Below are 275401 nucleotides of genomic sequence, written 5' to 3'. Positions count from 1 at the left end.
TCCTCTCGTCCAACGTCAATGGTGAAGAGTCACTGCATCAGTTGCTGCCTGGCAAAAGCGAAGGCGGGGAGGATGAGGAGGAAGACAGTGGCCGGACTAGGTTGGTCCCTCCGAGTAGCATGTGATAACAATACTAAAGTTTGTGCCTGTGCTCCTCGGTGTACTTCTTGCCATTGAGAGAGAGAGAGAGAGAGAGAAGGGTGTTCTTGCCTTTCAAGCATTCATGTCCCCAACTATCTTCACAGTAAAGAGAGTTGCCGGCCTACTTGCAGAAACAAAACTAAAGGTTGTTCTTTTGAAGAAATCATACTCTGCATGATGATCCTTGCTTGCAGAATTTGATCACCAGGTTGCTAAGTAGGCTGCTAGTTCTTGCAGATAGTAGTCTTTTGAGTAATGATCTCATAGTTATGGGTCTCAGCTGGAATTTAGACACTGCAATCCATACTAGAGCTTGTATTCCAGCCGTATGAACACAACAAAGAACAAGAACAAGTCTTGTTCGCAGCATACTCATCTTCCAATCAGGTGAACATCAAAGGTTAATATGTACATTTCTATCAAAAATGCAAAAAGAAGATTACTACTTTAACAGACAATAATCCAATTATTATAAATATTTGATATATCATCACAAAGAAGGAAGATGGATTCAATCATAGAAACATCAGAAGCATCAGGTTTCTCAGGCTTCAAGATGGCTAGAAGAATAAAGTAATAGAAGATAAATCTGTTGCCATGGTTGGAACTCCAATTAGTAGAAAGCATGCATGATCACTGGCAGCAAACTTGACATTGTTGGAGAGAGAAACAGGAAAAATATCTCAAAACTTGTATGTGTTCTCTCAGCTTCTCAGTCCTACTACTTCAATGTCTGAATGATTGGATACAACTCTTGTCCTACTGCTTTCCATCCTTTGGTTTCAGGTGTTCAACTCTTGCTTGATTCTTATGCAAACTCAACCATAAGACTAACGCTTCAGCCTGTGGAGATTTATCTACGCATCATTCAGATGAGAATAAGATGATACATGCATGGAGCTAAGAACTGAACAATATATCTTCTTTCCAAGTGATAGATAGATGATGCTGCCAGCTACCAATCTCTACAAAACTGTATGGCAGAAGAGAATGAACAATGATTCATCAAAGATTCATTATGCTGTCACTGAAGCAGAAACCAAGGCAATCACCATTGTCTACTCCTTATATGTAGTCGACATTACAAGACTAACTCAAGTGGATAACTACTCCAAAAAGAAGAAGAGGAAACAGTAATGAAAACCATCGGACCAGTGTGCTTGATTCCCCCACACATCAGAAGAAGCAGCGTTGCCCAAACTTAGGTCACAGAACCTCCACCTTTATCGATGACAAGCACGACGACTCCTCCTGCCGCGGAAGCAAAGCAAGCACAAGCAGCCATGGCGACGCAGAAGGATCATATGCATGTATATATAGTTGCGAGGGAGGTGAGGAGAGGAAGAGAGAAGGAAAAGAGGAGACTGGTGGTCTCTCAGCTTTTATCCTAATGCAATACCACTCCGAGCATTGCTTTGCAGGCGTTCTCACAGAGAGCTTTATTATCAAAAGGGCACGCATGCATGCGACTCTTTTTTGCCTTTGGCGAGAAGGAAGAGAGTGATGGCGGTGGTGAGAGGCAATGGTGGGGCTGTCTCGGCAAAGGAAAGGGCAGGTTTTGGTGCTGTAAAAAGGTAATGGCACCCTCAAAGCCGTGCAACTTTAGCTCTCACCCTTCCATGAGGCCACAGTTCAAATGGAGCCAATTAGGGTGGCTTTCTGTGCAGTAGAATCTGCATGGCTATATATATATATATATATATATATATATATATATACATGTGATGGACATTACTTATGACATGCATGAGGTCAATGCTATAGAGAAAAGCCTAAATGACCTTCACAAGGCAATACCTCATCACAAGAAATGGAGTATGCTTCATCTCCCACTGCTTGTGTTGTAGATGGAAAGAGTGATGAAGGGATGCTTACATATATGTCCTTTCACACTTTGGGAATGGTATATTTGCCATTTAAAATTTTAATATATTAGTATATATCCCTCCAAATATGAACATCCTATCATTGTCATTAATAGTTAATTAGTTATAATTATATGGCTAATATTAGATTGTTTGATTTATCCCTAATTTGACGTTCTCTTTGTTATTCATTTCTCTTTCTCTTGAGTTTTGTGTTGCATTAGAGAACAATCTAAAAGAAAGAAAAATCGAAGGGATCTCGATCATGCCAACAAGCACCTAAACTAGGATAAATAATTAAGGAAGGAATATCTTATTAGTTATTGTTTATCTATGATTCTACTTTCTAACTCAAAACTAATTTTAGTATCGAAGGGATCTCGTCGAACGTTCTAATCAACCTCCGTCTTTATGCAAGTTAGTATATTGACAACAAACCTTTTGCACATGTAACTTTGAATCGAGTTGGACTAATTTAGATATCATTTATAATTCCCATATCACTTATCAAATCAAATCCTAATGTAGTTTGAAAAAATATCACTTAGTCAGATATGATATTTCCACATGAGATGATCTAAAATCAAATTGAATTATTCTCTAATAACAATATATTAAAAAATAATTAAAGAACATCTACATACAAATGGGAAGAAGCTAGCTTTGCATAACTTTCTATTGTTCAGATATATCCTCTAATTGATTTTAATTTAAGATTTTTTATCCTTATTTAGACTAAGAAATCAACAATAAGGCTTGTGATTGACACCTTAGCAAAATGAGTACAAGTCTTTCTTAAAATTCTAAAGAGTAATATGTTTGATTTTGTTTGGTGTTGTGGAAACCAAATTCTCTTTGATTGTTTATGATCATTAACCCAAAATTGATTAATTCAGTTTGGGTTTTCACTATATTTTTTACCTTTTGTAAATATCAAGTATTTTTTATTTTCTTAAGAAAGCTTTTCCACTTGTCTTTGATAAATCTTCATTTGTCAATCATCAACTTCATTGATGAATGTGTGTATATATATGTGTGTGTTGATGTATCAATAATAATTCTCTCATCTATTGGCTTAAGTAGTAACTAACATGAAATCAAACTGTGAAGATGGTTCTATAACAATCAAAAAGTGGCAATTCTGTAATCAAAGGATTTGGGTTAAACTTCAACTGCTAAATTATTCTCAAAACAAAAGAAGAAGCTAATCAAACTTTACCACATCAAAAAAAGAAAATATCTCATGTATGAATTAGGCAAAGAAAATCCATGAGGGAAAAAATGATAGTCATATGAGACTAATATTTTAGTTCATCTTTTTTCATCTCACACACATAATATTTTCAGTATCTTCTCTTATTTACCAAGAAAATATTCTTATATTATTAAGGATAGGATGAGTCTGAGTTAAACATTTGGATTGAGTTGATGTCCAATTTGATATAATTAATCATCATCATTCAGAATGTAACACAGAAGATGCAATCTACAAGTTTGAATTGATCACACGTCACGAAGTTTAATGCATGAAGAGGTCGGAGGTTGATGAGTTCTTACATCTGACATCAATGGATATATTGTGACACTCTTTATTTCTCTGTTCTAATTATTCTTAATCTACTTTGCTGATCTAAACCATGAGATTTGGGCATTCTTGAATTGTTCATTGTCAGCAAATGGCTCAAACTAAACCCAATCCAACACTTCAAAGCAAAACGAGACTCGGTTCTGAGTCTTGAGAGAAATCAGCATCTCAAGGCTGAAACCGATGGCATGACGGCGCTGCATGAGCACACCTTTAAGCAGCTTTGTGTAACTTAGCAGAGAACACACCGAAGACGTCCTCCAAGAGGCCCTGAGAGATCGTCGGGAAGGTATCGGAATCAAACATCTTCTCCTCTTGCTTCGATGGCATCTGATGGCTCCTGTTATGCATGCTTTGTTGCTGAGAGCTGAAGCCATTTACGATCTCCTGCAGGAGCCCGGATTCGGGTGGCTCTTTGCGGAAGAAGTCGCAGTCGTCGGCGAATTGGTTGGGGACTTCCGCCACGGAAGAAGACTGAACCAGTATGGACTGGTCTGACGAAGAAGCAGCCGTAAAGGACGCATTAATGGAATCAGGATAGGAGGCAATTCCACAAAGACCAGCGGCGCCACAAGTAGGAGGGTCGGTCACAGGAGGAGGAGGAGCAGAGCAGCTCGAGAGAGAAGAACGACAAGGACAACAAGGTGGTTTGTGGTGCAAAGAAGACGAAGAGTGGCTGATGAGGCTGCGAAGGAGAAGAGGGTCGATGGGCGAGTGCAGGTGGGGAACGTCGGGGCAGCGGAGTACACAACCAACCGCGGCGGCCCGTGGTCGCGCGGCGGTGGTTGGAGGATAGTAGAAGTTCGTCCGTGCCTTGGGCCCCCGCATCGCGCGGGCGGCGACGTCGTAGGCGTAGGCGGCCTGCTCGGCGGTGTCGAAGGTGCCGAGCCATCGCCGCTCCTTCGACTGCGGGTCGCGGATCTCCGCCGCGTACCGCCCCCAGGGCCGGCACCGAACCCCGCGGTACCGCGCGCCGTCCTTGGTCGCCCTTCCCCTCTTGCCACTACCAGCAGTGCTGCTGCGGTTTCTATTATGTCCATGACTGCTACTACTGTGATCTTCTTCCATCTCTTCTTCTACCTCATACAAGTACTCACAAGGCAACCGTAGGAGCAGTGTGGATATTTATAGATAGAATTGGAGTATAGTAGTGATGAAAGCTTCGATTGATCTGTTCATGCAATCATAACAAGAGAGAGAGCGAGAGTTAAAGCAGAAGATTAGATCTGTTACAGCAGTCCATATGAACATTCTGATTAGCTGTCGAGTTGTCTCAGTGTGAAGGTTATGGGGGTTTGCATGGGGTGAAGGGCATGCTGCTATCGTCCTTCTCTTTGCGTTTCCCAACGCCGGGGGTGGTGTGGGGGTCCCCTTCTCAATCCATGTAAAACAACCACAAGCCTCCAAGCTCCAATTCATCACAGGGATGGGAGCAGCAGAGCCGCCCTCCTCTCTCTCTTCCCCAACCCATGCATGCACGCTGTTGTAGTAGCTACTCTACTTCGCAATGCATAGGTTTGACCTTCTGGCTGTGGCTACACAGCCATGGCTCCCCGCGTCGTGCGTTGCATGCACTCACCTTAATCTGCGCACTGTAACACCAGCAGTGCCAGACACTCACTGTCGGCATTACCTTGTTCTCCATGGACAAGCCAGCTAAGATTTATCTCTCACCATTGCTGCAAACGATACTTACTCCTCTTAGAGAAGAAGAGAGGGAGAGTGACATGTACGCTACGGTGGGGGAATCAGAAAGAAGGAAGAGGGTGGAATGTGGTAGAAGCAGAAATATCACGATGCAGGTGAAGTGGCCATATATGTTGTGTTGACTCCCTGTCATGTAGGGTTTGGGAACGAAGGATTTGTCACATGGACTTGTCTGTTCTAGATTGGCTTCTAGGGTTTGTAGGTTGAGGGACTGAAGGATCTGCTGTGCCATACTTGTAGCAAAATGGGAACGTATACATAGCAACGAGATCAAGAAGCTTTTCTTAAGGTAGAAACATGAGAAGATGTTCTCTTCTAACCAAAGTTGAATGTTCTAAGAACCTCAACCAGAACTTCATTATTTTCAGTTAATCTACACTTTCTTATTTTGAGAAATTATCGATTACCATATTTTTAAAAAAAATCTCATAAAAATATTTTTTTCTAAAAAATAATTTTGCTGTTAATTTTGAGAAATTTTGTCCTTTGATTGCTTATGCCTTATTATCCTTGTTTCGTTCTATCATTTTTACTTATTCTCTCATTTTTTTTTCCTATTATTGTTATTCTCATTTATAATTTTTTTTACCAAGATCGATCACAAGGATAATGAAAATGATAAAAGGTCGAGAGCTCCGTGTGCCCTCCCTCCGTCAAGATGATGACAAGGGATCAATAATAAGACGAAGATAATAAAGGGGCAACGCTCAAAAATCTAAGGATAAAGATAAAGGACGAAGGCAAGGATAAATCCATCATCTAAGGGAAAAGAAAAAAAAAAGAAAAACTCTAAAAAAATATTTTATTTTTTCAAAAAATTACCCATATATATATATATATTTCGGCAAATTTATGAGGATAAATCAGGAGATGAGAACGGTGGGGCTCACACCTCATTTGAGATGGGGGTAGGCCGGGTAAAGTTTTGGGTAGGTCGTCTGTATGTCCAAAGAAAACCAATCAATAGTCAAATTGATGGATATAATAAGAGAAGTGTGTTCACCCACCGCCGTGCCCACCAAACCCTCCCCATCCCCTTCTTCGGATCTGTCTTCTGCATCGGTCTCTCCGCGTCTCAGATCGAGTTCGAGGGAGGGAGAGAGAGAGATGGGGAGCGATGCGAAGGTCTACACCTTGGCCGAGGTCTCGGCGCACAACACCCCCCAGGACTGTTGGCTCGTCGTCAACGGCAAGGTCGGTATTCATCTCTCCTATTGGATCCCTTCGATCCTCCCCAGATCTGATCACTTTTTCTCCTTTCTTTTTGGATCCGGTGACGTCTGGATTCGTCTGCCTGCTTGTCTGCAAAGTGTACGGCCTTCTGACCTTGGCCTTTCGGATCATGCCATCGTTTTGACTTAGAATTGCTGTGCTTATAGTTAGTCGCAGATTTAGATGTTGGGCTAATATTTGGAAACTTCGGATGGAACGATCCAGAGAAGATTAGCGATGCCCCTGCGACATGCACAATTCGACAAATTATCTGAAAAATGTTTTTCTAAAATCGTAGTAGTTTGTCCAGGTTTTCCTAAAACAACTATCGACTATAGTCGACTTATTGTTCTAATTAAAGTTTCCAATCACCCGAATTACATGTCTCATGTCTGTCTGTGGGAACATAGGGCATGGATTTTCCTGAGTACACATTATTCACTCACTTAGGAAGCTTGCTTTCGTCTTTATTTGATGATATGTGGGAACTGTTCATGTTTATCTAACCCAGATGATAGCCAATTCTATTTATCATACTCATCCTTCCAACATATCTTTCTGCCAATACAGAGTCACGTGAATGACATGAGAAGATTGACAAATGAGATCTGGTATTTTTGAGAAAAATTTCAGTATATTGACACTTATTTGACCCAAGAAGTGTGGTAGAACTGAGACCTGATCGTGGTCAATGAACCATTTAACAATAAGAAGATAAAAACTACAAAGAATGTGTGCCATGTGGTTTTGCTTTTCTCCGGTATCAGTTGCCATGGAAGTATCAGAACGCAAAGTTGTAGCACATGAACCAAATCCAGCATTGAAACAAGATTTGGGGAGAATTTTGATGCATGTGTGGTCTGTGAGCTCAAAGTTTTTTTCGGTGATTTAAAAAGCGCTAGGCGCCAAGGTCAAAAAACGCTCGAGGCACTAGGCGCTCGCCAGAGCGAAGCGAGGCGCTAAAATATAAAAATATATAATATAATTAATAAATATAATTATTTAAAATTTTAAATAAAAATATGCTATTAAATTAAGAAAATCTATTAATAGTATTGAGAATTAATCATTTCAAATAAACTTAATATTAACAGTATACTGTATACTGAGCCTGCTGATTGAGAAACAAGGAAGCGACGGCGAGCAACGACAGCGGGAAAGGGAGCGGAAGCGACGAGTAGCGGGAGGCGCGAGCGGCAACAGCGATAGCGTTTGCGAGCAGCGACAGCGGCAGCGGCAGCGGGAGCAGGAGCGACGAGCAGCGGGAGGCGCGAGCGGTGACAAAGGCAGCATTTGCGAGCAGCGACAGCGGCAGCGGGAGCAGGAGTGACGAGCAGCGGGAGGCGCGAGCGACGACAACGGCAGCGTTTGCGAGTAGCGACAGCGGCGAGCAGCGAGATCGAGATCGGGATTGGGATCGGGAGTGGCAGCGACAGCGGGTTAGGGTTGGGTAAGGGTTAAGGTTGGGTAAGGGTTATATCGGTTTAGTTGGTTCGATCGAACCAACTAACCAACCGAACCAGGACCGAACCAGACCTAAAATCCTGGTTCGGTCGCCATGGTTTACCCAGGTGCTCGCCCGAAGCGCCCAGCGCCTAGGCTCGGGCGAGTGCCCAGGCGGCGCCTGTTTGAAGCGCATTGCCTGGGAGATTAGCGAGGCGCTCGGGCCTCGCCTCGCCTCGCCCGAGCGCCTAGACGAGCGCCCGAGTGCCTTTTTCAATCATTACTTTTTCCAAATATGTTTGTGACTGCAGAAGCATTAATGTAACCTTGGGATGTGTTTTTGACTCTACACATGGAAGCGGCCATCAATAGTTGTGGATACTTATATACTCAATAGTTGCCTGAGAAGAAAGACCACTAACATTGTCCACTTTTCAGAGGACAAATCCTTATCGGTAACATTTAGAAATTTCCCTATAAGCTTTGATGAGATCTAGTGAGAATTGAGATTCTTTTTTGGTATCATGATAAAGGGACAAGAGGAAAAAAACAATTTATGAAATAGGAAAGAAGTGAATGTTAGGCGTGAGATCAAATTTCTTTCTTTATGAAGTCTTTTGACTAATGAGATATTTTTTAATTTGATTAAAATCTGTTCAAAGATGAAATATATTTACTGAAATTTGATTTTTTTTTCCCCCTTGTATCTTCATCTCTACGCAAGGGAGGTGAATACATTTTGAAATTATCCTATAATTTATTTCATCTTTGTATATGGGGTTAATCAAGGGGCTAGAGAGATATGTGTGTTGTTCTATAATTTGAAGCATATACATTCAACTCATAATGAACTGTAGTTTTACTAGTGATATTGCCTTCGACATTTTTGAATGCAGGGAAAGGATCCATGTAACCCATGAAAAATAAGTAGGATTCTCTGCCTTCTCTTGTCATTGTTGTCATCATTGTGTAACTTCGTCTAATAATTTAGTCATCTTATATTGGATGGCTTCTCTGTTAATGCTTTATATAGCTTGAAAGCATAGCATCAAATATGCATTTCTAGGATGAATATTTTAACTATCGTCCCATCTATCTCGTAGCAATTCCAATATCTTTAGAGTTGTCTCATATAGGTTTCACTTTCCAATCCATTAGAGGATCCTTATTGACAGATATGTTATGTAATTCTTTTCACCACCAACGAAATTGTGCAAATCCCCTTTCCATGCTTTCCTTTTTCTCCATTATAGAACATTTTGAGGTTAGAGTTGCAAAGATGTCTGTCTCAGTGTCCTCTGAAAAAATCGTTAGAATCTTTATAGAAATATTGTAATTATCAGTGACCAGTATTGCTTTTTGTTCCTAAAATACAGGATTAGCATTATAAGTTATTTCTTCACATCTTCTTAATTCTTGATTAGCATCATGGGCAAAGTCAGAACGACTAATACTGATTGTAGCTTGATATCTGCCATTTTATTGTTGGTGTTTTAATCCAAGGAGATAACGAATGGTATTCTCATATAGATCAAGGATCACATGCTCTAGGTCAGATGTGTTTGATTCATCTTTGCATCACAAAATTTAAGTATTTTTATCCACTTTGATTTTCTTTCCTATAAACAAATCGTTCCTATTGCAGATAATTCTGCAATAAGGAAAGAATGATGAGGATGGCTAACAAAGTTGTGGGTTTGAAAAGTAAATTTATGTTTTTTGGTGTTAGTAAGAGATACTTGCAAAAAGTGAGGCAATGCTTTTAATAGAGTTGCTTTGAAGAGTTTCATAGAAAAATTCTAGAAATCTTAGAAAAGTATGAACTTTGCCTTTCTCACAAATAGTTAAGTAGTGAGCTGATAAATAAAAAAAGCTGCTCTGTCATTGGGATTTGTAACAACTAGAGATTCATTAATTGATGGACAATAGTACTACTTTTCCATCCATATCACTTCTGAGATGATATGATGAAATCAATGCCTTTTTGGTCTTCATAATTTGCTTCCTTTAAAGAAAATGCCACCAACTTATTTCTTTATATTGGCATTTTGATGTCCTGGGATACATAAGAGGAGCTTCCTTCTATCTAAATGTGCTTTTCTTTATATTTGATTCTTTGGGAATTTAAATATTTTAGTATGATAGGGGATTGGTTATAGTCATCACTGAATCTTTTATGGAGTAGTGATACCATGACAATCTTCTAGCCCTCTTTTCTTTTTTTCCTTACCTTCAGATAATTCCTGCAATGTAATGTTGTGAATTAGTACTTGGAGCAACATAAACTAAATTACCAATGGACCATTAGTCTTGACATTCGATATTGTTGCTTGGTTAGCGGGCTTTACTTTTTTTTGTCAATCTAGAGTCAGACCTATAATTCGGCATCTAAACGGAGTATTATGTTATGAATAGTCACTTTATAGTCATTATTTATTAAGTTCTTTATTTACTTTTGTTCTTCTTTACTATGTAATGAGAGTTAAAACAATCACTTAAATGAGACTCCCAGGATTACACATACATTGATATGCTTCCTTAACGATGTTAATTCTGTACCAAATGCTCTCTTTTTTGTCGTAAAGACTTTTTGTGGAACCAATATGCTTCTTTCTATTTAATTAATCATTGTACACTCAGCAAAAAATTAAAGTTAATAAGCCAGTTGGATATGTCTATGTTGAAGAAGTGCCTGCTCTCAGTTTTACATAGATAATTCTCTGTTGATATAATTGTTACTAAAGAAAAATGAATGGGAAAATTTTAGCATTTTTAAGAGTTGCAATGGTGAATATGCTTAGCTCTTTCTCCTTGTAGTTTAAACACAAAAATTTGTTGGCTACACTAAAAATGCTCCCACGTAGCACAAATGGAAACTTCTAAAGAATGTGAAGTCTTTAACCCCTGCTTTCTGAGTAGAGTTTACTAGGCAATAGCATCAAAAATATTGATCACTTAATTTGTTGGTGGTTTGTGTATAGCTTGTTTTCTTGTTCTCAAAAGGCCATTAATAGTGTTGCTTAATCAACTATCATTTTCAGAAGTTTCTCATGTGGTATGTTCTCGGTTTTGATAAATTTGTCTTTGCAGGTTTATGATGTTACCAAATTCTTGGAAGATCACCCCGGGGGAGATGATGTTTTATTGTCATCGACTGGTAAATATATTTTATGTTATCCATATCTCCATACAGCATCGTCATTCCATGACTTTCAATGTTGGACATGTTTTTTCTTTGTTAGGGAAAGATGCAACAGATGATTTTGAAGATGTTGGGCATAGCACCACTGCAAGAGCAATGATGGATGAGTACTACATCGGGGAGATTGACACGGCAACGATCCCTGAGAAAGTCAAATACACCGCCCCCAATCAACCTCACTACAACCAGGACAAGACATCCGAGTTCATCATCAAGCTCCTTCAGTTTTTGGTTCCACTAGCAATCTTGGGACTGGCTGTTGCTGTCAGAATCTACACGAAATCAGAATGAAGTAATTCATCGTCATAAGATGTTGCAATAATTAGTCAGAAAGCAGTGTTTGCAATCTCCTGAGTTACAGGTTCGTACACTATGGATTGGCTTTCAACTGCTTGCATGTACTTCATTTTATGGTCATCTGTTTTAGTCATATCATAGTACCCATTACCACTGAATTAAATGGCCGAGAAATGTAGTTTGTCTTTGTTCTTTCCTCTTCTAAATGGTGATGAACCTGCATGTGTTTTTCAATTACTCTTTCTATAGTGCACGTATCAGTTCTGATCTGAAAGTTTTTCCTGGTTTTTTGTTAGAATAGAGGGACTCATACTGTCAACTTTGCAATGCTTCATGCATGTCCCAGATAACGTTACTGCTAATATTTAGGATGTACCATAGTTCTATTAGGGATAATGCCTTGATGGATGAGTAAATTGAAACCCTAATTATATTATGGTCGAAAACCTTTTGCAATGGACTTCTCTTGGATCTGATTATGACAAAGAAATGTGAGCAATGTAGGTTTAAATTCTTACCACAAATAGATTATGATATCTTGGAGTTTTATACAGCTTAGGATAAAATGGAGGCAGTTTTGATACCATTCCCCACAAGATAATCCATTCATTAATTTTTTTATTGTGTTTGAACCAATCAAAATATTGAGATATTACATTTATTACCCATACTTTTTTTACTTTGTATGTGATGAATTGTTCCTCTATTATGTGCATTCGATGAAAATTGTGAATAAGAGCATGCAATAATCTAGAAAAGTGAAAAAAATTATATCTTTTCTTTTTAATTTACTCCTTTAATTCAGAAATGAAGTAACATGCATTCTTTAATTCAGCAAATGTATTAGGTAAGGTAAAGAAATTAGCATCATGCAGTAAAGACATAAAACATACATTATATCGTTACTAATAAGAATTCTCTCCTATTAGAAATAAGTTAAGAGGAGAAAACCAAACAAAGAAAAGGTGTTTACTCCCTGAGAATATATAGTATTTACATATGGGAATATTTAAGTCCCCAAAAAGATTTGCATGTAATCTGTCTTCAAGAAAAGAAACCTACGACCAATCTGACGGAATCGCAATCACGATGTTCTGTCGACGTGAAATCACTGCGTATAGTTCTGCATGGTTAATAGCAAACATTCTCCTGCACGCACGTCAATCTTCCTGTAAGGTAATCTTAAATAAGCTTAACTAAGACGAAAGCTTTACACAGACAGCTACAACCGTAGCTGAAAACGTTCTTTGGATGATCCTAAAACATGCCAGAATCTTCATAGAATGAAAAGAATACCTTTCCTTTACCCCTTCAGATTTCCCTCCTTATATGCCCAACCATCATTCCTTCTTTCCTTCCTCCAATTAATCTTATACTCCTCAGCAGTTCTTCCTATCTTTCCTCATATACGGAGATATCGGTCATCAGTGATCGGGGTCTCTCCACTGTGATGAGCGGAGTAGGAAGACTTGGGTTGGTGCTGTTGCTCGTCCCATGGTGTGTTGTTTGGTCGGCTCGTGCAGGAGGATCGGGGAGAAGAGGAAGCTGGGAGCTGCTCCTCGACAGCACCGGCGCTGTCGCCATGCACATGGCGCTGACGTACTGCAACACCGTCGTCATGTTCGACCAGGTCAGCGCCGGGCCGTCCGGCCTCCGCATGCCCGGCTGCGGCCCTGACGACGACGGCAAGCGTTCCTGCTGGGTGCACTCTGTCGAGTACGACATCGCCGCCAACGCCGTCCGCCCACTCGCCCTCAAGACCGACCCCTGGTGCTCCTCCGGCGCCTTCCTCAGCGACGGCGTCTTCGCCCAGACCGGCGGGTACGGCGACGGCGTCCGTAGAGTTCGGTACTTCGACCCGTCGGATCCCCTGCCCCAGTGGAGCGAGTCGAGCGAGCTGCTCGTTGACAAGCGGTGGTACTCCTCCGACCATGTCCTCCCGGAGAAGGACCGCGTGATCGTCGTGGGCGGCCTCAACGTCTTCACGTACGAATTCATCCCGAAAACCGCGCCGAAGGAAGGCGCGTTCGAGCTGCCGTTCCTGCGCCAGACTCGCGACAAGAAGGAGAGCGGCGACAACCTCTACCCCTTCATCCACCTCTCCTCCGACGGAAACCTCTTCATCTTCGCCAACCACGACTCCATCCTCTTCGACTATAACCGGAATCAGGTGGTCAAGACCTTCCCGACGATGCCCGGAGGAGGCCCACGGAACTACCCCAGCACAGGCTCCTCCGTGATGCTCCCGCTGGACTTCAGCGACGGGTTCCTGAAGGTGGAGGTCATGATATGTGGAGGAGCCGCCACCGGAGCCTACCGCGCGTGGAGGCGTGGCAAGTTCTACCGAGCTCTGAGCTCATGCGGGCGGATGGTGATCACCGACGACGAACCCAACTGGGCGATGGAGGACATGCCCGGGCCGCGGCTCATGAACGACATGCTCCTCCTCCCCACCGGCGACGTGCTTCTCATCAACGGCGCCACCCATGGCTGCGCCGGATGGCGGAGAGCCAAGAATCCATCGTACGCCCCTTACCTCTACAAACCAAACAACGAAGCAGGGGAGCGGTTCTCCTTGCTGAACCCTTCAAGCATAGCCAGAATGTACCATTCCACGGCCATCGTTCTTCCCGACGGTAGGATCCTGGTGGGAGGCAGCAACCCCTACAAGAACTACACCTTCGGCGTCCCATACCCGACCGAGCTAAGGTTGGAGGCGTTCACTCCCTACTACATGGACACGTTCTTCGACAGCAGAAGGCCGTCGAACCTGTCGGTCCAGTGCGGTGAAGGCCGTGACCGGATCGGCTACGGCGAGAAGTTCATCGTCCGGTTCGAGCTGGGCCGGAAGCCGGGCAAGTTGGAGTTCGTCGTCTACGCGCCGCCGTTCGCGACGCACTCGCAGTCCATGAACCAGCGGATGCTGAAGCTTGGGTGCAGTGGTCTGGTGAGGGAGACGAACGGGGCGGTGCATGCGGTGCTCAAGGCTCCGCCTTCTTCCACTGTAGCACCTGCCGGGTTCTACCTGCTCTCCGTCGTCAATGGAGGGATCCCCAGCAAGTTCGAGTGGCTAAGGTTCGCTCATGAATGAAATGGCTTGGGAATGCGAGGATGAATTCTTTCTTGGTCGAAGTTACATGCCATTTTCATGTTTGGAGGATTCCAATCTGTTCTTTGGGTAAGAAAGTAGAGCTCAACACATCTCCTGACGCAAGTCATATTGATCATAAAGAACAAGACGTCAAAACATCAACCAGAAATAGTTCACCAAACGAAGCAACCAAATCAGAAGCCACAAGTTGTCAAAGGTGCAATTAAAGATCATTAAGGCTGGCTTCAATCTTTGGATTTTGAATCAGTGGATTATTTGAATTGATGAATCAATTTATCAAAGGATAACATAAAACCATATATCTCAATAATTTGAAGTTGATTGCATAGATCCTTAAACAATCATAATAATAATACTAAAATCAATTTTTTTAGTAACTAATGATTTCATCATTAAAACTGATATGGATAGTAATTACGATAAGACTCGGCTGACGTTAGCCGACGCCTCACGCCTCGATCGGTGCGACTGCACTCGGTCAACCGAACCAGAACACTGGCTGAGGCACATTAACGCCTACTCGGGCTTGGTTCTTCACTCCACGCCAACCCCCATGTTAAACGATATCAGCCTGCCTCCTGCAGGCGGGCATGTCAAGTAACACCAAACTCCCCTATAAACACCCTCGCATCCTAAACGGAAGGGGAAAAAAGGAGGGACACAAATACTTCTTCATCCGAAACCCCCTCCACTATCATCTAACTTGATCGTCAGAGGGGTCGAGCCGAGTGCCTCAGCTTGACCTTTGTGCAGGTTCGAAGCCGAAGGTCCCCGTAGGACGGACAGGCAAAGAGTTCCTACCCGGAAGAGACGACTACACTGTCTCGATCGGACACTGCCCCCGACCTCCTCAACGGGCTTGAGGAACGCCCCCGGGGAGATCCTCGTCGTCCGGACTCGAACCCAGCCGTGTTGACCCCGAGGCCACGACATAAAGTTGTTCACAAAAACAAAAACAAATAGATGATGAAATCAACAAGGCATTCAAATTAATCAAGAAGATCAAAGAAATGAATATATATGTATATATATACATATATATATATATACATATATATATATATATACATATATATATATATACATATATATATATACATATATATATATACACATATACATATATATATATATACATATATATATATATACATAAAAAAATAAATAAATAAAATATATATATAAATATACATATATGTATATATATATATATATATACATATACATATATGTGTATATATATATACATATATATATGAATACATATATACACACACACACACATATATATATATATATATATATATATATATATATATATACATATATTTATATACATATATATATGTATATATATATTTACATACATATATATATATATATATATTTTACATACATATATATATATATATATATATATATATATATATATATATATATATATATTCCCAAAATGATATGTTCTCCACTAGCAAAGCTATGTGAGTTGGGAATAAGCTATATGAATATTAAATTTATAATTTTTAACATAGCACATATTTAATTTGTAGTTAATTGTGTACAGAATTAATATTTCTTAAGAGATAAACATCCATTAGTAGGTGTCATATTAAGAGACTAATCACAAATCAGATTGCTGAAGAGGATAACGGATGATATATATGTCCATATCGGGCGTGTGTACAAAGCCGATATATCGGGTTAAGTGTGTCTCAACCGAAGGGAAGCATTAAAATTACGAACCGCCCCTTTCGTCGCCCTTCGCTTCCTCCGAGCGCCATGGGAGGAGCGGTCGGAGCGATCCCCATCCTCGTCGCCGTCCTGGTCCTCTCCCTTTGCCTCCATGGATGCCGATCTGTCCAGGTTCTTGAATTGTCGCTGTTCCCTCTTCCTTGATTTGGTCTTTTGTTTGATGATACTACGGTCAAATAGCAAGGGTTTGTTGTGCTTTTTTTCAACGAAACTCGTCACGGTGTTGCCGCCGATTGGGTTTATTTTACCGGTTAGGGTCTTGAATCTTGTTACTTGATGTTGTTTCGATGCGGAAAAGGAAATCTTGATTCCGATCTAGACACAGTTGCTGCGATTCGTTGATGCTCTTAATAGAGGAGATGCCTGTTCAGTGATTTGCATAATTCTGATGATGGCTTCGGTTTCATGCTTGTTTGATTCTTGACATCTTAACTATAAATTTTACTTCTTGTCGTTTGTTCTTGCTGCAATTAAAATCCGTTCCTTCTTTCTGATAAAGAAAATTGGTATTCGATCCTTGTTGAATTAATTCTATACATTTATTCTTTCTGTTGTGACTGTAATCACTTTCTTGTAGTGTTGATCCTATTTAACTCTGTTTTTTTTTTTTGTGTTCTAGGAATTAAGTGGAGTTGCTGGAACCCGGTAATACATTTTACTTAATTACATTGTTTGTTGAATTTATTGTATATATAGTTTCTTCAAATTTTTTTTTCTTGAATTTCTTGAGTATCTATAAGTTGCACGCTGTTCATCCTTTAGTTCCTCAATTGGTCAGCTTCTTACTACATTTATTCATGCGGATCAGTGGAGAATATTTGTAATTTCATAACTACCTGTCATCGGAGGAAAGCAGAGTCTTAAATTAATTGGAGTACTTATTTCATTCTTGTGTTGTAGAGAAACATCTTATTTATTACTATTCCTGGTTCGAATGCATCAACATCAACAAATAACAATCTCTGATGCTCCAACAATTTGTCAGATGCATGGATCTTTTCCCATCATTGAGTTTGCTTATGATTCCTGGTTTGCTTGTTTGTATATGGTTTGAAAGAGCACCGATTTGTTCTATTAATGTTTGCATTTCATTTTCAGAACTCATTTACAAGATGATACAAAAAAGCATGAAGTACATTGTTCTAGAGAAAGGAGTAGGATTGCTTGGAAAATTATTGAAGAGGCATGGACATTATACTGGTTCTAGTTATGTTGTTTTTCATTTGGATGGATGTCTCTTATAAGATATCAGTGACATTGCAGTATTTAATGCCCTTCGTAGAGCAAGAGCAATATGAAATTTCCAGTAAGTGCAGGCTCCATTCTGATAATGATATGTTCCGGGAACAAGAGCAGCATAAGATTCATGTGGAAACAAATGAGTGGCGCTGTGGCTTCTGTAAGAAAAGCTTCCGAGCTGAGAAATTTCTCGATCAACATTTTGACAACCGACACTATAATCTGCTGAATTATGTAAGTGCAACTGGATAAATAATTAAGTTGTTGTAAATTCTATTTTACTAGGCTTTTCAAATCACAATTTTTCTTATATTAACAATCTATTGGATTTACTATAAAGAAACAAATCTGTATTTCTTATACTTGATCGGAATTGTCCAGCTCCCATCTAATGAGTATACCGTAGAAATCAATATCTATTATGCATTCAAAATGCTGGTGCATGTGTTTTAATGTATCCTTATTTTGTTATAAATTTTAGTGAAGATACTGCTTTTTCTTTATTTTATTCTTTAATGGCTTTTATCTCTAAATGATATTTTTATATTGCTTCCATCTTTTTACTAGTTGTCATGTATTAGGCTATGCTGCATAGATCTTTGTGACCTTACAATTTTAAATACTGTGTTATTAGTACATTTCTCTGTTATTTAAAGAACTGGTACTAGGTTTGAAAGTTCAACTGTTTATCGTATTCAGAGCCAAGGACAATGCTTGGCAGACTTGTGTGGAGCACTGCATTGTGACCGGATGGTCGAGTCCAAGAAGTCCAAGACTAAATGCAATCCAGCAGCTGCTGCTCGGAACCACCATCTTTGTGAGGTTCATTTCATCTCATGTAATTTTGTAATATCTTGATATACTGAATTACCGATCAAGATGCTTATGGCTTATCATAATCTACATGATAGAAATAATCTGGTCAAAATTGATCTGCATCTTTGGCATGTATGTCTATGGTTGAATTTGACACTGTTCAAAAGTCTGCTGAATTTGTTATCAACCCTCCATGAATCTATGTTGTATTGAACATGCCAGAGTTATGGAAATTAAGTTTGGTGTCTGTTTCTTATTTAGGAAGCAGAAATTCATTAAAAAGTAAGAAATGACGAGTCATTGATTGATGCCCCTTAATTTGGAGGATAACTATGACTGTTTGGAAAGTTCTTTGATCATTAAACTTCAAGTAGTCATACTTACCTGTTTCCTTTTCATATTGGTCCAAGATTGACCAACTGGCCTTTCACAGGTATTGATTAAAGTAATTGATGCATCAAAGAAAACTAGATTGGTAGTATGGTATTTCAGATTCTGTAATGAACCAATGGCAGCCATCTCCTGACCATGTACATATCTTTAATATGAAAGGTTAGCCAAGCCTAAATATTGGAAACTTCTTTGTCCTTGATACAGTCCAAGCAGTTTTAACTTGTTCATTATTAGTTAATTAAATCAAGTAACAGACTTATGCTCACTGTAAAGGTCAATTTCATAGCAAAGGTAGTTTTGTGGAAATAATTAGTCAGCCTATGTGCATTCATGCCTGAAGAAATCATATGGAGTTACAAGTTTCTGGATCTCATAAAAAATGATGTCAGCCGTCTTGTGACCAGAAATTAATTATTGTTCCAAGTGCTTGTCATAGTTTACTTCGTCCTAGGCAATGAAGAACCCTTTGTATGATGTATATAGATGATAATGTTTTTCATTTTGTCCCTATTCAGTTAAATTGTCAATATCTTTTTATCCAGAGCCTTGCAGATAATTGTTTTCCAACCAACCAAGGTCATTCGGCAAGTCGTCTTCATGGTATGCTTTTAGCTATCTGAACATGTCAGACTTACTGTTGAATCATTGATTATTTTCTGATGGAAGTATATTTGCAGAATTTTTCCTGCGTCAGTTTTGTGATGCTCATACATGCACAGGGGGGAAGAAGCCCTTCTCTCGGGGTGGCAAGGTAAGGTTTAGCTAGGTTTTTGGGTTTACACAGCTAATTATGCTTTATTGTGATTGGTATGGTTTCAGGCTGTGGGGATTGAGTTTGTGTGTAATTCAGAAGTCTTTGTTATAAAGTTTAGTTCTTTGAAAGGCAATAATAGGATTGATGTTTTTCTTTTTCTTTTTGTTTGTGTTTAAGCTCACTTTTGTAGTATTGTATGTTAATCTTATGTTCTCATATATACACTTGTTTACATCACATTTTTTATAAGTTCTTTATTTAAAACCAAACAAAAAATTGACACTGTCGATATTCTCACTGTAACCTGTTGCCTCTTCTTTTGCAGAAGCAATCAAGTGTCCTTTACCTGGCTGTTTGTATATTGATAGTGATGTTGTTGCCTCTGTTCTATCTAATGGTTTATTTGCATCAAAGGTATTTATTTGTCTAAAATCATTGTATTATTAGTTCTGAATGGTGCTCACATGATTTTGATTTTCTAGAGAAATGAAGAAACACATCCAAGACTTGAAACGCATCCGAAAAACAGGGCGGAAGACAAAGCCTTCATAGATGGTAAGAACTACATAATGCAGCAATTTGACGAATATTAAGGGACAAATCTTTGACTTGAAATTCTTCTTAGCTACTAGCATGTTTGATCTTTCATGTTATGTCGTTAATCATATGCTTCTACCTATATATATATATTTCATTTTGTGTTGCAAGATCTTTTTCTGGATTTGTAATTATTAAAGAGTAGAAGTTGAAAATCTCTCTGATGTATCTTATTCATGTTAATTACTACATGTATAATAATTTATCAAAAAATTTGTTATTTGAAAATCACATCCTCCTACCTTTTTATACTTCAAGTTGCAGCATAGGTTTTATGGGTTTCTATTATTACTAACGAGTACAAGTAAAAAATCTTTCTGCTATACCTTTTTCATGTTCATTTCATGTTATGATAATTGATCAACAATTTTGTTGTGTGTTTTTTAGCCATTATCATCTTGGACAGCCCATGATGCTTTGGTATTTTGTTGATTATCAAGTTAGCTTGGGAACATTTTGTCAATTTTCTTTGCCTTTTTGTTTGGAGTTCCCATGACTTTGAACATTTCTTGTGTCTTCATGTCTGTACCAGCTAATTATCTTTGTCGTTCACCAAATGCCCCTTGTATCAGGTTTTTTTTTATAATAGTCCTATCTTGTTTTGCTGAATCATAGCATGTTGACATGATTAAACTTACTTTTTTTTGCATTTTCAAGGGTTTTATTTAGGTGATCCTTTTTGCTGGATCTCACTCTTCTATCACTTCATCTGCATAATCCCTTTAGTGGTGTCATAACTATCTTTGAACCTTGAAATCTTCTTTATGGTTGCTGTTTGTGCTGGTCAACTGGTATCATGAGCCATGCGACTTGTCTGGCATATCCATACAGGCATGTTGGGAAGGCTTGACAAAGTTTAGGTGAAACGAAAGTAAGTGGTAGGCAGTTACTAGTCTGTGCTGCCATCACCACTATTAAGATCATCAACATTGTCAAAGTATCACCATTATATGAGCTTCAATCAAAGTGAAGGCAGTGATGAAGGGGAGCTAACATGAAACTCCAATAAAAAAAATAGATTTCATTATGAACCTCAGTCACATTCAGCATGGTCTTCTCTTTAGAATTGGTGATGCTTGCTTTATTGTGATCTTTGGTGAACTTGTGTTCTCTCATCATGAAACACAGGCTTTTGGTCTCAAGTAACATTGACACCCCATTCAAAATCATGTAGGTAATGTCTATCTATTTATTTACATTGAGCATTTTGCGTATTATGTGCAGAATATTTGACTAGGACAATTATGGGCTTACCCTTTTTTTTTCTTTGTTGGTTGTGCACAAGTGGGCCAATTATTTTTTGCCTTCACAAATGAAGTACACCATCTGTGCTGAAATCAAAATGACATGGACCATAATGTCAAAGTCAATTAAAGATGGTTTATTTTGTTATTAATTGTACATTTTGTTTACCTTGATGGCTTGATGTAATTGCTGTAGTCTTTTGCCTTTGTCTTTAGTTAAGTGCTTATAATTGAGTCTTCATGGTAATTCTGTCACTTCTAGATATTTTCTAGGCAAAGAACAGATAAAGCTTATCAAACTGAGTTAAGAAATTATAATTGAAGCTTCTTGAAGATTATCAATATAATGTTTTTCTTTGAGTCAAAGGATGGGGAAAGCTTATCAAGCTTTAGGAAGTGACGACCTTACACTTTGGCCAATTTCCCAAGTAGCAACTGCCAGATTGCCATGCACTCTATGAACTATGCAGTTATCTGACTCCCAAAATTTATGATATGCAGGAAGGAACATCCTGATTTTTGCTGTCTTATAAGTTCCTGAATTCTCTGCCTCTTACTGCACATATACTTTTGGAAATAATTGTTTATTCTTTGAACTTCATAACATTCTGTATTCTGCACAAGTTGGCTTTTGAGTATCCTTGCCTCCTTGTATTGGAAAACCCGTTCTTTACGCATGACCAAATTCATCGAAATGCTTCCTTGTGTGCTATGATAGTCCGTTTGCTAGAATCCCTGTAGGATGAACACAGATTCATCTGAGTCGATGTTGGGTGTCTTGCTTCAATGGAAATAACCATTGTTTGGGGCATTTGTACTTTCAGGTGACCAGTGGTATCACACACTATTATTGGTGTGCGCCGACTTTTTTTTAAGAAAACTAAAAACTCTTTGTGCCATTGAGCTTCGAATTGCCAAATTATGAATGCTCCTCTTAGCTGCTCAGCCTGAAGTTGACGGCATCAGTCGAACAACGATTAATTGACTAATTCGTCAAAGGACTCTTCACTTTTCTTTTTCCATATGGCTTTTCTAAATGCTGATAACTCAGATGCTTTGGTTTCTCATCGGCTTTATTTGATGATGGTTTGCAGAGGAAGGATGAAACAAATCAGCTGGTGGAAAGCTATGGAGTCACCCCCGAATCCAGTGTTGCAATATTGCCTCTGCATGGGGAAGTTTTGTATTATGCTTTTTCAGATGTGCAGAAATATCCTCTCCTGATCTTTCCATGAACACAGTTTGCCCAGAATGCACTCTGAATTCTGAAGCATGCATTCTTTGTAATGTGTAATTAATTAACTGACTAGCCCTGTGATTGTGGTGGTCATTTTGACTTCAGATATTTTATCATGAACGGAGGTTCAAATGAATTAACTACAGACTACCCTTTTCTTCAACATGATTTCTCCAATTAAAACAATTGATCATTTTGGTGTGGTAGATTCCATGTAAGATTGGGGTATTATGTATGGAGGCCTTTCTTTACCTATAATTTTACTGCATTCAACCGTTACATACCATGCATATTAGATCCTTATAATAGGATTTGAACATCCTGTGTTTTGATCACCAGCCTGTTTACTTGGGGGAGAAGTAATACATCCATAGGTTGGTTTTTCTGATGTGCCTATTTGGAATCCTAGAAAAGAAAAGGTAAGATTAAAGTTAAAGATTGTCATTAGAACGCCCTGTGATCAAATTTTCCTCTGCAACAAACTAGAGGGTACAATGGAGGAGTCATCGCTTTTTTGAACTGCTGTGTTAAATTTCTCGACACAATGTATATATATCAATGGCTGTGTGCAATCATAATCTATCCAACAAGGCTCACAGTAAATTAGAGGAAAACAGTGGTATGTCAGTCATTCGGACAATCTTAGAGAGTTTTAGGAATAGTTTGAGCAACAATGTGAAATATCTACCACCATAAGCTCCTAAGATTCACAATGACAAATAGCGTGCCACGATCATCGCTATGAAGGCAAGCATAGAGAAACCGAGGCAAGTGTTTTGTTTGATTTCAGTCACCACACAATCTCTAAGCTTGAGGTGTTGAGGCCATGCTCGTCTTGCCTTCCGAATTGTAGTTCACTTCCAGATACATCATCTCTCCTTTTTGGAAAGAAGACGTTGATGATCCTGCACAAACTCTAATCTTGTTGCAGCTCAACAGAGTTCAATCTCAGGAAGCATTTACAATGACAGGTAAAGCAAACATCAGTACTTCATAGAAATACCAATTGGTATTGACCCAGAAGATTACTTGAGATTAACAGAGCTAATTTAGAGAAGACTAGAGTTGGAGGATCCGGTGCTGTTATAATTGAAGAAATGATTCCCCATGGGACGTTATGCTCCTGCAGATCAACATATTAGTCATCACTGGTAGGTAAAAACATAACAATGGATTTAAAGAATGTAAGAAGAACGAGATAAAAGATAGCACACATGGACATTGAAATTTGAAACCAAAGTATCTGAGTGTAATTAGGGAACAAAGCATCGTTCGATTATCCAAGTCAATAAGGTATCACCTTCCTTTTCTCCTCGAAATATGCATGCACGGATATTGTTACTTCTTCAGGACGTATAACCCTTCTCTCATTTCTAGTTTCTCTTCTGATATAAGACCAGAAAGAAAGCTCTGTAGCTGCTGGAGAGACTTGTCATATGAAGGTTCAGCTACACAGAACATCTGATGATGATGTAGAGCCAAATTTAGTATTACACTTGAACACAATCTGGTGAAATTCCTTGCAGCAAAATTACTTGTGCTACTTACCTTCAAAGTGTTATGTATCCTATCTAATGTCATACTGCCAAAGTTTGTGAGCATCCCAACAATGAATTTCTGAAACAAGAAATGTGTAAGATAACAGGGCTAGAATTTATTTCATTTGCATCTAACTCAGCATGATTTGATACTCTATTAGCAAAGCTAACATATCAATTGACACTTGGTCTGCCACACTGATCTACAAGACTTTTAGGTTCCTCCTGGAGATTACCTTTAAAATGAATTAAGAAGCAATTGCAATTTTCAGTGTGGTCAAAAGGTTGTAGTACATTTATACTAGTTTCTAGAAATTCTGTACAAAGTAGAAACCATTTTGTATGTGATGATAAAATAATGTTCATTTACATCTTACACAAAATACAGCAATTGAGCTGGACTGTTTTCTGCATCACCGAATAGAAGGTTGAATGGGGATGCTAGACAAAAGGAGGTCAGGCAGACCTGGGCCATAATTTCTTGGCACAAATTGAAAGATAAAGCAAGATGAAGGTCGGAAGTCAAAATTTCAGAGACCACAAAATAAAGCTGGCATGAACTATAAAGGTGAAAGAGACTATAAATTTCATGTATTTAGGTCCACAGATCATTAGTCATTATGAGAATGAAAATTGTTCTTTTACTAAGGTGCTGGTTTTCAGAAAGCAGAAAGGGAAGAAAAAAGATATCTAGATTTTGGCAGAAACCAAACCTCATATACTGTCATTTCTTTCCTTAGCTGTTCCTCAACAGAGGCAACAGATCTCTCACATTCCTCATCCATTGCTAGTATCCCTTCACATCTCGTATTGTTTATACCTGTCTTATTTGGATCGACCATGTCACTGACAATGGTAAAAATATGATTATCAGAATCTGATCCAACAGACTCAGCGAGAACTCCCTGATAAAGGCAGAAGAAAGTGAACTTAGCAACCATAAGTAGTAACATCACTGAGTTTCTATTATATGCAATGCTAGAATTAGTTCCACTGACTGCAGAGAGATATTTACTTGAAAAGAAATTACATAACATAAAAGAAACATGTAAAAGTATAAATGAAGATGGTTTCAATACATGATCCATAATTCCATATATCTACTAGTAATGCCTTCAGCATCTTGAAACTAGAACAAGATGAAAACAAAATAGAAAGAAAAGGAATGTACTTATCAACTATGAAAGTTCTATCTTACATATTGTTCTGCCTAAAAATTAGATAGGGAACCACGATATATTTGTTGCACCTCACAATTATTAAGCAAAAATAAAGGCCCAATGATGTGTATACGTTGAATTTTTCTTTCAGATGCAGGATACTAGAAAAAAAGTAATTTTTGAAAAATAAGAGAGAGAACGGAACAACACAGCTGGGGGAGATTCCAGATTGAGAGAATTCATTCTACGATTTCATTTTCAAATATTGTAGAGAACACATTTAACTTAATGGTATGCACAGGTATTATTATGTACATACACACATATATATACACAAGTACATACACACATACGTACATTCAAACTGCAGTAAAATATGTTGCCACTTTACAACTATCACAGACCAGAGCAAAATTGTTGTCAGATCTTTTTTTTTCTTTTGTCAGATCAACTTGACTCAAGATTTTTGAATTGCCTTTTCTTTTGTAGTTCCAACAGATAACAACCAGAAATATGCTATGCATCCAAAATAGACATTCAAAAGACTTGAACATGGAAGAAAAGAAATAAAATATAGAAATTGAACTTCCGTCAATAATAAAGGATATAGTTGAAGAGCTGGCAGTATAACTGATTGAGGATGCCAAAGATTCACTAATAATAGTTGAAGATCATTAGGCAAGAAGCCATCTGTCAAAATAATATTTTTGAGAAGCCAAGTCTTGATCCCAAGATATTTCCTATGTGACTATGAAACCAGTCTTGACTTTAGATAAGCAATAACAAAAGTGTGGATTACTGAAAAGCAAAGGAATTGAAATTACACAGTCAAAAACACTTACACATATCAGGTTAAGCTCATGATCAAATTTTAAAATTGGTGTGACTGTATTGAGAAGGTATATTTTGGGTCCGGGCCATGTCACAATCAATGCCATGCCACGCCACGCCACCGCCAGGTCAGTAAGAGGAGCACTCCCACGCGCCGAGCCAGAATCCGTACCAAGGCGTTCCTCGGTACGTCCCGTCCCGAAAAGCTCGGGACGACGCCGTATAGCGCCGTTTCGCGCATCCCAGGACGGCGGCCGCACAAAGGTACCATCTCGTCCCTCGAGGATTGGCCGCCATGCCAAACCCGCGTACGGCCGGCCCTCGTACAGTAGTATAAAAACCCTTGGCCGGCATCTGGCCCAAGGAGAGGCAAAACAAACCAACCAAGCACCGACTTACCCGTTGGGGGGCCAAAGTCGGCAACCACCCGATGAGAGCCATATGTACAGGAGAGTGGCCACCCCCCGAGCCACGACCATCCCGACGGAGAGCCGCCAACCAGCATCCCGACAGAGAGCCACCAACCAGCATTCCGACCAAGAGCCGCCAACCAGCGTTCCGACCAAGAGCCGCCAACCAGCATCCTGACCGAGAGACGCCAATCAACATTCCAACGCCAGCACCCCGTCCTGAGGGCGTGACTGACCTTGGCAACCAGCTCAACCGGTCGAAGGCTCCCGACATCGACCCGTGGATCAGGCCGTGCCGACTCATCAGCCACGACGCATCAATTCATCAACATGTATCAAGATATCATCACTATCATGGCCACAGTGACAAAATTGCAAAAGAAAATTTTGATTTAATCTAAGTTCAAAATACTCTAGGCTTGAGTCAACGTAAATTTGGTTAAAGTTGGAAATGGAAATGCATTTTCTATTTTCTGGATCATCCATGTAAATTACAAACTGGTTTGTGTTGTTATATGATATTTCACACAGAGCTAGGTTGCAAGAGTGAACAGATATTTACAGTTCCATGTGCCATTGTAGCTACGATACCATGGGATTACAAGTTTTGTTACAAGAGAGTACTATCACATAAGCTATCTTCCTATCAAAATTGGTCATTTAAAAATTTGATCTTGATGAATATTAATACAACAGTGAGTTGGATGATGATTACAATTAGTCAGGTCATACCAATTGATATGGACTCATACTGTCTGTGCACCAGCCCGTATTGGACTGGCTACTGACGGGTATTGGCATCGGACTGAAATTTAAATCCATGGTTAAACTATTTAACAATTTGCTGTAAGGATTTATTCCCTGTACCTTGCTTATCCAGAAGTTTATTCTTTTGTTCAGTGTATCAATAGGAACTCCAATGGATGCTGCAAGGTTCTTAGAAGTCCAACTGAAGCAAGTTAAAGAAAGTTAATTTGATTACAATGTGGTAAATCTAAAAAGTATAGCAGTTGAGTGCTTACCTAGTTTCCTCCTGAAATTGCATAATAATTACTGCATGCAATGGGCTTACAGTAAACTGCATGCTCCTATCCTCAAATTGCAGTTCCAGCTGAAGTAGCAATAATATAAAGAAAATGTCAATTAAAGACAGAACAATAACAAAGATAATGCACCAAAGAATTAAAGTTCTTCATACAAAGGACTATTTTCATGAAATATAATCAGCAGAATAATGTTCATAAGAATTATTTAGCAAAGATAACACAAAAAGTAAATTATTAAATACATGAACAAAGATACAAGTCCCCAGGAGTCTCTAACCTTCACTGTCCCAAGATTTTTCTTCCATAATAGCTTGCGAGGAGTTTTGATTTCGTGAAACCTCCTCGCATAATCAGATAGCAGTTGTTCAACAGCAGTGGGGATGTTAAGAGACTCTGCCTGCGTTTTCTACAAGGTCAACCATAGTGCAAGAGGAAATACACGAAAAGTAAGCAAATTCTAAGAAAAGTTTCAGAATTAAATATCGAGTACGAAGTTTAATGTAAAAAGAGGTATAAAGTATAAACATACTATTATTTTCAATGAATAGATGTTTACCATCTTTATTCACCAAAAAAACTTCTACTCAACTAGGACCCCATAAGACTCTTAGATTGCGTACCTGGATGGTTGGCCAAAAATTGGAAGAGATTATTGTGGAATCAAGATGATCAAGGGATAAACATGTCTCTTCTTGCTCAGAACCTAAGAAATGCACATTAATGCAGCAACAAATCATCAAAACTAGACAGGAATAGAAAGTAGCATTTGACTAAAAGCCTTGACATACCAGGGGCAGGTGGCTGCAATATAGATGCTTTGATGTTAGCATTTGTCCTCTTTGAATCGATTAGATCATTAAGCATAATTTCACATTTTTGCATACTTCCCTCCCCAAAGTGTATCTGTTGAGAAAAAATGGTTACATGATTCAATTTTCTAAATAGCGAACTTTCAAATAAAAATCACATATGATCTATATAGAAGTCCAAAATATATATGTAGCGAATACTTTAGCAAATTCAAAGATTTTGCTAAGTTCTGCAGATCTTGTGTTGGTACCCACCTTAAGGAGTTCTAAAGTACGTATCTCTGAGTCAATATCATAATCAGATTTGTTTAAAAGCTTTTCTGCTAGCATAACACGATATTCATTAACTAACTGATCCTTTGAGCCAATGATGCCAACTATCATTCCAAGTATGTCAATCTTCCTTCTGTTCCGGCTACCTTTTGATGGATCTGCCTCTACTGGATCAGGTTCCCATCTAACAATAAGAAGACAAGCTTATGGACAAATGAAGAGCAATGTAATCTGATGGAAATAGTTAAATAATAAATATTACAAGGAAAATTAATACCTTTCGGCATTTATCCATGCTTGTTTATCATCAAGATTTGTATCATCATCATAATCAGCACTCTCTTGGTTTTCTGCATCTCTATTCAACTCTTCAAGAAGGCTATCACCAGAATTTCCAGCACCAGTGGAATTTCCCCCACTCCCATCGGTAAGCATGGTTACAATGCATTTTATGGTATCCTTTCTTCCCCTCAAATAATCCCTAATTGGTTCACCAACTGCTTCTAGAAATACCCCTGTGGGGTCTATTGTTCTTAGTGCCTTGATAGTGGACACATATTGGTGCAATATGTCATTGGTTGATGCACCAGCAGTAAGCAAGCGATACCTCAAAGAAGAAATGAATGAATCAACAAGCTTGGAATGCTGCCCAGTATACTCCAAACACTGTTTCAGATCTTCAATGGTAGGAGAACTGTACATATTTAAAGAATCAGATGCAGAGTTTTTTGAGGCAAATATCAAAGGCAAATTTTTTAAATGAACAATGTAAAGAAAAGTCAGAAAATGAAGATGAACACAAATCATGTGTCACTACTAGAAGCCTCAAAAGGTAAAACAAGTTGGATCCAAAATATGCAATTAGAAATTTAGAATATCATTTTATTTTATGTATGATGCAGATGAAGGAACTTTTCGCAATGAACAGAGACATTCATGATCACATTGAAAATTTTGAGGCAAGTGAAAAAAATTTCCCAGTACTGGACATACTGATACAGAATAAAACATAATGGGTATCATGCACGATCAAATATTCATCAGGTGCATTGTTAAAAGTCCAACAGTTTTCAAGTCGAAGAACCTAGCCATCCATAGGCTTTTCTATCATGAAACTATTGGCTATTGTTCTTCAAAGAAAATGATATATCAAAAATGTTAAAATATGATGTTAAACACTTGCTTTCTCTCAATCCAATAGGTAAAACCATTATGCCAAACAAAAGAGGCAGAGATGTCTAACCTTTCAGGATAATCCACGATAATCTCAAAAAGTTTGCCAATCCTCAAGTCCTGCAATGTTTCATAAGCGAAATATTCAAGACGCAACTGCCATCTCACAAGCCCTTCTGAAGGCATCTCTATTCCTGGGTAAGAAGGGGATGAAGCCAACGGTGATTTAAGGCCAGATGACTCATCATCTTGTGCAGGTGAGTCGCCTAGATATATTAAAAGTGCATGTAAGAACTGGAGAGGAACTGCCTGAGGGTGAACAAAACATGAAAACATCAGTAAGTAAACATTTGATATAGCTACTGGAAATATATAACAGATGAACCCAGTTATCACAAAATAAGAAATTTCCTATTGAAATATAATACTAATACATAAGCATGAAAATGCATAAACTAACTATAACCATCCCACTGGACCAATAGGTCCTGACAGGTCAATCTAGTTGTGTTAAGAAAGACAGTAGTGTAGTATTACATAAAGGAAAAGGATTTTTTTTTCTGATTAAACTACTTTTATATGTTCTCCTAAATTCATGTAGATTGCTTGAGGCAATGATCTACACAATTTTGTAACCACCAACGAGATTGATGAGCTGCTATCCAGTAAACTACTTTCCTATATGTCATGCTTTGAGACAGTCTTACAAAAGACAGCCAAGTGTAGTACTATATGGAGGAAAAGGATTTGTTATCTGATTAAACTACTTTTATATGTGCCAGCCTTCAGAATCAGACTACTACCATAGTTATATAGATTGCTTGAGGCAATGTTCTTCATAATTATTTTAACCACCAAATGTGATTGATGAGCTGCTATCCAGTAGACTACTTTCCCAAGAGCACATTTAAAAACAAGTCAAGTTTCCGAGTTTTTCTAATTTCATGCACAATCCCAACAAACAAAGCATGTTCAATTGCTTGTGTGAGGTTGTGCCGTTTACCCCTCTCCTGCCAGCTTATGTCAGTCCTAGGTGGCAAATCAACACAAACATCCAAGTAGTTATTAAGTGATATTTTGCAGATCTTATGCTACACACATGTCCAAACTGTTACCAGCACATTCTTCTACACTTTAGTCATTCAGTACTACATATAAAAAAAGTACCTGAATCCAATCTTTAATAGATCCCAGAACCGGAGTCCTATAATCATCACCAGCTAGATCATGAACTTTATGCTGTTGTGGGGACAATTCATATTAGTGTCAAGAACAATAGATATTGGGAAATAAAGAATATCTTATACAATTCAAAAGCTATCTAAATTGAAAAGAAAAACATAGAAAGCACTAATATGATGCATCTACATAACATTGGAAATACTAACCTTTAGAAGCAAAAGGATTGAAGAAGCATAGGCATCTTCGGTCATTGATGTAAAACCAAGATTTCTAAGATCACAAACAACTTTACCAATGTTGTTAACCAAGGTGTTGTTCTTTGCAAAAGTAGAACCATGGTAGCACGTATCGATATCCATTTCACCCACCCCAATGGGTCTTTGACTTGGCTGGCCCAAACCATTATTGCTAAACTGAAACTCACAACCATCTTCTTCAGGACCCACAGCCATCATATTACTTAGTTCTTCCAACTTTTCCTTAAAATATGAGCGGAGTATCCCTAAGAAAGGAATGCCATAAGTTTCTATATTATACAGATGGGAAAAAACACCACAAACTTCATTCTGCCTGTGTATGCATTGTATCAAAATGAGCAATTGTCTCATTCGGCTTCTAGCTTAATAGGTAGACAAAATTATAATACAATATGTGATAAACAATGCATATATCAATGCACATTTTTGTACTCTTGAGTAACTAAAAGACATGAACAACTGCTACAGTCAAAGATATGAGTAGTAATTTGTGTTCATAGCTAAGGAAATGTACCAGAATTTGATTGGCTAAAATTAAGGAATAGTACAAGTCGAATGCATCAATATATCAGCCTATTACCAACTTGAAGGAAATTAAAGGAGAACTTGACCAAATGTCCATCAATCCTATACTACAATCTTTTTAGCCCAAATTAAAGTAATTCAGTTTTTGAATCTATGCCTAGGCAAATTTGCCCTGATCGATATGTCAGTTGGCAATTGGAAAACAGTAAACCAACTTAAAAAGTGTCAACAATTGGAAATAACAAGCAAAGTTTAATAAATCAAATCTATTACATATTAGAAGTTGGTTGAAAATCAAGTGAATGGAGCAAAGCCACAATCAAATATGAATACCAAGTAAAAAGGAAAAACAAAAAGCTTACACCAACAAGTACAAAAACTTGAGAATGAAACTCAAACAATAAGAGAATGCATCCAAGTTAATAAATTACAAACATTGAATATGAGTAGATTATAAGATAATATAGGACACCGCCATGAAATCTGGATGCAAAATTTATGGAGTATGGACAGCAGAAAGAAGTGGAGAAAAACAAGGATCTTAAAAAGCACAGAAGCTGGTCGAGCAGCTAGGTCAGTATATGGTGCACATGCAGTATGAGGCCGCATAGGTAGGAGCAAAGATTCCATATCAGAGAATATATAAGATTAGACTTATATGATAAAGATTAAACAAATATTTCAAGAGACAATACAATTCATGGTGGCATGGACACTTCTTCAGGTATCAAAAGTCAGCTTACGCTAATTTAAGAACCTATTCTAGAAGTAAATGGTAAGTAGACTTAACGAATAAAACAATAATATTAAAGAAAAATGGAAACAGATAAAGGCAAACCTGAGCATGCAATCATTAAGGGGACTAAGATATTATGTGTCGTCAAGAGCTAGCCTTTCCACACCCATGCACACAATCCATGGGACAGACAGATTTCTAAGCTAGAAGTCTAAGAGAAACTCAGTCTCTGTAATAGACAAAAGTAGTAACGATAGAAATGAAAAGAGATGATTTTCCTCTGAAACCACTTTCTTTTTTCTCTGATACAAGATAGCAATAAAAAGAAGAAAAAATGAGTTTTCTCTTAGTTTAAGACAGGAAAACACTCTTCCAATAGCCCTAACTAAACAAAATAAGCCAACAAAATCTGGCCAAGATCTCCAGAAAAGAATAGATAAAAATATCCAGTGCTTATAATAATAACATCATAAGAATCTGTCTCTCTATTGACAGTCTGGCACACCCATCAAAAAACATGTTACATGCAAGCACTATGCAATATGTACACACTTATTCATATGTTAATGCAACAAGGTAATGTTTCATGGACTATTCTGGAATTCAGATTGATTTCTTGTAAAAACGAGTCTCTTACCACATGCTGCCATGCCCCTCTTTTTTTCTCTTTCAAATGCCCTTTTTTTATCTCTTACAAAGTCTGATGGGAACTTTGTTAGGTTGCAGTGTTTACTAGAGTTTCAATTGCATGTCTAAAACTAACCAGGTAGACCTTCCTTTTAACTTAGCCTTTTGGAAAGACTTGTGGATGCAAAATTGTGTGACTTGACAATATAATACAAATATGAAATAAATATATCACTATACATGCATGTAAGACTTAACATCTATATTGATAATGGATATGAAAACATACATCAAAAGGAGATGTTTGCAATTTTTTCCTAAAGATAACGCACCAGGAAAATGCATAGGTACTGTTGTTAAAAGAATGGAAGACACCATTAACTGGTATTTGGAAGTAAGACTGGATCTATAATCTTGTATTTTCATCTTTTCATCAGTTATGCTATCGTCATATGACTGCAAAGCATGGACCAGCATCAAAAGGCATTTCTCTTGATAATGCTTTTCCAAGCATATCTCTTCCAGTGATTTACTTAGTACTTCCTCAGTCCAATTTTCCTGCACCAGCAATTGTGTAAGCCAATTTAGGAAATTGATAACATAGCAGGTTCAACATACATAGTAGAACTTGCTGATTGCAGATACACAATCATAAATCACAGTCGAGGATCATGGCATAAGCTAAGAACTTCTATAACTTTATAACATATATCCTGAATAACCTAATTTTAGAAAGGCCATCTAGATTCCACAGTAAATAACAAGATCACATTGTTTCAACCTCCAAGGCATGGAACATGAAGAAAAAAAGCTAAATAAACACAAGTAGCTGTTGCCTTTGGCATTACTCCAAGTAGAGAGACAAAATTGAACATCTAAGACCATTGCATGGTCAGACAGGTTAAATGTTACAGAGGTACGAAAGACAATCACAAGTTAACATAAAAAGTAAACATCATAAGCTCATGATTTTCCAAGCTGAAAGATGGGTATTATGTTACAGACTAATTGACTTTTTCATGCCTTTATGATGATATCACTCAGGGAAAAGCTTGCCACTTGCTCCGTACTCCTCGCAGTACTAAGGAAATGGTACAACCTGTAACAATAGAATAGATAAATTCATTTACCAACTAGCCTTTTATGTTCTCAAGTTGCCTAATTTCCCACCAACCTTAAAACATTCATCAGATTGTTAGCCAATCACTAGATATTATTAAGCCATCCAAAGATCCTTCTAGTCTTTAAGCTGTGGGCTATGGATGACACCACATTGTCCAGAAAAGGCTTGGATGCTGATGCTAATGGATATTATAGAACTTAAAGTCCTAAACTGCAGTACTCATCCAAAAAACTACATGGAAGAAACATCTTTTGTATCTTGAGAATGTAAACTCTAAATTTGATAACATTAAATATTCAGCACATTTAAATGAGATAGCACTTATGTAACTCATCAGCTAATCACCCATAAATGCAACATTTCTGCAACATAGGCTTATCTTATTCCCAAAATGGACCACAAATAATAATATTAAAAAATCCATGAGCTTCTCTAAATCTTTAACTGTCCTGAGTGTTATGTGTGATCCTCAAACAAACTTGTAAATACAAGAGTAACATGACTAGGAAGTGAAAGTCCCCTTTCAAGCAACTAATTGCTGTGATTCATAAGCAATTCGATCAAAATGTATTTGTTAATAAGATCCGCAAAGCGCATGCTTATCATATATGTCTCCTATTAGTAATTGCTACACAATAGTTGTCAGCAAAGTACAACTAGCATGTAGAACAGTAGAAGGTCAAATGAAAAATGTGTTAATCTTTGTCAGTTTAAACAACAATGGGCAACATAACCTTAAAATAAGTAGAAACAATCGTAACATAAACACTCAAAATAAGAAATGGCACTAAAGTAATTTTATTTTTTCATCAGTTAGAATTTTTTATAATCTTAAAAGAAAGAGAAGCCTGAGATGCTTGCAATCTCACTTGGAAATCAGTCGTTCCTAGTTTTGAAGCATCAGAAAAGGCATCAAAATGCTTCCAGAACTTCAAAACAGCATTTGACTTGAATAATTCCTGCACGATGTTAGCACATTAAACAAAAGTATAGAAAAGTCTATTGACAGGAACTTACATAGAACAAAAATATATACACCTATATCATACATAGACACTTATTAAAATAAATGTGTAGAGGCATATATCTAGATGTGTGTGTGTGTTTGTGTGTAAAGTATAAGAACTGCCTGTGATTATTTCTCCAATTTCTCGCTCTTGATCAGATTGCTTTTACTTGTATACCCATAGGGAGCTGGTTCTCATGCTAGAGTCAGGAAAACGAGTCCACTTATTTTAAAAAATATTATGTCTTATAAATAATTCTGTGTCCATATAATGCTATATTTTGTCAAATCATCTCCTCCCTCAGCTATTAGTATATTACTTTGGCTATTATACTTTGCAATTTAAAACATCATTAGAAAACGAGCCTTGTTGTTATAATAAGTTGTTTTTTTTTTTATACTGGCACCCAGGGTTCAAAAGAGGAAAAAAATGTCACTGCTTGCAAGGGTAAGACTATGCAAATTGACCCTCTCTAGACCGTACATTGACAGGAGATTTAAGCACTAGATTAGCTTTTCTTTTAATTTAAAGTTTCACTGTCACTTTTCACAGTATTAGAGCTTGCATTTTCCAATAGTAGAAGATTATAAGAATTAAGAACCATATATCTGTTAGCAAGCCCTTCCAAAAAGCAGCTCACAGGGACAAAACAAGAAGGAAGACAATGCACATATAAAAGAACCTACACATGCAATGGTCATCTATGTGTACATTATATATCTATAAATTGATTTTCCCGCACTAGCATATATATTCTCAGGCAGCCATTACAAAACAGCATATTGACCTTTGTGACAAATCCGGAGTTGAAGCTGATCAACTTGCAAATTAGTTTTCTTGCATTCCTTATCACAATTCCGTAGTAAATCAAAACCTTAGTTATTGACTATTACCCTCAACTTTCCTGACGCTGGGTACCAATTAACAACCCTAAAGGACTTTTACAATCTAAGAAGCATTGTCGCAAACACATAATGTTCAATGCTCCAAAAGTTTAAAAGGGAAAAATATGATAAATCTACCTGTGTTATGGCTAGGTTTCACACTTTGTTTCAAAGTTTAGCACTTACCCCATTGGTCCCTGAGTTTCCGGTCACCCACTTGTAGTGAAATCTAGCATAAGGATTGAACGAGCATCAGGGTTTAATGTCTTTTTCCTTTATTTTATTCCTACAAAAAACCTTTACTCCATGAAGATACCAGGAGACCAGTCCATCAACTTGGCAACTGCCGGCTGTTTTAGGTTAAAACCAGGTAGGATAACCATAAACATAGATTTGTTGCTCCAAAACAAACTTAGGAACAGACGGAGCAGACCGCAGGTAAGCAATGTGAAACCATGGCAACGACACAAGTAAGTAAAATGTATTTATATTAAGGAAGAACCGGAGAAAACATTGAAGCAAGGTTGCTGCGCATCATTCAAGCAAGTGGATTTTGACCTCGAGGGAATGAAGGAAGTGGTCTTGGACGAGAGTGCATAGACCATAGCCGCAAAGGGTCGCGACGAGAGGGACTAAATCGGCGCCGGCGGAGAGGTCGCCTCGGCCGCAGAGGAGGGCGTCGGTGCAGTCGCAAAAGCTCGCCCAGCTCTGTAGCACGTCGCCGATGGCCGCGTCATCCAGTGAGTCCAGGGCTTCCGGATCCCACAGCATCTAGAATGATCTCGAGGGAACGACGGCGTCGGAGCACAAGAGCGGATGCGGCGGGAGAAGAAGCCCACAAGTAGAGCCGGGGAGAAGGAACGGCGCGCCGCGACTCGACTGTTTTTGATTTGAGGCAGGAGGATCAGGTTCGGCCTCGGCTTGGGGAACGTACGGTTTCCCTGCTTTAAGACATGTGAATGGACACTTGGCAGTGTCTTGTTGTCGTATAGTTTCGTCAAGATTTGTGCCTCATACGTGCTGCTCCCCACTCGATCATCACCGAGTGGCTCTCCATTTATACCCGCCTTTGAGCACCTTAAACCACTAGAGGGGATATCGGGGACTAAGCGAGAGAAGGCAGAGAATGGCGATCGAGGAAGCGTGGAGCTCGAGACTCTAGTCCTCGAGAAGGTAGAAGAAGTCTCCTCCGCGATCTGCGCCGTCGACTCCCTCGTCGTTCGCATTCTACCGGTCGATTCCTCTGCTCTATGCGGTTCGGTTCCGAATCACTTCACATCACGCCTGGTTCTTTTCGAATGGCTCTTTTGTCGTCGTTTCTTGTGATTCTCCGAGGGTTTATGATGACAGTACTGGATACTTGTGTTTGAAGATTTACCATTGCCAGGCCATAATCAATTGGGCGACCTAAAGAAAAATCCTTTTTCTGTGAAAGTTAGCATAAATGTGGGAATAATATGCTGCCACTTTAAATTTGTTTTAGGTGATCATTCAGAAGCATGGAATTCCATAGTCCTAGAAACCCTTGGTGTAAATCAATCGCCAAACATAGTAAAAATAATAAATCCAGTCCGTCTGCAGTATAAGTTTGGGTTTCTAATAGTAAGCAGAAGATGTTTACTTGAATCTGGATCATAACTTGACTATAATATCAGTTACTGGATGCTTCAATTCCCAAATCAAGCAGCAGCTCAAAGAAGCATATATAAAGATATAAACTTGAATCTTGATTCTGGAAAGACACAAATTATAGGCTAGATATGTTGCCTGAATGTGCTGCCCGTAGAAACGATTATATGATTGGGTCATTGGTTTAACAAAGAGTTACACACTTCTCTCCACAATCTCCGCAATACTGGGGTGTAGTTAGGAAGATATTGATCATTGGTTAATTGTGGTGGCTAATTATATCCTCTAATTAGTTAGCTCACTTACAATTTGGTCTGCACTTGGAAATTTTGCAAGATATCCCTACTGACTCCAATCTTTTTTATGGAGACAGAATGCATCCAAGAAAAATTGGAAGAAAAGGGAGGAGAAAGAGAGAGAGAGAGTTTAAGAGATTTTCTGCAATGGTCTTTAAACTTTCAGTGAAATTTCAAGTTGATTTGAGCTAATTTTCTTCCAAACTCGTCCTCATACTTTTGTTTTTGTGTTATTTAAATCATTGCATTAACTGGAGTGAAAAGAATACTAATCTGGATGGGGAATCTCCTGCCAAATTTCTCTTTTAAGGCTTTCTCCTTTTTCTCTCCCTCTTTTCTTCACCTCTTGGCTACTAACAGTGCTTCTGAAGCTATCACTCCTAGCTGTCATCATGGTGAGCTATCTTGCTTGAAGACATAATTGATAGAGGTAAATCTGGGAAGAAGATTTCCTGATTGTAAGCATTGTGGGGGTAAGTAATAATCTATAGAATTATTTTGTTTTATGTTAAATACATCTGGTTCTCCATGTCCTTTTTCCATGAAATAGAGATATGGTTCGTGTGAAAGAAAGACAATGGTTTGGTTATTAGTGAGCTCCTCAGGATTTGAAACATGGAGACAGAGATCAGAAATGAGACTCAAACTTAGATATATAAAAGATACACAATGTTTGCTAAATTGTTCTGTGCTAAGGATCATTGCCTGGATCATGGGAAATATGAAGTGAAAGCTGAAGAAATCTAGTGTTCTTTTGTTGTTTTTGTGTGAAATAAGGGTATCTATTATTCTATAATAATGATTGTTGTCCTGAAATACAATGTTGTTTATTTATCTCAAATTCTGTCATTACAGTGCCACATTCAGCAAAAAACTGATCAATATACAAGAAAGAAATTGATCACATATATATTAGAGGAAAAATAGTTCAAATTTGATGTCATATTCAATAGTATACACAATCCAAACCATAACATAGATACAGCAGAAAAATTGGTCATGCACATAATAGAGAGAAAAGATATCAGAATTGATTCTATATTCAGCTCAAGTGATAACATTTAAACTTCAAAGGATACCTTTGGATGCTCTTTTTAAACTAAACTTCTCATAATCCTAACTTCTAAAACAAGCCTTGAGTGTTTTCTCAATGTGGTCCTATAGTTGTTAAGTCATTCTCAATTATTCATGATCCAATTGCAAAAAGAAGCCAACTTTGTGAATATGCATTTTGTCTAGTCAAACATGGCAATACTTTGTGAATTCAGATGGTTGGAATAAACATTCTCTGAATTATTTATTTGATCACTATGCCACTATATTTGTTGCTCCCATCATGTTTCTTGTTTTTGGTAATGCTTTGTGGATACGAAAGATCGATCCTTTGGATTAATCTTCTGTCAAATATGTGAACATCTTTCTTCTAAATTCCATCTGCCATGCTTACTATGTCTGGTGAGGATGTGAGCTTTCTTGGAGAATGTTATATATAGACCCTGGAGTTGAAACTCCTCATGGAAGTTGTTTCTACCTAGTCAAAATCTCTGCAATTTTTATTGGAATTTTGACTTGATCATATGTACAAAAAATAATTGAAATGCTGATTTGGTTGGTTTTCTTTTATTGTTTTTGACAGGTCAATGACCTTCCTGTTGTGAGGTATGCAACTGTGCTCCTATGATACTTCTGGTTCTAATCTTTTAAGAATGTGTATTAGACATTTTCACTCACTTGTATGATGGATCAGGTCGGATGAGTCTCATAATTCGATCAAACGATCGAACTCGGTGTTGACCGGATTGGATCGAGCGGTCTAGCATTGGCCCGATTCAAATCCCTATCTTGATTACGTTTCACTATTCGATCGGACGATCGAACTCGGTCTTGACCAGATTGGATCGAGCGGTCTAACATTGGCCCGATTCGAATTCCAATCTTGATTTCGTTTCACTATTCTATCGGACGATCGAGCTCGGTCTTGACGGGATTGGATCGAGCGGTCTAGCATGGGTCCGGTTCAGATCCCAATCCCAATCCCAATCCCAATCGTGGGCCTAGGTTGGGTCGGTCTTTAGACATTGATGCGCCGAAGTCTACACCACCAACTATGCTCATTCCATCTATGCCGTTCTCCAATTCCCTTTGCCCAAACCCTATAAGATGACTTGCTTTACCGTCTTCCCGTTCCCCCTTTGCCACACTGCTCCCTCCCACTGCGTTCTTCCTCCCCCCACTTTCTAAGGCTTCTACGACGACTAAAGAGAAGGAAAATAATCGCACATTCCCCCCTCTGAGACATGGGGTTTGGTCCTCCGAGATGTCTCTCCTTACTCTAGACCAGTTCCTGGCCCGATCCCCTTTCCTTGGTTCTTCCGCAGTTGGAGGAAACATCGGCGAAGACGGGGCCGTGGTGGCGGTGACGGAGCAGGCGACGAAGAGCATGTACTTGGCCGAGAAGCCCCGGAGCGTCGATTTCTACGACACTGGCGGATTGCCGCCGCAACAACAGCAGCAGCAGCAGCATCCGCAGCAGCAGATGCATTTGGCGGAGAGCAGTGGCGACGACCATGAGGTCAAGGCTCCCAAGAAGCGCGCGGAGACGTGGGCCCAGGAGGAGACGAGGAGCCTCATATCGTTCCGGCGGGAGATCGATGGGCTCTTTAACACCTCCAAGTCGAACAAGCACCTGTGGGAGCAGATCTCTGCGAAGATGCGGGAGAAAGGGTTCGACCGGTCCCCGACCATGTGCACGGATAAGTGGAGGAACTTGCTGAAGGAGTTCAAGAAGGCGAAGCACCAGTCGAAGGGAAGCGGGTTGGGTAAGATGTCGTACTACAAGGAGCTCGACGAATTGCTTAAAGAGAGGAACAAGAAAGCCACCTTCAAGAGTTCTGCAGCGCCAAAGATCGACACCTTCCTGCACTTTTCTGATAAAGGTGACACAAAATTCCACCTTCAGATTTTGGAGTGATTGATGTATATTTTAATTAAATTGTTTACAAGAATCACACTTTGGAATGGAAGCCATGTTTGCTTTCGATTTCTACTGAAGTGGACGTCTTCATGTTCAATTATATAACCAGTAGAAGTAATATTTTACTGATTATACGATATTGGAAATTCATTCTTCTGCATTTTGTTAGTTAATTGTCTCTTAATGAGGACCTCCCTGAGCATAGCACATTCATCTGACTGCCATATCATTTTATTTTTCACATTTTGTTCCACACATTTGTACTATTTGTCAATGACCACCATATGACTATCCAAGACATGCAGACACTCCCTGAATCCTGACCTTCTGTGGGACCAAAATCTGTGGTTCTTCTTCTTTTCACAACTAGGATGAACTTCTCTATTCTTTTTTTCATTTTTTTTCTTCGTGAGACAGATTCTTTGTCGAACATGTGTCACCTTGATGCACTCATTCTGTGTTTCTGGAATTTCTTTACACCAAGCTCCAATGCCAAAGCCTTATAATTTGCTTTGAAATGATACCAAGAACACTGTCTACCTTGTTGATAAAATGATGCAGATTGTTCAATGGTCAGGCATCTCATATTATTCTTGCATTGAATTTCTAACCCGAAAGTCTTGATTAGTTGTATGTTTGCTTGATATGTTTTTTTTTTTTACAATGAGATGTGTGTTTTGCCGGGATTATAGTACATATTTTGTAGATAATAACTATCATTTAACAATGTTTACTTGTTCATGGATAGACTGTAAATTGAAGAGGAAGAAAGACTTATAACAGACATGAATATTAAAGTTGTCTCATCTTCTTTTTTATGAGTTTGACTTATTTCTTACTGAAGTGTAAGGAATATATACTGTAGGGAAACATTATGCTAGAGACACACACATTTTCTCCACTAACAGAATTGTTAATCAACCTCTTCCATTATTCTACCAACTATCCGAAGAACTAAAAACCACATCACTACCAAACAGCAAAGACAAAAACAATTGATACCTATCAAGGACATCTACACTCTCCGTATGTTTCATCCGAAAGCCTACAGCACTATAACCAACAAAAGGGACAAATTAGAGTAGCACCAGCAACCAGCAGTTATTTTCTCCTTTGATTACCTTACATGGCAAGGTCCAAGATGGCTCTGTGTGTTTGGGGTGTCATCTACTTTTCAATCTTAAAAGAATATAAATCGAATAGTATCCTCTGATTCACAAATAGGAACATCTTCAGTCTTGTGTTTTATGATAAATTTTGAGGTTCCATGGCCACCATATGAAATACACAGAAGAAGATAAAAGGCACCTTGTAAATCAAGGAATTTCCTCTATAATTTTGCTAAAACTACAACAGCTCCTGTTTGAGACTTCCTATTGTCTCATTAATTTTGTAGAAATGTAGAATGATTTTCAAAATATGGTATAAAAGCAAACCCAAAAATAGGTGATTGGTTGTCTTTTCTCTACTCTGGCAGAATACACAGTCAGCTTTCTGTGTAATATTCTGCTTCACTAACTTCTATTTTTTTCAGATCAAACAAGAATTTCTTTCACATTCACCAATCAGTACTGTATTTGAGAGTTTAATTCTCACATACACATAGGATCAGTCCATCTCATGAATTGGGTTCTTTTAGGAGTAGAGTTCTGTGGAGAAGAAAGAAACCTGCTTGGATATGAATGTGTCTTTCAAGTCTTGACTTCCAAAGTTCATAGAAACAATGTGGTTGCTAACGTTTAACTTTGAAGCTTTTGTAGTTTGCAGTGGTGACTCATTGTTGAACTTCAAGAAAAATGCATGTCAGTGACAAGCAAACCAATTGTTTTATATGTATATAAAGAATGCTATTACCAAACCAATTTGATCTCAACACAAGAATTGAATTTGCTAAGGCTATGTTGATTCTTGCATATTAAACCAAACCATTGTCATTAGATCTTGACAATATATGATAGTTTTCAAAACCATCATGGTTGGTAAAAAACTAATGTGGAATAATAGTAGAAAACTATTCTCAAAGAGCCTAAAGTTGTATACTTATCATTTTTATTTATCCCATATTATTAATTTTTATGTTTCTTTCAATTATCCCAAATTGTTAGTTAGTTAGTTTTCAAGACCCAGAACTAGTATAAATAAATGCCTTTTCTAAGTATTATAAAGGTCTTCTCCACTACAAGGAGTTGATTTCTCTTGTCCTCACTTATAAGGTTAGTTACTAGTATCCTTTCTAGTAGTATTTTTTTTTATTTCCTTTCTATGTCAAAAACACAAATTTTTAGATATGACGTACCTTTTACTCTATATTTTCATTTTTCATCATTAGTGAACCATTGGGCTAGGTCAATCATGTATTGTTCGATGAATGTTGGTTCCCATCTTCAGGAGTCAGCTTTTTTATTTAGTAGTCATCTACTTTGGTTACTATGTCAACAGATCGGGATTGATACAATGGATATTGGTCCCTGTTCTTAACTATACTGTGAAGTGCTGTGACTAAATATCTATTTGCAAGTTATGTCATTGGACATATGCTGTAATAGTTAAGAATCACTTACCTATAATTAATATTTCTAGAAAATCCTATACTAAGAGTGCCATCTTTAATTACATCTTTTTGCATAAATTGATTTGTTGCCATTTCCACTATTCTAGCACAGTACATTCTAATGATTGATCTTTTACATTTGTTTTAATATTCCATGATTCTTCTGCCTGTTTGGTCATTGTCTAGATTTATGATTGATCTACATGAATGAATTCACTTCCTGTTTACTTTGTATCCTTATTATTCATCATTTGACTTGTTATTGTAGGCCTTGAAGATGCAAATACTCCATTTGGGTCTGTTGAAGGTACTAGAAAATTATTTTTGAGTTTTTTTGTTCCATTTTTTATATGATTATTTTTTTCATTATTTTTTTTTCATTTCTTTTCGTCTCTTCAAGAATTAATTTTTAGTGCACTTTGACACAAGTTCTCTTTCACTTAAAAACCATATTTTTGATAATCACCTAGGAGTTGGAAGGTCTAGCATGTGCTTGAGTCTATTGACTATCAAGGAGGTCCCTTGAGCTTTTCATGGACATTTAGCAAGCTCAAGTTTTGTTGGATGAATCTAAGACCTTTCGTAAAACAAATTTAAATATGAAAGTGATTGATTTTATCACTTACAATTAATATGTCCCAAAGAGTTTGTACTTTCCTCATAGATGGATGATATGATTTATGTTGTAATAAAGATATAAGTGATTGAGAAAAATCCATAAAAAATTGGCTTTATTGTCATTGATTTCTAAAGAGACATTTATGCACATAATGATTTTTCTTGGTGTAGTAATAAGTAGTAACAGAACATAATATTTTAAACCATTGTGGAATAAGTTTTTGTTTTTTAATGCTAACATCCTTGGTTGATGCCTTTAACCGGGTTTGGGATGAATTTGTGTAGTAAAGCAGATATCCAAGTCAAGTTTAACTGGTTACCTAAGTAGTTAATCGGGTTCAAATTCAGGCTTGGGGGAAGTTAAAGGATACTTTATACATTGTTATCCCTAATTTCTTTGATCACTCCTGATTTTCTACTGTTAGGATGAAGCGGAGGATGTGTAGTCCTAAGGAACTATTTAACTGCAGAAGCATTGGATACAGGATGACTTGACCTAAGATGATGTCCAAATGGCTTTCTTCATTTATAGCATATGACATATTCTCCAAGAAAAGAATCTTATTAGTGGGTCTTCCAAATACATGGATAAGAATTGTTGTAGGTCCAACAAGAGTGTGATTAGTAGTGAGCATTTGTTTTATTTTGGAAAGTCTCTATTTTCGAAGGATTCTTTAAATGAACTGAGCATTTTCTTTTTATAAACATTGAGTCTTGTGATGTATGGCATGACAGATAAGGACATGTAATGTAGGTGACTTAAAGAGAATGATGTGTATGAGTTTGATTTGAAAGTCAAACTTAGAATCGAAACTAAAGATATGAAATCTGTATTTAAACTGAACAACCTAGATAACCATTTTAACTAGGAGAAACTACATGATCTTAAAATTAAATTTGTTATTTCCTTCATAGAGTTCCTCTTGATCAAAGAGTCCTCTCTATTTCTTATCATCTGTTATGTTAATAAAACTTAGTTTTGTTGCAGTGAAGGGAGCTTCACGTGTTAGCCATCTTTGTGCCTTTATTATATTCTCTTTTTTCAAGTTTGTAACAACAGCTATCTTGGTGATTATCTAGCAAGTGGTAGGTCACCTCTCAACCTTGACAGACCTATGGAGCATGATAGACATCCACTTGCTATAACAGCTGTTGATGCAGTTGCAGCTAATAGTGTACCTCCTTGGAATTGGAGAGATGCTTCTGTGAATGGTAATGCCCTTATGTGTTGCATTCTAGAAATATCTTATGCTACTTTCTTTGATTGTTTCTTCTTTGGGATCATCGGAAAAGTGAAAATGTTAGTTTGTTTGTCTGCTTCAAATTCTTTTTGCAACATGTTGATGTACTGCTAGTGCTAACATGTTATTAGCATCAGTACATATAATGATGTGGCATGTTTTAAAGAATTCAAAATCCATGACATTCCAACAATACTGATAAATTGCATATTAGTTTGCGGTATATCATTATACAAGATAATACTGATACATGAAATATTATCTAAGATCATTTTTCGATAATACTGACATAAAGATATACTAGATTGGTCTAACAGTGGACTGGTAGTATGGATCAGTTCTTTTTTTAAAACTATTTTTGATCTGCACTCTCTGGTTTTGACTAGGTTTTCTGCTTCTGTTTTATGAGCAGATAATAATGCCTCATATGGTGGAAGGGTTATTCTAGTTAAATGGGAGGATTACTCTAGAAGGATTGGTATTGATGGCACCGCAGAGGCAATCAAGGAGGCTATCAAGTCAGCATTTGGTTTAAGAACCAAAAGGGCATTTTGGCTTGAGGACGAAGATAATGTGGTTCGCAGCCTTGATCGGGACATGCCTTTGGGTTCCTATACTCTTCATCTCGATGAGGGTAATGCTAAATACTTTTAAATCTATACCATTGAACTCAGACATTTTTCATATAGCATCAACTTTATTTGAAATTCAATTTTGATATATTATCTTCGTAGGGATAAGTAAGTTCTACATAACTCATTGTGTTCGTGTATTTGTGAAATTACCATTGCATTTTTTTTCTTAGTCACATCCTATGCATGAATATGGTTGAAATATGTCTGGTATAAATATAATTGGAGTAATGTGTCATGAAACCAATATACTGCAAATTGCTTGCCTCGGTCCAAATATTGATACTTGTTTTTTCCTTGGTTAGTGCACGAAGACACAATTGCATGCCTTGTTCAGGTACTGAGACTTGTAGGGTACTTGTTCAGGGATGTTGATTTATTTATATTTTTCAGGGATAACAATAAAAGCCTGCACATACGATGACACTGACCGCATGCCAGTTCGAACCGAAGAGAAGACACTTTACACAGAAGATGATCTCCGTGATTTCCTTTCTCGCCGTGGTTGGGTTGGCCTCAGAGAGTTAAGCGGCTTTAAAAATGTCGACACTTTGGATGATCTTCGTTCTGGTGCTATGTACCAGGGGGTAAGATCGTTGATCGATTAGCAAGTTCTGATGTATGACTGGTTGAAGAACAAGAAAACCACCATTATAATGAGTTAAATATTACTTTTATGTTTGGCATTACTCCAATCATACTGAGAATTAAGTTCTACATATACTGTAAGTCATGATGTGGTTGCAGTGCAATCAAATCATGAGCATCTGAGTAAATGATTACTTGGTAATTTCTATTGTAGCTGGCTGTTCAATCCCACCCTCAAGATGTGGTGGCTTAGCTCTCTGAAGCCTGTAGATAGTCTATATAGATTGAATTGGAGAAACTTTCAAAAACTATATGAAGTTAAAAGAGTCAGACTGCTCTATGGTGTTTGATATCAAGTATGTGATTCTCTTCATGGAAATCCCACGACGAACTCCCAAGATAATTGTTTTGTGAAAACAAACATCAGGTCTGATCATATCTCAATACCATTAGAAAATGAGTCTTTGGGTTTTCTTTCTCTTTGTGGATATCAAAGTATGTTTGTATTATTTGCCTATTTTGAATGAGTTTGCTCATTTTCCAAATATGAAAAATAAAATAAGAAGTCATGTGTTGTGGAGTCTAGTAATTGGTTTGCTTGTTTACGATTATGTCAGCAGGAAACTGTCTGCAGAAAATTTGGGTTTCCACTAAAGTCTACATGGAAATCCTCAAGTAACCATTCTTTTCAGTGGATAACATCTGGCATTTTGATGCTTTGTTTGTGTGCAGTGCAGAGGCTATGAATTAAAGAGGTAAATATTTTTATATATCTTTTCTTAAAAAAATGGCATTTTCGCTTTTATTTAAGTTGAGAAAAAAGCAACAAAATTCTGTCATCTAATCCTGTAATCTCTCTCTAAATATTTTGGCATTTTGGGTTTGATTATGTCCATGCAATTGAAGATATTTTTCTTCGTTTTTATTTTCCATTTTATTTGAAAACATTAAAATTGTGGGAAACGCAGACTGTTAATTCACTTTTAAGCATTCCATTCCGGTCATTTGGACTTCCATTTTGTTGACGTTTCATTGGTAGAGTTGTAATCTACTTTTGAGGCTGCTCTGCTTTCTTGAGATTATATATATATATATATATATATATATATATATATATATATATATACTTCCATTAATATTGTACATTTTAGATGAAAAACCTCCAGTTTTGGGGTTTTTGAAAATATATATACCAAACCGGTTTGGTTTAGATAATATTATTTCATATCCATCTTCCTATCTCTTCTTCCTTTCCCACTCCCATGGTTTCTTTTCTCTCTCTAAAAGAAACGGAAGAGAAGAAAATGAACACAATGGCCTCCGGTCCTCACAATTTTCCAGCAGATTTATTTAGGCAGAGAAGAGAGAGATGGAACGAGTGTGACGTTGTTCTCAAGGCGGACAAGAAGAAGGGTTCCGTGTTAGGTTTCATGTGGAAGTTCCTTCAGGATCAGATCAAGGTGATACCGATGTCATCGACATGTACGTAGGTAGGTAATCTGAATTCAGATTCGTATTTACCAGTGAGTTGTATCATCAAGTGTAACAATAGAGAAGTTAAATTAATGATATTGTATAAACATCAAGCTAGACCGAGAGTAATACCTCATTCAGTACTTCAAAGAATGAACAATGGCTGCGTCAAATTCATAGCAGCCATTCACAAGGTCTATAACCTGTTGTTGAGAAATAGGGAGTTTAATTTCCTTTTTTTTCCTTTACCATGTCAAAAAATCTCCAGGCCTTCTTGTTTATCCTAATCCTTGTATCATGCATGATTCACTAAGAAGACGAAATCATTGATCACCATAAGAGACTGTCCTTACCCTATATAACATGCACAATCAAGCATACAGCAAGTGGAAGAATGGTTAAATACAATACAAGAATGGCTAATCTATCAAACTTACACACATGGATGCATGCATACAAGAATGACTAATCTATCAAACTTAGACACAACGATGCAGACAAGAATGATATCACAGAAAGAATGGATCTATGTCTTCTGCAAATAGCATCCTCATCAGTCATCATACTAATTATGGGTTAAAATGTCCATCTTGAAGTGACCAACCTGGCTGACTAGCTGGAAAACCTATTTCCCCACTTGTAACTAGAAGCTGCAGCCTGGTGTCAATGATTGCCTTCATCGTTCCGGATGTCATGCTCCACCCGCAAATTTGTTGATTAATCGAGATAAGAGAGCTACGAAAAACCCCAAGATAGCACCAGCTGTGACCTGAGAAAATGTAACAAGATGGAGCATAGTTTATTGTTAAGATAGAGTTACTCTTAAATCATAGAATCTAATGGTTAAACTATGATTACAACCTAGACACTAAGCCAATCCAATTAATTTAGGTTGGCACACAACATTTGAGGAAAAGTTACTCTGACAGTGTTTGCAAAATGCTTAATTTGCCAATATAAAAGTTGCCAATCAGGGGAAAACAAAGATACTTTGACCATTAGTACGGCATCGATAACCATTTGTTAAGAATGAGAAACAATCTATTGGGACATCGGTTTGAAGTAGAACATGAAAACCTGTTAGTTTGAGAAGGTAGTAATTAGCAATGTGTGTGTACATGTTCATATTCAAGAGAACAAGATGTTCCATGTTGGATGGTCAATAGCTATTAGGCATACAAGTTTACAGCATTGTGTGTCAAACCTGAAGAGGGGTATGGCCAAGAAGTTCATGCAGCGGTCTAGTGTCAGCCAAAGGATGTTCTTCTGGAAGTTGATACACAATTTGATTCAACACCTGGGATGGCAGAAATTAACAGAAGCTATTAATGCAAAAGAGACGAGCAGGTCATTTTCTAAACTGTAAGATACCTTAAGGATAAAAAAACTAGCAAGCTATTATTACATAACTAACACATTATTGAAATATTTTGGAAACACGACAAATTTTTTTTTATGAATAAGATGGATCAATCATGTTAGACGCAAAGTTTGATACTAGCTCATATTTTAGTATCAAAATGGTTGATGAAATTAAAATGAAGACCACATCACACTTCTGTTTTCTTTCTCTGTACTTCTGAAGAATTATGCTATTGTATTCCTGATGAATAGATCGAGGATGCTTGTCAATTACTTGTTATGTTTTATCATGATCTATAACCATGGCGTCCTAAAGAGTTTTGAAGAGCTGTTACATATAATATTAATTTTTTAATTGCTCTATGCATGTTGTATTGTATTCTCTCTTTTTTTCAATATTTTGCATATTAAGGTGTCTATATTCTGTCCTACTAGTTTTTTGTATCAGTATCTTGCATCCTAAGCCAAGGGCAAGCATCAAAGTTGCAAATGAAACATCAGGCTAAAATAGACCTGCCATTTCCTGTTCACTGATTTAAAATCTATCCTAACGCATCGCCAACAAAGATGTGGCTTTGTTTGTAGCAAACTCTCTTGGATGATAGTGCTACTAAGAAGAATAAAGAGAACCAATTTAAATTTTCCAGTAATCACAGCCTCAACAAGCAACAATGCAGATCAACATATTTATACCATCAAAGCAACAAAAGAATACAGTTGCTGGTTAGATGAATGGTATCAGGTTTTAAATTTTTTCGGCAACAAAAGGCTGATTTTCTATCTATATAATCAATGATCTATTTAAGGGTTCAATTTGGGGTACCCAGCATGCGGATTATGTTAAGTTGCCAGGAGCCTAATTCATGTTTTCAAGCTTGATTAAGATAGTAGTACAAATCCAATAAAATCTAAAACTGCGACATAAAACATCTTGGGCAAAAATTTATGGAAAAACCAACATGCAAGCACCTAACTTGCACTTAGATTAAGATGAAAGTGTATTGGCTCATATTATTATTGTAAACTTGGACAGAACATCAGCAATATTGGTGTCCAATACAATTCTTAAAACTTTTCTTATTTTAGGTAGGATGTAATTATGTCATTCACAACTCCACATCAAAACACCAGTTCACAAAGCCAGCATGCACCAGCGCACTAACAGATGCTTATAGTCTAGCTCAAAGTTAGTGAGACTCTGGCCACTTTTTGTATCATGTTGGCCCTAACATTACTATGATCGCAAGGGATACTGAAAAGGAAACTTTTGAAAGCCATGATGTTATTACATACCTCTGCCTGCTTTCCAGCATGCAGTCGAACACCAAAAGCATCATACATTACCTGCCAGTGAGTGGTGCACCCAAAATGTCATTACTGAGTGAAATCACTGGACCATGTTGGCCATGTGAGAATGGCAAATAAATTTGTGCTTCTCAAAAGAAATGGTCATAAGACAGCAAACTTGCCCAATTTCTATAATTTTCTAGAAATGGTTATGAACTAAGTCAAACATGGCCAAATGACATTAGAAATTAGGATATGTTCGATAAGAAGATACCTGAATACTTCCATTCTTAAGGCGTAAAAGCAGTAATGGTGCACTATCACCCTTCTTTTTTACTGTTCACCTCAATTTATACAAGAGGCTGCTTTGGAACTTAAAGTAATAAAACACAACTTATTCTTAAATGGAGTTAAAGTTAGATGGCAAACATAATCATACATATTATATATAACCACAAATTAAATAATAGAAATTAAATATGATGAAACTAACATAAAACCAGAAAACTCATGTCAGATGTGGTATGATTATGGAGAAATGAACTCCCAACAAACCTAACATTGAATTTGTGTTGCACTAGAATAATCTGTGGGTACTTTAATATTGGAGCCCTTTGACCAAAGGATGACTAACATGGTTGCATTTTCTGATCATGCTCAGATACCAGTATTAAGCATAACAAGAGGAACAAGGATTTTCAAATTGAACAACAGTTGTAGCAGGAAAGCTTATAACCTAATATTAATAGAAGGCCCTACGAGAAGTTTTCCTTGGACATTGAAGGATGGATATGTAGGTCCTACGATACAAATAAATCAAAACAATGGTGACTATATGCGAAGTTGCAAATAGTTTTAGATTTATAGTCTTATCCATATGTGGTTTCAATAAAACAACTTTCTAGGAAATCATATTGAAAGAGAAAGATGGTGAAGAAGAAATAATAAGGAAATATACTTATGGTTTTAACTTTTAAGACACCCTTATAGAATAGACTACATGCCGAAACTTCTTAATATAATATTCCTTTGAAGTTTGAATATCCATTATTCAGATATTTCTTATTTAACATTTTGTAATTTATATGTCCTCTTTATGGCCATACTTAGAAGGTTCAGATCACTACTTACTGTATCTGATTGTCAATGCCAAATCATGAGAAATGTCAAAATGCAAGGTCATTGATACCAATATATAAATCTTAACAGTTAAGGGAAGGTTAATAGAAGTTTATCATTTTATGGTATAACCGATCCACATGTGATGTGTGAATAATGAAAGTTGTGTACCATAGTCAATAGCTAGGTATGGATAGGGAGGTATGGAATACAAGGTAAGAAATTTAGCATATTTTGACCAATTCAAGGTAAAAAAAGGATTGCTTCCTTGGCAAAACCGGGATAAAGTTAAGCCACAAGTTCCAGATTCAAGACAAATTCATGAGGAAATTTTATCTCTTTAAGATCAACTCCGGCATCAAGAAATTGGTTAAAATATTAAAACCTTATCCTTTCACTACTTTTTATTTAGCATTGGCATCTAAAAGCAAAGGGTCGAAGTTTCTCATAGACATCCTACATAATTCCACAATCAACTAAATATAATGTCACATGGAATTGCATAGTGACCAAAGATTAAGAAACAAATATGTGGTTTGAGATACATGACAAATGTGAACTTTGGCAATTCACATGTGGATACCATAATAGAAAATCTTATACAATTAAAATACGTAAAGTTTTATATAAATTCACATGTGGCTCATTTGTGTAATCATCCCATCAAAGCATCAACATGTAGTGATTATAGTTACAATATTTATGAAAAAAGAAACACTAAGTGGGACTTACCACAGATGCAAACATCGTTGCTGTAGCAAAAGCAGAACTACCCAAGCCATCTTGAATTCCAATAGCTACTGCTAGTGCTGTCACTGTTGCTGAATGGGATGATGGCATCCCACCAGATCCAATAAGCTGCTTGGCATCCCAGCGTCTTTCCTTATACCTGTGAATCTAATAATGATTATCCATACAAATGACTTTTATTTCGAGCATCGATGCTTAGAAGAACCATCATACAAATTGTTCATACAGAGCCGCCAAAGATGAATTTAAAAACTACAATCATGGAATGAAATTCTTGTTTGGTGCTATTATTGAAACCCAGTAGACCAGTGGTATTATTTCGGTGTAATTCATGTACTCAATCAGTCTTGTTCTGTTTCTCTTCCTCCGTTAAATTTTTGCTTTGATGAATCAATCATTGAGCAATCATACAAAAGCAACAATTACCATCAGGGAACGCCTAAAGGTCCTCTCTTTGATCTATATAACATAATATCTAAGCAGTACAGATACACGGCTAGAAAATTGCGGCATCGAACTCCTCAGCCAAACCAAGCCCGGTCAAGAACTAAGCTTTCTAGAACGAAGCATGCCCGAAGTCCAGATCAAGATAATAGAAGCCAGAAAAAGGCACTGAAGAGTCCAAAGATCTCAATTCTCGAAGGATCTCAATGAGAGCAAACGTAGCAGGTCACATACCAGGTGGTGAAGACCTTGATGGATTGGGCGATGGCGAAGGCGAGGATGGCCGAGATCAGCGGGTAGTTGTGCAAGACGGGGAAGTAAGGGCTCGATAACGACGGCGATAAAGACGAAGAGCTCTCTAATCCGTTCATCCCTCTCATGGTCGAAGGATCAAAGCAACGCTCGTCTCATTCATCACTATATATACACTTATTTATGCAGATCGAAGACTGAAATGGGAGAGAAGCAAGATGAATATGCTTGCTTGGATCCGATTGGAGGCTCGAATATGCCGCCGACGGCAGGAAATTGTTCCTTTCAAGCTTCGACATGGGGAGAGAGACTTTTACCTACACGGCACCTATCTACCCATTCTCTGACATTGCTATCCGCTCCAGTGGGGCCCAACTATAAGACAAAACCTGATCCGAGTCACAACACAGGTACGTCGCGTTGGGTAGAAGCGTATCCTTCTTGAGGAGAGGATCATTGTTTCGAACGCTGCTACTCGAAGCTACTCACGCAACTACGTACGCGTAATTTGACATTCCACATGGGGCCCAAACGTAAGACACATCCAACTCGAGTTACAAGACAGGTAGTATAATGGGTACGTCAGCAGTTTTAATTGTTACGTATATATACATAGTGGCAAACATGTTATTTTCTTGCGTTTTATGAATATACACGTAAAACCAGAACTTAGTGTCGTGGCAACGACTGGTATTGTCTGAATCCGTCCGACGTATGTCCGACCACCGCCGGATGTGATCTCGCCCACCAATACCAACCGAAGAGAAAAGGAGTCGGGAGTCGCTTACTGCACTCCGACTCTCTCCTCTATGGCGAGATTTCTCCGAATCGCTTCCCCAAAGCGATGTCTCTTCTCAACGGAGGTTCTTCACTTCTCGCTCCCTCTTCGTTCTAATGTTTGCATCAGACTATGAACATATATGTTCCTTCTTTTGGATTTCTCTGTTCTGTTGCATTTGTGTGCAAGGAGTGGTTTTTGGTAGCATAACAAAGCTGATGGGTAGTAGGAATACGGTAATTCTGCATAATCTAGTCAGTGACTTGCCGATGTTGAGGACTATTCTGCTCATCTTGTTGGAAAGAGAGAGAAACGAATTATCAAGAACGAATTTGATTCTAAGGGGTCCAGGTTTTGAGAAATGGATTGGCCTTCTTTTTCTTTTCCTTTTGAAAATTGTTTAATTTGAAGAAGTCGTGAGTTGTTTTGCTTGTTCATGGTTGATGAATAAGTCGATCATCTGGTGGATCATCATGACCTTTTGGTATCCATAGTAATTTCAAGGGTTAGTGATAATTAAAAGAAGGAAAGGTGTTCTGAGAAGGGGAAACGAGGATTTCTTGATGGTTCTTCTCTAGGAATCAGAGTGGGCTTGCAAGAGATGAGGAACAGGGGATTTTAGGGTTCTGTAACTCGAGAGAGTTTCAAAGTGCTCTTTCAGAGAAGGTATGTGTGGAGACGAGAAACATGGGGTATAACTCAAGAGAGTTCAATATGGCTCTTTCAGAAGGGGAAAAGAATTCCATGTTCTTGAAGGATGTGATAAAGTGACCTTGTGCTTCACACCTGCTTACACATAATCTGGAATGGGTTTGTGTATAATTATCGAAGAACTATTTGAATTGGAGAAATCTGCTCAGTCTCTGTCCATAGTTTTGTGACGTGTCAGGTATAAAGTAGAGGCGGCTTCACAGTTTTGGATAATTGATAGAGTTATCAGGTAAATTTGTAAAATCTAAAGGTCAATTGTTCACGACTTAGGACAAGACTATACTTTATTTTTGGTACTTGGGAATTTTTGGATCTTTTGAGAGTCTCTTTGTGTACTTTGTATGTTATATCAAGATATGCAATTTCGAATAATATCGTTCGTTACGGGCGGTACGTATCAGTCCGTCAGCTGACCGGTACACGGACCGTCCATTACCGGACGAAACGATATATATATATATATATATATATATATATATATATATATATATATATATATATATATATATATATATATATATATATATATATATATGAGGCGACGTTGCCCCGTATGGGAGAAGGAAAAGGCGACATCGCCTTTTATAAAAAATATATATATATAAATATATATAATCTCTTTATATATAAATATATATTTATTAATTTATATATATATATATATAAACGAGGCGACGTCATCGAATTATATATATATACCGCTCGGTATACAATATCGTACCGTTCCCAACGAACGTCAAAACTCCGTACGGTATGATATTGCATACCTTGTGTTATATTGTAGGCATTTTAACTATTCTACCTTTGCTGGTGCTTGTGATCGCCACTCTTGAACATTTGGAGCATTTGGGAGTCTCTTTGAGTAATACTTATTGTGTTCTTCATTCTTACCTGGTTATAATGTTATACTATTGGTGTTGTAACTCTTTTATCTTTGCTAGTGCTCTCGGTTATCTCTTTTAGAAGTTAAGCTTCCCTTTTCCCTAAGAAAGGATGCATGAAATTCTGTGAGATATCTTTATTGAGGTTTAGACTTTTAGATGTCTTCCATGCCAGGACTCGACCAAATAGACTCATTGTCCGCTTAAAACAATATTTCAAAATTTTAACACGTGGTTAAAAAATATTAAGCTTGAACTAGTAGTAATCAGCCCATCTAACGATCCTACTTTGTTTGGTGAACTATCCATGGAGTTGTCTACATTTTGTTAAAACTTGCTTTTTCCATTGTGTATTGTTGGACAAGTTACACCTTTTGTTTACTGGGACAGATTGATCTTGGTTTTTTTAATTAAAATAGTACATGTATGAGTAAAGGTCCTTTTAATTCCTTGTATGGTTCCTTTGGCTCATTACTTGAACTTTTCATAAATGGCTATGTTGGTTTTAGCAACCATCATAAGTCTATGACAGTCCATATTAGTGCCACGGTTAAAAGAAACTGATTTTTGCTAGATTAAGTTTGACACTTTTGATACTGGTGTTGGTTGTCTGATATGGGTGCTTATATATGTCTGCGTATTTCTGATAATATAAATGAACTATGTAATTTGCACAAAACTTTTCTTCAGTGGCCACACGAACTTTGCCAATAACCAACTGGGCATTGCATTTTAATATTTATATTTTAGAATACTAGACAGATCAAAAGGCTTGTAGAGAATATTCCATGGATGAATATGGGACTTACCTCAAACCTATAAATGACTTTCTTGTTGTATGTGTAAAACATTCCTTTCATTTCACAAAAGTTAAATTAGGTATAAATCTTCAAATTCTTATGTGCTTTAAGCATGGCTTCTATCATTTGGTATATTGTTTAAACTTTAAATTTCCTTTTTTACTGTGTACCATTTTCTTGCTCCTGACAGGTCTATAAACAAGGAGTGTTGGGCACTCTGTTTCAGTTATGCAATTTCTCTTCTAAAGGTGCTGAAACATTTTTTTTCTATACCCTTATTTGAAAATGCATGCGTAATTTTTCAATATAACAATAGACCTAATTTGATTTTGTTTTGGTGAATCCCTTTAGCTAAATTAATTTCATGTTGGGCAAAAGGTGTGTCGCTATATGGTCAAACTTTCAACTTCATATTTTTGCAGGTTGTGTCGCAAGAACATTCACCTCTGATACATTTTCTTATACTGGATTCCGTATTTGGTTTTTTGTGCTTATTAATCCCTAGGTCCTTCTCTGAAGATTGAGAACTTGCGAAGAATTTTGTGGCTGTATATGTGTGCACTTATGTCTTTTGTGATCATTAAATTATTTTTTGTTCCTTTTTCTGCACTTGAGAAGCCAGCTTCTGTTGAAGTGCATAGCAGACAGCAGTTTTGAAGCTTCAACCTCAGGCTGATACTTACTTTAGGTGAACAATGATTTCTGTAAGAGATCAATATCACCTGACACTACTTAGCATTGGGATACTTATCCATTAACTTGAGTTGGCAAGTTAGCTGTTTTTTGCTGTTGGAGACTGTTTTCTCTATCCCTCCCAACTTTTAATGGTTGTCATGTCTTCTAAAGCTGTTCCAGCACCTTTAATGTTGCGATTTTTGTCTATATGATGATGAAGCTGCTTCCACCAGCTGTCAGTATCTATCATTTGATTGAGCTTCTTGTTAGAGTATGATGGTGAATGGACACATATTCATGCATTCAATGCCTTCATTCTTGTATGTCTTTCTCTTTCTCACTCTCTTTTTTCTTTTTTGGGAACTATGAAGATCACAGAAACTAAATTACTGCAGGGGTGCGTTAGAGGATTGGTAAAACAGAAAGTTTCACTGACCAGACTTTAGTCTAATGGTTTCATCCTCACCCTCTAGAAGTGGTTCCTTATTCAATTGTTGGGAGATGTTTTTCTACTATTTATATACTTCTATGATGGTGTTTCATTGACAAGCCAATAGTAAACCATGAATATAGTAATTTTGCAGCAAATAAAAATTTGGAGCTTTAAGTTTGTTTCTGTTGTAAGGCTAGATTCATCACTTATTAAATCTGCATGCTTATTGTCAAACAACTAGCTGTTGTATTCTTCTTTGGCAAATATCATCTGTACTCCAAGAATGGTATTAATGTGATATTTTTGACCTCCTTATCCTATCGTTTCTTAGTTGGTGTCTAATTTGTTTTTAAAATTGGCTATTCAACTTTTGGATGATACGAACCGAGCTTGCAACTCTTTCTTTCCTAGGAGGAGGAAAATCAAAGTCAAATGGAAGTGGTTCGGGTGAGGATAATATTTCTAAGAAAGACCTGGCTCTACAACAAGCCTTGGATCAAATAACCGCTCAATTTGGTACAGGGGCAATCATGTGGCTTGGTCGTTCGCATGCTCCTAGAGAAGTTCCTGTAGTCTCAACAGGCTCTTTTGCACTGGATATAGCATTGGGCATTGGTGGGCTTCCAAAGGTCATTAAGAATTAAGATTTAGTTCTGGAATGATTTTTAAGATGTTCTTGATTGAATTTTTTCTCATGTTCTCAAGTAGAACCTCTTAATGAGGTCATTTATCATGGATTTTTCTGATTCCAAATGTCTTTTTCTGCAATAGATTGACAGAAAAAATGTGCACTGCAACATTTTTTATTGTTCTAGTTTATTGAATATAGTACCAGATAATCTAAAAAATGTGGCCTCTATTTGCAAGTATTGTCTAAATGTGACTTGCATGTTTAGGTTAGATTATTGCTTTTGAGTTTTGGAATTTCTGAATAACTAGCAAGAAGCTGAGAACCAAATTTCCCTTTTCCGTTCATGCTCTGGATATTAGTTCAATAATGATGCAGATCTGTCATGTAATAGCCTAGTAGACATAAAGGTGCCCCGCGTTTGTTTCTTTTTTTTTTTTTTGCAGCTTTAGTGCCATCAGGACACTTACATGATACTGAGGTCTGAAGTGAAATACGGAAGGTCCTAACTTGGATTAAGGAAATTTTACAGTAGAAACAGACTAAAATTTGATTATAAAAAGGATAAAAAACAAGGATGATGTAAGGGCTGTGCCAACTGAGCATCATAACTTAAAAAATAGTTCAACCACCTTGTTTTCACAGCTGAGACATAATTCAAACCGAGTTAGGTTTTTAGACTTCTTGGGCTCGGACTTATTGACACTTAGAAAGGATTAAATATGATACAAGTAGCTTACTTTTCCTTTAGATGTACCAGATTACTGGTCTGTGGATAGTCCAACTGATATTGGATTGAAAGTAGCCTAGCTATCTGGACGTGCACACTTATTATATGTACTATATCTTTACATGTATATGCACAATAATTAGGATTTGATTTCCATCAGAATCTAAATTATGATATATGCCGTTATGTGTACATTTACATTGGGGAAAAAAGAGTTGAGATTCATTGGTACATAGATCATCCTAGAACTCTTTTATTGTCCGAGGACACATTGTATGCCCCACTTCTTGCATTAGGTATGTGTTACATTTGTGAAGAGTTTCTTCTCCTCGGTTTACCTATAATTTCGCCAAAAGCCCTCGAAAAGTTTCATATCATAAATTTGCATCAAAAGTTGGATTACTTTTATGAATTTCCTTTTAGATAAAGATGTTCTGGTTTCATTAAAAATTATCCATGTTAAATTAGTATTATAATTGTAAATTACCCTTCACTACCTTAATGTCTTGTGCATGCTAGTTTACTTGTATCCTAATATACCTAAGGAAATAGTGTAAGAATTTGTTGTTTCAATCGACTAGCCATGTCATAATTTATTAATACCATTTTGTCATTTATGCACCAGTTATGCATAGCGTGTTATGTCTTATGCATTCCATGATCTTTCATAACAGATTATAGGAGTAGAAGTCTTTTGATTCTGTTGAAAATACTGTGTTTGAATTTCTTAATGCTATACTAGGGTTTATTTACTTGTGTCCTGATATAGCTATCGCATACCATGCTAGAATATAACTAGTACTGGAATACTTTATTTTAGTGATGCATACTGTTTTATATTCAATGCATACCATGCCATGTTATAACAAATCATAGAATGTTGGTGGTGGACATGCCATTAGAGATGAAGGTGATGAGAAGGGTAGTGGTGTTAGCAAAAGGAGAATGCAGAGGATGCACGGTGGTGATTGCTTGTGAGGAGGAGAAGGTGGTTGGGGCCTCGCCATGTGAGGCATAGGTATTAACGATAATACTAGTGTCACGAAGGTGGTGACAAGAGTGATATTGCCAATGATGAGAAGAACGTGGAGTATGTGATGGTGATGGTCATTGTGAGGAGAAGATTGTGGCGATGATGGTGGCAGTGGCAGCAACACCCTGAGAAGCATAAGTGGTGATGTTATTGAGGAGAATGATGGCATGGTGGTTGTTGTATGCGACGAGGCCGTGATGGTGGCAGCAGTGGCAGCAACAATAAGTGCTAATGTGTGGATGAGGATGGTTGCACCAACAGAAGGTGGTGGTGGAGTCTCTGATGATGATAGGTGCTAATTTGTTGATGGGAATGATGAGGAGTTGTTTTTGCCTTTTTGGCTGTGTCCATGTGCTAGGGGAGGAAGAAAACCTCAAGATTAGGAGGTGGAAAGGAGAAAGAAAAGAGGTAATTTCATAGATGAGGGCTCTTTTCAAATCCTCCACTTGCTGCAAACTAGTTCGTGGTTCTGGAAAACATTAGTGGTCTGCTACCAAACAAAGAATTGCTATCTTAGGGTTTTAGAAGATCTAGGCCAGATTTTTGCAATTTTCCAGAAGGTGCTTGTTTGTGGCATTATGGAAAGCTATGGGCTTGTTCGTGCAAATTGCTTAATTAGAAAGTTTCTATCTAAAGTAACTTGAACTCTACTGGAGACATATGCAGGCTTGATAAGACTCAAAAGTCTATTTATATCACCACCCCTCTCTGCAAAAAGAGGACTCAACATACATTTGTCTGAAATTACAAACCACCTCACACTTAAAAAGATTAATGTAATGATACAGTAAATGCAATTTGATGTTTATTCTAGATTTTACATAACATTCAAGAATCTTTAAGCATGCTATATATCAAGGTCTGTCGTACCGAAGCGTACCGCCTGTACTGGGCGGTATGTACCGGTCCGACAGATTACTGGTACGTGGACCGTCCGGTACCGCTACAGTGCTACAGTGTTATACTATAGTGCTGCTACAGTATAAAAATAAAAAAAATATTCGGTACGCCCTGATGTACCACCCGGTACACCGGTACCATACCGTACCCAGCCCGAGTCGAAATGCCGGTACGGTACGGTACAGCGAACCTTGCTATATATACACCATGGTTTCAGCACTGACCAATATTTATCGATCTGAACAAAGAGCACTATTGGATCATATAGATTGTTACCAATTAATATTTATTTTTTAAAACCGTTCACTATACTGGTATTATATCAGTTTGGTATATTACTCAAACAAATATTAGATCGAGATTTAAATATTTGCTATATATAACTTTATTGATGTTTAGCGTATGTCGCTGTTTGGATATATCAAGATAAAAGATGGCCAAAATTGGGATGTGTGAAGGATTATCTTTGAATAAATAGGTAATGGGTACAAATGTGAAATGATGCCTTCTTGTGTCTAGACATAATTTATTGTCTCATGCCGTTCCATTTTTCTTAGTCCTAAGACACAGCATAGCGGATTTTTTGAAATGTTCTTTGAGTTTGTTTGCTTGATTTTCATGTCAGATTGTTCTTGGGGCTAGACTTAACTGAGATTATCATGCTGTTCCATTTTCTTACTGCTAACCTTTTTGAAGAAAATGTTTCCTGGGTTCTTCCCTCTTTGTTGTGTCATCTTTGTTGGATTTTCTAAAACTTGTTCTTGTGGTAGGACTTGAAACCCCAAAACCATACAACAATACAAATGTAGTTTCACTCGGTGACATTAGCTAGGACTTGTCGGTCATGGTTCTGTTATTGAATCACATTTTAATAATCTTCTTATTGCTTGATTGTTTGTTTCCTTTCGATTATCTTGTTTGTGCATACAGATGTTTATGATGGATGCCGAGTGTTCCAATTTTCAAATAGTACAATAAATATCATATTGTTATTTAACTTATTTTAGCTGGTCCCTCATTCTGGAGGGGTCAACTCCCACCCTGTATCTTAGATCACCCATCAGTTTATTTATCTTATTACACATTAACAGGGACGTGTTGTGGAAATTTATGGCTCAGAGGCTTCTGGGAAAACAACTCTTGCTCTGCATGTGATTGCTGAGTCACAAAAGAATGGAGGTAACTTCGGCTACCATGTCATGCTTTGATCTCTTAGTGTACTTGTTTAACAATTTAAAGGTGAAAACAAATCAAAATCCCTTGACCTTTCCCTACTTGCAGGTCATTAGATCTTTAAGTTATTTATATTTCAGTATTTTTTTATAGTACTTCTCTGTTTCTCTTCCACAGGTTACTGTGCTTTTGTAGATGCTGAGCATGCTCTGGATCCATCATTGGCAGAGTCCATAGGTGTTAAAACTGAAAACCTACTCCTCTCACAGCCAGATTGTGGTGAGCAGGCACTTAATCTTGTAGACACTCTGATCCGAAGTGGTGCTGTTGATGTTGTGGTTGTGGACAGTGTAGGTAGAGGGATTTATAACTTCTGTTTACCACTTAGGCTTTCATTCTTCTTCCTTCTGTAGTATGGTTCTTATGTATAGTTTTCAAATTTTAGTACCTGGTTCTGCCCTACTTTGCAATATGCACGATTTCTGTTTGCTTAATTTGATTCTAAAATTTACTTACATCTGATGTAAAATGATTTTGCATTCCAGTCAGGTTAAAGTCTCACAGTAGTCAAAAATAATGAGTTTGGGAACAAATCAAGAAAGCAGGATCATGAGAACTCTCTTCTATTGCATGAACTTTAGATGAAAGTAAGAAGCTTTATTTGGATAGTAAAGGAGTAATTTGGATACCCCTACAAATTTATTTAGGTGTTAAGACCAAAATCAATGACATGAACATGCATCTGAATAAGAAAAATTCAGTTAAACATGACACAATGGTGATCAAAATGTTTCAAATGTGGTGCAACCTTTGATTGTTAGTGGGTGAGAATGCTTAAGTTATTAAGCTTCATGAGTTTAAGCAAGTTCTTTTTGTTGTTTATCATCATTGAAATGCAGAAATAAGGTGTCATGAATACCTTGCATTTGATAGCAGAAAAGTGGATGAATTGGAATTTTTTTGTAGGTATACTCATCTTAAGGCCATCAAATAACTTTTAGACATATCCCACTTGATGTTTGGCAGAATGGAAAGCTTCAGGTTAGGAGCATCACCCGAGTTTAATGATGTCACATGAGGGTAAGATGCTGACATTGTACATATGCTAGTGTATTATTATTAAACTATAAGATGATATTCACACATTCCCTACTGATGAATATGTCCATGATTCATTGTGGCATGTTGGTTTTAGCAGTGATGACAACCTTAGCCCTAGATCAAGTGAGCTGGGTGGTGATCTTTGGGTGGAACATGGTGAAGGTGGCATTTCATGTAGTTAGCTATCACTATCAGTAATATTAGGAAATTAGTTCTTTTTTATTGTAGCATTTCTGATAAGGTACTTCTTGAAATTTGCTGTTGCACTGTTTTCCTGTAGGTATTACTCTTTAATATATAAAGTCATGAACATCTATCATTGTGACATTTTCTGAGTGATGCTTAGCCATCGCATGTAGTGTTTTTGTTGAATATTATTTTCTTTTGCTAACTTGATCAGATTGATCAACATTTTCTTGTTTCTTCCACCTTTTCATTTGAATTTCAGGTGGCAGCTCTTGTGCCTAAAAGTGAGCTAGATGGTGATATGGGAGATGTGCATATGGCCCTTCAAGCAAGACTGATGAGCCAAGCTCTTCGAAAGTTGAGCCATTCTCTATCTCTCTCCCAGACAATCTTGCTATTTGTAAATCAGGTAAATCTAAAATGAGTTTTGAGCATGTTTTTTGGATGATATGGTGGAATTTTCTTTCTGGGACTGTCATAGTGTCTATCTGGAAGTAAATTGAAGTGATGTATTTCTCTTCCTGTTTAGATCTGTTCTGTTGAACTCTTCTAAACAGGACTAAGGTGCAACATACACTTGACTGCTCAATTGTCTCATAACACAAAGCTCACCTACTGCAATGCTCAATGGTCATGTCCATAACGCACAAAAATCAACCTGTGGAGTCTAAGATTGGAAGGTATTGTTTATCTATTGCCATTGTGGGGGAAAGGTTAAGGAATAGTCCCACATGGCTAAGAGGTTTAAGAGTTGGGCCATATGTAGTAACCTTGACAATCTAGATCTTTGGGTTGTAATGGTTCGGGCGGACTTATAACCAAATAATTTATTTGGTTCGAGTGAACCAATTAGATCTAAAAGTCAACGGTTGCGGAGTTCGATTGAGACCTATCCATGCGTCAGCCCCAATGCAGAAACTCTTTCTCATTTCGTTTATGGGACTAATTACATATTACCCCTAAAACATCTAGGTGGTGGATGCAGAGCGACGACAGAGCACCCTGCGGCTCCGTCACAAAGTGGCATTTGCGGCATGGAGTCATCGGTGCCAGTCTCGAAAGTATCAAGACCTTGCAGTTGGCTCCCCTACCCACTCTCCAGAACCCTCGACGAGGGCAATAATGGAGCGATACGCTTCAACGAAGAGGAGGTTGTAAAGAGTTGCAGTCGTGTGCTGGGCAATGATGGGGGAGAGGAGGCGAGCGGCGGCGTTCTGCTAGGCCTTGCCCGTGGACGAGTGGTGGTAGTGGTTGTTGAGGAGGTGGGCAGTAAGGAGGCGCACGGTGTTAGTGTCGGTGTCAGCGAGGGGAACACACATCTTTGGGTCCTGCTTTGATAGGCGGCAGATCTCCGTGATGGCTTTGGCAACGGTCAGCGAGGGGAACACACATCTTTGGGTCCTGCTTTGATAGGCGGCAGATCTCCGTGATGGCTTTGGCAACGGACTTTGATTCCGTGGTGACAGAGCGCCATTGCAGATGCAGAGTGATGAAAGACTCGGCAACTGCGTTGGCATCGACGTCAGCAGTGCCACCATCCGCCATCACCAACTAGAACGTTAAAATTATATTTTTTGCCTTTATTTTCGTGTTTTCGTTGGTAAACTGACGTCGTTAGAATAAATGGACCTAGTTGTTTCACTTCCATAACTATAGGGATGTCAATGTAACTATTTAAAGCGTAGGGACCAGGATGTTAAAGGTAGCTAGTTGCATGGGGTAACCTGTAATTAGCCCTCGTTTCTGCACGGCTGCGGAGTTCCTCCCATCACCGAACGACTGCAGCAACGGCAATGACAGCGTCTTCCTTCGACAGCAGTGACATCTTCCTCCAGCAGCGACGCTAGCGACAACGTCTTCCTCTGGCAGCGGCTTCTCCCCCCTCCCGGTATATCTCTCCTCCCTTTGGCAGCGGCTTCTCCTCCTCCCTCCTACCTTCTTCCTCGTTCACCACAGCCCTCCTACGTTCACTGCAGTCTCTTCCCTCTTCCTTCTTCCCCTCCCTCTTCCCGGTTTATCACTGCCTTCTTCCCCTTTCACTGCTGCCTTCTTCCCCCTTCACTGCAGCCCTCCTATAGCCTCTTCCTTCTTCCCCATTCATCACTGCCTTCTTCCCCATTCACCGCAGCCATCCTACAGCCTCGTCCCTCTTCCCCGTTCACTGCTGCCTTCTTCCCCATTCACCGCTGCCACTTCCTTGCTGTTTGTCAATTTAAACTTAGAATAGCTGCCTGCCTGCTGTAGTGAATCATTTGTAAAATGTTGATTATTATTGCTATTACTGTAGTGATTAGTGCTACTTTTTAGTGTTTTGGATTGTTGTTGCAGCCAAAACTTTTTAACTTCGTACCATACCGGTGTACCGAGCTTTGCTCGGTATGGTACGGTACAGGGTATCAAGCGGTACGCCTAAAAAAGGGTATAAAACCCTTTGAGTTCGACATCCTCAATAGAAATGAGCGACGACGAAGGTGGTTTACAAAGGCGGCTCTGGGTCGAGTTCCATCGTCCAACGATGTCGCTATGAGAGGAGTTATGACGAGATTAGAAGCAGAGGAGTCAAGGTCAGAGGGAGGCAGCTTCTTCTTCCGCAAGGGTTTCTTCAAGTGGCCATGGTTCTTGATGACAAGGTCGGCGAGGGAGGTCAGGACCAGAAGCGGAGTCGTCAAAGTCGGAAGGAGGCAGCTTCTTCTTCCGCGAGGGCTTCTTCAATCGGTCGCGGTTCTTGACAATGTGGTCAGCAAGGGAGATTGGGACCAGAAGCGGAGGAGTCAAGGTTGGAGGGAGGCAGCTTCTTCTTCCGCGAGGGCTTCTTCAAGCGGCTGCGATTCTTGACGACGAGGTTGGCGAGGGAGGTCGGGACCAAAAGCAGAGGAGTCAAGGTCGGAGGGAGGCAACTTCTTCTTCCGCGAGGGCTTTATTTCTCTCGTTATCACTTGATATCAACCGATACAGGTCGGTAACGTCGAAATTTCGATCGTTACCCCCGATACAGTCCTGTATCGCCCGATACAGAGCCAAAAGCCTGATACCGCCTAGTAGCGGGCGGTCCACGTACCGGTTTGCTGGCGGACCGGTACGTACCGCTCATATCAGGCGATACAGAACGTTATTAAAATCCTTGGTTGCAACTTTAGATGGTGACAAGATTGAAGATGATGAACTGGATTTTAATGATCTTTGATGTTAATCTTATTTTATTTTATCATTTTGATATTGAATATGGACAATATAGTTTGGTACTTTAAATGAATGGAAGTTTGATGTGTTTTAGTATTTTATTTTTTCATTTTCGCTACTAAAACAATTTTTTATTTAGTTTATTTTTTATTAATCATGATATATAATTTTTAAATTATAATATTTGAGAGCGTCTCGTTTCGCTTGAGTGAGCACCTAGTGCCTCGGGCATTTTTGGATTGTGGTGCCTTTGGATGCCTAGCGCTTTTAACTATGCTAGAATGAATAGAGTTTTACAACAGCAGGTACTGCACTTAGTGAAGTTAATAAATGCATCTGACCTAGATCATTCAACAACTCTCTAAAAAAAAGTTTGAGAAAAATGAGGTTCATGTATGGAGGGGAAGACAAGCCTCACTCATCAAATAGGAGAAAGAGGAGACGAGCATTCAGACAAGAAAGAGGAAAATGTTGTGAAAGGAAAATATGCTAAATTTGTCATAAGATAAGATAAAGTTTAGTCTCACATAGTTAAGAGTTTCAAGAGTTGGCTAGATAAATTGGAGTTGGAAGTGTCTCATATGTCATAAATTGTTTATATTCTAAAGTCTAAACAATATAAACATTTGAGTTTTATTGGTGTTTAATTATCATTTTGGTGCCTTGACTAATTTGGCTCACTATTCATTATTCGATTCTAACAGATATCGTATCTCCTTTTTCTAGGCAAACTAACCTTCCACTAAGACAACTTGCAAGTGTAATGAGGAGTCAGCAGAAGAAATGGCTTGAGAACTTGGTATATGTCAATAAGGCAGGGTTAGGAGGATGATGGCTATAAGGGAAATCTATAATTCCAAAGGATGATGAATGGAAAACAGCCTGCAAACTAATTTTATCCTGTTAATCAGAAACATTGTTCAGCTCATGTTGCGGATTGTTGATTCAAATCACATTAAAAGTGAACTACATTGTATTTGTTTGTTCATTTTTGAAGTGAATAAATTAACTAGCTTGATGAGACAAGGGAAATTCTTGAATTTCAAGATCACTGCCTATCCATTGAATGGTGGTCGGTAGAGTTTGACATGGAACCTGTTCTCAAAGGCTGCCTAGGAATTAAGTTTATGGGGTTCATTGTGCCAACTAACACACCCCTCCTAGCATTAGTGGATAGGGAAAGAATGTCTAGTCATCTTAAGCATATTGTACTAATGATGTATTTCTTAATTCTTACATTGGTCTTATGGCCTTGAATCCAAAATCCATTTGAACAAGAATATCAGATGTTGGACATTGTTCAACAACATTTTAGTAAAGTATAATTGGAGAAATACTTATTCCAAATTGTTATGTTCACTACTCTTTGAAAGCAAGAATTATTTTGTGCAATTTTTTTGAAGTTTCAACACTAAAGTTCAGTTGTGTTATGGAAGTTAAATTATTGTTTTTATAGGTAAGATCGAAGCTGAGCACATTTGGAGGATTCAAAGGACCAACTGAAGTTACTTGTGGTGGCAACGCCTTGAAGTTTTATGCATCTGTTCGATTAAATACTAAAATAGCAGGTCTCATTAAAAAAGGTGAAGAGGTAATTGACCTTTTTATTTTTCTTATGACTTGTGAATCAGGATGTTTCAGGTACATAAATTAGTTATTTTGTAGATATTGTTCGTGACTGTGGTTCACTGCATGATGTTACAGTGTGGTAAAATTAACCCTTAATATTTTAGCTCAAAAGTTTGGTTCAGATATATGATTCTCTTTTGGACCTTAAAATTAAACTTTATATGATTTTTTTATTGAATGCCTAGTGAATATGGTTGAAAATTTGGACCTTAAGTTTTAGATGGATGTTCGATAAAGAAGAACTTCACTTGTAAATACGTAAACTACATACTAGTTTTAAACATGGTATGACTTCTGATTTAGAAAATAATTTATCGGCACATCTTAGCTATATAGAGTTGGTTTTGAGTAATTCTTTCCATTACGATGTTTAAGGTACCCTTTAATGTGGCCCAAATTTGGCAGATGCATATTTCACTGTTGAACAGATTTTAGCTAGAAATTAAAATACATACCTCTGAATATGATACAATGGAACCTTTGAGCAGTAATAGAGTAAATCTAAAAGTGAAGGAAGTGAAAGCATGAGAGAAAAAGGATATGTGGAGGACTTTAAAATTTTCTTTTCTCTATGTGACAAATTTCCTTTTTTAAGCTTTGCAGAACATATATAGGATCCATAAGTTCCTGATGGGATGCCTTGTTTCTAGGGATATCTTTAATAATTGAGATATTTCTCATTTTGAGGAATAATTAACATAAAAGTTTATTCGAAATGTAAATGCATGCAAGTTTATGCTCCTGGATGTGGAAGTAAACATCACGACCACTTTAGTTTTTTAGTACTCACTCCTATTTTCTTGATTGATTATGATGTTATCTCTAGATTCTCTACAGTATTTCACTGGTGGGTTTTTAGGTGCTAAAATTATATTTTCTTACAGAGCTCCTTTGTAAAATTGGTTTGATGAAGTACTTGATGAAAAAAGTTGTGTTTTATCTTGCAATGCAAACATGTCTTGGTTATTTGGCAGGTTTTAGGTACCCAGATCATGGTAAAAATTGTGAAGAACAAACATGCTCCTCCTTTCAAGGAAGTGCAGCTTGAACTTGAATTTGGGAAAGGGATAAGCCGTGACTCGGAGGTTATAGAGTTAGGCTGCAAGCATCAGTTCATTACAAAAACAGGGGTTGCATATTACTGCTTAAATGGTCAAAATTTCCATGGTAAAGATGCCTTAAAACGTTATTTTGCTGAAAATGAAGTTGTCCGGGAAGAGCTGATGATCAAGGTCAAAGAGAAACTGACACAGGCTGATACAAATAACAAAAGTTACAAAGATGAAATCTCAAGCAAAGATACACAGGAGGAAATAATTTCCATGCAGACAACTGATGAGGAAGTGGTTGCTGAGGTTGAGGCTCAGAGCATTAGTACATAAAGATGCACATGGCACATAAAAGCCTATGCCATTGGTCTATGCTAATCTAAATTCACCTGGTTCTGTTTAAGCTTTTGGTGAAATCCCAAGTAAAATTTCACAAGATTTTGTCTGGAAGGTTGGAATTCCTAGCAGCAAGTTCACATCTTGAATTCAAAAAGATCCTAAGTTGGTGTTTGTTCCTATTATCCAGCATCCAACAATCTTTCAAAAGTTACCTAGGAGATGATGAGAGCAAGGTCGTGTATGAAGTCAATGGAACACTACTCCTAATTGTATATATTATAGTGGCTACATCTTATTCCACAGTCTTGTGGTCTTTTATCCAGGTTTTGTCTTGTTAGTCTCAATGTTGAAGAAACAGCAGCAATGAAAACTGATAGATACACCACAGCCTGCTACAGAGCCAACTTCTTCATCATGGAGAATTGCAGATTACAGTCCTGTTTCATATCCTGATGCATTGACTTGGTCCTTAGTACCTTTTTGGTAGGCTTATGCCATACATAAATCTTTCGGTTTTTTTTTAATAAGTGATGAAGACGAAATTTGATCCGAAGATGCTATCGATAGTTAAAGCATTTACCAGCCATAAGTAAATATCGTCAGTCATTCGTCCGTGGATGTATCTCAATTGCTTTTTGTTTGTATTATTTTAGTAGATCAGATCTGTTGAAGAGTAGAACAAATGTAAGTTTCTACATAGTTGCTTGTAGTATCATTTCTATATTTTTACCTATCTGGCTTCCAGTGATGTCTTTATATAGAACATGAAGCTGTATATTGATGCTTATTTATTATATGGAGATTACAAAAGAATACAAACAAGTTGTATTTAAATATTATTTATTAAATATTTTATTGGTAATCATATATGGTAATAGAAAACTAACAATAGATGCAGAAATCATAGATTTTGTTCATATCACTGGGACAATTAATATAAAGGAAGATTAGCTATAAGAGGAAAGGTAATGAAAATAATACTAAGATATGAAATATATATATATATATATAGGTAAAGTTATTTTCTTAATTGTAATTATAAAAGGAATATTTAATTAGAAAAAGAGTGAGATGGGAGCATGAAAACCACTATTTCTCAATTATAGATATTTAAATAAATAAATAAATAATTGACTTTTATAAGAGTAAGGGTAATTAAATCCTTTCAATATTACTGATAGTATGTATTGCTAAATTGTCAGGGCAAAGTGATATAAAAGAATCATAGATAGGGTATGTAATAGCAATCTCATAAACAACATATGAGTAATCTGTAATTTCCCCCCAAACACAATAACAACAATGAGACATAATTTTCAGTAATATACTTTAATTATTTTCAATTAATCGCCTTGCAATTTGCGTCCTTTTATTTAATTAGTGTTCGGTGTTCTCCCTTTTCACTCCACCTGCGGCGCTCCCACCTTTACCTTTCTTCCTCCCCTGTTTCCGCAGATTCTTTCGCCGTTTCGTCGATCCGATCGATCATATTTGCACTTTTTCAATCCTTTTTTCGATTTTTTTTCTACCTTTCGATTTGATTTTCTAGAAACATGGGGAAATTTTTGATCGTTTCAGCCTGATTTCTTCGTGCTTTTTCGATATGATTCCGTATCCGATAAAGGTCGCATCTTGAGCCTGCTTTTGTAGGTCTCGAGCTCAAATTTGGTCCTTTCTCCTGTGTTGTTCTTGTTGTGATACAAACTTTTTGCCTCCTTTTTATAGATCTTGTTGTTGTTATCGTTCCGATTGTTTATCTGTTCGTCTTCTTCAACTTCGTATTCTGTTGGTGTTTTGGGTCCTTCCGGAACCGTCAAATGGCTCGAGAAAGTTGCAATCTTGACAAAGATGAAGCCGAAACCCTCAAACACTCCTCTTCTTCGTCTCCGACCACGCCTCCGTCATCATCTCCGTCACCGCAGTCTTTGTTCTTGAAACCTTGCGAGGAACCGCCGACCACGAGACTGGGAACGCCGGCTGCGGAGACACCGATCGTGCCGTCTTCCGCCCCGAAGCTCGATGATGAGGTGAAGCCTGACGAGGAATCTAAGCCGCCGGTCAGATACAGCAAAAGGTGCTCCACCTGCCGGAAAAAGGTGGGGCTCACTGGGTTCCGGTGCCGATGCGGGGACCTGTTCTGCGGCCGCCACCGGTACTCCGACACCCACGATTGCTCGTTCGATTACAAGGCGTTTGGGAGGGAGCAGATTGCTAAGGCCAACCCTGTGGTCAGACCTTCTAAGATCATCAAGATATAAGGTATAAAGCTGTCACCTTTGTGTTTAATGTCCTTCCTCAGCAGTTGTTCTCTCTGAATGCATATCCAATATGTTTGCCCAAGAGATATGGTGTTTGGATTTCATACAATTATAGATAAAGTGTGATTTATTTGATCTTAGGATACAACTTTGCTGGAATATGGATCCAATTTTTGTATGACTGAAGATTGAAATGTCATGTTACTGATTATATTTTAGTATCTTGTTGATTGGGCTGCATTGTTATTTGTGTCGAAAGCCTATCTGTATTTGTGTTGAGTTTTCAATCTAAATATTTTTTGGTATTGGTTTTCATTTATGCTGTTTGACCATTGTGATTTTGGATGATCTGTCTATTGGTGTAGGGAAGAAAAAAAAAAATGCAGCCTTTATTTTTCTTTAGAGTCCTCTTTGTTGTGACTTTGATCTTTCTGTACCTTAAAAAGTTAGATGCCTAAAGTAAAACAAGCTAGTTTCTACGAATATTTGATTGTTACGAGTTCGTAGAGATCCTCTCGATGGGTGAAATTGAGTTGTCTGCATCTTATGAAGTGATGTTCGTTACGAGTTCATAGAGATCTTCTCGACGGGTGAAATTGAGTTGTCTGCATCTTATGAAGTGATGTTCGAAACAAAATATTTACAAATAATTTTATTTGAATATTTTTTTGCTGGCATACATTTTGATTATCCAACTTGGTTATGTAGGTTCTCTTTTTGGATCATCTGGTCCTTATGAACTAATAGTTTAACACAGAAACTTAAACTAAGTCTCGGCAAATACATCTTTGTTTCCATTGTAAATGTCAGGATAATTCATATGGTTTTTCACAAGGGGTTTAATTGCTTGGACTAACAAGAGCTGAAGTGTCTGAAATTAACACTGTTTTAATCTTCGACCAGACTTAGATTATCATCCGTAAACAAGAATGTGATTGTTGCAAGCTCCTTTGGGGTCTGCGGCAAACATGAGTTGGAACATGAACCTGTAAATTTCATGAAATGCTATGCGCATAATGCTTTGAGAAATTTATATAAATGCATGAAAATTTGGATTTCACAGTTTCAATTCATTTCCTATGATGTCCATTGCAGTTATTGCTTCGGTTCTCTGTCATCTCACGAGGTTAGTTTCTTTCGAATGTTGTCCGGTGGATAACGTCTTATCATGATAGATAAGCATATGTTCACATTATGATGCCTAAGTATTTGGACTTGAGGGACTAATACCATCAGTTTTCAAGATGCTCGCCATTGACTAATCGCCGTTGCTTCTGTATGTGCCATCTTGCAAGCAGACAATATTTGAATAGTTTCTTGTCCTGAAGTAGCTAGGAAATCTGCATTCAAATGTTCTCCGGTTCTTGAAGGATTAGCTTGATAGTTTTAAGCATTTGGTTTTAGATCATAATGCAGAATAGTTTGGAACCCTTTTTTTTATGATCAATGTCTCCATTGTTTAAGATGGTCATTTGACTCATTTCTTACCTTCCAAGCTTCAATTAATGTGGCCAACCTTCTTCAAATGTAGATTACTACTGGGGATGTGGAAGGCCAGCCTAGAAATGAGAGCAAGTGGGGGATCATGCTCCTTTCTATTTCCATAAACAAAGGCTTACTACTGAAAGCATCATCATCATCATCATCATCCTCCTCCATTTGGCTATTGCACTGTTTCCACAGTCTTCACTTGGGAAGCTTGTGAGTGAGAAAAATGTTCCCCACTTTCCAAAGCTCCAAATAGAAGCTTTGTATTAAAAGCAATGTTCACATGGACCAAAGGTAGGTCAAAACAAACAAGTAGTCCATGAGCTCCCCCCACATGGGGTTTGAATATTGTACTTGTGCTTGATGATGGAGATGGAACTGTTTTAAGACTTGCAAGTGGCTTCTTCTTTACAATTAGACAGGAAGGACAGCTTCTCTAATAATTGATTGCTGGATGCTATAATGTGTGTTTTGCTTGCACCTTTATAGCTATCACTGCCCAAATCAAATTTCCTGTTTTGTTTCCTCAGTGGAAAACTACTTACATACTTTGACATATATGATCAGAAGTGGGAGAAAGGTGTAAGGCAACATTGTATAATAAGCAGTAATTAAATGGAGTCTGCTGCATAGATCATCGAGTTCTATTTTGGGTCACATTGCTATTAATAGAATTTTTGGTCCTCTCTTTCTCTCTTTCTCTGTTGTAGCATATGCATGGAATCCAACAGAGCTTGATTGGGGATCCAGTTAGAAGTGCAATTTACCTTTGCACCTGTGTTGGCTAATTCAATGAACAGATCATAACTAGACTTGTGTCTGCAAGAAATATAATTATTTGATGTGACAAAGATATCCCATTCCCACTGCAATCTTGCCTTGATATGATTGGTGCTGGATCAACATGGGAGGGGACTAAAGGCTGCCAGTGTAATGGAGACACGAGAACAATCCAGGGATGCAGAAGCCACAATGATCTGAAATTTTCAAAAAAAAAAAAAACTTATTATTCACATGATAAAAGTTCCTTATCCCCTGCATTTGGAACCAATCATGGAGGTCTCTCTAATGAAGACAAAGTTCATCAGAATGATCAAAAGTCAACAACAACAATAACAACAGGAGGTTGTAATGTCAAAAACTCCTTATGAAATGATACACTATTCAGTCTGTCAGCTGCTGATGAATGCAGTTCTAATGAGTCAGACAAATCTAACACAACTATTTGCACACACTACTGTCCAACCAACACTGATGGGCAACAAAATAATGAGACATTCAAGATTTCAGGCTGGTGAATTGAAAGGTAACAACCAAAAACATATAGAGACATCAACAATTCTTGAAATATTAGACGAGGACAAAAGAAACTAAAAGGGAACCAAACACATTGTATCGGCTGACTTCTTTCAGCAAAAAGCTTGCAGGACAAAATTACAGATTATAGATAAAACTTGACAAGGGGAAGGGGGCAAATGTTATTCTGATGCTTAGATACAACCAAAGCACGATAAGTTGCAGATAATGTTTTTCTGATGCTTAGATACAACCAAAGCTTGATAAGTTGCAGATTTCTGGATGTTTAGAACGATTTGGAAAAAAAAAGGTAACAATCTAAAGACATTTACATTTGCCATGTCTAATTTTAATGGGAACAAATATATACAACTCAAGCAGCATGACAAATTTAGTGAACCACTCTCGCTAGGCAATCCGAACCTGATAACATGAATTGTACCACCCAACAGCCAGAAGTACAAAGGTTAATAAATACAGTAAACCATACACCACACCAACGTCACGCTTGTGATCCGGGCACTGAGCTCTGATCCTGCAGCATGGTAAATAAGATGCCTTTCCGTTATAGCAAATCCTCTCTACCACGAAACAACCAAATTAATATCCATCTGCTTCACTGCCACGATGAGCAAATATAGTATCTATAAACTGTGGTCAAATTAGCAACAATTTGGACAAATAATTGAACCAGAAAAAGCAGGCAGAGAATGCAAATACTGAAGAATAATGCCGTGAATTTGCAACAGAGCAGCAGAGAATTTGATTTTGCATGTTACCCAAAAGACAGAACAGTGCATACATGTGGCAGAAAAACCTTGAGCTCGGTTCCCTAGCAGCATATAGACCAAAGGGCACTAACAAACCAGGTATATCCAAGGATTCCACAGCTGCCATAACAATAAAGGGTCTTTTGCAGCCCATATCACAAAGCATCATACACATGAAACAAATTTCTTGCTAATATTAATAAGATCTAAGACCATCTTTGTTCATATCCAGCTTCCTGTAGAAAGCCTGCAATATATCTAAAGCAAAACAAGTTAGTTTACAGGGCTTGCAAGTAATGACACTAAGATTCATATCAGGAAAATGGCATCAAATGGGATGACAGTCACAAAGAATAAACAATCATATGAAAAATTATCAACTACTTAATTCTTTGTATAATTATGGAAGTAGGAAAGGACAAAAGCCAAACTATTTAAAAACATAAGCTTGCAAGCTGTTTAGCATAAGAAAAATGCTGGCATACCTTTAGTTATATTCAAAACGTATCAATGAGCGGAACTGCTGTTTTCACCATGATGATGTTCAGACCAGAACCAGAATGAAGTGATTCTTTGCCATGAGTGGAGGCTAAAAAGCAGTCACGAATAAAATCATATAAAAATAATTCAATCCTAATGCTCAATGCCACCCATAGCAGAATTCACTGCATCTCTTCTTCTTGATTGAATTTGGTGAATGTATTCAGCGATTAGAATACTGAACTTAGGGGCAGGCCTGCTTGAAACGTTATGTCCAGCCCTTTTCAAAGCTTGTGTGATGCTTTTCTGAGTCTTCTGAAAGTGGACCTGACAGAGGGAGGGGACAGCAACTCTGAGAACCGGCTTTCCGCAGGTAATTGGCCCACTTTGCCCACTGTAAGTGAAACAGTAGCATTAGAAATCATCATATGGCTATCCACATAATCAACAGCCTTGCATCAAAAAGGAGAAATTGCTTAATGCTGCTAGATAATAAGCATATCTGAAGCAAGCCTGTTGAATTGTATGCAGTAGGCATCATAATTCCTACTTGCCAGAATTTAGATCTGTTGTAAAATAATAGATCTAAAATCTAAAGGCTGATTCTTCTAGTGCATGCAGATGAAATATGAAAGTTAGCCAACATGCATGGATGAACCTAAATCAATTTTGTAAGCAGCAAAGCTAGTGGACTTATAAATACAAGCCCCAAAAGATTAACACCTATAAGAAAACCAGCCAATATCTTTCAAGGTACCATCAGAATGCATCACAGTACAAAAATCTTGTGACAATTAAGTCAAAGTAGTGTCAACATTCAGACAATCAGTCGTCTGGGATAAATATCTTGAAAGAAAACAAACTTAACCACAGATATCTTCATAGAGTTATGTAGGGAAAATTCTATTAGCTCAAGATCTAAGGAACCTAAATGGATTCAACAGAAAAATTCATGGTTAGGGAAATATATATACTTCATAGGTGTAAAGGATCAGGTACATTACCATATCAAGACCTCTTGAAGCCTAAGCACAAAACACAGGGCATGTCTTGTTAAAAAAGAGGCACAACATAAGTACTCATAAAAAACGGTTTTGAAAATGATATAAAACTAAAATGGGTGGTAATTACTATTACTGGTATCTAGATAATCAAAAAAGTATCTCGGTTCATCATTCCAAAGGATAAAATGATATGTCAATAGTAGCTAAAGGAAATAGCAGAATGATGGTAAAAGCACTAGTAGGAGAGAAGTAACAAGATAGAAGATAATAGTAATAAAGGAATAAAAGAGAACACAGGAAGGAGAATGATAATGGTGACAGCAAACTAATAAATGAAAAACTAATTGCTTAGTTTTTCTACTCATTTGATGGTTGGTTTTTTGTTTTTTGTTTTTTGTTTTATCAAGAATGGATCTTTTACCTGAAACAAAAAAATCTAAATTAAATCTTGCATCACAAAACTTACAATTGTAATTCTATTAAAATTTGGGAAATTTTAAGAACCCAACATAAGAGTTCTGTACACTAAAGCCTACAAACCTTTACAGAATATTGGAACTAGGAGCTATTGCTACTCAAGTGTCCTCAGAATCAAACATCAAGACTTGCAGTCTATGATAGCTAACTTGCTTTTTTTCAACTTACAATATTCCCAAAAGTTCGTCATACAAACAAGATGTACTTGCTAGAAAACTAACTGAGTTGGACTCCTGCAATCCTTGTTACGGAGAATCAGAGATTCTGAACCAACCACCTTTATTTCCTACAAAGTTCATTACGAAGACTATAGTTGGCTCTGAACATGTGACCCAGATATGTTCCCAACATCAAGTACAATACAACAAAAATTGAGCCACCTGTGCAATCCACATACTAGTGACACATTTTAACTAAAATGTAAGAGGCTTTGCTTAATTGTTTGTAGTAAGATAAAAGAACTTGCTCAACATACAAAGTTAAGAGAAAAGATCTTGTATTCCCTAGTAGTATACTCATCCAAACAACCAACCTTGTTGAAATGAACCTAAACATTGAACATTGCTTTTCTCATAAATTAATTTTAACACAATTTCCATTATTGAGTTCTTACAAGAAGGCTTCATTCAGAATTAATAACCAACTAATACCCTAACTTCAATTCTAAACTTGCAAAATCTTGTACTGTCAACAATTAAACTTTAAGTCCAACATCGCATTCTACTAGGATCAAAGAAAAAACTACTATTGAGTATATTTCCTATCAATATTTAATGTTTCACCCGGACAGGATGCACCAGGTATTACATACTGATTTGAGTGTCAACCTGATAGTGAACCACTCAATTTCGAATGATTTGAGTTGTTTGTTTTTCAAAATAACCTATGGTTTAGGGTCCCAAAAGAACAAAGTTGCTTCTTGGTTTCTCTCTTCACATACAACTCTCTTGTGCTCAACCCCTTGCAACATTCGCTCATCCGTCTCCTGATGTCAGCCTGCCATTGCCCACTGCTCATCATCATTTGGCTTGGGTGCATGGTAGGAATCTCACGCACTGGCCCATCCCTTTTGATATTCGTATACATTTCTAACTTTGTTTAAACTCTCGTACACAAATTTCTTAAAGGAAATAGGACTACTTGTTCTCGGGGGACCTTCATATTGTATCACACACATTTGGTAAAAGGCCTAAAATTTTTTAAAGAAATAAATTACTTTCGATGGACTAGTTGAAAAATAAGATAACATAACTCAGCTTTGATTGTGTAATAATTACTATGTAAATGATATCATGTATCTTTAACCAAATTACTAGTCTCCCTATTCATCTGTCCTCTTAGAGTCACCACTTAAAAGAATAATCAACCCTTAGAATGAAACTTCCACACTGCTAGGTCAACATGCACACATTTCTAGAATGTATATATTCTTCCTGAAATATAGGCAATAAATTTTTTATGGCTCCTCTATCTTATTAATTAATCAATTAATGAACGCATGTTGAAATAGAAATATTATGTCACGCCAAGCAAAAGAAAGCATGTTATCACAATTTTTTCCAGTCTCCATCACCCCCTCCCCCAACCCATCATAAAAAAAAAGTAGGAAAAAAAGGTAAAAACACCAAAAATATCAAACTCTTTTAGTCATACCTTTATAAAAAAAACTGTAGGACTTTATAGAAATTTCATCAAGATTCCAATATGTTGACCTTGACATATATAATACAAACAGCTGGGGCATGTGACAAACAACGTGATCCTGACCAGTATATAAAAGGGTTCCTTTTATCTTTGACTGCAGCCATGCATCATCAAGTCATGCTGATTTGTCTGATTTCTTATAACACATGTTAGTCTTAGTAGCAAAAAAGTTAGGTAAGGCAAGTCTATGAACATCTGTCATTTAAAGTAATTTCTTTTTCAAAATCGGTACAAAATTAGCTTTCATCCATAAGCATCAAAATTAGCTTGAATTAATCTACTTGGCTAATGTGAGTTTAAAAACTGAAAACAAATAGAGTGGCCATGCTTGATCAGTGGTAACTTTTGAACAGTATTCTAGGTGAAGGCTGCAGATTAAGTTAAACAAGTATTTGAGAGATCCAGATGACATCTTATGTATGATCCAATACAACAATCACTTGATATCGTAGCGCAAGAATGTTATCCTATGCACTGTCCAAGTCAGAAACAAGTGCTACCAACGAGCCAGTATAGATGCATATAAGCACGTTGTCAAGTTATAAAATAGTACAGAAATACCTCTTTTTTTAGGTCAGTGAATATCCTAAATCAAATATTAAAATTAAAAAAATATCAATTATATGAGCATATATATTTGGAACATATGAACGTCAACCATAAGAAGTTGTAAGACAAGGCACACGGTATAAAGAGTTAAAATTCAACTTATCCGTATAAATAGAACTTTTCATCATGCTATGATTTGTATGTTATTTAATTCGTGGATCTGCAGTATATGCCTAACATGTTACTTATTCTGTAGTTTCTTTTACAAATTTAGAAGTCCTTTTGCTTGTTCCTATGAGTGAATATAGTTAATATAAGGAAAGGTACACATTACTATGAAATATGCAATGCAAAAACTAAACAGTAATCAACAGAGATAACCAACTTATAGTATTCATAATTATTATTGGATAAAAACAAAATAAGTCGAATTAAACCAGCATACTGGAAAACTCAAAGGCAGACAAAATTTATTGGTCGGTGCAAAATTTATGAAAAATAGGCATGTATAGTTGTGAATATATCTACAAATCCAACATCTAGCTGGGACAGTGCATGGCCCAATGCCAGCATGTACTGCTCATAAGATGAATAAATAATGATATCTTGCCCTTGCTGTCCTATTCTCTTAAAGAAAAAAATTCTACATGCATAAGGAAAATTGATAGATGCATATCAATATTATGCATAAATGTTACATCACTATCAGGAAGCTAAGAGATCGTAAAGGAACATTCAACAAAATGTTAAGAACTCCAGACGAACCCATCCTACGATCGTTATTCAACATTAATTCAAAACATGAGGTTTGGAATCAATTGTATACAACCTAACGAATCAATCATAACACTCAAAACAGAAACCCCAAAAAAATTGAGCAATTTCAGCACTAATTCAAACAATAAAGAGAATAAAATTATAGATTTCAAAGATTTCAGAGTCCTAACCTCCTCGTCACATAACTGCAGGCCTTGTAAAGCGTCTGCTTCTTGTCCGCCAATATATGCGGATGGCAAAACCTGGTCAAAGGCATCGCCTTCGATTTGCACCCAGCAAACGCGCACCGGTTCCTCTCCCCCCTCCTCCCACCGCTACCCTCCCCTTTCCCGAACCCTAACCCTAACCCTACCCCGACCCTGGCCATCCTATTATCCTCCCTCCCCTCAACGGCCCCACCGACCGCCCCACCATTCTCCCCCGCCTCCCGCCCTCTCCCACCACCACCGTCCCCATCCTCCTCGCCCTCCTCGAAGGGGCTCACACCGTGCTCCCAATAGTAATCCCGGTGCTTCACCCTCACCTCCTCCATCAGGGCCCAGAACTGGCGGCTGTGGCATCCGGCAAGCTGCTTCAGCCGGCGGGCGCGGCGGCGTAGCACCTCCTCCCGGGAGAGCACGTCCGACCGGCGCAGGCACTCGTCCTCGTCGGCGCCGTCAACGGTGAACGCGGGCCTTGTCTCCGGCCCCTCCGCCCCCCCTAGAGAACCCAAACGGTTCGATCCGTCCCTCTTCGGCGCTTTGCTGTCTCTCGCAGGACCCATGTCTCCTCCTCTTTCCCTTCCTCTTCTACTTCTGAGACCGGAGTGACGAGCGTTCTCTGGAGAGAGAGAGAGAGAGAGAGAGAGAGAGCGAGAGGATTCTGCGGGGAGGGGGCGTTTTGTGGAAGCGGGTTCGGATTCGAGTGATGGGGGGGAGTAGATCGGACGGTGAGGATGAGAAGATTGGGTGGGGTATGCCTCTTTTCCCTGAATTAAATAATGATTTGGTCTCTTCTCTCGGGAGTTGGTTTCGTATTCTTTTTCTGTTTGAAATCGTCGTATCTTTTCCAACGCTTGTGTCTCAAGCAATCCACGTGGGGCCACAGCGGGCCCCGCATCGGGAGCATGGAATCTTCCGCGCGAGTCCCGCCTTCTCGACTTGCCACCTTTTGGGCTTCGATTGGATCTTCGGAGTGTTGGCTGCTCGTGGTCACTCAGACAATCGTCAACACTCGTCGACCGACCCAGGTGGGCCCACGTGTTATTCTGCTGATGGGTCGAAGCGGTGTTTGCTGCTCGAACAGACGCAGACTTCGATTGACCGAACCCATCATCGAATACGTCCACCCACTTATGTGGGACCCAAAATTGACGGTCCGCGTGGGTGTACGTCACCCCGGAAACCCTTTCCGGGTGACTCGGTCGAACCGGGCTGTGGGAAGGATTCCCCGGAAAGCAACGGTCGTGCGCACAATCCACATAACCGTTTCGTTAGTCGAATCAATTGATTACGACCGTAAAAGGATTATAAGAGTTAAGTATTAATTCAATAAGTTAATTGTTTTATTTGACATTGATTTCGAAATTATTGTGAGTTACAAAATATTTAATAATTTAATTTAAAAAAATATTTTTTTTTTAATATTATAATAATTTGGTGATAGAGAATATATATAGTCAACCAACAATCACCGACCACACAGGCACACATAAAGCCCATGGAGGAAAAATGGTCCAAACAATCTGATACCGCTCACGTGGATGAGAGTCTAATAAGCAGTTCAAGTCCACTACCAATTATCTCGGATTAGTTACCAACCATCCCCATGAAATATTTACAGTAATATTCTCGTGCGTCCAACAAGAGGAGCACGAGTTGATTACGAACTACTTTCGCTAGTACGTCATCCTCGAATCGATCGAGCTTCGAATGTTGTTGAGTCTTTATTAGCTGAAAATAATAATATATTATTTATGGCTTATAGTGTTTGACTAAGGCTAAATTATGATGAAAATTGCTTAGTGGTAGGACAAAATACGAACATAATATTATGGGTTCATATAAATTCAAGTAAAAACTATGTGAGCGTTGAATCATGACCATGACAGCGATGAAGGCAACAATTTTCTTCTGTTTACCTGTTAATCAATCAATTTTCTCTTTTTTTTTCTTCTCTGTAGTTGATTGTTGCCGAGAGCGTAGTGGCCGATCGGCAACGGAGATTAGCGATCCGACGTCGGAGACGAGGAGGACGAAGAACTTTGATCGAATTTGGGTAGAGAAGTGAGACTTCACATTGCCTCTTCATGTCTTCCTTCTCTCTTCCTCACATCTTCTCATCCTATCTTCTACTGTTCTGTTTCCGGGAGCGAGAGAGAGAAGAAGGGTGGAGGGCTTTCTTCAAAAACTAAATATTTCTTTAACTCAAGAATCCATCGTACCTTTGCTAGGGACCCCACAACTCTCTCGTGCGTCTAAATTTCAACTACAACGGGTTGTTCCTATAAGCATATCTCTTATTTCTTGGGTGAGTTCATAGGTGGAGAACTAACTCCGGTGAAGTGTCATATGAAACAAACACCTCGAGTCCAAAAGTCATTTATCTCGTGGCCTAGTATAGCTATGAGTTTATAACTTCTTTTGACACCAAAATTAAAATTATTGTATTTAGAGAAATGATATTCTTCCCATATAAAATCATTCCATGAAAATTTTTATATGAAATAGGAAGATAACATAATAATAAAGGGTCTTATCATTTTCGGTAATTGGGATGCCCAATTCTCCATATCCATGATTATGAATAAGATAATGCTAATATGCTAGTTCATTGATATTTCTTTTATCATTTGTAATATATACAATCTCTATTTGAGAGTCAATCTTCATCGTAAGAATTTTGTCCTAACATAGGACTATCAATTTGGCCCAAACTTTTATTGTTGTTTGTTCTGCGATAATCTCTCAAAGTGCTTCATTAGATATACATGTGAATAAGATTGTCATGACACTTTGATCAACTTTTATTTTCCCTTCATCGATATTCATCATTTTCTCTTTCCCGGTATTATGAAGTTTCCCCTTTGTTAAGATAGCCTTTATTTTTACCATTCACAAAGAATAATTAATATTTCTATCTAATTTTTTAATCGTCCAGAAAGAATAATTATTGTTGAAAAAAATATAAGATAAGAAAAATTATTAAAGAAACTTTAACTAAGAAGCTTTAATACATTAACATATCCCTCTCCTATTTATATAGGAGGGAAGATTTCTCTCAACAGAGATTTTCTTATATAGTTGGGGAAATCTTATCTTCTATCAAACATTGTTTCTATGTTCATAGAGAAAAAAAAAAATTCAATCAAGAAATTGGACGATGAGTTGACAAAGAAAATTTAAAAATTTATCCAAATATAATAAAATAAAAATTTACAAAAAAATATCCCTATTGACCAATCAACTTTTCTCTTATCCCCTTCTATGCGATTGCTGGGGAGGGCAAATGATTGGCCAACGACGGAGATGAGGAGAACGAGAAACTTTGGTCGGATTTGGGTAGAGAAGTGGGACTTCACACCATTTTTTCACGTTTCTTTCTCTCTTCCTCACGTCTTCTTCCCCACCTCTCCTTCCCTTCTTCTCACCCTATTTGTACCGTCAAAGCTTTATGTATAGGAGCACGGGATGATGAGGGCGGTGCGGATAGAAATACTGTAGATTCATATTGTAGTCAATAGAGTTTAGTATTTCGATTCTTAAATTTAAAATTATATTGATATCCTTATAGTTATAAAAATAAAATATTTAATCATGTTTGATGAAAGATATGACACGTATTGTCACATACAAGAATGACATAAAAGAAAAAAAAATAACAAAATAATTCTTAGTTATTATTTTGGATTCTTCAATAGTCCTCCTATAAATCTCTCAAGGTATTGTTAACGATGAAGAAGCCGACGATCTATACGAAGAAGATCCAGTGTAACTCAAGAGAATCAAGAAAAAGACATAGAAGTTAAAGATGAGTTACAATTTGTAGTTCTCAAAATAGTACCATCGAAAGCACTCCTCGAGATTGAGGGTCATGTGGATGTGATGGGCATGGTAAAGAGAGGTAAGATCGAGAATTGAATCTTCACCGGTCCTCCTCCTCGAGACGGAGTATGGACAATCGCAAAAGATATGAGTAGTGACGGTGGATCCGAAACGTAGACCTTGCTCTTCAGCCTTTTATCAAAGTATCTATTAATTTTATTTTTTTATTAGTAAAATTATTTATGTCGAGAAATAGAGTTAAATATTTTTTAACTCTAAATATGTTAATATAATTTTTTAAAGTGTATGAACCGAAATACTAACGATGACTAAATATACAAGATAATTTTTGTTAATCATCCTAGTTTTGATTCCAATTTGAGTCAAACCCCATAATAAATAATAACGTTGACCTCCTCAAGCAAAAGGTTTTCTTTTTTTTCTTCTATGCTAATTCTCTACCAACATTCTAATCTAAATCTCCATATGATTCTTGGATTAAGGGTTGGATAATGGTACTGTTAGCATCATTTTTATCATCAATCTGACCTGATTCATTTTTTAAATATGCTATGATCGAAGACCATAATTATCATTTTTAATTATGGTACTCTTTAAGAAAAATTCAGACTCACATTTATAATAAATTTAAACTAAAAAAAGGGTAAAAATTATTTTCTTGGAAACAATTCATTTAGAAAAAATACCGAACAACAAAAATACCGCACATGAGGAGCCCTGATGATATCTTGCACGATAATTCATGCATGTGGATCCTATCTGATGGAACGCGAATCTCGACGTGACCCGGACGTGGGTGACATCCGTTTGATGAGTCGCCCACGCGATCAGATCCGTGGATGTAATGGATCGGGGACGGATGGTGGACAGCCACGAGAGATCTTGATGCGTGGTTCGCAGTGTGGCCCGCACTCCGTGGGTTCCGCTTCCGCAATCGAGTGAGGGAAGAGAAATCCGCATCAATCATCGCTCACGATTAGGGATTTGTGATCCTGTTCTCGTCGTCTCGGTGGAAGGGGTTTGGTTTGCTGCTGAGGATGGCGATGAAGGCGTCGTTGAGCTTTGCGCCACCGTCGTCGTCGTCTTGTGCTTTCGGGGCTCCTTCGCGTCGGGCTCTCGTCTTGAGCCGAACGCTCGGGACCTCGTTCTTTAACGGAGGAGGTACGATTGTTTGGGAAATCTCCCCTTTTGGACTCTCTTGATTCAGAGGATTACACGGTTTCTTGCTAGGTTTTAGGATTTCCTGGTGTTTTGATTGTGCAATAGGATTAACTGGTTAGGGATTAAAGGCGGTGGAATGGTGCCGTCATTGTGGAGTTTTGAAGACCTTCGAGATTTTGGATGATGAATTGTGCCATAATCTCAACTTTGTGACATGCCAAATTGCTGACGTTTTGGGTTCCGATGGTGATAAATTCTACTGACGTTTTGAAAATGGCATCTTGGTTATCACTTGAAGCGAGGTGTCCAATCAGAATATGGTTTTGAATCACCTTCTAATTCTTCACTAAGAAAGAGATGGGAAGAAGCGATGATTGCATCAAGTTTCTGAGGTGGTTGTGCTCTGTTATACGCGCACATGAGTCATGAAATAGTGGTGGGCACCTGTAATATAAAGAGCTTGAATGAAGTGAGATGTTCTTTAAAGAAAATATAAAAAATCGGCTCATTATACACAAGAAATTGCATGCAGAAGTGTTTTTAAAAGAAATTCTGCAGAATTACACCCAAGGAAAGTCCACTTATCTTCGCCTAAGTATCATGAATTTGTTAGTGGCAATGAGAAAATGATGATAATTGGTCAACTTTTGGTTAGAGATCTTTAGTAAACTCGATCACATGATTAGCTGATTTCTCAGATCCATGATGTAACATATGAAGTCCCATGGGACCTTGACTTGAGATCATGTAAATGTCAATGCAAAAATTAACTTTATCATGGATGAAAATCATAAAGAAGCAGCATATTAAATTTGTGAGCATGCACATATCTCCTAATACAGCAACAGCAAGGCTAATGTCCAAACTGTTTGAAGTAGTCTCCGTCGATTTTTTTCTCCAAAGAAAGATGTAATGCTTATATCTCCTAATAAATCATGAATATTATATGTAATAGGAAGTTGATTATGTTTGGCGAATGGGGTTCTACATTCAAGTTTTACCAATTGTATATTCTCTATTGAATTTTTTCTGCATGCATATGAATTCATTTTAAGTAGTTATGGTGTCTGGGATCTTTGCTGCTTGATGATTTATTGCAGTGGGAGCCCTTAAAGCCACAGGAATACATATGTTGAGAATCAAGCCTTTAAAATGTAGCCGACATGGTGGAGGTGCTCTTGGTGCTCAAATGAATTTATTTGATCGGTTAGCTAGGGTAGTCAAGGTCAGATTCACCTTTCAACAAAATTTATTGCTTCAATAACGGGAATTTTCTTTCTGCACTTCTCGCTGTTTCCTATCAGTACTAATTGTTAAGTTTGTTCCTTTCCTAACTGCTCAGTCATATGCAAATGCACTCTTGAGTACTATGGAAGATCCAGAAAAGATCCTAGAGCAAGCTGTTCTCGAAATGACTGATGATTTAACAAAGATGCGCCAGGCCACAGCACAGGTACATTAAATTGATCATACCCAAATCCAAGGAACTTTAGAGTTAAAAAAAAGAAACTACAGTTAATGATGGTCATGCTCTTAACTGCGGCTTAAGCTGCACATAATTGTCAGGTCTTGTTTAGTGTCACACAAACTCAATAAATCATCTGATTGTAAAATGCAAGGGAAAACATGTTTTTCGTTCCTTGGGGAGTTCAGACCATTTGTCAGAAGAGGAAATATGTCGTTTTAAGTACTTTTGGAGGGATAAAACTTTGTTGATTTGTGCGCAGACTTCTAAAATAACTAACACTTTTTTTCCATGCTTTTGTGAAGGAACATATACTTATTTCTGTAATTTGTCACTGTTAAAGGGACCAAGTTACCTTTGTTTTCTTTTACATATAATTGCATTCATGAGTCATTTGATTCCCATGTTTCTCGATCTACCTTTAACACCCTAAAACCACCAAATGAGGAGAAAACAATGTTCCAACCTTGAACACCTCAAGACCAAAAAATTGATTTGGATACTAGTATTTCTTTCTTGCTTTTTTTGCTAACTTTTCACTCTATAAAATGTTCAAGGTTCTAGCATCTCAGAAACGGCTGGAGAACAAATATAAAGCTGCTCAGCTGGCATCTGATGAGTGGTAATGATATTTCGAGAGTATAATTACTTAATGTGCAAAAGAATATCCTTTTAAACATTTTCTCTAAATGCAGGTACAGAAAGGCTCAGCTTGCTCTTGCAAAAGGAGATGAGGACCTTGCACGTGAGGCTCTTAAGAGGCGAAAATCTTATGCTGTAGGTACCTACTAGAAATTTGAGTAATCAGATATATCCATCGTTATTCACTTGCTAATTAAGAGGATATACCTGAAAAGATATTAGAGTGCCTTAATTTTTAGGCTATTTATCTATTATGATTACTGGCATCATATCTGTGGGCCTTGTTATGTTTCTTCGTCAGACCTATAGGGTATTGGTACCTTAATACTTGGCAAACTTCTGTTTTTTGGATGTATACTATTTTTGGTTGTTTTGAGAACTAATGGTCTTCGTTCGGGCTTTTTCTTTTGCATTATTTGTCTTTCATATTAAGAATCATATTTTGCTAGCCAGGGTAAGACTCGTTTGAAGTATTGCGAACCTTGGTATAAAGTACTAATCATGTCGTTTTATTAGGTGATGGTACCTATCATGTGCTTAGATCATTAATTGAAAAGATTTATTGAGGGTCAATGTATGTAGCCTTACTCTATAAATAGGGAGGTTATTTGCATAAATCAAACACTAACCAACCATTTCCACAACTGTAACAGTCCTCCGAAGCATTTTGTAGTATAACATTCTGAACATGTCATCTTATTAGGTGATATTATTGGTCATGTTCTTAGATTATGTATAAAATGGGGTGACCTAGTGCAAAAATCTCCTGCTAGTGTTGGGTCCAGGAAGGTCTGATATACATATCACTAGTGATTTAAAAAGTGCTAGGTGCCAAGGTCCAATAACGCCCGAGGCACTAAGCGCTCGCTCAAGCGAAGCGAGGCGCTAAAATATAAAAATATATAATATAATTAATAAATATAATTATTTAAATAAAAATATGATATTAAACTAAAAAAATCTTACAAAATCACAATATCACATTAACAAAAAAAATCTCAAAATTTAAAACAATAACAATAATTTCAAATAAATAAAAATTAGCAGTATTAAAATCAAAATAATATATTATTAATCTAATAAATAAAAATATATTGTTACTAGTATACAGTTAACAGTATACTATTAATATACTGTTAACAGTATACTATTGAGTCGATGTGAGAAGAGGTAGCAACGGGCAACGACAGCGGAAGCGGGAGCGGGAGAGGCGAGCGGTGACAATGGCAGCAGCAGTGGTAGCAGTGAGAAGCGGTAGCGGGAGCGGGAGCAATGAGCGACGACAATGGCAGTGGTAGTAGTAGCAGCGGGAGAGGGAGCGACAAGCAGTGATAGTGGTAGCGGCAATGACAGTGGGAGCGGGAGCAGCGAGCGACGATAGTGGCAGCAGTAGCAGCGAGCAGCGGCAACGGTAATAGTGAACAACGGGAGTGGGAGCGACGACAGTGGCAGCGACATCGACGAGCAGGGTTAGGGTTGGGAATTTGCGAGAGGAAGGTTGATATCGGTGCTTTAGTTGGTTCGATTGAACCAACTAAAGCACCAGAGACCAAACCATACCTAAAACGTTGGTTCGATCGCTTGGTTTAACCCGGGCGCTTGCCCAAAGCGCCTAGCGCTTGGGCGAGCGCTCGGGCGACGCCTCTTTGAAGCACACCGCTTGGAAATGAAGCGAGGTGCTTGGGCCTCGCCTCGCCTCGCCTTGCCCGAGCGCCCGAGCGCCTATTGAAATCATTGCATATCACTACCCTTGTAAATAGGATACTACTTCCATGAGTCAAACCCTTGCCATCTAGATTGCCAAGGAGCAATCTTGTTGAAGTACCAAACCCCACCCTGTTCTTCGATCAGGTATATAATCATAAACCAGATTGGTCTTTATTTCGAAATATTTAAGATATCTGTTATAGTATCGCTTCTTGAAAATTAAAACCAAAGTCTATGATATTAGAAAGTAAAACATATGTTTGACATAATATAATTTCACTTTTCAGTCTTTTACAATGTCATGCATCACATTTCCACACATTCACTTTTCCACATCATGTTTTGGGCCATTGGAATGAAATGATCATGCAGGTGTTTTTTTTATTCTCTAAACTCTAAATTATTAATATGTTTCAGGACAATGCAAGCTCTTTAAAAGCTCAGCTTGATCAACAGAAGGGTGTAGTTGACAATCTTGTTTCGAATACTAAGGTCCGTACAGCACTTACAGTAGCTTTAATGCTTTATACAACTCCTTTACGTTCTGTGGTCATCATAGCTCCTAGTATTTGTTAATGAGTACCTCTACAATTTGATTGGTTGTTCTATCTTTTAATTTCTTTTGTCAATTTAATCTTGTTTGGACACTTAAGTTTGACTTTGCGACATTTGTTTTGTTGACTTTCACTCTTGACAACTGCACTATTTTTTTATTGTATTATTAGGGCATGCTTTTGAATGTTAAATATAACATTACAGTTCTTTGCTTGTCCCATTCTGTAAGATTTTATGTCTATATTTATTTGTTTTCTACCAAGGTTTGTAGTTTTTTTCCATAGGCCTTTACTGGTACCTTTTTGGCATGGTTTGATGCCATTCTTGCCAGTCATCACACATTATAAATTGACCTAACTCGATATCAACAACTCTGGTTTTAGTTATCATGGTGCGTGCCGATACCTTTATGGCATGGCATACTCTAACCTGTGCTGACATGAGGTTTGAATTAAAAGTTCAAGCCACATAAAGTAGCCAAATTTTCTTGGAGCCCAGGTGCTAGGCATGAGACAAGGCATGCCTCTTAGTAATGTGACCAATCTCAAGCATCACGATCTACTAACCAATCACAAGCATCTACAATTAAATAATGGATTTATCAATCTTACTTATTAGCTTACAGTGTAAATTTTCATGCTAATTGCAAAATGTATAAACATGAAAGTAGTGAAAAAGAGTTGGAGAATGAAGTGGTAGCAGAAAAAGGAAACAACAATTATATAGTAAGGGAATGAAAAGAATGGAGCATAATTTCAGAAAATTTGATCCTGTGAAAAATCACCCATCTAGTCTCTTTCTGTCTTAACAAAGAAAAAAACTCTGAGTCAGCTTTCCAAAATGCAATTAAATCAGTCATATGTGCAGAGGTGACACATGATTTAACACTTGACAAAGCCTCAGTATTTGTTATGGCTAGATATGCAAAATATGTGGCTGCATAAACAGTCCTCCTAGGTGGAATATGGATAGATAACTTCTCATAGTTTTATAAATTCTTACTTTGACTTTATTTTTCATTGTGTATTTGTTATTTTAAACTAGAGTTTATATTTTTCATTTGCAAATTCATTTTTTTTAAAATTAATCACATATGTCTCTGTATATGTTATTACTAATTGTGTGTATACTTTAGCATCTTAATTCATCCTTTAGTAACCTTTTAGATCATTAGCTAGTTGGCCTGCCCTCTGAATGCTTATGGTATTGGTGCAATGTTTTTCTGGTTAGTGCTCTTTTGTTGGGAGTGCAATTGCTATTCCTTTAAAATATCCTTGTGGCACTTTCTCGTAGATGATATCTGTAATATATTGTCATAATTTCTGAAGATAGTATGTTATTGTATTTAGGGAAAATGTCTCTGTGATATCCCATCATCTACTAACGGTAGTTAGCATTAATAACAGTAAATGTGGCATTTTTTTAAAACATTGATGTATAATTGCCCACAATGGTTTTGATGAAAATAAACAACTAGTTTTCCCCCCCTGGCAAGCAGATGCATTTGCTTCACTTGTCCTTACTGAAAATTTATGTGGGTAGCATGAGATTAATTTTTTTGGTGTTCGTGTTATGTAGCTTTTGGAGAGCAAGATACAGGAGGCCAGGTCAAAGAAAGACACTCTAAAAGCTCGTGCACAATCAGCAAAGTCTGTTCTTGATCCTGCTTTAACGAAGACATTTAATTTTCTTCTGTCTCCATGTGATACTAATTGGTTGGATATGACTTTGTTAGGACTGCAACAAAGGTCAGTGAGATGTTGGGAAATGTGAACACAAGCAGTGCTCTTTCAGCATTTGAAAAGATGGAGGAAAAAGGTGGGCTGTTCTGAAATTTCTGATATCCAAGTGTAATTGTCACCTTGTTTTGAATTCACACAAAAATTATTCGGTTCAAAATTGCTAGAGTGACAAAATTAGGTCATTGAATTCATCAAGAATGACCTTATTCTACTGTCTCTTGAACTAGAAATTAAGCTATATTTTGGTCATATTGTCATTCTAGACTGCTAGTTGCTTCTATTAAACTTAGTTTGATCATTTGCATTATACAGAAAATATAAATCAAATGATACTAAATGTGGAGTTCTTACTATAGTGTCGTCTTTTAGTAATATTATCGGGTGCAATAACTTTTGCAGACTTAATATATTTCTAGAAGTTTAACTTTTTTTGTTACAGAAATGCTCCTAGTGAGCATGATACTGTAATTTTGATACATCTCATTAATTTGGATTTTCTTTAATCACTGCAACTTTGTCAAAAAGCTTTGCTGGTCATGCACTTGACTTGATGTTTGTCTCCTTGTCTATTGATTTATTGATAGAAACTTAAGATTTATTGCAGAACTTTTTGAACATGATGGTGACTTGTGTCTAAATAACTTTGGTTTTGGGATTAGGGGACATGATGGTATCATCTGAAGTTTGTTGGCAAAATTTTTACATCTTCTCCTTGCAGTTATGGCTATGGAATCCCAAGCAGAGGCCCTTAATCAGTTAACAACAGATGATCTAGAAGGGAAGGTAAAGATTACTTATATTAATGCAAGCAAAATCATTTCAATGTTTAATGCAAATGCTGTTTGACTTTTGCAGTTTGCATTACTTGAGAGTTCATCAGTGGATGATGATCTTGCAAAGTTAAAGAGAGAGTTGTCAGCGAGCTCACCGGTAATGTCTCTCTTGAATTATATTGTGATGAGAAACTTGCTAGATAAATTTTATACATAGCACATCATGCCCAAGCTTTGTTATTAATAATGGACATAAAACTATGCTGCATATTTGTTAATTCATGACTCTCCAAATGGAACCATGAGCACAAAATGAGTATTGCTCGCTCAGAATTTGTGTTTATGTGCCTAATTGCATAGTTGCATAGTACACTCTGGATATTAGAATCCTCAAGTTCTGTGTATAATTTATATAATCTCTGGTCGTTTTCATGAGGCTACTGTACATCTGAAAATTGGATTCTCCACCATGTTGTTCTGAAGTGCACCTCACCTCTAGTGAGGTTTTGCAGATTTTGCTGGTTTGAACCAAAACATTATGAGTAGATACTTTTTCCTTCTAAATTTGCTGTTAATACTGCCTTTGTTAGATAAAATCATAAAAGGTTACTTATCATGACAAACTGGGTGGTTGTTGTACCATGTTCTCCATTGAACATTTCTTGGTTTCCTTTGGAAATCTCAACAGCTTTGAATCATGATGTGTAAAGCCGATTTATACTAGTGTGTCAATGTTAAATATTTTATGCCCACATGTAAACTGCAACTTACTACAATATTTGAAAACCATGATCCTGGAATACATCCTTATCCATTAATGTGAACTTGGTACTTTTCTGTAGAAGGGAGAGCTTCCTGCTGGTCGAACTGCAGTTAGCAGCTCAAATGCCTCTTCAGCCTTTCGCGACATGGATATCGAAAAAGAGCTCAACGAACTAAGAAGAAAGGCCAAAGAGTATTAGGCTTATCTTTGTATCTTGTGGAAACTCTGCACGTTTGATTGAAATAGAGAATATTTAGATTAATCATTATAATGCTTTCTGTCATGCATCACAGAGCTTATGATTGCAATCGATCTCAGTGGTCAGATTTTTCCCGCTTTCGTGTATTGAGGGTGTATGAGTAGCAACATATAGATGCAAATCTTATAGGAACCCTTTTTTATTATTATCAATGATACTGTATATATTTTTGGTCCTATACATGATATCTCATCTCTTGTTCTCAGAGTTAGGTCTTTCCTCCTGTGTACATTGGAGTCTTTCATAATTTCAAATTGCCAGTAGCTTTTTTATCAGCAGTTCCTTCATGGTTAGAGAGTTTTCATCATAATAAGACATACCATGTGAGAGAATGACCAAATTTAAGCATGGTTTAGTGTTTTTTTTTTCTTTCTCAGGCAGATAATTATTATAATAGTATGACAATAGCCAGAAAAATTATTTCCAGCTAAGCTGCCATAATCAAATCTTTTATTTTTGACTAAGATTTGATTATGATAATTTGATACAACAATTTCTGTGTCCACAATCTACTTGAGAATTGCACTCCAATTTAGAAACATTATTTGATCTAGTTAGTCATATTTCAATTTCATTCATTTGCTTTACTATTATCTACATATAGATATTAACCATTGTTTTGTCCAATTGATCTACAAATTGACCCATTCAACAGAGTTCGGCAAATCTGATTTTGTTTCTTTTCATGTAACTGTAGAATCGTACGATCCGAATTCTGCCACGTAGGCATCACGGGTGTACCTGATGAGGCCATGTGTATAAATTCATGGCTCGGGGATGCATGATGGCCCCGCGGTTATCTACCCCGTTGTGGCTCTTCTCGTCGCTATCTGCAGTTATTTATGTGGGGCCCGTTCAAGCAAATAAAGTTCTAGCCAGGTAGAGCAACGAGTACGCGTTACATCCGTAAGAGAAGTATTCTTGTAGGTGACATTTGGCCGTGGGCGACCCACGTCTTTGGTCGAGTCGTCCGAACTCCAACCTCAAATCTTCCCACCGACTTCAAAAGTATTTGTTGTCGAGTGCTCGTTCCCTCCCAACCCCCAAATGCCCCCTTCGCTCTTCCTCCTCCCTCGATCCCTGCTCGCAAGAATCCCCTTCCTTCCACTCTCTTCTCGCGTGCGAGCCCTGACGATGCCGGTCACAAGGCGCCCTTCGCGATCCCTCGCATCCGAGGCCAGGATCCCCGACTCGAAGCTCGACCCAGGTTGTTGTTCGTGATCCCAATTGCAAATCCCTCTCCGTTTTATCCCACCCGTGTGTTGTTTCCGGTAATTTGGCTTTTGCAGCGGAAAAGGCAGCACCTTGGTCGTTGTCTTTTGTAGGAGATGAATCTTTTACCGAGTCAGTGAAATGTGAACTCGTTGTCGAACCAAATCGATTACTTATTGAAGCTAAATGCGAAAAGAAATTTTCTGTTGTTCCTTATCCAGGTACCGAATGTCCTGGTGGCGTATCTGATCGAGAAAAGCGTGCTCATCTGAGGAAGAAGAGGGTGAAAAGGATTGTTGAAGTCGATGAGAAGCGCGCCAAAGAAGAAGCTGCTGATCGAAAAGTAAGGATCCCTCTTCTCTTTCAAAAGATTTCTACATGGTTTCTTCTTTCATAGCTTTGAATGCTTGTAATAAAGAGCTTCGTCTCTCTCCTTAGACCTCAGATTCTCCTGAGTATCAATTTTCTTCCTTGACTTAGCTTCCTTCTCTCTTTCAAATACTGCTGTAATGTGACTAATACAGTGGTCAGCTCAACGTGTAGGTGTGTGACCTGATTGACATCGAAGATTTTGCATATGATAAGGTCAACCTGTCTGCGATCTCCAGTAAGGGCACCTCTATTATCTATTAGTTTGGTTGTGTTATCTTGCAATTTCATCTTGCGTTCACATTACTCAAACAAACTAAATAGCCTTCTGTTATATGCTTTGTGTTGTACTAATTATGTTATTTTAAGTAATCCTTCAGATGATGTAAACCTCGACTCTTCTTTCCCTGCTTCTAAGAGGAAAAGTACACACCTAACTGATGAGCCTAAAGGTACTTACAAAAGCATAATAAGTGAGGAAATTTGTGAAGATGCATTCATGTTGTTACTATTGCTGCTACTACTACTACTGATAAAAAGAATTTATTGCTTCAATTATCTGGTAATTCAGGTTAAGATGGCAGAAAACCCAGTAGAATGGATGTTTTGCATCAACTATTTTCCTAATTTCTGAAACTGGTGTAAAATTGAATCTTAATTTTTCTGTAGCTGATGCACCAGCAAATTGGGAAGAAGTCCTTGATGGGATTAGGAAGATGAGGTTTGCTGATAGTGCCCCACTAGAAACTATGAGACATGAGAAGTCGGCAAGTCTTGTGCCACCCAAGGTAACTAGACTATGAATTTGTTTAATGGAAAGAACTCCTCCTCCTCCTGTCTCTCTCTCTCTCATCTTCACTTTTTTTTTGCAAGTTAATATGGTGTTTTAAACAACAAATATAAATTGGAAATATCCTACAAAATTGATTTTTCTTATAACACAGTTTGTAGATAATGCTTGGCTTTGTCAGCCCTTATTTGCATACTGTCCTTGTTTTATCATGTCATGTAAAATGATTTTAGTTATGTTTGATATGTATACTGTTTATGTCATTATACCAGGAACAAAGATTTGCGGTTTTAATATCTTCCCTTCTGTCAAGCCAAACTAAAGAGGCAGTCACAAATGGCAAGTTCCACTGTGCCTCCTTCCTCTGGTTTTATAATTGTGCCAACCTTGATTATCAAGGAACTTGAATTCATATCTTCAGTTTGATGCAATTTCACACAAATATGATGTTTGTTCACTTGGTAATTCAACTACGAGTTCAGGTGCCGTACAGCGTCTCTCTGAGAAGGGTTTACTGGATGCTGATGCTATTGTCAGAACTGATGAAGCTACCATGGCAAGCTTGATTTATCCAGTATATCCTTAATAAAAACTCTGTCAAAGTTTTAGTTCTTTTATCCAATTTTGATCATGGAAGCTGCTCTTTTAAGTATTTAACACCATCAAATTCACCTGCTAGATAAATAATGTAAATGTCCATGCGGTTCCAAAATGATATTTCTTGTTTAGTATTTTTTTTTGTTTGTTCTAAATCCTAGGAGATGCAAAGATTCCATTATGTCAATCATGCTTCATCATACATGTCATAATATCATCCAAGTGACAATTTTGTTGTTGAGATTTAGAAATAGGCACAAGTCTCTCTCTCTCTCTCTCTTTTTGTTTGTGTTCCATAAAAGAATCACTGTTCTTTTCAATCAGTGTTAATTAATTCGGAAACCAAATGAAGAAACTTTTGTAATTTCTGGTATGGGCACACCAAAGTCACCAATTCAAGCCTGCTATTACTTGAAAGAAGAAAGTAGAAAGAACTGTTTTGAAACTGGAAAATTCTTTTTTTGGTGAGTCAATGTTGCAGTCCAAGCAATTTGACAGAATCAACTTTGGTGTGGATGCTTAAACTATGTACTATGTACTACTTGCTAAGCCACAATGACAGAAAGAAATGTTACCATCCAAAAAGTTTGCTTACTTGACATTAGCAGAAACTGTTGATACAATGCTTGAACTATGTACTACTTGCTAAGCCACAATGGCATACATTTAGAGATTCTTGGCTATCTTATTGGTTATGTCTTATTCTCATTCCTACTTGCACATTTAGTATTGTTTCTTAAAGGAATGTCAATAGGAGTGACACTTATTATCTCTGAATTCAGGTTGGATTTTACTTGCGGAAGGCCCATCACATGAAGAAAGTAGCTGAAATTTGTCTTGAAAAGTATGGGGGAGACATCCCTAGCTCTATAAATGAACTGCTTGCACTTCCTGGAGTAGGTCCTAAAATAGCCCACTTGGTACAGCTCACTCTTACCTTCAAACTTGAAATTATTGCTATCTGTTCTCTGATATAAATTGAGTTACTAGGTTATGATTATGGGATGGAATAATGTTCAAGGTATATGTGTTGATACTCATGTGCATCGTATTTGTAATCGACTAGGATGGGTGTCACGTCGTGGCACAAGACAGGTAATTTTACTTGATCATATGATTTATAATCTGACCTCTTTTTCTTGATAATCCAGAAACCTGAGAGTTAATAATAATATCTATGTCAATGTTCACTAGAAAACTTCGAATCCGGAACAAACAAGAGTATCCCTGGAAACATGGCTACCAAAGGATTTATGGGATCCCATCAATCCCCTACTGGTATGATTATTATAGTTGTCTGTATATTGTTTTAACTCCTCCATCTACCTAAGCATTAGAACACATTTTCTATGAGGTTTTACTCTTTTTTTTCAAACTTATGATTGAAAGAGGCAAGCATGCCTCATTGATCTTACTTCTTTCCACCTTCAGCTATAGTGACACTTAGACCCATAATTGTCTTCACAATCAGGTTGGATTCGGGAGGTCAGTGTGTACTCCTCTCAGACCCCGGTGCGGAACCTGCATCATAAATCATTTCTGCCCCTCTGCTTTCAAGGAAGCAAGAAGCTCAAGTTCAAAAGCTAAAAGATCGCCAAACTAGAGGACTTCAAACATGACTGATAGCCATTGTTCTTGGTCTTACTCTGTTTCTTAGCTTTAGATCTTGTTGCGGTTGTAAAAGGCCAACATCTCCTTCAAACGATTGTATTCACAATGCATGCTGCAGTTGAATGACGTTAGAAATAGCTACTGTCAGTCATTCTACATGAAGATGTATTCCTCTGAACTTTACTATATCCTTCCACTTCTCTAGCTGAAGTTGTATTTCATGTATGTTATCCAAGAAAGAAACATGATAGCTTTGGAGTATGAGAATGGTCATCACAGCTATTCATAACTTAGATTTATCATGATAGTGAAAAATTTTACCATACTCATGAATTCAATCTGATTTGCATACTTGTGCTGTTATCATACTATCTTAATCCCGACTCAGTTGATAATCTATTTCAGTTTAAACAGGTTGAATAGGCATACTCAAATTTCGCCCTCCGATCATTCGAGCACCAACTCCGGTACTATTTTTCCTACTCATTCTCTTTTTCCCATAAAGAATTAGCAGCATAAAAATTATAAAAAAAATCAAGAGAGTTCAGTTCCTTGCAGCAAGATCTTCAGTTTCTATCTTACATCTTACTAGAATAACTCATGGTGTGTAGTGTTTTATTTTCTTTTTCTTTAACATTTCTATTTTTCTAAAAAAAAATTATTTAATATATGATCTAATAAATTAACTCACCATTTTCCGGTCTACAACTTAAGTATATCTTTATATATATAATAGCTAGCCAGTATTTGTTTCCTGATATTACCAAACTAGAAAGTAGAGAAATCAAGAGGGCAACCACAATGCTAGTGAAAAGAGAGAGAAATTTCACTGCAGCACAATGACCTGATCAAAAAGCTAATATTGACTAAAGAAATCTCTACTGTTTCATAATGTGGTTTTGCTTTAAAATGAGCATCAAACACATGCCAATAAGACTCGTCAGAAGCAGACTCTGATATAAGCCTACGTACTCTGTGAGGGTTCCAGCAACCAACTGGTACACAACCCTGTTTCTCCAGGCAGAAAAGTCGGGATTTGAGATTTACCTCTAGAGATTTATTCCCAATGCAGCAGTGTCTTTTGCCCAGTAACCCAAGCCAAAGATGATGACCACTCATCTTAAATGCTGTACTTGTGATCAATTTCTGACACCTCTTGTGGATTTTAATCATTTTTGCATGAAGCTCAACTGGACATTGATTCTGCTCATCCAGGCAATCTTCATGAGCTTCAGCATGCTTTGTGACAATTCCATCAGAATTATGTAATGGTTGCATCCCTACACTTACCATTGTCCTTTGATGTTCAATGGATGAACATCAAATTCCTATAAGAAGATGAGAAAGAGGAAATTGATCCTCCACATCTGTCTTGATCCCTTCATGACCATCAAACTCATTCAGGCCGACTCTATTTTCAATTGGAACTCCTTACAAGATTCAATCACATAAATCAAGCCCCTTTTCAGGTTGGTTTAACAACTCAGAACTGCTACTACCAATTCGAGATACATCCATCTTTTAAGTAGGGTCTTCCTTCTCTTGGAGATGTTGCATATATGTCTGTCCAAAGGAGCTTCCATAGATCTGCTAAATCTCAGTGACGCTGAGGTTGTCTTCCGAGAATCATAGCCCCCACCTCTTGTTTCATTCACAATGAGCAGTAGCTGACTTTGGTGTCGGACTGAAAGTTCTACATCTAAGTCTCCGAATGTCCTTCCTGTTGGCTTGTGGAATATGTTGGCAGATTTTCAACCTCATTAATTTTGATCCATGAAATACTGTGAGATCGGAGGTGATGGGCAAAGGAAGTTCTCAAAATCCAAGCAGCTATACAAGTTGTCAAATGGCCAAAAAATAGGTTCATCTGAATCATCGTCCCTACTCTTGACTTTATCTACCTCACCTACTGAAGTTAGAGAACTAGAACTGGACGACAGAATTTGGAGGTGTCGCATGATACTACAAGAAGGGCTCGAAAAATCAGAATCAAAGATGTCAAAGTCAGTTTCTCTATCATATATTAGCTCTGAGTCTTTGCTCTCAAGGTCCAATGAAGAAACCCATATGCCCATTCTAGCTCTGTAAATGTACCAGGCAATGCACATGAACTGTTACAAGATGATGGGTCTTCAAATGAGGTCCTATGTAGGAGGAATTGGGGCTTTCTGAATGGGCAACTGAGGATCTCTTCCATCATTTCCAGCAACTTTTATTTGTATGAACTTCCTTCCCTAAACTTAATTGTCTGCTGAGAACTATGGACATGTCACTTGTTGGACTAGACATTGAACTATAAGTAGCAAAAGTCTCATTGCCCTCACGTAAGAAGATACAAGGGCTTCAAGATGATGATGTTGGAGAAAACTGACTCGGAAGAGAGAGATTCAAACAATCATAGTTCCAAGCATATTGCGTTTTATCAGACCTTAGCAACAGTGATGACAAACTATCCCTAGAAGATGTCTCAGAAAATTAATCTGATCATCAACATCAAGGATTCCTAGTTCTGGTTCTGTGAAATTAACAGCAGTTTTCTTGTGGTGATCTTGAACCAAGCCTGCCTTCTTACCTCTTGAATCATTTTTCGAAAGATAACGAGAAATACTATTTTTCTGATACTGACTTTGTTCTAGGTAAAACCACATCTTTTGCTGTCAGTAAATCTCATCTTGTTCAAGTCAGATGCCAAGATATCTATCTGCATGTCCACAATCTACTAACCATGCAATAAAGGAATAATTGAATGCATACATCAACCCAATAGCCGGCCGGCTAAGACATATTAGAGGACGAAAACTAAATGACCCAAGCCACACATCAGAATACACTATTGCACGAGAGCAGATGAGCTTGTACAAATTCACAAAAGACAGTCAAAGTTTCTGATAACTAGTTAATTGAATCAAGACTTGTAGAGTTGGAGTTCAGCAACCAAGCTTTTACCTATCCAATATGGTGAAAGTAGGTTCCATCGTCTGTAGTTTGTGAAATTCCAGAACTAGAATAGCAAAAATTATGAACCTTGTTGGGCAATTCGAAATGCAGAATCTCAGCTAAGTCAAATGTAAGCTGACAGACAACGATCTTTGGAACCAAGAAATGACCGAAAAATTGTCTAATTTTATGAAACTATTCCGAAAGGCATAGATTACATAAAATAGTTATTTGCTAATGCATATCCATGTAAAGAACCACAAAAGCTTGCATAATAAACACATGTTTTATGACAGGAATAAACCTATTTCAAATTTTTGGTAGCGATTCTAAACATGCCTTATTATTCTAGATAATTTTGCCAAAGAAAGAAGTGATAATGTGGAATACAAGACTAATTTTTTTGGTAGTGGTTCTAAACATGCCTTATAATTCTAGATAATTTTGCCAAAGAAAGCGGTGATAACATGGAATACAAGACTAAATACTATATACACAGTGGCATCAAACTTTTGAGTCAATAATAGTGATATCGTCTATGTATTTGCTTCCTGGAATCCAAGAGAAATGGATGGAATACAAGGAAATAGGAAAGACATGGGAGGCAAATTTCAACAGAAGATAATTATGACCAGAAGGCTAAATACTATATACACAGTGGCATCGAACTTTTGAGTCAATAACAGTGATATCCTCTATATATCTGCTTCCTGGAATCCAAGAGAAATGGATGAAATACAAGGAAAAAGGAAAGACATGGGAGGCAAATTTCGATAGGAAATAATTATAACCAGAAGGCTAAATACTATGTATACAGTGGCATCGAACTTTTGAGTCAATAACAGTGATATCCTCTATATATCTGCTTCCTGGAATCCAAGAGAAATGGATGAAATACAAGGAAAAAGGAAAGACATGGGAGACAAATTTTGATAGGAAATAATTATGACCAGAAGGCTAAATACTATGTATACAGTGGCATCAAACTTTTGAGTCAATAACAATGATATCTTCTATGTTTCTGCTTCCTGGAATCCAAGAGAAATGGATGAAATATAAGGAAACAGGAACGAAATGGGAAGCAAATTTCAACGAAAAACGATTATGACCAGAAAGATAAATACTATATACACAGTGATATCAAACTTTTGAGTCAATAACAGTGATAGGAGATAATTATGACCAGAAGGCTAAATACTATATACACAATGGCATCAAACTTTTAGGTCAATAACAATGATATTCTCTATGTATCTGCTTCCTGGAATCCAAGAGAAATGGAGGAATACAAGGAAACTGGAAAGACATGGGAGGCAAATTTCGATCAAAAATAATTATGACCAGACTAAATTATTGATAAAAAAAGGCACTGCAGTACAAGCAAATTTATGTAAAATATTCATAATAAATCGAGACACAAATTATAGCATTAAATTTTAGTAAACACCAATTGCTTCATCTCTCATCCCCACAACAACACTTGAAGAGAGGGCATTTTATCATGAAATATGAAATTTAATATGCAACTAAGGAATAGCTAGGGCTTTAGAGATAATAGTACAAGGGATTTGAGCCTACTACTTCTTGATCCACTTGAAATTGTAGGGTTGTATCTTAGGAGCCTAAAAAACTTGCACATAAATGATCTCCAAGAAAGTTTCTGAACTTACTACACTAAGCAACAAAAATAAAAAAAGTTATGACTTGTCCTCTTTAGCTAACACAGAAAATAAAGCCAAGAAACTGAACTTGTCCACATTCCTCTTCACCACAAGAAACTTTCCTATATTCCACATATATAGGAAAAGTACATACGCTTAGAAGTATATACCATAATGCTTTAACTAATACATAAAATGGAAAAATGAGGAACTCATTGGCCGAAACAGTATCAGTAGGGCAAAAAACTCGCCCTAAACCAACATCAGTCTCTTCGCTCTCAGAACACGCACTAAAGAAGAGCTTTATCCAATCAATACAGCAAAAAATAGACTACCCAGTGTTTCTTAATGAGATTTGAGTTCGATCAACGGATCCTAATACATCAAAGGCGGCGGATCTTTTGGTTCCAAAGGTGTCTACCCCAAAAGGCAAAGAAAAACAAAAGGAAAATTATGATCGAACCACAAGGATACATCAAAATCAACGCTAGAGAGCAAAATGACTGCACGATATCATTACCCGAGGAAGAGCTTCCCGCAGTCGATGCGATCTGTTTCGCCTTTCCATAGAGCTGCTTCTGGAGACGGTAATATTCCTGCGTTCAAGATCGAGGTTATCGTAAATACCCTTTCACACATCGCAATAAGGTCCATCCGATAGAGATCGAACGGTAGTGAGAGCATAAGTACAGTGGCAAAATGGTCATTCGCGTGGTCTCTGCAAGAAGGGTACCTTGGGAAGAAAAAAAAGAAACGGGAAGCGTTAAAGTAGAGGACGGAAGTCTATCCTCCACCATCCGATATTGCTTCAAGTGCCACTGTAGTTATACCTATGATATTAATACTAATACGATGAAAATATAGAAAACTTATTTACTAAGAGTATGAAGTTTTATTCATAAATCTTTGATGTCGGAATGTTTGAATAGTAAAGATTTTAATTGTTGATAAAAAAATTCTAGAATTAATTAAATGAATATTTATTTATCTTTTTATAACAAAGATATTGATTTAATAATTCACTTATGGTCTAACCAATAATAATAATAATTACGAATATATGGCGGCGTATAATAAACAAGTATACGTATAAAATGCTAACTCAACGTGGTCAACGCGTCAGTCATGTCGATGGTTCGTTGAGCTAATTAACGGAACGCGGGAGAGTAAGAAGCGGGAGAAAACGACGGAAGCTCCCGCCATCAATAGAGGAGACGAAGAAGTGCTTCTCCTTCCTCCCTCTCTCCCTCTCCCTTCCAAGAGAGAGAGAGAGAGAGAGAGAGGGGAAGGGAGGAGGAACCGAAGGAGCGGAACGAGGCAGCAGATGGGGAACTGCTGCTCCGCCCAATTATCCAAAGCAGCCTTCCAAAAGTCCGGCGATCTCCGTTGCCTCTCGGCCATCTCCATCTACGAGTATGACAAAAACGGCGTCTACCACACCCGCTCGTCCATCTCCTCCGAGTTCCGCCCTCCGATCTCCGTCCTCGACGAGCCCAAGCCCCGCGGCGACCTCCTCCGGCGGTACCACCTGGGGGAGGAGCTCGGCCGCGGCGAGTTCGGTGTGACGCGGCGCTGCACGGACGCGGCCACGGGGGAGGCGCTCGCCTGCAAGTCCATCGCGAAGCAGAGGCTGCGGAGCAGCGTCGACGTGGAGGACGTCCGGCGCGAGGTGCAGATCATGCGCGGCCTGCCGGAGCACCCCAACGTGGTCCGGCTGCGGGACGTGTTCGAGGACCAAGAGGCCGTGCACCTCGTCATGGAGATCTGCGAGGGCGGCGAGCTCTTCGACCAGATCGTGGCCAGAGGGCACTACACCGAGCGCGCCGCGGCCACCGTCATGCGCACCATCATGGAGGTCGTTCAGGTAAATGCGATACCCTTCTGATTCCACATTCGTGTCCGGAACAACAAGAAACAAATTAGGGTTTCCGTAATCCCAATTTGTCTTTTAAGGTCATCTTGTGGATCAAATCCCTTCAGGATTAGATGCTGTTCTGTTCGTTCACGCTCAGCATCTGATGACATGGGTCGAAATTAGGGTTTCGACAATCCCAATTAATCTTTTAAGGTCATCATGTGGATCAAATCGATGATGCCCTATTCGTTCACGCTCAGCATCTGATGACATGGGGATCATGATGCATGATTACCACAGGAAATGTGGTTCTTTTCAGACATACTCTGTGTCTAAAAACTCTGAACAGAGTATGCCATCTGCAGTACCGTCAAGCTTCCTACTCTTAAAGGCCATGAAACCATTGAAACCAAGTGAATCTACAAGATGGAGAGGAATGCAGAAGGATAAATAGAGAAAAATTAGATATATATATATATATATATATATATATATATATATATATATATATATATGGAAAATGTAGACAATTACATGTTCACTTTGATTATGTGAAGAGGATCAATAAGAAAGGACATGAATAAGGTGCACAACAACCTCAAGGTTTTATGGTGTGGTGTGTTTGGAGAACTTGGCATGTTAACAGAGCTAGAATTTATGTATTATGTCTTCTATTTATTCCCATTTTTCTAATAAATGCATAACAGATATTTTTCTTGCTTGTTTCCTACTTTGTTGTTATGCTTCCACAACAAAATTGCTTATAATCATTGTTTCTGTAGCATTGCCATACGAATGGGGTAATTCATCGTGACTTGAAGCCGGAGAACTTCCTCTTTGCAGATTCTTCAGAAACTTCTCCTCTGAAAGTTATTGACTTTGGCCTCTCTGTAGACTTCAAGCCTGGTAGGTCTATACAATTTTGACTGCTCTTCCTTTTGGACTCACAAAGATGATAGTAATACTGATTGTTTAGCAGCCAAATGATTACATTTTCATAGGTTCAGGTGAGATCTTCAGTGAAATTGTTGGAAGTCCATACTACATGGCCCCAGAAATCTTGAAGAGATACTATGGACAAGAAGTGGACATATGGAGTGCTGGAGTTATTCTCTACATATTACTTTGCGGAGTCCCTCCCTTTTGGGCAGGTAGCTGTTCTTCTTTTCAAAGGAGGCACGTTTTTCCAACAAAATCTTTATTAGCTTTTGGTTTGCTTTTTGATGAACGAGTTGCTCATGAGGATTTTTTTTGTTTTTTTAACCTTTTATGCATTCAGAGACTGATGAAGGAATTGCAAAGGCAATTATTAGATCAGTTATTGATTTTGAAAGGGAGCCATGGCCTAAAATATCGGAGAATGCAAAGGATCTTGTGAGATGCATGCTCGATCCGAATCCCCATACTCGGTTCACGGCTCAGAAAGTTCTTGGTATGCCTCCATCTACTATCCTTTCGCTTTTGGAGCACGATATAAACTTGATAAGAGGCCTCATGTCTATGGTTGGAAGATCTTTCCCAAGTACTTGACCTGAGAAGTTCTTTCAATTTTGTTTACCAGAATAACAAGCTAGATATCATTATCCAAAATGTTTAAATCCAAATTGTTAGCAATAAGTCACTCATCTCTATATGTTCTATTACTTCTAGCTGAGGATGTTTGATGCTTGTCCTCTTCAGAGCTGGCCTATGCACCTAACTTGCTCAATATGTGTCCTCTTTAACTTCCCGCAAAAATGCATAATCTCCTTGATGTTTTGTCTATGCTTCTTGTCAAAGTTATTATATGTTCATCATGAATTATTCATCATGAAATCGTAGCGATATACATGCTTTATGTGCTCCTGTGTGGATATTCTGCAGTACATATTTTAAGAATGACAATTTGTATGCTCGATGATGTTTTGATCAAGAGAGCCAATATTGCATACAAACACCATAAAGTCGTGTGGACTAAACTTTGTTTAGTATATAAACCATCATTCACTACTTAAATAGCACATCCTGAAGAGATCCTTTAAAAATTAAATGGTCGATGAACTATCAGCAAGTATTATCTTATGTAAGTGGAAAAAGGGTTCAAGTTTATTTTTCTCTTGCTAATCTAGATTATTCTTTTTGGAGATCAATACAGCCAAATCCAATTAGTCTGCTTAGTTTGCTGAATCTGCTATTTTATCGCCATTTTCTAATCACTGGGGCATCAGCTAATTCCCTTTTTCCATCAACTAATTCCCTTGTTTTTTCTTTTGTACCTTTATGAAGAACACCCTTGGCTGCAGAATACTAGTACAGTTCCCAACATTCCACTTGGCGAAACTGTCAGATCAAGGCTTAAGCAGTATTCAGTCATGAACAAGTTTAAGAAGAAAGCCATGCTGGTGAGTTCGTGTATACCTTCACTCAGATGGACAACAGGTTGGAAGAATTTTGATTTTTTTTTTGTGAAAAGGATTCTATTTATTTATACTTCAATTACACTTTGAAGGTGGTCACTGAACACCTGCCTGTGGAAGAGATAGCTGCCATCAAGCAGATGTTCCACACGATGGATACTGAGCAGAATGGGACCTTGACATTGGAGGCACTCAAGAAGGGCCTCGACTTAATTGGTTACCGAATCCAAGATTTAGATGTCCAGATGTTGATGGAAGCAGTAAGTTCTCTTAAAGGTTTTTGCTTTTCTTGAGATCTTTGTGTTTGTTTACATGGAACTACCTATACTGCATGCATGTTCGATGAGTAAGCATATTTGGTAGCTTTTCCTGTTTCTATAAGGGGTACCAAATGCCTGAGATAAAGAGATATCACTCACTCTCCACCATCATGTAAAGCCATTACCGTTTCTGCCTGTGCTTATGAACTCCAACACTGGTTCTAGGAATCACTGAAGCATCTTTGATGAGGAAATTGCTTTCAAAGGACTGTAAGAAGCACCAAAGAAATGATCAAATACCTTCTACTTCAGAAATATGCAAAAAAGAGTATTCATGAGTAGGTTATAAATCATATGCTGATAAACATTAGCTTGTACCCAATGTGGAACTAATTGGATCATGATAATTATGTAGTGCACAAATTGTTGCATGCAAGTCTTTTAGTTGAACTCTTTGCGATCATCTTCTTCCTACAAAATCATGTTTTTTTTGCCTCTGATCACAGGCAGATATTGATGGAAATGGTACAGTGAATTGCGAGGAGTTCGTTACTGTCACTGTTCACCTGAAAAGGATTGATAGTGAGGAGCACCTTCCAAAAGCCTTCAACTATTTCGACAAGAACCAGAGTGGATACATCGAGATTGATGAGCTGAGAGAAGCCATAGGAGGACTTGAACTGAGTGAGCAAGTGATCTTGGATATCATCGCAGACGTCGACAAGGACAAGGTTGTATCAACTTCCTCATCTTGGGATCCTTCTTTTACGCTTCCTATACGCCTTTTGGCATTTAGTTCGAATTAAAGATATATAATTTGTTTCGGAAAAGCTTGCCATAAGAAAAAAGACTTTGGATCTTACTGGACTCTGTGCATGGGTTGTTCCACAGGATGGCCGTATAAGCTATGAAGAATTTGAGATGATGATGAAGGCTGGAACAGATTGGAGGAATGGCTCACGACAGTACTCGCGAGCAATGTTCAACAGCCTCAGTCACAAGATGTTCAAAGATGGATCTTTGAAGGAACACACATGAGAGGTCACCTGCATGGATCGTGATAAGTAGAACTTGCCAAGTCTCTGACCAATCTTTTGTCTTCTTCTTCTTCCCATTTTGTCCATTACCACACTTCGGATGCTTACAGTATCCTCATAGATTGAGCCTAGCAAATTAACTCATTTCTAATGGAGATGGCTTATCGGAAACTGTACGACCGTGAGACCACAAGAATCTTCTTTCTCACATTCATCTGTAATTGAAAACAAAATCAAATAAAATTCTGCTGCAATGAGTGTCAGAAATCTCTGTAATTATAGATCTGTTCGACATGTACGTGTAAATGAGGAGATCAACACCAACTTTGGATGATATCAGACGTCTGGATTATGTCCGCTAACTCCGTACGACTCTACTTCATCCCACTCCATTCAATCACTACAGACCTATCATTTGGTCTAATATCTATTACAAAGACCGAAATTTATCTCCGAGCTATGTACCAATGTAACGGCACTAATTGTTGGGGATGCCACTGGTAAAGACTTTTTAACTGTTGATAGCACGATCCATGATAATTAAGGACAAAATTATGCTAAATGCTTCGTTTAAGTATAGTGTATACGTTATTGCATATTATAACGTATATAATTGTTAAATCTACAATGCCAATCTTGCAACATGCAAGATTGACATGCCAAATCATGACCTCCACCCGCATTTCATCATACCTCATTTATTCATGAGGATACGATGATCAGGTTGACTTGTCTGCCAAGTCAACCATGCCAATCTTGCATGGCTCGGCCAGCCTGCGAAACGCGTCTCTCCGTCATAACGATCTCAATTTTGGGGAGCACGTAAACAGGATCTGTTCCCAACAGTCAACGGCCTCATCTCCCTCCCCTTCCCTCCCTCCCTTCGCGGACTGCCAACCATCCCCCGCCTCCTCCCTTCTTAAGCTTCCCTTGATCTCTTCCCACATCCAAACCTTTAACCCCGCCCCGATCTGTTCCTAACGACTGCTAAAGACGATGATGGAGAAGGAAGGTAATGAATGCTGCTGTATTAGAAATTGGCTTCGGTTCCCGATTACTTACTTGTTATTGAAATGCTGAGATTTGTGTTGCGTCTCAGAAGAAGTGGATGGCAATCAGAGAGCCGGACAAGAAGGCACGATGGATCTGCCATTGCCGGATCCGGGGCCGGTGAAGGAGGACGTGCTGTCGTTTAGCTGCGACCAGTGCGACAAGGAGACGGTGCACAAGATCGCGCAGCTCTTGAACCCGGGGCTGGCCGGGGCCTGCGTCGACAACACCACCGGCCTCTTCCGGGGGCCGGCCACGGTGGCGGTCCTCATCAGGAAGGAGATGGTGGACTACATCACGCCGAGGAGCGAGACGTTCGTGGCGGAGACCATGGCGCAGGGCGACGGCAACGCAGACCCGGCGGAGGAGGCCTCCGACGACCCTGCCGACATCGTGTCCGACATCGTCGACGAGTTCGCCCGCTCGAAGCGGAACTTCTTCAGCCGGGTGTCGGCGTGGATCCTGAGCGACAGCCGGGAGGACAAGATCGACGACTTCGTGCAGGAGATGGAGACGAACGCGTTCTGGCCGATGGACCGACGGGAGGTCATCGCCGAGACGCTGCTCAGGAACGTCGACTTCAAGAACGCCTACCACTGCTCCATGAAGTTCGAGTCGGAGCAGCAGTTGGCGGAGCACAGAGACAGCTGCGGCTTCCGGATCGCGGAGTGCACCAACGATGGGTGCCGCGTCAAGTTCTCCGCCGCCCACCGGGAGAAGCACGACGCGGAGTGCCCCTTCAAGATCCTCCCCTGCGAGCAGAAGTGCCCGGAGAGCATCATGCGGCGGGAGATGGACCGGCACTGCATCACCGTCTGCCCCATGAAGCTGATGAACTGCCCCTTCTACCAGATCGGATGCCAGTCCGCGTTCCCGCAGTGCACGCTGGAGAAGCACTGCGAGGAGTTCCTCCACTCCCACCTGCTCTACGTTCTGCAGGTGATCCACAAGCAGGAGGCGTCGGAGGAGGAGATGGAGCAGCGAGCGCAGCTCCTGGAAAAGGTAGGTTGGTCTCCTGTTCTTGTTCGCCTTCTTCCACCTCATACATGCATGCATCCCTGCACTACAGAAATGACTACCGTCTGTTTTGGTCCTTCAATCTCACATGCAGAACATTTAACTATAACATCTATACTTCATTTTAGTTTGGATAGTTCTTCGTAGTATAAATTGGCCAACCATTCGATCTGTTCTTTGCTGATATGAACCAATTTAATCATCAAAAAGAAGTCTTATCAGATTAACTGAGGCAGGTCTAATGTCCGTATCTTTGCAGTCAGAGTGTCAAAAAGAACTATGTGAAGCATTGGATGTGAGATCTCTTACCATGGCAGTCAAGGAGCAGGAAGCAAAGATGAAGAAACTTGAACGTGATCTCAGCATTGCTAGCTAGAATCTGAGATGTCTACACCTGTGAACAACAAAAGGATTCGGTTTCTTTTGTCTTTGGGAATAATCCAATTTCCAATCTTTATTCTTTTGTAGATTTGATGATGCTCGGAAGGCAATCCCCACAAGAGTTTTCTTTCTTTCTTCTTTCTTTTTCTCTTCTTATCAATAAATCACTTCTTGATCTTCTACCGACATTGAGACATTGTTGAGCATCCTTGAACACCGAGATTGTTCATTTATATTTTCTGAGGGAAACATGAGCAACAGCTACATCAGTGAATCTTAAAGGCAATTGCTGAAATCCACTAAATGTTCTTTATTTAGAATAGGATAAAATGTCTTCTTGTTTTGATTTCATGAGCACTGAAATGAAAAATACACATCACAGAAAAAGTTAAAGAATAAGAGATTTGACTACAGGTGAGGCCTAAATATTTATGAAGCTACGGTGGATGCTTCTATATCTGAGCCCACAAAGAGTATCACCACAGACCAACTCAAAGACTACTAGAATTCTTTCACTATTTTTCCAACAAAAACTCTTTTATCTTCTTCAATGATATTTATGAAGATTTAGATCAATCTTATAATCAAAGTAACTGTGCATTACACAACATGTTTTATACATTATAAAAAACTGAATCTGTTTATGACCTTGAAATCTCATAAATTCAACTTTCATCATAAATAGAACAGATTTGATGCCAGATTTTGGTCTAGAATTTAATTGAAAGAAAATTAAGTGCAAGTTTGAGTAGATTTAGTCTCAATGTCAATTTCAACTTGAGATAAGATGATCAAGCTGCATAAGAACGAACCTGCTTGTCTTCTACAAGTCCACAAAAGCTTGACTCAAATGCAAAACAGCAAGTTTGATTTTAAAATCTTCGGCCCAAAGTTTGTCACAACTGTACAATAAATGATCAAAATTTTAACAAGCTAATTCAAATATAATTCAATTACATCCTTAGTATCTCCCACCAATTAGCATGAATTTAACAATCCATCCTTATGCATCATGCCCCTGACTACGATGGATCCTACTATTGAAGAAACATTGTGAAATTACTCTACTAAACATCATGTAATTAGTCCTTGTGAAATCACTACTAAATGTCAACTCTATTATATGAGGATCATGTCCCTCACTATTGTAAGCTCTACCCAATCATAATAAGGAAATATTCATTGCTAAAACATATATATATATATATATATATATATATATATATATATATATATATATATATATATATATATATAACAATTACCACAATTTTAAAGCACATAGTGAAGTAATATAGGCAAACAAATTGAATTCCAGAAAATGGTTCACTATAATTCATCTGTTCTGGGCATTTTTGTGATAAGGTAAAATCAAATCAAGTAGGATGATTCAAAATGACTAGCAAATTACCAGTCTTATGTGAGTTCACTACAATGTAACATCAGATGACACATTTATCTCCGCGGAGGAAACGTGTCATACCCTGAAACCATTGTTGGTCAATAAGTATTAGCAAAAGCAAGCAAAATATCAACATAAATCAGCAGCAACAATAACAACTCACAAACCGTAAGAAGGAAGCAAGGATCGCAGCAACACGAGGTAGTAAAGGGCACAATACCTGAACACAATTTGCAACAGAGACGACAATGGTTCCGTTCGACAGGTTTTGACTCCAAATTCGCGGGTGAAAGGAGAGCAGAGAGCTGCATAAGGCGAGAGAGAGAGAGAGAGGGAGACTCGATTTGGGGATGAACTCGACGAACCCCAAGACGGAGGTTTCAGACAGGAATCAACAAACGCGAGCGCTCACAGGGTTTTTATAGACCCATCACAATGCTATATCCGAAAGCAGAAACCGTTACGACGCGATATGACGGTTGTTGAGGCCAGCTATAAACTCGTCGAGTTCTCCACAACGTGGCTAATGACAATTATAATTACATTGCTAATTATCGTGTTTATATTTCCAATTTGACTCGTCTCTTAAGTTGTAACGCAGAGTGTATACCGGCACGCTATTAAGATGAAAAGGATGCCGGCGGTGGAGGAAGAGGCGCTTTCATATGCCCTTCGATCATCATGATCACGTTCTTCATCGAAGGCCGGAAGACGGGCTGTTCCTGAACGCACCAAAGCCCAGCTCTGACCATCCTCTCCAGCTCCGCCTCATCCATGGCTTCGTCCTTCTTCAACCTTCCGAACTCATCATCCACCAAGCATTCATACGCAAGTTCAAGAAGGGTTTCGCCATGGCCGGCCTCCTCCAGTTCCATGTTCCTCCTGCAGCATATGATCTCCAAGAGCACAACTCCGTAGCTGTACACGTCGGCCTTCACTGTTATCGGCGCGTTCTTGTGCCATTCCGGCGCGAGGTACCCCCTGGTTCCTCTGATGCCCGTGTAGGTTCTTGTTTGGTCGGGCATCAGCAGCTTGGCCAGCCCGAAGTCGGCGATCTTTGCGGCCCCGGTGGCGTCCATGAGGATGTTCTGAGGCTTGATGTCGCAGTGGATGATGTGGTTCTCCAGCTCCTCGTGCAGATAGTACAATCCCCTGGCCACGTCCAACGCGATCCTGCATCTTTCTCGCCATGTCGGCCAGGATTCAGCCTTGAAGAGGAGATCCGCAAGCGAGCCGTTGCTCATGTACTCGTACACCAGCAGTCGACTCGAGTCTTGGTTGCAGAAGCCGAGCAATCGCACCAGGTTCTTGTGATGTGTTCTGCCAATGGCTCTCACCTCTCTCTGGAACTCCCTCTCTCCTTCCTCGACCATCTTCTCCAGTCTCTTCACAGCAATCACTCTTGCTCCATCGGAAACCGTTCCCTTGAACACCGTTCCAAAGGCTCCCCTGCCCAGCTCTTCCCTGAAGTTCTCTGTGGCTCTCTCCAGCTCTCCGTAAGAATACGATTTCAGCGTGCTGTAATCATCAGAACCAGAGTTATCAGACTCTGGCGTCCTCGTGTATCTTGCAGCCCTTTTACGTTCAAGGAAGCAATATCCAGATATGGCGAAGACGATGACTGAGAGGCCAGCAAGAACTACACCCACGACCAAGACGTCAACACGCAGTTTACTCTCCCTTTCGTGAACCACTGCTTGCTTCCTTGCAGCTTTGACCTTGAGGAGCAGCGTGTCGTTGCTGCCGGTCCTCCCATATCTCAAAGGAAGCGTCTGTTTACAGCATTTATCACCCGTGAACAACGCCGCCTCGCAGAAGCAGTCGTTCAAGCATGCGGCCCTGCACGCATCCATGCTCGTCATGGGCGACAGAATGGAGTAAGCCTTGTTGGACCACGTCGTCTTCTTCACTGTTACCACGGTCAAGCCTTCGTCCCCAACATCGGGGCTCCTCGTGCTGCAATCTCCTGATGAATTCCGCGCGCAACCAAGTGCGCTTTGGGTTGGATCGACGAAGTCGAAACCAGGGAGACAGGAGCAAACGGGCTCTTCCTCGGCGTTCGGGCTGCAGAAGCTGTTGAGCGGGCACACACCTTTCACCGAACAAGGATCCTGCAGTGCTGCCCATTCGACTCTTGTCGTCGATCTGCCATTGTTGGAGAAGCTGTGAGAGTAAAGCCTGAGAATTCCATCTACATCGATGATCGCCCGGTAGTAGACCTGAGTTCCACTCTGAGAACCAGAAGAAACCTTGGACAGGCTGATGTTATTGGAATTGCCACTGTTGTCGTATAAGTACAGTAAACCAGTGCTGTTAAGAATAAGCGTGAACCGGAAGCCATTCCCGAAGGTGCCTGTGCTCCAGTAGGAATCGTCGGGGTTGGATGTGCCGACAGGGTACAACACGAGATTGCCATCGTTTTGGTTGCACAGCCAGTACTTCCCGGTGGACCTGTCAGCTTCCGATACGCTGGAGAAGAGCTGGCCATCCGGGAACAGGCTTTGCCCAGGTAGAAGCGTGTCTGTGGGAGAACTAAAAGTAGACCAAATGATCGCTCCATCGGAATTGTACAAGACGAAGTTCCCAGTGTCGATCATGGCCGCCAGGGCGGCCTTCCCGGAACCTTGTGACAGGGCCTTCTCCCCACTGAGAGCACGCCAGAGAAGCCGACCATCCTCGGTCAACCTGAGGTAGCCGTCGGTTATGGGGGGATCGTCCCGGTTAGCTGTCCACACCACGGTCTTCTTTGGTGTGGTGGTGAGCCAGACTCCGATGGCCAACCCTTTTGCTTTGGGGTAAAACCCGAAGGCAAAGTGGCCGGAGGGGGAGGACCAGGAAGCACCATCGGAGGCGTCGAGGGAGGAACCCAAATTGATGTTGGTCTGTTTTGGCAGAGCACTCACAGCAGGAGGAGGAGAGACCAAGATCATAAATGGTAGCACTGGGAGGAAGAAGGGAACCATGGATGGAAGGAGCCCCCACAAACTGTGGAATATGACGAACAAGACGCATTACAGGCAATGCTAATGGATTGGATATATGAAGGACATTAAAATGTTGCTTCCTGGAATAATCTTTGACCATGTTGTTTAGTGTCTCAGCTCTGTGCAGGTTCGATGTATGTGGGATGCGGAGCAACAATCGACACGTCACTACACAAATCTGTAAGATATTAAAATAATTCAAGTTGACTTCAACGCGTGACTTGGTGACACTGAAGCAATAGTACACACAAATACAAAGGCTATATAACATGCTCTTTGTTGATACTGATGTGTCATCCACATTAGAAGGGCAACGAAGATGTATTCAAGGGAGAAATTCGACACTTCAAGTCAGAACATATGTAAGGTGAAAACAGGATGAGATAACACAACACACCATTGTTGTGTGGCTCTCAATTCTACGTATCATAGTTATTAGGATCAAATCAAATCAGTTAGTTGGATCTGATTTACTTATTGGATTGATTATATTAAAAAATAAAATAAATCAGTCGACCCGAACCATTTTTTGATAAACCGTATGAATCGATCGGATCAAATAAAACTGATTCGATTCTGTAAATATACTTAAGATTACTTAAATATTCATAAACTTAAACTTTATTATTATTATTTATTTTAAAAGAATTTTCACCCCCATTCTGAACCAAAATCTAACCTGAAGTCTTCCTCTTTGAAGTTCTCGAATCATTGATCTGCCAGAGAGAAGTAAAACTGGTGTTGCATCATGAAAACTATCAAACGCCGTATCAACCACGGCAATGACCTGGAAGAGTCGCTTGGTACCCACTGCCATCATTGCTGTTAACAAAAATTGATTGCTGAAAATGAACTGCTACCAGTTAGATAACTCGCTTGAGAGACAAGAAATTTTGAACACCTCAAACTTGACACTCATGGAATTGCATGTCTTCTTCCACCAAGAAATATCTGCAATCACTAGCAATGGAGAATGCAATCGTCAGCAAGTTTTAAGATCTATGACATCATTACTAGCTTTGCTCCTTTTTCCCTAGGTCTTGCTAGTGACCTTGACTTCCATGAGGTGCAACTGAGAGATGCAAGACTGGTTCCACAAGACCTTGGTGACATCTTTCATCTGCCGATGATGCCGTGAACCTCACTAATTTTTATGTTGTCAACTTGAGAATGACACAATCCAAGGCGATGTCCTAGAGAAAGAAGAAGAAAATTTCAAACATAAGAGAGAACATTAGTAGGCAAGTTGAGAACATCACAGATCTTCTCAAGCTTCTTTACATCTGCTGTTAATAGAAGTATCATTTGATAAATCTTGATCTGGCCTCATTATTGTGACATACTCTGAATACATTATGCATGCAGTTTTAAGCTTTAGATATAAAAAAAAAGTAACATATTTTATTCAAAAACAGAAAAGAAAACAAAGTAGTTTTTCTGCCGTGATATGTCAAAATAGTTAACCATATAACACAATAAATCCTACACATAAATCATAATGACATAGGGTTGCTTCCTGGAATGTTAAAACCTACACTAATGATTGATAAAAGCAGTTACAAATAGAACAGGTCATAAATTCAACTTTCATCATAAAGAGAACAGATTTGATGCCAGCTTGTGGTCTAGAATTTAATTGAAAAAAAAGTTAAGTGCAAGTTTGAGTAGATTTAGTCCCAATGTCAATTTCAACTTGAGATAAGATGATCAAGCTGCATAAGAACGAACCTGCTTGTCTTCTACAAGTCCACAAAAGCTTGACTCGAATGCAAAACAGCAAGTTTGATTTTAAAATCTTCGGCCCAAAGTTTGTCACAACTGTACAATAAATGATCAAAGATTTAACAAGCGGTTAGAACCCTTGTAGATTCTAAACTTGGGGTTGATCTCTTTAGGGGATCGGCCTCCTTGGAACTCTATAGGGGTTCCTCCCTCCAAGTTGCTGCTTAAAGGCTGCAGAAAATATTCATCTATTGCTATGAAAAGAGGAGGAATACATGGTTATTTATAAGGTTTCTAAATCCTAACTCCTAATATGACTCCTACTCAAAGACTCTTACTCAAGACTCCTTCTTCTAACCAATTCCTAATAGACTTCTAATCAAGACTCCTATTTCTTTACGACTCCTAATTTATCTCTAAGAAACAATCTCCTAACCCTAGTCGGCCTCTTCACCTCTTTAATAGGGGTCGGCTTAGGTAAGTTTTACATGAATGTCTCTCTCAATTAGGACTCTCCTAGCTAGAGTCCTAACAAACCCGCCCTCTTCAAATCAGCCTTGTCCTCGAGGCTGACGATTCATGAATTTTGGGAATTTGATCTTCAAGTCGTCATAGTTATCCCAAGTGGCATCTTCTGTTGGTAAGTTCACCCACTGTATTAGCACTGTAGTAGTGGGTCGTCGTCGTCGAGTCACGATCCGTCGATCAATAGTGACACTTGGTTGGGTCTGGAGTTCTCCTTGGATAGTCATATTTGGTGGGTGGCTTTGGGCTATCACCAAGCACCTATTTATAAATTTTGTCTGGCCGTTGATTTACGGGTGATATACCGTACTCCTTTTCAATTTAGTACCCTGTATATATAATAACTTTGTCCAAAATCTGCTCGTGAAGATGCAAGTAGAATTTATCATAAGCACAATGCGTCCCTTATAGTATAATTCTTTTGAATCCCAATTGTAATGAGCCACAGAGCTTGGTGCTTCCTGCAATTTTTTTATAATCTTACTTGTCTCTGAATCTTCCTGCCATTCCATCTTAATATCCTCAAGGAAGTCGCTGGTCGGAAGTGAAACGACTGAAACTTCAGCTTGCTCGGGTAGCTACGAAAGCGTATCTGCAAGAATATTCTCTTTCCCCTTTTTGTAAGTTATTTCATAATCAAATCCAAGAAGTTTTGTTACCCATTTTTGCTGCTCAGGGGATGATATCTTTCGCTCCAAAAAGTACTTGAGGCTTTTATGGACGATTTTAATTTGAAATCGTCGACCATTCAAGTAGGGTCTCCACCTCGTTGCTGCGCGCACAATGACAAGCATCTCCTTATCATATATTGACTTATTTTGATGGGAGGGAGATAGTGTCTTGCTAGTGTATGTGAGTGGTCGACCATCTTGCATGAGAACGGCTCCAATTCCGACTCTAGATGCGTCGGCCTCAATGATGAAGGGTCTATTGAAATCTGGTAGCGCAAGCACCGGCGTCGTTGTCATGGCTGCCTTAAGTTTGTCGAAGGCAGCAGAGGCTTTGTCCGACCATTGGAAAGCATCTTTTTTCAGTAAAGAAGTGAGTGGTGCACTGATCTTCCCATAGTCCTTAACAAATTTTTGGTAGTAGCCCGTTAGTCCAAGGAACCCTCGCAGTAATTTCATGTTTGTAGGTTTCGGCCAGCCTTGCATTGCCTCAATTTTTGCTGGGTCTCCTACCACTCCTTTTTCTGATATTATATGCCCAAGGTACTCTACTTTTTGCTGGAGAAAGCTGCACTTTGGTTGCTTTACAAAAAGAGTATTCTCCCGAAGGATCGTCAGAACAATCCGTAAATGCCGAATTTGGTGGTAACCGGATCGGAGGTCCAACTTCGTGAAGACTCGAGCTCCTTTTAATTCATCAAGAAGTTCATCCACCACTGGTATTGGGTACTTGTCTTTGACGGTGATGCCATTTAAAGCTCGGTAATCAATGCATATTCGCCATGTTCCATCCTTCTTGCGTACAAGTAGCACCGGTGAAGAGTAGAGGTTGTAACTTGGCCGAATAACTCCTGTTTTGAGCATCTCTTTTACAATCCTTTCTGTTTCATCCTTCTGGAGATGTAGATATTGATATGGCCGAGTATTTGCTGGAGGTTTGTCTGAAAGAATCGTTATATAATGATCATGCCGACGGGTAAGAGGTAGGTTGTAAGGTTCGTCAAATATATCTGAAAATTCAGCAAGCAAAGGAAGTAGGTTTAGATCTTCAAATTCTATTGGCTCTCCCTTAGTTTGCTGCTCAAGTTGTACCAAAAATCTACGGCATTCTTCATGCAAAATCTTCTTCATTTGTTGTGTGCAAATCATCGTTACATCGCCCCCATGTTTCTCGTTCAGTATCACCTGTTTCTCCTTATTATAAAATTTCATAATTAGTTGCATAAAATTCCCAGAAGTATCACCTTATGTTGTCAGCCATTTAATTATGAGCATGGCCTCATGATCATCAAGCGGGAGAAGGAAGAAATATGCAATTATCTCTTGGTTCTGCAGCAATAGTTTCTCTTGCGGGCGCCTACGATCATACTTCAAAATCCATCCATCGGCGATCTTAACGTCAAACCTGCTGCAATTCTCAATAGGAAACCTGCTGCAATTCTCAATAGGTAAAGCTATCTGGACAGTAACCTTACTGTTTAGAAAGTTATTAGTACTCCCCGTGTCGATGAGAACAGTGATCGGTTGTTGTTTGAGAAGGCCTCCAACTTTCATCGTTTGCGGGTTTGAGTAGTCGGCTAGTGCATGTACCGTAACTTCGATCGATTGTGGCTCTTCTTCTGTATCTTCTTCTTCATGTTTCATGTCACGACCTGAGTCTGATGAGCTAACTAGCCAATAACTCCATTTTGGTCCTTGCAACCACGGACCAAAATGCTTAAGCGGGAGGTTACGTAGTACACTCATCAGGCCCTTATAAGCTAATCATACACATTGCCCACTTCCGATGTGGGACTAATGGGATGTTATAATATCCCCAACTCAATTAGTTTGACGTCCTCGTCAAGACTCGACATATCCCAGATCGAACCCTAGCATAGTGCATGTGAGGATTAACTCAGTGGTGGCTCCACGCCGTGATGAGTTCTCTGACTCAATCCACGAGTAGCCCTTTCCTACTCGAGCCCTCTCACCCTGCCCAAATGCTAGGTCGGCTCTGATACCAAATGTCACGACCTGAGTCTGATGAGCTAACTAGCCAGTAACTCCATTTTGGTCCTTGCAACCACGGACCAAAATGCTTAAGCGGGAGGTTACGTAGTACACTCATCAGGCCCTTATAAGCTAATCATACACATTGCCCACTTCCGATGTGGGACTAATGAGATGTTATAATATCCCCAACTCAATTAGTTTGACGTCCTCGTCAAGACTCGATATATCCCAGATCGAACCCTAGCATAGTGCATGTGAGGATTAACTCAGTGGTGGCTCCACGCCGTGATGAGTTCTCTGACTCCATCCACGAGTAGCCCTTTCCTACTCGAGCCCTCTCACCCTGCCCAAATGCTAGGTCGGCTCTGATACCAAATGTCACGACCTGAGTCTGATGAGCTAACTAGCCAGTAACTCCATTTTGGTCCTTGCAACCACGGACCAAAATGCTTAAGCGGGAGGTTACGTAGTACACTCATCAGGCCCTTATAAGCTAATCATACACATTGCCCACTTCCGATGTGGGACTAATGAGATGTTATAATATCCCCAACTCAATTAGTTTGACGTCCTCGTCAAGACTCGATATATCCCAGATCGAACCCTAGCATAGTGCATGTGAGGATTAACTCAGTGGTGGCTCCACGCCGTGATGAGTTCTCTGACTCCATCCACGAGTAGCCCTTTCCTACTCGAGCCCTCTCACCCTGCCCAAATGCTAGGTCGGCTCTGATACCAAATGTCACGACCTGAGTCTGATGAGCTAACTAGCCAGTAACTCCATTTTGGTCCTTGCAACCACGGACCAAAATGCTTAAGCGGGAGGTTACGTAGTACACTCATCAGGCCCTTATAAGCTAATCATACACATTGCCCACTTCCGATGTGGGACTAATGAGATGTTATATTTCAGGCTCTCTTCTGAATGTTCAATGACCTCTTCTTCTATTGGTTCAATCATAAGAAGTCTCCCTTTACTACAGCGATGCTCACAGCTCCACGACTCGTCACAATGCCAACATAACCCCTTCGCATATCGCTCCCGAAGCTCTTCTCCTGTTAACCTCTTTGGTGTAGGGACTTGGTCGACAGTAGGGGGGGCTGAGGGCTTCAATATTACTGGTTGAGGAGTGACCCTAGTCCTCCGAGATTCATGGTTCAATTGCTCCTCTTGATGTCGTGCGAAAGAGATGGCTGCCATAAGCGTATACAGTTATCACGCTTTAACTTCTCCTCGAATCTCCGGCTTCAAGCCCTCAATGAAGGTCCTCAATAGCTGTTTTTGAGACTAATCATGAGTTTGATTAGATAACCTTTCAAACCTGGTTTGATACTCCTGAATGGTGGAGGTTTGTCGGATCTTTGCTAGTTGTCCGTTAATATTCTCGTAATCGGTTGGTTTGAAGCGTATCAGCAGTCCTTCTTTGAATTGTTGCCATGAAAAGACTCCATAAGTATGTTCAAACCAATCAAACCACTGTATAGCATCCCCTTCAAGATGTATAGCTGTAATTTTTGTTGAATCTCGGATTTTGATGATGAAGTCAATTGTCATTTGTTATCTAATCTATGTGTTGAGATAAGTGTGCAGGATTAACTACGATGAGAGTAAGACAAGCAGCAGGAGTTGCGCCGGAGTCAAGATCATGATCACGTTGGGAGTTCGAGAGTTCGACGGAAGTTCGGACGGTCGTCGGAGGTTCAGAGAGAACAGATCCGAGAAGTCCAGAAGCTTGCCAAGCGAAGCTCGTCGGAACTCGCCAAGTGGATCGTCGCAAAGTCCAGGAGTATGCCGGATGTCCGCAGAAGGATCACCGAGGGTTATCGGTTGATCGACGGAAGTTGGCAGGAAACTCGCTGGAAGAAGCGATTGACGCATCGGAGCAAAGCTGCAGAAGTTGTCTTAGAGTTAATCGTAGTTAGCATGATGATTAAGCATGAAAATGGGAGGTGACCCCATTAGCTTAATCTTGGGGCAATTGGGCCCCTGAAAAGATTCAAAGTGGGTCGAATGGAGTGAACCATTCGGACCCTGATTGCACCAGGAGGTGCAACCGCCCCAGCCAGGAGGTGCAACCGCCTGGGCTGTGGGGTTGAGAGGTGCAACCGCCCCAGCCAGGAGGTGCAACCGCCTGGGCTGTGGGGTTGAGAGGTGCAACCGCCCCAGCCAGGAGGTGCAACCGCCTGGGCTGCGAGGCTGGGAGGTGCAACCGCCCCAGCCAAGAGGTTGCACCGCCAGAGCTCAAGTTCCGAGCTCTGCCAGGCGATGCAACCACCGAGCTCAGTCTTCGAGCTCTGGCAGAGAGGTGCATCAGCCTGAGCTCAGTCTCGAGCTCTGCCAGGTGATGCATTCACCAAGCTCAGTCTTCGAGCTCTGGCAGAGAGGTGGATCAGCCTGAGCTCAGCTTGGAGCTCTGCCAGGTGATGCAACCACCGAGCTCAGTTTCGAGCTCTGCCAGGTGATGCAATCACCAAGCTCAGTCTTCGAGCTCTGCCAGGTGATGCAACCATCGAGCTCAGTCTTCGAGCTCTAGCAGAGAGAAGCAATCGGCAGAGCTCAGTCTTCGAGCTCTGCCAGGCGGTGCCACCTCTCCAGTCGAGAGGTGCAACCGCCTGATCCCAGAATTCTGGGATTTGATCGATTTGATCGTTTTGAGCTCGAATTTTGAATTGGGTTGGGGCCTATAAATACCCCACCCATTCAGCACTGAAAAGACACAGACCTATACCGAAATCTTGATCTTTTCTGTGATTCTAAAGAGCTCAAAAGTGTTGTAAAGCCTTTAAGTCTCCTCCTTCTGTTCTTCAAGTTTTCAATTGTAAAGTGAGGAGAGAAAGGTCTGTAAAGGTTGTCTCCTAAGCCTGCCAAAAGGAGAGAAACTGTAAGAGGGAAGTTTGGCCTTCGCCCATTGAAGGAAGGCACCTAGTTGACGTCGGCAACCTCATCGGTGGAGGAAGCCAAAAGTGGAGTAGGTCAAGGCTGACCGAACCACTCTAAATCTCTGGTTTGCGTTTATTTTCGAGCACTTTATCATTACTGCAAACCTCCCTCATCTCTACTGCTCTCTGCGCTTTCACGAACAAGTTCTAAGTGCTGTTCTTCCAAATCTGCATTCAGACGTAAACTCGTATTTTCATACATTACAGTTTACGTTTACGCTTGATTCTGCAGAACTGTTTTCCGTGCTTTTACGAACGAGCTTCTTTGCAGTTTACGCTTACATTTTAATCCTATTAATAACTGCAATCTGTCCTCTACGATTTTACGAACGAGTTTCAACATTTAGACGTAAAACTGCATTCAGACGTAAATCGACTTTCCTCGCTCAATCATCAGATTTCAGTTCACGTTTTCAACTGCATACTGCCTTCTGCAAGTATACAAACGAGTTTCAAAGTTTAGACGTAAATCTGCGTCTAGACGTAAAACTGCGTTTAGACGTAAATCTGCGTTTAGACGTAAAACTACGTTTAGACGTAAAATTGCGTTTAGACGTAAATCTGCGTTTAGACGTAAAACTGCGTTTAGACGTAAAACTGCGTTTAGACGTAAATCTGCGTTTAGACGTAAATCTGCATTTAGACGTAAATCTGAGTTTAGACGCAAAACTGCGCTTAGACGCAAAACTGCGCTTAAACGCAATCTGCGCTTAGACGCAAACTGCACTTAGATACAAACTGAGAATTTGCTTTTGCATCATAATAGTTTTTGAACGAACGCAGCTTTTGGTTTTTAAATTATTATAAGATTTCCGCTGCACTAATTCACCCCCCCCCCTCTTAGTGCTCTTGATCCTAACAATTGGTATCAGAGCAAGGTTAACTCTCTAAAGGATTAAAACCCAAGAGAGATGGCATACGCCGGAAACCAAGAGGGGCATTCGATTACACGTCCACCCATGTTCAGTGGAACGGACTACACTTACTGGAAGACCCGAATGAGGATCTTTCTTATTTCTATGGATTTTGAACTGTGGAACCTTGTTGAAAATGGATTTTCAAAATCTTCTCTTCCAATGATCGATTGGAACGATTTGGAGAAGAAGGCTTTCGCTCTTAATGCAAAGGCTATGAATGCCTTATTTTGCGCACTTGATAAAAACGAGTTTAATCGTGTTTCAACTTGCGAAACTGCTTTTGATATTTGGCACACACTTGAAGTGACCCACGAGGGCACAAGTAGAGTGAAAGAGTCAAAAATCAATCTGTTGCTGCATTCTTTTGAACTTTTCCGAATGAAACCGAGTGAAACCATTGGCGACATGTTTACCCGTTTCACGGATGTCGTCAACGGTCTAAAAGGACTCGGAAAGAGCTTTTCGGATTTTGAGCTTGTTAATAAGATACTAAGATCCCTTCCTAAGAGTTGGGATCCTAAAGTCACCGCCATTCAAGAGGCAAAAGATCTGCAAAATTTCCCTCTTGAAGAACTAATCGGGTCATTAATGACCTACGAAATGACCTGCAAAGCTCATGAAGAGCAAGAAGACATCCTTCCAAAGAACATGAAGGATATGGCACTTAAAACTTCTGAATGCCACTTGAGAGAAAACTCAAGTGATGAGGATTGTGACGATGACTTGGCACTTTTGACAAGAAAGTTTAAGAAATTCTTCAAAAGAAACAAGTTTAAAAACGATGTGAAAAATAAACTTGAATCAAAGAAGGACCAAGTGATCTGCTACGAATGTAAAAAGCCGGGACACTACAAAAGTGATTGTTCCCAAGTCAAGAAAAGAACAACAAAGAAGAAGGCGCTCCAAGCAACATGGGATGATTCGAGCGCATCTGAGGAAGAGGAGTCCAACACCGAGCAAGTTGCTCATTACGCCTTTATGGCCATCGAAGAGGAGGTAACGGATTTATTAGATGCTGATTTATCTTTCGATGAATTACTAAATGCCTTCCATGATTTATTTGATGAATGCAAAGTTATAAATAGAAAATACAAGTTGCTAAAAAAGGTACATGATAATCTTACTTGTGAGTTTGATAAATTAAAAATCGAACATCATGATAGTTTAAAGTCATGTATCAAATGTCATGAGTTAGAAACTATACAAAAAGAGAACTTGCTACTTAAGGACACCTTGAAGAAATTCGAGGTTGGTAGCAAGTCATTAAACATGATCCTTACAAACAAGGGTCATGCTCCCAAAAGAAGTGGGATTGGATTTGTGAGGAGTCCTCACCGAAATCCAACTACCTTTGTAAAAGGCCCCATCTTACACGTTCAACACCAAACCAAGTGCAACTTTTGTTGCAAATCTGGACACAAGACACATTGTTGTCCATTCAAGAAAATAAGTCCAAACAAATTGATTTGGGTTCCTAAAGGAACCATGATAAACTCTATGCAACATGATAGAAAATGTAGATCTATTTATGAGGCACCCAAAAGCAAATGGGTACCTAAACGTCATCCTTTCTTGTAGAAAACTAAACAATCGCAAGCTAGGAGCAAGAAATGGTACCTTGATAGTGGATGCTCAAGGCATATGACCGGAGATCCATCTCAATTCTCTAAGCTCTCTAGCATAGACGAAGGATATGTCACCTTCGGAGACAACAACAAGGGTAAAATCATTGGCAAAGGAACCATAGGTAACAAATCCAACCTCTCTATTGAAGATGTTTTACTAGTTGATGGTTTAAAACATAACCTCTTGAGCATTAGTCAATTATGTGATAAAGGATATATTATAAGATTTGAATCTAATGCCTGCATCATTGAAAAACCACACAAAAATGTATCTATGATTGCATTAAAACAAAACAACGTATACACTATTGACATCAATGACTTATGTGATGAAATGTGCTTTGCCGTTATGAATGAGGATGCTTGGCTATGGCATAGAAGATTAGGTCATGCTAGCATGAAACTAATCAATCAAGTATCATCTAGAGAACTTGTAAGAGGAATTCCTCATATCAAGTTCATCAAAGATAATGTATGTGATGCTTGCCAATTAGGTAAGCAAATTAGGGGTAGCTTCAAAGCTAAGAATCAAATAAGCACCTCTAGGCCCTTACAATTGATCCATATGGACTTGTTCGGACCAATCTCTACATCGAGTCTAGGAGGTAGCAAATACGCCTTTGTCATTATTGATGACTACAGCAGATATACATGGACCTACTTCTTAAAACAAAAAAATGAATGCTTTAGACATTTTACCAAGTTTTGTAAACTTGTTCAAAATGAGAAGGAATCTATGATTTCGTCAATTAGAAGTGATCACGGTGGAGAATTTCAAAACCAAGACTTCCAAGAATTCTGTGAACTCAACGGATACAACCATAACTTCTCTACTCCAAGAAATCCTCAACAAAATGGGGTAGTAGAAAGAAAAAATCGAAATTTGCAAGAAATGGCAAGAACCATGTTGAATGAACATAGCCTACCCAAATATTTTTGGGCCGAAGCTGTAAACACTGCATGTTATATTTTAAATAGAGTCCTAGTAAGACCCTTACTCACCAAAACTCCTTATGAGTTATGGAATAACAAAAAACCCAATGTCTCATATTTTAAAGTCTTTGGGTGTAAGTGTTTTATCTTGAATGAAAAGGATAACTTAGGAAAATTCGATGCTAAATCTGATGAAGGAATCTTTCTTGGTTATTCTTCGGTTTCTAAAGCTTTTCGCATCTTCAATAAAAGAACCTTAATTATTGAAGAATCCATCCATGTTGTTTTCAATGAGATTTCAGAAATTAAGAAAAATGATCTTGATGATGATATTAATTTTGATTCCTTGAATTTAAACGAAACCCCGTCTCCAACTAGCAACTTGGTTGCATCCACTTCCAAAACATCCTTACCCAAGGATTGGAAGTATATAGATGCTCATCCTAAGGAGCTAATCCTAGGAGACACATCAAAGGGGGTTCAAACACGATCTTCTTTTAAAAACTTTTGTGCCAACGCCGCTTTTCTCTCCCAAATTGAACCCAAATGTGTTGATGAAGCCATGAAAGATGATTCATGGATTATCGCAATGCAAGATGAATTAAATCAATTTGAGAGAAATGAGGTGTGGACGCTTGTTCCTAGGCCAAATGACCATTTAGTAATTGGTACTAAATGGGTCTTTAGAAACAAGCAAGATGAAAATGGTATCGTGGTTAGAAACAAGGCTAGATTAGTGGCCAAAGGTTTCAACCAAGAAGAAGGTATCGATTACGAAGAAACCTTCGCACCTGTGGCTCGATTGGAAGCCATAAGGATGCTCCTTGCCTACGCTAGTTGCAATAATTTTAAGTTATTTCAAATGGATGTTAAAAGCGCTTTTCTAAATGGTTTCATTTCCGAAGAAGTTTATGTTGAACAACCTCCTGGATTTGAAAATAATGGCTACCCTAATCATGTGTTTAGATTAACTAAAGCTCTCTATGGTTTAAAACAAGCCCCAAGGGCTTGGTATGAGAGACTTAGCTCTTTTCTCATTGAAAATAATTTCATAAAAGGCAAGGTTGATACTACATTGTTTATCAAGAATTTTGAAAATGATTTTCTCATTGTTCAGATTTATGTTGATGACATTATCTTTGGTTCTACAAATGAATCTCTTTGTGAATCCTTTGCGAAAACTATGAGTCATGAATTCGAAATGAGTCTAATGGGAGAGTTAACATTCTTCTTAGGCCTACAAATCAAACAACTAAGCAATGGCATCTTTATTAGTCAAACCAAATATGCTGAGAGTTTGCTAAAGAAGTTCAAAATGAATGATTCAAAAGCCATTGACACCCCTATGAGCACCTCCACTAAGTTAGAAATTGATGAGAATGGAGAAAGCTTCGATCAAAAAACCTATAGGGGTATGATAGGAAGTTTACTTTACCTCACTGCCACCAGACCAGACATCATGTTCAGTGTAGGACTTTGTGCTAGATTTCAATCAGACCCTAAGATATCTCATCTCAAAGCAGTCAAAAGAATACTCAGATATCTTAATGGAACTACCAATCTAGGATTATGGTACCCAAAATCAGAAAATTTTGAATTAACAGCCTATGCTGATGCGGACTTCGCTGGCTGTAAACTAGACAGAAAAAGCACATCAGGATCATGTCAATTTTTAGGACATGCCCTTGTATCCTGGTCATCTAAGAAACAAAACTCGGTTGCCCTATCAACAACCGAAGCTGAATACATTGCAGCAAGTGCATGCTGTGCGCAAGTTGTATGGATGAAAAACACTTTAGAAGATTACAAAGTAAATCTTAAAGATATTCCCATTAAATGTGATAACACGAGTGCAATATGCTTAACTAAAAATCCCATACAACACTCAAGAACAAAACACATTGATATTAGACATCACTTTATACGAGATCATGTCACTAATCATGATGTAACCATAGAGTTTATTGATACCAAACATCAACTAGCTGATATCTTCACAAAACCCCTATGTGAAGAACAATTTGATTACATAAGAAGAGAATTAGGAATGTTGATATGTCCGAATACTTAAATTTATTTTTCAAATGTTATTACTATTACATGCCTTGACAACGCTTGATCAAATAACATGTTGCAAATTATGTGACAAATATTTTTAACCAAATGCATGTAAGAAGTTCATTTTTCGGGTTGTATGCTAAAAATGGGATGTTCCCGTACACTCTTATGAAAACTCTTTGGAAAATGACTTTCCTCCGTCAAGCAAAAACAATAAAGAGATATATGTGTCATGACTTCCTTTATATGCTTGATAATGCTATCATGCTTTTTGTTGATGACAAAGGGGGAGAAAAATATGAATTGATAAACACTATGTCATAGCTGAACTGCCATAATCATATCTATGTCATAGTTGCAAATACTTGAGTGATGCTATAAACAATGTTATGCCATCCTTGCATCACCAAGAGATATGTGAACATGTACTATAGTTTGCATCATATCTTGATTTGATATTGTGAAGAAAATGCAAACGTACTAGAAAATCTCAAATGTGAGCATCATGTAAAAAGTCCTTCGTAGCTTTATATGATTACATGATGAATGGTTACAAACACTATCATACAAACTTGATGATGTATGTCATGCTTTGACATAATTCTTGAAGAGATACATCATGATAGGCATCATGATGGGAGCATTGATAAGTTTAACTGATCTAACTTATCAATACGTCACTTGAATTCTTAGGTCTTGAATTCAAGGTTGACTTATCTCAACTATGGCATATAGATAGGGGGAGTTAAGGACAACTCCTTTATCAATTGATTGTCATCATCAAAAAGGGGGAGATTGTTGAATCTCGGATTTTGATGATGAAGTCAATTGTCATTTGTTATCTAATCTATGTGTTGAGATAAGTGTGCAGGATTAACTACGATGAGAGTAAGACAAGCAGCAGGAGTTACGCCGGAGTCAAGATCATGATCACGTTGGGAGTTCGAGAGTTCGACGGAAGTTCGGACGGTCGTCGGAGGTTCAGAGAGAACAGATCCGAGAAGTCCAGAAGCTTGCCAAGCGAAGCTCGTCGGAACTCGCCAAGTGGATCGTCGCAAAGTCCAGGAGTATGCCGGATGTCCGCAGAAGGATCACCGAGGGTTATCGGTTGATCGACGGAAGTTGGCAGGAAACTCGCTGGAAGAAGCGATTGACGCATCGGAGCAAAGCTGCAGAAGTTGTCTTAGAGTTAATCGTAGTTAGCATGATGATTAAGCATGAAAATGGGAGGTGACCCCATTAGCTTAATCTTGGGGCAATTGGGCCCCTGAAAAGATTCAAAGTGGGTCGAATGGAGTGAACCATTCGGACCCTGATTGCACCAGGAGGTGCAACCGCCCCAGCCAGGAGGTGCAACCGCCTGGGCTGTGGGGTTGAGAGGTGCAACCGCCCCAGCCAGGAGGTGCAACCGCCTGGGCTGTGGGGTTGAGAGGTGCAACCGCCCCAGCCAGGAGGTGCAACCGCCTGGGCTGCGAGGCTGGGAGGTGCAACCGCCCCAGCCAAGAGGTTGCACCGCCAGAGCTCAAGTTCCGAGCTCTGCCAGGCGATGCAACCACCGAGCTCAGTCTTCGAGCTCTGGCAGAGAGGTGCATCAGCCTGAGCTCAGTCTCGAGCTCTGCCAGGTGATGCATTCACCAAGCTCAGTCTTCGAGCTCTGGCAGAGAGGTGGATCAGCCTGAGCTCAGCTTGGAGCTCTGCCAGGTGATGCAACCACCGAGCTCAGTTTCGAGCTCTGCCAGGTGATGCAATCACCAAGCTCAGTCTTCGAGCTCTGCCAGGTGATGCAACCATCGAGCTCAGTCTTCGAGCTCTGGCAGAGAGAAGCAATCGGCAGAGCTCAGTCTTCGAGCTCTGCCAGGCGGTGCCACCTCTCCAGTCGAGAGGTGCAACCGCCTGATCCCAGAATTCTGGGATTTGATCGATTTGATCGTTTTGAGCTCGAATTTTGAATTGGGTTGGGGCCTATAAATACCCCACCCATTCAGCACTGAAAAGACACAGACCTATACCGAAATCTTGATCTTTTCTGTGATTCTAAAGAGCTCAAAAGTGTTGTAAAGCCTTTAAGTCTCCTCCTTCTGTTCTTCAAGTTTTCAATTGTAAAGTGAGGAGAGAAAGGTCTGTAAAGGTTGTCTCCTAAGCCTGCCAAAAGGAGAGAAACTGTAAGAGGGAAGTTTGGCCTTCGCCCATTGAAGGAAGGCACCTAGTTGACGTCGGCAACCTCATCGGTGGAGGAAGCCAAAAGTGGAGTAGGTCAAGGCTGACCGAACCACTCTAAATCTCTGGTTTGCGTTTATTTTCGAGCACTTTATCATTACTGCAAACCTCCCTCATCTCTACTGCTCTCTGCGCTTTCACGAACAAGTTCTAAGTGCTGTTCTTCCAAATCTGCATTCAGACGTAAACTCGTATTTTCATACATTACAGTTTACGTTTACGCTTGATTCTGCAGAACTGTTTTCCGTGCTTTTACGAACGAGCTTCTTTGCAGTTTACGCTTACATTTTAATCCTATTAATAACTGCAATCTGTCCTCTACGATTTTACGAACGAGTTTCAACATTTAGACGTAAAACTGCATTCAGACGTAAATCGGCTTTCCTCGCTCAATCATCAGATTTCAGTTCACGTTTTCAACTGCATACTGCCTTCTGCAAGTATACAAACGAGTTTCAAAGTTTAGACGTAAATCTGCATCTAGACGTAAAACTGCGTTTAGACGTAAATCTGCGTTTAGACGTAAAACTGCGTTTAGACGTAAATCTGCGTTTAGACGTAAAACTGCGTTTAGACGTAAAACTGCGTTTAGACGTAAATCTGCGTTTAGACGTAAATCTGCATTTAGACGTAAATCTGAGTTTAGACGCAAAACTGCGCTTAGACGCAAAACTGCGCTTAAACGCAATCTGCGCTTAGACGCAAACTGCACTTAGATACAAACTGAGAATTTGCTTTTGCATCATAATAGTTTTTGAACGAACGCAGCTTTTGGTTTTTAAATTATTATAAGATTTCCGCTGCACTAATTCACCCCCCCCTCTTAGTGCTCTTGATCCTAACAATTTTCACCATAGATGCATCTGCGATTTTGTGGTATCGAAAATATCGCTCCGCGCGCGAGATCCAACCAATCGGGTCTCCTTCCCATCTAGGGAAGTCCACTCTCATACATGGATAGTTGAGGTTGGTCATAGAGCTTCTCCTCTCTTGGAAGTCATATCTTTGGGCTTGGTGCGATTGGGCAAAGCTCTCTCCTTGATGTGATTTCTTCGGGCTTAGTGGTCGGCCCAATCTGAGTTCGGTAAAGAGCATCCCAATCTTATCCTCCATTCGCGCCTCGAAGGCTTCGAATTTAGCATTGAATACCTCCTCAGATATCATAGTATATGTCGTCTAATCTGTGATATCAAGATCTCTCTTTTGTTGTCGGGTTAAAGGTATGTATTGGTTGAGAGAGGTGATGGTCGAAAGGGTTGGTAGATTGGTGGATGTAGGCTACGGTTTAGGCTTGTTTTGTGGCTATTTTGGGTGCAGGTTGAGGGTGTGGTTTGGTAGAGTTTTAGGGCTATAGATAAAAGTTTTGGATCTATGGTAGATGGTAGCAAAGGTTTGGTAGAAATCAATGGAAGTTGCAGCAAGTATGTGCTGTCTTGTAAGAGTAGAATTGTCGTCGAAGAAACAACAGTTTCTCGACGTAATTCCCACAAAAAACGTGAGAGAATTGATGAGGGAATTGATAGCAAAATCATAATTTATATGACAGCAAGGATATCTAATTTAATCAAGAAAATTTCGGCAGTATAACAACAAGGAAATTGGTGCAAGTTGCGATTGCAGAATTCTCGTCGAGAAATTCCAGCAGGTTACAACGAAAATTTGCAGTAACACAAAATCTTTTTTAGAGATGAATTTCTTTATAGATCAATCTTAGATGGAAGCCAAGATGATATATGAAGTGTATAAGAAATTTCATTCAAAAAAGATTGCAAATAGATGGGTTAAGGCAACAATATGCGATTGAAATTTTCTGCAGCACAGATTTTTAAGTATAGCAGATTAGACGTAAAAGATCATTAGTTTATATTGAGAATTTTTTTTTGAAACCAAAGGGAGTCTGCTATTAGGAAATGTCAAAGATGTCATAAAAATTTCGTAGAGATTTGGATAGAAAAAACACAGTAGCAAGATCAAACAGACGGTGCTATACGGTTGGAATTCTGCAATGTATCTTTCATCGTAGAGATGAAAACTTTATGACGAAAAGTATATGCAGCAATATAGGAATAATTTTTTTGGGATTTTCAAATAAGGATAACTAAATTGCAGCAGCAGTAAGGTAGAAAACCAGAACCTGTTGCAATTCACGGGGAGATCAAAGGATGATCCGTGGTGGTGGAGATGACGATGGAATTTGACAACGATCTCTTAAGCAATTGTGGGAATTGCTTTGGGCGGTTATGGAGGGTTGATGGATGGCTATGGAAGGGCAGCGAGACGCCAAGAACGCTGCTCTGATACCATGTGTTAGAACCCTTATAGATTCTAAACTTGGGGTTGATCTCTTTAGGGGATCGGCCTCCTTGGAACTCTATAGGGGTTCCTCCCTCCAAGTTGCTACTCAAAGGCTGCAGAAAAGATTCATCTATTGCTTATGAAAAGAGGAGGAATACATGACTATTTATAGGGTTTCTAAACCCTAACTCCTAATATGACTCCTACTTAAGACTCTTACTCAAGACTCCTTTTTCTAACCAACTCCTAATAGACTTCTAATCAAGACTCCTATTTCTTTACAACTCCTAATTTATCTCTAAGAAACAATCTCTTAACCTTAGTCGGCCTCTTCACCTCTTTAATAGGGTCGGCTTAGGTAGGTTTTACATGAATATCCCTCTCAATTATGACTCTCCTAGCTAGCTAAGTCAAATCTAATTCAATTACATCCTTAGTCTCTCCCACCAATTAGCTTGAATTTAACAATCCATCCTTATGCATCATGCCTCTGACTTCGATGGATCCTACTATCGAAGAAACATTGTGAAATTACTCTACTAAACATCATGTAATTAGTCTTTGTGAAATCACTACTAAATGTCAACTCTATTATATGAGGATCATGTCCCTCACTACTGTAAGCTCTACCCAATCATAATAAGGAAATATTCATTGCTAAAACATATATATATATATATATATATATATATAACAATTACCACAATTTTAAAGCACATAGTGAAGTAATATAGGCAAACAAATTGAATTCCAGAAAATGGTTCACTATAATTCATCTGTTCTGGGCATTTTTGTGATAAGGTAAAATCAAATCAGGTAGGATGATTCAAAATGACTAGCAAATTACCAGTCTTATGTGAGTTCACTACAATGTAACATCAGATGACACTGTTATCTCCGCGGAGGAAACGTGTCATACCCTGAAACCATTGTTGGTCAATAAGTATTACCAAAAGCAAGCAAAATATCAACATAAATCAGCAGCAACAATAACAAATCACAAACCGTAAGAAGGAAGCAAGGATCGCAGCAACACGAGGCAGTAAAGGGCACAATACCTGGACACAATTTGCAACGGAGACAACAATGGTTCAGTTCGACTGGTTTTGACTCCAAATTCGCGGGTGAAAGGAGAGCAGAAAGCTGCAACAGACGACACACAGAGAGAGAGAGAGAGAGAGAGAGAGAGACTCGATTTGGGGATGAACTCGACGAACCCTACGACGGAGGTTTCCGACGGGAATCAACAAACGTGGGCGCTCACAGGGGTTTTATAGACCCATCATAACGCTATATCGGAAACAAGAAACCGTTACGACGCGATGTAACGGTTGTTGAGGCCAGCTACATACTCGTCGAGTTCTCCGCAACGTGGCTAATGACAAGTATAATTACACTGCTAATTATCGTGTTTATATTTCCAATTTGACTCGTGTATTGAGTTGTAACGTACAGTGTATCCCGGCACGCTATTAAGATGAAAAGGAGGCCGGCGGTGGAGGAAGAGGCGCTTTCATATGCCCTTCGATCATCATGATCACGTTCTTCATCGAAGGCCGGAAGACGGGCTGTTCCTGAACGCACCAAAGCCCAGCTCTGACCATCCTCTCCAGCTCCGCCTCATCCATGGCTTCGTCCTTCTTCAACCTTCCGAACTCATCATCCACCAAGCATTCATACGCAAGTTCAAGAAGGGTTTCGCCATGGCCGGCCTCCTCCAGTTCCATGTTCCTCCTGCAGCATATGATCTCCAAGAGCACAACTCCGTAGCTGTACACGTCGGCCTTCACTGTTATCGGCGCGTTCTTGTGCCATTCCGGCGCGAGGTACCCCCTGGTTCCTCTGATGCCCGTGTAGGTTCTTGTTTGGTCGGGCATCAGCAGCTTGGCCAGCCCGAAGTCGGCGATCTTTGCGGCCCCGGTGGCGTCCATGAGGATGTTCTGAGGCTTGATGTCGCAGTGGATGATGTGGTTCTCCAGCTCCTCGTGCAGATAGTACAATCCCCTGGCCACGTCCAACGCGATCCTGCATCTTTCTCGCCATGTCGGCCAGGTTTCAGCCTTGAAGAGGAGATCCGCAAGCGAGCCGTTGCTCATGTACTCGTACACCAGCAGTCGACTCGAGCCTTGGTTGCAGAAGCCGAGCAATCGCACCAGGTTCTTGTGATGTGTTCTGCCAATGGCTCTCACCTCTCTCTGGAACTCCCTCTCTCCTTCCTCGACCATCTTCTCCAGTCTCTTCACAGCAATCACCCTTGCTCCATCGGAAACCGTTCCCTTGAACACCGTTCCAAAGGCTCCCCTGCCCAGCTCTTCCCTGAAGTTCTCTGTGGCTCTCTCCAGCTCTCCGTAAGAATACGATTTCAGCGTGCTGTAATCATCAGAACCAGAGTTATCAGACTCTGGCGTCCTCATGTATCTTGCAGCCCTTTTACGTTCAAGGAAGAAATATCCAGATACGGCGAAGACGATGACTGAGAGGCCAGCAAGAACTACACCCACGACCAAGACGTCAACACGCAGTTTACTCTCCCTTTCGTGAACCTCTGCTTGCTTCCTTGCAGCTGCGACCTTGAGGAGCAGCGTATCGTTGCTGCCGGTCCTCCCATATCTCAAAGGAAGCATCTGTTTATAGCATTTATCCTCTATGAACAACGCCGCCTCGCAGAAGCAGTCGTTCAAGCATGCTGCCCTGCACGCATCCATGCTCGTCGTGGGCGGCAGAATGGAGTAAGCCTTGTTGACCCACGTCGTGTTCTTCACTGTTACCATGGTCAAGCCTTCGTCCCCAACATCGGAGCTTTTCGTGCTGCAATCTCCTCCTGATGAATTCCGCGCGCAACCGAGTGCGATTTGGGTTGGATCGACGAAGTCGAAACCGGGGGGACAGAGGCAAACAGGCTCTTCATCGGTGTTCCGGCTGCAGAAGCTGTTGAGTGGGCAGAAACCTCTCACAAAACACCGATCCTGCAGTGCTGCCCATTCGACTCTAGTCGTCGAGCTGCCATTGTTGGAGAAGCCGTGAGAGTAAAGCCGGAGAATTCCATCTACGTCGATGATCGCCCGGTAGTAGACCTGAGTTCCACTCTGAGAACCAGAAGAAGCCTTGGGCAGGCTGATGTTCTTGGAATAGCTACCGGGGTCGCCAGATAAATACAGTAAACCAGTGCTGTCAAGATTGAGCGTGAGCAGGAAGCCAATCTGGAAGGTGCCTGTGTCCCAGTAGGCATCGTCGGCGGTGTCGGATGTGTCGACAGGGTACAACACGAGATTGGCATCGTTTTGGTTGTGCAGCCGGTACTTCCCGGTGGACCTGTCAGCTTCAGATAAGCTGGAGAAGAGCTGAAAACCCGGGAACAGGCTCTGCCCAGGTAGAAGCGTGTCTGTGGGAGAACCAAAAGTAGACCAAATGATCGCTCCATTGGAATTGTACAGGACGAAGTTCCCAGTGTCGATCATGGCCGCCAGGGCGGCCGGCTCGGAACCTTGTGACACGGCCTTCTCCACCCCACCGGGAGCACTCCAGAGAAGCCGACCATCGAAGGTCAATCTGAGGTAGCCGTCGGTGATGGGGGGATCGTCCCGGTTAGCTGTCCACACCACGGTCCTGTTAGGTGTGGTGGTGAGCCAGACTCCGACGGCCAACCCTTGTGCTTTGGGGTAAAACCCGAAAGCAAAGCGGCCGGAGGGGGATGGCCAGGAAGCACCATCGGAGGCGGCGACGGAGGACCCCAAACTGATGTTGGTCTGTTTTGGCTGAGCACTCACAGTAGGAGGAGAGACCAAGATCATAAATGGTAGCACTGGGAGGAAGAAGGGAACCATGGATGGAAGCAGCCGCCACCAACTGTGGAACATGACGAACAAGGCGCATTACAGGAAATGCTGATGGATTGGATATATGGAGGACAATAAACTTTTGCTTCCTGGAATGTCCTTTGGCCATGTTGCTTAGTGTATCAGCTCCGTGCACATTGGATGTATGTGGGAGAGGGAGCAAAAATCGACACATGTCACTGCACGAATCAATAGGATGTTAAAATAATTCAACTTGACTTGCATGCATGACTTAGTGAAGCTGAAGCAATAGCATACACATACATACAAAGGCTACAATATATTCTTTGGAAATTGGTGATACAGATACAGATACAGATGTGTCATCTACATTAGAAGGGCAACGAAGATGTTTTCAAGGGAGAAATTAGACAGTTAAGTCGAATTTAAAAGAATGTTTTATTTAAAATATTCATAAACTTAAAACTTTATTATTATTATTTATTTTATAAGAATTTTCACCACCCCAATTCTGAACCCATATCTAACCTGAAGTCTTCTTCTTTGCAGCTCTCGAATCATTGATCTGTCAGAGAGAAGTTAAACTGGTGTTGCATCATGTAAACTCTCAGAAGCCGGATCAAGCACGGCAATGACATGGAAGAGGTGCTTGTTACCCAATACCACCATTGTTGGTAACAAAAAATGATGGATGAAAATGAACTGCTACCAGTAAGATGACTTGCCTGAGAGACCAGCAACTTTCAACACCTCAAACTTGACACTCATGGAATTGCATGTCTTCTTCCTCCAAGAAATATCTGCGATCAATAGCAATGGTGAATGCAATCGTCAGCAAGTTTTAAGATCTATGACTTCCATGAGGTGCAACAAAGGGATACAAGACTGGTTCTCACAAGACCTTGTTGACATCTTTCACCTGCCGATGCCGTGAACCTCTCTAATCTTGATGTTGTCAACTTGAGGATGACATAATCCAAGGCAATGTCCTAGAGAAGAAGAAGAAAATTTCAAACAGAAGAGAGAACATTAATAGGCAAGTTGAGAACCTCAGAGATCTTCTCAAGCTTCTTTACATCTGCTGTTAACAGAAGTATCATTCGATAAATCTTGATCTGGCCTCATTACTGGAACATACTCTGAATACATTATGCATGCAGTTTTAAGCTTTAGATATTAAAAAAAAGGTAATATTTTTTATTCAAAAACGAGAAAGAAAACAAAGTAGTTTATCCGTCGTGACATGTCAAAATAGTTAATCGTATCACACAATAAATCCTACACATAAATCTTAATGACATAGGGTTGCTTAATGGAATGTTAAAACCTACCACTAATGATTGATAAAAGCATTTACAAATAGAACAGGTCTAATGCTTCCACCCTTTCGAGAAGCCTTCTTCAGTGTAAGGTTCCAAGAATCCAATGAACTGAAACAACCGAGAAAAAAGAAATGGCAACTGGTTAGAATCAATCATTTTGGAGATTCCTACAAGATTAACATGATATAGAGACCAAACTGAGCAAATTTGATACACACACATAAAATATGTGTGTATATTACACGTCCTCTTAGTATTACTGAAAAAGAGGAGGCCAGAATCTGGTCCTTTATATATCATATGCTTCACATGTGCCTCATACAGCAGTGATTACCAGTCTATTCAATGAACATAGTGAAATTTCATTAATTAAGATATGTTTGTTGCTATAGTTCAATGAAAAGAGCATAACTGGAATAATCTACCAAAGAAGAATCTAAGAACAATTTAACTTCAATATCATGATAAAAGGTGAAGTCTAACATTAAGTCTCTTTTCTTAATTTTATTTAAAATTATTCTATTCAAGTTCTTGAACTCTCTCTCCTCAAATTGTTTCTCTGTGTATTGCAATATGTCACATTAGTTATTTGGTATAAGAACACAACTCATGTAACAAACATGAAAAATGATATTGAAGACATGAATAATGATATTGAACACAACTAAAGTGAACTACCTTTAAACCATCTTTAGACCAGCGGGCACCAAAGCCTTCAGGAACTCTAATCTCGAAGACAGGCCCATGTGGTTGAATTAAGTGAACATTCATCCAACAGCAATTGTTCAACAAAAGGTTGACCGCTTCCAGAGCCAGCCTGTTCTTATTAGATTCTGAAGAAGAAAGGAATCAGCAAATAGTCATGGAAATTGATAAGAAAAATTTTATGGGCCAAAATGGAGCACCAAGGAGGACATACATACCACTTCCAGAGAGAACACCCCACCACCCACTGCTGCTCCTGTTAACATGCTTAGACAATGCCCTTGCAGCATCAGTTAATGAACAACCTTCGACCTCCAGCAAAATAAGATGTCAAGATAGTCAAATGACTATGCTTCTACAGGTGCATCTTATTGTGGAAATGGAAGCGTTTATGAGGATCGGAGAAGAGCAATACATGATAATATCTAGTTGCAGAGCAGTCACCAACACGAAATATCTGACTCATTATCTACTTTAATAAACAGACTCTGTCTTCAAGTTCTAAAGACCATCATCCAATGGTTGTGACTAAAACTTCAGGCAGGATTTTCACAGGAATGGAAATTTTGCAAGACATTTCAAGGCCAGAAATGTGAAGAATCGATTGCTAACAACATTAATAACAATGCAGCTGAAGGAATAAATTAGAAAATGATTTCCTCTACTAGGGAAAGTGACAAATAACTCACAGTTGGCCTAGTAGGTCGCATAGATGATGATATCAACAATGATCGTGGAGGAGGTAATGCATCTGGAACTGTACCCACAGTGTGTGCCATACCAAGAAGGCCAGCAATGCCATCATAACTCAGTCCCTGACTTAGATATGAAAATGCTACATGAGGTCAAATTGAGTGACTCAAGGCTCATAAAGAAGGCTCTAATATAAAAACATTCATGATTATTCTTGTAACTTTATGAAACATGGATACATGAAAAATGTTCATTGTACTCATAATGAGTGTGCGTTGGAATCAAAATTCATCAGCTATTTGTCAAATGTGTCTTCTCAGATGTGACAGTTACTACCATGAACCAATCAAAAAAGACAGTTACTACCATGAATTACCAAACCAATCAATAATTAACTAAAAATTTAGATATTTTCAAAACATTTGGGATAATAAGGACTTTGTTTTTCTCAAATGTAAGTTTTTTAATGATGGACAAGATAAATATATGATTCTAGATTGTTGTATTATGTCATTTCTATTGAACATCAAACTTTTTTTAGTAACATTAGAATTAAAATGATGATTTCATCATTCTTCCTACATTATAAGCCATTGTTATCTTTTCTATATATCTGGGGCATCATGTTAATTAAAACAAACACCTTTCACAAATATATAGATTCAGCTCTGGATCAGCTTTACTACAATAAAGTACTATCATAATTCCATCAAAATGCCCTACTCTGACAAAACTAAATATAGCAAAGTATAGGTGCATGTTGGTTTTCTAGTTTCTATCCCTACTATCAGAACCAATTACAATAAAATTATATTTGATTAATAAATCAAATTGGAATTGAAAATCATCACTCACAGAAAGAAACTTGGCTAAGGAATCATATGGTTGGGTAGTTGGTTTTGAAACAGAGATAGCCAAGACACCATTAGACATTTCCTTCTCTTCTGTATAAAACTTGCGATATATTTGAACTCCTGAAAACAAGACAGTCCATTTTTAGGTAAAATTGTTATATTCATCTAGTGTTAAAAATGAAAATAGTTTAAAAGTTAACATTCAGTGCTGTATTTATAGAATCTCTGCAACAACCTACTCAAGCTTGTGTACATCATATTTACTTGAAGAGTAAACAAGCTGATTCCAAAAGCCTAACCATTAAAAGGGTTTTAATGGAAAAGTCTAGAAAAGCAGTTCCATGAGCAAGATTAAGAAGAGTTTCCAAAGCAGATGCTGTAACCTGGTATAAGATTTTCACTCCCCAGGTGTCCACAACTTAAATTTGTTATATAATCATATAAGTAATAGTAATTACAAATAAAAACTTTGGCAATAAAAGTGAATCCTTGGTTCATCAGTTCATGTAGATTGAAAATATGGCCGTGATTTGAAATCACATATAGCTTTAGGTATCTAGAAGATACCAGCAACTTAAGGACCCTATAACAATGAAATCTCAGCCTGGCTTTACCAAGAAGAAAAGATCGACTATGAGGTGCATTGGTGATATTGAGCACACCTTCATACATGATCACATCAAAAGAGACCATCACTCAATTTAAACTATTAGAAAAGATGAAATTATTACCATCATCAATTGTTGCAACTCCAGGAAGGACTTTAGCAAGTGTCTCTGCTTGCAGCATCTCAGAGAACGAACTATAGCGATTAACATGCTGCAAAATGACCCCATGAGTCTTTAAATCAAAATAAAAGTAATAAATATTCTCTTTTTATCCTTTACATTTCCGAAGTAGAGTTATTAATAGACTTTCAAAATGGCAACCATGTTTATCTGCTTATATAATGCACCATTATACAGCACTAAGAATTGTATGCAGATATGTTAAACCCAAGACTTGATATGTAGAAAGAAGTTCACTTAGTAGAGTATCAAGGATAATGTAGCAACTGAATAAAAATAGAATCAAATAGAAAAAAAATAAAAAAGCAACATTGTTCTTGTGTAGTTGCAGAATTATCAGTTCAAACGACATCCCAGAATAGTTAACAAACTAACTGATGGACCAGAATTAATGCTACTCATGCCATGCACTAAGCATCAGGAAATTGGTTTTTCTGCATAAAATAACAACTAGGGTTACCAAAGGGGAACAATCTTTAATTAAAGCACCACCCAGACTAAAGTTTTTCGTAAGTCTCAACAATGATCAGCAAAGTGCACTTCATAAAATAAGTACAAGTCACACAGTAGAACAAGTATCTGATAGTTATGTGAAACAGAATTAACAATATTACCTGAACTTCAAGCAAGAGGCATTTGTTGAAGAGAATCAAAGAACCCGGTACCATTCTGGTCAAAACACACCGGAATGATCCAAGTATAAGAAAGAGAATAATTTTGGAAGATTTGATGAGATAGTGGGGTATCTATCTCAGTTATGAGAATAGAAAAGACTTTATGGCTTCTTATAATATTAGGATGAGGCTAATTATGTCACATGCAAGTTTATTAAAAAGATTTATAGTGAGAAGTCACTAAGATAAAATGCAACATATTAAATTCCAACCACTCTGGCTGTTATGCAAAATGATCTGCACGAGTATGGAGAAATCCACTCAAGGAATACATTGAACCAATAAGGCTACTCCTAATATGCGATCAAAGTAGATTTGACTAAAGAAGCATTGGAACTTCTACATTTTTTCTCTAACAGAAACTGAAATTTGGTCAGCTCAAAATTTTATCTTTGTTCTTATTGTAGTAGAGCTGCAAAATAATCTCCTTTCTTCTCCCTACTCTTTCGGGAGGCTTATTCTCCAACTCGAATTGCAGAACACCCTAAGAGGGTCATATTCTATTTCAAGGAAAACAGCAAAGGGCTAATTTTAGATAAATTTCTAGTTAATTTCTTAGTTAGAAAAAGTTAAACTAATATTTTTCTTTTCTATGATTATTGAATAAATCTTGGCTTTAATTTTTAGAAACCTTCATTTTTAGGTTTGTTTTGTGCACGGATTCAAATATCTGATGGTATGATGCATACTGACTGGTATTTACTGACCAAGGAGTGATATCGGGCCATATAGTTCAGTACTAGTCGGTATTATATTTTCATTATTTTTTGGATGATATCAGATGGTATGGATCAGTATATTGTCGAATATATTGGTAGACATACAGGTTTAGTAAACAACCGGAGCCAGTATTGAACCGAAATTAATCCTTACTTTCATGTTTGAGAGCCTAATATGGCTAAAATGTAAGTTAGGCAAGTTATTTACCTATTATGAATCATATTTTGAGAGTTTGAAAATCCTCTATATGCTTTTGTCCAGTGAATGATTACCTTATAACTCATAGCTCCAACAAGTATAGGTACTTGAAAGACTTTAAGTCATACTGGAGACTTTTGTTATCTTTGTTATTACTTAATAGAAGTAATGTAGTTATTTAATCCTAATACTTCTGTCTTGGGGACTTGTTCTCCTTCTCGAAGTGGCGAATACCCTGATACGAAGGTCTTAGTTTAGTTTCTTTCTAAACTTGATTCATTTCTCTTATTAAAATATTTCAGCATTAATTTTACACTTGATATTGCCATAGTTAACATAATTAATGATTTATTTTAAATGCCCTGAAGTTCAATTAATAATGATTATTTTTAATGAAAAAAAAACAACCATAGTTTGCCTCAATGGGTGTTACAAACCAAACCAAATTTTTGCTTAAAGCTTCTAGTCAGCTCCTTGGGCTAAACCTAAGCATTCGACTTACAGATTAGAGACTGAGTTAACTGTTAACTGAGCTCGTTCAGCTCATTAACGCTCCTATTTCTTGCTACATATTTGTTGGATATATGTCAACAGAACTAAAGATGCAGTAAGTATATAATAGAGAAATTTGGTCCCATTTTGCAATAAAATATAACTACATAAAAAAATTATATATCAATCAAGAAGTAAAATCCAAAACTAACAACAACCATCACCACATTGATTTACACTAATCTTTACTTTTAGATAAAACTAACACTTAATAATGATATTCTCTGATATTTATTCTACACAATGTCCATCCCCTTTCTTGTACAAAAGTGACCACCAAGCTTTTTTAAACTTAAGTTTCACCTCTGCTTACCAATGCTCTGAACCTAAAATTGCCCCTCCCATATCTTAATAAAATGTTTATAACTATAAATGAATGTACAGGATCTTATGGATAAAATATATGATGAAAAAAAGAGGAGGACCAGTAGACATTCAGGTCATAGCTAAAACTATCAAGATTCGGTAAATCAATTCAAAGTTGAATGCATTTTATAATCTTACCGATTGTAATTACCAACAGCACATCTGCCTTCAACTGTTTTCAAGCAAGCTGCAGATTTATTCTGGTTAGTCTACATGGTTAGATGAATTAATTTTAGTTGGAAGAAAGTAAACAAACTAGCATAATAACTCCCTGCAACGAAAAGCAAAATGGAAGTTGCTCATACAATAACCTAACAGAAAATTTGGTAATGCAGAACATAAAAAATATGTAAATCTAAAATGTAGTAGGTGGACAAGAACAGCACAGTGAAAAAGAAAAAAAAAATGTTGCTAACACAATAACCTAATAGGATATTTCAGCAATTCAGGATGTAAATATGTGCAAGTCAGAAGGCCCCAATTAGTTATCACAACAACAGCAATAACAAATCAGAAGGCCCGAATTAGTTGTGGTATGCTACATGGATCTTTTTCCGCCACTGAGTTCTGTTAATGCTAATTTTACTAGTCAAACTCAGTGTCAACACATCTCTTTCTGATGTTTCTAATAAAATTCTTTTACCTCTTATCACCCCACTAACCCTAATTGATTCACCACATTCATTTGGTGCATTTTATTGGTCTCCTTCAGACCTCTCAGTAGGAACCAAGGTCTGTCATACCGAAGCGTACCACCCGTACCAGGCGGTGCATACCGGTCTGACAGATTACCGGTATGCGGACCGCCCGGTACCACTACAGTGCTACAGTATTATACTGTAGCACTGCTACAGTATAAAAATATACAATTATTTGGTATACCAGGGTGTACCGCTCGGTACGCCCTGATGTACTGCCTGGTATACCGGTACCGTACCATACCGAGCCCGGGTCGAAATGCCGATACGGTACAGTACGGCGAACCTTGGTAGGAACTATTCCAAATTGTTCAAAAATGCAAATATTTCTTATTCTATGTTTTTTAATAATCTCAGAGATTTATCTCAACAAGTCATCTCTGCACCACTAAGTTTTCATATATATATTGTTTTCCAACTCAGCACAATGCGCAAACAAAAGACTACCAGTCTTACCATTATTTGAATGTAATCATGGCACGGTTGGATTAGTGAAGCCACAACAAAAACCATATTGGAATTAAATTTCACAGTGCATAAAAAATTAATGAATAAACTACAGAAACCATGGAAGTTTCTAAACATATCTCCCAGATCAAAAAATTTGAGACACTTTTACAAAGATGAGAAGTTTGTTCATAAAAGAGTATAAACTGGTGTTACCTTTATGTTAGAATTAAGTTAACAACAGATTGCCATTTCCATCTCGTCCAAAAAAATATAAGGAGCTTAGGCACATGACCAATGGGAACTCAAATCTTCGTTATCTGTTAACCAGTTCTGAAATGTTTGCCTAGAATTCAAAAACCATATAGTACTTTCATCCAAGGTTTGCCATGCCACGGTATACCAACCGATACGAGCGGTACATATCGGTCCGACAGTAGATCAATATGCAGACCACCCTATACTGAATGGTCAAATTAAATTAATAAAATATTCAATGAAATGATGGGGTCCATATCCAAATCAGCATAAAAAAGAAAAAAAAAAGATATTAGGGCTCACGAATGCGAGCCCTCTTCTTGTGTAAGGTACTGCCACCTTGCCATCACCGCTTTGCCTCTACTGCCGCTGCTACTTCGCCGTTGTGTAAGGTGCCACCGCCTCGCTGTCATTGTTTTTCCTCTGCTACCATTGCTGCTTTGCCATTGCATAAGATGATGTCGCCTCACCGTCGCCGCTTCCCCACTGCTGTTGTTGTCGCTTCACCATTGCGTAAGATGGTGCCACCTCACTGTCGCTGCTTCCCAGGTACACTACCGTTGCTCTTTTCCTACTCTTCTTTCTTCTTCTTCCACCACTTCTTCCCTCTTCCTTCCTCCTCTGTTCATCTACCGCTCCCTCAACTTCTCTTTCTTTTCCTTTGGCGTCGAGCCACCAGTATGCACTAGCATACCATGTGTCTGTACACTAGTACAGACCAGTATGTACCATTCCAATAGTTTGCCAAAACAGGTTTGATACCCAAAAAGGCAAACCCTGCTTTCACCAAAAATCTTTTTTACTGTCCAATTCAGCTCTAAAATTATTGATACTTTTTTATCTTCACATCTCTGTTTTTGATGATTACAGTTTAAACTTTAAAGCATGTTTCATTTTGACATCAAAGATATATAACTTGGTGAGGAATGTTAAACAATTAATTAAACTTTCAATAGCATTTCGTGTAAAAATTTATGGACGGAAAATGATTTGTGATTGACTGAATCTATTCCATGTTATATTCCAGAAGGTTGGCATAATGAAGCTGATACTCTTCCAGATAGTAAGTAATCAGTATAGAAAAAAGGACATTGCAAAAACCACATTGGTTCTGCCATATCATAACTGGTATAGACAAGAATCCATTGCAAAAACCCCAGTGTCAATTGGTAAGGAAATAATCCCATAGCTTACCAGTAAAACACCTTATGCTCAATAATTTGATTATCATGTCAATAACCCAAGAGAAAAACAAACATCAAAGAACAAATGTGTTAAGATTGCATGCAAGTATAGAAAATCTGCTTAAAGAAGTAGCATTTTGATCAGGCTTATCAATTATCACAATCACTTACAAATGTTAGACTTAATGTGGCCCATACGACATTTAAGTCTCATGTGATATTCAATAATAATTTAATAAATTTGTTTAAATCCTGTTAGTCAATGAGGAAGATAATCCTTCCTTGAATTGTCATATTGGGTAGGTGGGATATGTCTCTATTCAGAATTAGATATACTAATGATTCTAAAAATAGAATGTGGTTCTTCGATTAAAGTATATTTATAAATCGAAGGCATGTTTTCGATTAAAGTATATTTTGTGAGATCATCAAGTTCTAAGGATCATGGGATTTATATTATGCATTATGATGTCTCTTTTTCCATAAATAGAAAGGCTTACAACAAATACATCCAACTTTGATCAAATGCATGTATGTAAAGGGGGAGGGGGACAAAAAGGAAACAGCTACCTCTCAATTGTGAGAAGAAAGGTTCTTGAACATGGAGTTCAAAATCCACGGCATTAAACATCTGAAAGAAACAAAGGTCAAAAGACAAAAGGATACAATCAATTGAAGGACAATACAAGCAATAACAGCAAACAGAAACGAAATGAAGACATTGCAATAGCATGGCTTACAGATAGCAATTCTGATCCCTTATCCAAGATTAGCGCATCCCAATCACTCTCTTTCATCTTCACTGACTCGTCTAGTGGAATCGAAGCCACGACGCTGCCCGCCGATCTCGAGAAACTTCGAGAGTGGATGCATCGTCGTATCGCTCGTGCCAAGCGCTTGTACAAAGGATATGGCGGCGCTCCTCCACAAGTATTCTCGCTACCATCTTAGAAATGTTGCAACAAAGGGATAGGGATTAATGAAAGGTGACATCACATCAAGTGATGGATCTGATGAAAGGGGGGGAAAGAAACGTAGGTACCGAGGGGAAGGGGACTAAGAGGGGAGGGTTCTGGCTGGAGGAGGCGGGAGCAGTAGTCGGGGGAGACGGAGAGGGCGAGATGGGGGTCGTCCGCGGTCGGCGAAGCGGCGAGGGAGAGGGTGAAGCGGAGCAGCTCCTCCATGTGGTCGTCGGAGAGGTCGACGGGGCGAACACCTGGAGACGGCGGCGAACCAGTGGTCCCCGGCGGAGCCACGACTGTGCCTCCTCCCTCCATGCCCACGCTCTTCCGCCGCCGCCGCCGACTTCGTTCGCGGTGCGTCACCGTCCCAATCGATGTTGTCCTGAGCACGTGCAAAGCGCACGCGATGTTCATGTCGAAGAGGAAAAGGTGTGAGAACACAATAAGCAGTATGTCCCGCAGAGGGCCCCGCTTTTCCACCCATAACATGGCAGGTAAAGAAAAGAGTATTTCGAACTCTTACCCAAACTGCACTAATGAACACAATAGACACTGATAGCATCAAGATTCGTGACGAATCCATCAGATTCTAATCAACATAATAGACACTGATAGCATCAACATAATAGCTTCCACATATGGTATTAGCATTTGAGTGTACATTAACTATTTTTGGAAAAAAATGAACTCAATATTTGAAGGATATGTTGCAAGTTATAACATCAAACTCTTAGATATAAGACCATCAATTCAGTTCTTAAAACATAAATAATCACATTACATGCAATTTATAAATCAATTATTTGTTAGTGGGTAGATATTGTAGCATATCATTGGATATCTAGATGTGGATGCATGATTTAAGATAACATACCATCTACCCTCTTAACATGTTTGCAATCCTCATTGGCATCAACAAGTTTGTTTCTGACATCCAAAACAGTCAAGCTTCATTTATTAACTTCATGTGAATCCAATGGAATATTAATGAAGTTTTATTTTCACTAAATGCAATAAAATCCTCAAGGAACAATTTCTCTCACAAACACCCAACTGGTGTGGTTAGAATCTAACACTGCATGAGAGTTAATATAGAACATTTATTACAATTGGATGTCCACTGGACAACCAACAGAAGGTTATACAAAGATGCAACAAAGCTGTAAGCTACCATTTACATAATCCTAGATACTGCACAGGATTTACTTAGAGAACATTTATTAAGATCATTTGCTTAAAGAACAAAAGAACAGGTCACCGGGAAACACTAACAAAGCACCTACTCTAATATTTTACTACAAAGACTTTGAGCGTAAACCAGATAAGGGTGGTGTCTTTTTATCTTCTGGCTTCCAACATCGATATGCAGGTTGAAAGAAGATCCACATTTCACGACTGCATAGGCACAGTCGTCCTGGGGAGAATGGAGTCAGCTAATTCTTCGTTCATCTTGACGGGAAGTGGTGGCATCTGCTTCATTATTTCAGGCATATCGTTCAAACTGCAATACAAGTTTTCTGAGGTTTAAAATTTTTGAATGAAGCATAGGATGGTATTCCTTGTGCTCAAACACAAGAATGAAGTAGTCGATAAGTTCTTTCTGAAAACTAAAAGACTTATGGCAAAAGAAATTATGGAAAGTCCAAAAAGAAATAACGAATGCATCAGATGATGTCATTATATGAAAAGCTGGAGAAACTTTCTTAAAGAAAATTCTTTTTAGAGTATAATGGAGATAATAATGATGAATGTAACTTTAAAAAAACAGTTAACAAATGAGGCAGCAAATACGTAAAAACTAGTTAGTATAAACAGACTGCTATAGATGAACAAATAACTCTCTTGCAATGTAAGACAATCATGTATGACAATCTTTCACACTCAAAACATGTAAGATAAAAAAAATGTTCCTCTATGGTTGCAATGTAGGCAGAGCTGAGGAAGATCACAAACTTTGTGCATATGAAAAGACTCCCACCTTGATGCTAGTTAACTTGGAAGGCCAATAGAGGTGCTCTCATATCATTCATTATGGTCCAAATGGCTTATATTGTAAACAACTATATATAATGGGCCTTATTATGTAGTCAAAAACTCAACCAAAATTGACAATAGTAGAACACACCGAAAAATAATTGCTAAAATTGACCAAACCAATTCTTTCATCTTCAAACATTAATCTGTGAAACCTATCCAACAATCAATTCTTAAGACTCAAATGCAGATCTTAAAAATGTGAAGAAGTGTGCTAGATCTGTTGAAAAAGAAGAAGAAAAAACCATCCAACACTCAGTACTAACATTTAATAGAAACCTTTTAGGCTTCATTTATCATTAACCACAGACCTCACAGACAAATTGCTGTTTTCGTTTCTACATCAACCCCTATTTTTCATTTATTTATCTCTTGCATGCAATTAAACACTGCATGTCTGCTGCAGCAAATGTGCCAAACTGCAGATTCGTTATGTTTGCACCATCCCTTAATCTTTATCCTATGCCACCAGGATAAGGTGCATGTAGGACAAACTGATGCAACTAGGTTTTGCTCTGATCTAGAAAATCAAGAATGATTAGACAATTGTACTATGATACTTAGAGCTAGCTGTAGGTTTAGGTACCACATGTAGGATGACAAATTTAATAGGGAATAAATGAATGAATTACAATTATGTGAGTCTGCTAGAACTACCTTTGGATTCAGAATAGCACATATCATGTTTGATATTAATGAGAATATATAATTGACAGCATATATGATGATAGTATCATGTAAGAAAAAGAGAAAAAATTGCAATATATGACAGCCACATTATACACAGAGAAAGAAGCTATTAGCAATTTAGCATCATATATAAGCTCACACAAGAGGGCGAGCCTTGGAACAATGGTTCCTTAGCAATCTGGGAGACTAGGCGTCGAGTCACGAAACGAGCCACTTTAAATATTTACAAGGTTATGTACATTGACTCTCCTCAAACCCCGCATTGACAGGAGTCTCATGCACTGCCCTTTTTAGATAAGCTCACACATAATGGGGATGATTAAAAAAGAAGAAATAAGATAAAAACACTTAAACTTACTCTGCCAAGATAGTAAGTATGTTGTCCCGTGTTTGGCAAAGTAGACTAATGTTGTCTTGTACCTGCAAGGGAATAAGACAACTCAATTTTAATATCTGTCATTGTCATGTCATCTGAATGATAAATCGTAATTTCATAGCACCTATTTGGATTTACATCCATGAACGTGTCGAGAAAATAATCCATTCTGTTAACTCAATATATTCAGAAAAAGCTTATAATTTATACTAGAAAAGGTGATGAATTGCAACTCAATTTTAACATCAATTAATTCATGAGTTAAGTGCTGCAAGCTTCAATAAAATGCAAGAGAAATATGAATATGCTCCTTGTAAGTACCTTTAAGCTAGCAAGATTAGCAGAAATTTTAGTGAAGGCATCTGCGTTACTCTCAAGGAGCTGCCCAGTTCGACCACCAATTACTACAATAACAGAAGAAACAAACATTATCACCTAGCCTGTATGAGATCACAATATGAACAAAGGCCATGTTAATATATCTAGGAAACCCAACAAAATATTATTTGGAACCATAGCACGAGGTTCGAGTGTAAATTAGCCACAGAAGAGAGAAAAATGTTAGTTTCAGTGCAATACGAAAGCTAACAAAAGAGTTTAGCAGTTGAGAGAAAAGCCTGTAGCATCGCAATTAATGCAAATCCAATAACATATAGCAAAGGAAAGAAATTGAACCTTTATATGTAATGCCATCATCATCCATAGGAAGCATGGGCAGTGGGTATAAAGGAGCATTAGGAAGTGATCCTAGATGGGTCGATGGTTTTGCTAAAGCATCTGTGACCCTCTCCTGTGAACAAGAAAGCTCTTGTAAATATTTGATTGAATGAATTAGCTAATATGGTTTCCAGAGGTTGTAAAGAACCATGATAACTTATTTATTCCTGTCAAATACTCTCAGACAGATTGACATCTTGTCAAATTGCTTCACAGATGTATTGCATCTCTTCAACTTTAATAAAAAAAAGATAAAATTTGTCAAACATAGACATATAAAAAGCTGAAACTTTGTCCTAAAAAGAAATTGCCGATATTTATATTTCATGTAATTGCTGTTCAATTTACCCAAGGATATATTAGAATATCATCTTTTATTTTATCCAGATATTCAACTAATGCACAGTGACAAAAAATTGAAATTCTTCTGCATGTGATGGATCAAGTAATTCTGTCTTGACACAGATCAGAAAATACTCATGGGCATTATTTAACTAGGTCAGTGTGTTACCGTTTTAGAAAGTTGATCTTTTCAAGTGAATTATTAAGGAACCATTGGGCAGCAAGAACTTATGCCAGAGAAGGTTGGCACTTCATCCTCGGTGTTCTTCTTTTCTAAGTAAATAATTTGATAGCTGAAATTTTGGTAAAAAAAGAGGCAATTGTTTCCATTGTACTTAGATCAATTTATTGGTATACAAGCAAGTAAAACAGGTGGATGTTAGATGTAAGTGAACAAGTATGGTGTTTACTGTTTAGTATAACTAAAATGCACACCTGGTTGCCAACAAAAAACACAAACATTATTGCAGAAGTTACAAAGGCATGGGTGGGTTGAAATGTGTGGTAAGATTTAGCTTCTAAATTAATATGTATTCATACTTGTATGTCCTGTAGGAATGAATGCAACCAAAAGTGTAAAAATACAAATATAGGTGATTAGTATGGTGATGTTAGATGTGAGTGAACAAGTAAAACAGGTCGATGTTAGATGTGAGTGAACAAGTATGGTAATTAGTATAACTAAAATGCTCACATGGTTGCCAACAAAAAACACAAACATTATTGCAGAAGTTACAAAGTCACGGGTGGGTTGAAATGCGTAGTAAGATTTAGCTTCTAAATTCAATATGTATTCGAACTTGTATGTCCCGTAGGAATGAATGCAACCAAAAGTGTAAAAACACAAATATACAGTTATTAAGAAATGGAAAATCAGAATTATCAGCAAATATGCACCTTTTTATCTTTGCTTTTCTTTGACAAGTTATGATCTTCTTTTCTTCTCTTGCCACTCTCCTTTTTCTGTGGCACAAAAAAAAACTTGTTTAGTTTTATTCAAAATAATATTTCTATACAAGTAGAGCATTTAATAAACAAATAAGCAAATATGTGTTCCATTTTGTGAATCTTGATTTGCTTTCATAGAAAAAATAATGCATCTCAAGTTTTAGAAGCCAACAATGATTAAGAATTTGTTAACTTAACCAAAGCTTGAATCCTCCAAAACTGCAAAACTGGTTCTGGACTTTTTCAAGAACAGTGAAAACCATAGGAAAACAACCTAGGGCTAATCTTACTCATCATAAGATTTGCTGTTTAAAAGTTTTTGGAGACTATGCAGCTTAATATAAAAAAGAAAACACAACATCACAACGTACAAAATGACACACATGAGATAGAAACATAGATCCGCAGATATTCAATAAATAAAAAATTGAAATATATACACAGGTTTCAGATGACCTTCATACTTCACCTCAAGTAATGAGCATAAACATTTCCTAAATTCCTACCATGAACCTATTTATCATATGCCATCTTCAAACATAGAATTATTTGAGACCTTAATTAAATGGAAGAGCAATCTTGCAACCATGAAGCAAGACCTATATTAAGGTGATTCTCGAAAAAAATTAAGACACATCCTTAGTCCATTTATGTGGTCAAAAAAATCTCAATCTATGACCCACCGGCCAGCATGTGGAAACTGGTAAACATACCTATATAGCCATACACCATATTTGTAGGTTTCCCTTTCCAAAGCTTTCAAATATTAAAGTAAGTGATATAGGAATAATTCTATGTAACATCTGTACTAATCTTGCTTTTCTCATATATTTAAGCAATTAAATGACTTATCATAGACTATCTAGTGGCAATATCTTAATTTCCTAAAAATCAATATTCTAGTGTATAATCCACTTCCTTTAACGTCAAAAATATATTTGTTTCCATCTTTCAACAACAATAAAGACGTAAACCTCAACTATTTGGGGTCGGCTACATAGATCTTTTATCACCATGCAGATCTGTAAAATGTCATATGTTTAGTGTACTTACTTTAATATTTATTTATAGTTTCTATTGAAATCTTCTCAAGTCTTCCTCTATATCTTCTCATACATGTGTTTCCATCTTAAACTTGTTTATTTTTCTTCTACTTCAGCTTCTGTGTATTTTATCTCTTTGTTGCATATATTATGTCTACGTTTTCCAGTAAGCATCAAACTGTTGGAATGTTCAAACCATGTTTCTTGTCACTCAAAGCAATCACAAGCAGTCTAAAGAATAAATGAGTATACAAAAGATTTTAGCATGATTTTTGTGCATTCTCCAATAACATCGTCTTCCATCAAATGTGCAGTATCCTTACCTGAACTTGCTAATTGGTTTCCTACTGAGCACATAATCAGAATAAATTGATAACTAATGGACGAATTACTCTATGTAACATCAACATCATGTCTGATAATCCAGATTCATTACATGCATGTCCATTTTATCTGCTTACTTTATTTCACCCAGGAATTTTTACAAGCAAATGAAATATAAATCAAATTATAAAGTGTCAGTTAGATGATTCAGAGGCAAATGTTTAACTTCACAATTTAGCAGTGCCTTTGATGTAACACCAATAGGGCATATCATTAAAAATGAAGAAACGTAAACCATATTGACATGATGGATGAACTGCCACTGTAAACATATCCAGTGTGAGGACAACTTGGTTAAAAGGAATGAATGCCCAGATATGAGTCATCAAGTATCAACCACCAACAATTAACTTACAGTCATCCATCTGCATCTCAGGGCCACATCACGGACTGTCTTATTCGGCAACGACATGGCAATTTTTGCATAACGAATTATACTTGATTCAGATGCATGTCTGTAAGCATATCCAATAAAAAATTCATGAGCTTCTTGCTTTATTCTGATAAGATAATCTGAAAATAAATAATATATAATAACGATAAGTGGATACACCTTGAACATATATAGACCATATTGCAACTCAAACAACAACAGGATTTTTAATAAACTTAATGAATTAACTTTAAATTTTGTGCAACAAGCAGATATCAGATATCATCTTCTTTAATTTACAAACTCTAGTACTGGAAAGCATTAGTGGGCTTGTATGTATAAGCATGCATTGGCTGATTTGATTCAACTGATTTCAGTCTCATTATGTGTTTATTTCAACTGGATTTTCAATTTCATACGGGCAAAATTTGAAACAAAATAAATTGAAGTGACAGTCAAACTTGAGGTTAATTGTTAGCAATAGCATACTGCAGATTATTATAGTGTAACAATTGATACAGGACAAAAACAACACATGATATCATCAATACTATATTTCTAAGGACCATGGCTTTGACCATGCTAGTAATGTGAAGACATAAAGCTTATTTTCAAAATTTCTACATGTGATATGGCGCTATTAGAAAAGTTCTGTCTTTCCTTAAACTTCTATTTCCATCTGCTTCACATTATTTAAGGTCTTCTAGGACTTAAGTAGGCATCCAAGTCAGAGAGGACTAATGGATGATGGAAAGAAAGAAATATCACTATTCTAAAAGTCCTTGAGTGGAATACTCTTTAATAGCTTTGATCAGATCTATATGTCTCTTCTACACCCTTCTGCACTTCCGCTGCAAAGGAGTGAAGAAGAACATTGCTGTATCCTGCTGCACCTTCACAACCAATAAGGAGAAGATTAAAAAACAAAAAGTTTCTTCCTTCAATGCAACTTGCTGCATCCTAAATGAGGAAGGAAACACTCAACCTTGCTGCACTGTACAGAATAAGAAGCAGCAGCAACTTATTCCTGCGGCACTCTGGAAGAGAAGGAAGAAAAAGCAGCCGCCTCTCCTTGTTGCACTCTAAATGATGTCCCTTGGGCTTCGGGTTCTCAATGCTGAAGCCAGCACCTGTCAGTAGGCAGATGCCATTCTGATTGGAGAAGGAAAGTGATGGTGGTAGGAATTTGGAGATCTCCATCTTTGTGGAGGTTAGTGGGGACAGGAACCTGGGCTGTACAAGGGCAAGAACCACAAGCCTTAGACCCACCCAAATCCTATTCTTAAAGTTAGCAGACAAGTTAATAAAAAGACGGAGAGGTGAATTACGGAATTAAGAAGTCGTTTTATCATCTAATCTCAAGCATATGGGACTAAGGAAAAGAGTTAGTTTTATGATGCAAATTTTATTGGAGGTGAGTAACAAGATGTCAATGTGTGCTTTTGTGTACCTGATTCAAATAAATTATAAAAAAAATTGATAGATTATGGTGAATAAAAAAGGAAGAAACAGAATGTTGTTGTGTGCAGATGTAAAAAGGGAGCCAAACTCTACACTTGACAACCCGAAATTCCTCAGATAAACTTCTCCTATCATTTTGTTGCACATTCATAACCCTAATTCCCACTTCAATAAAAAAATTGGATCCTATGCCTGCCAAAACTTAAAAACAACTTTAGATCTAATATGAATTGAGATAAGGGTAAACCATTCTAGAAATTAGCAAAATATTTCCAACAAGGAGATAGGAGAGTAGCTTTAGTATGTTTGATTTTACTCCATAGTATCAACCAATGGCAACACGGTTCCAATAAAGCAATTTACTCAAAGGTACAGTGGAATGTGATGCTGGGCATGACTTTCTGAAGTCAAAATCTTCCAATGTGCTCTCATGCAAGGCAACAGTCCAGATAATCCTTCCAATATCTCAAGTGCTCTTCTAATTTATCATAGTGATAATGACGTAATTAATGCTACAAGACAAATGGCAACTGCAACGCCTTGAGCCACACTTCACATTTCGAGCTCTTCAAGGTAACAGAGGAATCAATCTCCATGCTAATTTTGAAAATCAATGTTCCCGAACAAAATACCAAGAACACTTCACATCAAGCAGATAGGTCCTCTAGCTCATTGTCATTGTTTTTGTGTCAACTGCATGGCCTAATTAGAGTAACACATGAATCTGATAAAACGCCTTACTTCCTGATAGTTTGGCACATGTTGATGATTCCAAATGCAAGTCTTGCAGCTGAGTTGCACATTCATTGGCTTGCATTTTGTATGATCATATGAAAAAGTAAATGGTGGTTTATTTACTGCAAACTAAGAAAAATCATAAGTCTCCTTAAAGATTAGACTTTTGATCCTACATAAATATGACCCAGCTCAACTAGAACTTAAGATGATCTTTGCTCAACTGAACCAAGCCTAGACGTTTTTCATGTTCAGCTTGCAGACACACCTAAGTACCTAACCACAACCTAATTTTAGTCTTAAAATGGACAAAGCCACATCAATATAGTACAAAAGCAACCAGTTCTGCAGTTTACATCTTCTTACAAGATCAATATGATAACAAGTGCAATGTGCCAAACACAAGAACGCCACAAGAACATGAATGTGAGTCTACAAATCCATGCAAGATCTAAGAACAGTTTACGTAAGTGAATGAAATGAATGCAAAACCTACCGACATGAAGAAGTCCAATGAGAGTGCTAGTTAAGGCATATTTGTTTGGACAGTAAATGACTAGATTATGAAAACAAACCACAAGCTTTTAACAGAAAATTGCAAGTTGGATCACATATGTGTTAGAATTCACTTCTGTAGAGAGCAAACATATGGTTGATTTTCCTGATAAACTATGATGAATATGGAAAAGTTGAAAGAAGCTGTGCACAAACGGAGATTATTTTATCACAGAGGTCCTAAACATTGTACTAAAAGTTTCTTTAAAAAGCCAACATTGTACTACTAATCAAATTGATATGCCTCCGGTAAGGTAAACCCTAATCAATCCAATATCTCTAGCATCTTAACACCTTCTTCGCCTCGAAGGCCATGCTTGGCTGAATGATAAAGAAATCCCACTCCAAGGGAAGAAATTTAGAATAGACAATATCAAAATCTCTACCGCAAGTCATAAGATTGAATTAAACGGTTCAAAATCCCACTCCAAGGGGAGAAATTAGCATCTGAAGCTGAATTTTTTAGTCTTTATTCCTTAATTTCCGAAAGTAAAGAAACCTTCAAAATAAGAACCAAGATACTAACTTGTCGAGTTCTTCTTCCAAGATGGCCTGCTCTTCCGGCGACCAATCCACCGACAGCCCGGGATTATGCTTCAGCCCCTGCGCCGGCCCTGCAACCCCCGCGGCAGCCGCTGTGCCGTTGCTAGGTTTCCCCGGGCCAGAGAAACCGCTGCCGCCACCTCCATCGGCGTCCGCCCCCATAACAAGGGGAGCTCCCGAACCCTTCTCTCTCTCTCTCTCTCTGGTCCCCCGTATCTTCTTAGAAACCAGGGCTGGTTTCCGCCAATTCGACCATAAAGGAAAAAAGGAGCAAGCGAGACCACCAACGAGTTCTACCTTAAACCAGGTGAGAGGAGACGAAAGGGAGCCGATAAAAGAGAGGCTTTGGAACTCGAGAGGAAGATGATTGAAGGGGAAAATTGAGATTTTGGCGGCGAAGTCTACCTCAAATTGGTCGAGAGGAAGCGAAACCGTATGGAGAAGAGGAACCTTTGGGGGCTTGATAGTACTATTGAGGGGGCCAAAAGAAGATTGGAATCCTCACTTCCTTCCTCCTTATTTAACCCTTCTTCCTCTTCCCCCTCCTTTTGTTATTGTTCTATGGGAACTGTCCAAAAATGGAAAGTTGGGGCTCCCTTTGTTCTTCCCCTTTTTCTCCTGCAGCCATTTGTGACTTTGGGAGCCATTCAATGCTTGAAACAAAAAAACAAAAAAACAAAAACAGATTGTTTGACAACAAAAAATTAAGCTTGAGCAGTTGATTCATCTGCAAGAATGGGCTCAAAAATCTTTTTCTTCTGGTTTGGAAATAAAAAACAAAAATAGCAACTTGTCAAAATTAATGATTCATGACATATGATTGAATTAACATTCTTCTTTCTCCAACAAAGGTTATCATGCCTCATGAACACTTTTAAGGATTGGATGTTCCTTGACCATGATATTATTATCATTCTGATGCTTGAGTCATACTTTACTTACATAATAGTGAGAAGAATATTTCTCTTCTCATTTGATAAATTACTCTCCTGATTGATATATGAGACAGACTTGAGATCATTGTGAAGCACAAGTAGACAAAGTGGTCAGCAATGGAATTGGTGTGGAATGTCTCTTGACTATACAACAACATGGAAGAACAGTATGTCCTTATGGCTCTCTCCAGTCCACAGATAAACCAGTTGGTAGAACAAAGCAGCTGAAAGCAGAAAAAGAATTGACAGAGATTGGGGGAATATATTGTTTGAGTAGCAGTCAAATGATTGGTGGCTGGTCCACTATTTTTGTTTGCCATTGCTGCTAATGCCCTATGGACCTTCTCTCTCTCTCTCTCTCTTTCTCTCTCTCTCTCTCTCTATTAATCCTGAGCAAAACATGGACATGTGGAGACACTTATAAATCAGATTTGATTTTAGGTTTACACTTATAATTTTTTGATGCAGTAAGGTATATCAATTTTAGGAGGGATGAGTTGAGTTGATTAAATCTTTTTCGGATTCATTCGAGATACCAATAATATCAAAATAAAAAATATATTAAACATTTTATTACAACGAGTTGTGTTATCCAATATCCTATTGATACACTATATTGGATCAAATTAAGATCAATAAACATCTTATAGAAATACATATAATGTAATTTTATGATAATAAAAAGTCCTATTTGTATGAAATTTTTTGAATCCAATTTTTTATATAGTTATATTAGTGGGAATTAAACAAGATGAGACATACAAATCCTTATGTTGGATTTTCAAAAAATATACTCTGAATTATCTTTTTTCTTAATTGAAGTTGATTTATAATAATATGGTATGATCGATACACAACTCATACTCGTTCTACAACCAATCAATAAATATCGGATATTTAGATAGATAAATATTTTTATGTTATCCTCGGTATATATTGAGAGATAAGTTGGTCGAAAGATGAGTAAAGATTCAAAAAACTTATGTCTCGTTACCCTTTCAAGATAAGAATAATAAAAATAATAGCTCGAGTTGATGAGACTATACACATATAAATATCAAAATAAGTGAGATAATTATTTTAAAAATAATATTATAATTGCCTCATAAAATTATAGAAAAAGAACAAAAGATTGGGTCTGCAACGAAATGTTTTGCGATTTATCGTTATATGTGCAGTCAAATCGGTATAAATGAATTAACTCCCGATACATATAACGGGGACCGTTTTATTCCATTCTCCAAAGGGTATTTCGGTCCATTCCACACGAGCGCCCAAATTGCCACACTAGGGTTAGGGTTTCCTTCCTCCTGACATCTCTATATATTTGTTGCCTCCGCCTGCTTCTCGACACCCTTCAAAGAGTTTCTGTTTCTGCGATGTTTTGTGTAGATCTGTCTTTCGATTTTGATGAGATTGCGGAGCGGAGAAGGGTTGTTTGATTGTTTTTAAGGGTTTTTTTCTTTGCTTTTCTTTGGATCTTGCCCTGTTTTTCCTTTTGAGTTCGGTCGAGATTTGGGAAGATGAATCGGAAAGGTTAAGGAAGCCAATTTGCAGAGCGGAAGCGCCGGATTGAGATGGCGATTTCTGCATTGAAGGTTGGCGACAACGAACTTATCGCAGTTCTCCGTGCCTCTCAAATTTTTCTCTGTTTTGATGATGGCCTCGAACAAGCTGCTACATTTCCTTCATTTCATCATCTCGTACGACCATCGGCTTCGTTCGTGGATTTCTCTTTGAACTTGTGAACGGTTCTTCGACTTGTGATTTTTTTTTTCTGTTTTCTTGGTCCTTTTGATTTTGCCATGACCTTAATTGGATTCTTGGATGCCACAAGGGTCCTTCCTTTGGCTTGACTTGAATCAAAGTTGGTGGCTTTCGTTGTTCGATTGAGTTCAAGAAATAAACACTATCCTTAGCATAAATCTCAAATCAGCATGAGAAATCTTTGTTCTTCAGGAAAAACTCGATTTTCTACTGGTAGCTGTCTCAAAGAAACCGAGAAAAATAAGAAGATAAAGATTTGTTTTATCCATTTGTTAAAATTACCTAATTCTTTTCATTGTCCAAAGCACAGAAAAAAATCGAAGAATAGTTTTTGATGCTTTATCAGAAAAAATGATCTATCAGAAAATTTGATTTTTACTTCAAAGCGGATTAATTTGGGGTTTTTTTATGATCTTGTAACGTTTTTGTTTTCTCAAATGATCGATTTATTTTTTTGATACGAGTTGTCTTTCACCTTAGCGACGGTCTGCAGATCTTTCATTCATTATTTTCTTTCATCTGTTTATGGATTATTTTGATTTTTGGATCGGTCAGTAGATCAAATAGATTCAACCTAAAGATCTTCAATGAGTTGTCTCTTTTCATTTTAATTTTCATAATTAAATATTCAATGATATATAATATATAACTTCATTACATTAATCATCACATGCAGCAGATAATAATTTAATTAATATTATAATATCATTAAATATAAGTATTATCAGATTCATTTGGTGATTAAAAATGTCATTCTATAGGTATCTTAAGAAAAATACATGTAAAGTAATCTAAATATTCAATAATATAATATCATACAATTTGAATTGGTCCATCTAAAACCTCATGCCAAATTTATTATCCAAACTGCAACCTCCAGCAATTAAAATAATTTTAGTTTCTGAAAATGTAAGATCAATTACAAATATATATGATTGATCTCCCAAGAAGAACCCTTTTTTATGACTATACTCATAAGCAAACATGTATATATTCCAATATTTATAAACAAACAGGTAGAAATTATTGTAACCTCATTATTTATATATATATATATATAATTTGTTTGGGCTCAAATAAAAGTAAATTTTGATGAGTATATTATTATTATTATTATTTTATAATTTTAATTATAAACAAAATTAATAAATCATTTTGTTAAGCTTAAAATAATAGTCTATCGAACTAACAGAGCAAACTAAAATAATCTTATTTTTTAGAAAATATATTCTCTATAGGAATATATATATATATATATATATATAATATAAATTCAAATAAGACTAAAACATGCAAACGAGAAAAAAGTACGTGAGCAATAGTTGGCACTGACAAAAACTACATGATAGGTAGGTTTGAATCTGCACCAGACAAATCACAGAATAAAACATCCAATTCCATTTCCAACACAGCAAACATTCACTACACAATGGAAAATGAACAAAATAAGTATGCTTTTTAAACTATTATCATCATCATCATCATATCAAATAGGCAAGTGAATAACAATCATTGCAATTAGCGGTGCTTTAACACATCTAATTCAATTTCCAATATCAAATCTCAGGCTGCACTTTTCATCCAAATTCCATTCTCCATCATCTGCTGAAATCCTACTGCAGAAAGAACGAATGATGTGCAAATCTAACCTTCATAGCCAAATATAGTAAGGTCTTTGCCACATCAATATTAAACTCCTACATCAATCTTCCAATGAGCTCGATGAATAGATAGATAGATAGATAGATAGATATCCATTGCAGTCCTTTTTACCATCCTGTCTTACCAAAAGACTGGACTTTTCCAAGCAAATTCTACCCTTTGGTCTCCACTTCCTTCAATCTAATCTCCGGGACCAAAATGGCAAGCCCTTCCTTCACCTGCTCCTTAACCACTTGCTTCCAACGATCGTCCGACAGTGGATTCGATGTCAAGATCCTCGGATGGTCGCCGGCGTTGATCTCCAACACCTCCGGCAGCCCGTTTGTGCACCCCTTCGACAACCCCACGTCGATCCGGATCGCCTTGTCCTCGCACACCCCGTTGATTCCCTCGTCCTGTATGGTGTGCCCCATCACCATCCTCCTTGCGCCCGGGATCATCGAGAGCACCTCCTCGAGTTGCCCGCAGTCGCAATTTGGTCCGTCCGAGAACCTCCGCAGCCACACCACTGAGTCCCGCCCTCTCAGGTAGGACGGCGATCGCCTCCCGCTGAGCCCCATTATCCAGTCTTTGACTTCTTGGTTGATCCTTTCCAGCCCGTGATCGATGTGCTGCTGGAGAAGCCCGCCATGGACGAACAGCGAGTCACCGACCAGCAGGACGGTCTGGTTGCCGGCGAGGAATCGTGACGCGATCGGGCCGTTCGGCCGTAAGGCGGCGATGCGGGCGCGGAACCCTTCCCAGAACTCCTCCTTGACCCCGGGGAAGGATTTGGGGACGCCCCTGAAGGGGTCCCCCGGGGGGTCGAGGCCGCTGCAGAGGCGCTTCATGGCGAGGCCGGAACGGTACCAGAAAGCCCAGCCCCTGAACTCCTCGAGGCCGGCACGGGTGACGTAGCGGAAGTCGCCGTCGGCGTTCATGACCTCGTGGTTGCCGTGGAGGGTGAGGAGGGAGCCGCCGGCGGCGGCAGCGTCAAGCTTGAGGCGGTGGAGGAGGTAGAGAAGACGAAGTTCGTCGCCGCCGCGGTCGAGGACGTCGCCGACCTGGACGGCGACGGCGGCGCCGCCAGTCCAGCGGGCGGACGAGGGGTCAGCGAGGCCGGCGAGCGAGAGAGCCTGGAGGGCCTTGGGGAGGTCGCCGTGGAAGTCACCGATCGCCACGAGACGGGCAGGGGCGGGAATGCGTGTGGCGGCGGGGGCGGGGCTAGGGGTAGGGTTGGGGGGGAAGAAGAGGCCGGAGACGGAGAAGTCGACGAAGGCGTCGACGAAGGAGGAGAGAACGGGAGGGAGATCGCCGCAACCCGCATCCGATGCGCCCATCTCTCCGACCGCCTCCTCCTCTCTTCTCGGTGGTGGCTTTTGGGGAAGAGAGAAGACGACGACTTCGGGGGTTACGTCTTTGACCCGACGATGAAAAGGGTCGGCGACTCCAAATTTCCAATTATTTTCTTCCTTTCCTTTCCAGTTTTCATCAGACGATTAATTCCTCCCAATTTTTAATCCCAAATACTTAATTTTCCTATTCAATCAATCGTCCACGTTTGCACGTCAATAACAATCCAACGGATGTGAGAGGTCAAAAAAGACTGACACACTTCTGATGCCGTACGATTTAAGCAAAATCAATTTAAATATGAGAAATACCTACTTTATTATCAATATTGCTTAATGAAACACAAATTTGATCGCGATTAATGATCTAAATATCTACTTAATTGTATCTTATGTAGAAGTATATTGGATAGGCTCGAATTTTTTAGAATAGAATACAAGTAATTGCTTAAGATGAATCAACCATAACTCTTAGCAATCATTCTCCAATTCATGAACTTAGGGATGTTTAGTTTGCAAGCAATAAATGAATGTTATTTGTAACAATCACAAGTACAACTATTTTATCTCTTTACATATGTAATTGTAGCTGTAAGTTTCAATTAAGTTAAAGATGAACATGTTCAGTAATCAAAGAGAATATTAAATTGCTGAAATCTTCCTGTTGTGTGGTGTCTGCAGAAATTAGTTCTGTGTATATGCGAATTGTGGGAGCTATTTATAGAGTTGAATGGGGTGGTGGGTATGATGAATAAGCTATTTATAGACTTGTATTTTAACATAATATACATTTTATATGATTACATTGATTCATCCATCCACCTGTACACAATCAAAGCAAAAATGCATCTTAAGTGCACATGGAGTGGTCCTACTGATTTACTAAAATGTGTGTAATTAGTTCTATATCTTCACTAAGATATATACATTAAAGAAAAGACAGCAGTTAACATTTTAGTTGGCTGAAGTTGATATTAGGGATCAGGAAAAAAGGTTTTTAGTCTCTTTCTCCTTGGTAACAATTGAGGTTTTAATCAAATAAGTCTGGTTGATGTCTTCTCTCCCTATGTATCAAGTAACATAGTAATAGAAAAACAAGCTGAATTCTTGGTGAAAAAGATCATTGACATCTAAAATATGGTAGCAAGTTGTAGCCAAAACATTTGACAGACAAAAGACAGATACCTGTCATCATACGTCCTCTTCGAGCAAAGAATATAATGGAGAACTAGAAGTCCCACCTTTTCTTAACTCGAAACATCAACAAAGAATTGCCGATATCATCCTGCGGTACATGGAGCATAAACTGAAGTTTCGTCTTCATCGGAGCTGTCTTCGTCTTGCCACCTTCATCTCCAACCTTCACAGGAATTGCAGTCCCCAAATATCATTTACTTCGTTAGAAGAAAAATTAGAAAGCAGGAAATTGTTTCTAATTCAATGGAGTGGAGCATCGAGCAGTAACATACCACCGTTCTCAAGATTGCCAATATAAAGTTACTATGAATGTGTAATCTCAACAGAATTCGGTCATACCACCTTTTCCCTCATATTTTGCTTTCGTTAGTTGAAATAGATGCAGTTTGTTTAAACAGGATATTGTGAAGTCAAACATACCCAAAGAGATGCCCATCCAAGTCGCACCGCAGAATCATAACCAGCTTTAAACTTCAGGTCTTTACCAACAGTGTGCTTGTACACCATACTCCACTGACTAGAGTCAAAGTGGTACCAGTAGCTGGGAAAAAAAAATTGGGTAAGGAAATATATTAATAGCGGTCCTCCAATCTATTAAAACTACAATTTTGTGGATGATATTACATCAAAAATCACTATGATCAGTAGTATATGGGAAAGCAAGAATACATAAGACAACAAGCAGTGGTCATCATGGTGAACAACAGAACCAAGACTTCGGTTCCAACCATCTGGGTAACCTACATGAATCCTTTTTTACACCAATTACTGTTCAATTCAGTGGTACAACGTTCTTACAAAAATTAGAACATTGGTGAAAACATTTGTAGGGAGTAAATGCTCCAGAAAGTTCATCGAGGCATCAAGTTGTCATATTTCTAAAGGATACATGTTTTCACATGTTAGAATCATAGTAATTATATACCATTTGCTGGTACCACAGAAGCAATAGTATTATAGCAGGCACAATTAACTCCATATGGTAACTTATTGCTTCCTTACCTTTTTCTTTGAGTACATGGTGGATAGGAGCCCTCGTCTCATTATATGTTTAAGAGAAAGAATAATGGCTTGGTATATGCAAATAATATTTTGATTAATGAATACTTTAGCCTGTTGGCCAAGGTTATTATCTTCTTCCTCTGATGTTTTTTCTTCCTTGAACCTTATCCTCTGATCCAAGATCTTCTAAATCCTGTGTCTAGCCCTTGCTTTAAAGGTTTATCTACCTTGTTGCTCTGCCAATAAAAGGATCCAAAGAAATATCATGGATTATGATTACTACAACATCCAGAACCAATCAACATGTTGTTAAGATCACCACCCTCCAGAGATTACTCTTCAAAAGTATCTCTATGGGTGACAAGCACCTGTGCTTGCTCCTAATATCACCCTAAATTATAAAATATTAAATAGCATATGTTAATTAACATTCAAGAATTTGTTTTGATTTTAATGGAATTTTATTATGTACAAACATTTAGTCTAACATTTTCTTAACAGCACCTAATAAGCAGGCTAACAAATTGAGTTGATCAAATCTTTTCCAGCCTACAGTCTTGACAGATTTCTTTTAAAACAAAGGATATTCTAACTTCTGCTACGGACAAGACAAGTGGATGAACAAAAATATGAAATAAAGTAATATGAAACAGCACAAACTGAAAAACATGGACAAATTGCTAACCTCAACTTGTCTGAGGGACTGAAACGGCGTTTGAATGCCAAGGATAATGCATTTGATGGTAAAGAGATGCTGGGTATAAATGACATCTCATCATCCTATAAATGTAACCAGTTTCAAACAAAATCATCCTTCAGCAATATATCTTCAAAGGGAAAAAGCTTAGTCACTAGTCAAAATACAAAGAACAAAGGGAGGCAGAGACTGACTATTACCTTGTAGCAGTATCTCAGATTAAGATCCTCATCCCTGTATAATGCAGTACAAACTCCATTCAGCAGCTCACCTTTCAGGATTCCATTTATGGATAGTGCTTTCTCAGTTTCCTGGTCTTTCCTCTCCACTGAAACTTCACCAAGGGGGAAGTGGACAGTTGTTTTTGGCTGCACAAGTAGAGTTTGTAGTTATTCCACTCCTCAATGTGCATTATATCAGAAAAAACACAAACATGTAGTCATAAATTCAAATATCAATACTATATAACCATGCTAGGGTATATCAACACATTAGCCATTTTTTATGATTTTTCTCCAGCAGTATATTGTAGTATATCACATAGTATGCAACATACCATACTGGTATGATGCAACACCATACGGGATACAGACCATAGTTAAATCCTTGACATAGGCATACAGGCTGGAGAACATCAAAAGCTGTGTCCCAATTGTCATAACATGCTTAAATCAGGAGCAAAAAAACATTTTGAAGACCATGAGCTGATGAGGAGCGACTATTAAGAATTAGCACTTACCACACTTACCATATATGCAAAATGAAACATATTGTTTAGTCTGTAAGGAGCAACTAACAGACTATGGAGCTCCCAATTAGCAGGAGGATCATGTATTGGACAGCCTTTAATTAATTGTATAACTTGAACTTTAACTTATGAAAGATTACAGATTTACTGTAAATGTAAGATTGATGATGTGCCCTTAGGCACAATCTTCGCAAACAACTAGTTGGCAAATTTCTGGAGCAATTATTACCCTAGAGTGAATATTATATTTACAAAGATTATCAAGTTCAATTAAGAATCTTCACAAATAAGGCAGCACAGGTAGACCTTATATAAAATGATATCAAATCAGAAAAAGAAAATCATTTCAGCTTTCTTTCACTGCAAGACACACTTTTTGGTAGCAATTTGTGCAGTACTACCAACAAACTTACCAGACCAGCAGATGGAACTGAAGAAGAAATTTCCAGTTTATATGATGGATTTGACATGCTTGTTGTGATTGCAACTTCTCCTTGTTGCTCCTGAGAGAAACGTTGAAAGTACGAAACCAAATGAGCACAATATATATAAACAAGCAAATACTAAACAGTAAGAGGGCTTTGATCCAGCACAGATAGAAATATAGTGACAGCTAACGAGAAAAATAAAAAAAGGACAAAAATGTTGATTTCAAGTTGGAAGATCTTTTATACAAGATTAAATGAGACATCACACCCATTGATTACATAATGCTGACTAATAAAGTCACAGTCTTATATTCGAAAGTTGAATTCTTCATCAAGCTCTTCAGCAAATCAAGAAATTAAAAATCAATATCAAAGGCATGCTACAAAAACATGACTGGAAATAGCCTCTTCCAGTGAGCCTCTTGGAATGAAGGGTCTTTACACAAGAATGACAAGTAATTTGATAGAATTCAGATGCAAAAGCCTTAACTTTCCAAATAGGAATCTTTCAAGATGCTTGGTTCTTGACACAAGATTGTGTTCCATATTTCTGATCCTTGTGATAGTAAAAATAATATTCCATGATAATTCAAATAAAGAGAGTGAAAGTATGGAAGGTATAAGATCATAGTAGAAAGAAAAATGTTAGGGGTAGTACAAAAAACATATTAACAAAAGAAGACAGTTATCATTACCAACTGGTCAAGAAAGCTAACCATGTAGCAAGTATCACTTTTATTGTTTTTTTAATCTAAAGACAAGTATTTATTTTAATATATAAAAGACGTAGACATGTTAACAAAAAGAACTCTTATACAGAGGAAGACAGTTATCATGACCCTTTTGTGATTAAAAAAAATATTTAAAACTAGTTCTTAAAGGAACCAATTGCATGCTGTATTTTTAAGTCCAATAAGCCATTTGTATCATGCAACATAACTTTTACGGTAAGAAGCAATTGGTCATCATTCGAGTCCTAATAGGACTTTCAAAGTAGTGTACAGCTAGCTGCTTCTAGAGCCTAATTGCATAATCCATTAAATAGTTAAGGAACAGACCCTTGTCATACAACTAGATCTCAAATAACTGTCTTAGAGTATGACAGTAAGAGTGGCATGATACTGCAGCATAAACAACACAGTACACAGTATTGTCTTAATAATTCCAACAAAAACTAGACCCTGGTTGGATATAAACACAACTCAAACGTGACCCAAAATCCAAATCAAAATTATATAAAACACCTATGAAATTAACTCAAATATCAGACTCAAACTCAAACCCATTTGTTTCTGCTGTAAGATATCAGGTCCTCATGATCATTCAATGCTATTTTAAACTTTAAAGAACCTTAACTTCAAGATATGGTGGAGACCAAACCATTTCTTAGATGACTTGTTCAAGCAACACATTCCTTTGTGCACCAAATCAAGTCAAATTGTCAGCAGTGACTTTAATATATTAATCAAATATGGGTCTTCAACAAATGTGAAGGCTTGGAACCTATTAATGATGTTAGAAGTGATTCCCCTAACAGTGGTTCCTTCAAATGGAGAAGAGAACTCTCAACTATCTAGATAGCTAAACTATTCACTTTATTGCAGAGAAAGTGGAATAGCATACAAGCATCAGACCTTGGGCCTACATCTTCTCATATATGGCTACCCATAGAGGTCTTCCAACAAAATTGTCATTATAATCTAATCATTCTCCAAATCTCAATAAAAGTAACATGTAAAATCTCCAAACAAGGTTCCTAATAGCTAAATAACTTATTTAACCTAGACCATCAATATATTAGGGTTCTTCTATAAACTCAAAATAGGAGCCTATATTGTTCCTAAAATAGCTAAACTAATGATGAATACCAATCCAATATCTAACTTCTTTCTGCCACCCAGTGTTGTCGAAGTTGTTAGGTACTGAAAGTGCTAAGGTTTCAAAATGTCTGAGGTGCTTGGCACTTGTGCGAGTGAAGCGAGGCGTCGAATAATATACTTAACAAAATCACTAACTCAATTGGAAGGAGTGTATTTAAAAAAGGATCATCACAGAAAAATAGACAGTCGAAGAAGATCACAGCGAGAAGCTATCGAAGGCAGAGGCTCATCAATGAAGATCACATGACAACGACAAGTGGTCAGAGAACCATCAGAATAAGTTATGAGAGATGGAGGCAGAGGTGACCATCCATGAAGATCATAGGAGAAACAATAGGCGATCGAATAAGAGATGTTGGAGGCGAAAGCGATCAAAGAAGAGTTGTCGAAGGTGATTGTCAACGAAAATCACAACAACATAGCACCGATCGGAGAAAGCTGTCTAAGGTGGTCATAAGCAAAAATCACATTGGCAGCGGCAACTGATTAGAGAATAACTGACGGAGACAGAAGTGGTCATCCGCAAAAATCACAATGACAATAACAACAAGAGTGACAACAATATGAGAAGGGTTGTTAGAGGCAAAGGCGAAGGTCATTATCCACAAAAAATCACATTAAGATAAAAGCTTTCGAAAGTGACAACAATCATCGATAGGTGGTCAACAGCGAAGAAGCTAAATTTTCAATCAATCGCATGATTGGGATGATCACATGAGAGAGGGAGAGAGTTGCTAATTTGATGAATTGGTTGCATCGAACCAAATCATCAACATTGATAAGTTCAACAGAACCAATTCTCTCCATCTACCTTGATTTTAAGCTTGATTCAAGTGGATTGGGCCAAAGTGCGCCTCAACTAGGCCAAGTGAGCACCTCATATCGGGCACCCACTTAGGTGCTTGGACTGGACTAGGTGAGCACTTGTCCTTGGCAACCAGCACAGGTGCCTGGTTTAATGGCCTCAGGCACCCAAGTGCCTCTTGACAAATCAACACTGCAACCGCCTAGTTTAATGGCCTCAAACACTTCTTCTCTCTCTACTCCCCTCCCTATACTCCCCCATATAGTAGAAGTAGCAAAAACAAGCATCATAATTTTTCTTTCCTACTCTACCTCTCTTGCTCCTTCCTCCTTTTCATTGCCTACCATTAAAAAATGCAGGAACATCACCCCTCATCTTTCTTATCTCCTCCACATGTCAACCTCCTTTGTCACCTACCTCCAATATATTGAATTTCCATCCACATAAACAAAAAATTCAACATTATCAACCAAGTCAATCACACAGATGTCTACAACTGAACAACCAATAATATTCATTATCATAATCAAAGGAAAATCAACAAATGTTGACATAAATCACATATAACAAAGCACAAGCTAAGCTAACAGTTTGAAGCAGCCGTTGCTTGTAGATATTGAATAATTGCTTATCACTATATCTACCAGAAACGATAAATACAAGTGACAAAAAACACGCACCTTTTTATAATGATACTTGAATAGGAAGGCACTACCAAAACGGAAGCAAGAAACAATAGACTCGTTATTTTCACATGTGCATGAAACAGATAAAGACTGTGCTGATAAGCCTATATGAATAGAGTTTGGCTCTCCACTATGACCAGTCTGAAACACAAGCAATCTTATAAACTAACAACAAAAAGAAAGATTTGCCTTACTATAAAGAGATAAGATTTGATAAGAGAAAATATGATGGGATCACACCGCATAAGAAACTAATTATCCAAATTTAGATTATAATGTGATGGCAGAAGTGTTGCATGACCCAACTGCTTTGGGATGTGAAAGGTATAATGTGTCCATGACAATATGCACAACACGAATAAAATGATAAGAAAACGTGTAAGTACTAGATCAGCTGGACATGTAATTAGGTACACGAATACCATATATACAGGACCTGAGGATAGTTTAAACCAAGGATTGCCGTACCGACCCATACCACCCGGTACGAGCGGTACGTACCGGTCCGATGGTATATCGGTACGCGGACCGCCCGTTACCGGGCGGAACGAATAATAATAATAATAATAATAATAATAATATATATATATATATATATATATATAATTTAAATAAAATCGAGGCGACGTCGCCTTTTTCGGCGACGTCACTATATATATATATATATATATATATATATATATATATATATATATATATATATATATATATATATATATATATATATATATATATATATATATATATATATATAATTTAAATAAACTTCGCCTCGGCGACGTCGCCCCGTGTGGGTTAGGAAAAGGCGACGTCGCCGAGGCGATGCGACGTCGGCCAATAAAAAAGTTAAAAAAATAAATATTATATATATATATATATATATATATATATATATATATATATACATACATATATCGCTCGGTATACCGAGCGATATACCGTTCCGTACCGTACCGAGAGATCGTCGAAACTCCGGTACGGTATGAAATTTCAAACCTTGGTTTAAACAACAACTGCCACCAAGAAAAACCTGGGAGAACTTTGATGTTCAATCTACCAGTTCATATATAAAGATGGGATGGAAGCTAAGCACAACATACCTAGACACAAACTCAAGATTTGCAAAATGCATAGGAGCATGAAAGGTACAAAAGCAAGTTTTTATTAACTTCTACTACTTAGAATAAAGATAATATATTAAAGCATATACCTATGCAATAGCAGAAACAAGCTAGGAAAACACTTTACCCTAAAAGAAACCTAATGAGTTGTCCATAAGACACCAATTATAAACTGACACAAATATCAATTGCAAGCCTGACTTCACATCAATCTGATTTTTGTACAGCAAATCAGTTCGCCAGTAAATAAATATTGCCTCAAAAGAAAAGCACAGACTTGATTAAAATATGCTTATATGCAAAAACCAGTGTTTACATGACTTATTTGGGTGCATTACTTACCAAGATAACATGTAATGAAATCACCGTCAACAGGCTACATGAATACCGCCAGTTCATTCTTATAACCAAAGGGCTAATTTACATTAAAAATAATGCACAACACATGCTAGTTCCTAGGGAAAAAGAAGAGATGGAAATATTGAAAATCAAACAAGAGAGGAAAAAGAGAAAATCATCAAGCTATCTTGAATGCTGCAAGGAATCATGCATGTAAGCTCTAAACTGTTTTTGTAGCCAAATGGACTCTCATTATATAAATCATCACCTGACTAGAAGGTCCCTTCTATGATGACTCGGTAGAAAAACAAACTGGAAACTCATTAAAAAATATACAATAACATTAAGTTTCAAGAATCATGGCCTGTTATGAATTGGATGGCAATCTTCCTCACCCAGTTGATTGGATAAAAAATAAGGAATAAAGATCTCAGAATGTCAGAGGAAAGCAACATGAATAAACGAAAAATAAAATCCTAACAACACATGAACAGTAAGAAAATAACAAAATGTTTGGCTTGCTAATCGTTACCAAGAGATATATAGCCAATGAAGAGGACAGCCTGATACAACTTTATTAGACTGAAGCCATTTTCATACCAAGACTTTAAATGAATTACTTTGCAGGAACAACCCAATTAGAGCAGTTGAATGACTGCAGAACAACCAGTATCTTCCAAAGGTGGCTCATCCTGAAGGAGAACCTAAATATAACTAACAAAAAGAAAAAAAACCCCCACATTTTGAATGTACCTCAAACAAAAATGTTAGCCCGTAGAAAAAAAAACTCATCCTCACTGATTATATGGTGCTTACTCGGACTCACACTACGTTTCAGTTTCAACATTTGCCTTAGTCTTCGCAAGAGCATTGGCCTTTGTGGCTGCAGAAACATGAAACAAAGTGATCCAATATGTGCAAAGGGGTCTGTCTGTCGTTTATATAGCTCAATATGTCCAAACATCAACAACTAAATTTACCTATCCAATCCAAACTCTTCACGATAATTATTACTATAAGAGAAATTACTCCAATCGAGAAGTAATAGGTAAATGAAGAAAGTATATTTTAGTCAGTACCATAAAAAACGATTGCAACAAGAATAGTTTTAATAACAATGGAAGCAGTGAGGAAAGGAACAAAAATAGTAAACCTTGACATCGTGGGTGGCGCGGACTTGCAAGAAGTTGGCGATATCGAAGGACCCATTAAGACGAGCATTGCGGGACTCGAGGTCGTAGAGGACACCAAAGTGCTTGGTGAGGAAACCGAGCTGGGGGTAGGCGATCTGGCCACCACGGTCGTTCTGGAAGGAGAATTTGAGCTTGGCCAGGTTATCGAAGAGCTTGCAGGAGACCTTGTGGAGGAACACGGAGCTGTCGCTGTCGAATTCAGACGACACCCGCGTAGCCGGGCAGCGAAACGACGAGAATCGGCCGCCACCGGCGGGGCTCTGGTCGGAAGGATGGCATGATGGCGGCGGGGGCGGCGGTGGTGGTAAAAGAGGAAGAAAAGTAGCAGAGTTAGGGCTAGGGATCGAAGGGACGGAGTCAGCCATGGAGAGATGATGAGGGTGGGGGGCGGAGAGGGCGAGAAGTGGAATCGGAGATAGAATGAGGATTTGTTTTATTGTGGAGGAAGAGAGGGGGGAGGGATTTGGATTTTGGAGCCTCGTCTTGAAGCTGACGGGCGCGAGTGACAAAATTGGAGGCTCAGTCGTGGTTTTATGACGTTTGGCAGCCTCTAAAATTTAATATTATTATACATCCCTTCAAATGTTCAAATGCGTCGTATATGCTATCATATTTATATGTAATATTCTTTAGTGTCGTTTTGGAGTTTCAACTTCATTAGAGCAACAATCAATTAAGAAGTATTAATTACAATGCCATTTGTGTGAGTTGTTGAGCTTGGGATATGTGGTAACCCTTAATTTAAAAATGTAAAACAAAATCATAAACTTTAAAGGCACAGAAATGTTTTAACACCTAATAAGAACTAATATTTTTTTTTCTCAAATAATAAGATCGGTTTGGCCAGTTTAGACGGAGCGAGCACAAGATTCCTCAAATCGGTTTTGAAACGAGTTAAGATACAAGAGTAAGCATCCAAACTAAATACATGTAAATCGATTTCAAGCCATAATTCGAATTTTCTGTGATTTGATATATTATAAGTTCAATACCTATTGACTCGTGAAGCTTTATTAGAATATAGCAAGATTTGTCTTTTACTATAGTGTTTTCCTTTCTTGACACCAGACTGTCCAAAGTGGAGAAGAGTTGAGACCCGGAAAGGAGCCCCAAAAGCAGGTCCAAACCGCCCTCTAATATAACTGGACATACGTGTATCCAGAAACAACACTAACACCAAACACAGCAAATTGGCTCACGAGGACGACTATTAACATACACATCGAGAACAAATACAAAGAACGAACACACTAATAGAAAGGTCTTTAGATCGCACCTGCTGGGGCTACTGGTTTCCCCCGACCCATGGTGAATCCTCTTGTGCCGTCTGGCATGCGAGGACCAGGAGGCTGCTTGGTAGCTAAGACAGACTGGTCACGCTCGGGATGGTTCAGATGGGTGGAAGGTGGAGTGCCGAATGCTAGACCTCCACCACGGTTGTTGCTGTGATGCTGGCCACGGCCTCGTCCTCGCCCTCCACGGCCGCGACCTCTCCCCCGCCTTAGTGCTCCATCCTTGTCACTGAAGCTCTCCCCGCTCTGTTCAAGGGAACACATCTGAGCTGCCTTAGAAAAAAGGACATTGGAGTAATATTGAGATTTTGAACTGCAGCAGAACTCTAATCTTGACCGAAAACATGGCTTTATTTGTACTATAGGGGAGAGAGAGTACTAAGGTAGACCAAAAATAACTCATAGATAAACTTTAACCAGAAGTCGTGCCCGCGCATGCAGGTGTGTGTGTGTGTGTGTGTGAGAGAGAGAGAGAGAGAGAGAGAACCAGGAAACATGGATACTTCAGATAAAAACCAAGAACAACATGGTGCAAGAATTATTACCTCATGCTCATGTGACACTTCAGATAGGTGATAGACATCCTCAACCTGCTTCTCATTTGACTGGTTGGATGTGGAGACATCCTCCTCTCCAGTGAAATCAGTTTCAGACCCTTTTCTCCCTCGACCCTGCCCATGTTTTGTCTGGATTGAAGATGCAGATATCAGAGTCACCACTTACAACATGAAAAGATTAATAACTCATGCAAGAACATTAACAGAAATTTCAAATAATACAGGTGAAGACTGTAATTCCAGGTCAGTATTCCTCTTTGCAAAGTAACTAGATAAGATCTAACAAATAAAGAATCAGAAGTGTTTGGTCAAAGAGACATTATTTCTAGAAACCCAAATCTCATGTAAGATTTGACCAAGCTAAGCTAAGCTAAGTGTGAATAAATTTCAAAACGTGACCACCGGTGACTGAAGTTAAAAGCTTTAAAATAGATATAAATAAATAAAACAATTTTTTTATTGAATCTTCAAATCCAACCTAAATTTGCAAAGTTAGCAAGAACCTACAAAAAGTAAGAAATTTTCCTCTATAAGTCTAGTACATTACAGAAAATCCTCTTCATGGCCATATACAGACTAAATCAGCAGAATTACTAATTTCCAATCTCATGCTGTATTAAACAGTTACATTAAGATTGTGTATATGTCACTGTAACAAAGTTCTCTTCAATGAGTCTGCAAAATGTTTACCTAAAAACAAAAATGCAGTTTAAAAGTTCTACCTGTTACCTCTCATATTCCTCTCACTTATCGCTCACACCACCAATAGTTTCTAAAACTCTTGCAAGTGCATGCACACAAACGAGACATCCAAGAGGTATAAAGCATTGCATACACAAAACCAACCCGCTGGCTAAGGTAATTTGGAAAATGATGAAGACCAAGTTACTTTACAAGGGTAAAGTTTTATGTCTGAGTAGGAAAGCCAGTGTGAGGAAAGTGTGAAAGAAAAGATTATTAAATTTACCAAAAATTTAGGAAACAATCGAACTCTAAGACCACTCCTCCAGTTCTTTTCATCATTGAGTTCTGCAACCTGCATGCCAAAAGAACAACATACTCAGAGGATTGCAGTTTAAAAAATGTGCTAAATTGATTTCATCAAACTTACTGCTTTTTCAGCATCTTCAACAGTCTCATACTCCACAAATGCATGCAACTACAAAGAAATAATTAAACCACATCTCAAAATATCATCGAATAAAGATTTTATACCTTAATTCCCACATGTCCATGTGATGAACAAGAAAATTTAACAAGCTACTCACAGTCCAACAACACAATTTGTTTCATCAAGCACCATGGTTCAATAAATATGAGCATCATTTGCCTTTTAACAGCAGGATCATGAAAAAGATACGTTTCTCATTTTTCAGAGACATTATATTGGTAAGATTCTAGTTACAGAATGATTTTACTTACTATAAAAACGTTGGCAGAGAAATCCAGGGAAAATTTTTTGAAATTAAAAATAATGTAAAGCATAGAGAGCTAAAGATAAACCATGTGCAAGTACCAATACCAAATAAGCAAGCCGAGTCACATTAAAAATGTGTTTATCAATTACACAATGAGAACAACAGAAACGGATACATACTCTGTTACCGAAAAGCATTTCTAGTTTTGTTGGTCTATTAGTTGCAGCACCTGTTCCATTGGAGGGCTGAGGATAGCATGTGCGAATTGTCTTTACACTACAGAACATTATTCAAGTTATTTAGTAGGAAACTCCGTATAGCATTTACAAACTATCAGATACTCTACCTGCCAACAACTGAGAAAATCTTCATAAGATTCTGGTAACAATGATCCTCAGGCAGATTTTCGGCCACGACAATGCGGGACTAAAAGAGAAACAAGATTGATTGTGATCACAATTAAACCACACAAAATCACAAAATACCTCAATACAGAACTGACTGAATCTCACCTGCAACTCTTCCAAGTCTGATTCGGTAAAAGGCTGTTGGCGCCTAACTTTCTTCCCATCATCACTCACAACCTGTAATTTTGACTCAAATCAGGCATACTCAGGGCATGTTTGGTATTAAGTCTCCTTTCTGGGAGAGGAATTTTGAAAGAAAAAATCAATAGTTCTTCATATTTGTGAATACATTTGGTCACATTAGATATCTAAGCTTTAGAGTTCTTTTCTAGTGGAATAAATCTTCAGAAAACCTACTCATTAACAAATGCCACTTGCAGTAATGCCAGCGACAATAATAGGTGATTGTGGTGGTAGCGATAATGGCAGTGGTGGTGGTGACAGTGACTATGATACCGATGTATACTCAATATCATTGAATAAAATAATAAAATAAAAAAAATTTAAAATAAAAAAACATTATACCTGAATCAAGTTATATGTTGCACTGCCAATACTCAGCGGAAGCCATAAACATCAGCTTATACGTTCCAGTTTGACCAATCATTTAGAACCTTGGTGACCATGGCCAACCATGACCACTAGTGGTGATGATAGTGATGGCATCGATAATGTTATTGACTTATGGTTGGCATCTATGATGGTGGTGACAATCATGGTGTTAGTGGTGGTTTGAGAATTATAATTGGGACCAATCATTTAGAGCCTTGGTGACCATGGCCAACCATGACCACCAGTGGTGATGATAGTGATGGCATCGATAATGTTATTGACCAATGGTTGGCATCTATGGCGGTGGTGACAATCACGGTGTTAGTGGTGGTTTGAGAATTATAATTGGGACAAATAATACCGTATATATGACATCTATAATCAGGGCAGATATATAAGGCTGAATCATGCAGTACAACTATACCCTAGTCCAAGTATATATATGACTTCAAAGAGCTATAGAAGCATAGACAGGTTCGACACGAAATCATTATAAATGGTGTGCGTTAAACAAGCATGTTAGAAGTACTCACAAGTTTTGTTGATGTACGAAGCGCCACAGCAAGCTGGAAGTTGTTGTGGACTAAGGCCTTAATCTTCTTAAAAGCTGCAACAACCGATATTGGTACTGCACAGAAGAAAAGGATTAAATTAAATAATCAGACAATCACTATTTGGACAATTTTTCTAACTTCTGGATCGTTCAATTTCTGATCATCTGATAATAAAAAGAGATCCTCAAAAAAAAAGTGCTACTTGCAGAACTGCAGCTTTACTATTTAAAAAAAACAATATTTTTTGTCCAATTTAATAAATGAGCAATTGATTCCAAAATACAGTAATCTAACCAATAATTATAATGTTGACACACAAATTATGCCTTTCTAGGTGACTAAGCATTCATCATTCACCAACACATAATTATCCATCATTTTTCAGCAATAAAAATGTTAGTTCGGTCAATGCTATTTAACAATGCCATATGAGACATTATAGCAACTTCTTAATAGGACCCATTAAGTTGCAACTTGCAAGCACAATTTAATAAAGACTCTAGAATACTATAGTAAGAAATATTTAACACCTAGAGGAAGTAGATGAGAAATTGAACAGCCATCAATTACTCTCTTAATTTTAAAATATTATAGTAACTATTAAAAGGATCCATTTATGTTGAAAGAGGGTGAGCCCTGGTACACCGGTAAGGTTGCTCATTTTGCAACCGACAATTGTCCAGGATTTGACTTGAACTTAATATTTTGCAACTATAATTTAAAGTTTTAATGTGCTACATTTGCAAACCCCTCCTTAGATGTCTAGGAGACCGCCAGTTGAACTTAATATTCTGCAAGTACAGAATACACCTTCAAGCCAATAGATCTCTGTGCAGGCAGATATTATACGATTCACCCAAACCGAAAACTCTGTCCAACAAAGAAAAAACTCCGAACATTCTCTTACAGCAGCTATTTAATTAATCAACATTAGAACTGCGACTCGGGTTGGTCTCACATCAAGCAAGTCTCAGCAACCCACATTGCACTGGATTAGTTACAATAATGGTTGACCTTCAACCAACCCAGCCAAGTTGAAACCTTAAAATCCCAGGATTTTAGCCAACTACAATGCTGTTTAAAGCATATATTGCTCATGGATATGCATGACTCATTGAAACTCAAGTCCATATTGCATCTTAGTCACTCATCCTCACATTCTACTTCCATGATTAGCATTGTTAGGACCAGCATCTTTAAACAAGACATGTTCCTTATTGAGAAAAAAATAAAAATATGAAAGTCTTAACATTAGATCATAATAAAAGTCAACTAAAAATAACAAGCTTGAATGGCCAACAAGAGAATATTTACCGAACCCATCAGGATCTTTGGTAATAAATCTCATCAAATGTTCAGTTGTAGCAAGATTTGCATCACTGAAATAATACTCAACCTGTCCATAATAAAATTGTAGGTTTCGAAAATAAAAAGAAAAAGAAGAGTTAGATCAGATAATAGAGTGTAAGACAATGTATGAAATTGACTGGAAAGGCATAATTTTGTGAAAATAGCAAGAAATAAACAATAAAATTTATTGCAACAGCAGACAAAAATCCATTGTCATCTAGTTCAACTCAAACACTCCATGGATATCATGATTATCTGAAATTTGGACAATCATAAAGTGTCAATCAACTTTGTAAGACTATGCTCTTCTAATAAGCAAATGTAATCAGGCGATGGTATCATAATACAATATTAGAAATTATAAATCCTCAATGCCCCTCACCAACCCAAAAGAATAAAATAAAATAAAATAAAAACAAAATTGTACAACATATCGTAATTTTGATGCATTACAGACAAATACAGTGTACACAGCACGAACCTGGAAAAAAGCAATATATACAAGTTGGACCCTGAATCGGACTCTATCTATTCAATGTATTCGTCCTTCCCAACAGCAGTCTCTGGAATTTATGGTTAAATAACATCTGAGTTAACACATTCCACTCTCCTATGCTCACCCTTCCCATTTATCCAATGTTTTTCTTCCCAACCTTTCTACAAAATATCATTGCTTCATCATCGTTGCTCTCTTAAAAATAACTGTTTTACTTATTTCAACTCTTTCATATGACAACATTCTCCTTTTATTATAATAAATCAGAGAGTGTAATGGATTTCCTATCTGAGGAAGGACATGGAGATCCAACAGGTCAAGATTTTTGTTATAAGAGTTAAAAACCACTACCTATCTACCACACATAACAATCTTATTTAGCATCTGATAATTCTTTTTATTAAATTATTTTTTACACAAATAAAGGCACATCCAAAATCACAGCCCTTAATGGCAATTGATCGACTTATTTTCACTTAAAATCTTTGCAGTCAACTTACTAGAATGTGTTCCCAGTTTATGATGTGATATACAGATGGTATAAAGGGCAGTATATCCCACATCAGTATGCAAAATACATGAGACACTGCTGTAATAAGCCCTTCTGGATTAACCATGACCAAATGAGGTGCTGTTTGGACTCATTCATTGGAAAGGATGCCAAGGCTCAGATGGCTTTTAGAAAATTCCAGGACCATGTCTGTCAAGTAATTAGCCAGCCATCCGACAGTCATGGAGAACAATCTCTATAAATACAGCATGATAAACTCAAATAGTAAATTCTATCTCCAGAACCTTTATCTGTACAACAATATACTTGAGAGTTAAAGATTTAAGACAATAGTGTCTTTAGATTATAATTTACATTTTAAAATTATAATCACTTAACAATACTGAGATTCTTTGCATACATACCATCATTCGAAAATCAGAAATTCATAAGCAGGAAGAAGGGGATTGTCCAATGAAATATCAACTACCTTAAAAGACAACATAAATTATCTTAAAGCAATGTCATTTAACTTTCATTTTGTACAAAACAAGGTCCAACCAAGTGTGATTATTAATCTTGTTGCGTTAAGAACATCGGAGACAAGCAAAGCAGATTCACTTTTAAATGTCAATCATTGTCACATGACAAAATCCAGCATGAAAAGAGTTATAAGGTGCAGAATTAATGTGTTTGTGCAAGCACACTATCTATCCAAATGAACAATGTGAGATGAATGTCCTAGTCTGATCCTATAGTATAACTAACCCATTGATAGAACCAAACCACTATCCCAAAATACTTAGCACAAGTTAATGGTAGTAGACCTACTCTAACTTTATAAACCAAATAAATAGATGCAATTAAACATGGAATATCATAATCTCTTCCACTTAAGGTTTGACACCCTCATCAAGACCAAAATCATAATCCAGATTCAAACACCAGTACACTGCATGTGAAGCCATACAGAAGTGGCTCCACACTGTAATGTGCTCCAGCCTCATCCACATATAACTCTCCCTTAAGACTCGTCACCATGCCCAATAATAAATTTGTTCTGACATCATTTGTTATGACTTGACACAATAAGATAACTAGCCCATATAGCTTGATATGTCTGAACCACTAGGCTTGCTATGGCCATATAAACGAACTCGATTGACCTTCCACATCTGATATAGAACTAAACATGATATGTCACACTGGGAGTTCAAAAAAGAAAAGACAGAATCATTGTGTAATCTAAGTTGTCAATCATTATTATTTTATTAGACTAATATTGAACAGCATAGTAAACCGCATGGTACACTGCTACCACGCTGATATGATAGATTATCAAAACCAGTATCAAGCAAATTTTATAACCATGTTTAAAAGAGGTGAGCCTTCTAGCGATTCATCACCTTAATTCCTACATCAATATCCCTTCTCGTCCTCAGCCAACAACATGTATCTATAAGACAATAATCAATTTTCATATTTCTATGTTCCGGAGAACATCAATCGCAAGGTTCACCTGCAGATATAATAACATACCCCACTCAGTCTTTGTTTCGTTTTTCAGTCATATCATGGGCCACATTCCACAATATAATTTAAAGATAATGCACTATTAACGAAGCTTCAGCTGACGGATCAGTTCATCTTCTACAGTTCCGACAAAGGAACTCACATTCCACCACCCAAAAATCATTTGAATTTTATCGAGTACCTCACTAGGAAATTAATGTCGCAATTTGAGTGAAAAAAGCACAGACCTGCTTAATGATCTTCTGGACAACTTCATCCGAGAGACCATCCCTAGCCGCATAGCTTGGATCCGGATCAACACTCGATTGCCCTCCTCCCTCGTGCTCTCCAAACCCGCCAGCAGCCCCACCACCGTAGTACTCAAACGAACCAGGCCCTGGACCGAAGTACGCCGATATTGGCTGCGGCTGGTGGAAGACGTGCATCACCGGATGCGCCGCGGGAGCGTGGCCGTGGTGGATCGGCGCCGGGGCAGGGGCAGGGGCAGTGGCAGGGGCAGGGGGCTGCGCGCCGCGGGGGACAAACTCGGCAGCCCGTGCGTTGAGGCGGCTGGACGAGAGGGCACGGGAGAGGGATGGGGATGGGGATGGGGTGGAGGAATCCGGCGGCGATCGGCAACTCTCGATGGCCTCTAGGGTTTGGTCCATGATTTCTTGGGCCATTAGGGTTTGGAAGAGCCCCTTCGGGCGGAGAGGTAAAATTCTCAAGAGAAAAAAGCTCAGATGGGCGGTGGTATTTATAGGCCGCCTCGAAGCGTCGACGAAACTGGTCAGGTTCGAATAAAGGGGACGTGCTTTTTCTGTTATTACGAGGGAGCCACTGCCTGCTACAGGGTCTATATTCGCTTGCGTGGCATAAAATGATTGGTTGATTATCTTGTGGGGTGATTGGCGCATGATTTGAGGGGAGATTATGGGATCAAACTTATCTAAGAATGTCTGAGGTACTTTTACATATCTATCCTTCCACATGTTCCAAATGACATATGTACCTCTACAAATTCTATTATAGTGTATGTCCATCCAAACATCATATCAATAGCTAACTCATGCAAACTATTGGTCATAAATTACTTCTAATCATAATAGAGGTTTCTAAAGGTTAAATAAAATTTAATAAAATTTAGAATTTTCTATTCTACAATGAAGATTAACCGCGAGGGCATATATGTAAAGTACTTAGGTTTTAAGGAAAATATGTGTTAAATTTAAAAGGATAAATATTAAAATCATTTACTTTAGAGATGAATATATTTGTATATAATTGTTTACCAAACTAAACCAAGGTGATGATTGGTGCACATACAAAGTACAATAGGGAATCCATTATGGTGGTATTGATGCTATATTAAATCAAACAGAAACATATGATTTTGTTTGATTTAGTGAAAAATATATATTTTTTGTTTGAGGTCTTGAAAAATAAATAAAAATTATGGTGTTTGATTTTTTTTTTTTTTGCAAACAAATCAAATGATAAACCGGAGGGATGTAATTAGATTTACAATTAATTATTTTAGTTTATATCACAAAACTAGTCATAAATATAAGTTTTTTATGATAATCTTGTTATACTTGATAAAAGTATTAATTTTATATACAAATAAATACACTATAGCTTGAGTTTAGTATTTTTAAGATTTTAATTCTTATAAAATCATATTTAGTACCAATGAATATATAAGGATGAGTCTTTCCTAATGCTTTATAGAATGTTCAATTTCTCATGTCTAAAAGAATTTTCACTAATAAAAGTTAATTATGGAGCTTATCAAACGATATCATTTTTCTTCGAGATATATTTTTTATATTAAGTCGATATCACATTATATTAACGCGACACTCAACTAATTAAAAACATCACAAGATGAATTTGATGAACATGATCGTAGTTTTATTTAACTAAGTCAGTTGTTATATGATCCACAATCGACACATGACTACTAAATCAAAATAATACCTTGATTTAGTGTTACAGCTTCAATTTCTCTTTCGCATGTTTCCCTTTTTCTCAATATATTATTCATTAAAATGAGAAAGCAAAAATACTCTATTCTTGTGCACAATTTTTATTTAAATTGTTTGTTGCAGAGTTTTGGTTCAATTTACTAAAATACATTTCACAGAAAATAAATAAGAAAGAAATGCAAGTGGATTTAGAACTATACTAATCAAATGTCAAAAGTCTATTATGTAAGCTCCATTAATTTTTTTTTTTGATGTTTTAGAAATAAGTTCACTTTGCTATAATCTTTGAAATATAATTATTATTATAGCACTTTGATTAGTTTTGAAAGTAGATAAGACTAAGATTGACTTATAATGATCCGTTAAGTATACTAATATCAATTTCAGCTTAAATATCTTAATAAATAATTTAAAATTAAAATGAAGTTGATAAATCAATTTGTCTACGTGGCTACGTTGTAACATTTAGTAGCAAAATCGATATAGTATTATGATAGGATGAGAGAGTTTTGAGTAAAAAAAGATTATGTACGGATGGAATCACTTGTTAGAGTTACTATTAGGTTACGTCTCATATGCACCGATATCAAATTCTTATATTAAAATGAAATTTATGGATTAGTGAATCTATTTAGCTTCGATCGTGACAATTATATATCAAATTAGATATCAATATAATATAAGACTTAAGCTTATTAGTAGGTTATCAGTACATGCAACATGAGTCACTTCCATAACCCAATTCAGTTATGCTTCATTACAATATGTTTTGTTTTGTGTTTTTTTTTTCTCTATGTGAAATACTTGATCCAACCCACTCAAATTAAGATCTTTGATCAAAAGTATCATTAACTTAAATGACCTGTTAAGAATAGCATATATGTATTCGCACAAAAAATGTAATAACAAATATGATATTTTAGAAAAATATGATAGTAACAACAACAACAATGATAATGATAATTATGAAAAGAAGAACATAAATGTCAACCCCTGCAATCCAATTTTGACTCCATGAGTTGGTGTTCAACAAGAACTACTCCTTCGTGCCCAAAGAAATGTTTGGTTCAATGCATCAAAGATAGAAGAAGACGAGTCCTTTCTTCCTTGTTTAGAGATGAGCAAAGGAGTTGGATTGGATTACGATTGATTCATGATCGATCGACAAGCTCGGGTGTGAGAAACCTACAAGTTGACTTGGAATTGGGATCATGATGCATTCATCCTATCCAATGATGCTTTCCCATTGGATAAGATGACTTGTGATGTGCCACCTCTCGTCTCAAGGAAGCAGCCGAGAAACACGTTTAGAACGATGGTAAAGTACGTATAGATAAGAACACATGTCAAAGCCATCGAGACAATTACTCTTCTTGTTGAACTAACACAGGCAATAGCTAAATTCATACCGAAGAAAGGCCTCTTCTTCAGCCAAATGAGTTAGCTTTGGAAATTTCAAGAGAAAATTAGAGAGAGAGAGAGAGAGAGAGAGAGAGAGTTTTAGATTCCAATTCTATTCTCATATTTGGTTCCTTCAATTTTCCGACTCTTCCACTTATTATGATAATGGTGTCAACCTTTTTGATCGTATTCATTGAAGAATTCATTCGTTTGTATTTGGGTTTCTTTTCAGGATTTTCTAATTCAATCGAAACATTTCTAATCATCCATCTAAGAAACGGGAGTGACACACTACTGTGCATGGCCTTTGGAACAGCGAATAGCGCTGGACGAAGAGGCGAGACGGCGGGGGAGGAAGCCGTACGCCAACGGCAGCTCCGGCGAGAGGAGTCCACTTTGGACGTCCGTCGCATTCACCCGACATCCGAGGTCCACACCCTCGTGAAGAGGACTACTACAAGAGGTAGGAAAAAGCTTGGAAGAGAGGATACCTCTTGTGAGGTCCAGCAAGCACCGCGAGGACGAGTGCACAGCACAATGATACCTCTAATGAGCTACTATTATTTTTGTCATTTATCTTTTATAACGATCAATAAGAGATTATTTTTTTTATCGTTTATCGATCGACTGATCAAATGATCCCTTATCAATTATTTTAATAAATCATTACAAAATTTTGGATTCAAATCTTATTTTTATCATTTATTTTTTATTAAAAAAATTTACGTGCATTTGGATTCCTTTATTTTTTTTTATAATAATTTTTAGTCGATTTAAAAGGGTCTGACAAATAAAATACATATGTCAGTACCGCTATATATATATATATATATATCCAAATTATAATGTCATAATATAACCTATGTATCTGAAAATGACATGTATAATTATATATAATTATAATAGTAATAGTGAGGAAAATATCACCTTTTTAAGTATACCATGATATCAAAAACATTGTATAGTGTTTTTAAAATAAAATCCTATATAATATTTTTTTTAAACTACTATATAGTATTTTAAGAATATTATACAGTATTTTATAGATAAAAATCAATTTCGAAAATACTATAAATAATTGGCGAAAAAATGATAGCTTTTCTAAGGGGTATTTTGGAATATTAAAAATAGAAAATGATGATTTAAGAATTTTGAAAAGAGAAATATCATCCAAAAAAAATCTAAAATATGAAAAAAAAATTAAAAAAAATTATGATAAAGTAATTTTTTTTAAAAATATCCTGATATCAAAAACATTGTATAGTGTTTTTAAAATAAAATACTACATAATATTTAAAAAAAATACTATATAGTATTTTAAGAATAATATACAGTGTTTTGTGGATAAAAACTAATTCACGAAATATTATGAACAGTTTGTAGAAACAATTTTGGATTTGGGCTGAAAAAATGACAGCTTTTCTAAGGGGTATTTTGGAATATTAAAACTAGAGATTGATGATTTAAGGATTTTGGAAAGAGATATATCATCCAAACAATGGAAATTAACCTATTTGTTCCTACAAAGGTACATGAACATGAAAAGTCTTGCCCTGCAACACGTAATAGCGATGTCGGTTGTCAACGTTCTCAACGTGATTGTGTCGGCTCATACGAGAGAGTGCATCACAAGAGGTTCTCCTCCGTGGTCAAAGAATTGGATGGTTCAATGCATCCAAAGGATCAGAAGATGACTCATTCCTTGCTTGGATTGCAAAGAAATCAAACTAGAATTCACTCATGGTGGATGAACAAGCTTGGACATCGACCGCTAGTAGCATTACGACGGTGGTTGTAATGGCATTCAATTAACATGCTTTTGACTCGAAGAACATGCCTTTGACCTGTAGTCTTTGATACCTGTTAATGAACTCTCAAACCTTTGATGCATAGGATCCTCCGTGCAGCTTGTCGTTCGATGGGAGCCTTTTGTCGGGTTTAGGTGGAGTTTGAGCCTTGTTCCCCGGGCGTTGTCTTTTCTCTTGGCGAGTGGCTTACTTCTTCGTCATCAGGTTCCTTTGTATAAGTGCGGATCGGCCTACATGGAACGGTAAACGCGCAGTGCCGCTTCGAGCTTTCTAGAACGACCTTCTACCGTATGGTCCTATTTAGTACGATTTCATATGGTGCGGGAATGGACAACCGTCATCTCGAGTTTGAGATGGCACATCCAACGTGACGTTCCATCTCAGTCCCAAGACTCTACGTCCGTGCTGACTATACTAGAATATATCTTATCAATCCCAAATAATAATGTTTGTTTTTTCTGGAAGAATCTTTTAGACTATTTAAGTTGACTCAATTTGATGATCAAATAATATGATAAACATTCAGACTATTCAAGTTGACTCGATTTAATGATCAAATAAATATGACAGTTATCACCAATTTTTGTTCTTCTCAATTAATTTATTTGTGATATTGAAAGCTGAGGATTTCCGAGTGGTAGAAATCTCTCACATCACCATTGCTTCAGAATTTGACCTTTTCGAGGAGAGTAATGTCAAGTGGAGTGGTTGTATTTTTCTTGCTTGCTGACTCTGTTTTTACACTGAACTTGCGAGGAAAGTGCTTTCGATGGTCATTTTCATGGTTTTCGGCTTCTTCTTCTTCCTCGTTCAGCCCACCATCTTTGCCTCGGACTTTCCTCTCCCTTTCCAACCTGCCTCAAAGCAGATGTGCCCATCTTCCGCTAGCATCATTCACTTTGACAGAGGCGGAGGCGGAGGCGAGCTGAGATCACTAAGAAGAGAGAAGTCAATATCATAAAAAATTGATCCGACATAATTCGTTCTTCGTATATTATCATATGTAAAATCTGAATCTTTTGATTGTCGTTTCTCATCGCGCCTCCTAAAGAACGCCGCCGAATCTGCATGAGAATTCCACGCTGAACACATGGGATTCACTGCATCTGAACCCATAATTCCAACGTTGACACGCTTCAGACTTCCCCCCAACCCATATAAAGACTGCTGCAGCCATGATCAACATTGTCTGCTCTCTCTCTCTCTCTTCTCTATTCTGCTGTGTTGCGGTTGATTGTGATCTCAAGAAGGAACTCCATTCCAGGTGAGGTATTCGCATGGCAATGATTTCTTTGTTTCATGTTAGATTCTCCTTTTGTGAAGTTGTTCTTCCTTTCGCAGAAGATTATGTGCCGTAACAGAATGCTGATTTCTTTGGTGAGCAGGTGATCTGATTGAAGTCCTGCAAACGTAGTTCGAGTTGCCGAGCTCAGATTCGGGAGTTCCAGACGACCAGATTCACCTACAACAAGCTCACTGTGGTGGTTTCATGGACGGCAGAACGAGGAGGAGCAGATCGGCAATGGCTTCCAACATCGACCATAGGAGAAGTCTACCGCAGGCACCAGAACTCGGAGCTCCTCCATTTGCTGCCTATTTCACCGTGGAATCACTTCTGCTGCTCCTCTTCCTCACTGCATCGCTGCTGATACTGCCACTGGTTCTGCCGCCATTACCGCCTCCGCCTTCCTTGCTGCTGCTACTTCCTGTTGGACTTCTCGGGGTGCTCGTCTTCCTGGCTTTTATGCCTTCGGACGTACGAAAGATGGCATCCTCCTACTTGTAAATATTCTGTGAGCTTTCATTTAGATAGCACAAGATGAGTATAGATTTCTTTCTTTGATCCAAAGAAATTGTGCGTAGAGAAGGAATTCAAATGTAACAATATCGATTCATACACACAAAAAAATATTCTTTATTGATTGAAAGGAAAAAACCAAAATATATTTTGATCGAAAAAATCGATCAGATATTTTTGTACCAGCATTCAATTCAATGAGAAAATAAGTCGGAAGCCAAAGAAAAGATAGATAAAGTAGAAAATAGAAGAGCTCCGATTCCAAATGAATATATTCAAACTTAAAAAAAGGATCTTTCTAATAATCTTTTGTTGTTGTTGTTGTGGTGGTAAATACGAGACGAATTACAAACATAGTTTATCAAGAAACACAATTGAATGTTATCTAAATTTACATTGGCAATTCAGAGACAGTTATCCTGTTAGATTTGATGTTCTTTTCTTCCTTGTTGAACAAGTGGTGTGTTCCTCACAGTGATACCATATATGCTGTCCTTTGAAGCAGATACAAGATTCCTTTCTGCCTTCACAAATTTTCCATGTATCCTTCAACATGCATTAAGGTAGCATAGGTCTTTACATATTCACTGATCAACTAGTGGAGACATATGATGGATAAAGAAAGACTTCTACAAGAAAGATGTTAAAGACAAAACTATGATGATGTTGGTCTTCATGATTCACATATAGATTATATATGTCCATGTTTTCCTGAGTACTAATACTCTTCACTGCCAACATGATTCAATTTCTGCAACTAGCAGTAGCAGTACAAAGAGAACAATTGGCTCTGCTGTAACCACAGAAATAAATCAGAACTGGTTTAGATTATTGAAATCAGGCCAGTAAGTCTTCTATAACATCCAGTAACAATTACCATTTTTTCAGCTATCAAACCTTATGCTAAGTAAAAGATGAAATCAATAAAAAAGAGCCAATATATGGCATCAAAAGCCTTGAAAATGTTCTGAAGGTATCGACTATTTGATATGCTGATCTCATATGGTATCAGTATGCTTGCTACGGTCGGTGACTGCATCCTATCGAGTGAAGCTGGTGATGCACAAGGTGATCTCTAAATGATCCATTTAGCATGGAGCAGCATTGCCTGATATAGCACACAGGAAAGAAGTTTTTGCGGGATCATTTCGATGCAAGCTTCTAGATGTAATGATGCTTGTCATAAGTAAATCAGAAAGAAAGTACCCATCACTCGGGCATAAAAATTGAGAGGATAAGATATGCACAAAGTGAAAGATGTGGTAGTGATTCAATGAGGAGGGAATTAGGCTACTTTGTGACCCGCTACAAGTGCATGACATCACATCTACCAACAGAAGAGAATCCTGCAAAGCAAACAAGATGGTCAAAACTAATTGCAATTATTTAAAGTAAAGCAAGGCAGCAAGAAAAAAACACACAAAACCTCTAAATTGTTATTATGAACAGCTTATTCGGCTACGCCTGATGGCAAATTTTAAAGAAACTGCACTTTCTCAAGTCATCAAGGGTGGAAGCTGTGAACTCACCATGTGTGTCAGATACGGACATGACGCTGCCGAACAAAATGATATTCTCATGATGTTATACCCGCATGATGATGATCAAGATATACTGTGTTGAACTTACCATAGGATGTCTGTGACACCCACTGTAACTATTCCGGCACTCTGAACACGAAGACACAGGAAAAAAGGCATAGGGAATCCGTGGATCAAAGGGCTAAAGCAAAGTTCATCTGCTGTTCCTTACGAGTGTGTACAAGTGAGCAGTTGTCATAGTGGCAGAAAATGGCGGGGCAGGTGATGCTCCAGAATTGCCAAAAGCTCTTTTGCTGGGCTATCATTATCCACCTGCCTGCCACCAAGCCTACTGGCTGCTTCCACAAGCTTCCCTCTTAGTTTTTGAGGTAGCAATTTCCCACCTGCTTCCGTGCACTCCCTATACAGAGGCTTGTATACAATGGCAGTCACCAGCGGTGGTGGCAGGTCCATTAGGCAGATGGGTGAGCCGCCTCTTTGCAGAATCCTCATGAAATTTACATAGTGGTCCTGACCAGAGCTCAATCCTTCAGCAAATGCATCCTCAGACCAGTGCTCCTTCAAAAAAGCCCTCAACTCGGGTGCCACAACCTCATCATTGGAGCTTGCAATGCTGTCAGCCACAGCATATGTTGCAGTAGGGTCACCAAGGAAGTCATTGCAGAGAAGAAAGGCAACACCATCGAGAGATCCTCGACTTCTCTCGCTTACCGTCTTTAGAATCTCGATGCTAACAGCAGCAAGGACATGATGTGGAATTTGTGAGAGAAGATAAGCAGAAACACCTAACTGGCTGCTAGAGGTGGCAGCAATTAAGGCCAGGCAGAGATCCATGTCTCCACATCCCTGGTTAACAAACCATTGGACAACCTGCATGCACCCTCTCTCAGATGCTCGCACCAGAGGACCCAGTAAGTTGGCTGCATTTCCCTCTTCGACCAAGCACTCCATAGTTCTGATTTTGCAGTAGTGAGAGGCAAAGACAAGTGCAAGATCAACATCAATGTCCAAGCTATTCCTCTGAGCAATCTGGATAAGGAATAGCATATTTAGGAGGCCATAAAGATGATAGCATTAAATCCATGTTTACGAACATGTTGCCAAGCTGTCATATGACAATTGGTATGTAGAGATATGGAACCGAAGCTTGAGATTCACGAAAGGCATACTACTTAAACAGATTATATATACATATATTGAGATACACCATTGGTTTGATGACATTCATACATTCAAAAAAAAAAAAAAGAGGATATCTCAATATTCAAGTACAATAATAAAAAAAGCAAATGCAAGCATCTTAATAAGTAAAAGAGAAGGCCAAAAGTTTTCAGGCCCATAAAGAAATTGTTTCAAGCAAGTGATTAGCAGACTATTCATGCAGGACATCCTCATTCACTGTGAAATGGTTAGCACTTTCATGGTCAATAGAGTTATCAACCAAAATTTGTCTTTGTGATGTCTGCCATTCGTTTAAGTCGCTGTCAATTTTACATCACATGTTGAGTCAGAAGAAAAGAAAGAATCTCCTTGATCCTAGTAAACCTGAGATCCCAACAAAATCAACTGCAGGTGCTTTTGATCTTCCCAAATATGGGCTAAAATGAAAACAAGAAGTAAAGGCTAGTGAGTGCCATAGAAAAACTCATATTTGGTGAAACACTAGATGAAGAAAAAAAGAGTTTCCTAGAAGTTGAACAATTGATCGACTGATAAAAGTGATAAAATAATGATTGGGTGTTCAATTATTTTAAGAGGTCAAACTATTTGGAAGGACCTGTCATTAGCATTAGTTTCAAACAGTGAATACTAGGCGGCCCACTGCATGAGGCTCTCACCAATGCAGGTTAAATTATTTGAACGCTAGACTAGTAGATGTAGCAAGTTAAATTATTCCCCTCAAGTGGTTGGGGCTAGATCTTTTTTTTATTTTTTATTTTTGTGGGGCTTCAAGACTTGAAAATTGAATGCCCAGATATGAAACTTTGTTGAATTTGCTGCAGAGTTCATCTAAAAGCTTAACTCTATATATATGAGAAAGTCTAATAATGTATCAACTTATACTCCAACAACATCAACTTTCAAAATGATAGCAGGTGATTGTTTTTACATTTGATCTTCGTGTCGAGCGCTTTCTACTAACATTAGAACAATGTTGGTTGGTGCAAATGATAGTCAGCTAGTGAACAAAGTAAAGATACTACACAAGTGTGTTCTATTACATAAACTAAAAGAAGACTAATTACCTGAAGCAAGATCCGCACGAGTTCGGTACTCCCAAATCTTGAAGCTTCCAGAAAGCATTGGTTTACATTGTCTGCACCACCCTCTACCAGCATCCCCAATAACCCTTGGACTGCAATTGCTGAGATTCCTGATGCCCAACCAGGGTCAAATGAGCTCGAGAAGAGAGCAACAGGGAAACATGCTGCATCAAAAGCCTCGGTAAAATCTTTTCCTGTAAGATGATCACCAGCAAGTTCCAAGAATGTCTTGAAAGCTGACAACTGAAGTTGGACCTCGACGATCGTACTCTGGTTTCTTCTTCTTCGTCCCCTGTTCTCCTGATAATGAGAATGAAATCTGATGCATTTCAGAGCCCATTCTGTAAATTTCTGAACTTTGGTACTTGCTGCAACCTTCAGAACCTCGTCTCCCTGACATTCTTGCAGACGCTCATGCAACCTAACATAGAAACAACAGAGTAACTCAAGTTCATAGGAACAAAGTTTGATTTCTTTTTCACCTTCAAAATAGCCAATATATAAACCATTCACTATCTATATAGGAACCCTAAGATATCTCCTACAGAATCAAGAGACCTGGTGTGAAAGAATGGGTCTCAGAATCGATAGGGAACTTACCTTTGGGTCGTGACACCCACTGCATCCGTCAAATTCATCATTTTGCTTTGACAGGCAGAAACACACGAAGCCAGGAACGACGTCCTAAGGATTGCCCTGGTGAAATCATTCGCACCGTCGCCAATAATCTTCTTGATCAACCCAGTAATGCCATCCAGTTCTTCGTGCGTTGTCAAGAACCATACAGAGTCCAACGCTACGCAGAGCACATCATTCAGAGCTTGTGCCTTGGCCAGCACAAGCAGGTTCCATGCAAGTTCCCAATCGCAAGAGCTCACTGCCCGCTGAAACCGGCAACCCAGTTCGACCCGATCACGCCTACTGACCTTCGTCCCCTGCTTGCACATGTCCTTTCGAAGAACCAATTCCTCCCTTGCTCCAACCTTCTTATCCTGACAATTGTAATCTTTGGAGATTCGAGATTCCTCCGTCAAAATGGGAACTTCTCTCGAGAACAGGTGATTGCTTCCATCCACCCTTTCACCTTCATCGCCATCATGCGCAGGCCCGAGCCCTCCATTCTCATCCACTTCCTTCTCCAGCTGCCTCTCCTTCACCAAACACATACAGTCCTCCGGGGTCATTGCGATCAGGTAATAACTGCCTTTTCCGGCTAAAGATCCAACCTTTGTAATCAAATTAAATATAATCAACAAGTTCTTGCAACCAAATCGACCACTTCCGTCATTAGCAGCGGCCTTTCGAACACACGATCGCAAGATCCAAGAAATTCCGAGGCTGACGGAATCAAATTGCCCCAAAGATCTGACCTTTATGGTATCCCTCCCGCCTCCACCGCCGAGGCGTCAAGCATCCACCAAACACAACCACAACACAACCGGCAACCCCTCTCTTACACCATCAAGCATTTGCAGAGACGACCACCGATAACCCTAGTCCTCAGTCTGCGAGCTAATGAGGGCCTGCAAAGGGAGAAAGCAAAGCTCAAAACCAGAATCCGATTCATCCCAGCACCCATAGAACCAAACGAACTGATAAAAAAGGGATTTGTGTGAAAGGACAAAGATGACGATACCAATGAGAAGAAAACCAATTAAAAAAACCATTTTTTAATGTAGGAATCACGGAGATTGTAGCAGAATATGGCAGCAAAGGGGAAGGGGGAGTGCTTAGGAATAGAATAGAGTAAAAAGGAATGATTTTGTAGCTTCAACACAGAGTAAACAACAAACCTCGAGATTGGCACCAAAAAATTGGAGACAGAGAGGGAAGAAGACAACTCTATTTTGCTCATCATCAACATTTTGAAGATACTGTAACAGATTCCAATACAATAATGAATTTTCACCCTATTTTGATCATAATTAAGAAAATTTGTCACATAAATTTTGTATTTTCTATCTGTTGTGCATGAACTATATGATAATATTCATCCAAAATAATTACAAACTTGTTATACTGACACACTAAATCTTACACCTAATATGTCATTCTCAATTATCAAATCCTTTTTAATCTAAAATATTAATATAATTATAATGTACCAAATTTATTTATCAAAACATTATGAATTTGATATCACCTGTTCTTTCAAATAAGAGGTTTCAAATAAAACTAAGCTGCATCCTTTTCTTCTCTACCTTCAATATTGATGAGTTCAAGGAAGGGTGAGGAAAGAGAAACATAGATTCATTCCAGTAGGAAAGTGATGTTTTGATGTCACTATGTTGGAATATATATATGCATTTCCCTCACATCTTTTCCATCTTATTCCAACTTATTAGATTTTGGCAATTATTATTGCTCTTCCTTTTCTCTAAAGGCTCCATCTTGCACTTGGATGGGACCCACTCAATTTTCTAGTTTCTCTGTGGCCCACCTCAATCATTACACTTGGTATCTCCTCCTCTCCCTCTACACCTGTCCATGTGTCTCTCTTTCTTCTCTCTCCAGTGTGTGCTTCATCCACAAGCATCTGAGTCCATCAAACTCCAATGGTTGTCTAGAACAATCTTCAAGGAAGAGAAGTGGAGAATGGAAGGTTGCAATTGAAGGTGGAATTGGAGAGACTCCTAATGACCCATCACATCCATGTATGATATATGCCCCTGTGTTGTTTGTACATTTGGTTGGTGCATGGGCTAAAGAACCATGAAATATTTTGTTCCAGGAGTCTCCACTAAGACACATTTTAATATTAATCAAAACAAAAAAAGGACAATTGTCAGTGTCAAAAAATATTTGTATAAATATGAGAGTGGAAAATATTTAATTCCTTTCTTCCCTACAGTCTATTTTGCAACTTTTTATTTTTACTTTTATTTTTTTAAGGTAGATGGAGCAGAAAAAATATAAATATTTATTAGCAAGAAAATAGGTCTCAATTACTTTGTTCCTTTTTTTTTTCAAATATATGGGAAATTATATTTTATTTTTTAAATGTGTTTGCATATTTTGACACGTGCTTAATATATTTATAAATTAATTTAAAATGCAAAGTATTGATTTATGTCATGTCAAATGGAGTACATAAGCTACCAATGTTCATCAAAATGTTGGGATCATATGCATATAAAAAATTGTTAATGAAAGAAATAATAACTTATTTAAAATGCTTGAGATAAAGATATAAATAAAGAAATATATATTATATTAGTTAAGATAAGCGAAGATTGAAGCAAATTAGAATATATGTTATTGATCCAATTCAAAGAACACTATTACTGACTAATTAGATTAGAGATCAATTAAAGACATCGAAACTAGAGATTGGGTTTAATTGAGCCGATCAAGGGTTCAATTTCCAATTTTGCCGGTCCAACCTTCCGATCCGGTCCAATCAATTCGATTCAATTTTATTTAGGTTCAACAGCACGTGGTACGTTTTTATTGGTTACAGCCGCATCTCATGTCGTGGACCCTTTCTGGCCCAAGAAAGATACGTCTTGGGCCGGAGCCCCCCGACTGGGTTTGACCCAAAGCCCAACATCCATCCCCTTAAAATGCGTCGATTTATTCGTGCACTCACCCGTTTCGCACCGGAGCTTTTTGTGGGGCCCATCAGATATTGCTTCCATTCACGAGGCAGGTGGGCGACGGTGTAGGAGAGAACGGGCATTCCAAGCATATGACTTTTATCTCTCGCTCGTATAAATTAAGGGGCAAACCACATGTTCGCCTTAGCTCACAAGTGCCCGACGCCGAACGCGCCACCCGGGCTCTCCTCGCTCGCTCGCTCGCTCGCGCCCACATCAATAGCTTATCGCTAGGGTTTCGTCTCCCCCGCCGCTGACGTCGTCGGCTTGGACGAGCTCTGGATCATCTCGGTGCAGATCGTCCTTCCTCCTCTTTTTGCCGCCACGGCCGGTGCCCTAAGGTATCGGATCCCTCCGATCTCCTCTGTTCCCCGGCTCCCTTTAGGTCGAATTTTCTCCTACCGCTCTCTTGCCTCGTGTGGGTTTCGATTTGTGGTTCTTGCTTCCGCGCTGCTGAGTAGATTTAGGGTTATGAACAGCGGTTGAAGGCGATGGAGGTTTTCTTGCCTTGGAGTAACGTCATAGCTTGTTAGGTTTTGGTAGGTCGTTTTGTTGGCTCCAAAGAGTTCTACAAGGGGCAACAAAACCGACTTGCTTTGATTTGTATGTTTCTTTGTTGGTGCCTTTTGTATTGGGTTGCTTGGTTTCTTCAATTGAGCCCATGTAGACAAACAATTATGAAATATTGTTCCTGATTTCTGTGCCAGTTCCCACGGTCACGGGTCTACATATGTTCGAATTGTTTTGGGGGCCTGAGCAAGAAACTTTTGGTTTATTCTCATGACAATATCACGGGAAGCCACTGGATTGTTTGCGTGTGTGTGCTCGTACTTCCTATTCATTACGAGCAAGGATATGTAAAAGCGGTCATCGAATTTGATGGAATAAATCGGATATGGTTTATCTTAGTTGATTACATCGAGGAGCTGTCTTAACTTTATTGAAGTACAGTTAAAGGAATTATTTTTGGTTTTTGTTTTCCAGAGGAAAATTTGAAGCTGTCAGTGTGGTGGTGAATTTTATGCTTTTGCTTTGGCAAAAGAAAATGAATGATTTTCTAGTCAGTTCAACATCGTTTGGTGCAAGAAATTCAAGGTCTAATTTAATTTAATAAGAACTAGTTGTCTGCTGTTATGTTGATCTATTAAGGGCATTACCGCTAGTCAAACTAGAAGCTGTTCATTTCCTCTTTATTGTGTCTAATAAAATATTCTCAGATATTCCTCAACTTCAGTAACCAATAATCCAAACAAACACACCCCACCTCACGTAATCTATTTGTTAGTTTCCGTTCATATTATATGTGGTTGGAGCTTGAACCTTTGGTCATATTGAAAGTATGTGCTGTTTAGAAATGTATTTTAGGATGATTGAGAGAAATACCAGAAGTTTTCAGGCGATATATATATATATATATATATATATATATATATATATATATATATATATATATAGGAATATGTTTATGTTTGATGACATAGAGTGAGTTATCCAAATTGCATTCTTTGCTGAATATCTTATTACGATTAGAAAATTTATTTTGTATATGATTAAGTGGGTCTTAAAAAAGAAATTATATCATTTGCTAAATTATTGAGAATATTTGATCAAGTTCTCAAACAGCTAACTGATGCATTTAGTCTTTCAATTGGTTCATTTTATTTGCATGAATACATGAGTCCTGAGACAGATTTTTTTTTTAAATAGTCAATAACAGTTTTATACAGATGCACAGACGTGTTGTCTCATCTGTTATAACTTACAAGCATACTATTTATAGGTTATGCTATTTAAAAAAGTCACAATCACCAATGGTATTGTTGCTTATTTTTCAATTATGCTGTACTGTAAGATTCATTAGGAGGCTTTTTTATCTGTTTTTACAGGATCAACAATCATATTTTATAGTTTTTGTGGTATGCTAATGTACAACATGGATATTAAAGGTAACTTTGTCTTGAGGTGACATGTGTGCTGATGAGAGAAGATCATCTTGGAATCTGGATGAGAATTTCAAGGAAGTATTTAGAAAGATGGAGGAAGCACCTGCTTTAGGAACTGATTTTAGAGAAGGTTGTGTTGGATCCATAGTATTCCCTATTGATGGGATATTTTTTGTTGGTTGTGGTATATTATAGGGGCACATTTACTTGATGTATGCAATTTATCTTTTACATTTATATATCTCTACATAGTACTACTCATGATGCCTTGTGGAGAATTGTCAAGGCATATAGTTGTGGCATAGGAATGCCTTTTTTTTTATCTGATAACTTTTTACTTCCTTTGATGCTGTAAATGTCAAGAAAGAAGATGTATTGAAATAACCTTTTTTTGTTATTTTATGCACGTGAACCAAAGGGAATATTTATTGTCATAGGCTTAAACCTTGTCAATCTCATGCAGAGTGTTGACCATTTAATATTTTTGTTTCTTGCTCATGGAATCCAACAGTTTTTTTTTAAATGCCTTTGAGCAACCCCTGAGGACGTTAATTTTTGTAATTTTTTTTCATTTTTGAACTATGTTAATCGTGTAAAGACAGCTACGGATCCCCTAATTCTCAGAATATCTTTTTTCATTTTTGGGGCCTCAGGGTTTCAATATTGATCACACTTGGTCTTCATGTTGGTTTTAGGTTGTCAGTTGTTCTGGTTATTTCATAGAAAACTTTATGGACTTGATTTATTTACAGCGTTTTTAATCTTTTTCTAGGCAACTTATAATAGAAGTACAAGCAACTTAATCAAATGGAGCCAACAGAGAAGGGGCAAACCAGTATGTCCTCTAAACAATCTTCCCAGCAGTTTTCCTCTGGCAATCAATCTGCACAGATTGATTTACTTCCCATGTATACTCCAATGGCGGTTAATTGGGGATCGCAAGAGTGGTTTTCTGCAGAGAGAAATTTAGTTCAAACAGGGATGCAAGTCCCTGTGCCCCTTAATGTTGGATCTTATCAATTGTTTTCTATCAGGAACCAACCAATGCAGGTTGAATCATCATACAGAAGTCAGATTCCAATGCCTATTTTTGTTGGCTTAGATCAGTTATCTTCATCAAATAGACCGGTATTAGGGCCACAATCATCACTTAATATCCGACCATCTATGTCCTCAAATCTTGCTTCGCAGCCCTTGTCATCTACCAATAAGAGGCCTATCCAGATTCGAGCACCAACTAAGCTTCAAAGTGTTATGCCTATGAAAATGGTTTCACAGTCCTCATCCATGAATAAACGCCCAGCGCAGATGGAGCTACCTCGGAAGGTCCAGTCTGAGTCATTTGAATCTGTGAGATCAAAGCTACGCGAGTCACTGGCTGCATCATTGGCTACTGTGTCTGACCAGCAGAGTAAACAACAAATTGGAGAAAAAAGTACTGATGGCAAGACTTCAAGCACGGAAGCAAAAATGGTCATTCCATCTGGTGATTTGAATTCTGAAACCAAAGATGCTTCTTCAGATAAATTTGCTCGAGAAACTTTGGTAGCTGATGGATCTGCTCCAAAGTATGATGAAGTTCAAAGCTTAGCTAGTGATAAATCTTCCAAGGAAAAGACAACTGTCAACACTGTTTTAACAAGATCTGATGTCGAAGCCCTTCAATCAAAGGATGTTTTGGTACAAGATGAAGTACCAAATGACAAATCTTTTGTTAAAGATGAACTTTTGCAGGGTCATGGACTCTGTTGGGTGTCTGAACTTGATGCTGAGACTGTTGATGATTCAGTGACTAGTGATCAAAAGAGACTCAAAATGACAAATGAACATGAAACTGGTGGTAAGGGGACAACAGTTCAAAATGCAGAAGATTTGGCGTTTAGGATAGAAGCAGAACTTTTTAGGTTATTTGGAGGAGTTAATAAGAAATACAAAGAGAAGGGTAGGTCATTATTGTTCAACTTAAAAGATCGTAGTAATCCAGAACTGAGGGAGCGTGTACTATCTGGTGAGATTGCACCAGAGCGCCTTTGCGCAATGACTGCTGAGGAACTGGCTTCAGAGGAACTTTCACAGTGGCGATTGGCCAAAGCAGAAGAGCTTGCACAGATGGTGGTATTGCCAGATTCAGATGTTGATTTAAGGCGCTTGGTAAAGAAAACTCATAAAGGTGAATTTCAAGTTGAAGTTGAACAAGCAGAGAGATTCCCTGTGGAAGTAGAACTCAGGGCAAGTGTCATCTCTCGTGTTCCTTCAAAAGCAAAGGAAGATGTTAAGAAACAATCAAAATCTGATCTTAAAGATGATGAACCCAAGTCATCTGAGAGAAGTTCATCAGTTACAAAGATTGATTCAGGTGATCAAAATCTTCCTAGTGACTTAGATAAGAATGATCTTATGCAAGAACTCATGGTCGGTGAATTGAAAGACCCAGAGTTGCTACCTCCAATAGTTTCTCTAGATGAGTTTATGCAAGCCCTTGATTCTGAACCTCCATTTGAGAACTTGCCGGTGGATTCCTCACAGGAAGTTCCTAGTTCTGGCTTAGAGAAATTAGATTGCTTGGAGACTGAGAAACTTCCTGTGTCGGACAGCATGGAACATAAACAAGATTCTGCATCTGGTAGCGTGGAACCCAAGCCGGATTCCCCAGAAGATGGTTCTGTGTCTAAATTGGAATCACCACAAGAAGGCACGCAAACAAAGTTGCACTCTTCAGATGATAATTCTGAAGATCCTGCTGCAGTTAGCCCTGACGAAATGGATGTCAACCATTCAAGGGACAATGATGACTTGAAATCTGGTTCTGCTAATATTCAGTCAGATACCTGTCCTACTGAAGTTGCAGCGACGGGTGACAAAATATGGGAAGGCTTAATTCAGTTGAATGTTTCCTCAGTTGCTACAGTGAATGTCTTTTATAAAAGGTTTATCATTAAGTTTTACTTTGTTATTATCAAATACCAATTTCTATTCTTTTTCCAGTAGCTTTTATATATTTTTAGTGTTGTGTATATGCATTTCCAATGCATGTTTTCTTGTTTTATTAGTCATGTGTACCACGTTGCCACTGGAATTTTTTTCTTAATTAACCTTTCACAAAGATTCCTAGTGACGATGAGATGGAAACCAAAATACAGTTTAGGACTATCTCCACCCTATGGCTATGTTTTATGAACCTTCCAGTTCATTGACCTGTGGTCCAAAATAGGTTGATGTTGTTATGTAGTAGAATGCAAGAACGTCTTACATCTGTCATAAATATGTAAATATCATGTCAGATGGACTTTGAAATTATTTTGAAATTATGAAAAAATTATCAAATTTCATTGTGATTTAAAACCTGATTTTCAGCCACAATTTCTACGACATTGCTCATCACGTTCTGTTGCAGGAATATTAATGAATGAGACAAATTTGGTATGCAGTATCCCAATAGTATACATTAATTTCATCTATTAACTAATTAAGGAAAACAATTGAAATTTCATCTATTCACTAATAAAGGAAAACAATTGGCTGATAGGAACTATGAAAGTCTGATTGGCTTTCTACTAGTAACAATGCTAAAAGATTGGAATAAGCTTCAAAGCAAGCATTCAGGTAACCTTCATGTTCTTAGAATGAAGATAGATATTGGTGGAATGAATGTAATAGGAAATCATCTCAACTTTGATTGGACGAGAAGACATATAGCAAAAACAATTAGGTTGTCTAGCAAGATCAGGTACATTGGTCATACAAATAAATTTTGAATATAGATGGACTTGATTACTGTTAGGTTTTGAATTTGAGCTGTAGTAAAATTTTAGCATATTTCAATGTTATAATATCTTGACAATCGATTGATATAAATATCATTTATGCCATTATGTTTCTTATTTATTCTTATCCATAATGCATATAGTGTAAAGCAGAAAGGTAAACTGTGCTGCTTCTAACATTGAGGTTCATCCCTTTTATTATTGTTAGAGATAGTTTGTTCAATCAGAGTAGTCTTAAATTCAATGTCGGGTTCATCCCTTTGTTATTGTTGGAGACAATATGTTCAGTTTGAGATGTCCTGAATTTAATATCAAGGTTCATTCCTTTATTATTCTTAGGGATAGTGTCTTTAATTTTAAATGTCTAGCTATTTTTGGTCATTAATGTTTTTTTTTTCCATTCTGCTGCTTGACAGTGGCGAGAAATCATCCACGCAGGAATGGCCTAGCTTGCTTGAGATAAAGGGAAGAGTGAGACTAGATGCTTTTGAAAAATTCCTCAAAGAGCTTCCTTTGTCTCGGAGCCGTGCAGTCATGGTATTTTCTCAGCCATATTGCCATTATTTTTCTTGCGAGTAGGTTGAATTGATGCATTTATGGCTTACAGCCGATGGATGAACGAATAAAAGCTATCAAGGGAAAAATATACCCAAGACTCTCAATATTTCTCTTTCTGCGTGTTGTTCCTTTTCTGTCAACTGAGCAAAAACAAATGCGCTGGAAGACTTTAAATATAATCAAGTATATTTAAAGTATACCCAAGTTTGCTAATATAATCAAGTATCCTCAAGTTTGATTAACATTACCCCTATCATCGTGGTCAACTTTCATGGTCTCCTTTCTGGACGCGCTTTCTCATTTAAGGTTTCATTAGTGCTATCTTGAGACAATTAATAATAAAGGTCGTTAACGCACAATGAGATCACCTGATTATAAGTTCTGCAACTTTGGGCATTAAATTCGGTCAGATTCTTTATGACTGTTTGCTCAGTTAGTTGATGAAATTGCACATAAAAGTGGGAACATCGACGTATTGAGAGTTTTGTTTCTTCTTCTACTAATGTCATTTTGTGCTTTGCAGATTGCCCAGTTTTGTTGGAAAGAGGGTTCCCCTGAGAGTGGACGTTTGAACCTGCTCGAGGTATCCCACAATTAGAAACCCGACTCAAGCTTGCATCCCTAACCATCTAACCCTTTTTCCTCACCCCTTCACTGCAGGTAATTGACTCATACATTGCTGATGAGAGAGTGGGATTTGCAGTGGCTGCACCAGGGGTGGAGTTGTATTTGTGCCCGTCCCGCTTGAGGACGATCGAGATGCTTGAGAAGTTCCTCCCGAAGGAGCATTCCGAGACACTCCCGACGACCGCGGATGGCCTCTTTGCCGTGGTGGTGTGGAGAAGGCCCCATGAAATGCTGTCTCCCAGGGTGTCATCTCACCATAAGCATGGTAGTTCCAAGAAACATTCCAGCTCTAGAAGACAACACAATAGCAATTCTTACTCTGCATCTAGGTCATCAGCAGCCTCGCTCCCGGCTGCCGATGCTCGACTCCCGCCTGAAGATGATACCGAGGATGTACCGCCTGGCTTTGGCCCCAGGGATGAGGATGACTTACCTGAGTTTGATTTTGCCCGTGGCAGTTCACAGGGTTCCCAGCCTGTTGCCTCTCGGCGCCTGGGGTCGGGTGCAACCCGTTCCCGTGTACTGCCGCCGCCGGCTCGGCCGGTCGAGCACATTAGAGAAATGATACACAAGTATGGGCAAAGTGAACGTGTAAAGAAACGTTCGTTTAACATCCAGCCATGGAACGTCGACGATGATGACGACGACGACGATATTCCAGAATGGCAGCCACAACAGGATTGTCAGCCTCAAACACAATCACTTCCACCACCAGCACTTCCTCCACCACCACCACCGCAGCAACCACAACTGCATGCTTATCAGCAGCAAACGCTGCAGTCTTATCATGTAAACCATCAGATGCTGCCTTTGCATCCACAGCAACTGCCACCCCAATCTTATACCCCTTCACAGCAGCTTGTGCCCATGGCAGCTTTGCCACCGGCGGTGGTGCAGCAGCCGCCCCTCCCCCCACAGATTGCAGTCATGCATCAACCAAGGTGGCAGCAGGCCCCACTGTTGTCACCTGCAACTAATCTGATGCAGGCCACCCACTACAACTCGCAGCCTAATGTCGAGGGGCAATTGTATAGCTTGCCCAACTTAGGAACCCTACAGCAGCAGAATCTGATGGGTTGGAGGGCAGATGTTTTTGGTAACAGAGGCCCCTAAAAGTAGTAGTGTGATGTGATAATTCCTCAGGGTCTTGTTTTGTACTGTTGTTTTATCTCAGCCATGGCCGGCTAGGAAATTAGCTTTTCGTTCAATTATGTTTTTGCTTCCTCCCCTTTGTTGGGGGCTGTTGAAATGATCTTATCAGACACCGCCCTGCGTAAAGCGCCAGCTAGTCATGTAGAAAGACACTTCGATCGAACTAATTGTCATGTTTGTTTCATCGTCTTCTCTTTTTGTCGACTGCAAATACTACGTGATGTCACTTTGATTGATTCATCCGCACGAGCCAGCGGATCACTTTTTCTTTCAGGACATTATATGTAGGTTTCCTTTCTGGAAAGATGACGAACCTTTTCCCCCATGAGGCGCAGATCTGCAGTGGCGTCCCGGCGATCTCCGAACGCCCCTGCTGTTGTCTTCGTTAGATGATTTCTGCAGGTAAAAAATTGTTCCATTATGATGTCTTGGTTGAGATGTGGCGTATTCAAAGACTTTGTGAGGTGTTTCTACAAAGCAGCTGCTCTAACCAAGAGTTTTGTCTAAATTGAAGAAGCCAGATGAAACACACGAAGAGTTTGTAAGGTACGATCCCGTTGACTGTGAAGGTCGAATATGCTCGTGTCTTACTCGTCAACAACATTTACTTTAGAAAGAAAGAATCGAGGTGGATTATGCATTCTATTCATTTATTCATTCATAGTATTGTCACCGATGGTCATCACTCACACTCGCAACAACTTCGTCCAACGAACCGTTCGTCGCTTTTGCATGAACAAAGGCACGTCAATCAGTTTTACCTTGGTTTTATGTGTTTTGCTTGTAAAATACATGTTCGAACAGGTTGCAGCGTTACAGTGCGATCGCTCACCGCGCCGAGCTAAAAAGCCCCAAAATGGCTCAGTTTTCACGTGTCGAGGGTTGTTTTCTGCAGCCCGCTGTAGCGCCCAAAACATCAGCCATCTCAGCACCCTGGAACCCCCCGGGTGGCACAGGGCTAGATGGGGCTTCAGTATATTGTTAGGCGTTGAACAATCTTCACAAGTTTGTACGTTTTCTTGATGAGAACTTGTCTTCGCGCCCATTAAAGTTCTTGTTTTCCTTCTTTCTCTGTTTTCGTAAGATGCTCGCTAAATTGCTTGTAAAGCTTCTCTCTTCGTAAGACGTCAGGACTTGTCCGTCGCTCGTTCTTCGAACTAATCAAATTTCTCTTTTACAGGTCCTTCGGGACCCGAGTGAGATTGCAAACTGAATGACCGTGCGGACGTATATCTCAAGGGCGTATCAAGACTTAGGCAATCCCAACTAAGTCCGAAAAATTGACGCAAGAGTGCTTCGCGACTTAGACAACGCAAGCTAAGTTGGTATCTTGAGCGCAAGTACGCCTCACGATTTAGGCAATTCTAACTAAGTACGTGACAATATGCTTGAAGAATTTCTCTAGTCTTCGTCATCATCTGATGAAACCTTTCTTTCTTTTGCAACTTGATCGATGGCTCCTCTTGATTTCCCTGTCATCTACCGAAACACCAAATGATGAACCCATCTACCTTTCCTTCTTTCACACTTGTGCCTTGAAAAGTTGATAAACGATTCGTCCTCGTGTGCTTCCAAAGCCTACAAGCCTGTGTCGTGGGCATTCCTAATAAAGCCTCCAAAGCTTAAGTTAATTTGTGATTCGAAGGATTCGATAAACTTTCTGGTATAAAAGGAGTTGTTACCTCCAATCCACAAATACGCAAAGCTTAAGTTATCGATCATGTCATTATTCCTTTGTCGTGGTTAGATATACAATATTATCATAACAATGTGTGAAGAAGGGACAAATCCCGAGTGTGGTAACATCAAATCAAGAGTGTAGTAACACTCGACCCGCTCTGCACGTGCCGTTGATCGTGTGATGGTGAGATGTCAATCACATGACTCCGAGGTGTCGATCACGTCGTTATTCCTATATGATATATAATATTATCATAGTATTGTGTGCAAAGGCATCAAAACACATTCTGATGACTATTCACTCTGCCATACTCAGCCATGGTTATGTTGAGGCTCTCAATTTCTAATTCTGCTACCTCTTCCTGAATCCCTAACCTACGCCAATGTCCACAAAACTAACCCTAGTTTGCAATGGAAGTGTTGCAGTAGCTCTGTCGTTCACATCAGTCACACCGAGTTTCTCGGAAAACAGACGCCGGACTCTGCGGAAGCAGAACGACCAATCGACTCGCAGGTTTCGGGATCTAATTCTCAGTGCAACGAAAACTAGGCCACATCTCCAACAGTTGGCCTGTCAAGAAAGCTTAGGAGATAGAAAGAGAAGATTATGCAGGCAAATCGAAGAGTAGAAAGATTATGACGACGATACCAAACCCTAGAACGGCGTCAAGAAATCCAGAGAAAGAGGAGGGCGGGAAGATCAAAGGGCCGACGGGCTTTACATACGGACCATGCGAATCGAACTGAGGGGAGGGACCGACGACTGCGACCAGTGCGGCTCCCGTGGTCCGGACGGAGAGAGGGCCGGGGACGGCGACGAGTGGCGTCTCGAGCGCTACGCCGCTGGAAATCGCGACATTTCTCAGCAAAAGATATATAAATATTTTTTTTTGTTTCGTAAAATTATCCAAATATATTTTGCTCTTAGGAACGAATAATATTATCGATTTAAATATTTTAAAAATAAAATTATAATCCTAAAATGTATGAAAGTATAAAATATTTTAAATATTATTAATACTTATAATCCTCGAGTTTGATTTGATGATCAAGCTTAAAAAAAATCTTAAAAAAATTTAAATAATATCATTCAAGAAATGTCTATAATAATTAAAGAAGATATGAGTGGATAAAAAAGAGTATATAAGGGTCTTAGTTATAAGGAGAGAAATAAAGATGATGATATAATTTTAAATTTTATAATTTTATATAATCTTATAATTATATATACCGTCAGTCTTTAAGAAAAAGGATAAACATTTGATTTTACTTATAACAGTGATAATAATTATAGTTAAATAATTTTTTTTACTTAAAAAATAGATAAAATTATTTGTAAGAATTGTAAAGTTATATCTAAATAAAAGCTTATTGAATCATCATTATAAGTTTGATAGTATTAAATATTTACTGTAGAAAAATAAAAAATAAAAAAATTTATTATGACTAGATGTTAAAATTTTAAAGATTTCAATGTAGATATTTTAAAAATAAGATTAAAAAATACTTGAAACTTAAATGTGGATACTATTAATATTATTTAGATTACGATAACTAAAAAGATTATGAGCTTAAAAAAAATCTTAATGAAACTAAAGATTGAAGTGTAACCATAAGAAAGAGTTGATGGCAGTACAAAGATTTTAAAAAAATAATTTTTTAAAAAATTATATTTTAAAGATTGTTATAATTATAAAATAAGAAAATTTTAAAATATATAAAGAATATTAAAAAGATGCTAAAATATGAGTTGGTGAAAAAGATAGAAATTAAGACAATTTTAATAATTTTTATAATAAATTAAGTTGGTGAAAAAGATATATATTGGATTACTTAAGATAGAAAAATTATAAATTATAAATATTTCGATAATATTAAACATATTAAAGATGAAGATTAAAGAATACTTATTAATAATAACGAAATTAAAGATAGATGAAAACTTATTTTTTTTATAAACATTCTACATAAAACTTAAATTTAACAAAAAAATAATAATGATAGATTTAATAATCATATATTTATTCTTAAAACTAGAGTTAATGATAAAATATATATTAAAAAAGATAAAAATAACTAAGAGCATGAAGCTTTATTGTATCGTTATTAAGGTCTGAAAAAATTTAGAAGATAAAAAAACAATCCCTTTAATATATATTATTTGATGATAATACAACCTTAGTTGATAAGAGCCTAAATTAGATACATTATAAGCTTAACCAGGGAGGCAAATCTTAAACATTAAATATTTTAAATTATATAAAAAATAAAAATTAAATATATAAAATATAATTTTAATGATTCTAAAATAAATATAAAAATATAATTAAATTAAATAAAAAATCTTTTAAATAAAAAATTTAAATGTCTTGAATCAATTATTCAATAAGACTTAAAGATCCATGAAAATCTTATTCGTAGAATAAAATTACGAAGATTAAGATGACAAAAAGCATCATGAGTCTTATGTAATCATCAAATACGTTTGATATTTAAAAAAAATTTATAAAATAATTATGAGACCAACAATACTTTATAATTTTAAAAATTAAAAATTTAAAAAATAATACATATAAAAAATTTATATTATGAGACTGTTGAGATAAAAAAATATTTTTATTTAAGAACAATTAGATATCATGATTAGAAACTCTCCATATGAGATAGTCAAAAGATATAACATAATTAATGTAAATGATACTAGAAGATATCATCTTAACAGAAATCAGGCACTCAAATCTCAATCACAGTAAATTAACATAGAGCTACCGCTGTAGCTTCGATCCTAAATAAATTAGAATGAACCTCAAATGCAACATAGATTCAAAGCCTACAATGGCAGAATAAACTGTTCTTTTCGCAGCATTTGGGTGAACTACAGTCTCCTCCCTCTTCTTCCACCCTTTCTGCGGGTGCTGTCTGTTGGAATCGGCGTCACATCCTCTGCATGAAAAGAGATCAATGACATTAACATACACGAAACAGAGAGAAATTGAAGAAACAAACATCATACACGTAACAGTCATGTAATTGAAGAAATAATCTGGCAATAATGGTGCTTCTCAAACATTCATACTACGGAAACACCAGTAACAATAGAAATGATATCACTAAGGAGAAACATAGACTTCTGTTTGATTCCTAAACATTCATGTGTACCCTTGTCAATACAAAATGTTTAAACAATGCATATCAAAACAGAATCAACACTACTGAAACTTATAGACCAAAAACTACACCACAATTCATTTAGTGTCACAGTTTCATATAATTTTACTGTATAATCGCCACAATTGATTGACATACTGTGCAAAACATGTTGCCAAAACCAACTCACAGCAAATGTGGTAAAATGCATCTTGGAAAAGGATAGACATCTTAGATACCAAAAAAAAGTAATATATATAATAAAGAAGTTTGAAATAGTAAAACAATTGAAGTTTACCAATACGGCCAATTTTCATCCCAGAACGAGCAAGCGCTCGGAGAGCAGATTGAGCTCCAGGACCGGGTGTTTTCGTCTTATTCCCACCAGTTGCTCGCAACTTAATGTGTAAAGCAGTAATCCCAAGTTCCTACAGATATAATATAGCACATATAAACATTAATAAAACCAGTGAACTAGAGCAAAGATATCAGGAACATAAATGATATGGCCGACCTTGCATCTTTGTGCCACATCTTGAGCTGCAAGCATGGCTGCATAAGGTGATGATTCATCCCTGTCGGCTTTGACCTTCATGCCACCTGAAAATTTGAACACATCTTTGTTACAGAAATATTAAATATCTTAATTAGAGTCCTTAGAAATATCCTTTAGATAACTCAAACTTATTAACTGTGTCAGACTCCCAAAACATCCAAATAAGAATAGACATCTTGTATAGAGAGTTCCTAAAATGAATTGTTAAATTACTAGTACAGCCCACCTCAAACAGTGAATGACAGCGCCTATCTAATCAAGATGAGATTTAACATTTCAAAAGTAACATAAAATTAACCATTGTACGACACATTCCTTACTTTTTCAAGTTCAATCCGAATATGTTCCTCCTTCTTGGAATAGGCACTTCACATGAGCATTGGCAAGAGACATCAACTGAATCACAAAAGATGAGCAGCAAAAAGAACCACAGCTCAACTCCAGTGTTCATATTTGATGAAAATCAAATGCCAATTTAAAGAAGGGCCCAAAAGTTAAAAAAGAATTGAGGAAAGGTCTCAAAGAAGAACTCTTTGCGGCCATGACATTTGTCTTGCATGGTTATGACTCAAAACGCTTCCACAAAGTAAAAGGAAGGCGATCTTAAGGACCATGCGTACAAAACCAAGCATAAACATCAAATTACATGAACCACACAAATAATTCAGGCATAATCACTCCATTGAATAAGAAATGCTTTATTTAGATGATATGGACAGGTACAAAGCTATCCAACATGATAATATTACTCAATAATCAAGTAGACTTGAAAATCTAGAGAAGCATATACAAAGATTTCGTATGAATTCATCTCACGTGGAATTATAGAAAGTTAGAACAAACCTGTAATGCGAACCAGCGTTTCCCTGCCAGATAAATCTGTAACATGCTGCAAGTTCCCAAAAAAAGGAAAGCCGTTAAAAGTGCAGATAGAGTTATATGTCTTGTCAGAACAGTTCCCTGCGACAGGCGGCGTTGCAACTCACAATGAAAGTGTCATTGAACGATGCAAAGATGTGAGCAACACCAAACACTTGCTCCCCTTCTCGTACAGCCGGCCCAAGTGTCACGTTATCCTCCTTGGGCTCCCTGGTCTTCTTTCTTCCAGACTGGAGAGCCATATCCAATAGACAATGAACTCAATTATACGGTTAATGAAACGATGAACCGAGAATCAAAAGTAAATTGATCTTTGATCTTTCAACACGTTCGAACCAATCCATCTCAAACATCATAAATAAGATGTAACCTAGCAGATAAAGATCCACCAAAACCGTTCAAGAAAAGAGGGAAGGCAATACGGGTTAGTAGTAGCCACATGAATCACCGTGAGAAGCGTGGAAGAAGAACAGGAAGCAGAAGAACTAAACAGAGGTGATGAGTGGATTCCCGTCGCTTACCATGGTGGGCGCGGAAGAAGGCGAGGGCGGCGCCGCGAAAACTAGGGTTTCGTTTGGATTGGAAAAATGAAACCCTTATGGTCGCCCAGGTCGGGAGCGCCTCCTCCCTTTTATAGTATTTACGGTGTCTCTTCTTTGCGCTCGTGGTATAGTAAATGACAAAAATACCCCTCGCAGAAGTAAACGTAAATGGACTAATGGGCTTAGCACAACTGCGCTTTAGTCATCGATGATAATAATAATAATAATATTATTATTATTCTCAAACTTCAATTATTCCATGTAACATCTTTTATTTTCTAAAAAATAATTTTATCATGCTCTGTAATACGTTGTGATCACCTTCACCCCGCGAGAGTATTCTATTCCCCTATTCTATTATTATTTTGTTGTGTTATCATCTCGAAAGACCTTGTCATCTCTTTTTATCATTCTAAACTCTCTTATTTTCATAAAACAAGGTTGCAAAGACAGTGAAAAAGATAGAGGAAAAGGATAGTAAAACTTTTGCACGTATAAGAGACCATGATGAGGTAAAGGATGACAAAATCTTACGAGATGAAGGCAACTATGATGGGATGAGATCATCTTAGTTTTTTAAAAAATATAATATGTTTTACGAGAGTAAAGTAAAAATGAGACACTACACTTATGATCTAGATTCGCAATAGAATAGATGCGAAGATCTATATGGCATAGCTTTAGTCGAATCAATATTTGCCATTGTTAATCGCATGGCTCCCATTAATTTCCACAATGCTCGCGAGTTGCAAGCTCCTCGCTAGAACTATCCTTCTCACTATCTCTCATCAATATATAGCGATAGTGTTCTTCCTCTTTATCTCTGATTCATATGATACGACGCTCACATATGAACTCAAACTTAACCTCAATCACTTATGTATCAATGTAAGATGTCTAGTTTACTTTTATAAAGAAGTACTAATAGTGAAAAGTAAGGAAACAACAGCAACTAGACAAGCCAAGAACAGGGTAATAATAACTGAAAACCTGAAAAATAATCTGATGGTAAACGGAGCAACGAGTTTGATCCATGGAAATGACGCATAGAAACTCTTTTATATGTTCAAACAATGAAAAGCAAACAAAATTAGAATTTAGTAGGTTTCAAGAGTTCTTAGTTAATCATAACTTTGTAGTAATCAAGTCCCCTGATTATTAAGTGTAAGAATGAGTTAATGAATGACATAAATGTCGAAATTTGCAAACATGTATGAAACCGATCCCAATACAAGCGAAATCCACGACAAACACATCACAAGAATGAAGACTCTGATGAGAATGATATATTGGTTCAAATCTGTTTCAGGTTTAAGCAAACATAAGTTGCGGTTTTCGGGCGAAAAGAAAAAAAGGGCAGAACACATTCAAATCCAGGACACAGAATTATGGGTGCCAAACAGAACACAGCAGACACTTGTGAATGCTAGGTTACTCAAAGTCATGCAGCATCTGCATTGTGCCAACCTTTTGTGCATGGAGGTATGCTCAAGAACTCGTCGAACTCCTTCACATGGATGTCACAGCATTTCCACTGCACAAGGGAAAAGAAGAGAGGCTCGGAATGAGTTCAATGATGATTCGATGACTGACTAGTTGAACCAACCACAGAAAAGGCAACTGAACCTACCCCTCTCAATCTGTCATGAAAAACTGCTGGGCCTGGGTGGTATTCACATGCAGTTTCATGGTTGTCCTTCTCCTTGAAGGTTTTCCCACATCCTTTGTTTCTACATGTCTGGGGTTCATTTATCCCAACTTTTTTCTTAACTGGGGCAGGACTTTTCTCAGTATCTGTTGTCTCGATGACCACACTTGGCTTTGAAGGTCTCCCTTGTGATCCTGAAGTATAACAAGCAGTTCCTTTAGTCAGACTGATATGTAACCATCAATATTAATCAGTCTGTTCAAGCACCAATAGTGGACCATAGAACTCACTAGCATTTAGTATACTGTTATTTTTCTCTTTTTTTTATATTTACAGTGACACTCGATTAGGTTAGTGTACAAACTGGTATTTTGGTGCCATATCAGTTCAACAAATTGTCAAAACATTAGAATTTAAAATCTTGAAATAAACAATTGATGGAAAAGTCAAAAACTATGTTTTCAAGAGGGTGATGTCAAAAAGAATTAATGATATCTAAACTTTCCAGCAAGTGTTTTCCAGAAAAAAATTACAATATCTCATATCAGAAACAACATACCATGATCAGAGCAGAAGAAACCTTGGCGGCACCTTGAACAAGAATCAACACTATTCTTATTTTGAGCAGGAGACTGAACTGGCACTGGCTTTCGAGTGTTTGCAGACACAATGTTCGTAACTGGTTTCTCAGTTGTATGTTTACCTGTCTTACATCTTTAATAGTGGACAGAATAACTAAAGTTACCAGGTGAAGGACCGGTAGGGCATATGATTTACTCAAGCAATGACAACTTCAACAATGAAGCACATTTGGCTAGATGTAGCGAACAATAAAAAGAAAAGCTAAACAAGGCTATTGATTTTCCAAAATTAACATGCTGTTACCAGAGTTAGCAGAAGGAGCAGCCTACCCTGGAATTGCCAAAAATAAGCTAAAATCATGACTTCTTTGCTTGCAACAGCTCCATTCTTTCATACCATCATGAAATATAGGCTGGAAAGTTTATAGAGCACTTACATTATGAGTGTGTTGGCCTATTCCCAAAATAATACATAGCAAATGCAGAAATTCACCTACCCCCTGATAAAGAAAGAGAAGTTCAGCATTACAAATCAAAGTTTTACTGTAATCTTAATTAGTAAGAAAACATCACAAAAAGAAAACAAACAACCCTGAAAAAATAAAAGTACAAGGATGGGCAATACAATAACTTCCAGGCACAAAACGGTTCACTTCGCCTTCACAGTAGTTGAGAGAAACACACATATTGCATTGAGCACTTAGTAGTGAAGTTGTGTAAATGAACCACAATCAAAGTAAAATACAGTTGGATTTTGTTCAATTTGCATCAATTGGTTCAATCAATCTAAAACTAAGAACTAGAACAACATATATCTGGCTCAATGTGGAGTATTAAACAATGACCATTAACAGAGTGAAACTAGGTAACAGATATCGAAACATAAATGCAAGATATTTTATGCTCACCAATTTAGTAATTGATACTATAATACATTATAAAAAATCATATAATATATTCTTCAAAATTCAAATACAAACAAAAGGAAAATACTGAATCAATTTGGTTTTTCTTCTTTAATTTTGTTTAGTTAAGTTTCAAAATTTGAAAATAGAACAAGTTGTTTTTAGTATAATAATTCCTTAAAAACAGAAATGAACTGGCCCATATGCAACCCAACATCATACTAGCATTCATCAGTGTGCATAAAAGGGGAAAGAACCAAGAATTCAAATCGAAAGAATTTACTTGCATGGGCCAATAAGCCCTAAGAGAAGATAGAATACCTTAATAATCACAGAATCCATAACTAAGCAAGATTTATTTTCTCACGCAGATATTTCACTAATTCTAGAGAGTTGACTTACTGTGACCTCATATCACCAAGATATCTTATTCATAAGGTAGTAATAATGTGATAAGTACAAGAACATTTTCATATTTTCTTTGGTATACAGCTGACAAGAATCTTCCTGTAATTTAAGACTTTAGAAGGCATCATGGTAGTTCTGTTATTATAAAAAGAAAGGAGTGAACTTGGACGTAAATATAAAGTGTAAAACTCTCCACTTTGAGTTGGCTGTACAAAATATCTGTCTCAGGATGCACCATCAACTACCTCAGATTCTTGTCCTCGAACTTTAACCTTTTTTTTTTCTTTTTTTCCTGACAAAAATGCAAATATCACCCACCCAAATGAACTAAAAGAAGAAGAAAGTTAATGGAATATACAAAATGAGCACAATGCTATTATTTTAAACAATGTCCGAAAGAGTCCTGCATCCTTAGTTTGGCGTGCACTGGGTGATCATGAAGCATTCATCAGATAGCCTAGGTGGAGGTCATCATATCTAAACGACGGGACGTGACAGTTTAACATTCTTTCCTTGACTGTCTTGGAGCTTGTTTATGTGGATAACGGTTGCACTGTTTAACCACAGTTCTGTATGCATCTTATGAATTATATGAGGCATTCAGCCATTTCTTCAACAAAAAGAGCACCCTTTCCATCCTGGAAGGGGGTTGGCCAAAAACATGATGCCACTTATAAATCCAACACTCTCTCTATATAGTGATCATCCCATACTATCTTGAGCTTGAACCATGAGGTCCACTCCTTAAAGAGCATATAAATTGAGTGGAAGGTTCATCCAATGTCTTTTTTTTTTCAGCAATGCCAACCATTAAATATAAAATGAAGCATTCTCTCTTTTAGAGCCTTTATATGTCTGTCCATCTAAAATGAAGCATTCTCTATTTTCGAGTGCTCTATCTGTACGCTAAATAGTTTTCCCAAAATCCAACTCTAAATCCTTTAGCTAAATTCGAGTGCTCTATCTGTACAGAGATTCAAATCAATGTAGCCAAGATATCAGTAATTCGGTAAGTCCCAAATTCTAGTTGTTTGTCAAGTTACAAATTACAAGTAATTGCTATTCCTTGAGTGCTCTATCTGCACGCTAAATAATTTACCCAAAATCGAACTGTAAGTCCTTCAGCTAAATTCAAGTGCTCTATCTGTACAGAGATTCAAATCTATGTAGCCAAGATATCAGTAATTCGGTAAGTCCCAAATTCTAGTTGTTTATAAAGTTACAAATTCCAAGTAATTGCTATTCCTCGATTACATTCATGTGCATATATTTCTAATCCTCTATGACTTTAGATGAAATTGGCCATATCAGACCCTTCACAAAGGATACATTGTACTATCAAGTTCTATGCCACTAACCTGAATCTAAATGAATCTAAAAGACTAATAAAGGACTAATCTCCCAACTCCACTCATGATATCAATCCTAAGGATCTTGATTAAGAATGAGACGAAACAATATTTCTTTATTAGCATATGTACAGATAAATCTCAAATCTAATATCTGAACTTTTTAAGATATTCATTATCAGGTAAGGCTCAGGCTAAATAATAACCAAAGATAAATTGATCGAAGTCTTGACAGAAGCTGTCTCCTCACAATTTAGTTCATTCATTGTAATCACAAATAGCCCTTTCCCTACCTTACATAGGCTATTGTTTTCTCAAGCTGCAATATGAAAAGTACTGTCTGAAGTAGAGTTCATAGCCAAAGTAACGGCTTCTAATGAAAGAAGTTGTAAAAATATTGCCCAACATCAAAAAAACCAATCTCATGTCCATGCTAGGTCAACTTTTTTTGCACCTCAATAAAATCCCAACTAGTGTTTCTCAAAAGATAATCATCAATCACTTTTGTCATATTTTCTCAAACGTAAAATTTCCTTAAAACAATATATTATCCAGGCCCTTGCACTGGTACTTAGAATTTGGTCAACAATGATTATAGTATACAATCAGCAGACACAGTAAGGGTGCACTTGCCATGTTGCATCATAGCCCGAACCCAATATTAAGCAACAGGAGAGGGGGCATCCCTTCACTGCTCCCTCAACAAGATCAGCTCACTCTTTGATCCTCTGTCAGAGAAAAAAACACTTCTGCATCTTAATTCTAACTCCACCTTGTTTGATTTTAATAGCTTTCACCTTCAGTGCCTATGAATTCCCCATCATTTATCCTGGACATAGGGCAGAATTCAGGTGATATGCCCATTTGTGGTTTTGTGTAAGGATAATCCTAGCAATCATATAAAAAAGTATAAGTCAACAGATCATGCATGCTGAAAACATATACAAGGTTTTCAAACGGTAGAAAGAGACTTGCTGAGCTCAAATTGAACCTTAATGAAACATATCGCTTTCTCCATCCTTGCTCGCCTTCATTCTTAAGAAGCCCTAAAACATCTATTAATCATCACAAACTAGTAGTTACTTTAAACCTTCAAATAAGGCACAATACTTGCTCCACCTTCTCTGGTGAAACCAACACCAAAAGGACGAGAAAGCATTGCTGTCTAGTTGACCTACAATTAATATCATAAGAACTTGCTTAACAAAACATTAGAATTTCCACTGATTCCGTGACATCTTAATCGATCAGGAACAGTCTCGACGAGTGATCTCAGAACATATAATGCACATCATCGATGAGGTACGGGAAACTCCAATCTTTTCACAGCCAAAAAGCAAATCAAACGACTCGAATCAAAAGCTGCGACTTTTGTAACAACACGAGATCAACGAATTAGGAAGAAAATGAAAATGCTTCACAGAATCAAGGAACCAGACGAAAGCGAAAATCCCAATAGAAGAATAGAAAATCTGCGATCTTCACAGTGACAAAGGTTTGAGAACGATTCCAGGGAACAAGAAACGAGGAGCAAGGTGGAACATCACAGGGGCAGGTAAATTGGGGAAAGGATGGGCTTTTCATCAGATTTTCTTACAGAATCGTGGTATCGGCAGGAGCCTTCAGCGTTGTCTTCATCGGTGAACATGGCGTCGCATCCGATCCTTTGGCATCGAACAGCACCGCCGCTGGCCGCCATCCCTTTCTTCAATCGAGCCGCTTCGACCTCTAAAGTAGCAGGAGGCTTGATAAAAGGTGTAGAATGAGACTTGTATCAGTAGACTATACGTATACGTAGACGTATGCGGTTCTCCGTATACCGTGTTGTTCTATAACCTGTCGGACTCGGGTATTCTCAAATCAAGTCCACGACCTTGTCGGATTCGGGTATTCCAAAACTCGTAAGCGCAATGTGTAGTCCATTTCCTTATCGGACTCGGGCGTTTCTCACCTCCGTTAATCACACGGTGTAGTCCATAATCATGTCGGATTCGGGTATTCTTTTATTACTTTTCTGTTCCCAAGAAAAAAAAATGGCATCGAGTATTAAAATGTCTAAGATGTATATATTAACTCAAAAAAGAGATTTATTTTTATATTTTGATTATTCTTATATAGGAAAGATTTAAATGTATTTTGATTGTCCATAACATCGATTTGAAGTTAATCAAAGTTCTATTCCACGTGTATCTTATAATAATATTAGGAAATATCAATCGAAGCATATCAATGACATATGAAATATTTCAGAGCATATCAAAATCATATAAAATATTTTAAAATATATAAATAATATATAAAATATTTTTGAGTATATAAATAAAATATTTCAAAACATATCAATAAGTAAATAAGAAACATAATCTCAAATATTATATTTGATGTTATATTTATTTTATTCTTATCTAAAATATATATATAAACTTATAAATATTATTTTAAATATTATATAAAAAATATAAAGGATGAAATGAGATCATAATATAATATTATTCATTCATTTCTGATGCCACATAACATCATCCATATTTTATAATAAAATTTTATCAGATATAGTTATAATAATATTATATTAGTAATATGATATCTAGGTATCAATAACATGATATTGAGATATAATATTTTTAGGTATCAAATATTATTAATGACTTTGAATTTTGTATATGCCCGCAACCATCACATTTTCCTAATTAAATTACAAGATGCCAAAAGTCTCTCAGCACATGAATCCAAGAATCAAACGTTCTTCTTCCTGGTATCATATTCCATCATCAGAAGGTAGGCGTAGAGGAGCTGATTCCATGTATCGGGCACTCCGGGAAGACACCAATGGCTGCAGTCTTCAGGAGCATCCGTCGGCGTTCCTGGCTCCCGGTGGGCCGAAGGGTGAGCGTCCTTCCTGAACTCCGTCAGATACGTGATGTTGAGAAGCTGCACCTTCCGCCCGCCACTCTTCATCCCCTCCACTGTGTCAGCGATGACTCGGTTGTTCCACGGTTCTGGTCCGAGCGCAGCGGGATCCTTCTCAGGCTCCGTGAAGGCCGTGCAGGATCCGCCGTTGTCCCAGGTGCCGTTGCTGCAGGCAGTTCAGTTCATGTCGTGAGCCTTAATCTCGACGATTTTGGTAGCTGATCCAAGGGAGATGGCTTGCCTGAAATGTATGGGGGAGTGATTCCGGAAGAAGACATGGCTCTTCCGCAAATGGAGGTTGTTGAAGGTCCACAGCTTGACCGTCTCGAGCGTTCGCCGAAATGCTTCCTTCACGTCCATGGTGGTCTGTATCTCTTCCCCGACCTGAAAATATAATCCCCTGAAGCATATTAAAGCGGTGCAATTAGTCCGGTCTCGTAGCTCGCCGCCCTGTTTGCAGAAGCAGAACCCTACTTACACGTCGATGGTCTTCTTGTCGTTCCACCAGTGGCCGGCGTTGAGGATCAGCACGTCGGCGTCGACCCAGTGCTTGCACTGCCAGTGCAGGGCGTCGAGATGGATGGCGGCGCGGACGTGGTCAGGGGAGGCCCGGGGAGGGCGGCCGACGGCTGCCAGGAAGGGGGCTCGGTAGTACTCCACCGTTAGGTTGTGGTCGTGGAAGACCATGGAGAGGAAGCCTTTGTGCTTGGTGATGGGGTTCCCGTACTTCTCGTAGATGCTGGACTTGTTCTGCACAGCTTTGGCCAGCATGCACAGGAAGGACTCCCACTGGTTTCTGCCGATGGAATCCCCTGCAAATATGATCTTGCCGTTCCTGCTCCTCTCCAGCATCTCAGATGCGTTGAATCTTCAGGAAGAACAATAGAACCTCATTAGGGAATCAAGCAAGAGAACACAATCTACGAAACGATTACACTCTGTAGATGTCAATCGAACGTCTTTCGATCAATCTCTCCACGACACTAAGGAAGATTTGACCACATAACAAGCTTTTCGTTTCTTTGATCCAAGCGATCTTAATCGATCATATTGTGAATCTCGATTGTCGGTATTCTGGCAAATCCAGAAATGCCATGAGATCGCAGCGCAAGGAATCAAGGAAAAGAATCGATGCTTCCACAAGATTTAAAGCCAACTGGATTGATGTCGACGTAGTGCAACAGGATCAGCACCTGGGAAGGTCGCAGCCATGGGGTTGCCATCTCCAATAGAGGTAGCTGGAATCATTACGGCCATTGCGACGGCACTGAAACCCTGGGTCGAGGAAGGGGCAGTCCTCGGTGTAGGCGTCGAGGGGGCGTGCCTCGTCCCACACCCACCTCCCGAAGGTGTAATCGCAGGCCGTGTCGGGGTGGGAATCGTGGCTGCGCGGGATGCGTAGGAGGAGGAACGGTTGGAGCGGGGTGAGGAAGTGGGGGAGGAGGAGAAAGGAGAAGAGGAGGAGGAGACAGGAGATGGTGTAGGCTGTGCTGTGGCCTTTGAAGAGGTGTGTAGGTGAAGGAAGGAAGAATAGGCGGTGGTGCGGCGGAGAGGCTTGTGGAGGAGGTTGGTCCATCCAAAGGAGGAGATTGAGACGGAAATGGAGATGGAGGAGGAGATGGAATTGCTGAGGAGGTGGACTCCTTCCTTCCTTCCTTCCTTCCTCCCTCTTCTCTCTCTCTCTCTCTCTCTCCTCCTCCTCCGTGGTTACTCTTATTGGATAGGCGAAATAGAGAGAGGAATCGCCTCCTGATTTGTGGCAGCGACGATCGGTTGCTGCTTCGTTTCTCGTCCTGTAGTTAATCGTGAAGACCAGTTTGCATGCACCGTTTAATAATAGAATGGTCGAATGCATAGAACTCGAATCACATCAGATTTCATATTGACACAAAAGTATTTAAGGAATATATTATACTATATAATATATACATAATGAAATTTTCCAGATGTATAATAAGAGAGAATGTTGCATAAGTATCAAAATAACATGAAACTAAATTAAAAATAATCATATTAAAGGAGAAGAGGTTTTGTACTCTCAACTTTGGTTGGTAAGAGGATCTAATACATCATCAATATTTAGTATAAAAATATTATAAGAAAAATTATATCAATTGAGATTTTGAACTCTCAACCTTCGATAAATATTTAAAATATGTCAAATAAGATTTCGAATAATTATTTTATAGTAAAAGAGTATGATACATCATCACCATACTGATATTTAAGATGTAAAATATGTTAAATAAGATTTCAAATCCTTAATCTTGGATACGAGGGTATGATAATTTTATGCATGATTGCTATTAATTTAATTTATACTTTAAAATTAAATTAGCTAAAATACTCTATCATTATAAAAAATATATCAATTTGAGTTTTAAAATCCTCAATAAGAAGATTTGATAAACCATTACCAAACTAATATTTAAAATACTTCAAATATATCAAATAATATTTTAAATATTTATTTTTTGATAAAAGTGTTTCGTACATCATCATCATCATCATCATCATCATACTAATATAAGAATCTAGAAAATTTGATTTGAGTTTCAGAACGATTATTTCATGCATGTTTAGTAGTTCAAACTTAGATTATTGTTATTGAATAGATTTATACTTTAAGATTAAATTAGTTAAAATACATCATTATGATTGATTACAATAATTTCTTTAATGTTGTTGATATAAGTACAATTGATGATTAATTAGAATTTGTCATGTAGTTGATCAGGATGATGTGAGGTCATGCATGAGCTACAAAATAAAATATTCCTCATACTCTAGTTTGAGTTCTTTAATTTTCCAAATTATATTTATTTTTGAGTCTCTTTACTAATTGATAAATATTTCTAATGGCCAATTTTTACATGGCAACTTTGGGTCGATGATCATTTTTTTATATTATTAGTTCAATGGATTTGGTCCACAGCAGATGTCAGATTTATGAATTGTTATGATAATTAGATTATTAAACTAATTTATAGTGTATAATTAGATATATCCAAATTAGAATGAATATATATTGGAGAGACATATATAATTATAAGAATATGAGGAATTTTACAAAGGACCAAAACAAAACAAAACAATAAAAGATAAAAGAATTGGATCTTCAATAAGAACATAGCCATTTGCTAATAAATTTGTTGAAAGAGCAAAATAAAAATATTATTTTGTAGTATATATTCTCTCGAGAATGGATAGAAATATATTAAATATTTTAAAAAATATAATCAAAGTCATTGGATGACTAATGAATACAGATCTGTCAATAATCAAAGTTTGATAGGTACAGTCAAGTCATCTGAGATCTTGAATTTAGTCAGGTTTATATCCAACATAGCAATAGAACCCTGATTCTATTATAGTTTATTCCCACTAATAAATTTAAATCAGCTTAGCAATATTACTAATATTTATCTTTTTTTGTTTGTTTTGCCATTGTGTTATTGTCTGTCCTCAGGAAGACATCCCCCAAAACTCCCACCTTCTATCTTGGGTTTGTCTTGGTGGAGGTTTCCTCCCACAGCCAAGCAAACTGCAGATTCTTCATGTCTCATGTGTCGATGTTCTGCATCCATGGAAGTAGAAGACAGAGAAGAAGAAGGGAGGTTCCCTGCACATGGCTCATTCCTTCAACAGCAGACATGATATCTTTTCTGCTGATATGGTTCGAGTAATCATCCACTAAAGTTCCATTCGGATGAATCTTGGTTGCTTCCTCCTCTTGGTTTCTGTTCTTCCAGGTTCATGCACGGCATTAGATAAAGAAGAGAACCAAGAAGGCTCTAAGTTTATGAATCTGAGGCTGCAAGTTGAGGCTACATGTGAATGTATATATAATAATACAAGTTGGAGTGAATAAGGAATTCACCATAATGGCCTAATAAATGCTCTTTCATCTCAACTGAGCATACTTGGAAATCATATTAGCATATTTCCTGGACACAAAATGGAGGACAAAGTTAGAAAGGGCAGAGGGAGATCCACAGGTGTCTTTTCTTTCATTTCTAGAATCCCATATAGTTTCATGGTGGTGTTTAATGAAGATGATGGTGTTCCATGCTCACCAATCACCTGTTCATTTCATGCAGGAAAGAAAGAGAAAGTGCAGGTGGAACTGCAACATGTACAGGAAGCCTCATCAGATTCTGTTCTTCTTTCTTCAGAAACATGGAAGGCAAATTGGATCTGATGTTTCCTGAAACATCACCAGATATCCCATCCATCGGACCCGACAGGTCGTCTACAGTGGAATCGTTGAAGAGAAAATGAAAAGGGACGCAGAGATCGCATGCCCGGAAATCCAGGGATTTCTTCTCCCCTCCCCTCCTCTTTTCCGACGCTTCTCTTTCCACCTGCCCACCTCCACCAGTGCCCAGTGCCCTCGCAAGTCAAATCAACAATGCCATTCGGAAGAGGAGAGGATGGACCTCCTGTTAACATGCGCACCATCAGATTCATTAGACAGAGGAAACATGTAGAAGATGCATGCACTGGATCAACCATTAACCAACCTATAGCTGAGAACTGGAAGCGTTTCCTGGCAAGAACCATGAGGCTGAGGTCATAGGCTGTGGCTCCGGCTCCGGCCCGCAGTCGAAATTTACGCCGAAGAGTCTCAATCGCCTCGTCTCGCTCCGCGTTGCTCCGTTCCTCTGCTCTCCTGTACATGGACGCAACTAAGGAATTCCTTGTCCTTGTATTGGTGATTCCATGATACTGAAATGTATGCCACATCTTACCCTCATGAAGAAGACAGTCTTGTGTTACTGTGTTGCTCGCCGGATACGAGCAAGCAGCAGCGTGGTACACCGGGCTCAGCGGCTCTGGACCGTCGGGCACGGTCATGGAGTGAGCCGGCGGCGGGCTTTGACGCCGGCAACCGATGTAGAAATGGTCCCGCCCCCCGAACCGCGGGCGTTCGAAGAGGACGACATCGCCGGCGTCCAGCTTCTTCTCCTTGACGAAGCGGCTCCACCCTTTCGTGAGCACGTAGCTCTGGCTGCTGGTCCAGTACGAGTACCGGAACCACCACACCCTGCCTGACTCGTCCTCGAAGCTCAGCAGAAGGCCTCCCTCCGCCGAGCCGCCGTCGAGTGGGAAGTACCTCTCGGCATGCTGCTTCGGTATGACTAACCTATTGAGCTTCCCTACGTCGCTTGGTGTGAGGGGCTTCTCAAACATGTGTTCTCTCTCATGTGGGGCTTCCTCCTGCTCCGAGTGGTAGAGATGATGGTAATAACGGTGGTGAAGAAGCATGGCTGACTCCCAAGCCCGAGCTTGTGGGTGATGCTGTGCCATATATGTGAGAGGTAGCGGAAGAGGAGAGATGTGGTGATGATGCAGTGCTGAGAGTTGAGAAGCATGTAACTATTATTACCATGCATTTATAGTCTATGCACAAATATTTTTATTGTCCAAGAGCAAGAGACATGTACAGGACACAGATGCAAGGGAGAGGTCTGATGCATTGATCTGAGCATGTGTGGGAGTTTGGTGTCCATTGTTTAACATGTGGGGGTTTATAGTTCCTATGCTGCAAATATATATGTATATATATATATATATATATGCATATATATATTGAGCTGGTGAGGAATGGCCAGGTGGTGGTCTTTAGAAGTGAGAGCTGCCATTGTGGCCTCATCACAACCATATAGTTTGAGCCCCATGCAATTATATATATTCCATGTTCTTCCAACAGGTATTTCAAGTGTTATATGTTTGCTCTACAAATTCTTAGGGTTCTCTATGTGTTGCATGACATCATTTTGAGAGGTACATATCTCTACAATAAGATCAAAGCTTACTCTAAGAAACTCAGTGACTTCTGATGCTTGAAATGTGATGATACAGTTCATCTGTTCTCACAAATCCTTCACTCTACAGTCATTTTATCTCACCTGCTGTGACATGTAATGTGATCTTGATGCTCTCCTCCTACACTTTCCCCATCATGCAACCCACCTGCCACCCTTTCTCTCAAGTATATGATATCCTCAGCTCACAACCATCTTTCTCCATGTGCACACATAAAATAAGTGGGTATCACTTGAGGTCAGGGATGCAGGTTATGAGGACAAGGAGACAAGAGAACACATGGGGATGAACCCTAAACACAAGGACATGAATCGACTGTGGAATTCATGGAACTGTACGGAGTTGCATTGTTTATGTTGGGGGAGCTGAGGGACAATGATCGATGATTTTATAACTCAAGGTGCATGAACTGAGACCTCTTTGGGAGTTCCAAGAATCTCTTTGCAGTTCTCTTTTGTCTTCCATTTTTTTGATGATCAAAAGCTTAATTGAGTTTTCTTCATGTCTACATTCATGTGTACAAGGATCAGATGTAATGCAACTTGTTCATGAGTGCTGGAGTTGTTTGTGGGATTTACAACTCTTCATACTGTTCTTGAATGATTCTTAGTCTCTAGTGTTATGATTTTAGTGATTTTTGTGATTATAATATTAACATGGGCTGTATCGATTTTGTTGGTAGTTGATATGATCAATTTTGATTCGAGCACATAAAAGATTAAAATATTAAGAATATATTTTTTGTTAATAAAAATACTAAAAATTCAGTTAATGAGATTTCCTTTACATAAATTACCTAACATACAAACATGGGTTATTTTTCTATAAAATATCAATATTTTAGGTATTTTTCAATCAATGCTTCTTATTTTATTTTTTTTTCAAATAGTACTCCTAAATTAAAATTATCCAAACAATCTCTTAAAATATTTTTCACATTATAGTATTTTGGTCTGTCACAATGTTTTAGGTCTGTTACATTATTTTGACCACTACAACATAGGCACGCACAATAAAGCCTACTTAAAAATACTATAAATAATTTAAATATACTTTAAACATTAATCAAACATTTATAATGTTTTCAGTATATTAATAAAATATTATAGAATAATATTAAAAAAATACTATAGAAGCCAAATGACAATACTGAAAACTAATTAAAAAAATTGATAAAATTTTTTGAGGGATATTTTGAATATTTTTAAATTAAAAGTATTATTTAGAAGAAAAAAATATAAAGGAATAGTGAATGGAGGTAACATTGACCTAATTGGTGGGTTCCACACGAGCCCCATCACAATGCGTAACAGAGATGGCAGGTGGATGCGTGGGTCGATGATCGGCAGAGTAAGCGTACCGGATACTTGCACGGCACGTGTGCAACTCCGCTGGTGTATACAGAGAACCCAACACCGATCTCCTCCGTCAATCACAGCTAAGCGAAGCGAGAGGGGGACTGCTCCGCCGACGTGGCTGGCTCGGTTCCTTACCTCGTCGCCCCGAAGGCCACGGCACGCATGGCCTCCTTGGCCCCCGCGTTGCGGCCTCCGTCGAGGACGGCAATGGGCTTCAACGGCCTGAAGAGGAGCTCTCGATCTCGCTCCGCCCGGCAGGTCTCTGCTTCCGGATCTCCTTCAAGAAGTTTCGTTGTCAAAGCCTTATCCGAGGTCGTGATTCCTATCATTTTTATCTCGTTTCCCAATCGCAGAAATTTTGCGTCGATTAGTGTTCTTTGGTTTCCAGTTGACATGGTGGATTGAGAACATTAGGTTGAAAAATGAGGTGCTTATTGTTGTCATGGGTTGGATTAGTGGAGATGTTTGATATTTGTGATGAAATCGCATAGCTTGGGCCAAAAAAAGATTTATTTTACTTTCTCTACGACTTCTAAACTAGCAATGTTGTGAAGTTTTTGTTTTCTCTTCTTTTTTTCGCGTTGATTGAGTGAAAGATTGTTGTCTGCAGAGCCACTTTCCATTAGTGGGGAAAAAAGCACCGGATTTCGAGGCCGAAGCTGTTTTTTATGAGGAGTTCATAAAGGTATGCTCTTGTTTATTGTTGGTTTGATTGCTTATTTGAAGGTGTGGAAATCTTTAAGATATGCATTTTTTGATATATCACAAGCTAGGTATTAATGTGGGCATTTCTTTCTTTGCTGCTCTTCGTGAAAGTTGATTTATGCTGTTGACCTTTTAAAGTTCATATAGGAACTCATATTTACATTCTGACAATTAAGCTATGCATCTTGGTTGATTGCATTTCCTAAGCTCACCAATTATTCGATGATATATAGGCTGAGGGCAATAAATACTGCGTATGCAACATATAGTTTGCATGTCAGTTTATACATTGTATAGACAATGTACTGACCTTTCTTCATCTATATTAGTTTCCAATGTCTATCTATGTAAGTAGTGATTCCTGAAATTAGACTGTTTTCTGCATCAGCAACTGAATCTGAGACTTAAGCATGCCTCTTCATTTTGTTTAAGGAATGCTCCTTAGTTGACATTTCATTTATACACTTTCCTGTGTAGGCAATGGAGTGCAAATTGCATTAGAAAAATCTTGATGTGTTAGTGTCGTTTTTGGTTGTCAACATGATATGACAAAGTTGACCCAACCTGGTCGTTTTCGTGAATGTTGTTTCGACTGAGAATCAAATGCCCCTTGAGAACATTCTAGTTGGTTGCTCCTTTGTGTTTCGCCCCCCTTGACAACGGGCTTCTTTCAAGCGGAAGGATCCTACACAACTACACCGGGTGCGTGTCTAACAAGGTCAAGTTAACATCCGATGCTTAAGGTAGCAAAGAGCTCAAGAAAGTGAGTTCATTCAAAGAGTTTAAGAGTGTCACTGTCATCTACACTCTAAACTTGAGTTGCGTTCAATTAATTATAGTCATCTACATTATTGAAAAAATTGCCCAAAATTGAAATATTGGATGATCCTTGTTGGGTGTATCATATCAGAATTCTAATGTTGTGAACTATGTTTTACTGTTACTCATTTTCCTTTTCCTTTTGATGTTTAGTTCTAGCTTTAGTAGAGATGAACCTTAACTTTTATCCCACAAGCACTTATGTCACTGTCATGTGGCAACTTATTAAGTCTAAATTAACTAAATAAATGCTTCTGTCTAAGATAAGAAGCAGTTGCCACCTTTCATGATCGAAGCTGAATTTTCTTCCTTTATATTGATGCTAAAAACCATCTGAACTCTGTTTATTCTGTTTTTGCTGTTTTCCTTGTATAGTATACTGAACAAAATGACATTGACTGTTAAACAGTTCCAGAGTATATGTTCTCCTTGAACTTTGGTTATGCAACAAAATGAATTGTACAGAATCTTGTCACAGCATGTCTAAATTGTCTGTCATTGTTTGCATGTTTTATTTAGTCTTCACTAACATTTAAGTGGCATCAAGTTTCTCTTTTTGCATATTATGATTAGTCTTGTTTGTTATCCAATTGCCAGATCAAATTATCTCATTATATTGGGAATAAGTACATGATTATATTGGGTGAACAACCAATGCTATTTAATTCGAACGCTCGACTTATGAGAATGATAAGTTGTGTGCTTTTATGTCAACTAGTGAGATATTTGAACTAAACCGTGGTCAGGGCAAAGTCCAGCTCACTTGTCACACGCATGGCATTTATGTCATCAGCTACAACAGGTAACTGGAACACGGCCTCAGTGCTATCTTCCCCAACTCACATTGGCCCCAGCCGGTCCCACCTTCACCCGTGCTAAAGCAGCCAGTCCTGCCTTCACTGCTTTTATGTCAACTTCTTTCCGTAGTACACACAAGGATGTGCTCCAGAACGAAACTGCACCTTTAACTCGTCATCGGCCACCCACAAGAAGCGCGAAGCGAAGGCTTCCATTGATGGGTTTATTAGCCAGTAGGCCACACCCACCTTGCAAAAGAAAAAGAGACAGAGAGAGGGCTCTTGAGGAGATCATCTCTCTGATAACCCTTATATGGAGGGTTCTGCAATTCTTATTGTGCTGCCACTCACTGTCGCTGTTCTTGTGGTTGCGATAAGTGCAATGAATCTCCGGACATATGAGGGAGAAGTGAACAGTGACATCGGCAGCAGAAGAATTTTGGATTTGGTGGTCCGGCTTCACCTGAAAATGACAGCTAAAGATCGAGGAACGAGTGAAGAAAGCTGCCTGTTTAGAATCCTACCCAATCAAGTGTTTTATGACATATGCTTTCTTCCTTGCAGTTTGATGCAATATTTGCCTTTTCATTTTGATGTTGAGTTCTAGCTTTACTAGAGATGAATCTTAGCTTTTATCCCACAATAAATGCTTCTGTCTAAGATAAGAAGCAGTTGCCATCTTTCATGATAGATGCTGAATTTTCTTCCTTTATATTGATGGTAAAAACTATCTGAACTCTTTCTATTCTGTTTGTGGTGTATTCCTTCTATAGTATATAGAACAAAGTTAGAATGTATTACAAGACATTCTGTTAAACAGTTTAAGTATACTTTCTCTAAATTTGGTTATTCAACAAAATGAATTGTACAGGATCTTGTCACCTTCATCTATATGTCTAAATTGTCTGTCATTAAGTGTTATATGTCTGCTCAACAAATCCTCAGGTTTCTTTGTGTGTTGCATGTCATCATTTGTCTCAAGTGGGTTCAAGTTAGGTAGATACCTTTGCAATAATGTTCAGCAGTAAAATCCTAAGATCAAAGCTTTCTCACAAATCATGATTTGAGGTGAACCCCCTTGAGACAAATGATGACATGCAACGCACAGAGAAACTTGAGCATTTGTAGAGCAGATAAATACAGATGAAGGTGGCAAGAGTCTGCACAATTTATTTCATTGCATACCCAAATTTCAAGGAGAAAATATACTAGAACTGTTTAACAGAATGTCTTATAATTCATTCTAACTTTGTTTCATATACTATAGAAGGAATACAACACAAACAGAATAGACGGTTCGGATGGTTTTTACTATCAATATAAAGGAAGAAAATTCAGCTATTATCGTGAAGAAGCATTTATTGAGTTAATTTAGACTTAACAAGTTGTCATATGACAGTGACATAAGTGATCGTGGGATAAAAGTTAAGATTCATCTCTACTAAAGCTATAACTCAACGTCAAAATCAAAAGGCAAATGTTGCATGAAACTATAAGGTAGAAAGCATACATCATAAAACTCTTGTTGGGTAAGATTCTAACAGATCAGCAAGTGGCTTTCTTCATTCATTCCTCAATCTTTAGTTGTCATTGTCAGGCGAAGCCGGACCGACAAATCCCAATAGAAATTCCTCTGCTGCAGCGACGTCACTTTTCCCTCATATGTCCGGATATTCATTGCACATATCGTGACTGTGAGCAGCAGCGGTAGAAAGAAATGCAGAACCCTCCATATAAGGGTTACTAGGGAGATGATCTCCTCAAGAGTCACCTCTTTCTCTCTTTTTCTTCTATAAGGTGAGTGTGGCTCACTGGCTTATAAACCTATCGATGGAAGACTTTGCTTTGCGCTTCTCGTGGGTGGTCGGTGACAAGAGTTAAAGGTGCAGTTTTTTTGTGGAGCACATTCTCGTATGTCCTATGGAAGAAAAGTTGATATAAAGGTGATGAATGCGGGATCAACTGCTTTAACACAGGTGAAGGCAGGATTGACTAGGTCGGTGAGAGTTCAGGAAGATAGTATCGTGGTTGTGTTTCGATTACTTGCTATTATACTGGTGACATAAATGCTATGCGTGTGACAAGGGAGCTGGACTTAGCCCTAGCCACGGTTCGATTCAAATATCTTGCAGGTTGACATAAAAGCACAACCTATCATTCTCATAAGAGAAGCTATTATCAAATATACATGAAAAATAAATATTTGTGAGAAAATCCATCTCATGGATGTTTGTGTAAAGTAATTGATAATGGTTTTTTTTAGAGTTCTTTTTTTTGTATGCAAAAGGTAAATGGCGAAGGTGGAATTCAAACCCAGGACCTTACAATGGACTGTCAAAACTTTTACTAGTTAGGCTAATTAGCACCTTCAAGTTTCATGATTGATGATATGGAGGCCGCCCACCAGAGAAAATAAAAAACCTTAGCTAAGTTGCGAATGAATCTTGGTGTTAGGACTGAAAATGACGAGTTTGTTCAGACCAATACTCGACATACTTTTGGATTTTCTCGCAGAAATTCTTTGTTTCATGGATATTTGGTAATGTCTTCTCTTTCCTCATCAACTGCATGTGTCCATGACAGCATTACTAGAAGTAGCTGGAGAGTGACCATAATGCTTCACAACAAATCAACTATTCATGTATTAACTCATTCAACTTCAACTTTAGCTGTATCCATCATTTGCAGAATTAAATGTGGGTAGAATCCTCTTATTTACTCTATAGATTATTTGGCAAACCAAAAATTTACTTGGATTGCTAAGCTCACAACGGGATAATTGCAACAACCATTCTAAATCTTTCAGGTTGCAGAATGCTTGACACAGCTGCAATCACATTCTTGCTGAGTTTAGGATCTGGCTTCATCTACTTCTCTCTCGGTTTCCACCCAGCAGAGCAAACCTCGTCTGGCTCTCTTGAACATACTGCAGTGCCTGCAAGACAGGAAAAGCTACTGCACTGTATGACATGGATTGAACAATCACAGCTAGATCAAGAATTTAAACAACTGCAAAGAGGAGACATCCCTCTAAGAGACTAACAATGCCAAGGAAGAAATTGCAGGTGGTTTATAGCTTATTCTGTAGTTAAAATCCTGTCTTATGTTTGGAAAATGGCAGTCACATTGTCTGACATAGTATGTGAAGTTTGAAGCTCTAACATTTATTTGTGTAAGCCATTGACAAATTGCTTAGAAGTCAACACAGAATTGAAGCTCTGACCAATCAAAACCATAAGCTAAACCAAGATATAATTAATTACTTAGTTCATAAATGTTCATAGCCACCATTCATGAACCCTAATTTCAAAATCTGTTGTATCATCATCTTGCAATTGATTGAATCTTCCAAGTCATGTCTATATGCAATGATGTGCAACTTCATGTATACATTGGTGACAACTTCCTGTAATAATACCTTCTTAAGCATACAGCTGCAGGCAAATTCTAAATAGTTTTAGGGGCTAAAAAGTAAAAATAGACTTAATTAAAGGAAAACTTGAGGGCTTTGATGCAAAAAAATGCAAGTCCAGTTTTTGTCACCGGCTACAGCAGGTAACCGGAACACGGCCTCGCGGGCTCCGTACTATCGTCCCCAAGTGACACCGGCTCCAGCCGGTCCCTCCTTCACTCGCGTTTAAGCAACCGGTCTCTCCGCTTTAGTTTCATTCCATTGAAGTCTCGGTGTCGTTTGGTTTCATCTCGTCGTCTCTCGGCATCCCTCTCACGGCATGAGCAGACTCACAAAGCTCGGCTTCGCTCTCGCACTCGTCTTCTCTATCTCTCTTCTCGGGCTGGCCGCCGAGCTCCTCTACCTCCTCCATTGCCGTCGTCGAAGGCGGCGAAGCGGCCAGCCTGAGCTCGGCGACGGAGTCGGAGTCCCCCGCCACGGCCCGCACCCAAGGGAGCTCCTGCACCACGTCCTCTTCTTCAAGCACCGTTCCCGCGTCGAGCCCGCCTGCGCCACCCCGCGGCCGCACGCGGACCCGCCGAAGCCCGCGACCGAGGAGGCGGAGGAAGAGTGCGACCTGGCCCGGTGGCGCGCCATGTGCCTGGGGCCCTCGAGGGCCCTGTACACCATCAACGAGGACGGCGAGGAGGAGGAGGAGGTGGTGGAAGAGGAGACGCCGTGCGCGTCCCCGGTGTTCTACACCCCGTCCTCGTCTCCGCCTCAGGGGGCGACCGAGGACGGAGGCGACGCGGGAGGTCCCTCGCCGGCCATGCGGCCGAGCGGACGTCAGTGTGTAGTAGTGCTGCGTAGGTGAAACGTACGGGTCGCCCGTGCCAAATTTATGAGAACTTACTGCAGCTTCTTATTATTCTTCTTTCTTCTGAAAAAAAGATATGCTGAATTTTTAAAAAATAAAAAAAACCTATAACTTTATATTTTTCTCGTCGAGTGTCCTCACGACGTGATAAAATCTTTTTGACATTGTCTATCAACTTCGTACGCAAAAACATAAGCGACTAAGGGGAGAAGAGACGATCGACGAGGGCTACGATCAATCAGGTGAGACTATCAAGCACAAAACGACTCGGCACAGGACGAAGGTATAGTGGAAGATAGCGACCGACAAGAGACTTAAAATATTGCATGACAAAAACTCAAAATTAAAGATTTTTTTTAAAAATCACTATATATATATAAATATATAAAAATGACGATATGTTGTTGTTTTTTTTTTCTTGACCTAAATCTCTTTCTATATATTTCTTCAAAGTTGGAAGGCTGTGTTACTTCAGAAGTAGTAATGGGTGTCATGAGGGATAGGCAGTGGGACGGTCATACGAGGATTAATTGCTCTGCTTTCAGTCAATAAATGTTTGTCCTTTTTATGGTGCCTTCTTCTTGATCCTTGGTGGTGGGAATAACTCTGCATGAGGAGGACCTGTGATGAGGAATCCATGAATCCATGGAGGGCACCCAAAGTTTAGACTAAAGCTGGAGAATACCACTTTGCTGCTTTGGAGTCTGCTTTGGTTTGTATTGAGTTCCCTCTGAGACTGCACTCTTTTAACTTTGTTTCTACAGTGATTCTTTGTCAGCTGATGCCAAGTAGTGTCTGCCATCACCCACCCTCATCCTATTATGAAGAAAAGAAATCTTGGTCTCCATCTCCATTCTTATGGCTTCTGTGGGGTTAGCAGATCAAGATCATGCTTGGGTGCTTATTGTCTGTTTTGACCAGTAGAAATGCTTGTGGGTGGGCAGAAAAATTACACCAGCCTTCTAAGGCACTTCATGCTTTAGACATTAGGAATCTATCTATGGCAGCAGTGTCACAAGAAGATGGGTATTATCATCAGTTCAATCTTTATGGTATCTGTCTGGAACATAGAAAGGTGAAGATGCATCTTGTAGATGCTGGACCTTTTTCTTCCTTGTTTGGAGAAAATTTAGAACCAAGGGCTCTGTTTGCATGCAGAGAAGAGAAGAGATAGCATGCTTGCTTTCCTTTCTTGGATCGCTGGCCTTTCAGTTTTCCAGCAGTAGTGTGCAGGATTTGAGAGCTCTGCTTGCTTCAATTCATCATCAATTGTATTGTCTTCACTATCTTGTCATCTGTCATTGTTCTATCTTTATTATCATTATAGAAGTATCATCAAGTCAAACTATGCTTATAGTTAGAACGTTACGACTTTGTTGTTATTATCTCGTGATCATTAATTACTACTACTACTACTACTACTACTACTACTTCTACAAAGCTGTCATGAACAACAAATCTCACACGTCTAAAAAATGCTGAAGACCAAAGCAGGAAATGTGTTTGCTGCTTTTACGTTGTACCACACGGCATGAGGAAACAATGACAAACAATGCATCTCACAGAGTCCATTATCCAAACGCCAAGCTGGTGTTTTAGAACCATGCAAACTTTGACCTTCACTAAACCTCCATAACGAGCCATTAATATGCTCATGATCATCAGATCAATAATCATCAGTCTCTGCTATTTCCCTCATCGTTACTCCATTCATTTTGGTGGCATGCATCTTATTGTCCTGTCGACAACTAAAACCAAGCAGTCAGTGATCCATTAGTTCAAACTCTTTTATATCATAATTGCTAATCTAAGCTTCATAGGTGTGTGCAATACTCCATTCATTTCCGAAGAGAGAGCTCACGTAACACTGCAGTTAGTCTAATCACACTAGTCCTTTTGTCGAAGACGTTGTAGTGGGTGTCGCCACCATTCAAACACATGTGTATTTGAAGATATTAAATGTTGGTTTTTTTTTTCAATAAAAAATACACCCAATATATATATATATATATATATATATATATATATATATATATATATATATATATATATATATATAAACCAAAATCGACTCTAAAATAATTAACTGATAGTTTCGATTTTGCACCAGGCGACTCCAATTTCGAATCGGAACCGTCTATTTTAATTTCTAATTTTAAGTTCGGATTCCAAATTCCAAAAATCGAAATCGTTAGGTCCATATTCCAAGACCTAGAATTGTTGGTTAGATTGCAAGAACCAAAACCAAACTGCTGAAACCTTCGATTCAGAACAATTGATTCAGTTCAGTTCCATTCCGATTCTCGCCCAGTTTGATTTTGATTTGAACCATGGTCGGATCTGAGAGACAATTTGCCAACATAATCGTTTGAATACGTGATTTGCCACACCGAGCAACCAACACCAGAGTAGAGACCACTCTTAAGAGGAAAGAGAGTTGACATGGAGCTTTGAGGACGGAGATCCATTGACAGCTCTCCAGTACAACAACAAGATCACTGCTACTAGTTAATATTACGTCATGTCTCGATTTGTTTCCCTTGCTCACAAGTTCAGGTAATTAGACCAAAATTTATGCACACAGTAAACACATTTGCAGGGGAAAAGATTGGGCGGCAACAACTACTAAGTCTTAGGTTTTTACCTCTGGCAAGCAAGGAAGGGTCTGCTGCTACAATACCTGATTTAGCAAGCAAACGACGGTGTGGTGTTGTGTTGGAATTCTTCAGTCTTCTTTCATCAGTGACCTAATCCATGCTTCATAGAAACTTGGTTCCCACCAAGACTGAGCTTTCCCAAGTCCAACGTTTGCCAATCGATTGGTGAAGGATCGACGACGACGACGGACGGACTTGTACCAAAGCACAAGGCGGCACTTTTGCTTCTCCGGTGGCGCCCATAAATCATTCTCAACCTCTCTGCTTCATTCTTCAGAGACTGATGCTGACCTGTCAAATGTAGCAATTCCGGATGAAGAGAAGGGAGATAATAACAAGCAGGATTTGCGGGTATATGTTACTGCATGTATTCCTATCTTTGCTAGCTAATGTAGGCCACAGTTATGATATGCTTTCGGGCATGCCACCCAGTTGATCTGCAAAATGATAAAGATAATCCATATTTGACAATGTCTAACAGATATAAAGAAGATTGTTTTGGCTAAAATCCTGAGATTGGCCTACCTGAACTCTTTAAATCTTCTTTCCCTTCTTGTCTTGCGAATGTTCAATTACCTTTTGAAAAATTAATGTTTATCTGTTGGACGATACATGAAACTCAAGATGATTCTGATGCTTTGAATCATATAGTGACAAAAGATAGAATGTCTCAACTATAATCGAATTTACTAGAAACCAAATTAAAAATTGGACCGAACTCTGCATCAAGCAAAGTTGAGTACTAAACCATAATCGAACGTCTAGACGAAAAAATCAGATTTCTTTTAGAGCTGACAAGGAACCAGTTTGATCCTTAAGGATACAACTCTTTTTTAAGGAAGCAGACACCAACGGTTTTCAGAGATGCATAGAAATTTAGTGAAGCAGGTGAATATGACAAGAACAAGGACATGGGGGCTTGGAACGGGGGATCACATACCATGCTTGATAATTTTCTCCTGCTGAAGACTAGCTAGTTGCTGCCTTAGTTTCTTGTTTTCTACAGATAAAGCAAGACGGTACTGAAACAGAGAAGCAACTCTTGCAGCCAAATCTGCTCCCAGTGTCTGCAAAACAAGACAAGCTAAAATGAAATTTCCACCAAGAAAAACCAGGGAGAGAACCAAAACAAGAAAAATTGCATGATTACCTGAAGTATGTCAACACTTCTCTCAAGTTCAGCAATATATTGGAGTTTACGAACCCTGGAACGCTGACCTGAGCGCCTGAAGAAGTATCTGTGTAAGATAAAAAACACCAATTTTCCAGTGGAAAGGGAAAGGTGCTTCACAAGAATGTGATACACATATAGCATAGGTAAAGAAAAGATGAGCAGCTGAAAACCAAACAAGATCTTAAAAAGATCATGTTAGCTATGAAACATGTCACATTTGAAACATAATGAGATCAGTAAAAGCTATCATAAAAAGAATTCTATTACAACACACTTAAGACTCACCTCTAGTCCAACCAGCTTTAAATCCACATAATTTTCAATTAAGAGAAGAATACCAGATGATGACTTGGAAAGAAAGGAAGCCCTCAACATATAAATAACAAATTTTCAATTAATAAAATAATAATTTTCAATTAAGAGAATAACATACATACAACCAGCATCAAGAACACAATTTTTCAATTAAGAGAATAATATCACAAGGCTTCCAGATATTGTCTTGGAAACAAAGGAAACCCTCAACATAAAAACAATAATGTAGCCTGCAGGCATATGCAGCAGCTCTTCTCTTATATTTTTTATATATACACAGTGAACCAGAATATTCAACCTGAGAAAAAGAAGATTAGATAAGGACCAATGCCCATTTGGATGCACAAGTGTACTCCAAATCATCTACCAATTTACCACCTGTTTTTCCAAATAAATTGACTGAAATAACAGCCACTCGGGAAGAAACCCTTTTTTTTACCATAACCATAAAGAACCAAAACTTTACTATAGCAATATGACTTGCAGTTTGTGACTTCATATTCTCAAAGGGTTGCACAGACAAAAGGCATTTGGCACATGAATTTAGCTCCAAAACATTTCATGCATGGATCTCAGTGTTTGTATATACAGTTTGAACTATGTAGCACGACAGTGAATCACAAGCAAGGCAGAACTAATGATATTGGTTTTGCAGAATGACTTGCCTCATGCTGAAAGGATGGCACCATCATGTCACAAAGGATACCAGCGTCAGCAAGTTGGCTCACTACCTTGCCTCAAAACATGGCATGGGCAATGCGAGCTTATCTTATATGCATGGCCATGAAATCATTCGATTATCATAATCTAAACTTGTTTATGCCGAAACAGAAAATACGACAGAAAAAGCAGATACAACATCAGTGTTGTCATTGTCATATAGACATTCTCTGAATACCATCGCAATTAAAAATACTTTAAATTACCTCAAAAACTTAAAACTATACTGTGAAAGATAACCAACATAATGAAATTGACCTTGAGCTAAACTCCATCATCTTCACTTCAAAAAATCCTTAGAAAATCAACCCTATAGGAAAGACATATTGATATTTTTTACAAAAATTCTGCCTCTTTTCCATGTAGTAGAGTATGATGATTGGGTGATGCTTGAGGGTCTTTGGTCACTAGTAAGCATCCAATATACTAGAGTTGCAAATCACTGAAAGGAGTCTGACATCAGACAAACAGAAAAGGTAGAAAACAGAAATTCTTGAAGCCAGAATAGCACCATCTTAACTTTCCCTTAAAGACACAAAAGGATATACACAACATATACACAAAAAGTAAACGAAAAAGAAGTCCAAAAGCTGATAGGAATATGTAGAACAGGATGTCCACAGTCAACATGGAAAGTTATTTTCTAGTTGTTAAGGCACTATTAAAAACAGGTACAAGAATTATGCTCATACAAAAGGCTACATTATTTCCATGACTAATTAGGATTCAATATAGTCTAAAGCTTATTAATCTCACAATGCTTATCCTTCCAGTATGTTAGCCATCATAACATGCTAGTAGTGTACAAAATGTATAATATATCTAACGCAAACTACTTGCGTACTTGATCATAAAATCAAGAAATATGAGATTTTCACAATGTATCTAAGCAGATATATATGTTTTGATATGACTAATAAATGAGTAGAGACTTGTCCCTGATTTAGGTAATACATATGGTCAAATGAGTAGAGACTTGTCCCTGAATGAACAGAATCTGGCTTACCTTCTTGATATACTCTCGGAATCAAGATTGCCTGATGAAGTTGAATCTTCTTTTTCATTTAACTCATTTATAACAGATGTGCTTGGATAATCCACAGTTAGATACTGCAGTGGGTTGCTCGGAACATCTTTCAGCAAAGCAGTCACTACCGAGCTCTCTAAGTCGTCCATTTTAGTCTTTTGCCTTGGCGAGTTAGGCCCATACACACAGTTCCCAACCTCAAACCCATAACCAATTTCGCTGGCTTCCTCGGACTCCCGTGATTCATGGAGGATACCATCGGACAGAGCATCTTCTTCAGTAATTGGAGATATAGGACCGTGGAAACTTGTAGCCACCTCCAGAAGTGCTACTGGATCACTCGAGGATCTCTGCAGAGAGATCCCCCTAGGACTAATCTCTGGGTCGGTCAAAAGGTCATCGAGCCATAGAGGCTGCTCATCTAGAAGGGAACCATGGGAAGGAAACCTATGGTGCTTGGCGCACAATTTATCATCTGTCTGTGTGGTTTGAGGTTTAGATTCCAATGCTCGGCGTGTCACTCCCCTATTCTGAAAGGGGCAGCGAGGAGGGAGGGGGGCCGGCCGAGACATGATGCGAAGAGATAATTTCCCCTCAAAACCTAAAAATCACCACGCAAATTGCTTCCCTTTTATTTCTGACATAAAAGGATCCAAAACCAAGAACACACATATTCATCAAACAAGCAAATTATGAAAATAAAGAAGGATCCCAGAAAAATACATTGAAAGAAGTATTCAGGAACGGAGAGTTCAACCTAAAAACATCAATTGAAAAAAGGAAAAAAGAAAACCGAACTACGTTATGGCAATCTTTGTCATCATCGATCGATTACAAGAGACGCCGTGCAAGAGAAAACGAAAGACACCATCATCGTCTGGGTTCGAAATCTCAAAGCGTGCACGGATTGGGGCAACATTACAGCTGCTTGTGAGATCAAAACCCTAGCAATACCCAAGAAGACGCACGGCACCGCTCGGTAACCAAACAAGAACTCGAATAACTAAAACCCAACCAAGAGCTAAACGGGAGAGCAATGAAACAGTGTCCCTAAGCACGCCATCAACCTTGACCCACAGAAACAATATAAAACAAACGATCAAAACGGCAACGAAACAGAAAAAGCGCGGACCAAAACGCAACCACTGAAGAAACAAGAAAACCTGAAACGCGTACAGAAACGGATTCGAGCTTCGGAAACCGGTCGATCCGCATTGGATTAAGGAAGACAAAGACTCGAAAAAGAAGGGCAAAGAAGAAAAAGGAAAAGAAAGAAGGAATGGGAGCAGAGATCTTGTTGCTTTGGGGGAGAGGAGAGAGTTCTCGATCGGCTCTCGTCGGCGTACCTGGTTGTTCTACTTGGGGTATTGAGAGAGGGGAAGCGAGAGAGAGAGAGAGAAGGTGGGGGGGAAGGGGATGATGGCAGCGTGCAGAAGACACTACTGGCAGATGCCTCGAAGAAGGCCGAGAGATCACCAGAGCAGTCCACTTGAAAGCGAAGGCAAAACGAGAGAGCGCTTTTATAATCGAACGATTTTACATATTTACCCCTCTCAATTTTCTTATATACATATATCAATATTTCAATCCTATATATACATATGTTGTCTTTTAATTAAATCTTATATATATATATATGTATATATATATATTTTTGAATGGACTTATAGCATTTTGATGAATGTGAAATCTATTTATTTGGTTATTTTTTATAGAAATTATGGGAAATAAGAATATATGTAGAAAAACATAAAAAAAATCACAGAGAAGTTTTTTTGTTGGAATTTATCCAAAATATTTATGATAGATGAATACAAAATTATTAATTTTAATTAAATAGATAATATTTTGGGAAAAATATTATCTATTTGTTTGGATTTTGATGAAGCTTCTTGTGTATGAGAAGTGAGACATGAGCTAGTCGAATCGGGAAACTGAATCGACCGGTCTGGTTTGATTTGCCGGTTCGATTCCGGGGTGACCGGTTGGGTTCAATTTCGTTTAAGGAAACAAACAAAATTTCTTATAAGATTAAAATATAAGAGATTTGCATGGGTTCAGTGGACCCACTAACATTATTCTAATAGTGGTGCTGATATGGTGTCACACATACGTGGACCGAACCATACACGTAAATGGTCCACGTGTCATGATACCTCTAATAGACCAATGCATATGACTCCTATGTGTAGGCATTAAAAATATTTCATGGTGATAAGCATGTATGCAACAAATTTATTTTCTTTCTTCTTTTTATTCATCTAAGCAAAAGGATTTTTAACTTTTTATTTAAAAATATTTAGTAAAGATAAATATAGTTCCCTAAAATATTAATTGTTTTCGTCACCCAACAGTATCACATATTTATCCCTCTAAATTTAAATTTAGTTTTTACAAATTTTAGTTATATAATATATGTAATTGTGGTTGATAAAAATATGTTCAAAATAATAGGAGTATATATATATATATATATATGCTCTTCGTCTCTGGGCGGTTCAACGGATTTTAGAATTCCTCGCGGTCTCAACGAACAAACAAAATCGATCAACGACAGCCGGAATCAGACGGACTATATCAGATCTCAATAATACTTCAACCAGATCAACGGTTAGATGAACTCTGCGAAGCAATAAATTGACCTTCATTTAAGTCACCCGCGGAAGACCGTACCGAGAGCTCTGTACCCACCGCTCTTCCCTCGCCGGCCAAATCGAAAGCCCCACGCCATCTGCCGGAAGCTTAAGAGTTATTGGAATGCCGCTGACTTCAACGCCGCTATGGTGAGCGCGTGAATCGCTTGGTGGGATTCTTCCTTCGTTTTCACTCTCGGCTTTGATTCGTTTCGTTGCCGCCGTTGGCAGCCGCAAGGCGACTTCATAGAGCTTCACCGAAAGCGCCATGGGTACCGGCTCGACCACTTCGAGCGGAAGAGGAAGAAGGGAGCCCGTGAAGTCCACGAGCTATCAGCTTTTGCGCAAAAGGTTTCGTCGTTTTCCCTTCTTTTTCTTTATCCTCTATATAATCTGTAATTTGTTCGTTTATTGCTATTTTAAGTTCTTGATGTTCGCTATTCGAGTACAATTTTTTCGGTTTACTGCAGGTTTAATGACTCGTTCATATGGTGACTACAGGTTCTCGGTGTTAAAGCAAAGATGTTTGCCAAGAAACGTTATGCGGAGAAAGCGACGATGAAGAAGACGTATGCCTAATTTTCCCTTTTCATATAAAACAATGTCTTCTAATTAGGTTTTATCAACAACAAATTGGTTTGCTTTTTTTCTTGAAATGATCGTTGACAGAGTTATCATCCATCCAAACGATAAGTGATTGATAAATTTGTTGCAGTGGGCATGAATTATGGTTGATTATGGACCTAACAACATTGAATTTGGTATCAATTTTCTGCTTGATCGAGGTGTTATATCATGCAAATTAGGTGGTAGGGAAGAAGAAGATGGAGGTGCATGGTGGAATTACCTAGGAATTTACCTTGGATGATTCGTTGTATCTAGCAACATGGTATGTGGTGTATGATGTAAATTGATGTAGGAAAGAAGAAGGGCTTAATTGCTTGGTGGAATTATTTAGGAACATATCTTAGATGGTTCTGGCACAAAATATATGCTTTACACAATAATTGATGAGAGGACTCGACAATTGTATGTGCTCTAAAATGTTGACTAAAGGATTTTGCACTGCATTGTGTTTTGCTTTTTCAATGGTGCAATAAAATTCCAGAGGTTCTTTTCATTTCTTTTTATGTGGCTTGATGCTTTTGTTGTTCACAAGCTTATCTTTTGTCATATATTGTGGGGGTGAAAGAAAATATTTTTAATTGTTAGCACTTATGTTCTCTTTACAGGCTTGCAGTGCATGCAGAATCTTCATCCCGGCGAAAGGTAGATGATAAGGTTGATGAGGGAGCCATTCCTGCATATCTTTTGGATCGTGACACAACGACAAGAATGAAGGTCAACACTACCTCTCTGTGGCCTTTTATTGGACTATGTACTTGTATATGATGAAAATTTCTGGCAAAACCTTTTGTTGCTATATGTGAATGTATATGATGAGAAGTTTCTTGTCGTGCTTAATCTGTAGGTCCTTAGTAATACTATTAAGCAAAAGAGGAAGGAGAAGGCTGGAAAATGGGAGGTCCCTCTACCAAAGGTAAATTGTTTTTCACTAACCTCTGTGCTTTATTCTCATATGTTCTTTCACTCTTAAGACATTCCTTTGTGGATTATAAAATCTAAAGCAACAAATTTGTGTTGATTGATTCTCTTAATGTCCTCCTACACTTTTCCTTCAACCTATAGACCACTTTATGGATGTACCATTTTTCTTCTTTAACAGGTCAGACCTGTGGCAGAAGAAGAGATGTTTAAAGTTATTCAATCCGGCAAAAGCAAGAGTAAGTTTGGTAAATGTGGAAGATTTTTTTGACACATCACTTATCCTAGCATGGTGGAAGATTTGTGTCAGCGTACCAATCACTTGTGTTAAGTTTCTTTATATTTTTTAATATTTCACCTTTATAAAGGACTAGTTAAATATTACCATTATGTTTGCTTGGGATTTTGGAAGATGTATATTTTCTTGCTTTCTTTTTGTGCAAAGATTTCAGTTAATGCACATTATTTATTTTGGGAATGGTACCTAGAGGTCAAAATGCCAGCCATTGGGGTTAACTACCTCTGAATCACCCATTAAATATATTTGAAACCGGAAACAATTTAGTTTTACATCTGAATAGGAAATTAGGAGTTTAAACTTGTTTGACTTGAGCCGAGGCATGAAAATATGAGTTGAGTTTTTGTGTGTGGTTATTTTGGGAACTTAAAGATTTATACATATTGTATAGTTATCAGCGAATTTTTTATTTTGGTTTAATACAAAGAAGCAATTGAACCATTAGGAATTGAACATGGAGAGGACTTTTGTAAGATGTGAGTTTACCAGTGATACTTTAGGTATCTTTTAATTTAGAAAATAGCTGCTCTTTCGGCAGTGAGATAATATAAAGATGGTGCTTTTGAGAGGATTGTGGAACTGTGAATCTTTCTAGATATGGAAGCTAAAAGTGCAGCATCATCTTTTTTTCTTGTCCTCTCACAGTTTGACATGTAGTGTGAATTCAGCTTATCTTACAATTTTCTTTTATGAAAAAACAAAGGGAACATAGTTTTAGGGATTAGTGTATGTTATATGACCTCCATTGCATCTCAAACTAGGAGATCACGTCCTTGTAGTTGTTGCTGCTCTTGTTGTTTATGATGTAAAAACTGCATAATCGTGCGGTATTTATGATTTTCTTATGATCACATTTTTCATTATAATTCATCATGAGAATTTCTTCTGATCACATTTCAAGAACTTATTTTATTTGAATCTTGATTATAGTTCAGACATCATGGCTTACTGCTGTTGTTGCTGCTGCTGTAAGTACCTCTTGATTGTATTTTCTTTTATCAAAGGAACATCAAAGAATTTTCCAGTTACACTGACCACCCAATCAGTGGAAGAGAATGGTTACAAAGGCCACCTTTGTTGGACCAGGATTCACAAGAAAGCCGCCAAAGTACGAGCGATTTCTTCGACCAACAGATTTGAGATTCACAAAGGCCAATGTGACACATCCCGAACTGAAATGCACCTTCAATCTCGACATAATTGGGATAAAGAACGGTCATCACAAGGGGAACTATCATTGAGGTAATTTTCAATATCCTTCTCACTGGTTTTTCTTTTTCTTTCTTTCAAAAGAGATCAGAAGTGGCAATATATTGCAAATAATTTGTCCAAAGACCTAGTGATTCTTCAGTTGCCTACAAGAAAACCGAAGATGATATCAGCTTACACAGACTTGAGACTTGCGTCTTGTACATTTGATTTCAGGTAAATGTGAGTGAGCTTGGTCTTGTTACACCTGGAGGAAAAGTAGTGTGGGGTGAGAATGTTGCCCACAAATCAAGTTCGTCACCAATCACCATGTTTTAGAAAATTTCTAATCTTTTTGCCTCCTTGTCATGCAGGAAAATATGCTCAAGTTACAAATGAACCTGAGAATGATGGTTGTATAAATGCAGTTCTGCTTGTCTGACTCCATTCCGGTGCTGTAACCATCAGTATTGACTCATGTTGAGTGATTGTGCATATGTGAACCATGTCATGCAGGTAAGTTTAGCCATCTTTCTTTGCTCTCTTGTCCAACTTTAACTTTGGTGTGGGCTACAATATTATCTTGGTTTTCAATGCTTCTTCTGTAGTTTCTTCCTTGTCTTAACTAATGATACAGAATGTCATCCATAATGTCAGAGAAGGAATCTCTGAGACACACAAAGGGTTAAAATTTTGATGATTGAGAAGCTAACCGGTGATTAGTAATATCTTATGGCCAGCTTCTCTGCCCCTCATGCATACAAAAATGTAAACTAGGCTTGTGTTTCCTGAGACAGATGCTGCTTTTGCCTGCTGCCTTGCTGTTGGCTGCTTATGCTCATGTATTGTTCAAGAACTATTTCATCAAAATGTGCTCAATCTGGGTGAGAAAGACTCAAAATTTTCTCCCACTTAATTCTAACATGGCACACGCATTACTTGCTATCAATTTCATTAGACCTATTAGCTATTTCATGAAACTATAAGCTTAATTAATGTTATGATCTTTTTTTTTTTACTTAATATTTTGTAACCTGTGGGATTTTAGAAGTTACAAAAGAAATAGCATATGTAAAGAGATACAGATCTTTTCTTTCCTGATTTTGCCATCTTTAATTCACTTGCTAGCATTATCTGCAAACCTAGAAATCTTTTCTTCTCCTTTCTCCTAGCCTTTTTGGAGATGGCAGTGCTTTGGGACTGGGGACATGCATGGACACAGTTTAAGCTATATATCATGGATTCTGAAGAGGCTTTGGGTGTGGGAGATTGGGCTGCAGTGTGGTACCTTCGACTGGACCTCATCATTATTTGCAGGAGCACTTCATGATGGGGAAGAAAGATCGATCCATATTCTGGAGAGATAGTTACATATAAGCCCTTGCAGAATTGACACAAGTGTTCAGAGGGAACACTTAAAATTGTTTTGTAGTGTGCAAATGTAATCCACAGAAATTTTTTTTAAATGGTAAATGATGATGATAAATGTTGAATCGACGTTTTACGATGAATAATATATTGTTGGATGATAGTATGAACCCTTAACCTTTAATAAGTAAATTCAGTTCGTCGTCATCAATATTTTAAATATAAAAATGGAGTTTTAAAACTTCAACATTTGGTTTGAATATATGATATTTTAATATACTTAAATACTCAAAGAAAATCCTGAATAGATTGATGATGATTTATTTTGTTATCAGATCAGACTTGAAAACTCTTGAAATACTCAAATAATAGAAAAATCAGTAGAGTAATTAGTTATACTGTATTTTTCTTGGATCCATCGGGAAAGTTTGAGGCGAGTTAAATAATTTTATAGGATTATAATCGTAAATAAAACCTTTATTACACTTGATTATAGATTAAAAATGAAAATATGTCAAATTGGATTGTGAAGATTCCTAAATTACAAAAAAATAATAATAATAAAACAAAAAAAAAATCCTTTGATTTACTTTTTGAGTTCATAGAGTTCTCTTTTCTGATCGATTATTTTTGGCCCCCTTCTTTCTCTCAAGACATTGCCTTTGGTTATGTCAACTCTCGAGTTGACAGCACAAAAGTTGGAGAGGATCACGGCATTGCAGGCGAAAGGTGTCATGGAAGTCCGGAAGGGTCAGCTCGCCACCCAAACTCGGAAGAAGAAGAAGAGGAGCTTGCATTCATCAGCACTGGCGATCGCAGATGAGATCAAAGAATCAATGCACTTCACGAGTGTCAAAAGTCGTCTTAACGGGCAGCAGTTCATTCCCATCGGTCTCTTCTGCTCGACAGCAGGAGAGCGCTTCTATGTCAATGCCGTGCTTGATGCGGCGTTTGGGAGTTTGAAGGATGAAAGGCCTGTTGAACTTCACTTGATCAATGATTCAAGAACTGCAAAGCGAAAAAGAGTTACTACTCGTCTGTTTAGGTGCTCCACTCTTCCGGGATCCATTCTTGTCTCGGGCACCAATTTAGTAGTTCATGTTGGACGACGGCAATTTGTGCCCGATACATCCGCAAATCAAAGTATAACGGACAATAGTAACATGAAATCACTTGAAAAAGGACATACCGAAGTTGGTTGGCCGAACCAAATACCTTGTTTAATAGGCTCAACATCGACGCAAACCCGAATGCCGACACGATTGGAAAAAGAATAGAATCTCAAGATTCCAATACTCAAAAAGATGCATTCCAATGCATTGTTCACAAAAAATGCATCCTACTCGGATCAAGAACAATTCATCAACATTAGTCTTTTGGAAAGCATAGCAACATCTTCATTGAAGGTATGCAACTCAAGAAATCTCACATCATGCGGGAAAAAATGGAAACATTAATAACCAACAAGCTGCACACTGCTTAAGACGCGGCTAGTCAGTGTTGCCGCATCAAAGTTTGAACACATTCCGGAAAAGAAACAAAGGAGAAATGACACTCATATTACACATTCATCATCATGTAGATAGGTGTCAGTCGGTTTAACCTTAGACATACCCTATTAGAGATACAAATATTACAAAGAACAGCGATCCCCTAAGAAACTACCATAAGCTACATTATGCATAAAATGAACTCTAAATTATCCTACTCGAAAACCATCTAGAAATAGCCTTCTAAAGGTAGGTAGTTTTAAGCTATAACAGGTTATTGACTTTGCCCTCACATGAAGTCCATTGGATCATTTGGGGAATGAACACTGACTGACTGACCGTTCGAAGAACTTTGTGCCTGAGATGGATGCAGATGATGAGCTTGGCGTCCGCTTGGGGGAGGCGATTGCTGCGGGTGATAGTAGTTTGATACAGACTGCCGAAGGCCTCCATTAAAAGGATTTCCATTTGCATTCGGAAGTTGTCCGGTTGCTATCTTAAGCCGCTGCACTTCTTCTCTCAAAGCCTCGTTCAGAGCTAAAAGAAGAGAGAAGGTAATGATCAGCAACATCATGCATCAAGACTCAGCCTTCAATTAGTAACTTCAAGCAGCAGATATCAAGTCGGCAATCTAGCTCAGGAACCCCGGAGCCACAAGATCAATAGGAAACTCCCCTTCTCAGAAAATCTTACTTTAAAGAGGGAAGTAAAGCTGCCAATCCTTTGCCATCTCAAGCCAAACTAGTGCACCCATTGAAGTGGCATATCTATAACAAAGTAACCTTTTATAGATCTCGGAAAGTTTTCCTAAGTTTGTGTAAATCACAAAAGATCCCAGGAATTTTTGCAACCTACACAATTGATATAAAAGCCTATCTGCATCAGTACCCCATGATATCCCAATAGGATAAGGATATTTGAAGCAAATTGCATTAGTACCCTCCAAAGTTAGATTCATACAGAAGATGGTTTCAATAACAAGATGGGTGCAAAATGATCTTGTAGCTCGGGGACGAGGGCAACCAAAGTTTAACTAGAGTAAGCATCGGGCAAATACAGCAGTATACGACCAAAGTTTCAATAACAACATTTTTTTTTTACTTTTTCTTATCGTTGTATCGTCCAACTATACCACTGTACTGTACCAGTTGACATGTGCCAGTCCAATAAGATTCCAATGTTATTATCGATAATTAAACCCTTACTGTAACAGCCATAGATGGATTGTGAAAGTAAGGCCTCCGACTTATATAAACATAGTTTACAAGGGTATACAGATTGATACTTTGGAGGGGTATGTATGATTACTCAATTCTTGAAAGGGCATATATGCGTGCGCACACACACACACACATAAAAAGAATATTCAGAACAAACGTTGATTAAAGATAGAGTTGCTAGGCCTCTCTAGGAACAAGCTTGGTGTCGGCATGAACACTATGAAGAGCAGCACAGATAGGTGTAGGTCTAGAAGAGGGAGCGAGAAAAAAGAGATGGGGAGATGAGGCAAGCTATTATAGGCTATAAGGTTTACTAATTTAAGATGCATGTTATAATATAAATTATTATTTTGCATTTATCGAACTTATATGCGAGTTGGCTATTTGCATTTTATTAGGTTGATGTCAAGCTAGCTTGCGTCGTGCCTAGCGTTAACCTATGGGTTCTAGGATGCTGGGAATAAGAATAATGGTTGAGAAATAAGGATATTCTCACCTAATTATCTAGATTGATTCATTAACTATGCATGCACAAGGCTGTTGCACTTGTGTTGTCAGCTTTATCTGGCTACTATGACATGCTTGATCCATGTAAGTAATATCATATGGGTAGCTGAACCGAAATGTAGGCAGTGACATTTTTTTTGTAGAGTTAATCTGTGGCACACTCATGGTGCTACCAAAGAAATAAGTTCCTAGAACTTGGTATTGATCTTCTCAGCCAAGAAAACATCTGATGCGTGCTTTGCTTGTATTAAATTTTGAACAGTATAAAGATATAGCTGGAGCTAGTTGCAATTCTGGATAGAATATATTATAGCTTCTGCTCACTCATCAATATATCTAGCCAAGGAACTCTTGTCGTCATCTTAAGCTCGAAATGCACTAACAGAATGCTCACTAATAACTCAGCTTAAATTAACAAACACTAGTTGGTGTATTGTTGAACACATACCATCTCTGAGTTGAGCCTGTTGCTCCATAGCTTGCAAGCGCAACTTGAGTTCTCTATTCTCGGCAGTCAAATCTGTAGTATCTCTCTGCAGTACAAAGGAATCAGACATCAAATCACTGTCCTTTCAAATACAATGGAAGATACTCATCAACAGAGACTTTCCAACAACAAATCAATGGTTAAAAAGAAAGCCTGTTAGTTTTGATATTGAGGAAAGAGCCTTAAGGAATGTGGTGCAATAAATGATACTGATGGAAGATGAGAAACACGAGAATAAATAATTTAGAGAACTAAATTCTCATGAATGCTAAATTGAAGCAAAGCCAAGTGCAGAACATGACCCATTTATACAGTCCAGTGCTATACATTCCTACTTGATTGAGCAATACTGTATGATTTCAATGCTCGGCTGCTAATTAGATCAAGTTCATGCTTGTGGACACAGAACTGTAACCATATAAGGTCAATCCTCAGCCATTACACCCCGCAATGTTATGAGACTCATTTCTTCATTTATTGAAAATAGTCAGTGAAAATGATCACCATTTACATTGTGATTCTCAACATCAAAATCAAGTTTAAAATCAAGTGTTATCTACAGACCACAAATCCTATATCAACAAAAAACAAAGAGAAAGAAAAGATTTCTGAAATGAGTGAGATTCAAAAGAGTCATGCAAAAGGGAAGAACAAGACCTTGCAAAAGATAAAACTTAAGTTAAGCCGTTAGGTTGCAGTTGTGCTTGAGTCAGGAATTCCATATGAAACCACAACATGATCACACATACACACTCGAGCAACAATAATTATGAAACACGTCTCAGAAAATCTTGTTCGCAAAAATAATACGAGTTCGGTGGATATGCCCAAAACTGCCTAAACAATGTGCAGTATGCATATGCTTGAATAGGATAGTTACTGACATCAGTCAGTACATTGCAAGGAGATCAAGCAAGATTAAAGTACACCAGCAACTAAATTATTTCACCAGGAGCAACATCAATCCAGATCAGCTTATGTTGATTTAAACAAAGAAATCAATGGCAGCACCAAACTCATGTCAGACACCAAACAACAAAGAACAGCAGAGGCCAGTCAAAAATATGCACCTGAAGAAGAGTGAGCTGTGCAGAGAGAGTGGTTGCCTCAGTCTGAAGTGTTTGCACCTTCCGCTCGAGTTCGTTTGTGTAACGAATTTTCCTCTCCTTGGATCGAGCAGCAGATTGCCTGTTTGCAAGAATCCTACAGCAAGAAATAGGTGGAACTCAAAAATCTCAGCTAGTTTTGCAATATCTTGTATAAGATTAAAGCTAAATTGAGCGTCATTTAACATACTAAACGAAGTGGCAAGTCGAAAAGAAGCATTGGACAACATTAAATTCAGAAACAGAGGTAAAAAAAATAAAAGGAAAAAGAGTAATTTTTCTACAAGAACTGAGTAACATGGAACACATGCAAGGGGAAATGAGGGAAATGAACCGGAAACTTCTGCAAAGAACATTTATGAGCCTAAATTCAAGCAAAATTGGGAAGGGGAAAACCAAGTTCTTGCAAGAAATAAAGGGGGCAAAAGAGTTAGAGGGAGAAAAGATCAAGCCTTTTCGCTCTCTTGGGATCCAGCAGCGACAATTCCGCCAGCTTATCAGCCGTCATGGCCTTCTTCGCGTAATCCGACAGCGACGCCCCCGATTCGCCCTCGAACGACGAGATCGACCCGTCCATCGAGCCGCTCCGCCGGTGGTGCCCCCTTCTCTCCTGCGCCCCTCCGCCGCCGCCGCCGTCTCCGGCCGCTGCGCCCGCCTGGAACCCCAACCCGTCGAAGAACGCGGCGTCTAGCGACAGGCTCCTGAGATGGGCCCCGGAGACGGGCCTCCCCGCCGTTGCCGGGTCCGACACCCCGGGCGTCTCGGCCACGAGCGTCCCGCAGCCGCCTACGTCGCCGGCGGAGACGCTGTTGTCGGAGAGCGAAGGGAAGTCGATGTCGAAGTCGGGGTCGGGGTCGAAGAGGATGTCGTCAGGGAGGCGTACGAAGGTCTCGGACTGGGACCGCCGGTGCGCGCCTCCGCCGCCACCACCGCCGCCGCCGCGCGGGTTCGGCGGCGGGATCTGCCCGAACCTGCGGGCTGTGGGCGGCGCCATCGGCTCCATCGCTCGCTCCCACGTCTCGAGCGGCGGATACGATATGCCAAGACGCGACGGACCGCGGAATCGTGTGGTGGACTCCAAGGACGAGAGAGAGAGAGCGGGGGGGGGTGGGGGGTGGACTGAGAGGGGGAGGAGGCGCGGCCGTTCAAGGAGAACCCAAGCACTGAGCTCGCAGTGCCCTGCGAACGCATGAGCTGGGCGAATAATTCCACTCCAGTACTTCTCCCACCGTTAATGACTCACCTGCCTTCCACCTACCTGCCCTTCGACCGAGGAAACAACCGGTCCCTCGAGGGTCCCGCACTTGACATCGCCCCGGCCGTGGCGATTGGTGAGACAGCGGTGCAGGTACGGACACGGGTAAACCAACAGCGCGTCGTGAGAATGTTGTGGGTCAGAAACCCACGTCGAACTTGTCGAGCCGGGACGCACGGCGGTGTCTCCGTGTCCTCCTTCTCAGCCGTCCGATCGTCGAACGGACGGTCACCGAGGCGGGGCGGAAGACACGTCAGGGGAAGGCGGGCGTGCCTGCGTCGTGTCGAGGGGACCGACGTGCAGGTGAGTTAAGACCGAGAATACGAATCAATTATGGAGCGTACGATCTGGATCGGACGGGCACGGATGAGGGAAGCGCGTGAGAGGAGGCACTCCATGTGAGACTCCGTTTGACCCGGCGCAGGCCATCCGTGTTGTTCTGTAGCCGTCGCAGGAAGCTTCACCGGCATTTGATATCGATTGATGTGCCCCCAAATCATACCTCTAATTTTGCTCCAAAATAGAGATCGAGATATTATGATTTTTGGAATAAGAAAGTTATGGTTAAAGAGACATTTTACATCGATGCCGAATCTTCTCATTTTGATGGATATCTTTGTGCTAATCAGATCAAAGACACTAATACCATTTTTAGAAATGGAGATAGAGATAGAGAGAGAGAGAGAGAGAGAGAGAGAGAGAGGAGTAATAGAATCTAAGATAAGTGCTTAAAAAAAAATATATATATATAAATTTTTAGTCCCTTTTGTTGTTTATTTATTAAGAAAATTACCTCATTATGAAAAAAAGTGAGATGCAAAATGAAAAGAGAGCTAAGAATAATATGATATTATTAAGAATTGAAATAATTTGGTGACACATTAGACTTAAAAGTTTAAGCTTTTGAGTTAGATTAGTATTTATATATATTAGCCTTAATTTTACTAAGACTCGTCTTTTATAAAATTTATAAGATAATATCAAATAAGAAAAAAAATATTCATGCGTAAAATAAAAAAATAACGAAAATACTGATGGTGGTAACAAGCAAATATTTAGATAATATAAAATTATCGATTAAACGATGATATCGTAGATCGAATCAGATATCGATATGTCGATATAGGTTCAAAATAAAAAAAAATTATCCTCAAATTTCTTACGAGATTTTTCATATATACAAATTGGAAAATCAATGTGCACTTAACATCCGTTTCGTATCGTATCAAATTATTATGTCGATATAACTTTTACTTCTCGAAAAACAAAAATATCAAGAATAATTTTACATTACTAAAGACTGAAATAATACATTTGGTCTGTTGCTTAACTTTCTGAACAGGAAGGTTCAGCCTCATCTCTTCGAAATCACATAGATCTCTCAATAACTTTGGCAAAGGTTGATGTCACCATCAAAGTTGCAGTCCAATGAGGATTAGGGTATCTTAGGAAAACCTTTGGCCTGAGCACAGCTGCCACTAGTCTCCTTAAAAGCAGCCCTACTTTGCTGTTCATTTATTTATGTCAAAGCTTTCTGACCACATCAACTGTTCCATGCTACTACTGTCCTTTTCAAAGCTTCCCCAACCATTTGTCTTAATTTACAAGGCAAAAAAATTACCCAAACCATTTGTCTTAATTTACAAGGCAAAAAAATTACCCATTTATCTATTTATTCCATCCAAAGACTATGATTTTTATATTTATAAATTCTAGTTTTTATGGATTTTACGACTCGAAACCAATTTTGATTCTTATTAGACGTTATCGTAAGCCCGATATCACGAAATGATTATCTTGTAAATTATGTTGAGAATATACCTAATAATAATCATTTTTTATGCTTAAGTTAATATCAAAAAATTAGTTTCTCATATGTAAATTAGCATATTTGAAGCCTTTTTATAAAGCTGCTATGTTAGTGATGAAATGAGAGTATACACCAAACCCTAACTTAGGAAGATTTATTGGAGGTACAGTCAAATAGTCTAATAAATTGTGACGTCAGCCTGACGTCGTTGGCGGCGTCACGTTAGGTCCCACCGAAATAAGCCCCCACCTAACTGGGCCTGTTGGCGACCGCACGATGGGCGTGCGATTGCGATTCGTCGGAACCCCGTCGGTGCGGTCCGCCGCGATGATTAGCTCTCCGTCTCCCGCTTTCCCCTTCCCGTCGTTCCACCGAAAGACGCCGTGTTTCTTCGGCGACGCTGCCGCGGTGTCGAGCGTGTCCCCCAGAAAGAAAGGCGCAACCCGGATTCGCTCGCGTCGCAAAGCAGTTAAGTTCGTCCTTTCCGCCGTTTCCGGATGGTTTGTTGGGTTTTCTTGGTGCGGTGATCTGGGGTCGGGCCTAGGGGTTCCCATTTGGTATCTGCTTCTGAGATCGGGAAATGAGAGTTTGTGGCGGTTGCGATCGATTTCTTGCCTCGTCTTGCATAAAGTTGGGATTTTTCTGCATTTGCTGAGCCCTGGGCTCTCATACTCGCTGTATAGGTTAAACATTTGAAGGGGGGTAAGGTTGGTTATCTTTGAGATGGTGGGATTGATGTGAAGAAACCGGTAGGAGCCGCAAGGAAGATGGAAACCTTGTGTGATTCCTCCTGAGTCTCAAGGATAACAAGGAAGAATTTGGACAGTAGTCACTGGATACTCTTACTTCTGAAAGACGCCAAATGGAGGGAAAATTACCTGCTGGAAGCATGATGACCGGAGCTTCTTATGGTGCAATAAGTTTGCAAGGAAAGATGCACATGCGCCAAGCCTCGATGATCCACCCACGGATGTGTGATGCATTCCCTGTACCGGGAAACTAGTTTCAGGATTCTGACCATCAAGAGGGGATTTCCATCATGGAGTACAATAAAGAAGAGCATGCAAGGGCCTCGGTGAGAGATGACGACGAGCCAAGCTAGACCGAGGATGGAGTTGATGCTCAAAATGAGGCTGGCGAAGGGAAAAAGGGCTCTCCTTGGCTGCGAATGAAGTGGACTGATGCGATGGTTCGGCTTTTGATAACTGTGGTTTCTTACGTAGGAGAAGACAATGCTTCTGAGAGCAGTGGGAGGAGGAAGTATGTCATATTGCAGAAAAAGGGGAAGCAGAAGGCCATATCGAAAGCTATGGCTGAAAGGGGGTGTTATGTATCACCTCAGCAATGTGAGGATAAGTTTAATGACCTGAACAAGAGATACAAGAAGCTAACGGATATCCTTGGGAGGGGAACATCTTGTAGGGTTGTGGAGAATCCGGCGCTTTTGGACCATATCAGTAATGTCTCTGAGAAGATGAAGGATGATGTCTGGAAGATTTTGAGCTCAAAACATCTTTTCTATGAGGAGATGTGCTCCTATCATAATTGTAACCGGTTGAATTTACCTGCCGACCCTGCACTTCAACGACCGTTGCAGTTGGCACTTAGAAGGAGAGGCGAGCATGATGCAAGGAGGGACTCACACGAAGATGTTGATGAAGATGATCAAAGTGCTGATAGTGACGATGAGGAAGGTGATGCTGAAGAGCATAATACCTTGCACGGTGATTTGGTGGCATCATGCTTTCCAAAAAGGATGAAGAATGGGGTGAGCCATGAAGATGTGGTTTCTGGAAACCACCCAGGCCCACAAAATTGTATCATGACCCTTCAACCTCAAGGTTTGTCGATAGATATGAACAGAGTATTTTCAGAAGGATCCAATACAACAGCATTGGGTCAACTCTTATCCGCTTCAATTAGAGGAGAAGAGATTGCAAATTCAAGCTCAAATGCTGGAGCTTGAGAAGCAATGTTACAAGTGGCATAGGTTTAGTAAGAAGAAAGACAGAGAACTAAACATGATGAGGATGGAAAATGAGCGGATGAAGCTTGAGAATGAACACATGAGCCTTGAACTAAGGCAGAAGGAAATAGAGTTGGATCTTACTTCAAAAAGAATTAGGTGATGCAAGATTATTTGAAGGAAGCTGTGGAATTTTGGCTGCAAAATTGTAAATTTTTCTGATTCAAGAAAGGAGCTGATGCTCGAGTTTTCATTTGGTGTTTTTGCTAGTAAATATTTCGAGGCATTTGATAACGTCTCTTAGAAACAAGAGAGAATACTGGGTCCTATGTGCGTGTCATTTAGATGACTAATAAAGTTATTAGTTTAGTTGACCTTCTTTTTTGTCAATTTCTTCTTTTATCTGCCCTTTCTATAGGTCATGTTGTGGCCTTACATGTCGTCATGTTGGATTCTGTATTCTGGACTCGGTTTGCTTTTCATTCTTCTCCGACAATGTTATCTTTGACTAGTTTGCTATTGTCAAGTTACATGGTCAGAAGCAGTAAAGAGGTATCTGCTAATAATACTCATGGATTCCCCTTATTCTGGACCTTGTAGAATTCTCTCATTATACTTTGATCAGGAGAAACTGATGCGGTTTTTGTCGGTCACTGTCATTATGTTCAACATTTAACATTTGGTAAGGAAATTTAGAAGCAACTCCTCTGGAGGACTTTGTTTCATGAAAAGAGGTTCATGTATGTAATTTAACATCTTTTGATCCATCTTGTTGATTTCATGCCAATTTCAAGCATCGTTATGTTCAGGTCTGGTTTCTTTCAAATTGATCACATTGGTGCTGTGGATCAGCCGTATAAACTATGTTTGTTTTTACCTGATCTGAAGGGAGATGACAAGTGCTACCACAATCTATATTAATAGGTTTTATGAGTAAGCTGAGCTCTCTCCAATATTTTAGATATAAAATTTTTTATTCTATAATCTGAGACTATAAATTGATTTGAGCATCCAAAATATTACAGTAACAAATTCAAATGCTTGACTAAAAGGTTTTTTCCTGTCTAATTTAGTCGGTAAAAACTTCTGACGGATGTCAGAATCTCACATTTCTTATAATGTATAATTTAATCTATTTTACTCCATCTAACATGAATAATTTTCTCGTCTTCCTGTTCTTTCTATCACAACCAAACAACACGAACACGGAGAAAGAAAAAAAGTAAAAAAGCAAGACAAGTATAGCTACTTGAAAGAAAGAAATGTGGTAATTTATTCCCAACATTAAAAATGTAAAAAACACACATAAGCTCGTATTTTTTTGCAACTATAATAATTTTAAAAAATACGAGAAAAAAAACAAGAGAAATAGTAGCGTACGAGTCATTTGTCGATCACGTCGGATGTCTTCAAACTCGGTGCAATTCGTGAGCACCGCTGGTTCCGCATTCTATATTTGAGTTCCTTCTGCGCTGCAGAGCAAACGTCGGAAGAGCAAACACCTGCGGCGCAGAACACATGTCGGAGTAACAGCGCCAGCTCGCGCCTCGGGACCCTTCCTTCTCCTGCTTCGTTATATGCCAGTGGCCCCTTTCCGCTTCTGTTCCCCTCCCTCTCGAACCAGGGCCGGATCAAGAGAGCGAGAGAGAGGCAGAGCCATGGGAGCGTGCGCGTCGAAGCCCATGGCGCAAGGCGACACCCCGCTGCCGCTGGAGCAGCTGCCGCCCTCTTCGCAGGATCCCAAGGTGGTGCACTCCCCCAAGGAGGAGGAGAAGGACGAGGAGGTCGTGGTGGCGGCCTCCGAGCAGGAGGTCGAACACGAGGCGCCGGATGAGAGCCACCTGAAATCCCTCGACGACCAGTTCAAGGTGCCATCTTTATAGCTTGTAGTAATGCTACTTTGGAAACAGCTGCACGAGGACAACCATATGCATTAGCAACCACACGCTAGGCAACTAAATTGCAAGTTGCTAGTTGATGGCAATGTTTCAGTCTCTGCGTTCATCATATATATATACATATATCGTGTGCCAAAATGGTATTGGCACGCCATTGTTCCTTGACATGGCAATCTCATAGAGGTAGGCAAGCTAGATTGAACTTTAACTCATGTTAATTTGAAGTTCATTGGAACTGATCCTGCAGAACGAAGAGCCTTCTGAATCCATCAAAACCGGCGACAATGTCGTGTTAGAGACTGTTGCACCAGAGACCGTGGAAGCGAAGGAAGAAGTGATTGAGCACAAAGCAGTGGATGGAGCAGTATCTCATGAAACAGATGTGATTGAGCACAAAGCAGTGGATGGAGCAGTACCTCATGATGAAGCAGTGTCTCATGAAACACATGTGATCGAGCACAAAGCAGTGGATGAAGCAGTACCTCATGATGAAGCAGTATCTCATGAAACACATGTGATCGAGCACAAAGCAGTGGATGAAGCAGTACCTCATGATGAAGCAGTATCTCATGAAACACATGTGATCGAGCACAAAGCAGTGGATGAAGCAGTACCTCAAGAAACACGTGTGATTGAGCACAATGCAGTGGATGAAGCAGTACCTCTCGAAATAGAACAAGTGATTGAGCACAAAGCAACAGACGAAGCAGCACCTCTTGAAACAGAAGAAGCGATTAAGCACAAAGCAACGGACGAAGCAATACCTCATGAAACAGAAGTGATTGAGCACAAAACAACGGATGAAGCAGTACCTCATGAAACAGAAGAACAACCTACCAAAGTCTCCAACACTGAAGCTGATGAAGCCATCTCAAATGCCACACCGAAGGAGACCTCTGTTCCTTCTCTGGCAACAAATACTGAAGTGAGTGGTGCAAATGCAGAACCAGTGAAACCAGAAGTAAAAGCCCCAGTCAAGACTGATAAGGCAGAGTCAGCAGAATCTAACTCCCAAGAAAGTCCAGCTGCCCAAGAGAAGAAAGGAGATGTGTTTCATGCCCTGTTCACTGCATACAACAATCTGCTAAACAAGTCTTAATCGCAAACACGGCAGATCCGATGGAACATTCGCGCTTGTATAATGTTATCCAATTATATCTGATGAAACATATATCCAATTATAGTGCCATCACCATGATCCGATGGAACATTTGCACTTGTATAATGTTATCCAATTATATCTGATGAAACATATATCCAATTATAGTGCCATGATCCGATGGAACGTTTGTGCTTGTATAGTGTTATCTCATTACATTTGATGAACCTTCAGTTGTATCCTCTGATCTTGAGAGCATCATAAAGGTATTCTTTCATCGTCTAATGTAAAAGACTTCTTGGAAGCAGTAAGATGTAACCTGTTGTGTTCTTCTCCACATTCCTGGCTGAGAATGATCGAACTCCTTTAAGAATTTGTACAGGGTTTGGATGTGTTCTTCCGTCGACTTCTTTCATGGCAAAAGATGGATGCTGTAACTTTTGGATACTATGATTCTTAGTTATGGCAAGCTTCATATTGTCATACCAAAATCATGTTGTCTGCAGTTATGGTCTGATGTATCTCTTACCTGATCAGATCACTGCAGTTTGAATCAGATGGCATGTGGTCACAGACTGTGTAGTATGCTTTACTTGGCTGTATCATCACTGTAACTCCAAGTCCATCTATATCTCTTGCCATCTTCACAAGACTTGGCATGAGAAAATATTCACAAATGCCAATCCAAATCAACCATAGTTGAAGTGGTCATTGTCTGAGTTAACCAATTCAACATCTCATGGATATGCTTCACTGAAGGATGAGAGACATCCCCTTGATAGAAAGCCTGCAATCTCCCCTTCACATCTATCCAACTGCATCCTGGTGTCTTCACCATTTCCAATTCTTTCATCCTCACTCTCACTTTAGCAACACAATCCAGTCGACCAACTGCTTCATATATGCCACAGAGAGCCACATAGTTGCTAGGATTCCTAGCTTCCAAATCAAAAAGCCTGAAGGCAGCAATCTCTCCAACCTCCACATTTTTATGCACCACACAAGCACCCAGCAGTGCTCCCCAAACACTAGCAGTCGGCTCCATCGGCATCCTGTGTATCATCTCCAGAGCTTCTTCAACATTCCCTGAACGACCAATAAGATCAACCAGACATGCATAGTGCTCGATGCTTGGCTCCACCTCGTGAACTCCCCGTATCGAGTCGAAGATCCTCCGGCCCTCTTCAACAAGGCCTGAGTGGCTACAGCTAGACAGGACTGAAGTGAACGTTATATGATTCGGCTTCATCCCTTGTGCTAGCATTTCTTCAAACAGTGCCAGTGACTTGTTTCTTTCACCATGAACTCCATAGCAAGAGATCAAAGTTGACCATGTCACTATGTTCTTCTGCTCGCCCATGCTTGAGAAAACTTTGCACGAGTCATTCTCACATCCACACTTAGCATACATATCAATCAAAGAATTACCTACAGCAACGTTGGAATCAAATAAGCAGCACCGAACAGCTCGCCCATGAACCTCCTGCCCTCTTCTTAAGTCTCCTTCCCGACCACATGCATTCAGGACACTCGGAATGGCCCTGAAGTCCTGCTCTTCGACCTCCCATTGCGACCTCCGGAAAAGGTCCAACGCTTGAGCTGAGCACCCAACCCTTGCATACCCCGAAATAATAGAATTCCACATAACGATATCCCTATTAGGCATTGTCTCAAATAAGTAGAGAGCATCATCCAGGCTCCCACATTTCGCATACATATCCAAGATGGAGCTCCTAACGATGACATTCTCCTCGTGCCCAAGGCATACAGCCCAGTTGTGGAATGTCATTCCGCGAAAGGAGTCTCCGATGGCGGCGGAGGCCTTGAGAAGGGAAGGCAACGTGAAGTGGTCGGGGCGAAGGCCAGAGTGTAGGAGCGAGCGGGGAAGCGAGAGTGCATCATCAAAGAGGGAGGCCTGGACGTAGGCAGAGAGGAGGATGTTCCAAGAATGCATGTTCCGGTGGCGCATTCGATCGAACACCTGGCGGGCGAGAGGGAGATTGGAGCAGCGAGCGTACATGAGCGTGAGGTCGGTCTCAAGGGTGACATGCGGAAGGAGGCCATGAGCCAGGACTTGGGCGTGGGCTTGTTGGCCAGCACGCAACGCAGATAAGGATGCGCAGCTTCGCAAGCGTGAGGAGAGAGATGTTGCGAGGCTAATGGAAGCGTAGGTCATCTCAAGGTCTACTTTCGGCGTCGTGGACACCATTTTTCAGAAACATAAGAAGGGAACCATATAAACAATTGAAACAATAGCACATTCTACAATGTAAACCAACACCATAACTGCAATCCGGTGCGAAGCCTAACGGCGCCTTCGACTCCTCACGAGTTGGACGGCAAGCGCCACCAGCGACAACATGAAAGCAAAGACCGCCAGAGAAGGAGGCGGCGCTCCTCCTCCTTCTTTAGCCCTCTCCCTTCTCTTTCTCTTACCCTTCGATCCGTTCTCTCTCTCTTTCTCTCCTGTATCACCTGGCGAGCTCTCTTCTCCCTCGCCTTCGTCTGGGGCTTCGATCGGCTTATCCGTCTGCGGGCCTTCGTCAGCTGCTTCCTCTGCTTTGTCGCCGGATCGACGGGGAATTTGATCTGAAATCTCGCCGGGTTTTGTCTTGTCTTCGGGGTGGTGGATATCTTCTCCATCCGGTTCAGGTACTGCTCTGTCCTCTTGTTGCTCCAAGTCATGCGCTTGGTCTTCTTGTTCAGTTTGGTGATGTGGATCCGTCTGCTGTTCCTCGGGTTGGTGGAGATCTCCTTCCGATTGAGGTGCTTCGAACGATTCAGGTACTGCTCTGTCTTCTTGTCGCTCCGGTTCATGCGCCTTGTCTTCTTGTTCCGTTTGGTGATCTGGATACGTCTGCTGTCCCTTGGGTTGGTGGAGATCTCGATCCGCTTCAGCCGCTTCAAGCAAGTCGGGCACTTCGTCTTCATCTTCTTCTCGTTCTGGACCGCTCGTCTTCTCGATTGTATCTTCTTGTCCCGCTCCGTTGATTGGTGCCGGTGCTGCGGAAGGAGGGGGCTCTCCATGCAGATCTGGTGCTTCCATCTCGATCGAGGGCTTTTGAGGTTGATCAGGTACCTTTCTTCGCTCTTCTTCTTCAAAGTCTTTTTCTTTAGGTGTTTTGATCTCTGCTTCCATGTGCTTTGGTTCTCGATCTCCATTACGGTCCGTTCCTGAGCTTTCTGCTCCATTCTGGTCCAATTTCTCTTCGGCCCCTTCTCTTCTGATTAGATCCTCTTCTTTTCCTTGTTTGGTTTCTTCTTCTTCTTCCGCCTTTGGTGGTTTTGCATCATCAATCGTGGCTCTCGCTTCGTTTGCTTCTGCATGACCATGAGGTCGGTCCATAGAAATCACTTCGTCTCCTTCAAGCTTCTGTTCCCTTGGAGCTTCTCCTCCTTGAACTTCTCGGATTGCGATTCCAGCGGCATTACCTCTAACAGATTTGGGCATCAAAATCACCAGAATGTCTCCTTCCTCGTAAAAACCAGCATCGATCTGATCCAACGCCACGCCATTCGGGATGCGAAACACCTTCCGAAACGGGTTAATCTCGAACTCATTCCTCAACCGCAGTCGTCTTCCAACCACCGTCTCAACGGCGGATTTGTCCCCTCCTCCGCTGATGCTAATCTCCGTTCCCTCTTCATTCACCGACACCTCGATCTTCTCCCGCACCAATCCTGCTGCATCACATCGTCGCTAAGAAATCTGCGATAACCAAAAATAACCCATATGATCGGATGTGCCATACCTGGAAGGTGAGCGAGGAGGACGAAGACGGCCTCCGTCTCGGTGGAGGCAAACGCGAGATTCCTAGTGGCTCCCGTCACACTCAGGTCCAATTCTAGCTCCATAATCCTATATTTCTGGACATAGTATTACTGGAATAAATGTAGCTATAAGCGTCTTCCGTCGCAAGTATGCGTTTCTTCGTCCCTTGACGGAGGAGATGCTGAAAACGACAGAGAAGGTGGTGGAGGGAGGTTTGGGTGGTGAAGCTTTTGCGACCTTTGGAAGTTTACGGTTGCGTGGGCAGAAAGCTCATTAACAGAGTACGAGTACACGAGCGATTGAACACTTGTGTTTCAGAAGACTTACATCACAAGCAAAGGAAACACAAGCAGAGACTTTATTAGTTAATATCAATCATATTGATCAAGCAATTTCGTGAATCTTAAACACACGCACACAAACGAAGGCCTTCACGCGGTCCAGAACCACGTGCTTCGATTATTACCAACATTGGAAGGTCACCATGAACCCGAACAATCCATGCAGGGTCTGCACCGTCTTAGAAGAAATGGTGGTGCTTCTTCCCATGAGCCTCCTCGGCCTGCTCCTTGGCTTCCTTCCTCTCGTGGTGCTCGTGGGCGGCGTACCCTCCGCTGCCCACTGCCATTGCCTTGCCGATCTCCGCCTCCATCTTGTGCCTACGAGCGTGCTCTGGGTCCTTCTCAACCTTGTGCTTCTCATGCTGTGGTCACCATTATTGTGATTGATACAAGCACCAGCATATTTTGATATTGAAAGCCAAAACCCATCTTATACCGTAAGCACTATGCAAAATGTTAATTATTATCCGATGGCCTCGCTAACTATGCTAGATTATATAGGATTTTTTTTGTTTTAAGGAGATAATCCCAAGTCTCAGGGTTCATCATTTTTACCTAATCTCTCAAGGTGCGGATAAACAGTGCAAGTCTTGTAAGATCTGACACACAATAATGAGGATACCTCCGCGAAGGCACCGGCGGCGAGGGCGCCCATCTCGCCGAGGTGCTCCCTGTGCTTGTGTTGCTTCTCCTCTTTCCTGTACTCGTAGCCACCGTCGTTGGTGACCACCTCGGTGGTCTTCACGTAACCAGTCGTGTGCCCGTCTTTGCCGGTGGAGCCGGTCTCGGTGTAGACCACCTCGTCGGCGGGATTCGCCTCCTTGTGGTGGTGGATGAGGTGGTGGTGGTGCTGGTGGTGCTGCTCAGCCATTAGTCACAAAAGGAACACAGAATGCTTTGAAGGGGTGAAGAATTTTATAGGAGAACGCAGCCAACTATTTTCACGGCGCGATCACGGATCAAGTTGACTATTTCAGAATATGAGAAAATGATTAACTAAACTACCAGCGTAGATGATCTAGAGGGAGAAAATATGAATCTCAAGAACCCCGATAGTTGAAGGAAGTTTGGAATTGAATCTTCAAGGACGCGGCAGCACCTCAAGAACTCTAAGCACGACGAGGCCACGGAACAGCCTGGTTCCGAGGGTACGTGTAGCTCCCTTCTTTAAGATTGACAACAACAGAACAAAGGAGATATAAGAGGTTGTTTGATGATCACCCTCTAACACTCATGTTAGTGAGGGGGATTAGGAGAGCTAAAGCTTCTATTATCGATTTGAGAGTCAGAAGTTTAAATTTACGTGGTTGTAGGAACCATATTTTCTTGGTTGTCATATTGAATCTCAACAGTTTTGATGAGATCATACGGTCAATGGAACCCTTAATTGTGCCTTGTACAGTGGCTGGAAAGTGTCACCTGATGGAAACTGACATCCAGCTAAAGAATGGCGTCTGGCAGATACTGATGCTTTCTTTTTTTTAGATGTAGATACTAATTCTTGGTAGGGGAGTATTGTTTGATGAATGATTGTGATGAGAATGCATCCCACGAAAGGGACGTCTGTCCAGGAGACAATTGGTCTTTTATCCCATATCACATGCTCGGATGATCGTCACTTTGACGTCATGTTAGAAAACTCTAGGGGAAGTACAAACGGGATCTCATCCAGGTGGAAGCATCGATGTGGAGCAGTCGATTCGGTGATCAGTTGTCTTGATGCGGGCATATTTTTCCCTGGCCACGTATCTAACTGGGTATGATCCGTATGGCTACACGTTGGCTCGTTGGTGTCTGCACGGCCTTCGAAGCCCTACGACCTCTCCATCTCTCCACTGCAGCGTTAGCCGCGCTGTTCTCCACGACCGAGGAAACTAGAGATCGTGTGTTGACCGAGTCCCTCCCACTGTGCACGACCACGTTGCAGCTTCCCTGGCCTTTTACCAAGTCGGTGGTCGTCGCAAAAAAAGTCCAACCAACCATCTTAAGCAACCTCAACAATAATATATATACATATATATATATATATATATATATATATATATATATATATTAGACACCAAGGTGTCTCCATTTCCGTCACAAAACCCTACGATGATGCAAGAGGCAATAAGAAACTATATAATACACGCCCCACTGCACAACAAAATACACACGCACGCCAATACGTCATGTTCACCGTCCTTGTACCTGATCACAACTTGGCGTAGTCTCACATTTAGTGGATTTTGAGTTTGATTCGAGAGTTGTGTTTCGAGCATCGGAGTCTATATCATGAATCATGCCTGGCATCCAAAGGACTAGTGGAATGAGACTTGGTGTGTAATACGTCGCCCTCTTCGTGCCTTAATCGTTAGGTCACAGTGATAGGTAGGCATACCCAATACGAAGACATTGCTCTCTCCTCGATGAAGCTGCGGATACAAGGAAATACATATCAGCGGATAACGAAAGCTGATGCTATTTCTGTCGCTTTCATTTCTCAATCTATCGAAGGTCAATTAACACAGTAGAATTGAAGTCAGGGTTCCTATAATTCAATCTATCGAAGAAGAATCAATCTTCTTTTCATTTCAATTTCTAACGACGAAGACAGAAACAGAAATGGGAGCAAAATAAGAAACAAATATAACTAAATTTGTATAGATCGTGTGTGAATCCTAAAGAACAAAAGGAGGACTGAACTGAACAGAGGAAGGCAGGTTCTGTCGAGCTCCATGAGTGTTGTGTTAACCCGACGAAGATGGCGGATCGCGGCTGGATTCCGTCCATGGTGGATGTTGGAAGAAGTCGATCTGTTGCGGCATTTCTAGAGAATAGAACAGAGGAGGAAATGGTGGAGGAGGAGGAGGAGGAGGAACTGCAAACGGGGATGGATTAGATGAAGGCAATGAATGGGAGGAGGCCAAGGAAGCAGCAGAAGCCGCGGAATACATCATTGGATCCAAGAGAGAAGCGAGAGGCATCGTCTGGTACTCCCCTGCGCCTTGCAGCAGCCTCGCGTAGGCCAAGGAGTCACTCGCGGCGGCGGCGACGGCGACGGCTGTGGCTCCGTGACCGACGAACGGGAGGGACTCCAGCGGCACTGCGGGAGCGGCGGAGTCCGGCGCCCGGACGGACGGAGCGACCGGCGGCGCTTGCCGATGGCGGGCCTCGTCCGGGAAGTTGAGTTTGGCTCGGCTTCCTCGGAAGCGGAGGGCGGCCTCGTCGTAGGCCCGGGCGGCCGCCTCGGCGGTGTTGAAGGTGCCGAGCCAGACGCGGGCGGCCTTGTGGGGGTCTCTTATCTCCGCCGCCCATTTGCCCCACGGGCGTTGCCGCACTCCTCTGTATCTTCTTCTCGCTCCTGCTTGCTCTGTTCCTCCGGTGGTCGAACGGGTAGCCGTTTCTGTTGCGGCAGCAGCTGCTGCTGATGCAGTTTGTTCCGTTGCTACACAAAGCGAACAGAAATGGAAATTAGAGACGCAATATATACGTAGATTTGAGTTGAGTTGGGAGAAGCTGCCATGAAGCAGTGAAGAAGAAGAAGAAGAAGAAGAAGACGACGATAAAGAGCCTCCGGATACACTGAGAAAAGCGATCGAATCACCTGCCGGAGTCGATGATGACTCCCCGAACTCCCCGACAGTTCTGCGGAGCTTGGCCACATCCTCAAGCTTGAAGTCGTCGCTCCCCCTCTTTTGCCCGCCCCGATCGCCCCACGACGGTGGCGAGGACGTCGGAAACATGCACGAGGTTGACTCAGATATATCAGTCGCCGCATCGGTGCCACGGTCTCCCGCGAGCACGTGCGCTAGCGCTGACACCATCACCCCCATCTCGTACTCCTCGAACGACGATGTCATGCTCGTTGCCACCGCCGACGGCACTACCACCTCATCGCCGCCGCCATCTCCGCCGTCGGGATGGATGAACTTGCCGGCTGAGTCTCGTGTAAGGTTAGCCACCTCGAAGCGCACGTTCTCTCCGCCTCCTCAGAGTGGGGTTGAACAATTCGTCGAATACTCGAACGGCGAGGGAACGGGACGCGTATATATATAGATGTGCGCCGCCATAGGAGCAGTTCCTCGTAAGCTTTGCATGGGTCTTTTTGTGAGCATCCCTCGTCTCCCACCATCCAGAGATCTCCGACAGAATCCCTGTCTACATACGCAGTTCATGCAAATGTACTCAGAGGTGTGACTCTGTTCATCACAACAGGTTGGTCAACCAAAACCGCAGCAGTCAACCATATTACACAGAGCGGCGCTCCCACGTACTCACTGAGTCGGTTCTCCATGAGATGGTCGTTGTTCGAAGCAGAAGAGGTAGATAAGGTCGAAGGACACCGGGAAGCAAAGTCGTGCCCGGATTCGTTGGTTTGGCCGCTTCACGGACCATCGAATCCGCGAGTCCGCGTTCATTGTTTCCGGTCCGCTCCATCGGCCATTGTCGACCCTAAACGGAGAAAGTGGCCGAGGATGATGACGACGATGACGAAGGGAACACCGACATGAGTCGTGTACAGCGTCGTCGTTGTCTTCGCTGCGTTCGTCTCCTTCCTTTTCATTCCATGTTTCCGTTGCCGACCTCACGATTCGGGGGATTGGATTCTATGAGCTCTAAGTTTAGGTTGAACCCAACATTCGCAGACTGTGCGCTGCCGACTACCAAATCCACGTGTCATTCTCCTTCATCGTTATTATATTTTTTTTCATCTGCTTTTTATTTTTAATATTTTATTACAAACAAATTAGATTTATAGTGTTCCCTAACTCCGTATTGCTAGCTAAACAAGATTCCTCCTACACTAGCAGTTCTTTTCTTGAGTGACCTTTTGGAAGACAGAGAAAGGGCAATCAAGAATTGGGAGACACGAAGGTAGGGATCACTAAGGTTCTTTCCTACCATGTTCTTTTGGCCATAAACACGCCATGTGTCTTGATCTCGTGGTGGTTCACTGAACCGTGTCAACCTAATATTATTCCGTATGGGCCCCTCCACAATGAGCACCACTTTCCCTTTGTGCTCTGTGATCGCGAAAAGTGGGTTCGGCTCACCGTTCAATGAATTCATTCACCTTGCATTACGTAGAGTGTCTTCGATGGACACGGATGCAATGCACTCGAATGGACACCGATTTATAGTGCTCCATGTCACGCACTATGTACATCAATCACGCACGTTTCTTAATGCATGAGCAACTACGTGCAGAGGAATGAACGTAGACTTGAGCTTATGTCCGCATGCAATAATTACTGTATTAACATTGTATTTTTGTTATGTCCACATTCGATCATTACTACTGAAAACATTGGGTAAGATTGCACATTAGAGTTTGCTTCACTGAAAAGCAACTCTTCGATCCAACTCTTCAGGCCCCATAATTGAAGACCGACCCAACAAAAAGTTCTCATCGGAAGATAATAGGGTTTCATGTTCTCATCTTCCTAACTCGTTGGTGCTTTTGGTGCCACAGATTTGCCCATTGTCCCTCGTTGAAACTATGACCATAAGAAAGAGTTCAATGATGGCATGTGGCCCCCTCAATCTCTATCTCTTCATCTGTTGGACCTCGATATCTACATAGTCGCATTGAGCTAGACATTGATATTAATATTTGAATAGAGCGTCAGAAATTACTGAAACCAACTTGAATTTCTAAATCATTATAATAGAAACACAATAAAAATTGATGCGGAAACAAAATAGCATACCTCCGGTCATTATTATAAAAAATTTATACATAAATTTATTCTTGAACTTTTGCACTTCTCGACTCAGAACTCTCGTTTAGATTGTGTAGAAAACTCTTTCCCTTCGAAGAGATGATTGAGTCGAATGACCAAAATCCTCATATATATATATATATGTTCTACCACCTAGAACATTTATTATCATCAATTCATAACGTTCAAGAATTAATTCAAATTTATAACGTTTGAACTATAATGAAGAACTTTAATGATATTAAATATTTAATTTAATAATAACGATTTCATGTATAAAAAATAAAAAATTAAAATCATTTAAAACATAATTAATGAAGAAATTCATGATAATGAATTATGAATCTTAATGAAAACAGTTATATTATTATTAAATTAGATATTTAATAATAACGGTTATAGAGAGATCAGAGGGAGATGTATATACTTACTATATCCAAAATGAATTATTTTTTACATATCTATCCTTTGAAAGTTTAGAAATGAACATATTTATCTTTAAAAAAGTTTGATAATACACATATCTCACTCTGAATATCTAACTATTACATATATTTTATTTATAATACTAAAAATTTGTGTACCTATAAGTTTTATAAAGTATTGAATTTTTAAATATTTAAAACATAATATCTCTTATATGTATTATAAGGATCACATGAGTTATACTCTATCTAAAACATAATAAGTCATACTACTATTAACGTAGTTTATCCTCTATAAAGTTATTATGTCAACTATTCCATTAAGCCTAGTGGTCACATAAAATATCTCATGTATTTTCATTGATTATTTGATTATTCTTTTTCTACACTTAAATTTAAATGAATAAATGTAAAATTACAAATTTAAAAATAAAAAAATAGAAACACTTGGAAAGGATAATTAATGGTAAGTTGGAGTTTCAACGTCACTGTTTTGATGTTTTTGGAAGAGTATTAATAATGCATATGGAGAATTATTATTATGATGTATACGTTAAGTCCTTTTAATTTTATTATATCTCTTACATTTAAATTTAGATCGGTAAATAAAAAAATAAAAGGGATATATATATATATATATATATATATATATATATATATATATCGCTTTAAATTCGAGCGACCAATATTTATCTTACTTATTTGGTCGCCTACCCGCTCATCCACCGATCTTTGCCGTCGACGAGGTCGGCTGCCCGAGTGGGTCCCGCAATTCAGTCAAATGCGGTATGACCGTAGGTGCGGCGCCCATGGTAACTGTAGGAGAAGCAATAAAAACGATGCGATCCAAAACGCAGGCGCCCGCGAACGCAGGCGAGAGGTGGCCACTGCCATCAAACAGCGTCTGCGCGTGCTTCCCACCGAAACCACGCCCCTCCTACCAATGGCGACGGACGCCTCTCTCTCCAGGAGGCGTCGTGTTCAACCTCAGGACATCAAGCAATATGAAGAGAGAAGACGACGGCCCACCGCGCAAAGGAGAAAGCGAAGACGAGATGGTACCACTTCACCAACCCAAACTCGTTCAAGTTAATATTGCCCGGTTGGTGTTTGTGATATTGCTGGCTCCCATTCAATAGCCTGCCATAGTAAATTGGTCTCTCAATCGTGGTGAATTGCGGTGTAAGCAAGGGTGGGTTGAATGGTAACATCGAGATTTGCGTTCCCCTGAAGTCAAAACCATCTTACTCATATACAAGCTGTGAATTCCAAATTAGAGATGTAGACCATTCAACATCAACAAGTTAGATAGAATTAAAAGGGACAAATCAAGAGCAAATAAAGATTCTACTTGATAAGATGCTTTAGAAATTTGATCGTAGGAAGGGATGGGTGTTCGATTATTCAATGATCACCATTGAATTGTCCTCTCGAGCATGACCCAATCCAAGGACCAAAAAAGTATTTTTCTAAAGAGATGTCTTTTGATGAGCTGTTTTCTTTCTTTAGAGTAGAATCAAATGCTCACTTCATTGTTCAATATGTTCATACTCATGGAGTTTGAATAGCATGTGATCTGCTGCTTCTTGTAATTTGGCTATCGCCTTGACACTGGAACACTGCAATCCATCATCTACATGTGTGATCACAGTGTGAAGTTTCAGAAGAGCTGATGCACCACAGTATGAGCAGTTTGAGTAGAATAAATAAGTCGACTGTGCTTTGATGAGTGGGTTGGAGGCTGCTGCTATTATTCCTCATTGGTCCCATCATGACAGCTGCAAAACCTTTGCCTCTCGCTTTCTCCTCCCCTTGAATTGGCTGCAATGCCCTTCTCTGTCGCCTCTCTCTCTTCCCTCGTTGTTGCTGTCTTTGAAGATTCTGCTGGATCTCACAGCCTACCTTCTTCTTCCTCCGTTAATGGCTTAGTGTAGCTCTGCTACTTTGCCTTCTTGATTTATCTGTGCTGGTCTCTTTCCTTGCCACTGTCAATTTTGCAGACTATCAAGCACCGAGGGACTTGGAATCTTTCTTCGCCCTCTAGATTTCCACCTCCTCTGCTCCTCTTCTAAGCATCACAGCAACCAAATTCTTCCAAGATTTGATCTTTATCCAAAACTTGCTCTTCTCCACACCTTTTCCCATCGACTTTGTTCCCAAAATCTGATTTTTTTTTTTTCCCCCACTAGTTATGATTCCACGCATGTTGCATCTCCATATCTGGATCGCAGTCTCTTGCAACAGCTGAGCTTCTCTTCCCACCAAGAAGACAAAGGAGGGGGCAACGATGTCTGGTTACGATCTCTCGAAGAAAACAGTCATCTTTGGGCTCCATTTGTGGGCTGTGGTCGGCATCTGCATTGGCGTCGCCTTCGTCCTCCTTCTCTTCCTGATCTCCCTCTGGATCGCCTACAAGCGCAGCAGTAGCTCCTCCCGGAAGCACACCATCCCTAAAGTCCCCAAAGAAATCCAAGAAGTACATGCTGGATCTGCGCCTTCCCATTCCTCCGAAGCCGAGCCCTCTCCTCTGCCCAGCAAGCAGCCAGATGAGGAGAAGCCGATCATGCTGCAGAGGATTCACGTCGAGACCGGGAAGGAGCACCGCATCACCTACCCAGAGCGCGGCAGCGGCGGGTCATCGCATGGGAGCGGAGAGAGCCGGTCGGTGGACCAGGCGCCGGCCTCGGTCCCTGAGGTGTCCCACTTGGGCTGGGGCCACTGGTACACCTTGAGGGAGCTTGAGGTAGCGACCGGCATGTTCTCAGATGAGAATGTCATTGGAGAAGGTGGATATGGCATTGTCTATCATGGTGTCTTGGAAGATGGCACTCAGATTGCAGTCAAGAACTTGTTGAATAACAGGTACTTACTCAAGTCATTATAATTCTGTAGAATTTTAAGCACAAAATCTTTCATTAGACCTACTCATCAAGATCTTATTTCAAATTGATTTTGCATGTAGAACAGCAGAACCAATTTAACTACTGCCACTTGGTATGTCTGTTAATGCATAAAGATGATAGTTTGCATCTGCCTTAGCCTTAGCATGTGCATATATAGATGTGGGAAATGAGTTCGGGATGAAGACAGTCTTCTGTCGATTTTCCTTATATGAAATTATCCATGTGCAATATACCTCTTGGAGAGATTTCTGCAACAAAATATTCGTTAGAAGAGACGGCTAACACCAATGCAACAAAATTATCCATGTGCAATATATCTTAAGGTACAGTGTCAAACCCAATGCATGAGGCTCTCACCAAAGGGGGAGGGGGGGTTTTTTTGAGGAAGATAAATTTACGATGTCTTATCCTTACAAAGTAAAGACACTATTTTCACAAATTGAACTTTGATCAATTAAGTAACAAACGAGTAATCTTCCCATTGTAACAATGTTCTTCCTCAAGTCATCAAAATTTACATCCCTATAAATTTATATGGATAAATGTAAACTTATTGGGAGCGTCGTCTGACATAAATTATAGGGATAAATGTAAACTTACGTTCCTATGTCAGACCATTATTATCAGACAAATTTTGATGTACTAAGAAGATTGTAGCCGATGAAAGTAAAGGTTTGCTTGAGATGTAATGACCAAGTATTAGTTGAAAGAATGATGTTTCCTGTGCGATCTATGAAAAAACAATTACCATTATCCAGAAGCACTTGGCCCAGATCCGGCATAATCGCTGTGAATTGGGATTTAAATTGGAGGTCAAGTGATTGGTTGTACCAGAATCTGGATACCAACATTAATTTGTAGTTGTTGAGGATGAAGCAAGCATTTCTACCATGTTGGGTGAAAGTTTAACACCTGGCTCTGGTCAAAGTGATGATGGCATTTGTTGGCTGTATGTCTAGATCTTGGACAGTCTTGTTACTGATCTTTCCACCCTGCGTTGTCGCTAGAGTTCTGATTTTGAACATGGAAGCCTTCACATTGCTTTTTTTTTTTTTATGCTTATAAAGACTATTTAACTTTGAGGATGACTGTATCACAACAAATGATCAATTTCAGATCTTAGATCAAACAGTACACACAGTACACAAGCGATGAGATCTATATTAGTTACTACCTCGTCAGTGTCTACTAACTGATCTGAAAATGATTTAATTTTGTGCAGATAATCCTGCAGTTTAGAAGATCCTTTCTTTGATGTTTGAAGATTGTATTTCATATGCACTAGTGTTGCTTTAGATTGAGAAGCACAGATCTCATTAAGGTAGTTTCACCACCTTGGCTGGTTGCAAGAGAAACCGCTTGAGTTAAAACTCCCTTGGTCAATGACGAAAGAGTATTGCCAAGAAGCGATCTTGTTTTGCCAAGATAGGTATTCTGGATTATTTTTTAGAATGATTGACACTGTACCTTAAGATGGTGATGTAAGAAATTTAGGTGATCTTTTATCTACGTAGACTTCAAAATGACAAGCTTGAACGATTGATGCTATCTGCGACTTCCATGAAAGAAACATTACAATTCATTTTGACAAGAAATGGTCTGTAAAAGTGCTGGAAGGATGGATTTTCAGGTGTAATAATTGGAACTTTTGTGGGATTTGCAATGAAGCGATTATGATGTTTTTTCCTTGAATGGATTTAGACATTAGAAGTTATCTTTTGTTGAAATTTTAGCCACAAAATACTTGATATCACAGAAGGTTAACAATAGATACAAGTCCGTTATAACAAAGCCTGTTACAATCATCTCTATAGATGAGCTTATATAACTGATAGAGATGTGTATCACTAGCAACAATAAACCAATGTTGAATGCATGATGTTTAAGTATTGAAATAGTTCCAACTACTATCAAATCTCCATTTTCATTTGGCAAGAGAATATTTTACTGGACCTGATATTAGAATAATTAGCAGTTCTGTAGGTTACAATTGTAAGTGGACTAGGAATTCAATCAGTATCTATTGCTATTTATATTCATGCATCAATATTAGTGTATGCGTTCACCTCAGTACCCGTATCATGGGAAAACCATGTCAAATATACTTCAGATCAAGGCACTCAAATAGTTTTCATATTCTTCAAATTCATTTTATTTTCACTTTACAATAAAGTTACTTTAAAGAAATTTAGAAGTTCCAAGTGGCAGAATTGCAGTATGTTATAGTAGGGGATCTGTCATTTATATTCATAATTTTCATGAATCCCATTTGGAAAAGGTAACCCAATTTCTGTATCATCTTAATGAATGAGGAGATTTTATCTGCACAAAAAATTTAATCCAATTAGATATCCAAGAACAGATATAGTATTATCCAAGGCGGTGACTTAATTTGACCTATTCACTTGTCGTATCAGGGGCCAGGCTGAGAAGGAATTTAAGGTTGAAGTGGAAGCAATAGGACGTGTTCGCCACAAGAATCTAGTGAGATTGCTAGGATATTGTGCAGAAGGTGAACATAGGTATATTATCAGTTTCTATCCTTGTCCTTTTATGATGTAATTCCAGCACATTTGTGTTGGAAATCAACTGAAACAAAGATAATTTCTAATCTTTTGTCTGTGCAATTTAGGATGCTTGTTTATGAATACATAGATAATGGGAATTTAGAGCAATGGCTTCATGGGGATGTTGGTCCTTCCAGTCCTCTTACTTGGGAAATTCGAATGAACATTATAATTGGTACAGCAAAAGGGTACGTTTCTAACTTCTGTGCTGCTTATTGTGCTTTAACCTTGACATATATAATGTTTGATTAATTTCTTTCTTTATGAGACCATAAATGTTCAAGTGCAGGTTACTGTACTTGCATGAAGGGCTAGAGCCAAAGGTTGTTCACCGAGATATTAAGTCAAGTAACATACTGCTTGATAAGCAGTGGATTCCCAAGGTTTCAGATTTTGGACTGGCCAAGCTACTAGGCTCAGGGAGGACCTACGTCACCACGCGTGTGATGGGAACTTTTGGGTTCGTGAATACTGTCTTTTGCAACTTTGTAATACATGGAAGAAGTATATTGTTGCAAGGACTGATAAATAACATTAGCTTCTTTCTTGCTTGTAGTTATGTGGCTCCTGAGTATGCTAGCACTGGTATGTTAAATGAGTCAAGTGACATATATAGCTTTGGCATTCTTATCATGGAAATAATATCTGGTCGGAGTCCAGTCGACTACAGCAGACCACCAGGCGAGGTTAGTCTTAAATCTTGCATGCTAAAGTTTGAGATGTTAGTCTGAGAGCTACTTAATTGTAATCATCGAGTCGTATCTGTTTTTCAGGTTAATCTGGTAGATTGGCTTAAGACAATGGTAAGTAATCGAAATTCTGAAGGTGTCTTGGATCCAAAAATTCCCGAGAAACCATCATCAAGGGCATTAAAAAGAACACTTTTAGTTGCATTACGATGTGTGGATCCTGATTCACGGAAGAGGCCAAAGATGGGACATATTATTCACATGCTTGAAGTCGATGATTTCCCGTACCGAGATGTAAGTCGATTAATCATCATGCGAGTTACTGTTACCGAAAACCTTGTTTTTTTTTTTCCCTGCTTTTTCTCCTTGCATTCTAAGTGTCCTATTACTTATTATATATTTTAGTATCATAGTACCTATGTTTTGATACTTCTTGTGCTACTCTTCAAGCTCGGATACACCTAACAACCCACCCACCCCACCACCCCCCCCCCCCCCCCCCACGCGCCGAAAAAAGAAAAGAAAAACAACTGAAAAAAAGAAACTTGAAAAAAAAAAAATTCACTAGCTGTGTGGTTGCTCCAGTTTCCA

The 275401-nt window shown here is 38.8% G+C and overlaps 36 protein-coding genes, 3 long non-coding RNA genes, 1 other non-coding gene and 2 pseudogenes across 78 annotated transcripts in view; 18 read left to right on the top strand and 24 right to left on the bottom strand.

Moving 5' to 3' along the window:
* Positions 1 to 3804: 3804 nt before the first annotated feature.
* LOC135632520 (ethylene-responsive transcription factor ESR2-like) lies at positions 3805 to 4659 on the bottom strand. The gene has a single exon (XM_065141135.1). It carries the CDS (start codon positions 4657 to 4659, stop codon positions 3805 to 3807), a length of 855 nt encoding a protein of 284 aa, XP_064997207.1.
* Positions 4660 to 6299: 1640 nt separating this feature from the next.
* On the top strand, positions 6300 to 11686 carry LOC103979370 (cytochrome b5). The gene is made up of 3 exons (XM_009395495.3): positions 6300 to 6492; positions 11044 to 11110; positions 11196 to 11686. The coding sequence occupies exons 1-3, from the start codon at positions 6406 to 6408 to the stop codon at positions 11444 to 11446; spliced, it is 405 nt and encodes a 134-aa protein (XP_009393770.1). The 5' UTR covers positions 6300 to 6405; the 3' UTR covers positions 11447 to 11686.
* A 1216-nt stretch (positions 11687 to 12902) lies between these two features.
* LOC135632519 (aldehyde oxidase GLOX-like) lies at positions 12903 to 14543 on the top strand. Its single transcript, XM_065141134.1, has one exon. It carries the CDS (start codon positions 12903 to 12905, stop codon positions 14541 to 14543), a length of 1641 nt encoding a protein of 546 aa, XP_064997206.1.
* A 1751-nt stretch (positions 14544 to 16294) lies between these two features.
* Positions 16295 to 22759, top strand: LOC135632285 (uncharacterized). Of its 3 annotated transcripts, XM_065140714.1 has the most exons (10): positions 16295 to 16427; positions 16936 to 16961; positions 17415 to 17499; positions 17580 to 17789; positions 18255 to 18377; positions 19307 to 19364; positions 19442 to 19515; positions 19844 to 19932; positions 20001 to 20073; positions 22454 to 22759. In XM_065140714.1, the coding sequence occupies exons 1-9, from the start codon at positions 16344 to 16346 to the stop codon at positions 20068 to 20070; spliced, it is 819 nt and encodes a 272-aa protein (XP_064996786.1). In that variant the 5' UTR covers positions 16295 to 16343; the 3' UTR covers positions 20071 to 20073; positions 22454 to 22759. The 3 variants fall into 3 exon arrangements, with proteins under 3 accessions (XP_064996786.1, XP_064996787.1, XP_064996788.1); XM_065140715.1 differs by lacking the exon at positions 19844 to 19932; XM_065140716.1 differs by lacking the exon at positions 17415 to 17499 and having other exon boundaries at positions 16309 to 16427.
* Positions 22760 to 23176: 417 nt separating this feature from the next.
* On the bottom strand, positions 23177 to 37160 carry LOC135632450 (anaphase-promoting complex subunit 2-like). 2 transcript variants are annotated; one of them, XR_010494706.1, is made up of 18 exons: positions 36736 to 37160; positions 35156 to 35245; positions 33496 to 33721; positions 31225 to 31520; positions 31004 to 31075; positions 29907 to 30145; positions 28941 to 29357; positions 28646 to 28847; positions 28370 to 28484; positions 28202 to 28284; positions 27859 to 27978; positions 27558 to 27646; positions 27403 to 27484; positions 24848 to 25039; positions 24145 to 24213; positions 23897 to 24057; positions 23626 to 23719; positions 23177 to 23501 (listed from the first exon to the last, which is right to left on the bottom strand). XR_010494706.1 is itself a non-coding variant. In XM_065141043.1 (17 exons), the coding sequence occupies exons 1-16, from the start codon at positions 36946 to 36948 to the stop codon at positions 23935 to 23937; spliced, it is 2628 nt and encodes an 875-aa protein (XP_064997115.1). In that variant the 5' UTR covers positions 36949 to 37160; the 3' UTR covers positions 23177 to 23719; positions 23897 to 23934. The 2 variants fall into 2 exon arrangements, 1 of the variants encoding a protein (XP_064997115.1); XM_065141043.1 differs by having other exon boundaries at positions 23177 to 23719.
* Positions 37161 to 37285: 125 nt separating this feature from the next.
* Positions 37286 to 46919, top strand: LOC103979373 (trihelix transcription factor GT-1). 4 transcript variants are annotated; one of them, XM_009395498.3, is made up of 7 exons: positions 37286 to 37432; positions 39739 to 39761; positions 39850 to 41038; positions 43896 to 43934; positions 45326 to 45457; positions 45899 to 46120; positions 46512 to 46919. In XM_009395498.3, the coding sequence occupies exons 3-7, from the start codon at positions 40420 to 40422 to the stop codon at positions 46724 to 46726; spliced, it is 1227 nt and encodes a 408-aa protein (XP_009393773.2). In that variant the 5' UTR covers positions 37286 to 37432; positions 39739 to 39761; positions 39850 to 40419; the 3' UTR covers positions 46727 to 46919. The 4 variants fall into 4 exon arrangements, with proteins under 4 accessions (XP_009393773.2, XP_064997118.1, XP_064997119.1 ...); XM_065141046.1 differs by having other exon boundaries at positions 37293 to 37432; positions 40481 to 41038; XM_065141047.1 differs by having other exon boundaries at positions 37300 to 37410; positions 40481 to 41038.
* Positions 46920 to 48263: 1344 nt separating this feature from the next.
* LOC135633092 (uncharacterized) lies at positions 48264 to 53688 on the bottom strand. Of its 2 annotated transcripts, XM_065142175.1 has the most exons (5): positions 53376 to 53685; positions 52680 to 52836; positions 50835 to 50885; positions 49384 to 49476; positions 48264 to 48948 (listed from the first exon to the last, which is right to left on the bottom strand). In XM_065142175.1, the coding sequence occupies exons 1-5, from the start codon at positions 53519 to 53521 to the stop codon at positions 48871 to 48873; spliced, it is 525 nt and encodes a 174-aa protein (XP_064998247.1). In that variant the 5' UTR covers positions 53522 to 53685; the 3' UTR covers positions 48264 to 48870. The 2 variants fall into 2 exon arrangements, with proteins under 2 accessions (XP_064998247.1, XP_064998248.1); XM_065142176.1 differs by lacking the exon at positions 50835 to 50885 and having other exon boundaries at positions 53376 to 53688.
* Positions 53689 to 54070: 382 nt separating this feature from the next.
* On the top strand, positions 54071 to 70350 carry LOC135584395 (DNA repair protein recA homolog 3, mitochondrial-like). Of its 7 annotated transcripts, XM_065142172.1 has the most exons (9): positions 54071 to 54256; positions 56754 to 56811; positions 58083 to 58118; positions 58194 to 58300; positions 62054 to 62141; positions 62313 to 62485; positions 63685 to 63831; positions 68059 to 68193; positions 69206 to 70350. In XM_065142172.1, exons 1-9 carry the CDS (start codon positions 54203 to 54205, stop codon positions 69611 to 69613), a joined length of 1206 nt encoding a protein of 401 aa, XP_064998244.1. In that variant the 5' UTR covers positions 54071 to 54202; the 3' UTR covers positions 69614 to 70350. The 7 variants fall into 7 exon arrangements, with proteins under 7 accessions (XP_064998244.1, XP_064998240.1, XP_064998246.1 ...); XM_065142168.1 differs by having other exon boundaries at positions 58083 to 58300; XM_065142174.1 differs by lacking the exon at positions 56754 to 56811 and having other exon boundaries at positions 54073 to 54256.
* Positions 70351 to 71249: 899 nt separating this feature from the next.
* On the top strand, positions 71250 to 73549 carry LOC135632688 (zinc finger AN1 domain-containing stress-associated protein 15-like). Its single transcript, XM_065141362.1, has 2 exons — positions 71250 to 71878; positions 73409 to 73549. Exon 1 carries the CDS (start codon positions 71437 to 71439, stop codon positions 71875 to 71877), a length of 441 nt encoding a protein of 146 aa, XP_064997434.1. The 5' UTR covers positions 71250 to 71436; the 3' UTR covers position 71878; positions 73409 to 73549.
* A 1372-nt stretch (positions 73550 to 74921) lies between these two features.
* On the bottom strand, positions 74922 to 81277 carry LOC135584392 (uncharacterized). 3 transcript variants are annotated; one of them, XM_065141648.1, is made up of 4 exons: positions 80593 to 81277; positions 75917 to 76305; positions 75464 to 75689; positions 74922 to 75280 (listed from the first exon to the last, which is right to left on the bottom strand). In XM_065141648.1, exons 1-2 carry the CDS (start codon positions 81183 to 81185, stop codon positions 76065 to 76067), a joined length of 834 nt encoding a protein of 277 aa, XP_064997720.1. In that variant the 5' UTR covers positions 81186 to 81277; the 3' UTR covers positions 74922 to 75280; positions 75464 to 75689; positions 75917 to 76064. The 3 variants fall into 3 exon arrangements, with proteins under 3 accessions (XP_064997720.1, XP_064997718.1, XP_064997719.1); XM_065141646.1 differs by having other exon boundaries at positions 74922 to 75689; XM_065141647.1 differs by having other exon boundaries at positions 74922 to 75678.
* Positions 81278 to 85343: 4066 nt separating this feature from the next.
* LOC135633781 (membrane-associated protein VIPP1, chloroplastic-like) lies at positions 85344 to 93737 on the top strand. Of its 2 annotated transcripts, none has more exons than XR_010495150.1 (11): positions 85344 to 85626; positions 86727 to 86851; positions 86969 to 87079; positions 87649 to 87713; positions 87787 to 87868; positions 89858 to 89932; positions 91574 to 91644; positions 91731 to 91813; positions 92397 to 92520; positions 92593 to 92667; positions 93353 to 93417. XR_010495150.1 is itself a non-coding variant. In XM_065143682.1 (11 exons), the coding sequence occupies exons 1-11, from the start codon at positions 85503 to 85505 to the stop codon at positions 93470 to 93472; spliced, it is 996 nt and encodes a 331-aa protein (XP_064999754.1). In that variant the 5' UTR covers positions 85345 to 85502; the 3' UTR covers positions 93473 to 93737. The 2 variants fall into 2 exon arrangements, 1 of the variants encoding a protein (XP_064999754.1); XM_065143682.1 differs by having other exon boundaries at positions 85345 to 85626; positions 92456 to 92520; positions 93353 to 93737.
* Positions 93738 to 94228: 491 nt separating this feature from the next.
* On the top strand, positions 94229 to 98372 carry LOC135633779 (endonuclease III homolog 2, chloroplastic-like). 4 transcript variants are annotated; one of them, XM_065143678.1, is made up of 11 exons: positions 94229 to 94739; positions 94966 to 95087; positions 95288 to 95351; positions 95494 to 95565; positions 95783 to 95901; positions 96176 to 96242; positions 96386 to 96459; positions 97283 to 97420; positions 97491 to 97595; positions 97695 to 97778; positions 97972 to 98372. In XM_065143678.1, the coding sequence occupies exons 1-11, from the start codon at positions 94580 to 94582 to the stop codon at positions 98101 to 98103; spliced, it is 1137 nt and encodes a 378-aa protein (XP_064999750.1). In that variant the 5' UTR covers positions 94229 to 94579; the 3' UTR covers positions 98104 to 98372. The 4 variants fall into 4 exon arrangements, 3 of the variants coding, with proteins under 3 accessions (XP_064999750.1, XP_064999749.1, XP_064999751.1); XR_010495149.1 differs by having other exon boundaries at positions 94232 to 94739; positions 96386 to 96477; positions 97522 to 97595; positions 97972 to 98026; XM_065143677.1 differs by having other exon boundaries at positions 94237 to 94739; positions 96386 to 96477.
* A 584-nt stretch (positions 98373 to 98956) lies between these two features.
* Positions 98957 to 103618, bottom strand: LOC135633782 (uncharacterized). The gene is made up of 2 exons (XR_010495151.1): positions 103230 to 103618; positions 98957 to 103126 (listed from the first exon to the last, which is right to left on the bottom strand). It is a non-coding gene; the product is annotated as an uncharacterized LOC135633782 (long non-coding RNA).
* A 272-nt stretch (positions 103619 to 103890) lies between these two features.
* Positions 103891 to 108450, top strand: LOC135633778 (calcium-dependent protein kinase 29-like). Its single transcript, XM_065143676.1, has 8 exons — positions 103891 to 104573; positions 105347 to 105470; positions 105566 to 105715; positions 105844 to 105996; positions 106830 to 106945; positions 107053 to 107220; positions 107727 to 107951; positions 108112 to 108450. The coding sequence occupies exons 1-8, from the start codon at positions 104034 to 104036 to the stop codon at positions 108256 to 108258; spliced, it is 1623 nt and encodes a 540-aa protein (XP_064999748.1). The 5' UTR covers positions 103891 to 104033; the 3' UTR covers positions 108259 to 108450.
* Positions 108304 to 109458, bottom strand: LOC135633783 (uncharacterized). The gene is made up of 2 exons (XR_010495152.1): positions 109320 to 109458; positions 108304 to 108472 (listed from the first exon to the last, which is right to left on the bottom strand). It is a non-coding gene; the product is annotated as an uncharacterized LOC135633783 (long non-coding RNA).
* On the top strand, positions 109140 to 110939 carry LOC135633780 (uncharacterized). Of its 2 annotated transcripts, XM_065143681.1 has the most exons (3): positions 109140 to 109269; positions 109357 to 110309; positions 110584 to 110939. In XM_065143681.1, the coding sequence occupies exons 1-3, from the start codon at positions 109254 to 109256 to the stop codon at positions 110698 to 110700; spliced, it is 1086 nt and encodes a 361-aa protein (XP_064999753.1). In that variant the 5' UTR covers positions 109140 to 109253; the 3' UTR covers positions 110701 to 110939. The 2 variants fall into 2 exon arrangements, with proteins under 2 accessions (XP_064999753.1, XP_064999752.1); XM_065143680.1 differs by lacking the exon at positions 110584 to 110939 and having other exon boundaries at positions 109357 to 110541.
* Positions 110940 to 112602: 1663 nt separating this feature from the next.
* LOC135633777 (G-type lectin S-receptor-like serine/threonine-protein kinase LECRK2) lies at positions 112603 to 115199 on the bottom strand. The gene has a single exon (XM_065143675.1). It carries the CDS (start codon positions 115068 to 115070, stop codon positions 112728 to 112730), a length of 2343 nt encoding a protein of 780 aa, XP_064999747.1. The 5' UTR covers positions 115071 to 115199; the 3' UTR covers positions 112603 to 112727.
* A 19159-nt stretch (positions 115200 to 134358) lies between these two features.
* On the bottom strand, positions 134359 to 138130 carry LOC135633533 (G-type lectin S-receptor-like serine/threonine-protein kinase LECRK2). 2 transcript variants are annotated; one of them, XM_065143083.1, is made up of 5 exons: positions 138115 to 138130; positions 137680 to 137772; positions 137509 to 137583; positions 137312 to 137348; positions 134359 to 137001 (listed from the first exon to the last, which is right to left on the bottom strand). In XM_065143083.1, exon 5 carries the CDS (start codon positions 136841 to 136843, stop codon positions 134459 to 134461), a length of 2385 nt encoding a protein of 794 aa, XP_064999155.1. In that variant the 5' UTR covers positions 136844 to 137001; positions 137312 to 137348; positions 137509 to 137583; positions 137680 to 137772; positions 138115 to 138130; the 3' UTR covers positions 134359 to 134458. The 2 variants fall into 2 exon arrangements, with proteins under 2 accessions (XP_064999155.1, XP_064999154.1); XM_065143082.1 differs by lacking the exon at positions 138115 to 138130 and having other exon boundaries at positions 137685 to 137774.
* LOC103979382 (uncharacterized) lies at positions 137962 to 147876 on the bottom strand. Its single transcript, XM_009395511.3, has 11 exons — positions 147285 to 147876; positions 146983 to 147188; positions 146813 to 146873; positions 143794 to 143842; positions 141760 to 141814; positions 141089 to 141176; positions 140359 to 140477; positions 139500 to 139625; positions 139029 to 139122; positions 138784 to 138938; positions 137962 to 138213 (listed from the first exon to the last, which is right to left on the bottom strand). Exons 1-11 carry the CDS (start codon positions 147691 to 147693, stop codon positions 138154 to 138156), a joined length of 1422 nt encoding a protein of 473 aa, XP_009393786.2. The 5' UTR covers positions 147694 to 147876; the 3' UTR covers positions 137962 to 138153.
* Positions 147877 to 148286: 410 nt separating this feature from the next.
* On the bottom strand, positions 148287 to 157985 carry LOC103979385 (uncharacterized). Of its 3 annotated transcripts, none has more exons than XM_065143086.1 (8): positions 157811 to 157985; positions 157389 to 157702; positions 154094 to 154193; positions 152261 to 152326; positions 150980 to 151094; positions 150626 to 150708; positions 150287 to 150348; positions 148287 to 148705 (listed from the first exon to the last, which is right to left on the bottom strand). In XM_065143086.1, the coding sequence occupies exons 2-8, from the start codon at positions 157565 to 157567 to the stop codon at positions 148594 to 148596; spliced, it is 717 nt and encodes a 238-aa protein (XP_064999158.1). In that variant the 5' UTR covers positions 157568 to 157702; positions 157811 to 157985; the 3' UTR covers positions 148287 to 148593. The 3 variants fall into 3 exon arrangements, with proteins under 3 accessions (XP_064999158.1, XP_064999156.1, XP_009393791.3); XM_065143084.1 differs by lacking the exon at positions 157811 to 157985 and adding an exon at positions 155097 to 155344 and having other exon boundaries at positions 157389 to 157529; XM_009395516.3 differs by having other exon boundaries at positions 157389 to 157985.
* A 1911-nt stretch (positions 157986 to 159896) lies between these two features.
* LOC135634476 (small nucleolar RNA snoR86) lies at positions 159897 to 160024 on the top strand. Its single transcript, XR_010495384.1, has one exon. It is a non-coding gene; the product is annotated as a small nucleolar RNA snoR86 (small nucleolar RNA).
* A 1520-nt stretch (positions 160025 to 161544) lies between these two features.
* Positions 161545 to 163675, bottom strand: LOC103979386 (shewanella-like protein phosphatase 2). Its single transcript, XM_009395517.3, has one exon. It carries the CDS (start codon positions 163086 to 163088, stop codon positions 161922 to 161924), a length of 1167 nt encoding a protein of 388 aa, XP_009393792.3. The 5' UTR covers positions 163089 to 163675; the 3' UTR covers positions 161545 to 161921.
* Positions 163676 to 164204: 529 nt separating this feature from the next.
* On the bottom strand, positions 164205 to 173680 carry LOC135633906 (outer envelope pore protein 37, chloroplastic-like). Of its 2 annotated transcripts, XM_065143898.1 has the most exons (7): positions 173157 to 173680; positions 170538 to 170684; positions 167158 to 167247; positions 166197 to 166364; positions 165985 to 166079; positions 164718 to 164838; positions 164205 to 164460 (listed from the first exon to the last, which is right to left on the bottom strand). In XM_065143898.1, the coding sequence occupies exons 1-7, from the start codon at positions 173559 to 173561 to the stop codon at positions 164329 to 164331; spliced, it is 1158 nt and encodes a 385-aa protein (XP_064999970.1). In that variant the 5' UTR covers positions 173562 to 173680; the 3' UTR covers positions 164205 to 164328. The 2 variants fall into 2 exon arrangements, with proteins under 2 accessions (XP_064999970.1, XP_064999971.1); XM_065143899.1 differs by lacking the exon at positions 170538 to 170684 and having other exon boundaries at positions 173157 to 173671.
* A 525-nt stretch (positions 173681 to 174205) lies between these two features.
* On the bottom strand, positions 174206 to 182565 carry LOC135633905 (la-related protein 6B-like). Of its 2 annotated transcripts, none has more exons than XM_065143895.1 (10): positions 182073 to 182565; positions 179291 to 179372; positions 177956 to 178050; positions 176976 to 177047; positions 176810 to 176889; positions 176643 to 176739; positions 176157 to 176204; positions 176013 to 176081; positions 175034 to 175174; positions 174206 to 174752 (listed from the first exon to the last, which is right to left on the bottom strand). In XM_065143895.1, exons 1-10 carry the CDS (start codon positions 182505 to 182507, stop codon positions 174462 to 174464), a joined length of 1410 nt encoding a protein of 469 aa, XP_064999967.1. In that variant the 5' UTR covers positions 182508 to 182565; the 3' UTR covers positions 174206 to 174461. The 2 variants fall into 2 exon arrangements, with proteins under 2 accessions (XP_064999967.1, XP_064999969.1); XM_065143897.1 differs by having other exon boundaries at positions 174206 to 174734; positions 182073 to 182564.
* Positions 182566 to 189623: 7058 nt separating this feature from the next.
* On the bottom strand, positions 189624 to 194900 carry LOC135632408 (ankyrin repeat protein SKIP35-like). Of its 5 annotated transcripts, none has more exons than XR_010494698.1 (5): positions 194768 to 194900; positions 193225 to 194147; positions 192607 to 193045; positions 190349 to 191389; positions 189624 to 190165 (listed from the first exon to the last, which is right to left on the bottom strand). XR_010494698.1 is itself a non-coding variant. In XM_065140966.1 (4 exons), exons 2-4 carry the CDS (start codon positions 193806 to 193808, stop codon positions 190595 to 190597), a joined length of 1818 nt encoding a protein of 605 aa, XP_064997038.1. In that variant the 5' UTR covers positions 193809 to 194147; positions 194261 to 194409; the 3' UTR covers positions 189624 to 190594. The 5 variants fall into 5 exon arrangements, 1 of the variants encoding a protein (XP_064997038.1); XR_010494699.1 differs by lacking the exon at positions 194768 to 194900 and adding an exon at positions 194418 to 194568; XR_010494696.1 differs by lacking the exon at positions 194768 to 194900 and adding an exon at positions 194261 to 194409.
* Positions 194901 to 196398: 1498 nt separating this feature from the next.
* Positions 196399 to 204448, top strand: LOC135632606 (uncharacterized). Its single transcript, XM_065141218.1, has 5 exons — positions 196399 to 196561; positions 198936 to 201090; positions 202344 to 202464; positions 203009 to 203068; positions 203146 to 204448. Exons 2-5 carry the CDS (start codon positions 198971 to 198973, stop codon positions 204223 to 204225), a joined length of 3381 nt encoding a protein of 1126 aa, XP_064997290.1. The 5' UTR covers positions 196399 to 196561; positions 198936 to 198970; the 3' UTR covers positions 204226 to 204448.
* Positions 204449 to 208608: 4160 nt separating this feature from the next.
* LOC135633138 (small ribosomal subunit protein uS11y-like) lies at positions 208609 to 211170 on the bottom strand. The gene is made up of 6 exons (XM_065142254.1): positions 211048 to 211170; positions 210634 to 210756; positions 210491 to 210536; positions 209606 to 209691; positions 209390 to 209519; positions 208609 to 208887 (listed from the first exon to the last, which is right to left on the bottom strand). The coding sequence occupies exons 1-6, from the start codon at positions 211048 to 211050 to the stop codon at positions 208820 to 208822; spliced, it is 456 nt and encodes a 151-aa protein (XP_064998326.1). The 5' UTR covers positions 211051 to 211170; the 3' UTR covers positions 208609 to 208819.
* Positions 211171 to 212328: 1158 nt separating this feature from the next.
* LOC135632605 (cysteine and histidine-rich domain-containing protein RAR1-like) lies at positions 212329 to 217689 on the bottom strand. The gene is made up of 5 exons (XM_065141217.1): positions 217557 to 217689; positions 213628 to 213797; positions 213276 to 213430; positions 212699 to 212910; positions 212329 to 212602 (listed from the first exon to the last, which is right to left on the bottom strand). Exons 2-5 carry the CDS (start codon positions 213690 to 213692, stop codon positions 212510 to 212512), a joined length of 525 nt encoding a protein of 174 aa, XP_064997289.1. The 5' UTR covers positions 213693 to 213797; positions 217557 to 217689; the 3' UTR covers positions 212329 to 212509.
* Positions 217690 to 218630: 941 nt separating this feature from the next.
* LOC135633538 (protein trichome birefringence-like 9) lies at positions 218631 to 220610 on the bottom strand. Its single transcript, XM_065143095.1, has 4 exons — positions 220063 to 220610; positions 219348 to 219737; positions 219111 to 219269; positions 218631 to 219035 (listed from the first exon to the last, which is right to left on the bottom strand). Exons 1-4 carry the CDS (start codon positions 220443 to 220445, stop codon positions 218696 to 218698), a joined length of 1272 nt encoding a protein of 423 aa, XP_064999167.1. The 5' UTR covers positions 220446 to 220610; the 3' UTR covers positions 218631 to 218695.
* Positions 220611 to 222848: 2238 nt separating this feature from the next.
* On the bottom strand, positions 222849 to 224361 carry LOC135633539 (B3 domain-containing protein Os11g0156000-like). Of its 2 annotated transcripts, XM_065143097.1 has the most exons (3): positions 223621 to 224356; positions 223393 to 223541; positions 222849 to 223311 (listed from the first exon to the last, which is right to left on the bottom strand). In XM_065143097.1, the coding sequence occupies exons 1-2, from the start codon at positions 224177 to 224179 to the stop codon at positions 223393 to 223395; spliced, it is 708 nt and encodes a 235-aa protein (XP_064999169.1). In that variant the 5' UTR covers positions 224180 to 224356; the 3' UTR covers positions 222849 to 223311. The 2 variants fall into 2 exon arrangements, with proteins under 2 accessions (XP_064999169.1, XP_064999168.1); XM_065143096.1 differs by having other exon boundaries at positions 223393 to 224361.
* Positions 224362 to 226120: 1759 nt separating this feature from the next.
* On the top strand, positions 226121 to 231652 carry LOC135632736 (2-Cys peroxiredoxin BAS1, chloroplastic-like). Of its 2 annotated transcripts, none has more exons than XM_065141466.1 (3): positions 226121 to 226368; positions 226667 to 226741; positions 227239 to 228572. In XM_065141466.1, the coding sequence occupies exons 1-3, from the start codon at positions 226219 to 226221 to the stop codon at positions 227260 to 227262; spliced, it is 249 nt and encodes an 82-aa protein (XP_064997538.1). In that variant the 5' UTR covers positions 226121 to 226218; the 3' UTR covers positions 227263 to 228572. The 2 variants fall into 2 exon arrangements, 1 of the variants encoding a protein (XP_064997538.1); XR_010494768.1 differs by lacking the exon at positions 227239 to 228572 and adding an exon at positions 231184 to 231652 and having other exon boundaries at positions 226122 to 226368.
* Positions 231653 to 231984: 332 nt separating this feature from the next.
* Positions 231985 to 232642, top strand: LOC103979632 (uncharacterized). Its single transcript, XM_009395801.3, has one exon. The coding sequence runs from the start codon at positions 232109 to 232111 to the stop codon at positions 232640 to 232642; it is 534 nt and encodes a 177-aa protein (XP_009394076.2). The 5' UTR covers positions 231985 to 232108.
* Positions 232643 to 235066: 2424 nt separating this feature from the next.
* Positions 235067 to 240013, bottom strand: LOC135633245 (basic leucine zipper 34-like). 4 transcript variants are annotated; one of them, XM_065142503.1, is made up of 5 exons: positions 239885 to 240013; positions 238518 to 239139; positions 236453 to 236540; positions 236243 to 236369; positions 235067 to 235593 (listed from the first exon to the last, which is right to left on the bottom strand). In XM_065142503.1, the coding sequence occupies exons 2-5, from the start codon at positions 239108 to 239110 to the stop codon at positions 235385 to 235387; spliced, it is 1017 nt and encodes a 338-aa protein (XP_064998575.1). In that variant the 5' UTR covers positions 239111 to 239139; positions 239885 to 240013; the 3' UTR covers positions 235067 to 235384. The 4 variants fall into 4 exon arrangements, with proteins under 4 accessions (XP_064998575.1, XP_064998576.1, XP_064998574.1 ...); XM_065142504.1 differs by having other exon boundaries at positions 238518 to 239175; positions 239885 to 240011; XM_065142502.1 differs by having other exon boundaries at positions 238518 to 240013.
* A 1205-nt stretch (positions 240014 to 241218) lies between these two features.
* LOC135586806 (uncharacterized) lies at positions 241219 to 245677 on the top strand (annotated as a pseudogene).
* A 1422-nt stretch (positions 245678 to 247099) lies between these two features.
* On the bottom strand, positions 247100 to 251505 carry LOC135632618 (transcription factor VIP1-like). The gene is made up of 4 exons (XM_065141247.1): positions 250833 to 251505; positions 250345 to 250477; positions 249236 to 249320; positions 247100 to 247597 (listed from the first exon to the last, which is right to left on the bottom strand). The coding sequence occupies exons 1-4, from the start codon at positions 251381 to 251383 to the stop codon at positions 247350 to 247352; spliced, it is 1017 nt and encodes a 338-aa protein (XP_064997319.1). The 5' UTR covers positions 251384 to 251505; the 3' UTR covers positions 247100 to 247349.
* Positions 251506 to 253552: 2047 nt separating this feature from the next.
* On the top strand, positions 253553 to 255785 carry LOC135632616 (uncharacterized; annotated as a pseudogene).
* An 875-nt stretch (positions 255786 to 256660) lies between these two features.
* Positions 256661 to 260736, bottom strand: LOC135584354 (pentatricopeptide repeat-containing protein At5g04780, mitochondrial-like). 3 transcript variants are annotated; one of them, XM_065141244.1, is made up of 3 exons: positions 258938 to 260736; positions 258122 to 258839; positions 257957 to 258024 (listed from the first exon to the last, which is right to left on the bottom strand). In XM_065141244.1, exon 1 carries the CDS (start codon positions 260615 to 260617, stop codon positions 259079 to 259081), a length of 1539 nt encoding a protein of 512 aa, XP_064997316.1. In that variant the 5' UTR covers positions 260618 to 260736; the 3' UTR covers positions 257957 to 258024; positions 258122 to 258839; positions 258938 to 259078. The 3 variants fall into 3 exon arrangements, with proteins under 3 accessions (XP_064997314.1, XP_064997316.1, XP_064997315.1); XM_065141242.1 differs by having other exon boundaries at positions 256661 to 258024; positions 258122 to 260736; XM_065141243.1 differs by having other exon boundaries at positions 258147 to 260736.
* LOC135632615 (uncharacterized) lies at positions 260617 to 262287 on the bottom strand. The gene is made up of 2 exons (XM_065141245.1): positions 262161 to 262287; positions 260617 to 262089 (listed from the first exon to the last, which is right to left on the bottom strand). Exons 1-2 carry the CDS (start codon positions 262261 to 262263, stop codon positions 260714 to 260716), a joined length of 1479 nt encoding a protein of 492 aa, XP_064997317.1. The 5' UTR covers positions 262264 to 262287; the 3' UTR covers positions 260617 to 260713.
* Positions 261054 to 262987, top strand: LOC135632620 (uncharacterized). Of its 2 annotated transcripts, XR_010494723.1 has the most exons (3): positions 261054 to 261192; positions 261290 to 262245; positions 262688 to 262987. It is a non-coding gene; the product is annotated as an uncharacterized LOC135632620 (long non-coding RNA). The 2 variants fall into 2 exon arrangements; XR_010494722.1 differs by having other exon boundaries at positions 261290 to 262987.
* On the bottom strand, positions 262514 to 263392 carry LOC103979395 (abscisic stress-ripening protein 5). Its single transcript, XM_009395528.3, has 2 exons — positions 263144 to 263392; positions 262514 to 262883 (listed from the first exon to the last, which is right to left on the bottom strand). The coding sequence occupies exons 1-2, from the start codon at positions 263390 to 263392 to the stop codon at positions 262701 to 262703; spliced, it is 432 nt and encodes a 143-aa protein (XP_009393803.2). The 3' UTR covers positions 262514 to 262700.
* Positions 263393 to 264010: 618 nt separating this feature from the next.
* Positions 264011 to 266673, bottom strand: LOC135632617 (ethylene-responsive transcription factor ERF110-like). The gene is made up of 2 exons (XM_065141246.1): positions 266108 to 266673; positions 264011 to 265948 (listed from the first exon to the last, which is right to left on the bottom strand). Exons 1-2 carry the CDS (start codon positions 266361 to 266363, stop codon positions 265251 to 265253), a joined length of 954 nt encoding a protein of 317 aa, XP_064997318.1. The 5' UTR covers positions 266364 to 266673; the 3' UTR covers positions 264011 to 265250.
* A 3535-nt stretch (positions 266674 to 270208) lies between these two features.
* LOC135633677 (probable serine/threonine-protein kinase At1g01540) overlaps positions 270209 to 275401 on the top strand; it is a 6040-nt gene continuing 847 nt past the window's right edge. Inside the window, exons 1-6 of one of the 2 annotated variants that reach the window (XM_065143435.1) lie at positions 270272 to 271513; positions 273972 to 274076; positions 274187 to 274309; positions 274411 to 274581; positions 274678 to 274807; positions 274895 to 275104. In XM_065143435.1, coding sequence (XP_064999507.1) covers positions 270939 to 271513; positions 273972 to 274076; positions 274187 to 274309; positions 274411 to 274581; positions 274678 to 274807; positions 274895 to 275104 — 1314 coding nt within the window. In that variant the 5' untranslated portion in view covers positions 270272 to 270938. Of the gene's footprint in view, positions 271514 to 273971; positions 274077 to 274186; positions 274310 to 274410; positions 274808 to 274894; positions 275105 to 275401 lie in introns of both variants that reach the window. The other variant, XM_065143434.1, reaches the window with a different exon arrangement.

The sequence above is a fragment of the Musa acuminata genome, chromosome BXJ3-3 (assembly GCF_036884655.1).
Source record: "Musa acuminata AAA Group cultivar baxijiao chromosome BXJ3-3, Cavendish_Baxijiao_AAA, whole genome shotgun sequence".
NCBI lineage: Eukaryota > Viridiplantae > Streptophyta > Magnoliopsida > Zingiberales > Musaceae > Musa > Musa acuminata.
The sequence above is the reverse complement of the archived record's forward strand: the minus strand, read 5'-3'. Positions and strand labels throughout refer to the sequence as shown.

Excerpts from the sequence above, each read along its gene's own strand:
- LOC103979373 (XM_009395498.3), top strand. The coding sequence starts at position 40,420 with ATGTCTCTCCTTACTCTAGACCAGTTCCTGGCCCGATCCCCTTTCCTT. Across the intron at positions 41,039-43,895 it reads CCTGCACTTTTCTGATAAAG|GCCTTGAAGATGCAAATACT; the intron begins GTGACACAAAAT and ends TTGTTATTGTAG. Across the intron at positions 43,935-45,325 it reads TCCATTTGGGTCTGTTGAAG|CAAGTGGTAGGTCACCTCTC; the intron begins GTACTAGAAAAT and ends GTGATTATCTAG.
- LOC135632617 (XM_065141246.1), bottom strand. The coding sequence starts at position 266,363 with ATGACATCGTCGTTCGAGGAGTACGAGATGGGGGTGATGGTGTCAGCG. Across the intron at positions 265,949-266,107 it reads GTCATCATCGACTCCGGCAG|CAACGGAACAAACTGCATCA; the intron begins GTGATTCGATCG and ends CGCTTTGTGTAG.
- LOC135633533 (XM_065143083.1), bottom strand. The coding sequence starts at position 136,843 with ATGTTCCACAGTTGGTGGCGGCTGCTTCCATCCATGGTTCCCTTCTTC.
- LOC135633539 (XM_065143096.1), bottom strand. The coding sequence starts at position 224,179 with ATGGCACAGCATCACCCACAAGCTCGGGCTTGGGAGTCAGCCATGCTT. Across the intron at positions 223,312-223,392 it reads CTTCCAGTTCTCAGCTATAG|GAGGTCCATCCTCTCCTCTT; the intron begins GTTGGTTAATGG and ends GCATGTTAACAG.
- LOC135633245 (XM_065142502.1), bottom strand. The coding sequence starts at position 239,110 with ATGTCTCGGCCGGCCCCCCTCCCTCCTCGCTGCCCCTTTCAGAATAGG. Across the intron at positions 236,541-238,517 it reads TCCGAGAGTATATCAAGAAG|ATACTTCTTCAGGCGCTCAG; the intron begins GTAAGCCAGATT and ends TATCTTACACAG. Across the intron at positions 236,370-236,452 it reads GAAGTGTTGACATACTTCAG|ACACTGGGAGCAGATTTGGC; the intron begins GTAATCATGCAA and ends CTTGTTTTGCAG.
- LOC103979395 (XM_009395528.3), bottom strand. The coding sequence starts at position 263,392 with ATGGCTGAGCAGCACCACCAGCACCACCACCACCTCATCCACCACCAC. Across the intron at positions 262,884-263,143 it reads CCGCCGGTGCCTTCGCGGAG|CATGAGAAGCACAAGGTTGA; the intron begins GTATCCTCATTA and ends TGGTGACCACAG.
- LOC103979632 (XM_009395801.3), top strand. The coding sequence starts at position 232,109 with ATGAGCAGACTCACAAAGCTCGGCTTCGCTCTCGCACTCGTCTTCTCT.
- LOC135632606 (XM_065141218.1), top strand. The coding sequence starts at position 198,971 with ATGGAGCCAACAGAGAAGGGGCAAACCAGTATGTCCTCTAAACAATCT. Across the intron at positions 201,091-202,343 it reads GTGAATGTCTTTTATAAAAG|TGGCGAGAAATCATCCACGC; the intron begins GTTTATCATTAA and ends GCTGCTTGACAG. Across the intron at positions 202,465-203,008 it reads CTCGGAGCCGTGCAGTCATG|ATTGCCCAGTTTTGTTGGAA; the intron begins GTATTTTCTCAG and ends TGTGCTTTGCAG.
- LOC135632408 (XM_065140966.1), bottom strand. The coding sequence starts at position 193,808 with ATGACCCCGGAGGACTGTATGTGTTTGGTGAAGGAGAGGCAGCTGGAG. Across the intron at positions 193,046-193,224 it reads GTGGGTGTCACGACCCAAAG|GTTGCATGAGCGTCTGCAAG; the intron begins GTAAGTTCCCTA and ends TTTCTATGTTAG. Across the intron at positions 191,390-192,606 it reads TCGTGCGGATCTTGCTTCAG|ATTGCTCAGAGGAATAGCTT; the intron begins GTAATTAGTCTT and ends TTCCTTATCCAG.
- LOC135633138 (XM_065142254.1), bottom strand. Across the intron at positions 209,692-210,490 it reads AACGCTGGTTCGCATTACAG|GTGGCATGAAGGTCAAAGCC; the intron begins GTTTGTTCTAAC and ends TCAAATTTTCAG. Across the intron at positions 209,520-209,605 it reads ATGTGGCACAAAGATGCAAG|GAACTTGGGATTACTGCTTT; the intron begins GTCGGCCATATC and ends TTATATCTGTAG.
- LOC135632450 (XM_065141043.1), bottom strand. The coding sequence starts at position 36,948 with ATGCTGTGGGATCCGGAAGCCCTGGACTCACTGGATGACGCGGCCATC. Across the intron at positions 33,722-35,155 it reads TAGGAACGACTGATTTCCAA|GAAAATTGGACTGAGGAAGT; the intron begins GTGAGATTGCAA and ends TTGCTGGTGCAG. Across the intron at positions 30,146-31,003 it reads CTATTAAAGATTGGATTCAG|GCAGTTCCTCTCCAGTTCTT; the intron begins GTACTTTTTTTA and ends GTTCACCCTCAG.
- LOC135633092 (XM_065142175.1), bottom strand. The coding sequence starts at position 53,521 with ATGAGAGGGATGAACGGATTAGAGAGCTCTTCGTCTTTATCGCCGTCG. Across the intron at positions 50,886-52,679 it reads CAACGATGTTTGCATCTGTG|GTAATGTATGATGCTTTTGG; the intron begins GTAAGTCCCACT and ends ACTCACTGGCAG. Across the intron at positions 49,477-50,834 it reads ATGCTGGAAAGCAGGCAGAG|GTGTTGAATCAAATTGTGTA; the intron begins GTATGTAATAAC and ends CTGCCATCCCAG.
- LOC135632615 (XM_065141245.1), bottom strand. The coding sequence starts at position 262,263 with ATGGAGCTAGAATTGGACCTGAGTGTGACGGGAGCCACTAGGAATCTC. Across the intron at positions 262,090-262,160 it reads CCTCCTCGCTCACCTTCCAG|GATTGGTGCGGGAGAAGATC; the intron begins GTATGGCACATC and ends GTGATGCAGCAG.
- LOC135633538 (XM_065143095.1), bottom strand. The coding sequence starts at position 220,445 with ATGGACCAACCTCCTCCACAAGCCTCTCCGCCGCACCACCGCCTATTC. Across the intron at positions 219,270-219,347 it reads GACAAGAAGACCATCGACGT|GGGATTATATTTTCAGGTCG; the intron begins GTAAGTAGGGTT and ends AATATGCTTCAG. Across the intron at positions 219,036-219,110 it reads CACTCCCCCATACATTTCAG|CAACGGCACCTGGGACAACG; the intron begins GCAAGCCATCTC and ends AACTGCCTGCAG.
- LOC135632688 (XM_065141362.1), top strand. The coding sequence starts at position 71,437 with ATGGCTCGAGAAAGTTGCAATCTTGACAAAGATGAAGCCGAAACCCTC.
- LOC135584392 (XM_065141646.1), bottom strand. The coding sequence starts at position 81,185 with ATGGGTCCTGCGAGAGACAGCAAAGCGCCGAAGAGGGACGGATCGAAC. Across the intron at positions 76,306-80,592 it reads TGCAGTTATGTGACGAGGAG|TGGGCAAAGTGGGCCAATTA; the intron begins GTTAGGACTCTG and ends TTTCACTTACAG.
- LOC135633781 (XM_065143682.1), top strand. The coding sequence starts at position 85,503 with ATGGCGATGAAGGCGTCGTTGAGCTTTGCGCCACCGTCGTCGTCGTCT. Across the intron at positions 91,645-91,730 it reads GCTCGTGCACAATCAGCAAA|GACTGCAACAAAGGTCAGTG; the intron begins GTCTGTTCTTGA and ends TGACTTTGTTAG. Across the intron at positions 91,814-92,455 it reads TGAAAAGATGGAGGAAAAAG|TTATGGCTATGGAATCCCAA; the intron begins GTGGGCTGTTCT and ends TTCTCCTTGCAG.
- LOC103979386 (XM_009395517.3), bottom strand. The coding sequence starts at position 163,088 with ATGGGCGCATCGGATGCGGGTTGCGGCGATCTCCCTCCCGTTCTCTCC.
- LOC135633905 (XM_065143895.1), bottom strand. The coding sequence starts at position 182,507 with ATGGCCCAAGAAATCATGGACCAAACCCTAGAGGCCATCGAGAGTTGC. Across the intron at positions 177,048-177,955 it reads TTCGTACATCAACAAAACTT|GTTGTGAGTGATGATGGGAA; the intron begins GTGAGTACTTCT and ends TCAAAATTACAG. Across the intron at positions 176,740-176,809 it reads ATTTTCTCAGTTGTTGGCAG|TGTAAAGACAATTCGCACAT; the intron begins GTAGAGTATCTG and ends AATGTTCTGTAG.
- LOC103979385 (XM_065143084.1), bottom strand. The coding sequence starts at position 155,311 with ATGGAGATCTCCAAATTCCTACCACCATCACTTTCCTTCTCCAATCAG. Across the intron at positions 151,095-152,260 it reads AGAAAAGCAAAGATAAAAAG|GAGAGGGTCACAGATGCTTT; the intron begins GTGCATATTTGC and ends TCTTGTTCACAG. Across the intron at positions 150,349-150,625 it reads CTAATCTTGCTAGCTTAAAG|GTACAAGACAACATTAGTCT; the intron begins GTACTTACAAGG and ends ATTCCCTTGCAG.
- LOC135632519 (XM_065141134.1), top strand. The coding sequence starts at position 12,903 with ATGAGCGGAGTAGGAAGACTTGGGTTGGTGCTGTTGCTCGTCCCATGG.
- LOC135633777 (XM_065143675.1), bottom strand. The coding sequence starts at position 115,070 with ATGGTTCCCTTCTTCCTCCCAGTGCTACCATTTATGATCTTGGTCTCT.
- LOC135584354 (XM_065141242.1), bottom strand. The coding sequence starts at position 260,617 with ATGGTGTCCACGACGCCGAAAGTAGACCTTGAGATGACCTACGCTTCC.
- LOC135633778 (XM_065143676.1), top strand. The coding sequence starts at position 104,034 with ATGGGGAACTGCTGCTCCGCCCAATTATCCAAAGCAGCCTTCCAAAAG. Across the intron at positions 105,997-106,829 it reads CACGGCTCAGAAAGTTCTTG|AACACCCTTGGCTGCAGAAT; the intron begins GTATGCCTCCAT and ends ACCTTTATGAAG. Across the intron at positions 107,952-108,111 it reads CAGACGTCGACAAGGACAAG|GATGGCCGTATAAGCTATGA; the intron begins GTTGTATCAACT and ends GTTGTTCCACAG.
- LOC135633906 (XM_065143898.1), bottom strand. The coding sequence starts at position 173,561 with ATGGCTGACTCCGTCCCTTCGATCCCTAGCCCTAACTCTGCTACTTTT. Across the intron at positions 167,248-170,537 it reads TCAAGTATCATTATAAAAAG|GAGCAACAAGGAGAAGTTGC; the intron begins GTGCGTGTTTTT and ends CGTTTCTCTCAG. Across the intron at positions 164,839-165,984 it reads AGTCCCTCAGACAAGTTGAG|CTACTGGTACCACTTTGACT; the intron begins GTTAGCAATTTG and ends TTTTTTTCCCAG.
- LOC135632736 (XM_065141466.1), top strand. The coding sequence starts at position 226,219 with ATGGCCTCCTTGGCCCCCGCGTTGCGGCCTCCGTCGAGGACGGCAATG. Across the intron at positions 226,369-226,666 it reads TTGTCAAAGCCTTATCCGAG|AGCCACTTTCCATTAGTGGG; the intron begins GTCGTGATTCCT and ends TGTTGTCTGCAG. Across the intron at positions 226,742-227,238 it reads TTTATGAGGAGTTCATAAAG|GCAATGGAGTGCAAATTGCA; the intron begins GTATGCTCTTGT and ends TTTCCTGTGTAG.
- LOC135633779 (XM_065143677.1), top strand. The coding sequence starts at position 94,580 with ATGCCCCCTTCGCTCTTCCTCCTCCCTCGATCCCTGCTCGCAAGAATC. Across the intron at positions 95,902-96,175 it reads CAAGTCTTGTGCCACCCAAG|GAACAAAGATTTGCGGTTTT; the intron begins GTAACTAGACTA and ends TCATTATACCAG. Across the intron at positions 96,243-96,385 it reads TAAAGAGGCAGTCACAAATG|GTGCCGTACAGCGTCTCTCT; the intron begins GCAAGTTCCACT and ends CTACGAGTTCAG.
- LOC135632618 (XM_065141247.1), bottom strand. The coding sequence starts at position 251,383 with ATGGAGCCGATGGCGCCGCCCACAGCCCGCAGGTTCGGGCAGATCCCG. Across the intron at positions 250,478-250,832 it reads GATCCCAAGAGAGCGAAAAG|GATTCTTGCAAACAGGCAAT; the intron begins GCTTGATCTTTT and ends TTCTTGCTGTAG. Across the intron at positions 247,598-249,235 it reads ACAGGCTCAACTCAGAGATG|CTCTGAACGAGGCTTTGAGA; the intron begins GTATGTGTTCAA and ends CTCTTCTTTTAG.
- LOC135584395 (XM_065142168.1), top strand. The coding sequence starts at position 54,203 with ATGGCGAGATTTCTCCGAATCGCTTCCCCAAAGCGATGTCTCTTCTCA. Across the intron at positions 62,486-63,684 it reads ATGTTGTGGTTGTGGACAGT|GTGGCAGCTCTTGTGCCTAA; the intron begins GTAGGTAGAGGG and ends TTTGAATTTCAG. Across the intron at positions 68,194-69,205 it reads TCATTAAAAAAGGTGAAGAG|GTTTTAGGTACCCAGATCAT; the intron begins GTAATTGACCTT and ends GTTATTTGGCAG.
- LOC135632285 (XM_065140714.1), top strand. The coding sequence starts at position 16,344 with ATGGGAGGAGCGGTCGGAGCGATCCCCATCCTCGTCGCCGTCCTGGTC. Across the intron at positions 16,428-16,935 it reads ATGGATGCCGATCTGTCCAG|GAATTAAGTGGAGTTGCTGG; the intron begins GTTCTTGAATTG and ends TTTGTGTTCTAG. Across the intron at positions 17,500-17,579 it reads CTTGGAAAATTATTGAAGAG|TATTTAATGCCCTTCGTAGA; the intron begins GCATGGACATTA and ends GTGACATTGCAG.
- LOC135632520 (XM_065141135.1), bottom strand. The coding sequence starts at position 4,659 with ATGGAAGAAGATCACAGTAGTAGCAGTCATGGACATAATAGAAACCGC.
- LOC135632605 (XM_065141217.1), bottom strand. The coding sequence starts at position 213,692 with ATGAAAGAATGGAGCTGTTGCAAGCAAAGAAGTCATGATTTTAGCTTA. Across the intron at positions 212,911-213,275 it reads TTTCTTCTGCTCTGATCATG|GATCACAAGGGAGACCTTCA; the intron begins GTATGTTGTTTC and ends GTTATACTTCAG. Across the intron at positions 212,603-212,698 it reads TTCATGACAGATTGAGAGGG|TGGAAATGCTGTGACATCCA; the intron begins GTAGGTTCAGTT and ends TCCCTTGTGCAG.
- LOC103979382 (XM_009395511.3), bottom strand. The coding sequence starts at position 147,693 with ATGTTATGGGTGGAAAAGCGGGGCCCTCTGCGGGACATACTGCTTATT. Across the intron at positions 140,478-141,088 it reads AGTTGCAACAATTGATGATG|GAGTTCAAATATATCGCAAG; the intron begins GTAATAATTTCA and ends TCTTGTTTTCAG. Across the intron at positions 139,626-140,358 it reads CCTTAGCCAAGTTTCTTTCT|GGACTGAGTTATGATGGCAT; the intron begins GTGAGTGATGAT and ends TATCTAAGTCAG.
- LOC103979370 (XM_009395495.3), top strand. The coding sequence starts at position 6,406 with ATGGGGAGCGATGCGAAGGTCTACACCTTGGCCGAGGTCTCGGCGCAC. Across the intron at positions 6,493-11,043 it reads GGCTCGTCGTCAACGGCAAG|GTTTATGATGTTACCAAATT; the intron begins GTCGGTATTCAT and ends TTGTCTTTGCAG. Across the intron at positions 11,111-11,195 it reads TGTTTTATTGTCATCGACTG|GGAAAGATGCAACAGATGAT; the intron begins GTAAATATATTT and ends TTTCTTTGTTAG.